The sequence below is a fragment of the Oncorhynchus keta genome, chromosome 3 (assembly GCF_023373465.1).
Source record: "Oncorhynchus keta strain PuntledgeMale-10-30-2019 chromosome 3, Oket_V2, whole genome shotgun sequence".
NCBI classification, from domain to species: domain Eukaryota; kingdom Metazoa; phylum Chordata; class Actinopteri; order Salmoniformes; family Salmonidae; genus Oncorhynchus; species Oncorhynchus keta.
The window spans coordinates 638,856-927,213 of record NC_068423.1 but is presented as its reverse complement, the minus strand read 5'-3'; the positions used below and the strand labels follow the sequence as shown (position 1 = coordinate 927,213).

The following is a 288,358-nucleotide window of genomic DNA, read 5'->3' as shown; positions in this document are numbered from 1 at the left end:
GCAGGCCAGGCATGGTGCTGTTTGTGGGGGAGTCCCAGAAAGAGGGCCAATTATTGTCTTTTGGGAAAACAATTTTCAACCAGCAATTGAGTTGCGAGAGACTGCTGTGGAGTTCATCACTCCCCCTAATTGGGAGGGGGCCAGAGACAATTACTCAATGATATTTCTAGCTTTTTCACATGCTGAAGCTATGTTGCGCTTGGTGACCTCTGATTGTTTCATCCTAAAATCGTTGGTGCCGACATGGATAACAATATCCCTATAGTCTACACTTGCCAGTTTTAGCTTTAGCCAGCATCATCGGATTAGCCTTTACGTCGGTAGCCCTGCCCCCTGGTAAAAGGTGTATGATCGCTGGATGATTCATTTTAAGTCTAATATTGTGGATAATGGTGTCGCCAATGACTAGGGTTTTCAATGTGTCAGAGCTAAAGGTGGGAGTCTTCTGCGGCTCAGACCCCGTACCGGGTGAAGGAGAGACCAGAGAAGGCTCGGCCTCTGACTCCAACTCGTTGCTTAATGGGGAGAACTGAGAACTGCGGGGACTGTGCGAGGGGATTTATACTGCTATCGGTACTTATTGATGGCACAGACTCTTTCATCCTTTCCTACATTTAAATGACCCTTATCTAACGATTGCATCTGAAGCTGGGCTTGCAGCACGGCATCCTCACCATAAGGTGATAGTTCTCTTGTATATTATGACTGCAATTAGATGGCTAAATGTTACTACTTAGCTTCAGCTGGTGGAGGTCCTATAGAACCATGTCCAGATAAAGCGTCCGGGATAAAAGAGTTGAATGAAAAAAGTAGAGCAAGGGAACATAAAACGATTATTTAAAATGTAAAAGTAAATAACTAAGTTGGCAGAAAGCAACGTAACGTTAGCAACAACCCACACAGCAGCACAGAAACTGCTGCTGTGCACACAACAGCACAGATTCCGTCTTTCGTAATTTACGGAACTGTTGTCTGTATGCCTCTGGGACAAACTCGTAAGCCCGATTTGAGAGCAGCTTCAACAGTGTCATAATCTGGACTCTGGTCAAGAGATGAAGCGGCATATACTTTGAGCCTATCCCACAAGAACACTTTGGAGGAGCAGTGACCAAATGTCTCACGGCCATTTTAGGAATGTGTCAATCCACTCAGTAAAATATACGTCCACCTCCTTTTCATTGAAAGACGGTACAAGTCGGCTGTTCCGACCAAGATCAAACTCTGTTGAGGGTGCAGGATGGCCTGACTGGATTCGTAGTGGGCTTCTGACAGCATTGAGATTGCTTGCAATGACAACAAGCTCAGTTCGATGACACTGTGACACACCGCCCCAGACCATGACGGACCCTCCACCTCCAAAACGATCCCACTCCAGAGACAGGCCTCCGTGTAATGTTCATTCCTTCGGTGATAAACGTGAATCCGACCAATCACTCCTGGAGAGACAAAACCGCAACTCATCAGTGAAGAGCACTTTTTGCCAGTCCTGTCTGGTCCAGCGACGGTGGGTTCGTGCCCATAGGCAACGTTGTTGCTGGTGGTGTCTGGTGAGGACCAGCCTTACAACAGGCCTACAAGCCCTCAGTCCAGCCTCTCTCAGCCTATTGTGGACAGTCAGCACTGATGGAGGGATTGTGGGTTCTTGGTGTAACTTGGGCAGCTGTTGTTGCCATCCTGTACCTGTCCCGCTGTTGTGATGTTCGGATGTACTGATCCTGTGCAGGTGTTGTTACACGTGGTTTGCCACTGCAAGGATGGTCAGCTATCCATCCTGTCTCCCTGTAGAGCTATCTTAGACGTCCCTCAGTACAGACATTGCAATTTATTGCCCTGGCCACATCTGCAGTCCTCATGGCTCCTTGCAGCATGCCTAAGGCATGAGCAGGGACCCTGGGCATCTTTCTTTGGGGGGTTTTCAGAGTCAGTAGAAAGACCTCTTTAGTGTCCTAAGTTTTCATAACTGTGACCTTAATTGCCTACCGTCTGTAAGCTGTTAGTGTCTTAACGTCCGTTCCACAGGTGCATGTTCATGAATTGTTTATGGTTCATTGAACAAGCATCTGTGAAGTTATTTGGATTTTTACAAATTATCTTTGAAAGACAGGGTCCTGAAAAAGGGACGTTTCTTTTTTTGCTGAGTTTATTTAGATGGCTTTCTTTCATCGACCCCTATATTCTGAAGCCATTCTCTCAATGTATTCTACTGAGTCGGAAAAAATTCAAATTAAACTGTATTTAAACGGATGGCTAACGATAAATGCCCTGATAACCATGATAAAAAGTCCATGATAAAGTCTGTTTGCCAGCAAGTGGGAGGGTTTTCAGCAGTATAATTAAATGTATCCAATGCGCGCAAGGTAGTGACATCTGAAGACCACATTATGTGCCTGCATTAAGTCTGAATACCAACTACTGGGAAGTGAGTAGGAAAGGCATACATTTCCTGAGTCTGAATTGGACCCTTATTGCCCATAGGTTGCCAATGGCTGCCGCCTTGTCTCCGTAGAAGTTGGCCAAGGCTAATATTGTAGCCCCCTCTATGGGATAGCCAACACTTTGTCTGGGTGTGCTGGTCAGCATTTAAGATAATCTCTAAACCAGAAAGTCCTATTTTGCAATCATCCCTGGGATGCAGTTTAATAAAACAATATATGAATACCTCACCAAAATAATACATGTGATATCAATAAATTCACAGAATGTTCCGAATAAAATTATACAATAATGTACAGTTCTAGAAATGTGTTTTTTTGAAAGGTACATTAGTCTCGTTTGCCACTCATGGAGCTCCATGCAGAGGCTGTGGGAAGAAACTAAAGGTACAGTAACTGCGTAGTATATACATTGCAAGGAAATGTCTGTATACTTTATCCGTGTGTGTGGTCTTAAAATAACAACTTCTTTCAATCTCAGTCACTAACTCCGGGAAAAAAATGTTTCATTATGGGTAGCATTGAACTTGTGTATAGGGAGCACTCTAAACTCTCTCCAGTCTCAATATGCAACCTCCTCATTGGAGTGTGTTCACCCCACCCTGGCCTCTCCAGGACTGTGTATAGCCAGCCCACAGGACAATGGAGAGCGGCTGAGCCTTGGTGCTGATAACAGTGAGCTAAAGCCAGGGTGGATAGCCGGCCAACACCACCGCCTTTCTCTCTTTCTCTACACCCCATAATGAAGGGTGTTCGGCTCTGTGGTTAAACTCTGCCACTTTTTCTCTCCTCCAATCCTACAGGGCTCTTCTTGGCCTTTCAGTGTTTCCCTCTATTCGGTGGAAAAAGCTAAATGTTTTTCCCCACTTTTCCCTCCAAGCCCTCTCAGGTTACAGGGGCATGAGAGAACACGTCGAGTGGAAGAAGGAGCCATCGAGTCACAGGGGTGAGGGTGCAGTGCACTCTGAGATTCTCAGAGCAAGACAAGTCAATACGTGGTTACTAAGGGTGAGGGAATGAAGATTTACTCTAAAGAATGTAATTGTAAATGTCTACTCTTAATCGCTGGCCTTCCAACTTGACTTGACTTCGGGCTTGTTTCAATCCATATCGCGGAAGATCCGCGGTATTGTTAGGGGACGATTTGGCCGGGGTAGGTTGTCATTGTAATATAAGAATTTGTTCTTAACTGACTTGCCTAGTTTAATAAAAATGAATAAAATAGTGAGATTGAAATTTAAAGGTAATTTCCAATTGAGGCGATATATGCAGCATGTACCGTGAATGTAGTCTCTGTGAACGCAGGAACATTGCATTTATACATTTAAATTGTGCCAAACCACAGATCTTCCGCGATACAGATTGAATCGAGCCCTTATTCCTTTTAGCTCCTAGAGGAGCAAAGGGCCTCAACAGTGCACCTCCAGCGAACCCTGTTCTGGGCAATTTTCCTAACTTCATTCCAGGCCCTACAACTAGACACATAATTCCCCCACCCCTCCTATAGACTGGCAGGCAAAATTATCATACATTTTAATGAAAGCTGAATTAATTTGGTGATACTTTAACTCAGTTTTTTTATGCCATTGTCTTGCTGTATGTTGCTATTAATGTTATTTCTTTGCTTATAAGAATACAGTGCCATTAACTATATGAACACAGCCATTAACAATTAAATTGATAATAAATATAGCCATTCTCAGACCTCTTTTCTCTCTCAAGGACATGACAAGATAGCAGAAACTAGTAACGTTTGACTGAATAGTGTGATTACACAAAATAGAAATCAACACACTTGTTTTTCCATCTTTAATTTTGCAAATGTGTCAAGAACACTAGCAAAGAACATCTTAAACTTGGTCCAGTAGAAAAGAAAAAATACTTGAATGATTTAATACTTTGTTTTTCAGCTTTGAACCCTCTGGTGTGAATTTGGAATCTTACAGATTGCTAGTGGGTGGTTCCAAAATCATTTTTCTTTTCAATCATATATAAATATCCAGATATCATATAATTTTGAATGCAAACCTAAGAGTAAAATGACTGGATAGAAACGGCATTATCTACATAAGGGATTAGCAGACAAAATGTACAGTACACTACTAAAAATAGCTTTTGTTTCTGTTACCTCTGAAAGAGAATTTTAAATTACGATAATAAACATAATGGATTATTTATTATTTAATATCGGCATCATTAATAGCATATCTTTATTACTATTTCTATTTTTTAATCTTTTTTTTTTTTTCGTAAAAAAAAAATCAATAAATTAACAAGCTACCTCTTTCCCTGAAAGCCAATACTCCACTGTGTCATTGAATGAGTGTGTGTGTTTTGTGTGTGTATGCGTATATGTGTGTGCATGCCTATATTTGTGTGTGTTGTGTTTAAAAGAACACAAGTGAACAGAAACATAACCTGGGTGATGAAACACCAGTCTCAAACCCAATGAAGGAGGAGGGGAGAGGGGGGATAATTCTGGAGTCCATACAAAAAATAATTCACTGTAAATATATAATATATATTTATACATATTTGAATATATTTACAAATATACCCAGCCCTATATACTGTATATTATTTTTCTCCATAATAATAATAAGTGTGTGGACTTATCAAGAGAAAGTATAAAGAAACAAGACAATATTACAAAATATAAAGAAGAGGCAGTGTCTGTCTGTATGCGCTCTTCTCCTATTCATCTGTTTTTGTTAGTCGATTCTTTCTTTCAGTCCTTTCAGTTTCCTATTTTGTCGTCCTCTTTTTGAGTCCCTTGTTTTTTCCGTTCATTACGGTCCATATTTTCCCTCTGGGAACAAGCAAAAGTCTTGGAATGCCAGCCAACGGAATGGAATCACGAAACGCAAAAATAGTAAATTCCAAACTCTAGTAGAAAACAACCGGAACAAATAAAACGGCAAGAGAGGAAAGGAGGTGGACCCTTGGGAACAGATATTCATTCAGTCAGACAAGAGGAACACTGATGAAGGGTCCCGGTCCTCTTCTTAAGACCTTGAACATGTGTATGAATGTGTGTGCAAATGTGTGTGTGTGTGTTCAGTTCTAAAAGCAGCACTGCCACCAGCCAAGTCCCATCTGGGTCCGTTAGTCCATTTGGAGCCAGAGGGGGGTTGGGGGCCAGGAGGTTTGTGGGGTTGGTGGTGGGGGTATATCTAATTTTCTCTCTACCGGAAGTGTCACTTTGTGGGGGGGGGTCAGGCTGGAGCTGGATGGGGGGATTGAGGAGGGGAGGGCTCATGTTTTGATGCCTCCATTGATGTGCTGGTACTTGGGGAGGCAGGGCTGGTCTGGCAGGGGGTCATGGGAGAACACGGAGTCGTCACCGGAGGAACAGGAGCTGTGTGTGTCCTGGAAGTTGGGAGAATACTGCTCGGCTGGGGCACACAGGTCCAGATACTCCTATACACAGACAGGGTGAGAAGGTAGAACTATTACACTCACAGGTTTAGAGGAGTGAGAGAGTGGAGAGAGAGAGACAAATGGAAAATACTGAAATAGAGACAGGCATGAAGACAGTTTCAGGAGGACAGTGATGGACATGTGGAGAGTATCATTTTCATTATTTTATTTATGCAAAATATAAATATAAATTATTCCCAAATCACGCTGGACGGATTTATGAAAAATGTTGGCGCCAGGAGAGCAAACGATTTGATACCGGATCCATATGAAAATATGTGGATGAATAATACTTCATAAATGGGGCGTGGGATAGAGAGAGGGGAACTGTCCAGCACAGTTCACATAGAGCAATGCTGACCTGGTTGCTGTTAGTCTCAGTATAAAATGGTTCAATGTGTCTGGGCGGGCGAGGAAGAACACCCAGACAGAGAGAGCGAGCGAAAGTGAACGAGCGCAGTAGGAGAATGACAGAAAAAAAATATCCCAAAAGCCAAGGAAAAGATAAAGGTAAATGTTGTTATTAAAGACATGCTCCGGAACTTTGGCAACTACTAAGTATTTTTTAAACCTCCTGCTTTGAGCTGGATGTGCCAATCTGTAGTTCATACATCCATAATCTATGATCAGAATGACTGTTTTACCTCAATTAGCCACAACATTTGAAAGCAAGGTTTTTTCTTGGTAGCTGTGCTGTGCCATTTCCCCTACATTTTCCCCCATGTGTGCCAGCCCCCTTGCAATTCGAGTTCTAGCCAATGAGCTTCAGCTCCTGGCCATTTGAGTGGCAGCTAGCAAGATAAACACACAGCAGAGTGAGAAGAGAGAGCAATGACATGGTGCATATATCTGCACATATGTGACATAGTAACCTTTTTCGGGGATCATTTTTGGCCCTTAAGTTTATTTTCAAAAGAATTGGCACAACAAAAGTACTGGAGAATCTCTCATGTTAGTTGTTAAAAAAAACTTGAAGAAGCATTTTGCAGTTGTTTTTGCACTTTTCATCTTCATCCCTGCACCCTCCTCTCTCCATTTTCTCTTGTCTTTTGTGTCAGTTATTGGAATAGTTGTGAGGTTAAGAAATAGTTGAGAGTGAGTGGGGAGGAAGAAGAGAAGCGTTGTTGGTGTTTGAGCATTCTTATAAAAATGAGTGCTGGCTTCCATTTCTCAGCTCGACACAAGGCGTCTCACATTACTAAAGAGCGGTTTAAAAAAAAGGAAAGGGGCTTTATTACATTTCAAAAGTTCAAACACTGAAACACTTAAGTTGTAGCTTTTGGCATAATCTATGGCGGCCCAGTCTGAAGCCAGACGAGCCCTGACATATTTCCATCCAACAGCCCCTCTTCAGGCCCGCGCATGGATGTCACACACAACAGGAGGGGAATGGTAAGAAACACAAGCCATTATTCTGAGGCGAGGAATAGCTCAGAGTATCTTTTGATGATTTGGCAACATCAGTGGGCCATGGCCACAGCTCTGGGGCCTGGTTTGAATCAAGCAGCCATTTTCTGGTCATTGTTAAGGTCATGTGTCAGCCAACGCAGGATCCTTCTAATGCTTTTCAACATTCTTGGTTAAAAAAAGTGTTGATCAACTTTGCTTGCCCTGGCAATTGGAGTGTCCGTGAGCCTGTATAGTGTGCATCTTTTTCCAAGCTTTTAGGAGAGAAGACTGACATGCTTTTTTGACCAAGCACTTCCAAGAATACAAGGTCAGCAGGGTTGGGGTCAACTCCTTTTAAATTCAGTCAATTCAGGAAGTAAACTGAAATTCCAATTCCATGTTTACTCAATGCTTTTCAACAGAAAAAAAGTTTACTTCCTGAATTGAAAGGGAATTGACCCCAACTCTGGAGGAAAGTGAATTGCTCTGGCTCCAGATTCTAGATATGAAAAGGTGAAGCGGAATGACTGGTTTGTGCCCTCACCTCATTCGTGGCCAGGGTGAGGATGCGATCTAGATCCTCCACCAGCTGCTTGAAGGTGGGCCGGTGGGAGGAGATGGCATGCCAACAGTCTTTCATCATCATGTACCTGAGAGAGAGAGAAGAGAGAGAGAGAAACAAGGAGTATGAAAGGTTAGTAAAAGTACTTCATTGTTTTTCTTTCCAAAACACATGCTATGCCATGCCACCCATTCAACAGACTGATGCACATTTCTAAAATCACTGTCCAATTTCCTGTCAAACGTGGGTGAGATGATAAAGACTAATTTATCTGAGCCTAGGTGTCAAGGTATGAACCAGCCAATCCAAACACAGAGCTATGCTGGTTCTATTTCTCTGCACACTCCTCTCTGTACTCTCCGTTGAAGACAAATGCACGGCAATACCAATCCTATCCTAGGTCTGTCTGTCTCCACTGTAGATTTCACTGTTTCCAGTAGAGCATGAGACCATTAGGCCCGACAATACTGGTGCAGGCAGTGACATTATGTGCTGTGTAACTGGAATGGGCCCATTGTGAATAACAACATTGATACAGGCCCAGGCCAGCTGTGTAGGATCATGGATCTGATGGAGATGGGGTGAGGGTGGGGACCCCAGTAGGGTTTGTGTGTGTGTGCACAATTGTGTGTGTGTGAGTGTGCACATTTGTGCGTGTGTGTGTCTGCCTGCATATATATGTGTGTGTGTGTATATATGAGATAAAGTGAATCAAATAGTATTATACAGCTCATTGGTGCAGTTGCCAGGCTTGTCCATACGATGGCCCTCTTTCAACAGCTTGAAGAGCTCCTCTACGGGGATACCAGGGTACGGAGAACCCCCCAAGGTGAAGATCTCCCACATCAGCACCCCAAATGACCAGCTGGGAAGAAAAACACAGACACACATATTCAACATTAATGCTTTCATTACTATTATCATGTTATGCATCCATTGATACATACATACATACATACATACATACATACATACATACATACATACATACATACATACATACATACATACATACATACATACATACACACAAGTGATAACAATGGATGGCAATGAAGTATTACTTTTTTTTTTTTTTTTTTTTTTACACGATTTCAACTGCTAAAGCTCAGAGAAACAAAGGGTTGAAGGGTAACTATATCATCCCATTGATTCCATAATTAATGGAATCAATGGAATTAATTGATTCCGCTAACCATTCTCTATAAATGTCCACCCTAACATTAATTTAGGGCTCAGAGTTGGCGTAGCGGTCTAAGGCACTGCATCTCAGTGCAAGAGGCGTCACTACAGATCCTGGTTCGATTCCAGGCTGTATCACAACCGGCCATGTTTGGGAGTCCCATAGGGCGGTGCACAATTGGCCCAGCGTCGTCCGGGTTTGGCTGTGGTAGGCCGTCATTGTAAATAAGATTTTTTTAAAAAGTGACTTTAAGAAAGTGACTTGCCTAGATAAATAAAGGTTAAATAAATAATCAATGACTCTTCATGGCAGTGTGTGTGTTGGGAGCAACAAAGAGTGTATTATAGCACCCGCAGGGAATGGAGGCATACACACACACACACACACACACCAACACGCTTACCTTAGTGACCCAAAGTGGCCACAACACAATACAAAGAGAACCGTGATCTTTTATTTGCTCCTGTGGTTATCTCTCCATCGATCTGTTGACATAACTGGCCCTGCGTTTGTTCTCTCTTTCTATCTCTACATCTCTCTGTTTGTTAACACATCCCTTTGCTCCATTCAATGGCACTTCGTATCCATCGCTCACCTATTGTCATTCCACTGGCCCATGTAGATACAGTTGAAGTCGGAAGTTTACATACACCTTAGCCAACTACATTTAAACTCAGTTTTTCATAATTCCTGGCATTTAATCCTTGTAAAAAATTCCCTGTCTTAGGTCAGTTAGGATCACCACTTTATTTTAAGAATGTGAAATGTCAGATTAATAGCAGAGAGTATTATTTATTTATTTAATCACATCCCAGTGGGTCAGACGTTTACATACACTCAATTGATATTCGAAAGCATTGCCTTTAAATAGTTTAACTTGTGTCAAACGTTTTAGGTAGCCTTCCACAAGCTTCCCACAATAAGTTGGGTGAATTTTGGCCCATTCCTCCTGACAGAGCAAGTGTAACTGAGTCAGGTTTGTAGGCCTCCTTGCTCGCACACACATTTTCAGTTCTACCCACACATTTTCTATAGGATTGAGGTCAGGGCTTTGTGATGGCCACTCCAATACCTTGATGTCCTTAACTTCTTTGGTAGGGGGCAATATTTTCACCTCCTGGATGAAAAGCATTTTATTTTATTTTACCTTTATTTAACTAGGCAAGTCAGTTAATGTTAAGAAGAAATTCTTATTTTCAATGACGGCCTAGGAACAGTGGGTTAACTGCCTGTTCAGGGGCAGAACGACAGATTTGTACCTTGTCAGCTCGGGGATTTGAACTTGCAACCTTTCGGTAAACTAGTCCAACACTCTAACCACTAGGCTACCCTGCATGCCCAGAGTAAATGGCGTGCTACAAAGCCATAAAAGCTAGAATATGCATATTATTAGTAGATTTGGATATAAACCACTGAAGTTTCTAAAACTGTTTGAATGATGTCTGTGAGTATAACAGAACTCATATGGCAGGCAAAAACCTGAGAAAAAATCCAACCAGGAAGTGGGAAATCTGAGGTTGTTCGATTTTCAACTCAGCTCCTATTGAAGATGTGGGAAATCGGTAGTGTTGCACTTCCTAAGGCTTCCACTAGATGTCAACAGTCTTTAGAACCTTGTCTGATGCTTCTACTGTGAAGTGGGGCCTAAGGAGAAGGGAATGAGTAAGGTCTGCCATGAGTTGACCATGCTCTGACCATGCGCTCTGTTCCATCGCACTTCTGAAGACAATGGAATTCTCTGGTTGGAACATTGTTGAATACTTATTTTAAAAACATCCTAAAAATTGATTCAATACATCGTTTGACATGTTACTACTGACTGTTACGGAACTTTTTGACATTGTCTGCTTTTAGTGAATGAGCTTCGTGACTTTGGATTATTTTACCAAACGCGCTAACAAGTAACTATTTGGACATAAATTATGGACATTACCGAACAAAACAAACATTTCGGCGAAGATCAGCAAAGGTAAGTGAAGATTTATAATGCTATTTATGACTTTTGTTGACTGCATAATATGGCGGATATATTTGTGTCTTGATTGGGCTCTGATCGCCGACTCAGATTATTGCATGGTTTGCTTTTTCTGTAAAGCTTTTTTGAAATCTGACACAAGCAGTTACATTAAGGAGAAGTGCATCTAAAATTCCATGCATAACAGTTGTATCTTTTAGCAATGTTTATTATGAGTATTCCTGTAAATTGATGTGGCTCTTTGCAAAATCAAAGGATGTTTTGGAACTTCTGAACGTAAGGCACCAATGTAAACTCAGATTTTTGGATATAAATATGAACTTTACCAAACAAAACATACATGTATTTTGTAACATGAAGTCCTATGAGTGTCATCTGATGAAGATTATCAAAGGTTAGTGGTTCATTTTATCTAAATTTCTGCTTTTTGTAAATCCTCTCTTTGGCTGGAAAAATGGCTGTGCTTTCTGTGAATAGGCACTCACCTAACATAATCGTTTGGTTTGCTTTCGTCGTAAAGCCTTTTTGATATCGGACACTGTGATATCAGACATTTACAACAAGTGTATCTTTAAAATGGTGTAAAATACATGTATGTTTGAGGAATTTTAATTATGGGATTTCTGTTGTTTTGAATTTGGCGCCCTGCAGTTTCACTGTCTGTTGAAGAGGTGGGACGCTACCGTCTCACCTAAGCCATTTTGCCACAATTTTGGAAGTATGCTTGGGGTCATTGTCCATTTGGAAGACCCATTTGTGACCAAGCTTTACCTTCCTGACTGATGTCTTGAGATGTTGCTTCACTATATCCACATCATTTTGCTTCCTCATCATGTCATCTATTTTGAAGTGCACCAGTCCCTCCTGCAGCAAAGCACCCCCACAACATGATGCTGCCACCCTCATGCGTCACGGTTGGGATGGTGTTCTTCAGCTCCCCCTTTTCCTCCAAACATAACGATGGTCATTATGGCCAAACAGTTCTATTTTTGTTTCATCAGACCAGACCACATTTCTCCAAAAAGTATGATCTTTGTCCCCATGTGCAGTTGCAAACCGTTGTCTTGCTTTTTTATGGCGCTTTTGGAGTTGTGGCTTCTAACTTGCTTGCGGCCTTTCAGGTTATATCTATAGGATTAGTTTTACTGTTGATATAGATACTTTTGTACCTGTTTCCTCCAGCATCTTCACAAGGTCCTTTGCTGTTGTTCTGGGATTGATTTGCACTTTTCACACCAAAGTACATTCATCTCTAGGAGACAGAACGCATCTCCTTCCTAAGTGGTTTGACGGCTGCGTGGTCACATGGTGTTTATACTTATGTACTATTGTTTGTACAGATGAATGCGGTACCTTCAGGTGTTTGGAAATTTCTCTCAAGGATGAACCAGACTTGTGGAGGTCTACAATTATTTTTCTGAGGTCTTGGCAGATTTCTTTAGATTTTCCCATGATGTCAAGCAAAGAGGCACGGAGTTTGAAAGTAGGCCTTGAAATACATCCACAGGTACACCTCCAATTGACTCAAATGATGTCAATTAGCCTCAGGAGCTTCTAAAGCCATGACATAATAATGACATAATTTTCTGAAATTTTCAAAGCTGTTTAAAGGCACAGTCACCTTAGGGTATGTCAACTTCTGACCCACTGGGATTGTGATAGTGAATTATAAGTGAAATAATCTGTCTATAAACAATTGTGAAAACTACTTATGTCATGCACAACGTAGATGTCCTAACCGACTTGGCAAAACTATAATCAAGTCAAATCCAATTTTATTGGTCACATACACAGGGTTAGCAGATGTTAATGGTAGCGTAGCGAAATGCTTGTGCTTCTAGTTCCGACCATGCAGTAATATCTAACAAGTAATCTAACAATTCTGACAACTACCCTTTACACACAAGTGTAAAGGAATGAGTAAGAATATGTACATATAAATATATGGATGAGCGAAGACATAGGCAAGATGCAGTATAGAGTACAGTACAGATTTGAGTCAGTATGTTGGCTGCAACCACTCAATGTTAGTGATGGCTGTTTAACAATCCGATGGCCTTGAAAGAAGCTGTTTTTCAGTCTCTCGGTCCCAGCTTTGATGACCCTGTACTGACCTCGCCTTTTGGATGATAGTGGGGTGAACAGGCAGTGGCTCGGGTGGTTGTTGTCCTTGATGATCTTTTTGGCCTTCCTGTGACATCGGGTAGTGTAGATGTCCTGGAGGGCAGGTAGTTTACCCCCGGTGATGCGTTTTGCAGACCTCACTACCCTCTGGAGAGCCTTACGGTTGTGGGCAGAGCAGTTGCCGTACCAGGAGGTGATACAGCCCGACAGGATGCTCTCGATTGTGCACCTCTAAAAGTTTGAGAGTGTTTTTTGTTGCGCCTTCTTCACCACGCTGTCTGTGTGGGTGGACAATTTCAGTTTGTCCGCGATGTGTACACCAAGGAACTTGAAACCTTCCACCTTCTCCACTACTACCGTTGATGTGGATAGGGGGGTGCGAGGAGTGTGAGGTTATTTTCCTGACACCACACTCCGAGGGCCCACACCTCCTCCCTGTAGGCCGTCTCGTCGTTGTTGGTAATCAAGCCTACCACTGTAGTGTCATCTGCAAACTTGATGATTGACTTGGAGGCGTGCATGGGTGAACAGGGAGTACAGGAAAGGGCTGAGCACGCACCCTTGTGGGGCCTCAGTGTTGAGGATCAGCGGGGTGGAGATGTTGTTTCCTACCCTCACCACCGGGGGCATCCCGTCAGAAAGTCCAGGACCAGTTGCACAGGGAGGGATCGAGACCCAGGAGCTCGAGCTTAATGATGAGTTTGGAGGGTACTATGGTGTCAAATGCTGAGCTGTAGTCAATGAACAGCATTCTTACATAGGTATTCCTCTTGTCCAGATGGGTTAGGGCAGTGTGCAGTGTGATCGCGATTGCGTCGTCTATGGACCTATTGAGGTGGTAAGCAAATTGGAGTGGGTCTAGGGTGCGAGGTAGGGTGGAGGTGATATGATCCTTGACTAATCTCTCAAAGCACTTCATGATGATGTAAGTGAATGCTACGGGGCGATAGTAGTTTAGCTCAGGTACCTTAGCTTTCTTGGGAACAGGAACAATGGTGGCCCTCATGAAGCATGTTGGAACAGCAGACTGGGATAGGGATTGATTGAATATGTCCGTATGCTCTGAGGACCTAGGGATGCCGTCTGGGCCGGAAGCCTTAACACGTTTAAATGTTGTTCTCATGTTGGCTGCAGTGAAGGAGAGCTCGCAGGTTTTGGTAGCAGGCCGTGTCGGTGGCACTGTATTGTCCTCAAAGCGAGCAAAGAAGTTGTTTAGTTTGTCTGGGAACAAGACATCGGGGACCGCGACGTGGCTGGGTTTTGTAGTCCGTGATTGACTGTAGATTGTAGACCCTGCCACATACCTCTAGTGTCTGAGCCATTGAATTGCGACTTTACTTTGTCTCTATACGGACGCTTAGCTTGTTTGATTGCCTTGGAGGGAATAGCTACACTGTTTGTATTTGGTCATGTTTCCGGTCGCCTTGCCCTGATTAAAAGCAGGGGTTCGCGCCTTTCAGTTTTGCGCGAATGCTGCCATCAATCCACGGTTTCTGGTTGGACGGTAGTGTTCCACCTGGCCAACATCCGGTGAAATTGCAGTGCGCGAAATTCAAAAATAGTAAATTCATATATTTAACATTCTTGAAAATATGTGTTATACATCAAAATAAAGTGTAACTTCTTGTTAATCCAGCCGCTGTGTCAGATTTGAAAAAGGCGTTACTGCAAAAAGCACACCATGCGATTATCTGAGGACAGTGCCCCGGATATAAACACATTAAAATAATTTGTAATAATTTTATAATTTAGGCTATATAATTTAATAAAGAAACCAATGAATTCCTGAAGCTGTTACTTCGTATGTCGATTATTTATCACACGGACCCCGCACACATAGCCTAGCTTGAGAGTGTTGCGTGAAGCAGCTCACTGAAGACCGACAGCGGTATGGGGTAGGAAAGCGTTAAGAAAGATGTTCCAATATCATTTTTTTTTTGTAATGTCAACGCATAATGCCATTGGGAAGGCTTAATAAAACATGCATTATTCTCTATGTGGTAATGCATACTTTTTTGCAAACATTTTGGTGGGAGATTTATTTCTAAAGGCTATTACAACAATTCAATATAAAATGTAGGTCCATGAAAATTACAATTAAGTACTGGAAAAAGTCCCTGAAGGTCCTTGAATTTGACTTGTCAATGTCTGTATGAATGCTGTAGGCTACTTGCTCAGCCCATATTAAAGATAAAATCACCTGCTATTGAAATTACGTGTGCATCATCCGCTTTTCTGCCAGATCTTGACCCAGGACAGAATTATTTTCATACGGGACAGTAACTTTCAGTTGGCAATGGCTCGGTGTGCCATTGGCAAATGTACCTGAATGTCAAGCATTAATTGTGTGTATTGCTTTTAATTGTTAGGTATTACTGCACTGTTGCAGCTAGAAACATAAGCATTTTGCTGCACCTGTGATAACATCTGCAAAATAAGTGTACGCGACCAATAACATTTATTTGATTTGAATTGGAAATGTGATTTTTGCATATCTCCCTGATATCCTCATTACTTGCCCTTTGGGGTTTTATGCTGGGTTTCATTATGAGCACTTTGTGACATCTGCTGATGTAATAAGGGCTTTATAAATACAATTGAATTGGAGTGCAGGGCAGGGGGAGGTGGGCTCTGGCCCCTTCCAGAGGCTTTGAAGACAGGCAGATTAGTAACAGCATCAGGCCGTGTGAAACTTTCCCTTTCGCCACAGACCGGCCAGTACACACCCCACCCCCCAAACAAATCCCCCTGCACCCCCTAACTCCGCCACCACCAAATCACCTCACTAAACTCCTGTACCCATTCCTCTACCACCATCCCAACCTCTTACCCCCTCAGTCTCACTGCAAAATTTGCATCAGAAAGCTACAGCCAGTGTATAGGCCAGGGTCGTGTTCATTAGGGCACACAATGGAAAACTTTTTAAAACGGCTGGGTTTTAACAGGTTTTCATACGTTGGGTGCCTAATGAACACAGTCTAGGCTGAGTTGCTCTTTCTAAAACAGTAAGCGAATTGTGTGTGTAAGAGAGTAAAATCAAGGTACAGTACTTACACATCACTCTGGTGAGTGTACACACGGTCAAACAGCGCCTCTGGAGCCATCCACTTCACCGGGAGACGACCCTGAGGAGGACACATACACACACGTCAATAGGTCAAGGTCAAAAAGGTAACATTGAAATATCTATACACAGACAGACATAGGGTATTTCATGACCAATATTTATTGGCTAATCAGCATCTTTTAATTCATGCACTCTTCCAGGTTCCTGGTTTTCCCAAGAATCTCATTAGATCTGGGAATACCAATAGGGAATTCCCAGAGGTACTGTCATACGTTTATTGCAGTTAGCAAATAAACTGGGTTGCAGATAAAGACAGTTTATTGCTGCATGTCATTAAACACTGCAGCATGGATAGCAAGTGACAAGCAGGGTCAAATACATTCATGCATACTGAAGTTGCAGTGTAGGAGAAATTATTTTAGAATGGGTAATAGAAAGGTAGGGGCAGATGATAATCATGATTATGATTAACATTAGTTCTGCCCCTACCTTTTTATTAGGCCTTCTGAAATAAGTCTAATTTATCCATGACTAGAACATAGTATTGTTAAGACTGATGGATTGGTGATTATCGTCATCATCACCATTACCCATTGTCTATGGCTCATGCTGTGTTGTGGTTGGTTGTTTTTGTGGTTCTTGTTGTTTTCAACCAGGCTAGGCTCTCAGCGTGTAATGAAAAGACAGCCATGCATACTAAAGGAGGATGTGCTCTACAGTGGGAATCAGATGAATGCTACTGGGGGTCTGCTATGGAGATGTCAAGCACTCTGTTGCTCTCCCTCTATTTCAGTGTCTCTCCATCTCTTGGTCTGTTAGGACAAGTGGCTATGGAAGTGAAGAAACAAGAGAGGAGGCACAAACTAGTGCAGAGCCTCTATAGAAGCACTGCATTCACTGATGGCCTCGGAACCTCCAGTTAGAGAGCTGTTGGCGGTGTGGTCAGCATTTTTCATGCTGTGGGTGGGAGCGAGTGGTCAGACAGATAACTTTGGGATTAAAATATTTTTGGGTCCCACAGATTATTTAGAACAGTTGTCTTTCTTATCTATTGAATTAAAAACAGCTCTTTGTCGCAATATTTACAAACTCTCAAAGGATAATTTTGCTTCAAGTTCTATAACCTAGCTCTTCTCTATTGTGTTGGGCGTGGGAGATCAAATGTGCCTGTGTTTGGTCTCAATGAAACCTGTATGCTGTATGAATGGATGAGAAGCACGCGCAATGTTCTTTCCGTGGAGATTAATTTCCTAAATATGATAGGCTGTAGTTTAGGTTCCAACTTTGACCGTATATAAATATTGATAACACATTTATTTGTGCCTGCCTTCAAATTGTCCCGCTCCTATATTGAAGTTTTGCAAGATTATTTCAAAACCATTTTGTCTTTCTGTTTTGTAGGCCATTCATTATCTACAGTGCCATCAGAAAGTATAAACACATTCCACTTTTTGTTGTGTTACAGCCTGAATTTAAAATGGATTAAATTGAGGTGTTGTGTAACTGATCTACACACAATACCCCATAATGTCAAAGTGGAATTATGTTTTTACAAATGTAAAAAATTCAAATAAATTAGAAGCTGTTTTGTTATGGCAAGCCTAAATCAGTTCAAGAGTAAAAATGTGCTTAATCTCTCTTGGGTAGGGGGCAGTATATTGACTTCTGCCTGCCCTGACCCTGAGCCTGCCTGCCGTTCTGTACCCTTTGGACTCTGATCTGGATTACCGACCTCTGCCTGCCCTTGACCTGTCGTTTTGACGGCCCGCTGTTCTAGTAATAAACTTATGTTACTTATGTTACAGACACCGTCTGCATCTGGGTCTTCCCTAGAACGTAATAGTACGAACTGACCTTGACTAACCCAGAAGACATCATTGAGCTGCAGCCCTCCTCCTTCCCCTGCTCTAAGGGGAAGGATCACGCTAATGTCCGCGAGTGCTCTCGCCTGGCCTTCGGCACTATGGGAACAACAGTTGGTCGAATGCTTATGTCAGGAGGAGTTTGTGGCGGAGGTAAATACAGTTTTTGATGCTCCATTGTCCGGGACAGAGGCTGCCCAGAAGTTACTCCAGCTTCGGCAAGACTCCTGCAGTGTGGCAGACAATGCGGTGGATTTCCGCACATGCCTGGAACCCGGAAGCGCTGTTCGACATGCTCCTGCACGGAATTTCAGAGGAAGTAAAGAACGAGCTTGCAGCCCGGAAACTACGAAGAAGAGGAGATTGGATTTTGCCCGCCCAAGGATTCAACCTCACCTCCGAGGCATCCTGGAAGTCCTCGATGGAGCCGTTGCCGAGAGAACCCGAGGCTACCCGAGTTCCGTCGAAAGTCTCAGAAGTCTGCCGATTCACCTCTTCCCGAGCCAATGCAACTAGGCAGAGTTAGGCTGCCTATATTGCGGGACTACTGGTAATTTCTTCTCCACCTGTCCACTAAAAGACCAGGCTCACCAGTAGGAGCGAGTACTCTGGTGGGCCATACGGAGAACTTTTCCTCTCCCCTTACTCACACCCCTTTTCATGCGATTTTGCTGTGGGGGAACCAATCTAAAGCTCTCCGGGTACTCATCGACTCTGGGGCCAATGAGAGCTTTATGGACGCTACCCTGTCGTCCGAGCTGGGCATCCCCACTCAGCCTCTCTCCATTCCCATGGATGTTAGAGCACTGGACGGGCATTATAGACCGGGTCATCCACAATACCACCCCCATCAACCTACAGGTGTCAGGGAACCACAGAGACAATCCAATTCCTGCTCTAAGTCTCCTCAGGTTCCCGTGGTATTGGGATTCTCTTGGCTCCAGCGATACAATCCTCTTATTGACTGGTCTGCTGGTGCCATCATGGGCTGGAACTTATGATGGCACTCCTTCAAGACTGTTGGAAAACCATTCCAGGTGAAGCTGCTTAAGATAATGCCAAGAGTGTGCAAAGCTGTCATCAAGGCAAAGCGTGGCTTTGAAGAATCTCAAATTGTGACCCACTGGAATAGTGAGACAGTAAAATAATCTGTCAGTAAACAATTGTTGGAAAAATGACTTGTGTCATGCACAAAGTAGATGTCCTAACCGACTTGCCAAAACTATACTTTGTTAACCTCTCTAGGGTAGGGGCAGCATTCGGAATTTTGGATGAAAAGCACGCCCAAATTAAATGGCCTGCTCCTCGGGCCCAGAAGATATGATATGCATATAACTGGTAGATTTGGATAGAAAACAATAAAGTTTCCAAAACTGTTAAAATAGTGTTTGTGAGTATAACAGAACTGATTTAGCAGGTGAAAACCTGAGAAGAATCCATTCAGGAAGTAGTTATTTTTTTGGTTTTGTAGTTTTCTATTCAATGCCATTACAGTATCCATTGACTTAGGACTCCATTTGCTGTTCCTATGCCTTCCACTAGATGTCAACAGTCTTTAGAAATGGTTTCAGGCTTGTGTTCTTATACATGAGGGAGTAAGACCAGTCTGAACGAGTGAACCCTAACGTGACGCAGAGTTTTTTTCAGGTGCATGTGCATTTCTTTTTCACCTTTTATATTGACAACGTTATTATCCGGTTGACATATTATAGATCATTTAGGCTAAAAAACAACCTGAGGATTGAATATAAACATCGTTTGACATGTTTCTATGAACTTTACGGATACAATTTTTTGTTAAAGATTTTTTGTCTGATTGTTTTGACTGAGTTTGAGCCTGTGGATTACTGAAGAAAACGCGCTAACAAAACTGAGGTTTTTGGATATAAAGAGACTTCCTCGAACAAAAGGAACATTTATTGAGTAAATGAATGTCTTCTGATTGCCACCATATGAAGATCATCAAAGGTAAGGGATTAATTTTATCTCTATTTCTGAGTTTTGTAACTTCGCTGGTTACTGTTAGTAATAATTTGTCAACTGAGCTATGTTCTGGGCTAGGTATGTTCTGGGCTAGGTATGCTTTCGCCGAACACCATTTTATAAATATGACACTGTGGTTGGTTTAACAAGAAGTTAATCTTTAAACCTATGTAAAATATGTTTTGTTTTCAGAATATTTATAATGAGCATTTCTGTAATTGAATTTGGCACCCTGCAACCTCACTGGATGTTGGCCAGATGGGACGCTAGCGTCCCACACCCTAGAGAGATTAACAAGAAATTTGTGGAGTGGTTGAAAAACTAGTTTTAATGACTCTAACCTAAGTGTATGTAAACTTCCGACTTCAACTGTATATCTTATATACACTTGGATGTTGGACATAAAACACTATAAAATCACCAGGAAACCAGAGTGATTTTAATTTACACTGAACAAAAATATAAACGCAACATACAACAATTTCAAAGATTTACAGTTCATATAAGGAAATCAGTCAATTGAAATGAATTCTATACGCCCTATTCAATGGATTTGACATGACTGGGAGTCCAGATATGCATCTGTTGGCCACAGATACCTTAAAAAAAGTAGGGGTGTGTATCGAAACCACCATTTGCCTCATGCAGCGCAACACATCTCCTTTGCATAAAGTTGATCAAGCTGTTGAATGTGGCCTGTGGAATGTTGTCCCACTCCTCTTCAATGGCTGTGCGAAGTTGCTGGTTATTTGCTGGAACTGGAAAACGTTGTCGTACACGCCAATCCAGATCATCCCAAACATGCTCAATGGGTGATATGTTTTGAGTATGCAGGCCATGGAAGAACTGGGATATTTTCAACTTCCAGGAATTGTGAAGAGATTCTTGTGACATGGCGCCATGCATTACCATGCTGAAACATGAGGTGACGACGGCGGATGAATGGCACGACAATGGGCCTCAGGATTTCGTCACGATATCTCTGTGCATTTAAACTGCCATTGATAAAATGCAATTGTGTTCGTTGTAAGTAGCTTATGCCTGCCCATACCATAACCCCACAGCCACCATGGGGAACTCTGTTCACAACGTTGACAATAGCAAACCACTTGCCCACGCAACACCATACCGTCACCGTAACAGCCCTACATTCACGCTGCCTGCCATCTGCCGGTACAGTTGAAACCGGGATTCATCTGTGAAGAGCACACTTCTCCAGCGTGTCAGCAGCCATCGAAGGTGAGCATTTGCACACTGAAGTTGATTACGATGCAGTCAGGTCAAGATCCTGGTGAGGATGACAAGCACGCAAATGAGCTTCTCTGAGATGGTTTCTGACAGTTTGTGCATAAATTATTTGGTTGCTCCAACCTAGTTTCATCAGTCAAGGTGGCTGGTCTCAAGATAATCCCGCAGGTGAAGAAGCCGGATGTGGAGGTTCTGGGCTGTCGTGGTTACACGTGGTCTGCAGTTGTGAGGCCGGTTAGACATACTGCCAAATTCTTTAAAATGACGTTGAAGGCGGCTTATGGTAGAGAAATTAACATTACATTCTCTGGCAACAGCTCTGGTGGACATTCCTGCAGTCAGCATGCCAATTGCATGCTCCCTCAAAACTTGAGACATCTGTGGCATTGTGTTGTGACAGAACGGCACATTTTAGAGTGGCCTTTTATCCCCCCCAGCACAAGGTGCACCTGTGTAATGACCATATCGTTTAATCAGCCATGGGATGTAAACACATTTGTGAGTATGTGATATTTTATTTCAGCTCATGAAGCATGAGACCAACACTTTACATGTTGTGTTAATATTTTTGTTCAGTGTAGAAAATCTGTTCCCAAGTAAGTCACTCGCATAAATAGAGGTATATATATGATATTGCTGAGCAATTAACAATTTCATAAAAAAACGAAAAAAAACTAATTGGTTGGTTTTATTCTTTTGAATTCCATTTATTTAGTTTTTTGATCTAGAGATAAATCAGATCCAGCCTGAACTGTGAAATGTAGTAGCGATTGTAGTTTCAAACAGGCCGATTTTCTACATAGTTTAGTGCATAACATGTGGTAATTAACTACAATGACCATACTCCATTGCACATCTACTTGCCCGGTCTGTGTCTCTTTTACGACTGCTTCTAATGGAAGAGTGAAGAGTGCACGATTGCTGATATAGAGAGCAGCTGTTGCTTCGCAAGGTATTTCTACTTGAACATAAATGATCTACGTGATTGATAGTTGGTATTCAGCAGTCATAAATGTATGCCTTATTTACTTTGAATAACTACAAAATACTACTTTAGTCAGACAGCACAGGCAGCAGCTGTATAGAGATGAGATAATGACATGGAATGAAATTAAGTAATCAAATAAAATGTACACAACTGAAATCTTTTTATTAAGTAAAGTGATGTGAATAAATGATGGCTAATCAGTCATGTGCAGTCACTACCATCATGGGACATGTATTAATTGTTTTATTCTGCGTTGTTACAGCATTCAACCCACATAATGCATAGTGCATTTAATGTTTATAATATATAATAATAATATATGCCATTTTAGCAGACGCTTTTATCCAAAGCGACTTACAGTTTAAAAACATTATTGAAACCGAAGTTGAAAACCGTGATTATTTTTTCATAATCAAACATACATCAAAAAGCACTAATCCGGACCTGCCAAGCCTTTCCAACTTTTTTAGAGTACCTGTCACGAGTCCGACCCCTGTCACGAGTCCGACCGAGGGACCGCTCGGCGGTCGTCGTCACCGGCCTATTAGCTGCCACTGATTGTCTTTCCTCCCCCTCCTTGTATGTTTATTGGTAGCACCTGTTGGTGAATGATTAGTTTGTCTTTATTAGACAGCCGGCCCACCTGGTTGTTGTGCGGGAGTATTCATTGTAACCTTCGGCTCTGTAGTAGAGGAACGTGTTAGTTCCTGGTCGTGCATTTTTCAGTAGTCATTTTTAATTCCCTGTGTTTTGGGGCCGTTATTATTGTGAGCACCCTGTGGTGCGTTGGTGCAATTAAAGAGCACAGCATTGTACTCTCTGTCTCCTGCGTTTGACTCCACACCCACGACACCCGGAGCATTACAGTACCAGACACGCGCAGCAAATTGGAGATTCAACTCGCCGAATTGGGGTTTTCTTCCTCCCCCTGCATGCTCGTGCATGCGCTGTTTGTGAGTCTGATCTCAATTATAGAATTGTACCAAATCAATTCTATAAAAGGTTGGAATACATTCTTGACAACATTCCATTTACACATATGGTAAAAGTCACTAACAATATCAAATAAGAAAGAACACACAAATAACCTTTATTCTTGGAGATTACATGTACAGTGTAGAATGGAGATAATTATATATAAAGTTTTTCTTAGCACATGCCCCCAAGTTTAGTCTCTGTAGTAGAGGAACGCTTGTCACCTCACAAACAGGGCCAATCACAAGGGCAAGCTCACAAGTATTGGCTTTTTAGACACGGTTCCTATTCAACACTAAAAGCAATATCATTTTGAAAACATAAAAAAACAAATGATTGCATCGACACAGACCGCAAACTGGCTACACAATGCTCAAGTAGGCTCCTGCAAACGGAATCTGACCGCTGTTCACTAGAAGAGTCTGGTGTTTCAGCCTATGTAAAGGTGCCTATTGTATTTCTACGCAGAGCATACATCATTTCAGATTTTCGTAATTGATCAAATCTCAAATCTAATGCAAAGGCATTTTAGAAGCATTGCCGCTAATACCGGACACTCATTCATTCTTCATCGCGCAGTCTTCTAAACTCCCGACTCCATTTAATGCCAAGAAGTTTATTTTTATTTTTGATTATAGTTTTGTAATGTTTTTTTGTGGCGTGGATCATAATTACAGTTACAGTCTCAGGTTGCGTGATCCTCCTGATGTTACATGGAAAATACAACTAATGGGATGCAGAATTCAATTTATATCACACTTGCACAAATGCAACCGGTTATTTTTCGTATTTGCATTTAATTCACTAGCAAATGCAAGTGAACTGCTGGCACTTTAGAGCCCACTGAATGTCCATCTTATGTTCGCTAACGTTAACTTGAAACAATTAGTGTTTACCTTTCCACAACTCGCAGAGTCGAAAATGGATTTGTCTATGTGTTATGTGTTTACGTGCAGCTGACAGTCAGCGAACTCAGCATCACAGCAAACAGGAGGAGGGGCAGACACTGGGTAGCTACGTCCAATAATGATGTATTGATCTCCATGTCTGTTGACACAAACTCCGTACATGTCTGTGTGTTGCAGCTCGAGAATCGGGATGTTAGATTTATTCAGTGGATTTATTTTTTATTAGAATGTAAATATATATATATATATCAGGCCCTTTTCATTTCTGCATACTTTTAACTCGGATCTCGTACCTACGTACATGGACAGAGAGTTACGTAGTTGGTACGCAAAATGCTTGCATGTTGGCAGGTCTGCTAATCGCTCAGCAGTAATATTTGCTCTTATTCCAATGTAATCAAGGTTTGAAATGATTATGTTTTTGTCAAATACTATATCTGTTTGTGATTCGTGCGGTCAATTTGCAGTGTACAAATTATTTATAACTATGTTCCGGCCCCGGACCATCCGCTCAACGAAAAATTGGCTCACGGCAGAATGTAATTGGCAACCCCCTGACCTACTACAATAACAATGCAGTATCACGGCCGGGTTCGGGACCAGTTCTTGCTGGAGCGGGTGGGAATCGAACAAGAAGTCAGTGGGAGCAGGCGTGCATGGTATGAAAAGCAGTGGGAGCGGGATGAAGGAATCAGTCCCGCGCAGACTTCTACCTCCTGTCTCTGCCAAGACTGAGAAGGACGGACGGAGGCTCAACTTACACAATACAGAAAGTAAACTGAAATTCAAATTTTCCTTAAGGAATATCGGTTTACTTCATGAATTAATCAATTGAAATGGAGTTGACTGTCACATACACCCCCTCACAACATTACAGAACACACGACACAGTATACACTCCTCAAGTGCCCCCACCCCCCCCCCTAAGTACTCACGTTAGTTGTCTTTTTATAGTAATCGATGTTGTGGACGTCCCTGGCCAGGCCAAAGTCAGCAATCTTCATGAAGTTGCTCTCTGTGACCAGGACGTTCCTCGCTGCTAGATCTCTATGTATACACTGGATGGAGTGAAGGAGAGAAAATGGGACGGGGTGGATGGAGATATAGATGAAATTGAGAATGAGAAATAAAACTTTAATAGAAACACAAGTAAGCTATGCTAAAAATGTTATACTATGTATGTGTATGGTAAGTGTACCAGAAACATATTTAATGAACCCTTTTGACAAGTACCAACAAACGTGTGTGTGATCATTCTACAGTGATCCCTGCAGCGTACACTCAAACCGGTGTGATTAGACCGCTTTTTTAGAGCATCCAGTTTCGATTGACGCAACAGTCAACGTTTCAGCTGGCAACACTGCTTTTTCTCATAAACATTTTGCACAAACACAGTCCTCAGAAAGTTATGTCCTGAATTTGACCAGTTTATTTTTGGATGCAATGTTTAAACATTCACAAAAGTAGCGACAGCATAACACAATCATTCAAACTGGAAAATGTAGGCTACATTAGTCCTAGCGCTAATTGAGGAAAGATTGAGGTAACGCATGCGGTCATATTTAGCTAACTCTCGGCTGACAGAAACCACACCATGCTAATAGAAATTACTACTTACAATTCATCACATAACGGGTGAGTTCTCCATTGATTGAAATAACTGAGCAAAACACCATTCCTTCCCCTCATTTTGTTATAACACCTTTGGTCTGACAAACGTTGAAGTGACACCTAGAATGCATTGTATAATGTCAACAAACATATGGCCCCACACATAGCTGGCAAATAGCTTAGCATTAGCTCATCATAATTAGTACAACCTTCAAAAAGTATTTTACACATACCATAGATGTGGTGAACAACAAAACAACATCTCCACTTCGCTGACCCTCAACACTGGGGCACCACAAGGGTGAGTGCTCAGCTCCCTACTGTACTCCCTGTTCACCCAGGACTGCGTGGCCATGCACACCTACAACTCATTCATCAAGTTTGCAGAAGACACAACAGTAGTGGAACAACGACGAGACAGCCTACAAATAGGAGGTGAGGGCACTCGGAGTGTGGTGTCAGGAAAACAACCTCTCAATCAACATCAACAAAACAAAGGAGATGATCGTGGACTTCAGGAAACAGCAGATGGAGCACCCCCCGATCCACATCGAAGGGACAGCAGTGGAGAAAGTGGAAAGTTTTAAGTTCACATCACATACAAACTGAAATTGTCCACCCACACAGACAGCCTCAGGAGGCTGAAGAAATGTGGTTTGTCACCTAAAACCCTGACAAACTTTTACAGATGCACAATCGAGAGCATCCTGGATAAGAGCGTCTGCTAAATGACTTAAATGTAAATGTAATCCTGTCGGGCTGTATCACAGCTTGGGGCGGCAACTGCCCTCAACCGCAAGGCTCTCCAGAGGGTGGTGAGGTCTGCACAACGCATCACAGGGGAAAACTACCTGCCCTCCATGACACCTACAGCACCCGATGACACAGGAAGGCCAAAAAGATCATCGACAACAACCACCGAGCCACTGCCTGTTCACATTGCTACCATCCAGAAGGAGAGGTCAGTACAGGTGCATCAAAGCTGGGACCGAGAGACTGAAAAATAGCTTCTATCTCAAGGCCATCAGACTGCTAAACAGCAATCACTACCTCAAAGATGCTGCTGCCTACATAGAGACTCAAATCAGTGGCCACATTAATACATGGATCACTAGACACTTTAAACAATGCCACTTTAAAAAAATGCCTATTTAATAATGTTTACATATCTTACATCACTCATATCATATGTATTTACTGTGTTTATGCCATCTACTGCACCTTGCCTATGCCGCTCGGCCATCGCTCATCCATATATTTATATGTACATATTCTCATTCACCCCTTTAGATTTGTGTGTATTCGGTAGTTGTTGGGAAATTGATAGATTACTTGTTAGATATTACTGCACTGTCGGAACTAGAAGCACAAGCATTTCGCTACACTCGCATTAACATCTGCTAACCATGTGTATGTGACCAATACAATTTGATTTGATGTCCATTACAATCTATGCAATAATCAGAATGCATGATTTGTCACCAGAACTTCAATTAATAAGGAGCTAGAACACACCACAATTCAAACTGTTGTTAGAAAATAAAACTTAAATTAAAGAAGAACTTAAGTAAGAAAATAGCTTGAAAGTGACAAGTTATTTTTGTTTGGGGCAGCGCGGGTTAATTGTCCTGTTCCGTAATAATCACATTTTGGAACAGTGAGTGCATTCTGACATCATGTGCATAAAAAAAACTCGCCCTGTCAGAGATATTTGGAACTCATGCGTGAAAAGGTTAAAGTAACACACGCTACCTAATATAACATGACAACAAAATACATGCACGACAAACATGCCTGAATTGGAGGAAGATTCATGACAGATACATGGTAGAAGTTGTTTGTGCACCTAGATGTGTATGTCTGCCTGTGCATGTGTGTTTAGGTGCATGTGTGTATGCGTGTGTATGTATGTGTGTGAGTGTGTTAGCATACTGTGTTATTGTATGCTCTAGGCTCTGTCACATTCCTCTAGTAAGCAGGAGCGTGATGGAGTGTTTGGCTATAGTGCCCATTGCTAGTTGTGAATGCGTTGTGAAAACGCTATTCTTCAGTTGTCCACACAGAGAGGCTTTGTGTGATAGAGAGAGACAATGCTGAGATTTGGACAGGTGGCTAGAGATGTGTTTTTAGGAGACAATATTGATAAACACACACTTTTTACACAACCACCATGGCTAAAGCCCTAGTCACAAGGACCCAGTGCAATGCCAAGGAAGTGTGTCTACCAAGCAGAATGGTGAGAATGAACATGTTGTATGTGTGTTTGTGTGTGTTTGTGTACCTTCTGTGAGGCCAGATATTCCATGCCCCGTGCCACCTGGTAGGTACAGGAGACCAAGTCCTTGAAGGTGAGCTGTTCATCTGAGCAGCGGGTAATATCGTAGGAGTATTCCATGCCAGGGGGCCTGCGGGCACGTAGGTACTCCCTCAGGTTCCCTTTAGAGGCATACTCCACTATCACATATAGAGGGCCTGTCACAGAGAGAAAAAGAGACACAGACAGAAAGAGAGAGAGGACACATGCACACATTTAGGACTACACACTGACTGATCACTGCTTTACAAATTGGGGGGAGGGAGGAATCTTGAGTATTGAAGGAACCGAGTTAATCAGGGATTATCAGCATCAGGATGTTATCTTGAAAACTTGAATGACAGAGTCAAACATGACAAATATATGGTGGGAGAGGTTTTGTCGTGTGTGGATAAAATACGGATGTAGATTCAGTTCTGATATTCAACACCATATTCATAGTACAGTCGTTGCCAAAAGTTTTGAGAATGACACAAATATTAATTTTCACAAAGTGTGCTGCCTCAGTTTGCATGATGGCAATTTACATATCCTCCAGAATATTATGAAGAGTGATCAGATGAATTGCCATTAATTGCCTTGCAAATTAACTGAATCCCCCCTAAACATTTCCACTGCATTTCAGCCCTGCCACAAAAGGACCAGCTGACATCATGTCAGTGATTCTCTCGTTAACCTCTCTAGGACGCTAGCGTCCCACCTGGTCAACATCCAGTGAGATTGCAGAGCGCCAAATTAAAATACAGGCATACTCATAAAAATTCCGAAAAGATACAACTATTTGACATTGGTTTAAAGATTAACTTCTTGTGAATCCAACCACGGTGTCAGATTTTAAAAAATGCTTTACGGAGAAAGCATACCTCACGATTATTTGAGAACATAGCCCAGCAGACAAATCATTACAAACAGTAACCAGCTAAGTAGAAGAGTTACACAAGTCAGAAATAGAGAGAAAATGAATCCCTTACCTTTGATAATCTTCACATGAGTGCACTCAGAAGACATTAATGTATTCAATAAATGTTTATTTTGTTCGATAATCCACTTTATATCCGTAAAGTTCATAGAAACATGTCAAACAATGTTTATATTCAATCCTCAGGTTGTTTTTAGCCTAAATAATCTATAATATTTCAACCGGACAATAACGTTGTCAATATATAAGTTAAACAAGAAAGGCACTGTCTCTGGTCGCGCGCATGAAAAAGCTCTGACACGGCAGGGTCCACTCATTCAGACTGCTCTTACTCCCTCATTTTTCAGAATAAAAGCCTGAAACAATTTCTAAAGACTGTTGACATCTAGTGGAATGCACAGGAACTGCAATTTGAGTCCTAAATCAATGGATACTGTAATGGCATTGAATAGAAAACGACAAAAAAAAAACTACTTCCTGAATGGATTTCTCAGGTTTTCCCCTGCCAAATCAGTTCTGTTATACTCACATTCATTTAACAGTTTTGGAAACTTTATAGTGTTTTATATCCTAATCTACTAATTATATGCATATCCTATCTTCTGGGCCTGAGTAGAAAGCTGGCATGCTTTTCATCCAAAATTCCAAATGCTGCCCCCTACCCTAGAGAATTTAACACAGGTGTGAGTGTTGACGAGGACAGGGCTGGAGATCACTCTGTCATGCGGATTGAGTTCGAATAACAGACTGGAAGCTTCAAAAGGAGGGTGGTGCTTGGAATCATTGTTCTTCCTCTGTCAAACACGTGCCATCATCATTGCTTTGCACAAAAAGGGCTTCACAGTTATGGATATTGCTGTAAGATTCCACCTAAATCAACCATTTATTGGATCATCAAGAACTTCAAGGAGAGCGTTTCAATTGTTGTGAAGAAGGCTTCAGGGCGCCCAAGAACGCAAGTGCCAGGACCGTCTGCTAAAGTTGATTCAGCTGCGGGATCGGGGCACCACCACTACAGAGCTTGCTCAGGAATGGCAGCACGCACAGTGAGGCAAATACTTTTGGAGGATGGCCTGGTGTCAAGAAGGGCAGCAAAGAAGCCACTTCTCTCCATAAAAAAACATCAGGGACAGACTGATATTCTGCAAAAGGTACAGGGATTGCACAGCTGAGGACTGGGGTAAAGTAATTTCCTCTGAGGAATCCCCTTTCCAATTTTTTGGTGCAGTTGGAAAAAAAGCTTGTTCGGAGAAGACATGGTGAGCGCTACCATCAGTCCTGTGTCATGCCAACAGTAAAGCATCCTGAGACCATTCATGTGTGGGGTTGCTTCTCAGCTAAGGGAGTGGGCTGTGTTTTTCCGAACACAGCCATGAATAAAGAATGGTACCAACACATCCTCCGAGAGCAACTTCTCCCAACCACCCAGGAACAGTTTGGTGACGAACAATGCGTTTTCCAGCATGATGGAGCACCTTGCCATAAGGCAAAAGTGATAATTAAGTGGCTCAGGGAACAAAACATCAATATTTTGTGTCCAAGGCCAGGAAACTCCCCAGACCTTAATCCCATTGAGAACATGTGGTCAATCCTCAAGAGGCGGGTGGACAATCAAAAACCCACAAATTCTGACAAACTCCAAACATTTATTATGCAAGAATACGTTTGGCCCCGAAGTTAATTTGGCCCAGAAGTTGGCCCAGAAGTTAATTTACAGCATGCCAGGGCGGATTGCAGAGGTCTTGAACACAAAGGGTCAACACTGCAAATATTGACTCTCAACTTTTGGCCACGACTGTAGATGTATGGGAGAGGTACAGAGTAAGTTATGGTAGAGCCCCTTGTACTCACCGTCTTGTGTACAGGCCCCTAGCAGGTTGATAATGTTCTTGTGTTTACCGATCATCTTCATCATCTCCATCTCTGACACCAGATCAGACAGGTCCTTTTCTGTAGCATCGTCTGGAGGGGGGAAGGAGGAGGGATGAACAATGGGTCATTATAGAGGACAGAAAATACATATTCATTAATTACAGACACATGCGCAATGTTATAGGCTGCATTCATTTGTCAGCATCATTACCTGTTAACTAGCCCTCCCTGGATGGTCCTGGTTCGCTCAGTTACTTTAAAATGTAAAGTCCCCATATTTGGGGTCATATTAGATTTGTTATTTATTCAATTCAGTTTGGAAAAGTAGGGTGTCTGCGGAAAGCTAAGTATCTTGGCTATTGATCGGTGCCTTCAAATCTTTGGTGTGACCTACTACCAAATATGGGCATATGAATTTACAAGGGCAGGCCGAGCCCCAGAGTCATAATGTTTACTTTATACAATGTTTTCACCAAACAGCAAACATCTTAAAATGTAAGTTTCAATTTGGTCTGTGTGTGAGCTATGGTACAGCTACATGGTCCACCGAGTGCCCTGCTTATCCATTACACAGGGCTATCAAATCTATCTATCTATCTATCTATCTATCTATCTATCTATCTATCTATCTATCTATATATATATATATACAAAAAGAATCCTTAGGTAGGTAGAAACAAAGCGCTGTCATAGGATGCCACCTTGCCAACAAGTCAGTTCGTCAGATTTCTGCCCTGCTAAATTTGGCCCCGTCAACTAAGTGCTGTTATTGTGAAGTGGAAATGGCTAAGAGAAACAACGGCTCAGCCGGCCTGCTCGCCTCCCTACCACTGAGGAAGTACAGTTCCCGCTCAGCCCAGTCAAAACTGGCCAGACAAGCTCAACAGAACCACTGAGTGCTGATTTAGCGTAAAGTGACTGTTCTACTGGATGTCATAAGGTGAAAAATCCTCTGTCCTCGGTTAAATGCAACACTCATGAGTGCTGACCGAAAAATCCTCTGTTCCAAACTGTCTCTGGAAGCAACGTCAGCACAAGAACTGTTAGTCGGGAGCTTCATGAAATGAGTTTCCATGGCCGAGCAGCCACACACAAGCCTAAAATCACCATGCACAATGCCAAGGGTCGGCTGGAGTGGTGTAAAGCTTGGGGCTATTGGACTATGATGTGATGAATCACGCTTCACCATCTGGCAGTCCGACGGACAAATCTGGGTTTGGAGGATGCCTGTGGAACTCTACCTGACCGAATGCATAGTGCCAACTGTAAAGTTTGGTGAAGGAGGAATAATGATCTGGGTCTGTTTTTCATGGTTTGGGCTAGGCCACTTAGTTCCAGTGAAGATAAATCTAAATGCTACAGCATACAATGACATTCTGAACGATTCTGTGTTTCCAACTTTGTGGCAACAGTTTGGGGAAGGTCCTGTTTTCGCATGAGAATGCCCTTGCACACAAACCGAGGTCCATACAGAAATGGTTTGTCGAGATCGGTGTGGAAGAACTTTGACTGGCCTGCACAGAGCCCTGACCTCAACCCCATCGAACACCTTTAGGATGAATTGGAACGCCGACTGCAAGCCAGGCCTAATCGCCCAACATCAGTGCCCGACCCCACAAATGCTCTTTTGGCTGACTTCCTGCAAGTCCCCACAGCAATGTTACAACACCTAGTGAAAAGCCTTCCCCGAAGAGTGGAGGCTGTTACAGCAGCAAAGGGGGGACCAACTCCATATTAATGCCAATGATTTTGGAATGAGATGTTCGGCGAGCAGGTGTTCGTGTATGTAGGGTACACGGTTGGGTAGGTTACTTTCTTAATGTAATTATCGTAATCAGTAACATATCTTTTGGATTACCCAAACTCAGGAACATAATCTGATTACTTTCAGTAACTTTTACATTACTTTCCCTTAAGAGGCATTAAAAACCAAAGTCTGTCCGATTTTTGGAATCAGTCAGTTGTAATGGATTTCATGTAATCCATTATTCCCCCAAGCCTGATGGTGTACGTGCACACACAGCCAGGTGTGCAGTGGTATGTAGTGTAAATAAGAAATAATACATATTGTAAGTAAACACACCTTCGTACACAAACACACGCCCAGCCACAACATATACCCCAAACTAGAGCCAGTGGCTTTACAGCTAGCAGGGCAGTGTGTCACACGGCTAGGGATACACTGTGTCAATACTGAGATACTAAGATCCCGTAGGCTTTACTGAGGGAGGGACACACGCACAGTGCTAAACACACAAACACACGCACAGATACAAATTGAGGGAAAAACTCACATGTACAGTGCATCCGGAAAGTATTTAGACCCCTTTAATTTTTCCACATTTTCTTACGTTAAAGCCATATTCTAAAATGTATTACATCATTTTTTCCCCCTCATCAATATACACACAATACCCCATAATGACAAAACAAAAACAGTTTTTCAGACATGTTTTGCAATAAATACCTTATTTACATAAGTATTTAGACCCTTTGCTATGAGGCTCGAGACTCCTGTTTCCATTTCAACATCCTTGAGATGTTTCTACAACTAGGAGTCCACCTGTGGTAAATGTAATTGATTGGACATGATTTGGAAAGGCACACACCTGTTTATATAAGGTCCCACAGTTGACAGTGCATGTCAGAGCAAATACCAAGCCATGAAGTCGTAGGAATTGTCCGTAGAGCACAGAGACAGGATTGTGTCGAGGCACAGATCTTGGGGATGGGTACCAAAACAGTTCTACAGCACAGAAGGTTCCCAAGAACACAGTGGCCTCCATCATTCTTAAATGGAAGAAGTTTGGAACCACCAAGCTGGCCACCTGGCCAAACTGAGCAATCAGGGGAGAAGGGCCTTGGTCAGGGAGGTGACCAAGAACCCGATGGTCATTCTGACAGAGCTCCAGAGTTCCTCTGTGGAGATGGGATAACCTTCCAGAAGGACAACCATCTCTGCAGCACTCTACCAATCAGGCCTTTATGTAGAGTGGCCAGAGAGAAGGCACTCCTCAGTAAAAGGCACATGACAGCCCACTTGGGGTTTGCCAAAAGGCACCTAAAGGACTCTGACCATGAGAAACAAGATCTCTGGTCTGATGAAACCAAGATTGAACTCTTTGGCCTGATAGCCAAGTGTCACTCTCATCACCTGGCCAATACTATTATCCCTACGGAGAATCTTGGTGGTGGCAGCATCATGTTGTGGGGATGTTTTTCAGCAGCAGGGACTGGGAGACTAGTCACGATCGAGGTAAAGATGAACAGAGCACAGAGAGTACAGAGAGATCATGAAAACCTGCTCCAGAGAGCTCAAGGTCTCAGACAGGGGCGAAGGTTCACCTTCTAACAGGACAACGATCCTAAGAACACAGACAAGACAACCCAGGAGTGGCTTCTGGACAAGTCTCTGAATGTCCTTGAGTGGCCCAGCCAGAGCCCGGACTTGAACCCGATCTAACATCTCTGGAGAGACCTGAAAATAGCTGTGCAGCGACGCTCCCCATGCAATCTTACAGAGCTTGAGACGTTCTGCAGAGAATGGGAGAAACTCCTCAAATACAGGTGTGCCAAGGTTGTAGCGTCATACCAAAGAAGACTCTAGGCTGTAATCGCTGCCAAAGGTGCTTCAACAAAGTACTAAGTAAGGCCTCTACTTATGTAATTGTGATATTTCAGGCTTTTATTTTTAATAAATTAGCAAAAATTTCTGAACCTGTTTTGCTTTGTCATTATGGGGTATTGTGTATAGATTGAAGAGTAAAAAAAACAACAATTTAATCCATTTTAGAACAAGGCTGTAAAGTAACAAAATCTCAAGGAGTCTGAATACTTTCTGAATGCACTTTACCTTTCAGCATCTTCACAGCCACTGTGACGGCCTCCTTGGGCTTGTCCTTATCAATGCCCAATGCTTCGGCCATCACCACCTGGCCAAAGCAGCCCTCGCCCAGCGGCTTGCCCAGAGTTAACCTGTAGAGGAGGAGAGGGAGAGGTTAGAAGAATAGTTCAAACAGCTGTATAGCGACACACAGAATTTGTAATAGCTCCCCTTTATACACACTCACATGGGCATGTGCACGCACGCACACACACTTAGACCCAGTCCCACACTTCCCCCACCACTATCACTCATGGTCACAACACCTCTCTGCTCACTGATCCTTTGGTAATAGATTGGTCCTAGTTTGATTGACAGGCGGTGGCCTGCCCCTGTGGCCCAGACTTGAGGTTGTGTAAACATTCACACTGACTCCGGGGCCTAAGGCCAGCACGCCATCAGAGTAACACAATCCCTAGTCTGTCCACACAGAGGCCCCCCCCCACACCACCCCTAGCTCAATGGCACCCTTTCTGCCCTGGCCCACCACACATAATCAATGTTATTTTTTCTTCCATGCCAGCACAAACGTTAGCATTCCTGAGTGTTCCGCATCTCCACCACGGCCCCCGAGGCACTTGGGAATGACAGACGAGGAGAGTCGGAGAGGAGACAGAGATGAACGAGAGACACACTAGATTTAACAGTAGGGGCTTAATTGAGCATGCCAAGGAGACATGTTGAATGCTTTTGATCTCCTACTGTTAAATCTTCACAAAAACATGGCATGGCGAAACACCACAGGCAGAAGCATATTAATAACCCAAGAGCCGGATTGTGTTTTACTGTCTGGGGTTTCCCCATTGCTTAACAACAAGAGACCTCACCGAAGCAAAATCACTTTGTATAAGTCTGTTGTGGCCTTCAGCCTGACACTTTCCACTGAAACTGACTGAGGCCACTAGTTCAACTCGTAGTACGGACTAACTCCCCTGGTATGAGGCAAAGCAAACAGTCACAGCATAAACACAGATTACAGCCATGACACACACACAGACACACACACGGTCCTGTTCAGTAGGCAAAAAGGAAAAGTGCAACATTAATCGAAAATATGCTTTTCTCATTGGACACTTCCAGGTAGTTCCTCCCGGTTTCATTTACATTACATTTACATTTAAGTCATTTAGCAGACGCTCTTATCCAGAGCGACTTACAAATTGGTGCATTCACCTTATGACATCCAGTAGAAGTCACTTTACAATAGTGCATCTAAATCTCAAAGGGGGGGGGGGGGTGAGAAGGATTACTTTATCCTATCCTAGGTATTCCTTAAAGAGGTGGGGTTTCAGGTGTCTCCGGATATATGAATGAGTGATGGTACAGAGCAGCATAGGCAAGATACAGTAGATGGTGTCGAGTACAGTACATTTACATTTAAGTCATTTAGCAGACGCTCTTATCCAGAGCGACTTACAAATTGGTGCATTCACCTTATGACATCCAGTGGAACAGCCACTTTACAATAGTGCATCTAAATATTTTAAGGGGGGTGAGAAGGATTACTTTATCCTATCCTAGGTATTCCTTAAAGAGGTGGGGTTTCAGGTGTCTCCGGAAGGTGGTGATTGACTCCGCTGTCCTGGCGTCGTGAGGGAGTGTGTTCCACCATTGGGGAGCCAGAGCAGCGAACAGTTTTGACTGGGCTGAGCGGGAACTGTACTTCCTCAGTGGTAGGGAGGCGAGCAGGCCAGAGGTGGATGAACGCAGTGCCCTTGTTTGGGTGTAGGGCCTGATCAGAGCCTGGAGGTACTGAGGTGCCGTTCCCCTCACAGCTCCGTAGGCAAGCACCATGGTCTTGTAGCGGATGCGAGCTTCAACTGGAAGCCAGTGGAGAGAGCGGAGGAGCGGGGTGACGTGAGAGAACTTGGGAAGGTTGAACACCAGACGGGCTGCGGCGTTCTGGATGAGTTGTAGGGGTTTAATGGCACAGGCAGGGAGCCCAGCCAACAGCGAGTTGCAGTAATCCAGACGGGAGATGACAAGTGCCTGGATTAGGACCTGCGCCGCTTCCTGTGTGAGGCAGGGTCGTACTCTGCGGATGTTGTAGAGCATGAACCTACAGGAACGGGCCACCGCCTTGATGTTAGTTGAGAACGACAGGGTGTTGTCCAGGATCACGCCAAGGTTCTTAGCGCTCTGGGAGGAGGACACAATGGAGTTGTCAACCGTGATGGCGAGATCATGGAACGGGCAGTCCTTCCCGGGAGGAAGAGCAGCTCCGTCTTGCCGAGGTTCAGCTTGAGGTGGTGATCCGTCATCCACACTGATATGTCTGCCAGACATGCAGAGATGCGATTCGCCACCTGGTCATCAGAAGGGGAAAGGAGAAGATGAATTGTGTGTCGTCTGCATAGCAATGATAGGAGAGACCATGTGAGGTTATGACAGAGCCAAGTGACTTGGTGTATAGCGAGAATAGGAGAGGGCCTAGAACAGAGCCCTGGGGGACACCAGTGGTGAGAGCGCGTGGTGAGGAGACAGATTCTCGCCACGCCACCTGGTAGGAGCGACCTGTCAGGTAGGACGCAATCCAAGCGTGGGCCGCGCCGGAGATGCCCAACTCGGAGAGGGTGGAGAGGAGGATCTGATGGTTCACAGTATCGAAGGCAGCCGATAGGTCTAGAAGGATGAGAGCAGAGGAGAGAGAGTTAGCTTTAGCAGTGCGGAGCGCCTCCGTGATACAGAGAAGAGCAGTCTCAGTTGAATGACTAGTCTTGAAACCTGACTGATTTGGATCAAGAAGGTCATTCTGAGAGAGATAGCGGGAGAGCTGGCCAAGGACGGCACGTTCAAGAGTTTTGGAGAGAAAAGAAAGAAGGGATACTGGTTTGTAGTTGTTGACATCGGAGGGATCGAGTGTAGGTTTCAGTCTGTTTCCTTCTGTTTGGTGCCTAATGAACAGGACTCTGGTACAGTGTAGCACTGAGAAATGACTCATTGGTCTGTGTAAGCGATACGGAAAGGGCTGGGTGCCAATGGCCACCCTGGGTCATGTTCAGTAGAGACCAAAGTTTTTAAACATGGAAAAGAAACGTGTGTTTCTTATTGTGTGTGTTTCTTAAGTCAATTTTCTTCTGTTTGCTGCCTAATGAACACTACTCTGGAAAAGTGACATTTTTTATCACAGTCATTACTCACTGGTTAATCATTACAGATCACAGACCATGTTCAATGGTGCTTAATGGTATATTATACCAGACAACACTAGTACCTCATGTAATAGCCTGCATACACAATCAGTTAGCCAAATATTAGCTAACGTTGTCATTCATGATAAGGGGGTACATGCTACTACAATGCATCTAGTTAGGAGACAAAGTAATTAGCAACATTCACACTTTCACTTGAAAGAGCGTGAAATCACTGCCACAATCTCTGACAACTGGGACACTGCACTGGATTCATTTCTGGGTTTGTTTGAAGTTCGATAACCTAAAGTAGCAGGCGTAAAATAAACGCCTGAGTGGGGTCGAAGGAAACCGGAAGCATACGGTTTTCAGGCTTCGCCTCTTCTCTGCTTTTCTCCTGAAAACCGGATGATTCTGGATTTTACAGACCCACTGATGGTGTGTTAGGTAGAAATACATTCCAAACTGAGTAAAAACCTCACCGACTGCAGCTTACAGCAGTATGCAGCTAATCTTGGGCCTCACCCATTGCCTTACCGATTCTCAGAGAAATACCTGAGAAAGCCATAGGCCGCATTCCAGGGGGTCGGTGAAACAGTTGCGTAACAAAAATGTGAAAGACACTTACTCTATATTGCAGTCCAGTAGCCTATGTGTTGTGATCATTTGGTTGTTTGCCCTATAACCTGTTAGTTCATATTATATATACTGTAGGCCGAAAGCCCAAGACAATAAGAAGACACAGTGGCAGAATAAATTCAACCACACCTTTGTTTCATCACAAACCCAGCGAGCAAGTCCTCAAAGCATTTTGCATGTAACAAACAGTTACATAACCTACAGCATGGTCAAGCAAATTGTTTCTGATATTTTTGGACTACAAAACACCCATTGATTTAGAACCACGGAGAGTTACCTCAAGTCTAAAAAGAGCTGCCTTCACTATTCCAGCACCATTTCAACTTCAACATTATCAAATCACCTACAGTTGAAGTCGGAAGTTTACATACACCTTAGCCAAATACTCAAGTTTCACAATTCCTGAAATTTAATCCTAGTAAAAATTCCGTCTTAGGTCAGTTAGGATCACCACTTCATTTTAAGAATGTGAGATGTCCGAATAATAGTAGAGAGAATTATTTATTTATTTCATCACATTCCCAGTGGGTCAGAAGTTTACATACACAATTAGTATTTGGTAGCAATGCCTTTAAATTGATTAACTTTGGTCAAATGTTTTGGGTAGCCTTCCTAAAGCTTCCCACAATAATTTGGGTGCATTTTGGCCTATTCCTCCTGACAGAGCTGGTGTAACTTGAGTCAAGTTTGTAGGCCTCCTTGCTCGCACACGCTTTTTCAGTTTTGCCCACACATTTTCTATAGGATTGAGGTCAGGGCTTTGTGTTGGCAATTCCAATACCTTGAATTTGTTGTCCTTAAGTCATTTTGCCCCAACTTTGGAAGTACGCTTGTGGTCATTGTCCATTTGGAAGACCCATTTGCATCTAACTTCCTGACTGATGTCTTGAGATATTGCTTCAATATACCCACATAATTTTCCGTCCCCATGCCATCTATTTTGGAAGTGCACCAGTCCCTCCTTCAGCAAAGCACCCCCACAACATGATGCTGCCAACCCCATGCTTCACGGTTGGGATGGTGTTCTTTGGCTTGCAAGCCTCCCCATTTTCCCTCCAAACATAACAATGGTCATTATGGCCAAACAGTTCTATTTTTGTTTCATCAGACCAGAGAACATTCCTCCAAAAAGTACGATCTTTGTCCATATGTGCAGTTGCAAACTGTAGTCTGGCTTTTTTTATGGAGGTTTTGGAGCAGTGGCTTCTTCCTTGCTGAGCGGCCTTTCAGGTTATGTTGATATAGGACTCGTTTCACTGTGGATATAGATACTTTTGTACCAGTTTCCTTCAGCATCTTTACGAGGTCCTTTGCTGCTGTTCTGGGATTGATTTGCAACTCAATTGATTTGATTTTCGCACCAAAGCACAGTCATCTATAGGAGAAAGAACACGTCTCCTTCCTCAGCGGTATGACGGCTGCGTGGGCCCATGGTGTTTATACTTGGGTACTATTGTTTGTACCTTCTGGCGTTTGGAAATTGCTCCCAAGGATGAACCAGACTTGTGGAGGTCTACACTTTTTTTTCTGAGGTCTTGGATAATTTATTTTGATTTCCCCATGATGTCAAGCAAAGATGCACCGAGTTCGAAGGCAGGCCTTGAAATACATCCACAGGTACACCTCCAATTGACTCAAATCATGTCAATTAGCCTATCAGAAGCTTCTAAAGCCATTACATAACTTTCTGAAATTTTCCAAGCTGTTTAATTAAAGGCACAGTCAATTTAGTGTATGTGAACTTTTGACCCACTGAAATTGTGATACAGTGAATTATTAGTGAAATAATCTTTCTGTAAACAATTGCTGGAAAAATTACTTGTGTCATGCACGAAGTTGATGTCCTAACCAACTTGGAACAAGAAATTTGCGGAGTGGTTGAAAAATTACTTTTAATGACTCAAATCCTAAGTGTAAGTAAACTTCCGACTTCAACTGTCTGTTTAATATAGTGGAAAGACACCAAAAACAACTTAGTCCAATCAATGTAAGCTAAATATGATGTGGCTGTCCATGGTACTGATTTGTGTGTTTGTGTGTGCGTGCAAGTAGAAAAAACATGTTGACTCACCCTACTTGTAGAGAAACGCCAATAACTGATCATCTCTTGTTGGCTAAGAACACACTTGAAGTTTTTGTATACGCTTGAAGTTTTTGTTGTCCTAGGCTACCTGGCTAAAATGCTTGCTCGCTAGCCTATCTTCCTTTCATGGCCATCTATGTGCCAGGCCAGCTAGCTAACATTAGCCTATTAGATCTAGCTACTTCCATCCTCTCAGGCCAGGGGCACAATGTATGAATTTATGGTTGGATCAGAATCGCCATTTATAATCATTGGCCGGTACGGAGAATGAAGTAAAACCACAAGTCCAAATCCCTATCTCCATCCATGGCTAATTTAGGAAAAGGGATAGTTTTAGCTAGCTAGCCACCGGAGGACAACGACACAATGAGATGCAACTATTCAAGTTTTTTTGCTATAAATGCCGTTCTGCTTTTGATGTGATTGTTCTGAAGTCAAATCCAAACTGGCTACCCGAGACACTTTTTTAGTGCGCCAGGAACATTCACAGTTGAGCTCACTCAGTTTAGCTCAACGCTAACTGGCTATTATAATTATCTTTTTTTTTTTAATCATACGCGATAAGGTCCACCTTGCCGTCGGAACGTAACTCATGTGGCTAATCGAACTGCGCCATCCGCAGTAGATGCTTTATCCCGTCTCCAGTTCTTCTGCTAATGACCTTGCTGTGTCTCAGTCTGTCCACAGCCACCGCCTCCAGTGGGCTCCTGGTTAGCTTAGCCAAATGCTCGGTGGCTTCTCTTACATTCAATGCTACGGGCGGCAACAATGTCACTCTTTTTTTACCAGACAGCATCAGATAGATGGGCTACACATACTGAGAAAGAGGGGTGCTGTTTCATTCACTTGGATGCTTCTCCAGTGAGACACGTTCAGCCTCTTGCGAATTGACAGAAAATGATGAAACAGAGATGTTCTGAGGTTTGGTGAGTGACTACTATGTAGGCGGCCTGAAATGTGGCCATACTGTTGAGGTCAATGACACCCTTGTACACTGACCCCCCCGCTACATCCTTTACCTCCACCCTTCCCCATTCCTACCCCTGTTCCCGTCCCTGCCCATCACCTGTCTCTGGAAAACTCCCAGCGTGGGTCCTCTGGGAGGTCGTACTCTGGGATGGGGTCGTCATGGCCGGCCGAGCTGCGTCGTGTGGTGATGCGGACCAATGGGGTGCTGGAGTTCATCGAGGAGCTGGAGTCATTTGACACCTGTAGGAGACGACAGATTGGCTGATCACCTGAGCCTAGATACACTGGTCAAATAAGAAATGGCAGGGATAGGCATGTGTGTGTGTTTGTATTACTATTATTGTGAGGACCAGTAGTGTAGGTGGGTAGGTGTGTGTGGGCGCACACGTGTCTGTGTGATGAAAAAAAATCTAAAGATCAAATGCCTCATTTACATGGGCTTTAAATTATATTGATACTGTGCAAATCAACATATTCTTCATGCTTTTTAAAAAGCAAGTTAATGCATGTTAGGGATCATTAGTGATCACATCTCAGTGCTAGAGTAACGTTCTATCTGATGAATGTGTCCGTTTATCATTGTCCTCAGGGCTCTTCTCTCCTTCCTGCTCCAACCTTACCTTGACACTGGAACCACCCATCTCTCGCAGGAATGTAATCCATCACTTTTTGTACCTCTTGGAGTTTGTTTTCCCCTTGAGGGAAAGGCATCACTCACAGAGAGGTAGAGGAGCTAGAACAGGAGCCAGAGGTGCTGGAGAGCAGTGCTAACATGCTCAGACACCATGCACTGTAGCTATCTGTCTTTCAGTGGAGTTAACTGATGCATAGCACCTCAAGCAGTGCGATGTATTAGTTACAGTAGTCTTATTAAAATCCACTTCCCCTGAACAGCTAAATTAACTGGGCTCTCAAATCAGAGTCCCAGTAACTCAATTGATCTATGTCAGGAATACAAATGCGGTGGAACTTTTTGGGTGTTTTCTGCTCTTGGTAGGTAAACCTTGGACTATTTTCTGTTGTTTTTATTTAAGATGGAGTATATGGGGCTTTTCACACTGCTGAACCTGAACCAAACCAAGCTGTACTGAGCTGGCCTGGTTACACATACACCATAGTAGCTGAAACCATGAACAAATACAATCCCAGTCAGTACAGTTTGGTTTGGGTCGGCACAATAGTGTGAAATTATATATAAATGCATGTGTGTGTGGAGTTTGTCTTTTTATGGGTGTTAAAATGCCTTGGAAACCCCTTATCTACTTTCTGTTACCTGGCGACGCAGAGGTATCTGCTTGCTGAGTTTGTGGACTGCTGGCTGGTTCCCGAAGTCAGGCTTCTTAGCCGTATTCCTCATCCGGCACACCACCACGATGACCACCATACAGGCGATCAGGAACACCCCGATGCAGTATATGGCTATCTCCACGTAGTCAGGTGATGTCAGACCCGTCACTGTCTCTTCCTTATTGGCTGTTTGGGGAGCGAAGAGTGTCAGGGAGGGATAGAAAGTGGAACGTAGAGGCACATACTGACTCATGACATAATGTACACAAACACACGGACGTGGGCACACAGACACTTAAACAAAAAAGACATGGACACATCTGATAGACGCACATGTATGAACAGAACACATGCCATGGAAACGACACACACACACACACACACACACACACACACACACACACACACACACACACACACACACACACACACACACACACACACACACACACACACACACACACACACACACACACACACACACACACACACACACACACACACACACACACACGTCATTGCTAGATAGACAAACAAAACATAAATAATGAGAAAGACGCACACATGTTTCTCTCTCCATCCCCCTCCCTCTACTCTCTCTTCTTCACACAACCATCTACTGCCCAACTAGGACAGACAGAAAATGGAATTGATCTAAGAGGGGCTAAACCATAGAAATATAATCATTCTGATTCTACTTTTACAAGGTAAATACACTGAGCTCAAGCAGGGGGTTGTACTAAGTGCCTACATTCAGGGTGACTTGACACACCACACACATGCAGGGTGAAGACACACATGCACACACACACACGTTCTCCCTCCCTCTCTCACCTGGATACACACACGCTTCACATCAGACTGCAAACAAGTGAGTGGTGCCCTTTGTGGCGATATATGGCCTGAGCTTCCTGTCTGTAGGAAATGGGTCTGGGTCTGTCTCTGTGTGGCTATAGGACCACAGCCTGTTCCATAATGCATGTCATCCGCCCATGGCTACAAACAATGCCCTTGTACTGTGCAGCCAGGGAGAAGTAACATGTAGGAACCTTTCTCCAGACGGCTTCGTATCACCTGGTCCAAAACTCACAGCGCAACACAGAAGGCAGAAGAGCTATGCAGGCGCCACCAGAGCAGATACATGGGGACTAGGGCAATAAATTAAAAGATACTATTCGCCAAGAAATTAAATCCAATCAAAGAACAATGTTCATCCCCCGAATACATCGTGAAATGCTTTGACAAGTCCATTGCTTGACCAGCACATTGACAAGCTCTGAACCAACAATGCAGTTTTAAGGAAAATAAGAGTTGAGAAAATATTTACTAAATAAACTAAAGAAAGTAAAAAAAGTAACACAATAAAATAACAATAACAAGGCTATATATACAGGGGGTACCGGTACCGAATCAATGTGCGGGGGTACAAGTTAGTTGAGGTAATTGAAGTAATATGTACATGTAAATAGGGGTAAAGCAACTATGCATAATAATAGTATTTTGTTCAGAGACAAAGCAAGGCTATTATCTGGGAGGGCATTGAGGGGATTTTTGTACCTGCTGTCTGTTCATGTTGTGGATTACAGGAGACTAGTGCTATCATCCATCTCATTTAATGTCCAGAGTCCAGACATCTCACCCACCCTACATACATGTAGATGTATTAATGTTGGCCAACTCTGTTGCCTGAACTGAAACTGTAAGGAATGAGCATACGTGTTCTATTTATATGGACTTTAACTGTGTTTGGTATATACAGTGGGGTTCGAAATGATTGATATCCTTGACAAAGATGAGCAAAAATGATTGTATAAAACAAATAATTGAAACAGTGAGCTATATTGTATGCTCCAAACATTTTGGAAACTCTATTCTTTTATATGAATATAAATGCTCAGAGAAAGAGATTGTTCAACAGTAATATTTTTTTTTCTCAAAAAGGTAGGAGTCTGTTTTTTAATACCTTTCAATAGCTCACCTCGTGAGGATAATGGCACTGAGACATTTTCTAAAATGTTGAACACGTTGGGAGGGATCTTAGACCATTACTCCATACAGAATCCTTCCAGATGCTTGATATCCTTTGTCTAAGTTTATGGACTTGAAAATGGGTTTCAAATCCAGAGACAGATGGCCATTGAAAAAATGTTGATTTTGTGGCAAATAACCAGGTTTCCAGTCAACCTTTTTATGTTGGATAAAAAAAAAATGTCACGACAGGCCTGATCAAAATTAGTTGGTAAACCTTCCAAATGTCAACAAAACAAAATATGCTAGACAAGGTGGGATCTTTTTGTGTCGGTAAAATGTATTATGCAAGAAAATGGAAGTGGAAATGCCTTTATGCGCAAATATCGATATAATAATAACCACCTTATCAAACTTGGGAGTCACGAGATTATATGGTGTGTGTGGTCCTCTCACTCGCGAAAGCATGCAGTTTATTATGCTACAGATGAAATCAATTATGATGAACTTCACAGGGTGGTGAAACTGCACTGTGATGAGCTTGATAGTTGCTTTCCCCCCCCCCCCACAATAATCTCATCATGTCGGCTATACAAGCGAGCTGTTCTATATCGAGTGCACGTGCCAAGACCAGAGTGGGCACATTTGCTATGTAAGAAATGTTTTTTTTTGTGACAAAACCATCAGTAGAGTTGAAAATGCTATGGAAACCCATTTAACTTGTATGTTTTATTCGGTACCTGGGAATTTAACCTATTATTATTATTTTTTATGTTATTTTTATGTGCACTACGTCATCAAGCACAGCCTTTTACCGTCAACAAGTCAATTGGATGGAAACACATCTCTGGTGGGAAAATGCGCATATTGTTTATGTATTTTTGTTATATTAGCATGAAAATCTGTCGCTATTTGGATGGAAACCTAGCTGTAGAACAGTGGAGGCTGCTGAGGGGAGGACGGCTCATAATTATGGCTGGAATTGCAATCAATGGTTGGTATCATACGTGGTTTCCATGTGGCTGGAAACCACGTATGACCCCTCCTCCCCACAGCAGCCTCCACTGCTACAGAACCATTTCTTTATGGACTCTGAAGTGTTATTGGGGTTATTGTCTTGCTGAAAGATCCATTTGCGGCCAAGTTTCAGCCTCCTGGGGGAGGACACCAGGTATTTGGCTAAAATGTCCCGGTGCTGGGTAAAGTTCATGATGCCGTTGACCTTAAAGGCCCCAAGACCGGTGGAAGCAAAATAGCGCCAGAACCACCACCATATTTTACAAGTAGGTATGGCGTTCTTTTCTGTTCATATATTCTCATTTCGACGCCAAACACACCACTGGTGTGTGTGGCCAAAGAGCTCTATTTTCATGTTATCCAACATATGTAAATGCCTGGAGTTTGCTAAACGGCATTGGCACTTGGATTGAAACCGGTGCTTTGGTCAGAGGGCATGAAAATAGAGCTCTTTGGCCATGGACACAAGTGGTGGGTTTGCAGTCAAAATGAGAATACATAAGCAGAAAAGAAAATCTCTTTCTCTGAGCAATTGTATTAGTATAAAATAATATAGCTCAGTATTTGAATTAGTTATTTTATACAGATATTTTTGCAAATCCTTATCAAGGGTGTCAATGACCCCATGCTAAATCTATGGATGTTTGTCAGTGCAGACATGAGGAACACAGACACACTCACACAGACACACATTTAAAAGACACACACACAATCGTGCAGACACAGGGACACACACGTACATTTAAACTAGGACTGCCAAACGATAAAATGTTCTAATCGAGTTAATCGTATGACGATTTGATTAATCGCAAATTCAGAATTCGCTCAAATTAAGATGTAATTTAAGATTGTTTATACAAAAAGCATTACAAGAATAATGACGTCTTGATTTATCCCAAAATAATGGTTATAATAATTAAGTGTAAATTGATAAAACACACCTTCTTTGATAAAGCACACCTTCTTTAACCTCAATGTCAACTTGTTTTTGGAGACAACCTTGTTTTTAGCAGTATGTATATTATGTATTTTCATGTTTTCAGTTGATTTTGAACGCTTTCATTAATCACAATTTTAAAAAAGTGTGCACTAAAATCAAGTTATCTGATTAACTCTGACATACCTAATTTAAACACACACACACTATATCAAATATATTGAATACATTTAAAAATATTGGCCCTGATAATTGAGAAAGTCAAGCCGTGAGTATTCCAGCTGTGACATTCTTTTTTTATTATCTCAAGGAGAAATAATAAAAAGGCAATCAATTATCAGAGTCAGGAAAGACGTGGAGCCATGAGGGAGTTTTTATTAATTCTCAGGAAATGACAGAGAAGCCACTGACACCGACAGACAGAATCACCAAGACAAACAGACACCCGTCTTCTGTAAAAACGTGCAGTCCGAGCCAAAATGTACGTAGCACCAACATACTTTCCCCGAGAACCAGGGGAGAGAGGGAGAGAGATGAGGGAGGGGGAGAGAGAGGCAAACCTCCTCTTGAGTAACGAGACACTCAAGCCATTCGGAGAAGTCGGGTTATAATAAGCTTAGAGCAAATGTCTCTTTATCTGGCCCCTTGCTTTCAACACATCAAGATAACAAAATATATGTAATACATATTCCTGCTCTAATATTACACCGAATTAGATGTTGAGTTGTTGACTGTAAAGTTCATCATTGTATTCTGATATTTTGTTATTTTGTTGAGTTTGTGTGTCTTTCACTCCAAAGGAGCTTTTCACTTCTCCCTTCTTCCCGTAGAAATCATCAAAATAACTTTATTGACCGAACATTTAAAACCGTTAGTGAATGACATTGAGAGAGTGAGAGAGAGTGAGGGGAAAGGGAGGGCAGTATATGAGTGTATATACCTGGAAGCACCGTCAACCAAGCAGTGTGATAGGAGATCCCAATAGAATTACCCGCCAAGCAGGTATACTCCCCAGCATCCTCGTAAGTGACATTGGGGAGGTAGAGGACTTCAATCTCCTTGTCCGTGGTGTTTACACCTGCGGTCTGGGAGAGGGTTAGGAGTAGTTGTGGAGGAGGAGGATGAGAGAGGAAGGGTAGAAGAAGAAAGGGAGGAAGAGGAGAAAGAGAAGGGGCAGGTCGATGGGAGAGGAGGGGTGGAGGAGAAGTATAAGGAAGAGACAGGGATGGAGGAGAATGAAGAGGAAGAGACATGGATGGAGGATGAGAAAGGGAGGGTGGACGTTAAAAGGATAAATTATATTTAAGGGGTGAGTAGGAAGAAAGTAAGATAAAGGGAAGGAGTGAGAGTAGCAATGGAGGGGGAAAAAATAGCAGAGAGGAGAGAAGAGGAGGAAAAGCAGAGGTAACAATTAGACCCACAACACCATGAGAGAGGAGTAGCTGGATGGTGTCCATAGCTGGGAGGAGAACGGTCGTCCCATCTATAGAGAGAGAGAGAGTAGATGGGAGGAGCTTCCAGAGAAGGGAAGGAGGGTCCAGCGAGGGAGGGTCTTCAAAACAAACAGGAAGAGCACCTTGTACCACAAGAAATAATAGCAAACACAATACACCAAAACACGTGATAAAAATACCCTTCACCCACAACACCAGAGCCCAAACGTATCCACACCAGGCCTGGGCATGCACAGTACACACAACCACAGAAGAGGAAGGCAATCACCTATGCCCTTACACATCACACCATTCAAATGGGGGGGGTGAAGAAGAAGAGAGAGAGAGAGACAGAGTTGAAAGGTCTGAGATGGACTTAGCAGGATAGTGTGAGTGTGCAGGTACAGTAGGCATTTCCATGGCTGTACAGTCACAGTCAGTAGTTACAGTAGAAAGGATCAGTCAGTCCACAACCCAGCAGGAACTAAGACCACCACACCGAACCGGGTCAGTGACAGGCCCAAAGAGACCACACGGGAGGTGGTCAACAGAGGTCTAGGATCAGGGGTCAGCGGTTACCTGGGATGACCGTCAGCCAGCCCGACTGGTTGACCTCCCCTATATAATTGGAGACTTTACAGGTATACTCTCCGGCGTCCTCCTCAGTCACGTTGCTGAGCGTGAGCACCTCCACATCCGAGCTATTGATGCCTGAGCGCTGGGGTGTGTGAGCCGCACGCACACACACATGTCCACCCATACACAAACAACCAAACACACACACACACGTACACGGCAGCAGGGGGACAAAACAAAACACAGGCCTGTTACTATCACATCTGCACCTCAGTGCAGGGAAAGGAGGTTACAGGAGCCGCCACCCAGACAGGAATACAGCCAGTGTTCCAGTAGTATAGAGGGAAAAGGGATATTTATTATTCTTCGTAAAGGAGAGAGACAGATGTGATAGTAACAAAAATGCTGTTTTTATAAATGGCAAAAAAGTTACCTGAAAACAAAAAAATGATTAGCCTACACTTTGAAGAGAAAGAATACGTGAAAAACTGAGAGTGTCAATCAGGTAATCAGATGTCACAAGAAAGAGGAACCAATCATTTTCACTGATCAGGTCAAAACAGCCAATGAGGGGCCGGGGAGGGCTGGAACGTACCTTCAGTACACGGACGTAGGGGTGTCCATCTGGGCCGGTGCGACTACCATTCTTCTGGATGTGCTGCAGCCACTGGATGTGGGGCTGAGCATCACTGTACACCTTACACACGAAGCGTGCGTCCTCCCCTACATTCACACTGGTGTTGGCTGGCAGCCCTGCCTGGAGAATGGGCCTATGAGGGGACCGTTCTAAGATGGAGAGAGAAAAGGGGAGATGTGTTATGGTGAGTTAGTTTGTGCTTGAGACATCGCCATTGGCCATTTCAAACCCCAACCTTGCACCATACACCCCTTGGTAAAAGACAGATTTGTATTTCTAATATCAATGACAGCCAATTGATCAACTAAGCTAGATCACCACGGGGTACCTTGGGAATAAGCATTATGACACAGACTTCACTTTGTCTAAGGAACTGAAAACGAGCACAGAATACTTGGGGGTGAGGGTTCGGAGAGTCAGGTGGGGTGGTTTGAGGCCTGAGGGGCACTGGTTCGGTTAAATAATCAAATCAAATCAAAATCACATTTATTTATATAGCCCTTCATACATCAGCTGATATCTCAAAGTGCTGTACAGAAACCCAGCCTAAAACCCCAAACAGCAAGCAATGCAGGTGTAGAAGCATGGTGGCTAGGAAAAACTCCCTAGAAAGGCCAAAACCTAGGAAGAAACCTAGAGAGGAACCAGGCTATGTGGGGTGGCCAGTCCTCTTCTGGCTGTGCCGGGTGGAGATTATAACAGAACATGGCCAAGATGTTCAAATGTTCATAAATGAACAGCATGGTCGAATAATAATAAGGCAGAACAGTTGAAACTGGAGCAGCAGCACAGCCAGGTGGACTGGGGACAGCAAGGAGTCATCATGTCAGGTTGTCCTGAGGCATGGGCCTAGGGCTCAGGTCCTCCGAGAGAGAGAAAGAAAGAGAGAAAGAGAAGTACTCCAGATATAACAAACTGACCCTAGCCCCCCGACACATAAACTACTGCAGCATAAATACTGGAGGCTGAGACAGGAGGGGTCAGGAGACACTGTGTCCTCATCCGAGGACACCCCCGGACAGGGCCAAACAGGAAGGATATAACCCCAACCACTTTGCCAAAGCACAGCCCCCACACCACTAGAGGGATTTCTTCAACCACCAACTTGCCATCCTGAGACAAGGCCGAGTAGGGGGGCAACCCAGACAGGAAGATCACATCAGTGACTCAACCCAACTCAAGTGACACACCTCTCCCAGGGACGGTATGAAAGAGCCCCAGTAAGCCAGTGACTCAGCCCCTGTAATAGGGTTAGAGGCAGAGAATACCAGTGGAAAGAGGGGAACCGGCCAGGCAGAGACAGCAAGGGCGGTTCGTTGCTCCAGAGCCTTTCCGTTCACCTTCCCACTCCTGGGCCAGACTACACTCAATCATAGAGATGAGTCTTCAGTAAAGACTTAAAGGTTGAGACCGAGTTTGCGTCTCTTACATGGGTAGGCAGACCATTCCATAAAAATGGAGCTCTATAGGAGAAAGCCCTGCCTCCAGCTGTTTGCTTAGAAATTCTAGGGACAATTAGGAGGCCTGCGTCTTGTGACCGTAGTGTACGTGTAGGTATGTACGGCAGGACCAAATCAGAGGAGGAGCAAGCCCATGTAATGCTTTGTAGGTTAGCAGTAAAACCTTGAAATCAGCCCTTGCCTTGACAGGAAGCCAGTGTAGTGAGGCTAGCACTGGAGTAATATGATCACATTTTTTGGTTCTAGTCAGGATTCTAGTAGCCGTATTTAGCACTAACTGAAGTTTATTTTGTGCTTTATCCGGGTAGCCGGAAAGTAGAGCATTGCAGTATTTTAACCTAGAAGTGACAAAAGCTTGGATTAATTTTTCTGCATCATTTTTGGACAGAAAGTTTCTGATTTTTGCAATATTACGTAGACGGAAAAAAGCGGGCTTAGAATGAAGAAGAATGAGGGCTTATAAGTGGGTGGCAGAGAAAAGAGAGGAGGGGTGGGAAAAAAATATAGCGAATAAAGGGAGCTCAACAGACAGAGTGAAAAGAGAACGAAAGAGGGGTGAAGAGGGTGAATAAAAAACGAAAGGTAGAGAGACAACTTTCATACACGGTGTGTCAGTCTGTCAAGAGTTTTGCCACTTGTAATCTTCCTCCGTGCTGTTCCTCTGTCCATCAGAAGGCCAAATGGCTACTCTCTCTCTGTCAGATCAGATGATTCTCACCCCTCCCTCCTCTCACTCTCCCTCCTCCCTACGCATTCCTTGGACTCGCCGTGTTTATTGTCTCTCTACCCTCCTCCTTCCATCCCTCGTGTGTGTGTTTGTGCATGTATGCGTATGTGTGTGTGTGCGCGTGCATGTGTGTTAGTGGTTTAGCGGACTCATGTGGAACTTGTCTGAAGTCATCATGTAGTCTTGATGGCTGCTTGGTGTTGCAACTGATGACTTATTCACCAGTCTGCTCTCTGACCACACTGACTCGAGTGTTTCTGTGAAATGTATGGTTGTTTGCATGGATCTATACATAACTGCATGGATACCATGGTGACTATGACGTACTATCCATATATGTTATAGACACCATGCTATCCTTGCATTTATGGAGAGAACAAGACCTGACACATACTGTACACACACACACCCACTCTGCCCTTTTATTATCCCGATCCACTCACCCGAATCAAATACAAAAATCTATTTATCAATTAAGTCATTAGTAAAGTACTTATGGCTGCTGGGAGTTGGAGTTGAGGAAAGGGACAGACTTCTGTGGCGTCTAAGCAGCACCACTAAACTGTGGGTAACCTGGCGGCTTGACACGCAGGGCCCTGGGGGTCAGGGAGGGGTTGTTGATCGGAGGGGGATAGGGCCAGGCCCGGACCAGGGGAAGAAAGTGAAGAAGGAGTGAAAGAAAAGTGGAGGGGGCTGGGCATAAACAAAGTGCCAGCGGGGTGACTGGGTACCCCTGTGGGTGAGCAGGCTGGTGAAGGCCAACGGGTACCATTTGCTGACCTCTCGGAGACGCTCAGTCAGGAGGGCACAGATCTGTGTGTGTATGCGCACGGCGGTGTGAGTGAGTGTGTGTGTGCACTGCATGTATGTGTGTGTGTTTCTCTGGGGGACCCTCCCCCGCGCCCGTGGACAGTTTCAGCCAGAAAAGGCGTGTCTAGCTTTGTTTTTAATGTCTGATCCTGTTGGTCATTTGGGCCCAAAAGCACGATAAGAACTGCCTTCCAGACACTCTCTCCCCCTCCATCTCTCTTTCTGTCTCCACCCCTTCTCTCACTCTATTAAACAGTAAAATTCAGTAAAATTAAGCAAGAGGTTGTGGGGGGTTAGTCTGGAGCCGGACATAAAAAGGGTTTACTGCTGAGCAATAAAACAGAACAAAAAACAGAAACAGAGAGAGTCTGAAGGAGAGCTTTAGTTAATCCCATAGCAAGGGGGCCTGGAAGGGCGAGAGTGTGTGTGTGTGTGTGCACGCGCATCTGGAGGCTACAACAGTGAGGTATTTGAGGGTATTTACACTCAGGATTCCATCTCTTGTCTGATAGTGTTGTGAACATTGCCCTTTATTACCATGGAGACCCTGACAGAAGGCTAGGGCAAATGAACACAGAGGGGGTCAACTCTCCTGAGAGCTTTACAACCACATTGACAAATAGAATCCAAGACCTCTGGGAATTAAACCACAATGTATTGTGTATTGACCTGAGGCATTGATTAACAGTGTGGGGTATTTGCCCCTAGATGCTGATCTGTGGTCAGTTTTTCATTTTCTCCACTAATGGTTAAAGTTAGGAATGGGGGGAGGGAAAGCTGATCCTAGATCTGTACCTAGGTTAAAGGTCTCACCGGAAATTGATGAACCCTAGAGGACAGAAGTGCTTTGATGCCCACTGGCTGTTTTTCATGTGGTACAGTAAAGACAACTGGGAAACAAATAGATACAGATTAAAACAATGGCCAAAGACCCCCCCCACACACACTGTGGTTGGTCCAATTACCGTATAACTGTTTATCCGACAGTTATTTTTATTTATTTAAAATATATATATATTTTACCTTTATTTAACCAGGTAGGCAAGTTGAGAACAAGTTCTCATTTACAATTGCGACCTGGCCAAGATAAAGCAAAGTAGTTCGACACAGAGTTACACATGGAGTAAAACAAACATACAGTCAATAATACAGTATAAACTAGTCTATATACGATGTGAGCAAATGAGGTGAGATAAGGGAGGTAAAGGCAAAAAAAGGCCATGGTGGCAAAGTAAATACAATATAGCAAGTACAACACTGGAATGGTAGATTTGCAGTGGAAGAATGTGCAAAGTAGAAATAAAAATAATGGGGTGCAAAGGAGCAAAATAAATAAATAAATTAATTAAATACAGTAAGGAAAGAGGTAGTTGTTTGGGCTAAATTATAGGTGGGCTATGTACAGGTGCAGTAATCTGTGAGCTGCTCTGACAGTTGGTGCTTAAAGCTAGTGAGGGTGATAAGTGTTTCCAGTTTCAGAGATTTTTGTAGTTCGTTCCAGTCATTGGCAGCAGAGAACTGGAAGGAGAGGCGGCCAAAGAAAGAATTGGTTTTGGGGGTGACCAGAGAGGTATACCTGCTGGAGCGCGTGCTACAGGTGGGTGATGCTATAGTGACCAGCAAGCTGACATAAGGGGGGACTTTACCTAGCAGGGTCTTGTAGATGACATGGAGCCAGTGGGTTTGGTGATGAGTATGAAGTGAGGGCCAGCCAACGAGAGCGTACAGGTCGCAATGGTGGGTAGTATATGGGGCTTTGGTGACAAAACGGATTGCACTGTGATAGACTGCATCCAATTTGTTGAGTAGGGTATTGGAGGCTATTTTGTAAATGACATCGCCGAAGTCGAGGATTGGTAGGATGGTCAGTTTTACAAGGGTATGTTTGGCAGCATGAGTGAAGGATGCTTAGTTGCGAAATAGGAAGCCAAATCTAGATTTAACTTTGGATTGGAGATGTTTCATGTGGGTCTGGAAGGAGAGGTTACGGTCTAACCAGACACCTAGGTATTTGTAGTTGTTCACGTATTCTAAGTCAGAGCCGTCCAGAGTAGTGATGTTGGACAGGTGCAGGCAGTGATCGGTTGAAGAGCACGCATTTAGTTTTCCTTGTATTTAAGAGCAATTGGAGGCCACGGAAGGAGAGTTGTATGGCATTGAAGCTTGCCTGGAGGGTTTTTAACACAGTGTCCAAAGAAGGGCCAGAAGTATACAGAATGGTGTCGTCTGCGTAGAGGTGGATCAGAGACTCACCAGCAGCAAGACCGACATCATTGATGTATACAGAGAAGAGGGTCGGTTCAAGAATTGAACCCTGTGGCACCCCCATAGAGACTGCCAGAGGTCCGGACAGCAGACCCTCCGATTTGACACACTGAACTCTATCAGAGAAGTAGTTGGTGAACCAGGCGAGGCAATCATTTGAGAAACCAAGGCTGTCGAGTCTGCCGATGAGGATGTGGTGATTGACAGAGTCGAAAGCCTTGGCCAGATCAATGAATACGGCTGCACAGTAATGTTTCTTATCGATGGCAGTTAAGATATCGTTTAGGACCTTGAGCGTGGCTGAGGTGCACCCATGACCAGCTCTGAAACCAGCTCTGAGATTCGAAATGGTCGGTATTCTGTTTGTTGACTTGGCTTTCGAAGACCTTAGAAAGGCAAGGTAGGATAGATATAGGTCTGTAGCAGTTTGGGTCAAGAGTGTCCACCCCTTTGAAGAGGGGGATGACCGCAGCTGCTTTCCAATCTTTGGGAATATCAGACGACACGAAAGAGAGGTTGAACAGGCTAGTAATAGGGGAAGCAACAATTTCGGCAGATAATTTTAGAAAGACAGGGTCCAGATTGTCTAGCCCGGCTGATTTGTAGGGGTCCAGATTTTTCAGCTCTTTCAGAACATCAGCTGACAGGATTTGGGAGAAGGAGAAATGGGGAAGGCTTGGGCGAGTTGCTGTGGGGGGTGCAGTGCTGTTGACCGGGGTAGGGGTAGCCAGGTGGAAAGCATGGCCGGCCGTAGAAAAATGCTTATTGAAATTCTCAATGATGGTGGATTTATCAGTTTCCTATTTTCAGTGCAGTGGGCAGCTGGGAGGAGGTGTTCTTTTTCTCCATGGACTTTACAGTGTTGAGTTAGTGTTGCAGGATGAATGCATGACAGTTATGGATGAAGACTGTCATGAAAATAAAATAAAAAAATATATATACTCTTTCAGGGTTTTTTAGGTTACTACATGATTCTTTGTGTTATTTCATAGTTGTGATGTCTTCACTACTATTCTACAATGTAAAGAAAAACCCTTGAATGAGTAGGTGTGTCCAAATGTTTACGTAGATGAAGGGGAGGAGATGTTAAAGGAGGATTTTTAAGCCTTGAAACAATTGACACGTGGATTGTGTATGTGTGCCATTCAGAAGGTGAATGGGCAAGACAACATATTTAAGTCACTTTGAACAAGGTATGGTAGTAGGTGCCAGGCGCACTGGTTTGAGTGTGTCAAGAACTGCAACCCTGCTGTGTTTCACGCTCAACAGTTTCCGATGTGTATCAAGAATGGTCCACCACCCAAAGAAGATCCAGCCAACTAGAGTCCATGCCCTGATGAATTGAGACTGTTCTGAGGGCAAAAAGGGGTGCAACTCAATATTAGGAAGGTGTTCCTAATGTCTTGTACACTCAGTGTATGTATTTATTTTATTGTGGAATGAACAGCTGACTGAAGGTGTAGCTGCTGGACATTCATGCAGTTGAGTCTGTTTCGGTAGTAACATGGACACTTAACAACGTGATGAAACTTTGTTGCTCCTTGCGGAAACAAGTAAGGTATATAGCAAACGTGAAACAAGCAAATTGTTGTAGCAAACAGGTCTTTGGTTGCCTAGGCAATGCCCCCTCCCTCCAGCAGCATATACAAAAAGGGGTTCCAAAAGGGTTCTTTGGCTGTCCCCATAGTAGAACCCCTCTGTAAGGGTTTTACATGGAACCCAAAAGTGTTCTACATAGAACCAAAATGGTTCTACTTGGAACTAAAAAGTGCTCTTCCAAGGGTTCTCCTATGGGGACAGCCAAAGAACCCTTTTAGCTTCTAGATAACCTTTTTTTTCTAAGAGTGTAGAAACGTAATGAATATCATATTCTATTTCTTTGGCAGCACATGCAGTCAGGAGCGGAGGAGAGGAGAACATTTAGTTCTTTAAAAAATATATACATTTGTATGGTTACAACAGTGACCAAGATCATTTGGCTGAGCAATAACCATCATCCAAAATTCCATGACTGTCACAGCCATCACACACACACACACACACACACACACACACACACACACACACACACACACACACACACACACACACACACACACACACACACACACACACACACACACACACACACACACACACACACACACACACACACACACACACACACACACACACACACACACACACACACACACAGAGAGAGAGAGAGATGGGTCTCAGTCTGGGACACAGACCCATATTCATAAGAGTAGATTGTTGAATAACTCAGCAGGGAAAAAACACACACAGGCAAGCAATATATACAGTGTACACACATTTATCTGACATTTGATTTAACCCCCTCTTCTCCCCCACCCTCCTGCTAGTTTATTTAGCAAGATGACCAGTGCTCTACATAATACATTGAACACAACACACACACTCTAGTCTTGTAAAGGGGTTGAGTGAGTTAGGTTTGAACTTGCTTTTTCCCCTTGTAATACTGCTGACCAATGTTCCCTCTAAGCTGCGCGCATGCGAGAATGAACTTCACTCAACGTGAATGAACATCCTTACAGTAAATGAAAACATTACAGGAATCTATTTTGTATTGCAATTATAGAATATTTACACGGATATATTTTACAGTAAGTTTGACTGTAAAATATATTTTTACAACAGGACCCAAAGGCTGCCCCCAACAGGGGGAAGAGGAAAAATATTTTCAGATGCGCAGGAAAATGCTATTGTTGACATGGTTGTTGTCAACAATGCAATAAAACTGCGGGGGATTCAAGATAGAGTGCTGGCTGATAATGATATATTTGAAAATGTTAATTCTGTCAGCACAACAACTATTGCTTGAGTCCTAAAGAAACACCAAGTTACAATGAAACAGTTATACACTGTACCGTTCGAGAGAAACAGTGAACGGGTAAAAGTGCAAAGATCCCAATATGTCCAGGTAAGACGTCTGAGGTTACGTACACAGCTATACAAAATATTTACTGTAAAAAAACACTAGCATTTCTACAGTAAAACTGTGCACTTACTGTTTTTCAGAGAGTAATGGAGGTGGAAGCACTGGAAAGACCACATTCATTTGTATTTATCGATGAAGCTGGATTTAACCTTGCCAAAACACGGCGCAGAGGAAGGAATGTTATAGGTCAAAGGGCCACTGTGGCGGTTCCAGGCCAAAGGGGGGGAAATATCACCCTGTGTGCTGCAATGGCCAATGATGGTTTGCTTCTCAACACACCACTCATTGGCCCATACAACACAGAAAAAGGCTTATAGCTTTCCGAGAACAGCTCTATGCTCAGCTAGTGCCAGCAGAACAGGGGGAGCCAGTAAGAAACCCCCAAGTTTTTGTCATAGTTTGCGATAACGTTGCTTTTCACCACTCTGCAGCTGTCACAGATTGGTTTGCAGCACATCACAGATTTATGGTTTTGTACCTGCCTGCATATTCACCCTTCCTCAACCCAATAGAGGAGTTTTTCTCTGCCTGGAGGTGGAAAGTGTTTGGTCACCACCCACATGACCAAATGTCTCTTTTGGAAGCCATGCGTGCCGGATGTGAGGACACGAGTCCAGAGGACTGCCAGGGATGGATAAAGGCACTCCAGAAGGTTCTTCCCCAGGTGCATGGCAAGAGAAAACATTAGATGTGATGTTGAAGAAAACCTGTGGCCTGATGCTAGAGAGCCCCTCAATTATTTGTTCAAATTACAGTATGTACTTTTAGTTTCTACCTTTTTTTCTCATTACTGTAATTCCGTAAATTACTACAGACTATTGAAGCAAACTGCTAATTTTCATTTACCTTAAAGACTTGTTATATTCTAAAAAATTTAATAAATCATGTGAAAGAATGTCACTCTTTTCTTTGAAGAAAATATTACTTTGTATGAAGTCACTGAAATTGTTCAAAATGTAAAGATGAAAAGTTTGTATTTTCTGTATTGGTGCTAGTGCTTTTACTCTCAGTGTGTTCTGAGTGACAGTGTGTGTTATCTTAGTGAGGGTTGTGCATAGTGTTTGGCTGCACTGAGCGTGTTTTGAGCCATGTGTTAAGAGTTGTGTTGCTTGGAATGAGTTTTGCAGGTGATGTGAACTGTTTAGCTCAGGTGACTGTTGGTAGTGCAGACTGTAGTTACTGAGTTTTGCACATGTGACTCCAGTTGTGCCCACTGTCGTTTAGCAATCGAAAAAAACTGTAATTCTCTGTAATAATGGTATGCGAATAATAATGCATTTTATTTTGTAAAGTGGTTTCTTGTATCAAACACAACATTTTCAATCACCTTCTCTGAAGGACAAGTGGATTAACAGTTTAATGTCAAGCTCTGAATGTTTTTTTTCAAAAGTCAAAGGTCTACATTGAACATCACACATTGGCTGCTACTAAAGGCTGAATGATAGAACAACTATTTCCATGTTAAAATGTTATGGGATGCATTTTATCCATTGTTTTTGATGGAGCCACAGTACCACTGTTAAAACTGAAACTTAAAGCAGGTACAGCCTCAGTGTTCACAGTAAACGTGAGCTGAAGGTTGCACAGAATTTTAACAACGTTCAAGAAGACCAGACATTTGCTCAGTGCCCCAAAATATTTGAGGTAACAGTGCTGCTGACTACATTGGTTCTGTTTGCTCCCGAGAGAGGCTCCGCAGCATGTACTCCCACTGTCCCTCTCCAACTCCTCTAACAGTCACATCAATGGTCCCTTATGTCCAACCGAAGGTTTGCTGGATTCACAGTGTTGGGCCAACCCGAACAGTACTTGGCTGGCTTGGATATTTTCTTTTCACAATGTATTTTCCCGCGAGTTTCCAAAAATGCAGCTGATGCGTAACCAGGCAAGCACAGTACAGTTTGGCTTGTCTTGGTGTGAATCAGACTATTGTGACTAAGGAGCAAAAATGTGTCAAAGACTGCAGTCACCCAAGTCATAGACTGTTCTCTCTGTTACTACATGGCAAGCGGTACCGGAGCTCCAAGTCTCAGTCCAAAAGGCTCCTTAACAGCTTCTACCCCTAAGCCATCAGACTGCTGAACAATTTACATTGACCCCCACCCTTTGCTTTTACACTGCTGCTACTCGCTGGTTATTATCTATGCAGTCACGACATGTACAAATTACCACAACTAACCTGTACCTCCGCACATTGACTCGGTACCGGTACCCCCTGTATATATTGTTATTTTATTGTCTTACTTTTTATTTTTGTTTATTTAGTAAATATTTTCTTACCTCTATTTCTTGAACTGCATTGTTAAGGGCTTGTAAGTAAGCATTTCACGGTAAGGCCTACTACACCTGTTGTATTCGGCGCATTTGACAAATCAAATTTGATTTGATTTTTTTATTGGGCCAGGGCCCTGCCTACATACAATACATGCATCAATCCTGCTCATAGAAACAGACCTGTAACATCTAGGCAGCATTCCTTCTCTGTACTTACATACAGTGTAGTAGCATGCACCTGGGGATCAAACAGCCAGCAATAACCCTCAACCCCACCCCGTCCCCAACACCCTCTGTGAGAATCCCCTAATGCTGGCCCAAACAAGTAACGTTTAGTTGGAGTCTGCATGTAGCCTCGAGGTTAGACCAATTGGTCAGTAACCGAAAAGTTGCTGGTTCAAATCCCGGAGCCAACAAGTTGTCAAATCTGCCGCTGTGCCCTTGAGCAAAGTACCAAAATGCTCCAGGGACACATGCAAATGGCAGACCCCTACTTTTCACAGGTGTCTCGCAGATGTTATTATTAACCCAACCCATCCCTACCTCTATCCCAGGCAGGCCCAGTGCAGTACTCACCCACTACATCCAGGGTGTAGGTGTGGTTGATGGTGCCATATGCGTTCTCCACCAGGCAAGTATAGTTGCCCTTGTCGGATGGAACCACACTCTCCATGATCAGGGTCCAGTGCTGGTGACGCACCTGAAAGAGAAATCCAACCCATTAATGTGAATCTCACAGAGGAACATCCAAACCAATGCAAACTGCGGATTGATGGAAGGCCAGAGAGAGTAAGTGAGTGACGGGCAGTCAGGTCTATTCTCACGAGCGCATCATGGTGAAAAACAATATTACAGGGAGTGACAGACTGGTCCTAAGGTGAGCTGCTACCCCCACACAAGGAATTTCACTGTGCTCTCCCTAAGCTACTACTTACCACCTCTACTCCTTAGAACACTAGTGAAAACCCTGTAGATTCTAAATATTCTACTTTTTACTACTCACAGAGAAAACACTAGAAATTCTGTCTTTTATTTTAGGGCACTTGTTTTGCATGGATAAGTCAATTGGAGTGTGTTTGTGTGTGTGTGTGTGTGTGTGTGGGTGTGCGTGCAGTATGTGTGTGCGTGTTTGTGTGTCTTTACAGAACTGTCACTGAAGATAGTGAGGAGAAAGTGTTCGACTGAATACCGTGTTTATTAGAATGAGACTTTCTGCAGAATTAAAGCCAAGGGGAAACATTCTCCGGAACTTCCCATGAAGAGATGGCTGTGTTTCCTCGTAAACTATCACCCATTAACTACGTGTCACACGTTTTCCTTCCCTATTACATCCCAATACAATAGATAACTTGCAAATGAATCCATCACTGTAAAGTGTAACGTGACTTTTAATTGCACTTTAAAAAACGTTTGATTTGATTTCAATAGATTGGATGATTCCCCAATCGTATTATCGTATTCAGCGGAAGCATTTTTGTATACAGTGCTTTCGGAAAGCATTCAGACCCCTTGACTTTTTCCACATTTTGTTACGTTACAACCTTATTCTAAAGTGTATTAAATTGTTTTCTTTCTTCATCGATCTACAAACAATACCCCATAAAAACAAAACAAAAACAGTTTACAGAAATTTGTGCTCATTTATATATATATATATATATATATCACATTTACATAAGTATTCAGACCCTTTACTCAGTACTGTGTTGTAGCACCTTTGGCAGCGATTGCATCCTCGAGTTCATTGGGTATGACGCTACAAGCTTGGCACACCTCTATTTGGTGAGTATCTCCCATTCTTCTCTGCAGATCATCTCAAGCTCTGTCAGGTTGGATGGGGAGAGTCGCTGCACAGCTATTTTCAGGTCCTCTCCAGAGATGTTTGATCGGGTTCAAGGACATTCAGACACTTGTCCCGAAGCCACCCCTGCGGTGTCTTGGCAGTGTGCTTAGGGTCATTATCCTGTTGGAAGGTGAACCGACTCTTCTCTGTATATATCAATGATGTTGCTCTTGCTGCGGGTGATTACTTGATCCACCTCTACGCAGACGACACCATTCTGTATACATCTGGCACTTCTTTGGACACAGTGTTAACCTTTTTGGGATAGGGGGCAGCATTTTCACTTTTGGATGAATAGCGTGCCCAGAGTGAACTGCCTCCTACTCTGTAGGTGCCAGATGCTAATATATGCATATAATTATTAGTATTGGACAGAAAACACTCTGAAGTTTCTAAAACTGTTTGAATGATGTCTGTGAGTATAACAGAAATCATATGGCAGGCAAAAACCTGAGAAAAAATGCAACCAGGAAGTGGGAAATCTGAGGTTTGTAGTTTTTCAACTCAGCCCCCATTGAAGATACAGGGTGATATTAGCTATGTTTCACTTCCCAAGGCTTCCACTAGATGTCAACAGTATTTAGAACCTGTTTTGAGGATTCTACTCTAAAGGAGGGGCTCATAAGTGCTCTTTGAGTGAGTGGTCTGGCAGAGTGCCACAGCCTCCGTCTGGTGCGCTCACATGAAAGGTAGCTACAGTGGGGCAAAAAAGTATTTAGTCAACCACCAATTGTGCAAGTTTTCCCACTTAAAAAGGTGAGAGAGGCCTGTAATGTTCATCATAGGTACACTTCAACTGTGAAAGACGAAATCCAGAAAATCACATTGTAGGATTTTTAATGAATTTATTTGCAAATTATGGTGGAAAATAAGTATTTGGTCACCTACAAACAAGCAAGATTTCTGGCTCTCACAGACCGTCTTTAAGAGGCTCCTCTGTCCTCCACTCGTTACCTGTATTAATAGCACCTGTTTGAACTTGTTATCAGTATAAAATACACCTGTCCACAACCTCAAACAGTAACACTCCAAACTCCACTATGGCCAAGACCAAAGAGCTGTCAAAGGACACCAGAAACAAAATTGTAGACCTGCACCAGGCTGGGAAGACTGAATCTGCAATAGGTAAGCAGCTTGGTTTGAAGAAATCAACTGTGGGAGCAATTATTAGGAAATGGAAGACATACAAGACCACTGATAATCTCCCTCGATCTGGGGCCCCACGCAAGATCTCACCCCGTGGGGTCAAAATTATCACAAGAACGGTGAGCAAAAATCCCAGAACCACACGGGGGGACCTAGTGAATGACCTGCAGAGAACTGGGACCAAAGTAACAAAGCCTACCATCAGTAACACACTACGCTGCCAGGGACTCAAATCCTGCAGTGCCATACGTGTCCCCCTGCTTAAGCCAGTACATGTCCAGGCCTGTCTGAAGTTTGCTAGAGAGCATTTGGATGATCCAGAAGAAGATTGGGAGAATGTCATATGGTCAGATGAAACCAAAATATAACTTTTTGGTAAAAACTCAACTCTTCGTGTTTGGAGGACAAAGAATGCTGAGTTGCATCCAAAGAACACCATACCTACCGTGAAGCATGGGGAAACACCATGCTTTGGGGCTGTTTTTCTGCAAAGGGACCAGGACGACTGATCCGTGTAAAGGAAAGAATGAATGGGGCCATGTATGTGAGATTTTGAGTGAAAACCTCCTTCCATCAGCAAGGGCATTGAAGATGAAACGTGGCTGGGTCTTTCAGCATGACAATGATCCAAAACACACTGCCCGGGCAACGAAGGAGTGGCTTCGTAAAGAAGCATTTCAAGGTCCTGGACTGGCCTAGCCAGTCTCCAGATCTCAACCCCAATAGAAAATCTTTGGAGGGAGTTGAAAGTCCGTGTTGCCCAGCAACAGCCCCAAAACATCACTGCTCTAGAGGAGATCTGCATGGAGGAATGGGCCAAAATACCAGCAACAGTGTGTGAAAACCTTGTGAAGACTAAAGAAAACTCTTGACCTCTGTCATTACAAACAAAGGGTATATAACAAAGTATTGAGATAAACTTTTGTTATTGACCAAATATTTATTTTCCACCATAATTTGCAAATAAATTCATTAAAAATCCTACAATGTGATTTTCTGGATTTTTTTTCTCATTTTGTCTGTCATAGTTGAAGTGTACCTATGATGAAAATTATAGGCCTCTCATCTTTTTAAGTGGGAGAACTTGCACAATTGGTGGCTGACTAAATACTTTTTTGCCCCACTGTATGTTCTACTTCATTTGTTCAGACGAAGGAATTGTCCGGTTAGGACATTAATTAAGTTTTATGTTATAAACATCCTAAAGATTGATTCCATACTTAGTTTGGCATGTTTCTACGGGGTGTAACGGAACCATTTAAACTTTTTGTCCAACGTTCGGCGCGACCTGAACGCGCTTTTGGATTTGTTTACCAAACGCCCTAACAAAAGAAGATATTTGGACATAACTGATGGACATCATCGAACACAATCAAACATTTATGGTGGAACTGGGATTCCTGGGAATGCATTCTGATGAAGATCATCAAAGGTAAGTGATTTTTTAAAATGCTATTTCTATAAATAATATTTCTAAGTATTATTCAAGATTTATGATAAAAATATCCTAAAGATGGATTATATACATCGTTTGACATGTTTCTACGGACTTCAATGGACATTTTTTTACTTTTCGTCTGGACTTTGTGCCCGCACTTTGTGCATTTGGACTAAACGTGCAAACAAAAAGGAGGTATTTGGACATAAAGATGAAATTTATTGAACAAAACAAACATTTGTCTAACATGGAGACCTGGGAGTGCCATCAGATGAAGATAATCAAAGGTAAGTGATTAATTTGAACTTTTGTGACAGCTCTCCTTGGTTGGAAAATGGCTGTATGGTTTTCTGTGGCTAGGCGCCGACTTAACATTTTACGGCTGTAGGGGCAGTATTGAGTTGCTTGGATGAAAAGGTGCCCATTGTAAACGGCCAGCTCCTCAGTCTCAGTTGCTAATATATGCATATTATTATTAGTATTGGATAGAAAACTCTGAAGTTTCCAAAACTGTCAAAATATTGTCTGAGTATAACAGAACTGATATTGCAGGCGAAACCCTGAGGAAAATCAAAACAGGAAGTGCCTTCTGTTTTGAAAACTCCATGTTCCATAGCCTCCCTTTGCTGGATTTAAAGGGATATGAACCAGATTCATTTTCCTATCGCCTCTTCAAGGTGTCAGTCTTCAGACATAGTTTCAGGCTTTTATTTTGAAAAATGAGCCAGAACGTTCATCGCGTCAAGTGGTCACATGAGTTTGGCTCGCGCAACAGAATTTGGACAGACTCCTACTGTGAAAGACATTGATGAAAGACATTGGTTGATATATTATCGATTATATATTTTAAAAACAACCTGAGGATTGATTATAAAAAACATTTGACATGTTTCTGTGGACATTACGGAAACTATTTCTACAAATAATCTTTATGGAACAAAAGTAACATTTGTTCTGTAACTGGGAGTCTCGTGAGTGAAAACATCCGAAGATCAAAGGTAAACGATTAATATGATTGCTTTTATGATTTGTGACCGAGCTACCTGATGCTAAGTGTACTTAATGTTTTATCGTGCGATCGATAAACTTACAAACACTTGGAATGCTTTTGTTGTAAAGCATAATTTCAAAATCTGGCACGACAGGTGGATTAACAAAAGGCTAAGCTGTGTTTTCCTATATTGCACTTGTGATTTCATGAATATAAATATTTAGAGTAATATTGATTGTATGTAGCGCTATGCTATTCAGCGGTTGTTGATGACACTTATCCCAATATCAGGATTCCAGCCATAACAAGTTAACATAATCGCATGGTGTGCTTTCGCCGTAAAGCCTTTTTGAAATCGGACACAGCGGCTGGATTTACATTGTTTGTTTGTTACATTGTTTGAGTTTGCAGAATGTGCAAACAGCAGTTGGGCGAAGTGCATGGGTTCTTAGAACATAGACTGGTCCCTTCTGTTCAACTTTAGGTCGAGGCTGCGGATCCATAGGTAACCGTCCCGTCCCGCCGGATCCCTTTTCCCCAGAGCTGATGATCCAAATCACTGGCTTTACCTTACACACCAATTTTTTGAGGTCACCCTCCCTTCACATTTCTCACTGCCAATCGTGAATGAATCTTCCATGCCGCACCTGCATTTCAACCATTTGATCTGAACCAGTTTCATGGGGATATTCATCTAGATCTTCTTGAGTTATCGATTGTGATGGGGGGAAAAAAGACAGTTACATATCGGGATATTATTTTTTATGACATATTGTATCGTATCATTTTGACAATATCTCAATATTATTTTTGACTTAGTTGGCTGTACCTGCACCAAAACTTTTTTTTCTTTCTTATTTTTCTTATTTTCAATCTTATTTGTTAAATTTTTAAATAGGGAGCCAATTAGTTTTCAGCACTTATTTCCTTGACTGATCGTTTTCTCATGGCTCTGTCTTGTACCTCTGCAGCAGACATATGGTGGGCAATATGTTTGGAACATTGAATCGCAATATATATATATAGAATCATGAGAATCACAACACATATCGGCACCTAAGTATCGTGATAATATCATATTGTGAGGTCCCTGGCAATTCCGAGCCCTAGTTATTGACATGGTTTCGAAGTACCCTACAGTGTTGGTTTGTATTATGTACCTGGAGCAAATTTGTCTCCTACCTATGTTTTTGTTGTTGATCAAAGCACATATTTTGTTCAGTGGTGCACGCTGAGTTGAACATGCAACTATTCGAAAGAAAGACGCAAACATTCGCACAATCATCCTAAAATCTCTTAAGAAAAGAGGTAGTGTTTTTTGTATTACAGTAACGTTATGCGTTTATATTTGGTTATGTTGTATACTTTCATTGTGTGTTCTTGCAGACTTTGATCAACTTTATTAAACAAGCAACATTCGTCAGAGACCGTGCGTGAAGTAGAGAATCCTGCACATGTGAAGAAGCTTCAGGACCTTTAGATGTCGGGAAAGGGGGTGCAGAAAGTCGGCTCCACAGCCACCCCGTAAACTTTAACTAGGCTGCGCAGCTCAACAGTAGTAGAGGCAGAGCCAAAATGGAAGGGCAACAGTCTGCCTCAAAATCAAGACGCAGAAAAATGCATTGAAAGTCGTTTCTAAACCGTCACAAAAGTAAACTTGAATTAAACATTTGATTACATAGACTAATTTCAATGCGCTAGTCATGAGAAACTCCATGTCCCAGCATGCTGCAGTGCGGGGTTCTCTCTCGTACCTTGTACCCGCCCATGCGGTCCTCCTGTCGGAATGGTCGGCTGTTCTTCAGCCAGCGCATCTTAGGACGTGGGTTGCCCCCGGCAGCACAGCGAAACTTGACTGTGTTGGCAGCAGGTACAGCATGTAGCCTCTTCTCCATCTTCTCCAGCATCGTCCAATAGGGAGCCCCTAAAAAAATGAGATGACCAATCAGGGTTTTTGTTTAGTCAAAATCTCAAATTAGATTTTGTTCATATATAGCAAAACAGTAACATATATTATATTAGGGAAGTACCAGACAGTACCAGAAAGTGTTCATTGTTACCACATAGTTTATTAGTTAAAACCATATCAGCTTAAACCATGCTGTAAAATAAGTCTTACTTATATTTGTGAGAGTAACTTTGCTCACTTTCTCTACTGTCAACAGAAACACTGTATGGGAAACATGGCTGAGCAGCAGACCTCTGTTGATTAACAGTTTCAGTCCAAAGCCTGAACAACATGGATTACTACAACTATAGCAGGTAGTGAGAAAGAGTGAGGGAGGTGGTCACAGGCTATGTCCCAAATGGCACCCTATTCCCTATGGACCCTAGTCAAAAGGATTGTACTAAATAGGGAATATGGTGCCATTTAGGGAGAAACTACAGTTCACACTGGAAACACTTAATACTCAAACATAAATGTTTTCTTTTGAAGGTTGCAGGACACGTTACCAAGTGGGTAACTAGACCATCACATCCATTTTATCTAGTTGCAGTTAGAGCTTTTTTTTAACCACTTCTTCCAATTACAATATTTAGCCTGTCATCGGGAAGATATGGCTGTTGGAGGGAAGGGATATTTATCATCCATGAATAATCATTATGTTCCAGAAGGGAGAAAGATTATTTCACATTTGTTGTGGGTGAGAAATGTTTGGTTTGTAAAGGGTAAGTTACCCACACAATGATCGATCATGCTCCTTCATTCAAATACACTCCCACAGGGATGTATAGGAAGTTAGTAACACCCCTTTTCTGTCTGGCCTACATACTGTAACTGCAGCTCGTTCACCCCATATATCTCATTTTCTGTAGTTCCCTGAAGCCCCCCCTCTCTCACACACACGCATGTTATCTTCTCTCTACCCCCTGCCTCCCCATTTCTCTCTCTCGGCACCTGGGAGAGTGATTGCATAAGCAGATGCACTCAGAAAGAAGAGAAATTTCACAACCAATGTCCCCACCATCACTTCCTATATCTCTATTACAGGAGCAGAGAGAAGAGGGGGAACACTCCAGGGTTACTGCAGCCGTTAGACACTCTTTTAGCCTTATTGGGCCTCTGTCCTTCTCTTTCCACCCCTCCCTCCCTGTTTTAGCCCCTCTCCCTCTTCCCACTCCTCTCTCCCGCCCGCCAGAGTTCAATCAGAATACTATCAGAGTCGGTCACCACCCATAATTTTCTCTGGCATGCAAACTGGACAGTACACACATACTTTGATACAGAAGAAGTAAACCATGCTCTTCCTTCCAGGATGAACCAACACACTATAATTAGACTAGTTAGGTTCTTTTAAGCCCATTTCCTTCTCACTCTGTCCCCCTATTTCTCGCCATCTTATTTTCTCTTTCAACAGTCCTACCTACAGACACAGTCAGACAGGTTAGGGTGGCGACTGCCCTCGTTCGGGAGTTCGTCTCTCTCAGGTGAACTCTGACCCCGGAGTGGCAGCAGCTGTGTCTGATGATGAGCACGGTACATGATAGTGAAAGGTGACCAGGTCTGTTTCCCATGCTCCCGTCGTCCGGTGGTAGCGAGACTTCAAAGACCCCCCAACCTCTGTCCAGATGAGGCCAAACTCTCACTGGCCAACTGCTGTGGCCCCTAAGACCCCGCTGTGGCCCCTAGCACCCTGTGTGGCCCCCCTATGGCCCCTTAAGCTCTCTGAATGGACAGCTTCTCTTACTGTTTACTCTGTGGCAGTCTGGGGTTAGCTCAGGTTATCTATGTAACTCTAAAACAAGAATGTGCTGTACGTTCAGCATGAGGAATGCGGCACAAACATAAGTGTCAAATGATAGTATTAATTGTACATTTGCCCCATACTGTAGAGCTGGTACTAGAGCTACATATACAGTATATCTAGGACAAACATAAAGCAGCTAATGATAGACTATTAAAAGCTTGTAAATTGTACCCTACAGATGTTTCAAACGAAGACAACCGGGAGCAATTAAGGATGATCTCCTTAACAGGCCAGAGAATGAGTTAGAACAAAACCAACGAGCGTGGAACCCCACATCCACTCTGACCTCCCCCTGACGTCAATGCTGCCCCGAAAAAAACAAAGCCTTCTCCATGATCCTTCCATATTCCTTGCTCGTCTCCTTCAATCACAGCCAACCTCCGCTGACACTGGGTAGGGGGTACATCTTCACCCATAACTTTTTCTCCCAGTGTTTTAGGGGGGGCCTGGTTGTGACTGTGTTGTTGTTCAATCTCTTTTTAAGAAAGTGGAATCAAAGTGTACAGAGTACGAGCTGAGACAGACACTGAAACCTAACCCATTGGGCATTAGAACGGCCCCAAGCACAATGCTCAGACCTCCCCTTCTCCTTCCTTCTTTCCCAAAAAAGCCTCCACAACACCCCTCCAAAAGTGGGCCGGGGGCCAGCGCTCTACAGCGTTAGCATACACAGAGAAGTGCTGGTGCTGATCCAAGCCAGAACGCTGTAGTTAAAAGGCCTCAACCGTCCCCTATTTTTTTCTCTTCCGCCTCTCTTTTTTAATATTCCGGTTTTGAATTCTTAGAAAAAAAACACCAGGAGAAAATTCAACCGAGCTGCCAGAACAGTTTTTACTTAGCTTTCAATCAGCTTATTACCACCAGAAACATTTTTTCCCCCTTCTCTCTATTTTCCTCTCCTTACAGAGTTCCTAGATGACATATTTAATGGATTTCAGGCAATTATAGTCGGTGCAAAGTGGGGGAGTTGAACCCACTGTGAGGGACGGTGCGTGTTTAAAATTTTAACAAGATATGGAAGCCTTCAGCCTGTGACACACACACAGAGCCCATCTCCCATCAGGTCCCTAACTAACCCAGTCCAGATGGGAGCATTCCATAATGGATGAGTCCAGCTGACTCGCTCCTTGGGGCCTGACTACCTGCGAGATGCAGGCTACAGGAGGAATGTTAGGAATTCCTCTTCCCTGGAGCGCCTAAAAGGCCTGGGAGAGATAGGCTTACAAACATCACACACGCATATACACATTCCCAGCACACACTCCCAGACTTACTACATTTACAGGAATGCTACAGTACAGCTGAGATCTCATTGCAGATTTGAACTAATGAAACCAAGAGATTTAGTAACACTGTGCACACAACACACAAAAAGACAAACATTTAGGAGTATAGTAACTTTGGTCATGACGGCATTAGACCTGATGGTCGAAAGGCCAAGCCATGTCCTTCAGATCCACAACAGTGTTATTATATAACAATGCAGGTAAAAACAACCCCAAAAAACAACAACTTATTGGCTGAGTTCACATATTGCCTCAATGCCCTGTTCCCACACTGTCCCACAATACTATGCCCATACTCACTTATCTGCTCTCCGTCCACCCCCACGTCCTCTGATCGCTCTGTGTCGTCCTCATCGTCCCCAGACGAGATGGCATCTGTAGAGATGACCACGGTTAATTCCTACCATCTCTGCCACCTCTCAACACAGCTCCAGCCATACACATACACTGCTACACACTGCTACACACTGCTACACACTGCTACACACACACACACACACACACACACACACACACACACACACACACACACACACACACACACACACACACACACACACACACACACACACACACACACACACACACACACACACACACACACACACACACACACACACACACACACACACACACACACACACACACACACACACACACACACACACGTGTTTAGGTGAGGTGGCAGAATCAGGTGATGTAATACTGACGTTTACACTGTTCACAAAATCACTAATCATATGCAATCAAGAACAGCATCACTGAGAGTCACTGACGTTTGTAAGAAAAGTTGAATAACTACAACTACATGACCATTCCACAACCCTTCCATGGCCATTCCCCAACTACCATCCTATTAAAAAAGCATCACAACCTCAAAAGATCAGGGATGTAGTAGGCTGGACACAGGAAATGTTTAACAATACTTTTTTCTGATTAAAAACTAGTTCATTGCATCAGCCATGTGCCCAGTTTCATAATATTACCATATGTCCCAGCTGCTTGCCATAGGTTTGAAGTAATCATGAAAAAACAGGCATTATTTTTGGGGCTTTTTTCACCCTACCAGCTCGCCTTCCGAAAGTTCTGTTCCCAGCCTATTGTTCTACGTCACAATGCCTGCTTTGCTATTGTTGGCAATGAGACCTGCCCACGTTTCTGGTAGTTAAAATGTAAACAACAAAAAATTACTCATGGAACTGAGGTCGTCCCATTGTTTCAAATCGGGAAATATAGGCATGTCTGTCTATTTCAACAAATATCTCAATGTGTATATTTAGATTTATTTTAATTGGATACCATTTTAAATCATGAGAATCTCCTCTTTCTAATTATGTAAGGCTGGGCAGTGTATTCCGTTGTCATCAAACGCTTGCCCCGAAATACCTTTTGTCCTTGGAATGCTGAGCTCCGCCCATTGTTTTCCTACGGAGAGGCATGTTGGTATATTGGGTCAAATATCTCGCAATGTGTATATTTCTATTTTTTTTATCAGGATAATCTAATCTTTCTAATTATGTAAGGCTGGGCAGTGTATTCCGTTGTCATCAAACGCTAGACCAGAAAGTCAGAAGTTGCCATTTTTTCCCCAACATTCTCATTATGTAGACATACGCACACTTGGCACTTTCGAGGTGCAGATGTTTACTTTCTACACAACTTGGTATTTTTCAGTTTCGTCATAAGAACAGATTGTAGTAGTAGTAATAAAAAAGTGGCGCAGTGGTCTAAAGCACTGCATTACAGTTCTAGCTGTGTCACCAGAGATTATGGGTTTGAGTCAAGGCTCTGTCGCAGCCAGCTGTGACCGGGAGACCCATAGACTTTTGTATTGTGTTATTGATTATGTTTGTTTATTCCATGAGTAACTCTGTGTTGTTGTTTGTGTCGCACTGCTTTGCTTTATCTTCGCCAGGTCGCAGTTGTAAATGAGAACTTGTTCTCAACTAGCCTACCTGGTTAAATAAAGGTTAAATAAAAATTAAATACAAATAAAAATGTCTTTAATGTAGGGCTCAGAGAATGCCAAGATTGTGCAAAGCTGTCATCAAGGCAAAGGGTGGCAAGTTTGAAGAATCTCAATTATAACATACATTTTGATTTGTTTAACACTCTTTTGGTTACTACATGATTCTATGTGTTATTTCATAGTTTTGATGTCTTCACTATTATTCTACAATGTAGAACCCTTGAATGAGTAGGTTTGTCTAAACTTTTGACTGGGACTGTATGGGATTTATCAACCAATCAATATACATGCAAAAACACAGATATTGAAGCAATCAATTCTTAAAATCAACCTGCAATAGAGCATGTTGGGAAATATGGTAATCATGGGCGTGTTTTTTTTATACAGAAAATACTGACACAGGAGGCAGATGGTTAGAGTCTTACAATATTTATTAATCCAATAGGGGAAGGCAAGAGGGTCAAAACCAGTACAGAGTCCAAAAGGTACTGAAGGGCAGAATCAAGGTCAGGCCAGGCAGGATAATCAGGCAGGAGGGAAACAAGTCTAGAGTCAGGCAGGGGTCAAAATTGAAAGGACTATCAAAAAGAGACTAGAAAATGGAGTATGGGAAAACCACGCTGGTTGACTTGACTAAACAAGCAAGACGAACTTGCACAGAGAGACAGGAAACACAGGGATATATACACTGGGGAAAACAAGCAACACCTGGAGGGGGTGGAGATAATAACAAGGACAGGTGAAACTGATCAGGGTGTGACAGAAATAAATAAATAATGGAAAAGATATTAACTATGTCAGTACTGTACATGTAAAATGATTACAAACAAACATATTCCGAGATAGGTACAGTTTTAAACACTCACACATATTTTTATATTTCTTTGAAAAAATTACCCCTTTTCCCCCCATTTTCGTTTTATCCAATTGGTAGTTGCCATCTTGTCTCATTGCTGCAACTCCCATACCGACTCGGGAGAGGAGAAGGTCAAGAGCCGTGCGTCCTCCGAATCGCAACCCAACCAAGCCCCACTGCTTCTTGACACAATGCCCACTTAACCTGTAGTGACGCCCAGCCCATGAACGGGATCATTATCATCATCTGACACTAATTAGCATAACGCAACGGACATACATCTTCCTAGAAAATATCCCTATTCATGAAAATCACAAGTGAAATATATTGGAACACAGCTTAGCCTTTTGTTAATCACCCTGTCGTCTCAGATTTTCAAAATATGCTTTACAGCCAAAGCTAGACAAGCATTTGTGTAAGTTTATCATAGCCTAGCATAGCATTATGCCCTGCTTGCAGCAGGCAACATTTTCATGAAAATAAGAAAAGCAATCAAATTAAATAATTTACCTTTGAAGAACTTCAGATGTTTTCACTCACGAGACTCCCAGTTAGATAGCAAATGTTCCTTTCTTCCCAAAATATTATTTTTGTAGGCGAAATAGCTCCGTTTGATCTTCACGTTTGGCTGAGAAATCGACCGGAAAATGCAGTCACTACAACACCAAACTTTTTTCCAAATTAGCTCCATAATATCGACAGAAACATGGCAAACGTTGCTTAGAATCAATCCTCAAGGTGTTTTTCACATATCTATTCGATAATATATCCGAGATGAGACAATTGGTTTCTCATTAGAAGCGATTGGAATAATGGCTACCTCTGTACTTTACGCAAGATTTTCTGCAGGAGCCATCTTGTGACCACTTGCTCAATGTAGTCCCTTACGGCTATTCTTCAACATAAATGCGTAAAAATATGTCACAATGCTGTAGATACCTTGGGGAATACGTAGAAAGCGTAAGCTCATTCGTAGCCCATTCACAGCCATATAAGGAGTCATTGGCATGCAGCACTTTCAAAGTATGGGGCACTTCCTGGTTGGATTTTTATCTGGGTTTCGCCTGTAACATCAGTTCTGTTATACTCACAGACAATATCTTTGCAGTTTTGGAAACGTCAGTGTTTTCTATCCAAAGCTGTCAATTATATGCATAGTCTAGCATCTTGTCGTGACAAAATATCCCGTTTTAAAACGGGAACGTTTTTTATCCAAAAATGAAATACCGCCCCCAGAGTTTCAAGAGGTTAACCCGGAATCCGGCCGCACCAATGTGTCGGAGGAAACACCGTACACCTGGCGACCGTGTCAGCGTGCACTGCACCCGGCCCGCCACAGGAGTCACTAGTGCATGATGGGATAAGGACATCACTGCTGGCCAAACTCTCCCCTAAAACCCTCATTTACGCCACCCTGGCTGTCATTCTAAATGCAGGTTGCAGGTGATTAAAATGTCCAATTGTTGGGTAGCCTCACTCACTGGCTGGATTCCAATAGGAATTACACATCACTTTGCAAGCCAGCATAATGTGACTAACAACTAACAATGTGACTGTAAATCAGGAGATTCCATTCGCTGTGTTAGGATATCACGAGGCCCTGAAAGAAATGCCTTATGATATACTGTATTGTCATGAAAAAAAATATGCAAATAATGGTAGAACCGTTCATGGAGGGTTCTTGGAAGAACCTATAGAGGATAAAAGGGTTCTTGGTAGAATTATTTGTAGAGGGTTCTACGAAGAACCCTTTATAGGGAATCCTAGCTATTACACTTTACAGAGAGTTTTATGAAGAACCCTTCATATAGGATTCTAGGTAGAGCCTTCGGCAAAGGGTTCTACCGAGCACAAAAAGGGTTCCCCTATGGAGACAAACCGAAGAACCCTATATGGTTCTACTTAGCACCTTTTTTTCTAAGAGTGTAGGACCTACACTATGACCAACTCTACCTGTGTCTGTCCCTGTCCTGCCCTTGCAGGCTGGTTGGCTGGCTCGTTTCTCCCAGCCCTGGCTTTTTGGTTGCTCCCTGCCCTGACTGGCTGGTTATCCCCTGTCCTGCTTCCTGCCTGGCTCCCTGACTCACCTGTGACATTCACTATGAAGCAGAGTGTGTCGCTGCCCTGAGGGCCCGCGGTGCTGCAAGCGTACAGGCCCGAGTCCTTGGGCGAGGCGTCGCGGATCTGCAGCACCTCCCGCTCTATCAGGGTGCGGTTGTTGACCCCCAGAGAGGAACCATCCTTAGTCCAGGTGATGGTCCCCACCTCCCCGGGCAGAGGGCAGTTGAGCTTCAGCAATTCCCCCGGGTGCACCGAGCACACGGTGGGCTTAGAGATTTGGTATTTGGTCGGAGGCTCTGCAGAGCAAAGAAAAGGGAGGGGGAGGCCGGGGAGGGGTGTGCACAGAAAGGAGGGAAGAAAGACAGGGAGAAAGGTGGAAGAGGAAGAAACAAGCAATAGTGTAAGAAATATTTTTTTAAACACCACATAACCCCATGGATGCACTTACATCAATGTAAAGCCAAGAGGAGTGATACAGAGAGAGAGGAGGCCCAAACTGTTTAATCTTAAAACCATATATTAACATGACAACCCTCATTCAGGACACACCCTAAACATTATCTTTAGTGTTGGGTTGTGTTTTCATGCGTAAAGCATGCAGTTATGGCCCAAAGCAGAGGGTAGAGAGTGGACAGTGGCGTGGAGGTGGAGGCAGAGCCTGTGAGAATAACAACCAATCAGTGGCCAGACAGATAAACAGACCCTCTCCCTTTCAGCACAAATACCAGCCAGTGTGAGTACAGCAGAGAAAGACAGGTACCTCCAAAATAACAAGATATACACGGAATAAAAATATGAACGCAACGTGTAAAGTGTTGGTCCCATGTTTCATGAGCTGAAATAAAAGATCCCAGAATTGATCCATACGAACAAAAAGCTAATTTCTCTAAAATGTTGTGCACAAATTTGTTTACATCCCTGTTAGTGAGTATTTCTCCTTTGCCAAGATAATCCATCCACCTGACAGGTGTGGCATATCAAGAAGCTGATTGAACAGCATGATCATTACACAGGTGCACCTTGTGCTCTGGAAAATAAAAAGCCACTAAAATGTGCAGTTTTGTCACAACACAATGCCACAGATGTCTCAAGTTGAGGGAAAAGGAAATTGCCAATCTGACTGCAGGATTGTCCACCAGAGCTGTTGCCAGATAATTTAATGTTAATTTCTCTACCATAAGCCACCTCCAATATCGTTTCAGAGAATTTGGCAGTACGTCCAACTGGCCTCGCAACCGCAGACCACGTGTAACCACTCCAGCCCAGGACATCCACATCTGGCTGCAGAATTGTCTGAGACCAGCCACTCAGACAGCTGATGAAACTGTGGATTTAAAACTGATGAAGTTCTGCACAAACTGTCTCAGGGAAGACTGCATGCTCATCATCTTCAGCAGGGTCGTGACCTGACTGCAGTTTGGCATCGTAACCGACTTCAGTGAGCAAATGCTCACCTTCGATGGCTACTGGCATGCTGGAGGAGTGTGCTCTTCACAGATGAATCCCTGTTTCAACTGTACCAGGCAGACAGCGTGTACTGTATGTTGTTGTGCGGGTTGCTGTTGTCAACGTTGTGAACAGAGTGCCCCATGGTGGCGGTGGGGTTATGGTATTGACAGCAATTTGAATGCACAGAGAAACCGTGGCGAGATCCTCAGGCCCATTTTTCGTGCCATACAACCGCCACCATCACCTCATGTTTCAGCAAGATAATGCTTGGCCCCATGTACACATTTCCTGGAAGCTGAAAATATCCCAGTTCTTTCATGGCCTGCCTACTCACCAACGTGTATGACAGCATGTTCCAGTTCCCGACAATACCCAGCAACTTCGCACAGCCACTGAAGAGGAGTGGGACAACATTCCACAGGCACAATCAACAGCCTGATCAACTCTATGCGAAGGAGATGTGTTGAGCTCTTTGAGGCAAATGGTGGTCACACCAGATACTGACTGGTTTTCTGATCCACGCCCCTACCTTTTTTTAAATGTATCTGTGGCCAACAGATGCATATCTGTGTTCCCAGTCATGTGAAATCCATAGATTAGGGCCTAATGTTTTTTTTTTTAATTGAATGATTTCCTGATTGAACTGTAACTGAGTAAAATCTTTGAAATTGTTGTATGTTGCGTTTATATATTTTTTCAGTGTATTTTTTTCAATCCCCTACACCCATCAGAAAGAAAATCCAGACAGGAAAGGGTGAAAGCTGTTTTAGAGGGAGCACTCTTTCTTTTCCTGTCTTGTTTTTGGACAGTAAGACAGAAGACAAAACCTTGACCTAACCAAAGGTCTAATTACTCTGTTTTCCAGTCCTCTCTCTCTCTACAACCATGGTAAATCTAGTCTCTAACCTCTGCCTTGATTTGACACACTCAGTCTACAGATTTCAACACTTCATTACAAAAACAAACCTTGGCAGAGGTGCAAGATTTTTGGATTGTTTATTGCAATATTGTGTGTGCGCTTGTTTTCCATAAAATAAATATTGTACGTGGCTAACGTGTCTTAGACAGTCCACATTTGGCTGACTGTACCGTAATAATTAGAGGCATAGTACAGAGGCAATCCCAACCGTTCCTGTATCTCAGCACACCTCCCTAAGTACATTCCACCTTCATTGTGTGTGTTACATTAACTCCCACCCCTGAGCAGGAAGAGAAAGTTAATTGCCATGCCAGAACGTGTGTGCTCTAAGCGCTCCCCCCGGGCACATTGCCCCACAGGTATAGTTCCGGTACTGTGATATTTTTTTCCTCTTTCCTTCACTCCGGAAATAATTAAGCCATCCGTCTCCACCCACCACCCACTGTGCATGGTCTGAGGAGGAGTGTGTATGTTGATTGATGCGGGCTATATTCACCACCTTTGTTTATTTCCCTACATAGTTTTCCATACTACTTTAATTGCATTGTTATTGACTCTACGTTTCCCTCCATTGTGTGATCGAAGCCTGTGGAGCTGTTCCTGTTGCCTTCCACTAGGCCTGATACAGGCCTGGCGCTCAGTTTGGGAGCGAGGCCTCTATCAATCAACACAGGTGAGAGAGAAGGGGTGTACAGAAAGCTAATATACACAGAACTGAGAGGGGATGGCCATATACTATGACAGGCACCATCTATCACACACAGAATGGGGGGTGGGGCAGGACATTGTTAAATAACTCCAAATGGTGAACACTTGGAAAGGTATGCTTAAGTGTTACTTTGAGGTGTTGTATCTCTCTTCTCTGCTGTGTGTACATCTGTCCATCTTCATCAATGTCTCTCCTCTCTCATTCTTCTCTTTCACCTCCTTTTCCTCCTCCAATGACTCTGTTGACCTGACCCTGACCCATCCCTAAACCTGTTGACACCTTCAGGATTCACAAATACTCATGGGAACCATGAGGCCAATCCCACTTACACCTCGATACACACACTCCAAATTCTCTAACCATAACCCACACAGCAGATTGTGGCCATGGACCTTGTTACAATGCAGCATCTCAGTGGAGGTTGAGGGTTTGAAAACTACCACTGCATACTTTTCAGCTCATCCTCTTCCCTCTACACCACAGGAGGATGTGTTCTGATATGAACTCATCTTCCGCCTAGACACCTCTCTCCATTCCTACCACAGTCAAATCTCCCTCCCATTCTCCCCATCAAAAAACTATACAACACATTACAAATATTTTGCTGCGTTTTGTAAATGCAGATCAAAAATGCTTCTTATTGTAATTTCTGCACAGCATCAAACACATTTTTTGCTTCAGTTGCACTTCTCCACTTGGATGAGAATTCACGAAAAGGGCATTCTATCAAAATACAGCGCTCTGACTGATGTGTAGCTACTTCTCTTGTACTTTTCTTGGTGTAGCCAGCCTACTTTTCTCTGGTAAAATGCAAGATTAACTTTTAGCAAAACATTAGGAAATGTAGCTGGTTGCATTCTTTCTATGATAAACATTAGAAATATGATGGCCATGCATCGTTTTTTCATTGTCGCATTTACTTGTGTGGCTGTCAGCCAAATAGTGTTGCACTTCTGTTGTCATCTGACGACGATGAAGCTATTTTCTGCGGAATGTGTTGCACTAATGTCTTTTCTGTGAAGGAAAACTATAGTTGCACATCCGATAACTATTGATGCAAAAAAAACATAACTTTACTTTCAATACAGAACGCGTTCTCCTGTTGTGCTATTTACAAACATGTGACTAGCTCAACTCCTCTGGGGAACTACGGTAAGCTTCATAATGCAAAATAATGTGACAGGTGAAATGAAGAACACAATCTGTTTTATCTCCTAACGTATTGCACAAGTTGACTGCCGGTATTTAGCTACAAATATAAACATGTATTGAAACACGTTTCAAAGGTATTGACGGTACAGAAAAACCATCCCATTGGCTATTTCCAAATACCCCGGTATACGGTATACCGCCCAAGCTTAGTACCAGCCTACCTGTCAAGAGATGGGTCTCAGCTAAACCCTGCTTATACGACCTGTTGACATGTTGAGGTTTGACATTTTTCGGACATTTTTGATAATCCGACGATTCCAGACGTCATTCATATTTGGATATGCACACGTACATGATCAAATAGCGATATTCTTTGTTCTCTTTGTTATCATTTCAGCAAGCTAGCTAGCTTTCAATTAATTATCTAAATTGCACATCTATATATCAATGCATTATCTAAATTAAGGGCGCAAATTCGCCATAGAAATAGAAAGAATATAAACTCTGGTAATATGGATAGCCTAACTATTGAATGGTTTGAGCATGTATACGAATTTGCCTAAAACTTTAGAGGTCAAAACCTTTCATCTTGGGGTGACGGGGGGAACGGGGTTCTAAAATGCAATACGAGCACACAATTTTAGCATTTATATGACAAAGCGTGCAGGTTTCTCAAAGCAACGTTTGAGGATTTTACATTTTGTGGTCATCATCTTCAAAGTTTTTGCGCGGGTCACAAAAAGCTAAATTAACATGACACAAGCTGAAATAAATGTAAAAGGCTTTGAATATAGAAAGATTGGTATATGCTCAGTGCTCCATTAACATTTCACAGAGATACGCTTGTTTTTGTGAGACATTAAAGCGTATACTAAAATATGAAAATACTAAGTAATGTCTCATATACAGTGTTGCAAAAAAGTATTTTGTCAGCCACCAATTGTGCAAGTTCTCCCACCTAAAAAGATGAGAGAGGCCTGTAATTTTCATCATAGGTACACTTCAACTATGACAGACAAAATGAGAAAAAAAAATCCAGAAAATCACATGGTAATGAATTTATTTGCAAATTATGGTGGAAAATAAGTATTTGGTCACCTACAAACAAGCAAGATTTCTGGCTCTCAGACCTGTAACTTCGTCTTTAAGAGGCTCCTCTGTCCTCCACTCGTTACCTGAATTAATGGCACCTGTTTGAACTTGTTATCAGTATAAAAGACACCTGTCCACAACCTCAAACAGTCACACTACAAACTCCACTATGGCCAAGACCAAAGAGCTGTCAAAGGACACCAGAAACAAAATTGTAGACCTGCACCAGGCTGGGAAGACTGAATCTGCAATAGGTAAGCAGCTTGGTTTGAAGAAATCAACTGTGGGAGCAATTATTAGGAAATGGAAGACTTACAAGACCACTGATAATCTCCCTCGATCTGGAGCTCCACGCAAGATCACACCCTGTGGGGTCAAAATGATCACAAAATCCCAGAACCACACGGGGGGACCTAGTGAATGACCTGCAGAGAGCTGGGACCAAAGTAACAAAGCCTACCATCAGTAACACACTACGCCGCCAGGGACTCAAATCCTGCAGTGCCAGACGTGTCCCCCTGCTTAAGCCAGTACATGTCCAGGCCTGTCTGAAGTTTGCTAGAGAGCATTTGGATGATCCAGAAGAAGATTGGGAGAATGTCATATGGTCAGATGAAACCAAAATATAACATTTTGGTAAAAACTCAACTCTTCGTGTTTGGAGGACAAAGAATGCTGAGTTGCATCCAAACAACACCATACCTACTGTGAAGCATGGGGAAACACCATGCTTTGGGGCTGTTTTTCTGCAAAGGACCAGGACGACTGATCCATGTAAAGGAAAGAATGAATGGGGCCATGTATCGTGAGATTTTGAGTGAAAACCTCCTTCTATCAGCAAGGGCATTGAAGATGAAACGTGGCTGGGTCTTTCAGCATGACAATGATCCCAAACACACTGCCCGGGCATGAAGAGTGGCCTAGTCTCCAGATCTCAACCCCAATAGAAAATCTTTGGAGGGAGTTGAAAGTCCGTGTTGCCCAGCAACAGCCCCAAAACATCACTGCTCTAGAGGAGATCTGCATGGAGGAATGGGCCAAAATACCAGCAACAGTGTGTGAAGACTTACAGAAAATGTTTGACCTCTGTCATTGTAATCAGATAAACTTTTGTTATTGACCAAATACTTATTTTCCACCAGAATTTGCAAATAAATTCATAAAAAATCCTACAATGTGATTTTCTGGAGAAAAAAAATCTAATTTTGTCTGTCATAGTTGAAGTGTACCTATGATGAAAATTACAGGCCTCTCATCTTTTTAAGTTGGAGAACTTGCACAATTGGTTGCTAACTAAATACTTTTTTGCCCCACTGTATATAGACCAGGGATGAAAACCGGTGAGGGCCCAAATAGGTGACACTTTTTTTGTTGCCCTGAAACATGTAAAAAAAATCCCTGCTAGGGGGAAATACAGGTTTTAACTAATTAAACAACAAAGAATATGATCTACATGCTCAGTCTGCGTGTAAAATAAAAAGTCGATAAAGTGAACCTATCTCACAGCTAAAAAAAATGTAAAGAAAACAAACCAATGCAATTTGTTGCCTAGACTTTACTACAAATGACACTTAAGTATTGAGAAAAAACAATACACTATTACTGCAGTTAGCCATAACAGCCTTCATACAGTTGAAGTCGGAAGTTTACATACACTTGGAGGTTGGAATCATTAAAACTCGTTTTTCAACCACTCCACAAATTTCTTGTTAACAAACTACAGTTTTGGCAAGTCGGTTAGAACATCTACTTTGTGCATGACACAAGTCATTTTTCCAACAATTGTTACCAGACAGATTATTTCACTTATAATTCACTGTATCACAATTCCAGTGGGTCAAACGTTTACATACACTAAGTTGACTGTGCCTTTAAACAGCTTGGAAAATTCCTGACAATTATGTCATGGCTTTAGAAGCTTCTGATAGGCTAATTGACATAATCTTAGTCAATTGGAGGTGTACCTGTGGATGTATTTCAAGGCCTACCTTCAAACTCAGTGCCTCTTTGCTCATGGGAAAATCAAAAGAAATCAGCCAAGACCTCAGGAAAAAATGTGGACCTCCACAAGTCTGGCTCATCCTTGGGAGCAATTTCCAAACGCTTAAAGGTACCACGTTCATCTGTACAAACAATATTACCCAAGTATAAACACCATGGGACCACGCAGCTGTCATACCGCTGAGGAAGGAGACGCATTCTGTCTCCTAGAGATGAACATACTATGGTGCGAAAAGTGCAAATCAATCCCAGAACAACAGCAAAGGATTTCGTGAAGATGCTGGAGGAAACCGGTACAAAAGTATCTATATCAACAGTAAAATTAGTTCTATATCGACATAACCTGAAAGGCTGCTCAGCAAGGAAGAAACCACTGTTTCAAAACCGCCATAAAAAAAGCCAGACTACGGTTTGCAACTGCACATGGGGACAAAGATCGTACTTTTTGGAGAAATGTCCTCTGGTCTGATGAAACAAAAATAGAACTGTTTGGCCATAATGACCATCTTTATGTTTAGAGGGAAAAGGGGGGTGGTTGCAAGCCGAAGAACATCATCCCAACTGTGAAGTACGGGGGTGGCAGCATCATGTTGTGGGGGTGCTTTGCTGCAGGAGGGACTGGTGCATTTCACAAAATAGATGGCATCATGTGGTAGGAAAATTATGTGGATATATTGAAGAAACATCTCAAGACATCAGTCAGGAAGTTAATGATTCGTCACAAATGGGTCTTCCAAACGGACAATGACCCCAAGCATACTTCCAAAGTTGAAAAATGGCTTAATGACAACAAAGTCTATTGGAGAGGCCATCACAAAGCCTTGACCTGAGTCCTATTGAACATCTGTGGGCAGAACTGAAAAAGCGTGTGAGAGCAAGGAGGCCTACAAACCTGACTCAGTAACACCAGCTCTGTAAAGAGGAATGGGACAGAATTCACACAACTTATTGTGGGAAGCTTGTGGAAGGCTACCCAAAACATTTGACCCAAGTTAAACAATTTAAAGGCAATGCTACCAAATACTAATTGAGTATATGTCAACTTTTGACCCACTGGGAATGTGATGAAAGAAATAAAAGCTGAAATAAATCATTCTCTCCACTATTACTCTGACATTTCACATTCTTAAAATAAAGTGGTGATCCTAACTGACCTAAAACAGGGAATTTTTACTGGGATTAAATGTCAGGAATTGTGAAAGTTTAAATGTATTTGGCTAAGGTGTATGTAAACTTCCGACTTCAACTTCTAAATATTGCTCTTGGGAAAAAAACATCTTAAAGTAGAAAAAGACATTCTATTTCTGCTCTATTATAGTGGCCACTATGGTAGACATTGATTAAGTACAGGCTACAGACAAGAAATTAGTGAGTTGCAAAATAGGAAATATAGTTGCAAATAAAATTAAATGAAATGCAAATCAAATTAAATGAGTTGCAAAATAGGAAATATAGTCAAGACGTTGACAAGGTTATAAATAATGATTTTTTATTGAAATAATAATTGTGTCCTTCAAACGTTGCTTTCATCAAATAAACCTACATTTGCAGCAATTATAGCCTTGCAAACCTTTGACATCCTAGTTGTCAATTTGTTGAGGTAATCTGAAGAGATTGCACCCCATGCTTCCTGAAGCACCTCCCACAAGTTGGATTGGCTTGATGGGCACTTCTTACGGTCAAGCTGCTCCCACAACATCCCAATAGGGTTGAGATCCGATGACTGTGCTGGCCACTACATTATACACACAATACCAGCTGACTGCTTCTTCCCAAAATAGTTATTGCATAGTTTGAAGCTGTGCTTTGGGTCATTGTCCTGTTGTAGGAGGAAATTGGCTTCAATTAAGCGCCGTCCACAGTGTATGGCATGGCGTTGCAAGATGGATTGATAGCCTTCCTTCTTCAAGATCTCTTTTACCCTGTACAAATCTCCCACTTTACCACCACCAAAGCATCCCCAGACCATCAGATTGCCTCCACCATGCTTGACAGATGGCGTCAAGCACTCTTCCAGCATTTTTTTAAATGATCTGCGTCTCACGAATGTTCTTCTTTGTGATACGAACACCTCAAACTTAGATTCGCCTGTCCCATAACACTTTTTTGCAAATCTTCCTCTGTCCAGTGTCTGTGTTCTTTTGCCCATCTTAATCTTTTCATTTTATTGGCTAGTCTTAGATACGGCATCCTGGAGTCGCCTCTTCACTGTTGATGTTGAGACGGGTGTTTTGCATGTATTATTTAAAACTTCTTTGGGATCGGTGTCCCATCCACGGGACGGTTGAGCTGACGTAAGCTAATGCAATTAGCATGAGGTTGTAAGTAACAAGAACATTTCCCAGTACATAGACATATCTGATATTGGCAGAAAGCTTAAATTCTTGTTGATCTAACTGCACTGTCCAATTTACAGTAGCTATTACAGTGAAAGAAAACAATGCTATTGTTTGAGGAGAGCTTTGAACTTTTGAAAAGTTATTAATAAACAAATAGGCACATTTGGGCAGTCTTGGGCAATTTTGAACAGTCTAAAGCTTTGCGCATACACTGCTGCCATCTACTGGCCAAGATCTGGGCTGTCCCTGGGCTGGAATAATACATTATGGCCTTCCTCTTGCATTTCAAAGATGAAGGTACAAAACAATACAAAAAAACTGTAGTTTTTTTCTTTGTATTATCTTTTATCAGATCTAATGTATTATATTGTCCTACATTCCTTTCACATTTCCACAAACTTCAGTCTTTCCTTTCAAATGGTATCAAGAATATGCATATCCTTGCTTCAGGGCCTGAGCTAAAGTCAGTTAGATTTGGGTATGTTATTTCAGGTGAAAATTGAAAGAAATGGGCGGATCCTTAAGAGGCTGCCAGTTGAGGACTTGTGAGGTGTCTGTTTCTCAAACACCCTAATGTACTTGTCCTCTTGCTCAGTTGTGCACCGGGGCCTCCCACTCCTCAATCTATTCTGGTTAGAGCCAGTTTGCACTGTTCTGTGAAGGGAGTAGTACACACACAATTTCTCAAATAGAAAAGCCATCATCTCTCAGAACATGAATAGACTGACAAGTTTCCGAAGAAAGTTCTTTGTTTCTGGCCATTTTGAGCCTGTAATCGAACCCACAAATGCTGATGCTCCAGATACTCAACTAGTCGAAGAAGGGCAGTTTTATTGCTTCTTTAATCAGGACAACAGGTTTCAGCTGTGCTAACATAATTGCAAAAGTGTTTTCTAGGATCAATTAGCCTTTTAAAATGATCAACTTGGATTAGCTATAAACTATCAAAATAAAGAAAGTTGCACACTCCATGTATAATCTCCCAGCAATTTAATGGGTATTAACCAACGTTTCGGCATAACTGTGCATTCCTCACCCTGAGGAATATTCACCGTTAGTAAGCACCTCCACACAAACTATTTTTCTGGGTGTGCCCCAGCTCATTTAAAAATAAATCTACTATTAAACTTGGATTAGCTAACACAACATGCCATTGGAACACAGGAGTGATGGTTGCTGGTAATGGGCCTCTGTACGCCTATGTAGATATTCCATTAAAAATTAGCCGTTTAAAGCTACAATAGTCATTTACAACATTAACTACGTCTACACTGTATTTCTGATTAATTTGATGTTATTTTAATGGACATTTCAAAAACAAGGACCCCTAAAGTGACCCCAAACTTTTGAACGGTAGTGTATCTTGTCTGCTAAATTAAAACAGGCCTACAGCCTATGGGATCGTGCATAGCCAGATAACATACTGTAGGCCAACTCATATTCTGTTCTTCTGAAATACATTTTCTGGTCAGGGACAGAAGAGATTATTATGATCACCAATGTTCCTTTTTAGTGATGACTTGTGTTTACCTAAATCTTTGTGTTAACTTGCTGGGACAATTCAACAAATGACAGAGCACACCTTTCAATTACCATGCTGAGTATTGCTTTACAAAAGACTATTAAAGGTGGCAACTATAAAGCCGATACTCTACCAGATCTGGATCTCCTGTTCTTCTATTATTTCCCAGTATGACCAATTTCCCTAAAACAAATATGTAGTTCTGTGATTTGTAACACTGTTGTTTCAATGATGAGTCAGTGTAAGGACCGATGCTGGAGACGAGAAGCAAGTACATGGAGTGAACATTTAATGGAAAACGGACAAGAAACAAATGTAACGACATTGATGCTGACACGGGGAACAAACTGAGGAGCAGACAGATATAGAGGGGCAATCAACAAAGTAAAGAAGTCCAGGTGAGTCCAATGAGTGCTGATGCACGTAATGGGCGGCCTCTAGCGCCAGAGAGGAGAAGCGGGAGCAGGCGTGACAATCAGTCTAGGTTAAATCATTATTTCTGGTGGCAAAAATGTGCCAAATCCCATGGTTTTTAAGATGAGATCAACCAAACAGAATGTTTCATCGTTGTTTCAGTCAATTTCAATGAGCATGTGAACATTCTAACATGTCTCAACCTTTCTTTATCAGCCTGCAAAGATTCTATTGAATAGACTCCCATACAACACGATTTATAACATTTTGGGAGAAGATATCATATATCAATTTGATCAGGGGCTTGCAGGGAACAATATAATACCATCAAACCTTTGCCACCCCAAAGTGGCCAAACTTTTGCTCTGGCCCATGGACTGACTACAAGGATAAGTTTGATGTCGGACAATAACAATAGAATGATCATGATGTAATGCATGCCAAAGACGGTAAGATGAAAGGCGACGTTCATACTGGGAATTTGACGGGACTTTTAAACACAAAGCCAAAATCATAACTAGGTCAGTTGACGTAAATAAATGTACAGGCTTTGTCACAGGCAATACCTTTCAGATATAGAAAAAAAGTAAGCAAAAAGTTTGAATGCTAAAGTTGGCTGGTTTTTGCCTCTGTTTAAATGGATCTCTCTCTCTCCCCCTCCTCTCAATTCAATTAAATTCAACTCAATTCAACTCTCCCTCTCTCTCTGTGACAGTTATTATCAGCGTGGCTATCACTCCTCTCCTCTATTCATTCACACCATCCTGGCAAGAGGGAATTATGCTCTATGAGGGACTGTGGCAAGAGGCTGCAACCAATTCTCACACCAGAACACACTTGTCTATCTAGCTGCATATCTTTCTCACTACATCTGTCCAACTGTCTGTCATGTCTGTGAGCAGACTAAGCACCAACAGTAACATTATCTAAGGAGCATGAGTTGCGTACATAAAGAGCAGTGTGATCTTTCAAATATTTGTTTTCTAAGTGTGTGATCATAAAAACAGGCACTGCTGTAAAACTAGCTAGCTCTTCTATGCCATTTCTCTCTTCTGTAGTTTAGTGAGAGGAGAGGAGTGAATAAAAAGGTTTGAGACAGTGACAGTCTGTGACACCTCATAGACATGCTGATAATAACTGTCACCTGGAGAAAGAGAAAGAGGGAGAAATATCAATTTCAAACAGAGATGAAAACTTTAGCATAAACTTTTTGCCAACATTTTTTGTTGCGTACATAAAGATGTGTGTGATCATAAAAACAGACACTGCAGTACTACTATTATTTTAAGAACAAATTCTTATTTACAATGACGGCCTACCAAAAGGCAAAAGGCAAAAGGCCTTCTGCGAGGGCTTTGATTCCAAATTAAAATAAATAAAATATAGGACAAAACACACATCACGACAAGAGAGACAACACTACATAAAGAGAGACCTAAGACAACAACATAGCAAGCCAGCAACGCATGACAACACATCATGGTAGCGACACAACATAACATCAACATGGTAGCAGCACAAAACATGGTACAAACATTATTGGGCACAGACAACAGCACAAAGGGCAAGAAGGTAAAGACAACAATACATCACACAAAGCAGCCACAACAGTCAGTAAGTGTCCATGATTGAGTCTTTGAATGAAGAGATTGAGATAAAACTGTCCAGTTTGAGTGTTGTTTGCAGCTTGTTCCAGTCGTTAGCTGCAGCGAACTGAAAAGAGGAGCGACCCAGGGATGTGTGTGCTTTGGGGGCCTTTAACAGAATGTGACTGGCAGAACGGGTGTTGTATGTGGAGGATGAGGCCTGCAGTAGATACCTCAGATAGGAGGAGTGAGGCCTAAGAGGGTTTTAGAAATAAGCATCAAACAGTGGGTCTTGCGACAGGTTTACAGAGATGACCAGTTTACAGAGGAGTGATGAGGAGCATATAAGGAGCATTGGTGGCCGAATGGTAAAGAACATCTAGCCGCTCGAGAGCACCCTTACCTGCCGATCAATAAATGATGTCTCCATAATCTAGCATGGTCATCTGAATCAGGGTTAGTTTGGCAGCTCGGGAGAAAGAGGAGCGATTAATTTAGCCTGCAGCTTTGACATGTGCTGAACTAGCTAACTATTCTCTCCCATTTTTGTAACCTTTAACTAGGCAAGTCAGTTAAGAACAAATTCTTATTTACAATGACGGCCTAAAAACAATGGGTTAAACTGCCTTGTCCAAGGGCAGAACAACAGATTTTTAACTTGTCAGCTCAGGGATTTGATCTAGCAACCTTTCGGTTACTAGTCCAACACTCTAACCACTAGGCTACCTGCCGCCCCAAATGAGTGAGAGGAGAGGAGTGAAGAGAGAGGTGTGAGTGGGAGGACTAAAAGTCATAATAAACAAGTGTACACACACACCTCACAAGCTATACTATAGAATGCATACTCTCCCCTCTTTCTGTGTCCACTCTACGAACCATTCTTATTTCCCTCTCTCTAGTCTAATTCTCCATTATTTCCTTTCAAATTAAAATTCCATCAAGCTTTATTGTCATGACAATGCAGTGCTCTGCCAACTGCCTTCCAGTGGCGTCCATGGCAACGGCCCTCCGGCCGAGCATTCGGTACCCGCCAGGCACACACATACCACCACCAACCCTCATCAGACAGGTATTGGAAGAGTGACAAGAAGGCATTTTTTGCTGCATTGGCCAAAGGAAACAACAGTCCATATAACGTTAATACACTTCAACAGCAGGTAGCCTAGTGGTTAGAGTGTGGGTCAGTAACCGAAAGGTTGCTGGACCGAATCCCTGAGCTGACAAATTTTTTAAAAATCTGTCATTTTGCCCCTGAACAAGGCAGTTAACCCACTGTTCCCCGGTAGTCTGTCATTGTAAATAAGAATTTGCTCTTAACTGACTTGCCTCGTTAAATAAAGGTAAAAATAAATGTAACAGTAACTAGGCCTAATGGCAGGCAAGCAGGGGCCTATAAAAGTCCATTGCATAGAAGAAGCTATCAGTCTAACTGCATGCCACATTGACAGCAGGACTCAGGACAGTTTGTTTAGTGGGAGAGTTTAGCTTCATAGCCACTGACACACAAACAAACACAGAAACATGCACACACGCAGACATGCAGGCACATGCACGCTCACACGTACACACGCATGTAGAGATTCACACAAACACACAACATGTCATTAACAGACCAGAGGCAGGAAGGCTCATACTTTTACAACCTGGATCATTCTGTTGTTAAGATATCACTAAGTTTGAGTCCTATGACCACTATCTCTTCTCATGTAACCACCCACTTACATGCAATAACATCTGGTTCTTCTTATTCAAATTGAACGGGCCATCACTATGCAACTGAATACCTGAACATTGATTTTAGAGAGCAGTAGCAATCTTCTACTACTCCAAACTACTGTAGCACAGGGTATCAGAATGTTCCTTCCTGCTATACTAGCCTTACAGGTTGGAGTCCTACAGTATATCACTAGCTGAAAGGTCATTTTGCTATCATAATGAGTAGCAATCAATCAAAACTAAACACAATGGCGTGCTTTTCATGACAATAGCTTGACGTGTCCATGCATATTTACATTGGCTTAGCCTGACTAACCCTCAGTCCAGAGTGAGGACCATAGAAATATAATGAATATATTGTATTTTTTTAAGGTAATGGTTCCGTACTCCACACACATTTTTTTTTTGTATAAAGCTTCATTTGTTTTATAAAAAATGTATCTCACTGCATCAGAGATAGCATGTAGGACCTTCGGAGTGAGATGGAGAACATTCGTCAACAGCCCATGCTCCCTATAAGAGCAAAGGGCTTAAATAAAAGTAAGTCAAGGGATACACAGACGTTTCATTTAAAAGCCTTCTTCAGTGGGAGGTAAAGAAACAAGCAGCAGAGCTATCATGGGTTCATTCCTCGTTCAAAGCAAGCGGTAACACTGATATGTAATCTATGACAATTACCACTCCCCTCCCAGAGAGGCAAAGAAAGACAGTGGTTTAGGCACTTGTGGCCCCAGGGAGCTCTGGGGTTCAGAGGGGGTGGGGCTAGGAAACACTACTGACAAGACAACCTCTGGGGGGTAACTAAGAGAGGAAAAGAGACACCTCTTTTCATGTTCCTCTGTTTATGTCTGTACAGGTGATGGGCGGGACACTGCCGCAACCACAACCAATCAGAGCAAGAGAGACGAATGATTCACTCTCATATGACCCCAATAGAAATAAATGGTGCAATCTTTGGTGGTTTAAAATGTAGTGTATTAAATTGTGTGTGGCTGCAATGTGTTTTCAAATGGCCAAATAAATCCAATGAAAAATACACAAATGCCAAAATAGATTCTAAATTTACTGGTGCACACACACACACACACACACACACACACACACACACACACACACACACACACACACACAAACATCACCACCTTGGAATATTACCCCTGTGGTTGACCAGGGTCAGCTGACAAAAACTGATCTGGAATCAGATATTGGGGATGCTTTCTAAACAAGCCCCCGACCCCTGCCCTGTTGATACCTCATCATGTGAACCCCCAGGTTCAGCCCAGTTAATCCCCGTCACATAACTTCCCAAATTCTCCGTAATCTCCCCTATCTGAAGGAAAAGTCAGGAAAAGTCCAATATGCGCAAATACTCTTTAAAGAAATGTTCCTGGGTCTCCCAAGTGTCGCAGTGGTCAAAGGCACTGTATCGCAGTGCTAACTGTGCCTCTTTGTGGCACCTGACCACATGACTGAACAGTAGTCCAGGTGCGACAAAACTAGAGCCTGTAGGACCTGCCTTGTTGATAGTGCTGTTAAGAAGGTAGAGTAGCGTTTTATTATGGACATACTTCTCCCCATTTTAGCTACTGTTGTAACAATATGTTTTGACCATGACAGTTTTACAATCCAGGGTTACTCCAAGCAGTTTAGTCACCTCAACAAGATCATATTCCACATATCACAGTGAGTGATTTGTCCCAAATACAATGCTTTAAGTTTTTGAAATATTTAGGACTAACTTATTCCTTGTCACACATTCTGAAACTAACTGTAGCTCTTTGTTAAGTGTTGCAGTCATTACAGTCGTTGTAGTAGCTGACGTGTATAGTGTTGAGTTATCCGCATACTGGCTTTACTCAAATGCCAGTGGCATTTCGTAAGTAAAGATTGAAAAAAGTAAGGGGCCAAGACAGCTGCCCTGGGGAATTCCTGATTCTACCAGGATTATGTTGGAGAGGCTTTCATTAAGAACACCCTTTGTGCTTTGTTAGACAGGTACCTCTTCATCGACAATATAGCAGGGGGAGTAAAGCCATAACACATACGTTTTTCAAGCAGCAGACTATGATTGATAATGTCAAAAGCAGCACTGAAGTCTAACAAAACAGGCCCCACAATATTGGTATCATCAAACCAATCATCAGTCATTTGTGTAAGTACTGTGCGTGTTGAATTTCCTTCCCTATAACTATGCTGAAAGTCTGTTGGCAATTTATTTACTGTAAAAAAGCATTGTATCTGGTCAAACACAGGTTTTCCAAAACTTTACTAAAGGTTGGTAACGGGCTGATTGGTCAGCTATTTGAGCCAGTAAAGGGTTTTTTACTGCTTGTTGGTAGCGTAATGACTTTTGCTTCCCTCCAGGCCTAAGGACACACACTTTCTAGTAGGCTTAAATTGAAGATATAGCTAATACGAGTGGCAATATCGTCCGCTATTATCCTCAGTAATTTTCCATCCAAATTGTCAGACCCCAGTGGTTTGTCATTGTTGATAGACACCAATAATTTTTTCACCTCTTCCACACTCACTTTACGGAATTCTTGTCTTTCATAATTTGGTCAGATAAACATGGATGTGTAGTGTCAGCGTTTGTTTCTGGCATGTCATGCCTAAATTTGCTAATCTTGACAATTAAAAAATCATTAAAGTAGTTGGCAATATCAGTTGGTTTTGTAATGAATGAGCCATCCGATTCAATGAATGATGGAGCTGAGTTAGCCTTTTTCCCAAAAATATAATTGAAGGTGAAGCACCTTCGTTTTACTATCATTCTTTAAGTCCTTTATCTTTGTTTCATAGTTTAGTTTCTTCTTCTTTTTATTCAGTTTTCTCAATTTGCAGTATGTTTGCCAATCGGTTGTGCAGCCAGACTTATTTGCCATTCCCTTCGCCTCATCTCTCTCAGCCATACAATTTTTCAATTCCTCATCAATCCACAGAGTTTTAACAGTTTTTACAGTGATCTTCTTAATGCCCCAATATCTCTGTTCCACATGTTTTCTTTCTAATTAATCCAAAAGACTGTGGAGATATGGTATTGTGAGGGTGAGGGTACGTGTAACCCTTTACAGTCATATCCATATACAGGTTGAAAATGGCATATATTGGGCACTGATAAACAGCTAAATTGTAACTTAGAGGCTGTACAGTAACACACTATACATGACGTCAGAGCTCCGGCTTTGCACTTCACAGCGCTGTATGGGTTTTGACCTACAGCCGTTCTGAACTTGAGCACCTCGCACGACAAGAAATTGCCCCCATCCTTCCGCTAATTTCGCAACTTTTGTTCATTTTTTGTTGTCTGAGTGAGGCAAATGCTGTAAACTCAGAAGACTATGTGTTTCGAAAGATGATGATGACATTGAGGATTATAATAAATATCGCTTTGATGTCATACAAGCAAGCCAAACACCCGTGAGTTCAAATGTGCACTTCAGTTCAAAGTTTATGATCACTATGTTTGATGTACATTTACAAGATGACATGGTGTCATACCCTTGGTTGTTCTGAACAGAACGAGCCTGTTTGTCTATTGTGAAGAAAATTTGCAGTGGCACATGCACCTGAATGCACTCATTACTCCTTTCTATGCCCACCAAAATGATGTTTCCCTGAATTGCATTGTGAAAGCCTAACACTGTAAAATCATATTTTATAACTTAGCTAGTCATGTTGGCAATAGAACACGCTTCAAATTATGCCCACCTGACTCAGATTGAGAATTATAATGGACCGTTTTTGGATTGCGTAAACAACAAAAGTATTTGTGTGAGGGTGGGGGTGCAGGGTTGTGTTCCAAAAAAACGAATACAAATACTAGTTCCTTAAGGCACAGCTAGGAGAGCTAGACAAAAGTACATTATAGTCATAAAAATGCATTGAAATTACTTGGAAACTCTATATATGTTGGAGAGGTGTGTGGCCACTTGGAGACACAAGTTAGTCCTCTCACTCAAACCCTTGTCCTATTTTTGTATTTTGTTGCACCAACCCAACATTTTCCAGGAATCTTCTTATCATGTAACTGAATGTATCCAGAGTATTTTCAGATTTCGTAATCAACAAATGTGAAAAGTACTGTAAATGTAAAATTCACATAAAATCAACATTGTAATGTTTAGATTCAGTCTTGTGTCAGGTGAACTTTTGTGCCCTCAGCTTTTCTCTAATAACTTCCAAAAATCTCAAACTGTTCCCTTTCAATTGCTACCATGGTTATGCAAATGCTTTTCATATTTATTCTGTAACAAACATTTCAATTTAACCTTATCCATATAGGCCAATTCCCACAAGTATAAAGGGATTAGGTTAAATCAATTGGAGAGTACAACTCAAAAGTGCCAGCCCTACTCCTCTCCACCCTGAACCACAACTATCACCCTAACAGTGTACAATAAGTGGTACAATACAAGAGCTAGAGGGCCAAGGAGTCTTACAGCAAAATTACCTCCTGAGCTGAAATAAAAGAGCACAGAAATGTTCCATACACACAAAGAGCTTATTTCTCTCAAATTTTGTGCAGAAATGTGTTACATCCCTGTTAGTGAGCATTTCTCCTTTGCCAAGATAATCCATCCACCTGACAGGTGTGGCATATCAAGAAGCTGATTAAACAGCATGATCATTACACAGGTGCACCTTGTGCTGGGGACAATAAAACAACAATAAAAGGCCACTCTAAAATGTGCAGTTTTGTCACACAACAGAATGCCACAAATAACTCAAGTTTTGAGGGAGTGTTGGCATGCTAACTGCAGGAATGTCCACCAGAGCTGTTGCCAGAAAATTTAACATTCATTTCTCTACCATAAGCCGCCTCCAATGTCGTTTTAGAGAATTTGGTATGTCCAACCGGCCTCACAACCACAGACCGCATTTATGGCGTTGTGTGGGTGAACGGTTTGCTGATGTCAACATTGTGAACAGAATGCCCCATAGTGGCTGTTATGGTATGGGCAGGCATAACCTACAGACAATAAACACAATTGCATTTTATTGATGGCAATTTGAATGCACAGAAATACTGTGACGAGATCCTGAAGCCCATTGTGAAGCCCATTTTTTATTAGGTATCTATGACCAACAGATGCATATCTGTATTTTCAGTCATGTGAAATCCATAGATTGATGCCTAAATGAATTGATTTCAATTGACTGATTTCCTCATTAGAACTGCAACTCAGTAAAATCCTTGAAATTGTTGCGTTTATATGTTTGTTCAGTATAGGATCAGCTTACAGCTTTCCCAAATCTTAACCGTAACCATTGAAGGGGGATACCCCTAAACAGACCTTAGATCAGTATCTGGCTAGGGGCAACAAAGTAAATAATACAGCCAATGAGGAGCCAGTGTCTTACCTTCAGGTTCTAGCGTAGCCTCTTCCTCGGCGACAGTGTACGGTGGCCTCGCCACAGTAGCCATCACTAGGGACAGCAGGACGGCGGTGAGCAGCCAGGCCCACGAGGCCATCCTGTTAGAGGAGGGCAAGTCTCCCCCCCATCCCCCCCTCCTCAGGCTCCGCCTCCCCCTGGACACTGATCCCATCTGAAGGGCTCCACCCAATCATCAACTGCAGGCTGTGTGGCCTGTCACTCACTGTGAATTCCCCCAATCACCTGGGCTGAGGAAACGCTGTGGGCGGGACAAGAAAGTTGGGAAAAGAGTGGTAGGTAGGTAGGTAGGTAGGTAGGTAGGTAGGTAGGTAGGTAGGGAGGGAGGTAGGGAGGGAGGTAGGGAGGGAGGGAGGTAGGAATAGATTGAAGGGAAAGGTAGGCAGGGATTACATTATTTTATAATGTGGGGGGAAAGGATGAGGGAGAAGAGGGAGAAAACCAAAAGAGGAAAATTTGTATTGACGTAGAAAATGAAGCAATTCTGCATTTACACCACAGATGTAGAATCTTAATTTGAAAATGTAAACTTGTAGTGTATTCAAGGTTTAAAAAGGCTTCTAAAGTTTGTAATTTCCACTTTAAAATGTCAGACTTGATTTGGCCTAACAAAAAATATACCAACCCCTACAAAAAATGTCCATTAATTATAATCCACATTTCCTGTTGCTGCAGGATAATTTTCCTGCTGTAGCAAATTGACTCAAATTAAGATCCTACGTCTGTATACTCTGCTAAACTCTCTTGTCTCTATTTCTTACCTGTCTCACCTATTCAAATAGCACGTATAGAAAGAGCGGGTATGAGAGAGGGAGAGAGTGTCACAAAATGCTGTCAAACAAGCCTTGCCACAGACATACCAAAGCTCTGATGCACCTCAGCTCAGCACACAACCACACTACACCTACCTTTACGTCCAACCCATTGTCGCAAATCCTCACGTTCACAATTACAATACACGCTGCATGAGTATGTAGCATTTCTATTGGGTGGATTTGATGCTTGCATTCTAAGGCTGAAATGATTGTGGACTACAGGAAAAGGACGTGGCAGTAGTGGAGCAGGTTAAGAGCTTCAAGTTCCTTGGTGTCTACATCACCAACAAACTAACATGATCCAAGCACACCAAGACAGTCGTGAAGAGGGCAAGACAAAAATAATTCCCCCTCTGGAGGGTAGTGCGTATGGCCCAGTATATCACTGTGGCCAAGCTTCCTGCCATCCAGCTCCTCTATAACAGGCGGTGTCAGAGGAAAGCCCTAAAAATTGTCAAAGACTCCAGCCACCCTAGTCATAGACTCTTCTCTCTGCTACCGCATGGCAAGCGGTACCGGAGCGCCAAGTCTAGGTCCAAGAGGCATCTAAACAGCTCCTATTGTTATTTTACTGCTGCTCTTTAATTATTTGTTACTTTTAATTCTTATTCTTTCAGGTATTTTTTATTTATTTTTATTGCATTGTTGGCTAAGGGATGGTAAGTAAGCATTTCACTGTAAGGTCTACCTGTTGTATTCGGTGCATGTGACAAATAACATTTGATTTGATCACATTGAAGTGACGTTTTACATATATAAACAGTTTCTCAGAGAATCAGCATTGAATAGACGTTGTTAGTTATTAAGAAAAAACATGTATCACTAGGCTATGTCGGTACTGTAGTTATTACCATTTCACTAACACAATTATTTGTATTGTTATTGTGGTTATTATTATTATTATTATTATAACTGAAAATGTCCATCTGTGGAATATCAAATTCCACCAAACATCACTGTCTTCTGATCCGAGAGAGCAGACAACAATCAATAATCAAATCATCCAATACTGATAGTATATGTCTTATCCTTGTGCGCAACCTGTTGCTTTCCATTTGAAGTCGATCTAATTAAAGAATATGCATAAATGCATAAAATAACTTAATTGAAGCACTATGATTATGCATTTTAAAATTGAAATGGAATACACAAGGACACATCAACCTATTGGCCAGAAATCTGTGGTGGTGCATTCCGATTTAACAGTCTCTGGAGGTTTGGAGCCGGCTGCCACCGAGACCCCTGTATAGTGCCTTCTGCTACAGCTGCGATGTATTGATTGGTTTACCCAGGAAGATACATATACTACCTTTCAAAAGTTTGTAGTCACTTTAGAAATGTCCTTGTTTTTGATGAAAAACACATTTTTAGTCCATTTAAATAACATCAAATGAATCCAAAATACAGTGTAGACATTGTTAATGTTGTAAATTACTATTGTAGCTGGAAGCAACTGACTTTTAATGGAATATCTACATAGGCGTACAGAGGCCAATTATCAGCAACCATCACTCCCGTGTTCCAATGGACCTTTGTGTTAGCTAATCCAAGTTGATCATTTTAAAAGGCTAATTGATCATTAGAAAACCCTTTTGCAAGTATGTTAGCACGGCTAAAAACTGTTGTCCTGATTAAAGAAGCAATAAAACTGAAGCAATGGCCTTCTTTTGACTAGCAAAGTATCTGGAGCATCAGCATTTGTGGGTTCGATTACAGGCTTAAAATGGCCAGAAACAAATAACTTTCTTCTGAAACTTGTCAGTCTATTATTGTTCTGAGAAATGAAGGCTATTCCATGAAAGAAATTGCCAAGAAAATGAAGATCTAGTACAACACTGTGTACTACTCCCTTCACAGAACAGCGCAAACTGGCCCTAACCAGAACAGAATGAGGAGTGGGAGGCCCCGCCCCGGTGCACAACTGAGCAAGAGGACAAGTACATTAGAGTGTCTAGTTTGAGAAACAGAAGCCTCACAAGTCCTCAATTGGCAGCTTCATTAAATAGTACCCGCAAAACACCAGTCTCAACGTCAACAGTGAAGAGGCGACTCCGGGATGCTGGCCTTCTAGGCAGAGTTCCTCTGTCCAGAGTCTGTGTTATTTTGCCCATCTTAATATTTTATTTTTATTGGCCAGTCTGAGATATGGCTTTTTCTTTGCAACTCTGCCTAGAAGGCCATTTCCCGAAGTCGCCTCTTCACTGTTGACATTGAGACTGGTGTTTTGCGGGTACTATTTAATGAAGCTGCCATTAACAACATTAACAATGTCTACACTGTATTTCTGATCAATTTGATGTTATTTTAATGGGCAAAAAAAGGGCATTTCTAAGTGACCCCAAACTTTTGAAGGGTAGTGTATAATTTGACATGTACACAGAAACTTTGAAAGGTGTCTATAGATTCTGGTTCATCTCTAATGAGGTTGTCACTCGTTACCACAGCCACAAAGTCATAATTATGGCTAAACCCCGGCCTATTTCTACAATTTCTCTACTTAAAATCATATTCTTAAGCTAACGCTAGCCGACTAAACTCAATTCCACGATTTACGATGGAGTTGAGTAAAGGGTGGACTGGAGCTCCGACGACACTAAAAACTACGTATTTATAGCCCGCATTTCTTCGGATGCTGAAATCCAGACAGAATAGCCCGCATTTTTGGGGTGCTGAAATCCGTTTTTTTTTATAAAGACATTGGAACTCCAGTATGCCCACACTCGTCGCCGCTCAATGCCATTGTAAATCGTGGAGTTGAGTTTAGTCGGCTAACCTAACCCTAACCAAGCTGCTAACCTCATGTCTTACCCTAACCTTAAATGAAGACCAAAAAGCTCATTTTGGTTTTCATTCATCTTTAGGGTTGGGTTTAAAGTCATAGTTATGGCTATCTTCTTAATATCTGATTTTAAACCTAATCCTAGCCGGCTATACTCAAGTCCACGATTGGAGCTCCAAATATCACATAAAATTAAGATTTTAACAAAAATCTACAGATTTCAGCACCCAAAGAATAGCCCACATTTCTTTGGGTGCTGAAATCCAGAATAGCCCGAATTCTTTAGAGTGCTGAAATCCGTTTATATCCGTTTATATCCGTTAACGTTTATAAAAACGTTAGAACTCCAGTATGCCTACTCTAGTCGGCTAACCAAACCCGAATCACACTGCTAACCTTACTCCTAACCATAACCTCAAATGAAGACAAAAAATCTCATTTTGACTTTCATTAATTTTTAAGAAATAGATCATTTAGACTTTGTGACTGTGGTAACCAGTAACAACCCTCTAATGACCCGGGCATTACATAATGGGATGTTGCCTGTGGCCTGAATGCATCCCTCTCGTGCAACGTGATTGGACCAGGCTAGAGTGGGCAGGCTACCTTGTTTTATGATGATGGTTTACTTACAAATCGATAAGTCGTCTATTTTGTTTCTCAAATAGTCTATTGCAAAGCAAAGGGAAATGGACACTGTAGGCCAGCGGAGCAAGGTAACTGACAATTCATGGGCAATTTTTTTGCATCGACAATTCGCCTAGGTCTAGCCTACTTTTGGTGATTTAGCTGTTGTAGATCTATCCAGTGTATAGCCTATAGCTTTGACAAACGCTTTATGAGTTGCTGCTGTCAACAACATGACGTCCAACAACAAGTTCGGACTCATGAGGGCTTTTCCTTATATGCATATCCACACGTTTTCCTGGCCCCCATGTAAACCAAGGCTTCTGAATAGCATTTATTCCGCTGATTGAATTCCTATTGATTGATATTCAAATCATTTGTAAAAACACAACGTGCGGTCATGGGTTAATTGTAATTGGCACCATAAATGCAATGTAGAAAATTAAGTAAAGTAATAAATAACCAAAACAGTGTTGTTAATGAACACTCATTGGTGCTGCAACCATTGCTTGAATTGTACTTTTGTAATTGAGGGGAAGACATGGTAAACGTTGCCATAAAGGCAGCTGTTATTGAATGAAAAATATTATATTTTTCAGAAATGGCAAAAACGAGCTCTTGTTTCGTTGTAGAAAAGGAGTAGGCCTACATTATATTAGCAATGTATTATGATTCGACTGTCAAATCAAGTTCGCTATTAAAAGTAGCCTATGCATAACATGTGTAATTTCACAACTCTTTAGAATAACAAATTAGGTTAATCTCTCATGATTTTAAAAAGTTATTAACAATAAATCACGTTGCATGCGCGTGATGATCATTTGTGTAGCAAACTGGTTCCCCATAAAGATTTATAGAACTTGGAAACATTACAAATTAGCTATATTCTCCATTATTCTATGACGAATAGAACAATAACTATTTGAAATCTATGCCTACAATAAAACTGCCAGAATACTTACCACGAATAACTACAAAGTCTGAAAGACCTCCGAGTCGCATGCACGGAAAAGGCAGGAGGCGTGTACCCTATAGTCCTCACCGAGCGAATTCTCTTCACATTACCAAAAATGCCAAGAAACTATTTGTATTACCCTCAAATCCAACGAGCAACAACTCGGATCACTGGCGAGACTCTTAAATCCCGAAATTACTGGTGTTCCATTGCACTTGAAAAATGTTGAATTGAAATGCATACATCCTTGAAAAGAACTTGAAATGGTTAGCTAGCTAACGTTACGTCTCCAAAACTTTCCTTATTCAGCAAGTTCATACAGTTTCTTCAACTCAAAACATGTCAGTGTTCCACCTCGAGCGCACTCTTCATCCAAACGAAGGGCCTATGTACTCTATGAAGAAGTAATGCGTAAAAAAATATATATAAATTCCAAAAAGAAGAATCCATCAATTTATGATCTCTCACGGCAGAACGTCTTCTTCCACGAAAATCATAGTAGTACTGTCCTCAGACGCTTTGTCGGGTTTTAGAAGATTTGTTCTGCTCCTTACGTCCTCACACACACACACACAACCCCCTCCTTCCTCACTTCAGTGGGTATCACTCCCCCCTGAAATTCGATCCGTTTCCTGGCTCTGAATTCCTCCGCCAATCAAACCTCAGTGTCTCCCTCTTTCTACGCTTTTGCCTAGAAAGAAACTACGAGCCTTCCTTGCTCTGTACGCCGAAGGAGAGAGAGAGAGCTCAACCTCCGGAGCTCACTACAAACGTTGTACTGTATAGGTAATAGGGGTTCTCCTCGTTGGCTTGGCGCAACTTGCAGTAACTACGCCCCCGTGCGGACACAACACTTGATGCGCACAATTCATATGTAGAATAGCAATAGGGAATGCATGTATTATTACCATGTTGTATATAATGAATAATGTTGACATACCGGAGCAGTAGGCTTGTTGTCTATTGCCTATCATTCTCACAGGGTTCGGGTACAGTGTTTTGTATGAGATGAGCCCCCCCTCGCCCATTTCAAGGGGCCCTGAAAGAGAGTTGGAAACTGAGCTGCACTTCCTTAACTCCTGCCAAATGTATGGCCATATTAGAGAGTAGAGACACACATTTCCCTCAGATTAAACAGACCAGCAAAGAATTCTAAAACAAATCCAAGTTTGATAAAATCCCATATCTATTGGGTGAAATACCACTATAGCATGATTTGTGACCTGTTGCCACAAGAAAATGGCAACCAGTGAAGAACAAACACCATTGTGAATGCAACCCATATTTATGTTTATTTATTTTCCCTTTTGTACTTGATCTATTTGCACATTGCATATAGCCATAATATGACATTTTAAATGTCTCTATTCCGTTAGAACCTTTGTGAGTGTAATGTTTACTGTTGATTTTTATTGTTTAATTCTCTTTTGTTTATTATCTATTTCACTTGCATTGGCAATGTAAACACGTGTTTCCCATGCCAATAAAGCCCTGTGAATTGAATTGAGTGGAATAGAGAGAGAGAGATGGAGGGAGGGAGGAAAGGAGGGAGGCAGAGGACTACTAATCTCTCCCTAAAGTAATTTTTTGTTCTCTTCCAGTAGTGAGTAGAATGTGTGTTTATAGGAAGGAACCCTCCCATATTCAGGATGAATAGAGCAGCTAATAAGGCAGTTACCAAAAGCGAGGTGGTGTGCTGTGAATGGAGCGTTCTCTATCTCTGTTTTTCTCTCCCTTTCACTCGCTATTGCAGTAAAGCCATCAGAGAGATGAAGGTGACAGCTTGGTTCGAAGCAAAGGGGGGAGTTAGAGGAGAATGGTTGAGAAGGAATTCTGCTGCAGTTTACTCCCAATACAAGAACGACAAGGAAGTAATTCAAGCAAACTCCCCTGTTCCTTCACCTAAACCTTATTTGCAACTTTCCATTTTCACCACCTTTTGAACAGCATGTATTTTTGAATGAAATTTCATCATGTTGGGTTTCTTTAGACTATTGCCTTGGTTGGGCCCATGTGCTACTAGTTCGCTATTGTCTTCCTGTCCCTAATTAGGTGGTGGACCGAAGCCTTAATAAGGATCGCACCCTTTTCTTTAATTTTCGCCCAAAATGACATGCCCAAATCTAACTACCTATAGCTCAGGACCTGAAGCTAGGTTAATCATATTCTTGATAGCTTTTGAAAGGAGACACTTTGAAGTTGGTGGAAATGTGAAATTAATGTAGGAGAACACATTAGATCTGGTAAAATATAATACAAACAAAAAAACATGCGTTTTCAAAAAATAAATCATCTTTGAAATGCAAGAGAAAGTCCACACTTTCAGATAGGAGTCTAGGTGTAATTTAGATTTTGGCCAGCAGATGGAAGCGGTGTGTGTGTGTGTGTGTGTGCAAAGTTTCAGACTGATCCAGTGAATAATTACAGTACTGCACAATATGTTGTATCAAGTCTGCCAGGAGTTAGCCCAAATGTCTTGAATTGGTCAATTGATACATTTTCAAGTACATAACTATAGAGAACTTTCAAAAATGCTATGGTAATAAAAAATGTACGTTTACACACTCCAAGGAACGTCATAAATGATGGATCATTAGCTTATACATCTAGACGAATAATTGACCAAGGCGCAGCGTGAGTAGAGTTCTGTTACGGTTTTCTTCTGGTGAAAGAGAGGTGGACCAGAATGCAGTGAACGGAAAGGCTCTGGAGCAACGAACCGCCCTTGCTGTCTCTGCCTGGCCGGTTCCCCTCTTTCCACTGGGATTCTCTGCCTCTAACCCTATTACAGGGGCTGAGTCACTGGCTTACTGGGGCTCTCTCATGCCGTCCCTGGAAGGGGTGCGTCACCTGAGTGGGTTGATTCACTGATGTGGTCATCCTGTCTGGGTTGGCGCCCCCCCTTGGGTTGTGCCGTGGCGGAGATCTTTGTGGGCTATACTCAGCCTTGTCTCAGGATGGTAAGTTGGTGGTTGAAGAAATCCCTCTAGTGGTGTGGGGGCTGTGCTTTGGCAAAGTGGGTGGGGTTATATCCTTCCTGTTTGGCCCTGTCCGGGGGTGTCCTCGGATGGGGCCACAGTGTCTCCTGACCCCTCCTGTCTCAGCCTCCAGTATTTATGCTGCAGTAGTTTGTGTCGGGGGGCTAGGGTCAGTTTGTTATTTCTGGAGTACTTCTCCGTCCTATTCGGTGTCCTGTGTGAATCTAAGTCTGCGTTCTCTAATTCTCTCCTTCTCTCTTTCTTTCTCTCTCTCGGAGGACCTGAGCCCTAGGACCATGCCCCAGGACTACCTGACATGATGACTCCTTGCTGTCCCCAGTCCACCTGGCCGTGCTGCTGCTCCAGTTTCAACTGTTCTGCGTTATTATTATTCGACCATGCTGGTCATTTATGAACATTTGAACATCTTGGCCATGTTCTGTTATAATCTCCACCCGGCACAGCCAGAAGAGGACTGGCCACCCCACATAGCCTGGTTCCTCTCTAGGTTACTTCCTAGGTTTTGGCCTTTCTCGGGAGTTTTTCCTGCATTACTTGCTGTTTGGGGTTTTAGGCTGGGTTTCTGTACAGCACTTTGAGATATCAGCTGATGTACGAAGGGCTATATAAATACATTTGATTTGATTTGATTTGATGGTCTGCTTCTATCTACGTTGTAAACACACCCTCTTGTGAAAACGCGAGCTGCATTCTAATGAAGAGGAACAGATATAGCTTGTCTTGATTATATGAAGAGATAACTCTGTTGACCATTTAGCCAATTTATTGAAAGCTAGCCAATGTTACTAACCTATCCAGCTACTGTACAGTGCAATCGGAAGGTACTCAGACCCCCATACCTTTTCCACATTTTGTTACGTTAGAGCCTTATTCTAAAATGTATTTATTTTTATTCCCTCATCAATATACAGACAATACCCCATAATGACAAAGCAAAAACAGGTTTTTTGCAAATGTATCAAAAATAAAACACCGAAACAGCACATTTACATAAGTATTCAGACCCTTTACTCAGTACTTTGTTGAAGCACCTTTGGCAGCAATTACAGGCTTGAGTCTTCTTGGGTATGAAGCTTGGCAAACCTGTATTTGGGGAGTTTCTCCCATTCTTCTCTGCAGATCCTCTCAAGCTGTCAGGTTGGATGGAGAGCATTGCAGCACAGCTATTTTCAGGTCTCTCCAAAAATGTTGGATCAGGTTCAAGTCTGGGCTCTGGCTTGGCCACTCAAGGATATTCAGCAACTTGTCCTGAAGCCACTCCTGCGTTGTATTGGCTGGGTGCTTAGGGTCGTTGTCTTGTTGTAAGGTGAACCTTCACCCCAGTCTGAGGACCTGAGTCCTCTGGAGCAGGTATTCATCATCTGTACTTTGGTCCGTTCATCTTTCCCTCAATCAAGACTAGTCTCCCAGTCCCTTCCTCTGAAAAACATCCCTACAGCATGATGCTTCCACCATGCTTCACCATAGGGATGGTGCAAGGTTTCCTTCAGCTGTGATGCTTGGCATTCAGGCCAAAGAGTTTAATGTTGATTTAATCAGACCAAAGAATCTTGTTTTCATGGTCTAAGAGTCCTTTAGGTGCCTTTTGACAAACTCCAAGTGGGCTGTCATGTGCCTTTTACTGAGGAGTGGCTTCCGTAAAGGCCTGATTGGTGAAGTGCTGCAGGGATGTTGTCCTTCTGGAATGTTCTTCCATCTCCACAGAGGAACTCTGGAGCTCTGTCAGAGTGACCATCGGGTTCTTGGTCACCTCCCTTACCAAGGCCCTTCCCCCCCAATTGCTCAGTTTGGCCGGACGGCCAGCCCTTGGTGATTCCAAACTTCTTCCATTTAAGAATGATGGAGGCCACTGTGTTCTTGGGAACCTTCAATGCTGCCCCAGATCTGTGCCTCGACACAACCCTGTCTCGTAGCTTTACGGACAATTCCTTCAACCTCATGGCTTGGTTTTTACTCTGACATGCATTGACAACTATGTGACCTTATATAGACAGGTGTTTACCTTTCCAAATCCTGTCCAATCAATTTAATTCCTGATTTGCATCGTAACAGAGACTCCTTGTGGCGGGCCAGAAGCCTGCAAGCTGAATTCAGTCGTCAGTTGAACGTGTTTCCTCCAACACATTGGTGCAGCTGGCTTCCGGGTAAAGCAGGTGTTTGGCAGGTCATGTTTCGGAGGACGCATGACTCCACCTTCGCCTCTCCCAAGCCTGTTGGGGAGTTGCAGCGATGAGACAAGATGAGACAGCGATGAATTGGATCGCAATTGGATATCATGAAAAAGGGGGTAAAAAATAAAAAAATACGGTATTTCTGTTTATATTTTTAATACATTTGCAAACATTTCTAAAACCTGTTTTCGGGTTTTGTCATTATGGGGTATTGTGTGTAGATTGATGAGGACATTCTTTTATTAAGAATAAGGCTATAAGGTAACTAAATGTGGAAAAAGTTAAGGCATCTGAATGGTTTATGAATGCACTGTACCTAAGTCACCCACTCCAGTATCACTACACATTGAATAAGTTCCTGGCACTGACCTGTATATACTGCAATCTCCTGTTCTTTAAAGGAGAATTCCTCTCTGGGGGAATCTTGGCTTGTTTTCATCATTTCTGAGGCATTTCTAGGACAGTGAGATGTGTTTCACACATAATTTCCCAGAAGGAAGGCAGGTCAGGACTTTGCGGCTGAAAGATACACCCTATGACGGCTTCTGGTGTTTTGATGGGGGGGCGAGATCTAAAAATGCACGTAGTCCTGCTTTGTGACATTTCGAGAAAGCTCTATGTTATACTGATCGCACTATACATTTCTGTGGATGTAGATATGGTGGTCCCTGTTCGATAGAGCCATTGGACTTCTTTCAGCAATGTTCTTATGGGCTGATTCATTGCTAAATACACAAGCAGACACATTCTTTCCAGTCTCTTAAATACTACAACGTGTGTTTGGTGGTGCATTGTGCTCTGGCCCCCATCCTTTCCCCAGGCAGGCTTTATTTAAATGTATTTATTTATTTAATCTTTATTTAACCAGGTAGGCTAGTTGAGAACAAGTTCTCATTTGCAACTGCGACCTGGCCAAGATAAAGCAAAGCAGTTTGAAACATACAACAACACAGAATTACACATGGAATAAACAAACATACAATCAATAATACAGTAGAAACATCTATATACAGCATGTGCAAATGAGGTAGGATAAGAGAGGTAAAGGCAATAAATAGGCCATGGCAAAGTAATTACAATATAGCAATTTAACACTGGGATGGTTGGATGTGCAGAATATGAATGTGCAAGTTGAAATACTGGGGTGCAAAGGAGCAAGATAAAATAAATAAATACAGTATGGGGATGAGGTAGATTGGATGGGCTATTTACAGATGAGCTATGTACAGGTGCAGTGATCTGTGAGCTGTTCTGAGAGCTGGTGCTTAAAGCTAGTGAGGGCGGTAAGAGTCTCCAGCTTCAGAATTATTTGCAGTTCGTTCCAGTCATTGGCAGCAGAGAACTGGAAGGAGAGGCAGCCAAAGGAAGAATTGACTTTGGGGGTGACCAGTGAGATATACCTGCTGGAGCACGTGCTACGGGTGGGTGCTGCTATGGTGACCAGTGAGCTGAGATAAGGCGGGGCTTTACCTAGCAGAGACTTGTAGATGACCTGGAGCCAGTGGGTTTGGCGATGAGTATGAAGTGAGGGCCAGCCAACGAGATCATACAGGTCGCAGTGGTGGGTAGTATATGAGGCTTTGGTGACAAAACGGATGGCACTGTGGTAGACTGCATCCAATTTGTTGAGTAGAGTGTTGGAGGCTATTTTGTAAATGACATCGCCGAATTCGAGGATCGGTAGGATGGTCAGTTTTACGAGAGTATGTTTGGCAGCATGAGTGAAGGATGGATAGTTGCAATATAGGAAGCCGATTCTAGATTTAATTTTGGATTGGAGATGTTCAATGTGAGTCTGGAAGGAGAGTTTACAGTCTAACCAGACACCTAGGTATTTGTAGTTGTCCACATATTCTAAGTCAGAACCGTCCAGAGAAGTGATGCTGGACGGGCGGGCAGGTGTGGGCAGCGATCGTTTGAAGAGCATGCATTTAGTTTTACTTGCATATACGAGCAGTTGGAGGCCACAGAAGGAGAGTTGTATGGCATTGAAGCTCATCTGGAGGTTAGTTAACACAGTGTCCAACAGAATGGTGTCTTCTGCATAGAGGTGGATCAGAGAATCATTGATGTATACAGAGAAGAGAGTCGGCCCGAGAATTGAACCCTGTGGCACCCCCATGGAGACTGCCAGAGGTCTGGACAACAGGCCCTCCAATTTGACACACTGAACTCTCAGAGAAGTAGTTGGTAAACCAGGTGAGGCAATCATTTGAGAAACCAAGGCTGTCGAGTCTGCCAATAAGAATGTTGTGATTAACAGAGTCAAAAGCCTTGGCCAGGTCGATGAATACGGCTGCACAGTAATGTCTCTTATCGATGGCGGTTATGATGTCGTTTAGAACCTTGAGCGTGGCTGAGGTGCACCCATGACCAGCTCTGAAAGCAAATTGCATAGCGGAGAAGGTACGGTGAGATTCGAAATGGTCGGTAATCTGTTTGTTAACTTGGCTTTTAAAGACCTTAGAAAAGCAGGGTAGAATAGATATAGGTCTGTAGCAGTTTCGGTCTAAAGTCTCTCCCCCTTTGAAGAGGGGGATGACCGCGGCAGCTATCCAATTTATGGGAATCTCAGACGATACGAAAGAGAGGTTGAACAGGCTAGTAAATAGGGGTTGCAATAATTTCGGCAGATCATTTTAGAAAGAGAGGGTCCAGATTGTCTATCCCGGCTGATTTGTAGGGGTCCAGATTTTGCAGCTCTTTCAGAACATCAGCTATCTGGATTTGGGTGAAGGAGAAGTGGGGGAGGTTTGTGCGAGTTGCTGTGGGGAGCGCAGGGCTGTTGACTGGGGTTGGGGTAGCCAGGTGTAAAGCATGGCCAGCCGTAGAAAAATGCTTATTCAAATTCTCAATTATTGTGGATTTATCGGTAATGACAGTGTTTCCTAGGCTCAGTGCAGTGGGCAGCTGGGAGAGGTGCTCTTATTCTCCATGGACTTTACAGTGTCCCAGAACTTTTTTGAGTTGCACTACAGGATGCACATTTCTGTTTGAAAAAGCTAGCCTTGGCTCTCCTAACTGCCTGTGTATATGGGTTCCTAACTTCCCTAAAACGTTGACTATCACGGGGGCTATTTGATGCTAATGCACAACGTCACAGGATGTTTTTGTGCTGGTCAAGGGCAGACAGGTCTGGAGTGAACCAAGGGCTATATCTATTCGTAGTTCTAATTTTTTTGAATGGAGCATGCTTATTTAAGATGGTGAGGAAGGCACTTTCAAAGAATAACCAGGCATCCTCTACTGACGGGATGAGGTCAATGTCATTCCAGGATACCCCGGCCAGGTCAAATAGAAAGACCTGTTCTCAGAAGTGTTTTAGGGAGCGCTTGACAGTGATGAGAGTTGGTTGTTTGACCGCAGACCCATTACGGATGCAGGCAATGAGGCAGTGAATGCTGAGATCTTGGTTGAAAACAGCAGAGGTGTATTTGAAGGGCGAGTTAGTTAGGATGATATCTATGAGGGTGCCCATGTTTACGGATTTGGGGTAGAGTTCGACCAAACATGAATTTTCAACGCCGATAGCGATTATTAGTAGTAAGTTTTAAGTTCCTCGGCGTACACATCACAGACAAACTGAATTGGTCCACCCACACAGACAGCATCGTGAAGAAGGCGCAGTAGCGCCTCTTCAACCTCAGGAGGCTGAAGAAATTTGGCTTGTCACCAAAAGCACTCACAAACTTCTACAGATGCACAATCGAGAGCATCCTGTCGGGCTGAATCACCGCCTGGTACGGCAACTGCTCCGCCCACAACCGTAAGGCTCTCCAGAGGGTAGTGAGGTCTGCACAACGCATCACCGGGGGAAAACTACCTGCCCTCCAGGACACCTACACCACCCGATGTCACAGGAAGGCCATAAAGATCATCAAGGACAACAACCACCCGAGCCACTGCCTGTTCACCCCGCTATCATCCAGAAGGCGAGGTCAGTACAGGTGTATCAAAGCTGGGACCGAGAGACTGAAAAACAGCTTCTATCTCAAGGCCATCAGACTGTTAAACAGCCACCACTAACATTGAGTGGCTGCTGCCAACACACTGACTCAACTCCAGCCACTTTAATAACGGGAATTGATGGGAAATGATGTAAAATATATCACAAGCCACTTTAAACAATGCTACCTAATATAATGTTTACATACCCTACATTATTCATCTCATATGTATATGTATATACTGTACTATATCATCTACTGCATCTTTATATCATCACTAGCCATCCACTTTGTTTACCTCATCTCATATGTATATACTGCACTCAATACCATCTACTGTATCTTGCCTATGTCGCTCTGTACCATCACTCACTCATATATCTTTATGTACATATTCTTATCCCCTTACACTTGTGTCTATAAGGTAGTAGTTTGGGAATTGTTAGCTAGATTACTTGTTGGTTATTACTGCATTGTCGGAACTAGAAGCACAAGCATTTCGCTGTGACAAATACAATTTGATTTGATTTGATTTATTGGAGGACCAAAGAAAGCAGATACTGATTAATCGATTTGTATTTATTTATTTGTAATAATGACAATCACAACAATACTGAATGAACACTTATTTTAACTTAATATAATACATCAATAAAATCAATTTAGCCTCAAATAAATAATGAAACATGTTCAATTTGGTTTAAATAATGCAAAAACAAAGTGTTGGAGAAGAATGTAAAAGTTCAATCTGTGCCATGTAAAAAAGCTAAAGTTTAAATTCCTTGCTGACAACAATAGAACATATGAAAGCTGGTGGTTCCTTTTAACATGAGTCTTCAATATTCTCAGGTAAGAAGTTTTAGGTTGTAGTTATTATAGGAATTATAGGACAATTTCTCTCTATACCATTTGTATTTCATTAACCTTTGACTATTGGATGTTCTTATAGGCACTTTAGTATTGCCAGTGTAAGCATATAGCTTCCGTCCCTCTCCTCGCCCCTCCCTGGGCTCGAACCAGGAACACATCGACAACAGCCACCCTCGAAGCAGCATTACCCATGCAGAGCAAGGGGAACAACTACTCCAAGTCTCAGAGCAAGTGACTTTTGAAATGCTATTAGCGCGCACCCCGCTAACTAACTAGCCATTTCACATTAGTTACAACAGCCTAATATCGGGAGTTGATAGGCTTGAAGTCATAAAACAGCGCAATGCTTGAAGCATTGCAAAGAGCTGCTGGCAAAACGCACGAAAGTGCTGTTTGAATGAATCCTTACGAGCCTGCTGGTGCCTACCATCGCTCAGTCAGACTGCTCTATCAAATCATAGACTTAATTATAACATATAAATACACAGAAATATGAGCCTTAATATGGTCGAATCCGGAAACTATCATCTCGAAAACAAAACATTTATTCTTTCAGTGAAATACGGAACCATTCCGTATTGCATCTAACGGGTGGTAAGTCTAAATATTCCTGTTACATTGCACAACCTTCAATGTTATGTCATAATTACATAAAATTCTGGCAAATTAGGCGGCCAAACTGTTGCATATACACTGACTCTGCGTGCAATGAACGCAAGAGAAGTGACACAATTTCACCGGGTTAATATTGTCTGCTAACCTGGATATCTTTTAGCTAAATATGCAGGTTTAAAAATATATACTTCTTTGTATTGTTTTAAAGAAAGGCATTGATGTTTATGGTTAGGTACAGTCGGGCAACGATTGTGCTTTTTTCGCAAATGCGATTTTGTTAAATCATCCCCCGTTTGGCGAAGTTGTCTGTCTTTGTTTGGAAAAAATAGTCTTCACAAAGTTTGCAACGAGCCAGGCGGCCCAAACTGCTGCATATAACCTGACTCTGTTGCAAGAGAAGTGACACAATTTCCCTAGTTAAAAGAAATTCATGTTAGCAGGCAATATTACCTAAATATGCAGGTTTAAAAATATATACTTGTCTATTGATTTTAAGAAAGGCATTGGTGTTTATGGTTAGGTACACGTTGGAGCAACGACAGTCCTTTTTTCGCGAATGCGCACCGCATCGATTATATAAAACGCAGGACATGCTAGATAAACGAGTAATATCAGCAACCATGTGTAGTTAACTAGTGATTATGATTGTTGGTCGATTGATAGTTTTTATAAGATAAGTTTAATGCTAGCTAGCAACTTACCTTGGCTTCTTACTGCATTTGCGTAACAGGCAGGCTCCTCATGGAGTGCAATGTAAAGCAGGTGGTTAGAGCTTTGGACTAGTTAACTGTAAGGTTGCAAGATTGAATCCCCGAGCTGACAAGGTAAAAATCTGTCGTTCTGCCTCTGAACAAGGCAGTTAACCCACCGTTCCTTTGGCCGTCATTGAAAATAAGAATGTGTTCTTAACTGACTTGCCCAGTTAAATAAAGGTGTAAAAAAAAAAAAAAAAAAAGTGTCCAAATATACCAATTTCCGATTGTTATGAAAACTTGAAATCGTCCCTAATTAATCGCCCATTGCGATTAATCGTTCAACCTCTAATTTGGGGTTGTACCTGGTAGGTTCCTTGATAATTTGTGTGAGATTGAGGGCATCAAGTTTAGATTGTAGGATGGCCGGGGTATTAAGCATGTCCCAGTTTAGGTCACATAGCAGCACAAGCTCAGAAGCTAGATGGGGAGCAATCAATTCACATATGGTGTCCAGGGCACAGCTGGGGAAAGAGGGTGGTCTATAGCAAGCGGCAATGGTGAGAGACTTGTTTCTGTAAAGGTGTATTTTTAGAAGTAGAAGCTTGAATTGTTTTGGTACAGACCTGGATAGTAGATAGAACTCTGCAGGCTATCTCTGCAGTAGATTGCAACACCGCCCCCTTTGGCAGTTCTATCTTGGAGGAAATTGTTATAGTTAGGGATGGAAATTTCAGTATTTTGGGTGGTTTTCCTAAGCCAGGATTCAGACACGGCTAAGACATCCGGGCTGGCAGAATGTGCTAAAGCAGTGAATAAAGCAAATTTAGGGAGTAGGCTTCTAATGTTAACATGCATGAAACCAAGGCTTTTACGGTTCCAGAAGTCAACAAATGAGAGCACCTGGGGAGTAGGAGTGGAGCGAGGCACTTCAGGTCCTGGTTTAACCTCTACATCACCAGAGGAACAGAGGAGAAATAGGATAAGGGTACGGATAAAGGCTATATAAGGGTACAGAAAAAAAGGAGGTTTCTGGGCACGATAGCATAGATTCAAGGCATAATGTACAGACAAAGGTATGGTAGGAAGAGAGTACATTGGAGGTAAACCTAGGCATTGAGTAAGGAAGAGAGAGATATAGGTGATGTCATCGCATAAGTGCGAGGTGGAACAACATGGTTGGTTAAGGCATATTTAGCAGGGCTATATTGAGCAGGGCTCTACAGTGAAATAAGACAGTCATCACTATCCAGGACAGTAATGGACAAGGCATATTGATGTTAGGGAGAGGCATGTGTAGCCAAGTGATCGTATGGGTCCAGTGAGTGGTTGTGCTGGCTGGGGACACGGCGATTCAGACAGTTAGCAGGCCGGTGCTAGCAAGCTATCAGTTAGCAGGCCGGGCCTAGCAAGCTAGCATAAGGCCTTAGAGGGACGTCGTGATGGGGGAAGAGTCTGTTTTTGCCTCCTCGTACGGTGACATCGATAGACCAGGCGTGGAATTAGTAGGGTTCCAAGTAGCAGAGGGGTCCAAGTCCAATTGGCAAAATGGGTCCAAGAAACTGTCCGTTGGATCAGCTTACAGTCCAATATGCTATAGATAGCTAGCAGGCCGCGGTTAGCAGAATGGGCCTTCAGGGGACGTCACGCCTGAGGGGCCTGTTGGGATCCTAGGGCAGATTATTTCGGTATTCCAGTTGTGAAAGATCGGCGGGGTTCCATGCCCCGTACCGGCAGTAGATGGGGTCCGGATATTGTGGCCGAGGAGTGGGCTTCAGGAGTAGCCCAGGAGCCTTCGCCGGGAGATGGATCTAACATGGGCTAGCCCCAGGTTAGTTGGTGCTTGCTCCGGGATGGGAACGTTAGCCAGGAGTAGTCAACCCGGGTTGCGGTTAGCTAGCTGCCATGATCTAGATGAAAGGGTTCAGAGTTTGCGGTAGGAATCCGGGGATATGGAGAGAAAAATAGGCTCTGGTTTGAAATGCGTTGTACGAACTGGCAAGAGGTTTCCGAGCTAAAGGTTAGCCAACTGGTAGCTACTTAGCTAGCTTCAGTTGAGATAATCCAGTTTGGAGGTAAATAGAAATACTTTAGAAAAAAACAGATCCACACCACATTGGGTGAGGCGGGTAGCAGGAGAGTATTTTGAAGTTGAGGTTTAGGAAAAATGTTAAAAAGAATGCGAAGAAAAAGATATATACATGGAACGAGACAAGACAAAGATGTCTGACTGCTACGCCATCTTGGATATTAAATGGAGGCGGACACTAACTACAATCCTTTGAGCAAAACTGAAAGAACTGACCAGAACTTCAAGTGATTCCTCTCATCAACACAAATTCGATGATGAAGCATCTATTAGCTACATGGTGACATTCAACCTAACATGTTTCAACTGGAAAATAGTGTGGAGAACTCGAAACAGAGAGTTGGAATTAGATAATGTTAGAAGCTCAGCTACAGCCGATGACCGCACCAAGAGGGCAGGTGACTACGGTGCAAGTTATTTTTCCTGCAAGCCACCTAGCTAACTTTAGTTATCTACTGAAACCCATATTGTGTATTGCTGGCTAACATACTACTGTGTTACAGTGGGGGGAATTGGTGTTCTTGTAGGTGTTCCTCTTGTCCAGGTGGGAGAGGGCAGTATGGAGTGCAATAGAGATTGCATCATCTGTGGATCTGATGAGGTGGTATGCGTGTCTGGGGGATGGTGTTGATGTGAGCAATGACCAGCCTTTCAAAGCATTTCACGGCTACAAATGTGAGTGCTTCGGGGCGATAGTCATTTAGACAAGTTACCCTGGCTTTTTTGGGCACAGGGATTATGGTGGTCTGCTTGAAACATGTAGGTATTACAGACTGGGTCAGGGAGAGGTTGAAAATGTGAGTGAAAACACTTGCAGCTGGTCAGCTCATTCTCTGAGGATGCCTTATGGTAATCTGTCTGACACTGTGGCTTGTGGATGTTAACCTGTTGAAAGATCTTACTCACATCGGCTACGGAGAGCGAGATCACACAGGTGTCCGGAAAAAAATGGTGCTTTCATGCATGGTTCATTGTTGCTTGTGCAGAAGCGAGCATAGAAGGCATTTAGCTCGTCTGGTAGGCTCGCATCACTAGTCAATTTGTGGCTGGGTTTCCCTTTGTATTCTGTGAAAGTGTGCAAGCCCTGCCACATCCGATGAGCTTCAGAGCAGTAGGATTCAATCTTAGTCCTGTATTGGCGTTTTGTCTGTTGAAGGCTCATCTGAGGTCATAGCGGGATTTCTTATAAGTGTCAGGATTAGAGGCCCGCTCCTTGAAAGCAGCAGCTCTAGCCTTTAGTTTAGCTCAGTGTGATGTTGCCTGTACTCCATGGCTTCTGGTTGGGATATGTACGTATGGTCACTGTGGGGATGACACTAATTAACCTGTTAAGTCGACCCTATACTTTTTCGAACATTCTGTTAAAAATCGCGCAACATTTCAGCGCCCTGCTACTCAGGCCAGGAATATAGTATATGCATATGATTAGTATGTGTGGATAGAAAACACTCAGACGTTTATAAAACTGGTTAAATCACGGCTGTGACTATAACAGAACGTGCGTTTCATCGAAAAGTGCAGGAATATCTGATCACTGAAAATGGAAATAAATATCCATCCGCGACTTCAAGGAATTGTTCAAAGTGAACCGAATTAAATGAGGCCGAGGTTGCAGTACCTACAGCTTCCACACGTTGTCTAGAGTCTTGTCATTTGATTCGCAATTGATTCTTGGTCTAACCGAATCAAGGTCTCCGACCGGATGTTTTGGTCGAGCTCTCTCCAAGACATTTTTTCGAAACAGACACCTATAGAATTGACATCGCCTCCTGATGAATTGTATCGCTTATTAACGTGTACTAATACCTAAAGTTGCATTACAAAAGTATTTCGAAGTGTTTTGTGAAAGTTTATCGTCAACTTTTTTTTAAATTTTAAAAAATGACCTTACGTTATGAAACGCTATTTTTTTCCGTTTATCACACAGTCTTCATAGATCGATATCTAGGCTATATATGGACCGATTTAATCGAAAAAAAGACCCAATAGTGATTATGGGACATCTAGGAGTGCCAACAAAGAAGATGGTCAAAGGTAATGAATGTTTTATATTTTATTTGTGAGGTTTGTGTAGCGACGACTATGCTAATTGTTTTGTTTACGTCCCCTGCGGGTCTTTTGGGGTGTTACATGCTATCAGATAATAGCTTCTCATGCTTTCGCCAAAAAGCATTTTAAAAATCTGACTTGTTGCCTGGATTCACAACGAGTGTAGCTTTAATTCAATACCCTGCATGTGTATTTTAATTAACGTTTGAGTTTTAACTAATACTATTAGCATTTAGCATAGCGCATTTGCATTTCCAGAGCTCTAGATGGGACGCCTGCGTGCCAGGTAGGAGCAAGAGGTTAAGGAAGCTGGTGCCTGATGTGGTGAACTCCTCAATGTTATTGGATGAATCCTGGAACATATGCTTGTCTGTGCTAGTGAAACAGTCCTGTAGGTTAGCCTCTTGAATTTACCCATCCCGTATCCGGGATCGTGAATACAGCCTCAGGCTCATTACCATAACGCAATGTTAACGATTTCTAAAAATCGCAAATGAAATGAAATAAATATGCCTGCTCTCAAGCTTAGCCTTTTCTTAACAACACTGTCATCTCAGATTTTCTAAATATGCTTTTGAACCATAGAAAATTAAGCATTTGTGTAAGAGTTTTGATAGCTATTGTAGCATTTAGCGTAGCATTTATCACGCAACATTTTCACAAAAAACAGAAAACCAATCAAATAAAATAATTTACCTTTGAAGAACTTCAAATGTTTTCAATGAGGAGACTCTCAGTTACATAGCAAATGTCCAGATTTTCCTGAAAGATTCTTTGTGTAGGAGAAATCGCTCTGTTTTGTACATCACATTTGGCTACCAAAACGAACCGAAAATTCAGTCACCAAAATGTCAAACTTTTTTCCAAATTAACTCCATAATATCGACCGAAACATGGCAAACGTTTAGAATCAATCCTCAAGGTGTTTTTCACATATCTCTTCATTGATATGCCGTTCGTGGAAGCCTGCTTTCGTCTCAGAATCCCATGGAAAAATACCAGCAGCTGAGTTTTGCGGACCAATTTCGACGCAGGACACCAGGCGGACACCTGGCAAATGTAGTCTCTTATGGTCAATCTTCCAATGATATGCCTACAAATACGTCACAATGCTGCAGACACCTTGGGGAAACGATAGATAGAGCAGGCCCATTCCTGTCCCATTCACAGCCATATAAGGAGACAATGAAAAACAGAGCCTCAAAAATCCTGCTCCTTTCCTGGTTGCAGTTTCATCTTGGTTTTGCCTGAAGCTTCTGTTCTGGGGCACTCACAGACAATATCTTTGCAGTTCTGGAAACGTCAGAGTGTTTTCTTTCCAAAGCTATCAATTCCATGCGTAGTCGAGCATCTTTTTGTGACGTCTTTTTATCCAATAATGAAATAGCGCCCCCCTAGCTTCAACTGGTTAGCATCCGCTTCATCGCACCACTTGCGGGTACTTCCAGCTTGAGTTTTTGCTTGTAAGCAGGAATCAGGAGGATAGAGTTATGGTCAGATTTGCTTAACTTCTTGCGTGGAGCCATGCCAAATCCGATAGCGTAATCATAGCCTCAAGCTCAATACCATAACGCAACGTTAACTATTCATGAAAATCGCAAATGAAATGAAATTAATATGCTAGCTCTCAAGCTTAGCCTTTTGTTAACAACACTGTCATCTCAGATTTTCAAAAATATGCTTCTCAAGCATAGCAAACTAGCATTTGTGTAACAGTACTGAGCATTTAGCGTTAGCATCAGCAGGAAACATTTTCACCAAAACCAGCAAAAACATTCAAATAAATAATTTACCTTTGAAGAACTTCGGATGTTTTCAATGAGGAGACTCTCAGTTAGATAGCAATGTTCAGTTTTTCCTGAAAGATTTTTTGTGCAGGAGAAATCGGTCCTTTTGGTGCGTCACGTTTGGCTACCAAAAAAAAAAAAATTCAGTTATCCAAACGCCAAACTTTTTTCCAAATTAACTCCATAATATTGACTGATACATGGCAAACGTTGTTTAGAACCAATCCTCAAGGTGTTTTTCACATATCTCTTCAATGATGCACACTTCCAGGAACGATCTTGGTTTCACCTGTAAGATCATTTCTGGGGCACTCACAGATAATATCTTTGCAGTTTTGAAAACGTCAGAGTGTTTTCTTTCCAAAGCTGGCAATTATATGCATAGTCGAGCATCTTTTTGTGACAAAATATTGCGCTTAAAACGGGCACGTTTTTTTTAATCCAATAATGAAATAGCGCCCCCCTAGCTTCAACTGGTTTTAAGAGAGGGAAAGGGAGAGCATTGTATGTATTTCTGCGTGTGATCAAACATTTTATTGCCTCTAGTTGCATTAAAATCACAGGCCACAAGAAGCACTTCCTCTGGGTGTGCATTTTTTGTTTGCTTATGGCCCTATCCAGTTCGTTGAGTGCGGTCTTAGTACCCACAATGGTTTGTGGTGGTAAATAGACAGCTACGAAAACTATATTGGTAAATAGTATGGTCTGCAGCTTAACATGGGTTATTCTAACTCGGTGGAGCAAAAACTTGAGATTTCCTTAACAGTAGAGATCATGCACCAGCTGTTGTTAACAAAGAAACATAACCCTCCCCCTCATCTTACACAATACTGCTGTCTATACCATACATGGAAAAGCTGTCTATTATCCATGTCCTTGTTCAGCCACGACTCTTTGAAACATACAATATTACATTTCTTCAGGTCCCTTTGATAGAATAGTCTCAAACAGAGCTTATCCAGTTTGTTCTCTAGTGACTGTACGTTCGCCAACAGAATGGAAGGTAGAGGCGGTTTATTTGCATGCCAAAGTAGTCTCATCAGGATGCCTGCTCATCTGCCTCTTTTGCACCGTCGCAAGAATTAGGGCCTTGTCCGGAGAAAGTAGAACGTGCAGAAAAGAAAATACATACAGAGAGAAGTAAAGTGTGTTTCTGTAGCACACAAATGCTTAAGATAATGAATTGTTGGAAATTAATCAATCAAATGTATTTATAAAGCCCTTTTTACATCAGCCGATGTCACAAAGTGCTATACAGAAACCCAGCCTTAAACCCCAAACAGCAAGCAATACAGATGTACAAGCACGGTGGCTAGGAAAAACTCCCTAGAAAGGCAGGAACCTAGGAAGAAACATAGAGAGGAACCAGTATTTGAGGGGTGGCCAGTCCTCTTCTGATCAGGGTTCCATAGCCTCAGGCAGAACAGTTGAAACTGGAGGAGCAGCACGACCCGGTGGACTGGGGACAGCAAGGAGTCATCAGGCCTTAGGCAAGGTCCCAGGGCTCAGGTGCCCTGGGAGGGGAGGGAGAGAGAAAGATTTAGAGGGAGCCTACTTAAATTCACACAGGACACCGGATAAGACAGGAGGAATACTTTCAGATTTAACAGACTGACCCTAGCCCCCTGACACATAAACTATTGCAGCATAAATACTGTAGGCTGAGACAGAAGGGGTCGGGACACACTGTGGCGACGCCGACAATACCCCCGGACAGGGCCAACCAGGCAGGATATAATTCCACCCACTTTGCCAAAAAAGATCTCCACCATGGCACGAACCCGAGGGGGTTGCCAAACCTAACAGGAAGATCACATCAGTGGCTCAACCTACTCAAGTGACGCACCCATTCTAGGGACGGCATGGAAGAGCACCAGTAAGCCAGTGACTCAACCCCCATAATTAGGGTTAGAGGCAGAGAATTCCCGTGGAGAGAGGGGAACCGGCCAGGCAGAGATAGCAAGGGCGGTTCTTCACTACAGTGCCTTTCCATTCCCCGTCACACTCCTGGGCCAGACTACACTCAATCATGGGACTTACTGAATAAATTATTCTTCAATAAAGACTTAAAGGTCAAGACCGAGTCTGCGTCTCTCACATGGATAAGCAGACCATTCGATAAAAATGGAGCTCTATAGGAGAAAGCCCTGCCTCCAGCTGTTTTCTTAGAAATTATAGGGACAATAAGGCCTGCATCTTGTGACCGTAGCATACGTGTAGGTACGGCAGGACCAAATCGTAAAGATAGGTAAGAGCAAGCCCATGTCATGCTTTGTAGGTTAGCAGTAAAACCTTGAAATCAGCCCTTGCCTTAACAGAAATACAGTGTAGAGAGGCTAGCACTTGAGTAATATGATCACATTTTTTGGTTCTAGTCAAGATTCTAGCAACCGTGTTTAGCACAAACTGAAGTTTATTTAGTGCTTTATCCGGGTAGCTGGAAAGTAGAGCATTGCAGTAGTCTAATCTAGAAGTGAAAAAACATGGATGAACTTTTCTGCATAATCTTTGGACAGAAAGTTTCAGATTTTTGCAATGTTACGTATGGAAAAAAGCTGTCCTCGAAACCGTCTTGAAACAATCCCTCCATCAGCGCTCAGACTGTCTCGCAATAGGCTGAGAGAGGCTGGACTGAGGGCTTGTAGGCCTGTTGTAAGGCAGGTCCTCACCCAACATCACCAGCAACAACATCGTCTATGTGCACAAGCCCACCGTCGCTGGACTAGACAGGACTGGCAAAAAGTGGTCTTCACTGGCGAGTTGCTGTTTTGTCTCACCAGGGGTGATGGTCGGATTTGCATTTATCGCTGAATGAATGAGTGTTACACCGACGCCTGTACTCTGGAGCGGGATCGATTTGGAGGTCCATCATGGTCTGGGGTGGTTTGTCACAGCATCAACTGAGCTTGTTGTCATTGCAGGCAATCTCAATGCTGTGCATGACAGGTAAGACATCCTGCTCCCTCATGTGGCACCCTTCCTACAGGCTCATCCTGACATGACCCTCCAGCATGACAATACCACCAGCCATACTGCTTGTTCTGTGTGTGATTTCCTGCAAGACAGGAATGTCAGTGTTCTGCCATGGCCAGTGAAGAGCCCGGATCGCAATCCCATTGAGCATGTCTGGGACCTGTTGGATCGGAAGGTGAGTGCTAGGGCCATTCCCCCCAGAAATATCCAGGAACTTGCCTTGGTGGAAGAGTGGGGTAACATCTCACAGCAAGAACTGGCAAATCTGGTGCAGTCCATGAGGAGGAGATGCACTGCAGCACTTAATGCAGCTGGTAGCCACACCAGATACTGACTGTTACTTTTGATTTTGACCCACCCTTTGTTCAGGGACACATTATTCAATTTCTGTTGGTCACATGTCTGTGGAACTTGTTCAGTTTATGTCTCAGTTGTTGAATCTCATGTTCATACAAATATTTACACATGTTAAGTTTGCTGAAAATGAACGCAGTTGACAGTGAGAGGACGTTCAATATCTAATTGGACCTAACAAGGCTTTTTAGCATACACACGCCAACACCTGCTACTGTAAATGTATTGATCTACTGTACATCAACATCAGACGTACTCACATTTGATGGGATTCAAGCTTTTCAAACAGCCTAATACATACTGTTTGAGTAGGTTTACCCCATTAATGTACTTGGTCATATAAACATGTTTTTTCATGTAAGACACAAATGCAATCTCCCATCGGGAATCTGTTCAACGGTCATAATCTCGGCATACAGTGCCTTCGGAAAGTATTCAGACACCTTAACTTTTTTGACATTTTGTAACGTTACACACAATACCCCATAATGACAAAGCAAAAACAGATTTTTTGAAAATTTTGCACATTTATGAAACATTTAAACCAGAAATATCTTATTTACATACAGTGGCATACAGTGGCGACGACAGAGATGGCCGCCTCACTTCGCGTTTCTAGGAAACTATGCAGTATTTTCTTTTTTTACGTGTTATTTCTTACATTGGTACCCCAGGTAATCTTAGGTTTCATTACATACGTCAACTCACCAAAGCGGATCCTGTGTTTTGCCTTCCACCCAGGACAATGGATCGGATCCCAGCCAGCGACCCAAAACAACGACGCCGTAAAAGGGGCAAACGAAGCGGTCTTCTGGTCAGGCTCCGGAGACGGGCACATCGCACACCACTCTACTCGCCAATGTCCAGTCTCTTGACAACAAGGTCAAGAGACTGATGAAATCCTAGCAAGGGTATCATTCCAGAGGGACATCAGAGACTGTAACGTTCTATGCTTCACAGAAACATGGCTCACTCGAGAGATGCTAACGGAGTCGATGCAGCCAGCTGGTTTCTTCACGCATCGCGCATACATAAACAAGCATCTTTCTGGTAAGAAGAGGGGTGGGGGAGTATGCCTTATGATTAACGAGACGTGGTGTGATCATAACAACATACAGGAACTCAAGTCCTTCTGTTCACCTAACTTAGAATTCCTCACAATCAAAGGTTTACCGCATTATCTGCAAAGAGAATTCTCTTCGATTATAATCACAGCCGTATACAGTGGAGCAAAAAAGTATTTAGTCAGCCACCAATTGTGCAATGTCTCCCACTTAAAAAGATGAGAGAGGCCTGTAATTTTCATCATAGGTACACTTCATATATGACAGACAAAATGAGGAACAAAAATCAAGAAAATCACATTGTAGGATCTTTTATACATTTATTTGCAAATTATGGTGGGAGAAAAGTATTTGGTCACCTACAAACAAGCAATATTTCTGGCTCTCACAGACCTGTAACTTCTTCTTTAAGAGGCTCCTCTGTCCTCCACTCGTTACCTGTATTAATGGCACCTGTTTGAACTTGTTATCGGTATAAATGTGGTCCTTCTGTAGCTCAGTTGGTAGAGCATGGCGCTTGTAACGCCAGGGTAGTGGGTTCGATTCCCGGGACCACCCATATGTAGAATGTATGCACACATGACTGTTTTGGATAAAAGCGTCTGCTAAATGGCATATATATATATTATTATATTATAAATGACACCTGTCCACAACCTCAAACAGTCACACTCCAAACTCCACCAAGGCCAAGACCAAAGAGCTGTCAAAGGACACTAGAAACAAAATTGTAGACTTGCACCAGGCTGGGAAGACTGATTCTGCAATAGGTAAGCAGCTTGGTTTGAAGAAATCAACTGTGGGAGCAATTATTAGGAAATGGAAGACATACAAGACCACTGATAATCTCCCTCGATCTGGGGCTCCACGCAAGATCTCACTCCGTGGGGTCAAAATTATCACAAAATCCCAGAACCACACGGGGGGACCTAGTGAATGACCTGCAGAGAGCTGGGACCAAAGTAACAAAGCCTACCATCAGTAACACACTATGCCGCCAGGGACTCAAATCCTGCAGTGCCAGACGTGTCCCCCTGCTTAAGCCAGTACATGTCCAGGCCCATCTGAAGTTTGCTAGAGAGCATTTGGATGATCCAGAAGAAGACTGGGAGAATGTCATATGGTCAGATGAAACCAAAATATAACTTTTTGGTAAAAACTCAACTCGTCGTGTTTGGAGGACAAAGAATGGTGAGTTGCATCCAAAGAACACCATACCTACTGTGAAGCATGGGGGTGGAAACATCATGCTTTTGGGCTGTTTTTCTGCAAAGGGACCAGGACGACTGATCCGTGTAAAGGAAAGAATGAATGGGGCCATGTATCGTGAGATTTTGAGTGAAAACCTCCTTCTATCAGCAAGGGCATTGAAGATGAAACGTGGCTGGGTCTTTCAGCATGACGATGATCCCAAACACACTGCCCGGGCAACGAAGGAGTGGCTTCGTAAGAAGCATTTCAAGGTCCTGGAGTGGCCTAGCCAGCCTCCAGATCTCAACCTCATAGAAAATCTTTGGAGGGAGTTGAAAGTCCGTGTTGCCCAGTAACAGCCCCAAAACATCACTGCTCTAGAGGCGATCTGCATGGAGGAATGGGCAAAAATACCAGCAACAGTGTGTGAAAACCTTGTGGAGACTTATAGAAAACATTTGACCTCTGTCATTGCCAACAAAGGGTATATAACAAAGTATTGAGATAAACTTTTGTTATTGACCAAATACTTATTTTCCACCATAATTTGCAAAGAAATTCATAAAAAATCCTACAATGTGATTTTCTGGAGAAAATAAATGCTAATTTTGTCTGTCATAGTTGAAGTGTACCTATGATGAAATTTACAGGCCTCTCTCATCTTTTTAGGTGGGAGAACTTGCACAATTGGTGGCTGACTAAATACTTTTTTGCCCCACTGTATATTCCCCCCCAAGCAGACACATCGATGGCCCTGAACAAACTTGATTTGACTCTATGTAAACTGGAAACCACATATCCTGAGGCTGCATTCATTGTAGCTGGGGATTTTAACAAGGCTAATCTGAAAACAAAACTCCCTAAATTCTATCAGCATATTGATTGTGCTACCAGGGCTGGTAAAACCCTGGTTCATTTTTATTCTAACTTCCGCGATGCATTTAAGGCCCTCCCCGCCCTCCTTTTGAAAAAGCTGACCATTACTCCATTTTGTTGCTTCCATCCGACAGACAGAAACTAAAACAAGAAGCTCCCATGCTCAGGTCTATTCAATGCTGGTCTGACCAATCTGATTCCATACTTCAAGACTGCTTCAATAACGTGGATTGGGATATGTTCCGCATTGCGTCCAACAACAACAACATTGAGGAATACGCTGATTCGGTGAGCGAGTTCATGAGAAAGTGCATTGGTGATGTTATACCCAAATCAAATCAAAATCAAATCAAATTTATTTATATAGCCCTTCGTACATCAGCTGATATCTCAAAGTGCTGTATGTACAGAAACCCAGCCTAAAACCCCAAACAGCAAGCATTGCAGGTGTAGAAGCACGGTGGCTAAGAAAAACTCCCTAGAAAGGCCAAAACCTAGGAAGAAACCTAAAGAGGAACCAGGCTATGTGGGGTGGCCAGTCCTCTTCTGGCTGTGCCGGGTGGAGATTATAACAGAACATGGCCAAGATGTTAAAATGTTCATAAATGACCAGCATGGTCGAATAATAACAAGGCAGAACAGTTGAAACTGGAGCAGCAGCATGGCCAGGTGGACTGGGGACAGCAAGGAGTCATCATGTCAGGTAGTCCTGGGGCACGGTCCTAGGGCTCAGGTCCTCCGAGAGAGAGAAAGAAAGAAAGAGAGAATTAGAGAGAGCATATGTGGGGTGGCCCGTCCTCTTCTGGCTGTGCCGGGTGGAGATTATAACAGAACATGGCCAAGATGTTCAAATGTTCATAAATGACCAGCATGGTCGAATAATAGTAAGGCAGAACAGTTGAAACTGGAGCAGCAGCATGGCCAGGTGGACTGGGGACAACAAGGAGTCATCATGTCAGGTAGTCCTGGGGCATGGTCCTAGGGCTCAGGTCCCCCCGAGAGAGAGAAAGAAAGAAGGAGAGAATTAGAGAACGCACACTTATATTCACACAGGACACCGAATTAGGACAGGAGGGGTACTCCAGATATAACAAACTGACCCTAGCCCCCCGACACAAACTACTGCAGCATAAATACTGGAGGCTGAGACAGGAGGGGACAGGAGACACTGTGGCCCCATCCGAGGACACCCCCGGACAGGGCCAAACAGGAAGGATATAACCCCACCCACTTTGCCAAAGCACAGCCCCCACACCACTAGAGGGATATCTTCAACCACCACAACAACAATTAAAACATTCCCAAAATAGAAACCGTGGATTAATGGCAGCATTCCCGCAAACTGAAAGTGTGAACCACTGCTTTTAACCAGGGAAAGTGACCGGAAACATGACCGAATACAAACAGTGTAGCTATTCCCTCTGCAAGGCAATGAAACAAGCTAAGTGTCAGTATAGAGAGAAAGTAGAGTCGCAATTCAACTGCTCAGACAAAAGAGGTATGTGGCAGGGTCTACAGTCAATCACGGATTACAAAAAGAAAACCAGCACCGTCGCGGACCAGGATGTCTTGTTCCCAGACAGACTAGATAACTGTTTTGCTCGCTTTGAGGACAATACAATGCCACTGACATGGCCCGCTACCAAAACCTGCGGGCTCTCCTTCACTGCAGCCGACGTGAGTAAAACATTTAAACGTGTTAACCGTCGCAAGGCTGCAGGCCCAGACGGCATACCCAGCCGCGTCCTCAGAGCATGTGCAGACCAGCTGGCTGGTGTGTTTACGGACATATTCAATCAATCCTCATCCCAGTCTGCTGTACCCACATGCTTCAAAAGGGCCACCATTGTTCTTGTTCCCAAGAAAGCTAAGGTAACTAAGCTAAATGACTACCGCCCCTGTAGCATTCACTTCAGTCATCATAAAGTGCTTTGAGAGACTAGTCAAGGACCATATCACCTCCACCCTACCTGAAACCCTAGACCCACTCCAATTTGCTTACCGCCCCAATAGGTCCACAGACGACACAATCGCAACCACACTGCACACTGCCCTAACCCATCTGGACAAGAGGAATACCTATGTGAGAATGCTGTTCATCGACTACAGCTCAGCATTTAACACCATTTAACACCATAGTACCCTCCAAACTCGTCATCAAGCTCCCTGGGTCTCGACCCCGCCCTGTTCAACCAGGTGCTGGACTTCCTGACTGTCCGCCCCCAGGTAGTGAGGGTAGGTTACAACATCTCCACCCCGCTGATCCTCAACACTTGGGGCCCCACAAGGGTGCATTCTGAACCCTCTCCTGTACTCCCTGTTCACCCACGACTGCGTGGCCATGCACGCCTCCAACTCAATCATAAGTTTGCGGATGGCACTACAGTAGTAGGCTTGATTACCAACAACGACGAGACGGCCTACAGGGAGATGGTGAGGGCCCTCGGAGTGTGGTGTCAGGAAAATAACCTCACACTCAACATCGACAAAACAAAGGAGATGATTGTGGACTTCAGGAAACAGCAGAGGGAGCACCCCCCTATCCACATCGACGGGACAGTAGTGGAGAGGGTAGTAAGTATTAAGTTCCTCAGTCACGGACAAACTGAATTGGTCCACCCACACAGACAGCGTTGTGAAGAAGGCGCAGCAGCGCCTCTTCAACCTCAGGAGGCTGGTGAAATTTGGCTTGCACCAAAAGCACTCACAAACTTCTACAGATGCACAATCGAGAGCATCTTTTTTTTTATTCAGTTATTTCACCTTTATTTAACCAGGTAGGCTAGTTGAGAAAAAGTTATCATTTACAACTGCGACCTGGCCAACACAGAGTTACACATGGAGTAAACAGTTAACAAGTCAATAACACAGTAGAAAAAAAAACATAAAAAATAGAGTCTATATACATTGTGTGCAAAAGGCATGAGGAGTAGGCGAATAATTACAATTTTGCAGATTAACACTGGAGTGATAAATGATCAGATGGTCATGTACAGGTAGAGATACTGGTGTGCAAAAGAGCAGAAAAGTAAATAAATATAAACAGTATGGGGATGAGGTAGGTAAATTGGGTGGGCTATTTACCGATAGACTATGTACAGCTGCAGCGATCGGTTAGCTGCTCAGATAGCAGATGTTTGAAGTTGGTGAGGGTGATAAAAGTCTCCAACTTCAGCGATTTTTGCAATTCGTTCCAGTCACAGGCAGCAGAGAACTGGAACGAAAGGTGGCCAAATGAGGTGTTGGCTTTAGGGATGATCAGTGAGATACACCTGCTGGAGCGCGTGCTACGGGTGGGTGTTGCCATCGTGACCAGTGAACTGAGATAAGGCGGAGCTTTACCTAGCATGGACTTGTAGATGACCTGGAGCCAGTGGGTCTGGCGACGAATATGTAGTGAGGGCCAGCCGACTAGAGCATACAGGTCGCAGTGGTGGGTGGTATAAGGTGCTTTAGTAACAAAACAGATGGCACTGTGATAAACTGCATCAAGTTTGCTGAGTAGATGACATCGCCGAAGTCGAGGATCGGTAGGATAGTCAGGCTTTGTTGCGGAATAGAAATCCGACTCTAGATTTGATTTTAGATTGGAGATGTTTGATATGAGTCTGGAAGGAGAGTTTACAGTCTAGCCAGACACCTAGGTACTTATAGATGTCTACATATTCTAGGTCGGAACCATCCAGGGTGGTGATGCTAGTCTGGTGCAGGCAGTGAATGGTTGAAAAGCATGCATTTGGTTTTACGAGCGTTTAAGAGCAGTTGGAGGCCACGGAAGGAGTGTTGTATGGCGTTGAAGCTTGTTTGGAGGTTAGATAGCACAGTGTCCAAGGAAGTGCCGGAAGTATACAGAATGGTGTCGTCTGCATAGAGGTGGATCAGGGAATCGCCCGCAGCAAGAGCAACATTATTGATATATACAGAGAAAAGAGTCGGCCCGAGATTTGAACCCTGTGGCACCCCCTTAGAGACTGCCAGAGGACCGGACAACATGCCCTCCGATTTAACAAACTGAACTCTGTCTGCAAAGTAGTTGGTGAACCAGGCAAGGCAGTCATTAGAAAAGCCGAGGATACTGAGTCTGCCGATAAGAATATGGTGATTGACAGAGTCGAAAGCCTTGGCCAGGTCGATGAAGAGGGCTGCACAGTACTGTCTTTTATCGATGGCGGTTATGATATAGTTTAGTACCTTGAGCGTGGCTGAGGTGCACCCGTGACCGGCGCGGAAACCAGATTGCACAGCAGAGAAGGTACGGTGGGATTCGAGATGGTCACTGACCTGTTTGTTGACTTGGCCTTCGAAGACCTTAGATAGGCAGGGCAGGATGGATATAGGTCTGTAACAGTTTGGGTCAAGAGTGTCCCCCCCTTTGAAGAGGGGGATGACCGCAGCTGCTTTCCAATCTTTGGGAATCTCAGACGACATGAAAGAGAGGTTGAACAGGCTAGTAAATAGGGGTGGCAACAATTTCGGCAGATCATTTTAGAAAGAAAGGGTCCAGATTGTCTAGCCCGGCTGATTTGTAGGGGTCCAGATTTTGCAGCTCTTTCAGAACATCAGCTGAACGGATTTGGGAGAAGGAGAAATGGGGAAGGCTTGGGCGAGTTGCTGTTGGGGGTGCAGTGCTGTTGACCGGGGTAGGAGTAGCCAGGTGGAAAGCATGGCCAGCCCTTTGAAGAGGGGGAGACACCACCTGGTACCGCAACTGCTCCGCCCACAACCGTAAGGCTCTCCAGAGGGTAGTGAGGTCTGCACAATGCATCACCGGGACAAAATACCTGCCCTCCAGGACACCTACAGCACCCGATGTCACAGGAAGGCCATAAAGATCATCAAGGACAACAACCACTCGAGCCACTGCCTGTTCACCCGGCTATCATCCAGAAGGCGAGGTCAGTACAGGTGCATCAAAGCAGGGACCGAGAGACTGAAAAACAGCTTCTATCTCAAGGCCATCAGACTGTAAAACAGCCACCACTAACATTGAGTGGCTGCTGCCAACATACTGACTCCACTCCAGCCACTTTAATAACGGAAATTCATGTAAAAAATGTATCACTAGCCACTTTAAATAATGCCACTTAATATAATGTTTACATACCCTACATTACTCATCTCATATGTATATGTATATACTGTACGCTATGTCATCTACTGCATCTTGCCATCTTTATGTAATAGATGTATTACTAGCCACTTTAAACTATGCCACTTTATGTTTATATACCCTACATTACTCATCTTATATGTATATACTGTACTCTATACCATCTACTGCATCTTGCTTATGCCATTCTGTACCATCACTCATTCATATATCTTTATGTACATATTCTTTATCCCTTTACACTTGTGTGTATAAGGTAGTAGTTGTGGAATTGTTAGGTTAGATTACTCGTTGGTTATTGCTGCATTGTCGGGAACTTGAATCACAAGCATTTCGCTACACTCGCATTAATATCTGCTAACCATGTGTATGTGACAAATAACATTTGATTTGATTTGATAAGTCTGTGACCCCTTGTAGTAAAACGCCAAATGGATCTACCTCCTGGTGCTCTTCCCCTGTCTTACCCACCAAGGGTAGAGACAGAGATGACCTCGCCTACTGAAATACCGGATTGGGCAAAGCCACCAGAAGACGACTCAAGCCAACCAACTACTGAACCTGACTGGAGGCAGGAAGAATCACCCTCTGCCTCAAGTGACACCTCTGAATGGGAAAAGTGTTTCCTCATTGTTGCAAGAGCAATGGGCTCTGTCATAACCAGAGGCCCATATATGCACTGTAAGAAAAGTATTTCCTGTTGTAAGACATGTCATCACCCTCTCTGCTCTGAGGGAATGGGAGGAGCAGCAGATCGGGTGCAGAGAATCAAAAGGTATATAAAGAGACATTTGCCATTACTTTGGCGCTGACTTCTTGAATTCTGAATTCATTTAGACAACCATTTGACTTCGGGTAATTTGCCACCTGACTCAAATCACTTGTAGATTCTAATTTGCTGGAACTTGGGCTCTTGCCGTTTAGCTATTGGACAGTAGTTTTGTCGTCAGAGTGCCTTTCGCCTGGCAGAATCAGGATGCAAAATATCTTAATTGATTGAGCTCCTCATCCCGGCTGGGTATTTCTCGCCACAGACACTGCGGTAGCTCAGCGGAGAACCTCTGATCTCTCCAGTCTAACTTGGATCTCTAAATTTAGTTAAACTACTAAAATTATCCATAGATTCTAATTTGCTGGAACTTGGGCTCTTGCCGTTTAGCTATTGGACAGTAGTTTTGTCGTCAGAGTGCCTTTCGCCTGGCAGAATCAGGATGCAAAATATCTTAATTGATTGAGCTCCTCATCCCGGCTGGGTATTTCTCGCCACAGACACTGCGGTAGCTCAGCGGAGAACCTCTGATCTCTCCAGTCTAACTTGAATCTCTAAATTTAGTAAACCACCGACTTCAAGTCAACCTCTCAGCCAGTAGAGGGGAGTCGCTACCAACTAAATTCAAAAGAACTCTGACCGATTGAAACTCTGCTCCTGATCTCGTGGGTCTCCTCGTCATCTCTCAAAGGTAATTAAATAACTATTACAAGTATTTAATATAGAAATAAGTGTTATCATTGTACCAGGCATTTTATAGAGCATTAAGGCATTTGCGTGTTTTTGATTAACGCTGTGTGTGACCGAGTAACAATTGTGTATTTTGAAGTGTGTTTGATTGTAAAAGACAAAAAACAGAGTGTTTTCAAAAATAAACGGTAGTCTTATTTTGTCTCGAGTAAACGGTTCTCTCAAAGACAGTTAACGGCACGGGAGATAACAACTCTGACACTCCCCGCTACCGGGACACTGGAAACGGAGATCAGTGCTCTATGACAGAATGAGTTACTATTAAAAGACAAAGAGGAAGGTGTGTCCAGTAGTGATTCATTTAATTGTCTTATCGATCTATCTAAGTTTTATTTTCCAAGCGATACATAGCCGACGGGCAGAGTAGTGAGACTAAGTTGACTAAAGGTCTTCACACTTTAAACTAGATACATCACAGAGGGGAAACACTCAACCACAGGGAAATCATATAGAGACTGGTAGGACTAGTGCTTAATAATAACTCAAGGACCAATTAGTGGTGAAACAAAGAGTCTAGAGGATAAAGGTGGGGTTCACACATCCCAGCTAGAGCTAGACCGTTGAGAGTGACAAGGCAAAAGACCTCTCTGCGCGGACAACGTTTCGATATAGAAAGAGAGGCAGGGCTACGCGAGCGGTCCTGGTTATACCGAGATAACCTGAAGTACCTATAGTGCCCTGTCCAATCCAGGGAACGGGACGCTAACCACCTCTAGCAACCCCGCTGCCGGCCAAGGGGCGGGGCTGAAGGTTTCGTATCGCGACACTTGGCGCCCAACGTGGGGCCCCACACCTCTATATAAGACTCTACTACTACCTGAGTTAACGGCCCCTACCAGCGCTCTATTTCCAAACAACTTACTAAAGTAGGTATCTTTAAAGAGTTCGAGATATGGCTACGGCAGTACGTTTCGTCTTACCGGATCTACCATGGGGTAAACTTAGAGCGGTAGACCAGACAGCCATAAAACATCTTCTGGGAATAGAAGGAAGGGAAACTTTCTGGGTTGATAAAAAATTCCAGAAAAGATCCCTAAATGGCAACTACCATAGATACTACGGCAGCTCATGAGGAGCAAAGTAGGGTAGAAAATAATGGTACAGTACAGGAAATGATACGCAGGCAAAAGGCAGGTCTACCCAACAGTAGGCTCGCAATGTGCGTACCAGGAATACCCTGGGGCCGCTGACCAAGAGGGAACAGACGGCCCCTCCAATTACAGGATTAGGCAAATAGCCCTGAATCCTAAGAATTTCCAGTGAAGACTGATCAACTTCACTGGAAATTGTTGGACACCAGTCTCTATTCAAAGTGTATAACAAATAATTGTATTATTTCCTTGGGAAAGTAAAGCTAACATAGTGCGTAAGTGTCACTATGGGCGTTGTATGAGGGAAAATCCCTGAGAAATAAGAAAGTACTATAGAGTTTATAACTAAATAGGAAATCTAAATACAATCTCAAGGTAAAGAGCAATGGCGGGTTAGAGTCTACTCTTTGAGGAAAAATCCCTGAGAAATAAGAAAGTACGATAGAGTTTATAACTAAATAGGAAATCTAAATTAAATCTCAAGGTAAAGAGCAATGGCGGGTTAGAGTCTACTCTTTGAGAAAAAAATCCCTGAGGAAACTAGAAAATATTATAGAGTTTACAACTAAATAGGAAATTTATACAAACACCAAGGTGAAGATATGTTAACAATAGTGAATTATTTTCAGCGCCGTTAAGGCAGGCAAGACCTCGTAGTAATACGAAATTGGGTTCTAATTAAAGGTCATTCCAGAAAAAGAAGGGGGGCCAGAGGATGTAAGTGTGTATTGTGGCAAAGTGGTCTTCTATGCACAGCCCTGGTACCCCATGGCAATGGCCCTGCTACAAGACAGGACTCCAACAAATCTAGGAGACACTAGTGTAATGTTGAGAGCCATGCAGGAAGAGTTCAGTTAAATATTTAGGGTATATTTTAAGCCAACAGGGCAGAAAAAAAAGATGAAGGTAGAAAAAGAGTGATTTTATAAGCATTACATTTAGTTATGAAAATAAATATGTTGCAGTTCTTAGGGATAATAAAGTACTGTAGGTAATGGATCACATACTACGCAACATATATACAATTATTGATGAGACTGAGTTAAGATTAACCCAGGTTATTGTTAGATAAAATACAGTGGACTCCCGAAAGAGAGATTTCATTAGTACAGAAAACATATGCTATGTTTAGCAGCGTTTTGGCCTTATCTAATCATTTGAAGGTTTGTCTTCAAATAGTAGAAAGATTACAAGAATATATGGCATCTGTTGTGACCCAGGGTCATTGAGAGTATCCGGTTAATTAAGTTGAACAATATAATTATCTACATAAAAATGTTGAGTTCTATAAAATGCATTAGTGTAAACAGGGAGACAGTGAGACAGTCAGTCAATATTTGGAGACAGAGACCATATCTGGTACTGTCAGTATTAGCTGCGGCAACAGGAAGCAGATGCAGAAGCGAAAAGGCAGGTTTTAAACCACAGCCATTAAAAGCAGCAGTTAAGAGGAAGTTAAACATAGACATAACTACATTGAAAGAGCTGAGACAGATAGTGGCCCATGTGCAAATGTATTAGGTCAGTTAGACACTGACACAGGAGTAGGGGAATGGGACTTTAATAAATAATGCAAAGAGTGGACACCTAAAATTTCAGGATGGACTTTAAAGAATAAATGAAAATAATAAACCACTTACGGATAAATATGCTACAAGGAGAAGCAAATCTCCTCAGCTTATTGGACGCTAAATAATTATAAGTAAGGGGAGTCATAAATATGAACCATTTTTTTGTTCCAGACCAAATAGAGAGAGTCAGAACACACAGAGGCAGTAATAGCAGCCCTAGACAGACTCAACAGGGCAGGCATGAAACTGAACTTGACAAAGAGCCAAATAGGTCGAGAGGAAGTGAACTTTCTCGGTTTCACTATAGACACTGGAATCACCGCAAGCCAAAATGTATTTGAAAAAGTAGCAGAGCTCAGCGAGCCACAAACAGTGAATGAGATGCAGAAATGCCTAGGTAAACTAGTGTATATTAGAGACCACATACCGGGCTATAGCAGAGTAGCTAAGCATTGCAGAGTAGCTAAGCATTGCTATAGAGGCACAACTAGAGAAGATCACCAAAGAGACATGTCACACAAAGAATATGGTAGACAAACCATAACATGGGACAAGAAAATGCAAGAATCCTGGGAAAATGTGAAATTAATGGCCATAGAAGCCCAAGAAAATGAGCCCAGAGACCCCAACGTACCCCTCTGGCTGTGTCTGAAACTTGAAGGGCCAGAGGTGGTGAGGGATGGCTACATTTGGATTTCAAATGAGCTATCAGGAAAAACAATTAAAATGTTACAGCAAACAGCTGAAAGGGCCCACAATGAAGTACTCCAGTACAGGGGCTAAAATGGCCCTGCTTAGAGCTATACTGGAACAAAATAGTGTCCCTTGCCCAAGGACAGGCCATAATCATAAAAGACACAGAACTAAACGAACTATGGGCCACTAACCATACAAAAAAAATGGTAGGTATTAAAACCACCACTTGGGATAAGTGGAGGAACGTACATGCCACCAAAGGAGTTATGTTCATCAGTGACCAAGGATGGGACACTGACGAGCCAGGACCAGGACCTACAACAGTCAAGGTGAAACCAAAGGAGGATAAACCTAGGGACATAGTAGTGCTCACGGATGGAAGTGAGAAAACAGGAAGTAACCAAGTGGGGTTTTATTGTAAAAAAAAAACAAAGCCACTGGCGAAACACTCATAAAAAGGAAACAAGAAATAGCAGGCACTGCCCAGGCCATGACTTCTGACAAAAAGATATGGCAGAACAATGGTTTCAGAAGTGCTAAAAACAAAACAATTCAGCACGAAGGAGAGTGGAGAAAGATCCATGAGTTAATGGATAGAATGGATATTGTTGTCAGTCACCAAAAAGCCCACACAGTAGATGGGGGAGGAAAAGAAGCTGACTTCAATCAACAAGGCAACAGGGAAGTAGATGAGCTAGTCCAGATGGGCAGAATAGTTCTCTACAGAACTGAAGCAGACAAACTTAAGGCGTTACACATAGATTGGGGACACCCAGGTCCCAAAATCTTTATGAAGCGCCTTAGACAGGACCAGATAGAATTTGACCCAGTAGAGGCCAAACTGGTGTGCCAGCAGTGCATTACCTGTCAAGAGCAAAAACCTAGTAATCTAGGAAGAGTGTCTGATCAACACATCAAAACATGCACGCCCTGGAGTCAAATAGCATTAGACACTATGGGTCCCATGAAAAGTGCTACGGTACTGGGACATAGGTATGCTATAGTAGCGGTGTGCATGGCAACGGGCTACACAATGGTACACAAAGCGAAAACATGCAATGCTCTGCCTGTGTTGACAATGCTTAACCTTTTGACTTTGACCCTAGGACGGTTTCAATCGATCAGGACTGACGAAGGACGTCAGTATAAAAACAAAAAGGTAGAGGAATGGTGCACCCAGAGGGGAGTAAAGCACACTTTCTCACCTCCCTACACACCTCAAGCAAATGGGTGTGCAGAGAGGACCATTGGCAAACTCAAAACAACTTTGGGGTTGTGGAGAGCGGACAAAGATTGGGGACCAAAGCTAGTGCAAGCATGCATAGAGTTAAGTAGCACCCCAACCAGTTCAGGGCCTAGTCCAAGAGAGTTAATGGGATTACCAGGACAAAATAGTATGGTGGATATTCCTAATCCCCAGTATACCCCTCTACCTTGTGTTTTAAAGGTAGGAGACTCGATCAGGATTAGAAAAAATCCAGCGGCAGACAACAGTGACCTGGTAATACCCAAGAAATACGGTAAAAATCGTATTATTGAGGAAATAATAAGCGCTAATACTGTAAGGACAGCTCGTGGAAGAACAGTTGACATAGCACAACTTAGGAAAGTATTTCCTCTGCAATAGTACCAGACTGGAAATACCTCCTAGAGTGCAGAGCAGGCCTCCAAGTCAGGAGGAGTCCAAACACCATTTTAGGGCCTCAAAGGAGGGAGCACGGGAAGAGTAGTCCGGGAACGAAGCGTTCCGACAGGTCTACCTGGCTCAAGCAGACTGAAGTGTGTCCCTTGTGACGTATGCAAAGAGCCCACTGGCGATATGCAATACGAAGGGCCCGCTGAGCTGAGCATCAGGCAACTAGAGATGTGCTCTGATGGAGCCTCAGGGGAGTATAGGTGCAGGTATGGAAGAGTTCAGACGTGTGGCAGGTGCAACTGCAACACCATGACCAACTGTGCACTGGACATAAGGACCATTAATGGTTCCTGGGACCTCAGAGGGTGCCAGTGTGCCTGGGATAGATATGGAAACATCTCAGACAAAGATTGCCTGGAATGTCGCAGACAGAGGGTCACAGAGGTCAAACTAACCAGAAGTGCCCTCTTAACCCCAGTTAGAATAGAAGTACCACTCTGGCCAATTCCCACTGGAACTGCAGGCCCAGACCCAGCTCTAACAGGTCAAAGGTTCCAATTTATCTCCAGCTATGAGTATCTGAGAGATAGGGACCTTGGAGAGGGACCTAGTGATGGATATGGGATAGACAGAGTCAACAGACAGGCCTGGATGGAAACAGGACAAGGTGAATGGATCCTAGTAGACCCTAGTGTAGCCTGGGATGGAGTGCTTCTGGAGTCCACGGGTTGGGACCAGGTGGACAGATATCCCCTAGACAACAACCAACAAACATCCTGGATGGATGAGAAGGTGTTGGTGGGAAGGTCAGTGCAGGCCAGTTAGAGAGCTACACTGGGGCAGAGCAATGGAAAAGGAACAAATGTTCACTTTCGTCACCCCCATGACTGGAGGAAATTATGATGGAGATGGCAGGAGAAGGTACAGGTTAGGCCTAGGATGGCAGCTGTACTTAGCCCAGGACCCAGTGTATAAAACTGAAGGAGTCTACTCTTGTCACAAGTACATATGTAGAGATAGTGCTGCTGGAGAGGGAAAAGGTAAACAAAAGGCAGCACTCAAAAGAGAATATAGCCCACCTAAGAAATCATTCCTTGCTAGGGTGAAACTGACATTTTGATCAGACCCTGGAGAGGGCCTATCCAAACCCAGAAACCCAATAGTTAAAAAATAAATTAAAAGATGCTCTCCCTCTTGTATTTCACTGGAAATATGAAGTTGGGGGAGTACAGAACAAAGCATAGGGAATGTAAGATAGGATGATGCTGGTGGGTAAGTATGTTTTAATTATAGTTGGCGTCCCCAGCGCCACCATATTAGGATTGTATTTGGGCCTAAAATACGATCAAGAAAATGTAGAAATGGGAAAAGTAATATACCTAAAGAAACAGGAAGAGTAATATACCTAGAGTAAGTAAAGTAATATACCTAGAGCAACAAAAAATGTGAAAGTGACTTAATCACATTTAGAACACAAAGAAATGGGGCATCCAGGTACAATGTGACACAGCCAATGAAACTGAGTGTCCAGCTTTCCCCACTGTAAAGCTAAAAAGCAGAACTAATTACACTAAGTGGAACAACAGCCTAGGTGAAAATGTCACAATAATGGCAGCGTTAGGGTATGCAAAAAAATTAGGCATGCCGATTGACAAAGTGTTCAAGAGAATTTGGAAAGGGCTGTTTAAACTACTGGTCAAAATAAGTAAACTGGCCCTAACAATTACCTGGTCAATCTTCAAGGGGATCAGATGGTTGTTAAAAGGACTGATCATCTGGAGCATGGTATATGAGAGAGTGCATCCTCCTAGAAGACAGGGACCAGCAGTTCCTGTTGAACAGGATATACTGCTCATGACCCCGAGAGGAACGGATGTGACCCAAGTTTAAGGGGCAAAAAGTGACTACATAAGTGAACCCTGAACAACTCAGGTCACGACTCAGATCAGAGATAAATAATCATCCTGCTCTCAACACAACTTAAATAAACAACCAGAATCTTTAGGCAGTGAAACTTAAAGATATCCTCTACCATGACTTCCAACGAAACTGACCATGACACCTCGGCTGAGGCATGCAGTCCCTTCACTGACCAGGTACGGGAAAACATCTGTTGTCAAATATTAGTTCTCATATTTTTTGGGAAAATAGCATGGGAAAATAGGCATAATAATGGCTTAGTAACTTGGGTTGCTCTATTTATCAATTCATTAGTGGCCATTGATAAACTAGGGTTAACAATGGGACAAAAAATAATGCTGTCCGTTGTACAGATAATACTAATCCAGAGAATGTACACAATATTAGGAAAATGTTATTTGGTCTGTCTATGCTTAGAAGCCTTAGCTGCAGCTATGACTGTAGTAAGTAAAATAGGTGCAATAGAGAAGAACGGAACAGACGGTAAAATGGAACCTATGTGTGCTACCATAATTGGAATACACTATGTGGCGCGGATCATTGAAGCAGGCCTAGTTGGCATGCTATGTGTCCAAATAGTCAAATTAATGAGAAAACTAAAACCAAAAGACCAGGAGGAACACGTTAAGCCATGGGATGGGGTAAGGATGGCTAAAGTAATAGTGCCCCCAGTGACAAAACCAGTAGGGGAAGCAGGGGTATTAATAGAGGTAGAGGAGAGTAGGATATGGTTCATAGACATATGGGTAAGACAGCTAGACGCCCTTAAGGCATATACAAATTGTGGGGGTTGTGGCCAATTGGAACCATTGCCACTAGGGATAGACTCTACCAACGGGGTAGTGTTAGGCGGAACCACCTTCATATGTGCACATTGTTACCAAGGGGGTGTAGCATACCGCATTAGGCGTAGCCATGACCCCATTGGTACTTATGCGGGCCCAGTGACTTCGTGGGGAGCCACGGGGCCAGTAACAGAGGAGGGGGACAGATGAATCAGGAAGTTGAGTCCCAACGGACCCAACCTGAATCTCTGGAAAAGCGAATCATGGCCCAGAAAGGCATGGAGGAAGCCGGGATACCGAACCTTGACCCTTAACCACCGGGAGGGTGGCTAGGGACATAGGAAATGGTACGCTGACCGGGCAGTGGGACGAGGCTCTGGTAGTCAAAGACCTGGAAGCCCATTGGTCTCAGGAAGACCTCACCATGCTAAAACAGAGCCCTTGGTTCATGTACGGGAGTGCTAGACCACTACTGAGTTGCCAAATCTTCCCACCAAAAAGGGAAAGACTCAGCTGTGACCAGTGGAACCTAAGCAATTATGTGGCCGTAAAGGCTAGGAGAGAGCCAATGTCCAAAGTGATTGGGTGTACTGAGACAGACGGAAAGTGAAACTCTGGCTGACTTCAGTAGGAAGCACAGAAGAGGAACTCAAAGAGGCCTTAGGAGGCAAAATGGGTTCAGGCCTAGGGAGCCAGGGAGTCATAGACTTCTCTACGGGCACACTTGTATTACCTCAGTGGCCCCCAGACCCCAGCAAAGAGGGCCTGTAAGGAATGGCCCCGACACAGAGCTAGAGCTAAGATATAGGGAGAACCTCGCAGTCTTAGGACATAGACTGGCCGACCTGACCGTGGCCGCAGAAAGAGCTGTAGGAGCTCTGACCCAGAATAACCCCAAAGGGAACGATGGGCCTCAAAGTCGCAGGGACAAAAAGAGGACTAGGAAGGGGCAAGGTAGACAATAGGAGAATAACATTTCTTTCTCCAGGGCCCCATTGAAGACACCCAGTCCTGGGATGAAGAGTGGGAAGAAGAAGCAGAAGACAATAGGCCAATAGGGCATAGAGTAATGACCAGATGGCAAGAATTAGAAAGTGAGGGTATGCCAGAGTTCCCAGACACTAGGAATTATCCTGTAGGATGGATAGCACCAGTACTAATAATTCCTCACCCAGACGCTTTTAAAATCTGTGGCTCATGTGATAGAAGTACTGAAGGGGTACTCAGCGGGAGATTAATGTTAAGAGGACGAATGTTAGACAGCGTATGTATGTTGTGTCTAGCCCTCAGAAATAAGTGGCCAAAACTAAAACCCATAGTAAACAAGGGAAACAAATGGGGACATGTAGAAGAGCCAGAAGAGTTAAATTTAACAATGGTTTACAAGGGACAAGAAGTAGACTGGGATAAGAGAACTGGCACTGTTGAATTACATGGGATGGCTTACGAGACCTATTCAACAGGTTGGAGAAGAAGGACAACAGAGACGGGTTCAAAGATGCACAGGCTGTGAATCAGGAACAAGAGGAAAGTACACCTCCCAGTGGGGCAATAAGGATGGTGTTAGTGTTATGCTGCTTTGCAAGAGATGCTTATGTTGTCAGAGTTGTGCTAGAAAAAGGAAGGAGTGGTATAGCGAGGACGAACGTGAGGTTTGGCCTATGGAGAGTGAATATGCTGATATATTTGATTATGGTAGAATAGCTACTAGATGTAGACATACAGATGGTGTATATTTGAGAATGAGGGCCAGAGCTGATAATAAGGAAAATAATGCCGGGACATCGTAGCTGGGCAACAGTATGGGGAATAACGGCTAGGTCAGACGGACTAGTGCTAGCGATAACCAGAGTTGGAAATCAGAGTCCGGTTAAAGGCACTAAGAGAAAAGAGACAGGGGTAGATCCTGGAGAGGGTGTAGTAAAACGCCAAATGGATCTACCTCCTGGTCCTCTTCCCCTGTCTTACCCACCAAGGGTAGAGACAGAGATGACCTCGCCTACTGAAATACCGGATTGGGCAAAGCCACCAGAAGACGACTCAAGCCAACCAACTACTGAACCTGACTGGAGGCAGGAAGAATCACCCTCTGCCTCAAGTGACACCTCTGAATGGGAAAAGTGTTTCCTCATTGTTGCAAGAGCAATGGGCTCTGTCATAACCAGAGGCCCATATATGCACTGTAAGAAAAGTATTTCCTGTTGTAAGACATGTCATCACCCTCTCTGCTCTGAGGGAATGGGAGGAGCAGCAGATCGGGTGCAGAGAATCAAAAGGTATATAAAGAGACATTTGCCATTACTTTGGCGCTGACTTCTTGAATTCTGAATTCATTTAGACAACCATTTGACTTCGGGTAATTTGCCACCTGACTCAAATCACTTGTAGATTCTAATTTGCTGGAACTTGGGCTCTTGCCGTTTAGCTATTGGACAGTAGTTTTGTCGTCAGAGTGCCTTTCGCCTGGCAGAATCAGGATGCAAAATATCTTAATTGATTGAGCTCCTCATCCCGGCTGGGTATTTCTCGCCACAGACACTGCGGTAGCTCAGCGGAGAACCTCTGATCTCTCCAGTCTAACTTGGATCTCTAAATTTAGTTAAACTACTAAAATTATCCATAGATTCTAATTTGCTGGAACTTGGGCTCTTGCCGTTTAGCTATTGGACAGTAGTTTTGTCGTCAGAGTGCCTTTCGCCTGGCAGAATCAGGATGCAAAATATCTTAATTGATTGAGCTCCTCATCCCGGCTGGGTATTTCTCGCCACAGACACTGCGGTAGCTCAGCGGAGAACCTCTGATCTCTCCAGTCTAACTTGAATCTCTAAATTTAGTAAACCACCGACTTCAAGTCAACCTCTCAGCCAGTAGAGGGGAGTCGCTACCAACTAAATTCAAAAAGAACTCTGACCGATTGAAACTCTGCTCCTGATCTCGTGGGTCTCCTCGTCATCTCTCAAAGGTAATTAAATAACTATTACAAGTATTTAATATAGAAATAAGTGTTATCATTGTACCAGGCATTTTATAGAGCATTAAGGCATTTGCGTGTTTTTGATTAACGCTGTGTGTGACCGAGTAACAATTGTGTATTTTGAAGTGTGTTTGATTGTAAAAGACAAAAAACAGAGTGTTTTCAAAAATAAACGGTAGTCTTATTTTGTCTCGAGTAAACGGTTCTCTCAAAGACAGTTAACGGCACGGGAGATAACAACTCTGACACTCCCGCTACCGGGACACTGGAAACGGAGATCAGTGCTCTATGACAGAATGAGTTACTATTAAAAGACAAAGAGGAAGGTGTGTCCAGTAGTGATTCATTTAATTGTCTTATCGATCTATCTAAGTTTTATTTTCCAAGCGATACATAGCCGACGGGCAGAGTAGTGAGACTAAGTTGACTAAAGGTCTTCACACTTTAAACTAGATACATCACAGAGGGGAAACACTCAACCACAGGGAAATCATATAGAGACTGGTAGGACTAGTGCTTAATAATAACTCAAGGACCAATTAGTGGTGAAACAAAGAGTCTAGAGGATAAAGGTGGGATTCACACATCCCAGCTAGAGCTAGACCGTTGAGAGTGACAAGGCAAAAGACCTCTCTGCGCGGACAACGTTTCGATATAGAAAGAGAGGCAGGGCTACGCGAGCGGTCCTGGTTATACCGAGATAACCTGAAGTACCTATAGTGCCCTGTCCAATCCAGGGAACGGGACGCTAACCACCTCTAGCAACCCCGCTGCCGGCCAAGGGGCGGGGCTGAAGGTTTCGTATCGCGACACCCTTTATAAATACTTGGATTTCTGCATTAATTGGTCAGGAGGAATTTTGGACCATTCCTCTTTACAAAACTGTTTCAGTTCAGCAATATTCTTGGGGTGTCTGGAGTGAACTGCTTTCTTGAGGTCACGCCACAGCCTGTCAATCAGGTTGAGGTCAGGACTGACTGGGCCACTCCAGAAGGCGTATTTTCTTCTGTTGAAGCCATTCTGATTTACTTCTGTGTTTTGGGTCGTTGTCCTGTTGCATCACCCAACTTCTGTTGAGCTTCAATTGGTGGACAGATAGCCTAACATTCTCCTGCAAAATGTCTTGATAAACTTAGGAATTTATTTTTCCGTTGATGTTAGCAAGCTGCCCATGCCCTGAGGCAGCAAAGCAGCCCCAAACCATGATGCTCCCTCCACCATACTTTACGGTTGGAATGAGGTTTTGATGTTGGTGTGCTGTGCCTTTTTTTCTCCACACATAGTGTTGTGTGTTCCCTCCAAACAATCCAACTGTAGTTTCATCTGTCCACAGAATATTTTGCCAGTAGCGCTGTGGAACATCCAGGTGCACTTTTGCAAACTTCAGACTAATACTTTTTTTGGACAGCAGTGGCTTCTTCCATGGTGTCCTCCCATGAACACAATTCTTGTTTTACATATCGTAGACTCATCAATAGAGATGTTAGCACATTCCAGAGTACTCTGTAAGTCTTTAGCTGACACTAGGATTCTTCTTAACCTCATTGAGCATTCTGTGCTGTGCTCTTGCAGTCATCTTTGCAGGACGGCCACTCCTAGGAAGAGTAGCAACAGTGCTCAACTTTCTCCATTGAAAAACAATTTGTCTTAGTGTGAACTGATGAACATCAAGGCTTTTAGAGATACTTTTGTAACCCTTTCCAGCTTTATGCAAGTCAACAATTCTTAATCTTAGGTCTTCTGAGATCTCTTTTGTTCGAGGCATCGTTTACATCAAGCAATGCTTCTTGTGAATAGCAAACTCAAATTTTGTGAGTGTTTTTTATAGGGCAAGGCAGCTCTGACCAACATCTCCAATCGTGTCTCATTGATTGGACTCCAGGTTAGCTGACTCCTGACTCCAATTAGCGTTTGGAGATGTCATTAGCCTAGGGGTTCACATACTTTTCCCAGCCTACACTGTGAATGTTTAAATTCAATGTAGACAACAAAAATAAAATAATTTGTCTGTTATTAGTTTAAGCACACTAGTTTAAACACACTATGTTTGTCTGTTGTTGTGACTTAGATGAAGGTCAGATCAAATTTGAAGAGCAATTTATACAGAAATCCAGGTAATTCCAAAGGGTTCAAATACTTTTTCTTACCACTAAGTATTCAGACTCTTTGCTATGAGACTCAAAATTGAGCACAGGTGCATACTGTTTCCATTGATCATCCTTGAGATGTTTCTACAACTTGACATGATTTGGAAAGGCACACACCTGTCTATATAAGGTCCCACAGTTGACAGTGCATGTCAGAACAGAAATCAAGACAGGAAGGTCGAAGGAATTGTCCGTAGAGCTCCGAGACAGGACTGTGTCGAGGTACAGATCTGGGGAAGGGTACCACAACATTTCTTCAGCATTGAAGATCCCCAAGAACACAGTGGACTCCATATTTCTTGAATGGAAGAAGTTTGGAACTGACCAAACTGATCAGTAGGGAGAAGGGCCTTGGTCAGGGAGGTGACCAAGAACCCTCTAGAGTTCCTCTGTGGAGATGGGAGAACCTTCTAGAAGGACAACCATCTCTGCAGCACTACACAAAACAGGCCTTTTTGGTAGTGGCCAGAAAGAAGCCACTACTCAGTAAAAGACACAACAGCCCACTTGGAGTTTTCCAAAAGGCAGCTAAAGACTCTCCGACTCTGAGAAACAAGATTCTCTGGCCTCAATGCCAAGCGTCACATCTGGACGAAACCTGGCACCTTCCCTACGGTGAAGCATGGTGGTTGCAGCTTCATGCTGTGGGGATATTTTTTCTGCGGCAGGGACTAGGAGACTAGTAAGGATCGAGGCAAAGATTAACCGAGAAAAGTACAGAGAGATCCTTGATAAAAACCTGCTCCAGAACGCTCAGGACCTTAGACTGGGGTGAAGGTTCACCTTCTAACAGGACAACGATCCTCAGCATACAGCCAAGACAATGCTGGAGTGGCGTCGGGATAAGTCTCTGAATGTCCTTGAGTGGCCCAGCCAGAGCCCAGACTTGAACCCGATCCAACATCTCTGGAGAGACCTGAAAATAGCTGTGCAGCAACGCTCCCCATCCCACCTGACAGAGCTTGAGAGGCTCTGTATAAAGGAATGGGAGAAACTCCCCAAATACAGGCATGCCAAGCTTGTAGCGTCATACCCAAGAAGACTTGAGGCTGTAATCGCTGCCAAAGGTGCTTCAACAAAGTACTGTGTAAATGGTCTGAAAACTTATATAAATTAGAATTTTTTTTTGCTTGCAAAATGTCTAAAAAACTGTTTTTGCTTTGTCATTATGTGGTATTGTGTGGATTGATGAGGGGGAGAAACAATGTAATACATTTTAGAATAAGGCTGTAATGTAACAAAGTCTGTAAAAAGTAAAGGGGTCTGAATACTTTCCGACTGCACTGTATGCCAATTGGTTATTAAAGGGGCCATCTGCGGTTCAAACAACGACAAAGCCACCATCCTGTCACTGATTTGGTAAAAAGATGAGGAATTGAAGCGGAACAATGGACCTACTCTCAAATTCATAGATGAAAATTTTAACCATATTCAGAGGCTAAATGGTGTTTGTTTACAATTACATTGTTTACAAACAATTGAGTAGAACAAGCATATATTTTACTTTCTGATGGGATGTTGGCAGTGAAAGTCAAGGAGAAACACCTTGTAAATGAATCCCTGAGAACAGCCACTTTCACATTGACCGACTCTCTCTCTCTCCCTTCCTCTACCCCTCTACCTCCCTCTCCCCTCTGGCCTCCCTGCAGTTAAGGTTGCGAGAGCACCACTCCCCCTCACTCATTCCTCCCCTTCCTCAACCCTCCTCACCACCGAGTGAGAGCTGTCACTCCTCCAGTGTGTCAGTGTAATTTACTGTGACAACAAACAACTGGCCACACCACAGAACAGCCCATGCTTCACATCAAACTGAGAGAGAGGTGCTGATAGTGTGTGTGTGTGTGTGTGTGTGTGTGTGTGTGTGTGTGTGTGTGTGTGTGTGTGTGTGTGTGTGTGTGTGTGTGTGTGTGTGTGTGTGTGTGTGTGTGTGTGTGTGTGTGTGTGTGTGTGTGTGTGTGTGCATGTGCGTTCAGTCAGGAGGAATGGAAGAAATGGGAAGAAAAAGGAAAGGGCAGAAAGAGTAGAGGTAAAGGGACAAAGGAAGGGGAAGGCTATTGCACCTGAACATACCCTGTCTCTATTTTAGTAATAATAAAAAACTCACTTTGATATTTTCCATTCAAATTTAGTGTTCCCAGTTGCACTGCACCGCTTGGCCGTGCTTTGTGTTATAAATAGGGGCTCCCGAGTAGTGCAGCGATCTAAGGCACTACATCTCAGTGCTTGAGGCAACACTACAGACACCCTGGTTCAAATCCGGACTGTATCACAACTGGATGTGATTGGGAGTCCCATAAGGCGGCGCACAATTGGCCCAGTGTCGTCTGGGTTTGGCTGTTGTAGGCTGTCATTGTAAATAAGACATTTTTCTTAACTAACTTGCCTAGTTAAATAAAGGTTAAATAACTCGTGGAATAGAGAATAGAGAGTGGGGGAGAGTCACAGTTTAGAGTTCTACCTGCTTGTTTTTAGTAAAAGTGAGGCTCAAAGTTAGTGTCTCCATATCTCTCCATCCCTAAAACATGTATAGGAGGGAAAAGGAAAAGAAAGGGAAGCCAAGTAAAGTTATTTAAAACCTCTTTTGGCGCATGAACCGCTAGCGGGCCACCTACGACAACACCCAGTGAAATTGCAGATCGCGAAATTCAAAAAATAGAAATCGTAATATTAAACATTCATGGAAATACAAGTGTCATACATCATTTAAAAGCTTCACTTCTTGTTAATCCAACTGCGTTGTCAGATTTCACAAAGGCTTTATGGCGAAAGCATATCATGCGATTATCTGAGGACAGTGCCCCACACCAAAATACTTTTTCAACCAGCACAGGCGTCACAAAATCCCAAATAGCGGTTAAACAAATCACTTACTGTCATGGTCTGACCCTCAGTCCCGAGCTACCCCTCAGTCCTGAGCTACCTCAGTCCGGAGCTGCCCCTCAGTCAAGTGGGGCCCGTTGTTAGGTTTCCTAGGCCAAGGTTAGCGGCGAGGGTCGCCACTTAGTCCACGCTAAGGAGGTGGACTAAGACAATTATGGAGTGGGGTCCACGTCCAGTGCCAGAGTCGCCACCATGGACAGATGCCCACCCAGACCCTCCCCTATAGGTTTAGGTTGTGCGTTCGGAGTCCGCACCTTGTGGGGGGGTTCTGTCACGGTCTGACCATCGTTCGTATGTGTTTTCCTTGTCTTAGTGTTGGTCAGGACGTGAGCTGTGTGGGCATTCTATGTTGTGTGTCTGGTTTGTCTATTTCTATGTTTGGCCTGATATGGTTCTCAATCAGAGGCAGGTGTTAGTCATTGTCTCTGATTGGGAACCATATTTAGGTAGCCTGTTTTGTGTTGGGTTTTGTGGGTGATTGTCCTTAGTGTCTTGATGTCCTTGTTCTGTGTGTATGTGCACCAGTATTAGGCTGTTTCGGTTTTCGTTACGTTTATTGTTTTGTAGTGTTTGTATTGATTCGTGTTTACGTTTGTTCATTAAACATGGATCGCAATCTACACGCTGCATTTTGGTCCGACTCTCCTTCACCACAAGAGAACTGTTACAGAATCACCCACCACAAACGGACCAAGCAGCGTGTCAACAGGCAGGAGCAGCCCAAAGAGGAGATGCGTAAGAAGGATTTCTGGACATGGGAGGAAATCCTCGACGGGAGAGGACCCTGGGCTAAACCAGGGGAGTGTAGCCGCCAAAAGGTGCAGTAGGAGAAGAGGCAACAGGAGCAGCCCAAAGAGGAGTACAGTATGGACTAGACTTCTTGGGAGGAGATAGACAGGTGGGCGGTCGACCCAGGGAGAGTGCCGGAGCCCGCCTGGGATTCGATGGAGCAGTGCGCGGAAGGTTACAGGAGAATGAGGTTGGCGAAGCAAGCACGGCGGCGCGGACAGAAGCCCGAGAGTCAGCCCCAAAAAATTATTGGGGGGAGGCTCACAGGGAGTAGGGCTACGCCAGGTAGGAGACCTGCGCAAACTCCCTGTGCTTACCGGGGGGCTAGAGAGACCGGGCAGGCACCGTGTTATGCAGTGGTGCGCACGGTGTCCCCATTGCGGGTGCATAGCCCGGTATATTCCAGCTCCTCATATCGGCCGGGCTAGAGTGGGCATCGAGCCAGGTGAGGTTGGGCAGGCTCGGTGCTCAAGAGCTCCAGTGCGCCTGCACGGTCCAGTCTATTCAGTACCACCTCCACACCCCAGCCCTCCGGTGGCAGCTCCCCCGCACCAGGCTTCCTGTGCGTGTCCTCGGTCCAGTACCACCAGTACCAGCACCACGCATCAGGCCTACAGTGTGCCTCGCCTCTCCAGCGCTGTCGGAGCCTTTCTCCTCTCCTGCGCTGCCGGAGTCTCCCGCCTGTTCAGCGCAGCCAGAGCCTTCCTCCTCTACAGCGCTGCCGGAGTCTCCCGCCTGTTCAGCGCAGCCAGAGCTGCCAGCCTGCATGGAGCAGCCAGAGCTGCCAGCCTGCATGGAGCAGCCAGAGCTGTCAGTGTGCATGGAGCAGCCAGAGATGTCAGTCTGCATGTCTGCATGAAGCAGCCAGAGATGTCACTTTGTTTACATACTCATCTCATATGTATATACTGTACTCGATACCATCTACTGTATCTTGCCTATGCTGCTCTGTACCATCACTCATTCATATATCCTTATGTACATATTCTTTATCCCCTTACACTGTGTATCAGACAGTAGTTTAGGAATTGTTAGTTAGATTACTTGTTGGTTATTACTGCATTGTCGGAACTAGAAGCACAAGCATTTCGCTACACTCGCATTAACATTTGCTAACCATGTGTAAGTGACAAATAAAATGTGATTTGATTTGATTTGATTCACATCTAGTGGAAGCCATAGGAACTGCAAGCTGGGTCCTATCTATTTGTATATCCCGCAAGCATTGCAATGTACTGTGACCTCAAACATTTTCGGGGGATTTTCCTCTGGTGTTTGCCAGCCATATACATTTACATTTAAGTCATTTAGCAGACGCTCTTATCCAGAGCGACTTACAAATTGGTGCATTCACCTTATGACATCCAGTGGAACAGCCACTTTACAATAGTGCATCTAAATCTTTTAAGGGGGGGGGGGTGAGAAGGATTACTTTATCCTATCCTAGGTATTCCTTAAAGAGGTGGGGTTTCAGGTGTCTCCGGAAGGTGGTGATTGACTCCGCTGTCCTGGTGTCGTGAGGGAGTGTGTTCCACCATTGGGGAGCCAGAGCAGCGAACAGTTTTGACTGGGCTGAGCGGGAACTGTACTTCCTCAGTGGTAGGGAGGCGAGCAGGCCAGAGGTGGATGAACGCAGTGCCCTTGTTTGGGTGTAGGGCCTGATCAGAGCCTGGAGGTACTGAGGTGCCGTTCCCCTCACAGCTCCGTAGGCAAGCACCATGGTCTTGTAGCGGATGCGAGCTTCAACCGGAAGCCAGTGGAGAGAGCGGAGGAGCGGGGTGACGCGAGAGAACTTGGGAAGGTTGAACACCAGACGGGCTGCGGCGTTCTGGATGAGTTGTAGGGGTTTAATGGCACAGGCAGGGAGCCCAGCCAACAGCGAGTTGCAGTAATCCAGACGGGAGATGACAAGTGGATTAGGACCTGCGCCGCTTCCTGTGTGAGGCAGGGTCGTACTCTGCGGATGTTGTAGAGCATGAACCTACAGGAACGGGCCACCGCCTTGATGTTAGTTGAGAACGACAGGGTGTTGTCCAGGATCACGCCAAGGTTCTTAGCGCTCTGGGAGGAGGACACAATGGAGTTGTCATATCAGTTCTGTTATACTCACAGACATTATTTTAACAGTTTTAGAAACCTCCATGTGTTTTCTATCCAATGGTACCAAGTATATGCATATTCTAGCTTCTGGCCCTGAGTAACTGGCAGTTTACTTTGGGCACGTCAGTCATCCGAAATTCCGAACAAAAACCAGTCTCCAAAACAGATGGCTGCTGTCCCCGTACAGGGACCAACATCAGGGGAAATTTCAGAGTGACAACTAAAAATACAATTTCGTAACATTAAACATTCTTGAAAATGCAAGTGTCTTACACCCTTCAAAAGATTAGAATCTTGGTAATCAAACTACGTTTTCCAATTTAAAATAGCTATTACAGAGAACAAATCCCATGCTTTTGTTTGAGAAGAGCAATCAACAACAAACATTTTCCGCCATGACAGTTTTTACACATTCACATCTGAAGGTAAAATTATGACTTACATTCTGATATCTTGCTCTTATTTCTCTTCCTGAGGGTCCCAGTGATCAAATGAAGTGCCGTTTTATTTGATAAAATCCATTTTTATAGCCTAAATCGGAACATTTTGTAAACCGTTTGTGCCGTGACTTCCATCTCTATCCATTTTTTACGTAGCATTCGACGTAAACAATTGTTTATCTAGTCATGGTTGGTTTCAGTGCATTCCTCTGGATGTTTGCAACACAGCCAAAATATTATTTTTTTTTTGCGGGGAGTATTGACCGAAGTGAACTGATTTGAAGACCTTACGCACCAATAATTTTAGCGAAGCTTCATTGATTGAGTATATTTCTGCCCAATGACCACTGATCTTCTTGAAATCTAGCTGGGTAGATTTTTACCTTTATTTAACCAGGCAAGTCAGTTAAGAAGATATTCTTATTTTCAATGACGGAACAGTGGATTAACTGCCTGTTCAGGGGCAGAACGACAGATTTGTACCTTGTCAGCTCGGGGGTTTGAACTCGCAACCTTCCAGGTTACTAGTCCAACGCTCTAACCACTAGGCTACGCTGCCGCCCCAAAATAGATAGCCAATGAGCTGAGGTAAACGCCAGTATGTAATGGTTTGGGGTTGGACCACAATTCCTTGGTTGTAATCGCACGCGCAGGGAAATCCATTTTCGCCTTGACGATCAGAGGGGTTGCTGTAAGGCTTTTTACGAGCAGCTGTATTTCGGAAAGTTGTAGTTTCAACGATTTCATTGAAGATATCCTGGCGAATACTTCATGTAAAGCGAAGTCAAACTCTAAAGTAAAAGTGAAAGTGAGACAGATTTTTTGTTTGAGGAATCTTGTGTTATGATTCAAACGAATCATGTGTGTGTGTGTATATATATATATATATATATATATATATATATATATATATACACAACAATGGCCGGAGTTGAATGGAACACCTTAGTGACTGTACCCTCTGCTCTATACAATCAATACATATCTGTTTATTTTATGTGATGATAAAAGTCTCATACAATACAAATATTTGTTTAATGTTTTCTTTCACAGTGATAGCGACTCAGGCATGACTGGCAGGCATGACTGTGCCTCAGAGCCAAAAGGGCACAGCAGGCGTCGTGTTCTGTGTCGCATGAAATGCACCACTTGTTCAGTTTGCCTCTGCTTTACATCAGAAAGAGACTGCTATGGGACATGGCACAGGCAGCAAAATATTATGACGAGGTGTGTGTACTGTTTTTTTTTTTTTTACATTTATTTTCTAATATATAAAAAAAAAAAATGTGTGTGTGTGTGTTAGAATTGCTTTTTGATATGTTGTATATAGTTATTTGCACTGCTGTATATAGTTATAGGTCATTTCACCAATTCAGCCACTTGGGTACATTTGGGCAACTTGTGTGGGACACCTGGGTGACTTCATGCTAAATGTCATGTAGCTCACCCATTCCTGAAGTTATCAGTCTCAAACTTTGCCCACCTACAGATGCCCTCTTGTGTTATCCATCAAAATGATCTCCAGCATCTGACTGTGTGGCTATTCTAGTACATGTGAAAGATAATACTACAACAATAAAAAACAGAAAACATATGCTCTTTTTTTCTCTTTTCTTCCACCAGATCTACTGTGTTATATTATCCTACATTCAATTAACATTTCCACAAACTTCAGAATGTTTCCATTCAAATGATACCAAGAATATGCATATCCTTGCCTCTGGGGCTGAGCTACAGGCAGTTAGATTTGGGTATGTCTTCAGGCAGAAATTGAGAACAAAGGGTTGCAGCCATAACAGGTTTTAAAGGAGAAGAATGAAATGTAAAATAAGGGGAAAAGAGAGGGAGAAAGAGATAAAGCTGGAGGCACGTGACCTCAGGTTTAACTGGAGAAAGGCGACAAAAATCAAACATGGCTTGAAAACATGGCACTTTCAGGTTAACTGTTTTGTTTTCAAATTGAAGTAGCCAAATTGTTCTCTCGCAAGTTGATTTTCTAATGATACTGATCTGTTTGTCTTACGTTTACCCAAAGAGCCCAAATCAATAAATCTGTAAATAGGGCTGTTGCGGTGACCGTAGTACCACCACACCGGCGGTCAAGAGTCATGAAGGCAGTCAGATTCCACGTGACCATTTAGTCACGGTGATAGGCTTTCCCTAGCTATTATGCTGCTGATGGTCATTAGTAGCCTAACAAACTTGCTAACTGCCTGGTACTCAGCACTATATTGTCCTTCTAATCACTCTGACATCAATGCAAATGTGAGTTTGTACATCTCAATTGTCAGTAGAAACCACATTAGCTTAAGCTTGTCAGCCATATCGGCTATGTTTTTTTTAAAGGCAGTAAATGAGGATTAATTAACTGTTTTGCTGCCAGACAAGGCTCCGCTGATAGCCAGGTGTAGCGATGGTAAGGTGATGGGACTCTGCTGTTGAGTTTTTTTCACCATTATAGTGCAATTCATGTATTGTTTAGTGTGGTGTTGTTTAGTGGCTTTGCTGGCATGCATATACAGTACCAGTCAAAAGTTTGGACACATTGATGGGATGGCGTATCGTTGAAGAACGCTGTTGTAGCCATGCTGGTTAACTGTGTCTTGAATTCTAAATAAATCACTGACAGTGACAGCAGCAGGGTTACAGGACCCCCTCCCCAGCACCCCCTCCTCCATGCTTCATGGTGGGAACCACAAATGCGGTGATCATCTGTTCACCTACTCTGCGTCTCACAAAGACACGGCCGTTGGAACCAAAAATCGTAATTTTGGACTCATCAGACCAAAGGACAGATTTCCACCGGTCTAATGTCAATTTCTCGTGTTTCTTGGCCCTAGCAAGTTTCTTATTATTATTGGTGTCCTTTAGTAGTGGTTTCTTTGCAGCAATTTGACCATGAATGCCTGATTCACACAGTCTCCTCTGAACAATTGATGTTGAGATGTGTCAGTTACTTGAACTCTGTGAAGCATTTATTTGGAGTGCAATCTTAGGCTGGCAACTTTAATAAACTTAGCCTCTGCAGCAGAGGTAACTGGGTGTTCCTTTCCTGTGGCAGTCCTCATGAGAGCCAGTTTCATCATAACGCTTGATGGTTTTTGCGACTGCATTTGTTCCACATTGACTGACCTTCATGTCTTAAAATAATGATGGACTGTCCTTTCTCTTTGCTCATTTGAGCTGTTCTTGCCATAATATGGACTTGTTTTTTTTACCAAATAGGGCTATCTTCTGTATACCACCCCTACTTTGACACAATACAACTGATTGTCTCAAACGCATAAAGGAAAGAAATTCCACAAAATAATTCTTAACAATGCACATCTCTTAATTGAAATGCATTCCAGGTGACTATCTCATGAAGCTGGTTAAGAGAATGCCAAGAGTGTGTGAAGTTGTCATCAAGGCAAAGGGTGGCCACTTTGAAGAATCTCAAATATAAACTATATTTTGATTTGTTGAACACGTACTACATTATTCCATATGTGTTGTTTCATATTTTTTATGTCTTCACTATTATTCTATAATGTAGAAAATAGAATGAGTAGGTGTTGAATGAGTAGGTGTGTCCAAATTTTGGACAGGTACTGCATACTGTATGTATTTTTTTGTTTGTTTGCCCCACCAAGATTGACATGCTAAAATTGCCACTGAGAGCCTAACTGGCATGCATAAGCAGCGTGTGAGTTTAAAGTTTTGGCAAGATCATTTTTACCGTAAAAATGCACCTTTCTAATAAAAGCATTACATGCATAATCATATTTGCTGTCACTTTTGATAATTGTGTTTTTCCGCAAATGGAGCATTCTGTCACGCCCTGACCTTAGAGAGCCTTTTTATTTCTCTATTTGGTTAGGTCGGGGTGTGATTTGGGTGGGCATTCTATTTTTTCTATTTCTTTGTTGGCCGGGTATGTTTCCCAATCAGAGGCAGCTGTCTTTGTCTCTGATTGGGGATCATACTTAGGCAGCCTTTTTTCCCACCTTAGTTTGTGGGATCTTGTTTTTGTATAGTGCCTGTGAGCACTCCAGTCGTTACGTCTCGTTTATTGTTTTTGTTGGTGAGTTTCATTTTAATAAACATGTGGAACTCTATGCACGCTGTGCCTTGGTCCGCTCATTTCAACTAACAGGACACATTCGAACTTACCCCCATGGCCTACTGCCATGTGCGCATTGCTGTGCTTATAATGTGAAGAAATAGCCTAATAGTTTATCAACATTTTAAGCTAAACGTTCTGATCTGTTGCGTCAGCTACATTGCGTAAAAACTTTTTTTTGATGCTCGTGGTTGTATTAATTTGGGATCTATCCCACAACTTGTCCCAAACTATTTTTGGAATATACATTTTTTGCACAGAATGGAATAGGTTGACTTTTGTACTATGGGGGATAGTATATTGACATAGGCTAGTGCTTGTAGTCTAAATCAATTGTAGTCTTCATACATTTCTTCGTCCCAAAGAAATTTGGCAGCCAGATCAGGACCTAACATAACTCAGCCTACAAGCCACTGATGCAGACCTTTGGAACATTTACATTTTAAAAAGTCTAATAAATCCATGTAATATAGCCTACACCTTCACAATAAATCCATTATTTATTTTAGACAGGTGTAAAGAAGTTCTATTTAAGAAGAACAGAATAGCATATTATATGTGCGGAAGCCAGGAGATGCTAAATGTGTTTACCATTCATTAACAGTGAATTACCATGAGACCGACAATTATTTGCTTGACAGTCACCAGCTGATGAAATTCTGTGACTCCCACAGCCCTGACTGTAAACAATAACCAGATTGAAGTGTGGATTCACTCACGCGTGACATGAGCAGCCAGGCAGGGAATGTTTTTTATCTACCATAACATCCCTTGAACAAAAACACTGATAGGACAAACTTTTTACCAGTTTTCTGACCAGAGCTCTCTCAGGAATTACCAAACAGTGACCAAACGTGGGGGTGGTGTTCACAGGGCACAAAGTCATCCTCTGATTGCGCTGGTCACTGTGGTCTCCGGTGGTGAAATAGAATGTGTATAATGTGCACTGTGTGTTTTCACTGTCAACAGAAATCCTATGATTACAACTGAACTCCTCTGGAGTTAAAGAAAATAAGGATATTCCAGGACTGATGATACTACTGCATACTGTATGTGCCAAGGTCAATAGAATGAAGGCACATTATATTTTCACTACAATGTCCTGCAATGTGTTCTTTGTGTCTGTTCCCATTGGTTACCGATATGTACTTAATTACTTTAATATCCCCATTTGAAATGTTGTTTTATGGCTGTAAAGTTGTTTATTAATAGGATGTGTAAGTTGTTGGCTTATTGGAGGGGTTTTGCATGTTACGTGTGTGTGTGTGTGTGTGTGTGTGTGTGTGTGTGTGTGTGTGTGTGTGTGTGTGTGTGTGTGTGTGTGTGTGTGTGTGTGTGTGTGTGTGTGTGTGTGTGTGTGTGTGAGTAGCTTCCATCTGGGTATCAGGCAGATGGGTAAGGTGACCCTGTGGTGTGGAGGTCTGTCAGGGGGTGTGGGGCCATGTGTCCATCGGGGGGGGGGAGGTCCTGGTGGGCTCTGCAGTCCGTGATCATGAAGACTGTTACCCTCAACCTCCCATCCCAGACACTTGCATTTAAACATACAGACATACATAAGTAGATACAAACACACACACTCACGCATGGGGGATGACCATTATCTTTTCAACCTCAAACTTCAGAAGAGCCTGAACTGCACCACACTCTAACTTTACATCAGACACAGCATGATCAATCCCCCTTTATTACTGTGGAGAATACTAGAAGTCTCCACGCTGTACTTTTGGAAGTGGAACGATCAATGTGAAACTTTCAGAAGGCTGATGTAGTTGAGGCATAGAGCCCCCACAGTGGAGCTGTCATAATACCCATAAAACCTAGCGGTCAAACAGGGAAATGGTTCCAATCGGTTTTCCACCATTCAATTTTCCCAAAGGGGATTTTAGAAACATTTAAAATTAGGGCTGTGTTTTGTGTAGTCTTACCCTGGTGTGACATTTTGATAACAATGTAAATCTCTCTCGGCCAAGGTGACTTTTATTAATATATTCGACTCTATTTACTCTCAGATTCGAAAATGCTAATCAGTATCAAAGTAGACATCATGCAAAACTACAAATCCGTGCAAGCTCCTGCACGTCATCTCTAGCTGACATCTTTGTTAACAGTTATTGTGTCAATAAAAAACTTGCACAAGACAGTTCACAGAATTATCAATTTAATTAAATGTAACCAATTTATTAATTCCTACATTTAGCTAACATTAGATAGTTAATCCATAGATTCTTACCTTTGCATCGATTCGGCAGTCTCGTCCAGATCATCATGGCATTTGTAGTTCTTTATGGTAGCCACATTAACAGCTAATTAGCATTTCATTTTTGGGGGTATATACAGGGGAATATATTGATAAAAGTCACCTTGTCCTAGAAGGATTTACACCGTTATCAAAACGTTGCGGTAAAGGTGCTTTTTGCATTTCTCCTTTTTATAATCCTCCCGGTTTTGACCTTTGCCTGGTTCTGAACTTTGTACCCGCCTGCTGTACCATTCTGCCTGCCTTGACCACGAGCCTGTCTGCCACTATGTACCTCCTGTACTTGGATCTGGTTTTGACCTTTTGCCTGTCCACGACCATTCACTTGCCTACTCCTTTTGGTTTATTAAACATTGTAAAACTCCAACCATCTGCCTCCTGTGTCTGCATCTGGGTCTTTCCTTGTGTCATGATAGTACGAACTGGCCATGACAGAATCAGCAGACTTGGACCAGCTCCGGCACGCTGTCTCCCTGCAGGGAGCCACCATTAGGAGACATGAGGAGTTGTTACAGGGCCTTTTGAAAGGGCTCAGCTCCTTGACGGAATGCCACGACCATGGGTTAAAGGCTATTACAGAGCAAATCGGGGAGTTAGCTCAGCCTGCCACCTCTGAAAAACCCCAATCACCAAGTAATTTTTTCCCTATCTGTGGTGAGATTGTACAGCCGGCTCCCCGAGAACCCCGCTTACCTCCCCGGAGCGATATTCAGGGAATCTTGGTACCTGGCAGGGTTTTCTTTCTCACATATTTATGAGGTACATCCATCTTCGTTTCCTTCAGAAAAATTGAAGATTGCGTATATTATTATGCTAATGTAAGGAAGGACGCGCTCTCCTGGGCAACGGCAGTTTGGGAGCAACAATTTGCCATTTGTGGTCATCTGGAGGAATTCATGGCAGAAATGAGAAAGGTATTTGAGTCTCACGGTATCCGAGAGAAAGGCGGCCAGTAAACTGCTTGACTTACGCGGTGTCACGTTCGTATGTATGTATGTATACATAGACTCCATATGGTATGCTACAGTAGAAGCAATACCATATACAGAAAATAAGGAACTTACTTTGATAGGAACGCGCACACGTCCAAAGTTATTATCTGTAAGGAAAACCAGAAAGAAGGAAACGCGGGCGCCAGCCAGAAAATGTGCCAGGGGTAAAAAGTTAGTGCAAGGCCTGTTCTGACGGAGATGCACAAATGTCTGCATACTTGATCTGGGAAACACTGGGGAAGTGCTTGGGCTCTTGTCGAAGAGAGAAGTTTGTCTGGGCAATAAGTAAAGCCTCAAACATGTCCGGAAATCTGAAATGGGCTACTATGTGAATTAATGAGGAGGCTTAGTTTGAACTGTTATCAGAAAATAAAACTTGTAAAAAAATAATTTGACAAGTTGAAATGATATAATTAGTAGGCAGCGTGCCTTGGTTTGAGGGCAGCGTGTGTTTACAGTTGCGTAACAATCACATTTTGTAACAGTGAGAGCATTCTGACATCATGCGTATAAAAAAACTCATGCTGGGACGACCGTTAAGAGAAATTTTGAACTCGCATGTGAAAAAGTTCAAATCAAATAGAAAAATTATCCTTGGTATGACCTTCTTAAAACAATTCCATATAGTTTAGTAGAACCCCCACCCCCTTTCCAGCTTAGACAGGGCTTAGACTGTTTAGTGTAAATTTTAAGGGGATAAATACATGTATAAAAACAAAAAACTTTCTTAAATCTATCAGATATAGGAAACTTCAGAACAAACTTCCTCTTGACTTTTTTGGGGGGGGACTATCTGTTGTTCCCTGTAGTGAATCTGTAATTCAATGCATTTGTGTGGGCGAATAGCAGTAAGGCCGCCCCCCGGCTTAGACAGGGCTTAGACTCTTATGGGTTAAAGGACAGTAGAGAGAGCAGGATGAGGAACGAGTGGCAGTCAGGGGGGAAAATGACTCAGCCTACACTCAGCATGGGCTTGTGATATGCGATCATGAGAGATCTTTCCAGATCTACTTTATCAGTAGCGAGTGTGTGTGTTTGTGTGTTTTCTTAGGGAGTACCACTTCCTCCCGATTCAGCACATACCTGCCGCCAACTCGGGACCTCTGCCTTGCTAGCACACGTGACTGCCCTCCTGAAGCGGCACCACGCTAAAAGCTAGCTATTCGCTGGTGAAAGTGGAGACACTTGGCTGAGGAGTAAGTTTCACACATCCCCATGTACTACACATGTGTGTTTGTGCATGTTAAAGAATATACTATATGGGGAATGTACTCTCCCTCTCTCTTTCTCTCTCTTTCTCTCATCCAGCTCTCCCTTTTCTTGGATTGAGACTGTTCAGGTCGTAAAAGGGGCCCAGAAAGAGGAGGACGTCGAACCCAGACACCAAGACGGACCCCTGGCCTCCCCCTCCACCGGCTAGACTCCAAACTGCAGACACCCCTGCATGGACCAGCACAAACCAGACACAGACAATACCAGAGCAGCTCACTTTCACAGCTTTGATTTACGGAGTTATATAGAGGCCAGAGTTCACCTTCATATAAGACTGCCCATTCTCATAACCTCACTGCCCAACACTTTAACCATGTAAAAATGTCAATGTAATGTAATGCAACCCCAGTCACTCGCTCAAAGCAGTCCACTCTATGGGGAACAAAACGTATATCTTTATAGAGTGAGTTGTGTCCCACTCAGTCCTTCAGAGAATCTTGGTTATCCTTTGGTTTACCATGATTCTACCCTACCCTCATAAGAACGATTAACTCTTACTGATCATAGAGATATACACTGAGTATACCAAACATTAGGAATACCTTCCTAGTATTCTAGGGTAGTGTAATAGTTGTGTTACAGTGTGTAAAGCCAATTTAAGTAAGTTGTGGGCCATTCTGGATCAGATCAAGCTTACTTTACTGTTAAGACAGAGTAAGGTTTGTTTGAAGCCTGTTGTGGGATAAAAGGGAGGTATGTAGTAAACTGTGGATTAGGGTCGTTTTATAGAGGGATATAACCCCCAGAATGAGATTGGATTTTGGTTTTGGAATTTGGTTTTGGACAGGCATACCTGCACATGCTAATATGTCTGCATACCAAATGAGGACGCTATATTCCCTACATAATGCACTACTTTGACATAATACAGGTAAAACCCTGTCGGTGATTCTCCATCCCTCTCTCCCTACATCCCTCTTTCCTTCTCACGCACATTCCTCTTGCTAACTCCCCTTCTCTCTCTCTCCATCACTATCTATTCTGTCTGTCTCTGGGTGCCTCAGCTGAGTAGCTCAGTTGCTGCAATGATACATGATCTGGTTTTCAATGCTAGAGCAGTGCTGCTAGTTAGAGGGGGAAGGAAGAAACACTGTGCTATGGTATGGGAACTCATACCATAGCACAGACAGACAGTTATCTACAAGCCCAGGATCCACCATAGAGAGAGAGTACATTTTCTTCCTTATAATGTATACCCTCCCCCCAAGTAGACTTTCTTCAACACACCACCATCTCCCTCCTCCAACTCATCCTTGATCTTCTCCCCATTTCTGGGCCCCAGAGCCACCCTGTAACCCTGCACCCCCCTTCCCATCCCGCCCTCTGCATCCCATAGCCCCCCTGTATCCTTCCCCTCTCCTCATTCTACAACCCAAAGCCATGCTGTACCCCCTTTCCTTCCACCCCCCTTCTGCACCCCTTTGCCCCCCTCCTCCTCAGTGCCATGTTCTCTCCGTTCATCTGCCAGTGTCCTTCCTGTCTGTGGGGCCAATGAGGTCAGCAGTTTGATAAACACATAAAGCAGCCATGCTACACCATGAAGGCCCCCGATGGCCCCTGGTGGCCCATGACACTAGTTCCCACAGCCGGCCTGTCTGTCACTCCAACTGACTGACAACAGTCACCCTCTTCACACCCCTCCCACCCCTTCATCCCCATCCCTGCCCCCCACCCTGGACAGTTGACAATCCGTTAGAGAAGGGATGGGCGTCTCTTTCTCTCCCTCTCTAACTCACTCTCGACCTTCTCCCCCTTTCTGGCCTCCAGAGCCACCCTGAAGAGCCAAAAAGAAATCAGATAATTCTGGATCCTATTTTAACATCAAAATATCAATCATGCATTTCCTGGATATGTTAGATGAAATAGCTTACTTTGTGAATCATAGTCTCCCATCTCAGTTGTCCTACTTGGTACTGGAATTTAAAAAAATGTAAAGTAGGCCTAACTGTCCACACAAAATGTATATATTGTTGTACTTGATGTTGTTGAGCAAAGTAGTTACATTTATCACAATATCACTTTTTCTCCACAACGGCCAGCTCTTACACCTCCCCCAAAAATGACTTATGGTAATTGTTTCGGTGATTTATCATTGTCACAAAAAATGGGTAGATTTATTACGATATGGTTTTTTGTCCATATCACCCATCTCTACCTTGATGCCACCCTTCCCCTTGCAAAATGACACAGATGCTCCTGTGAAGCCAGAGCCCTATACTACGAATCAGGTTTGAGGAGTTAGCGAAGTAACTTTGGTCAACTCTGAATTCAACTCGGGATAACAGGTACCACAAAAGTGGTTCAACCTTTAGCCAGGTACGTTTCTATGGCAACCAATCCTTCAGAACTAATCTGCTCCAGGACAGGCTAACTCAGGGCTAACTCCATTTATCCTGAAGGAAGTGTCTGAGCTGCGAGTTGAGGACCAATTAAATCAGATTCAAGTCAAATGTTTTATTTGTCACATGCGCCGAATACAAGCCCTTAACCAACAATGCAGCTTTAAGAAAATAAAGTTAAGAAAATATTTACTATGTAAATAGTCCGGGTGGCCATTTTGATTCATTTTTCAGTAGTCTTATGGCTTGGGGGTAGAAGCTGTTAAGGAGCCTTTTGGACCTAGACTTGGCGCTCCGGTACCGCGTGCCGCGCAGCAGCAGAGAGAACAGTCTATGACTTGGGTGACTGTAGTCTTTGACCATTTTTTGGTCCTTCCTCTGACACTGCCTAATATACAGCTCCTGGATGGCAGGACGATTGGCCCCAGTGATGTACTGGGCTGTACGCACTACCCTCTGTAGCGCCTTACGGTCGGATGCTGAGCAGTGAGCTGTTACCATACCAGGATTTGATGATTTTTGATTTCGGGCACAAATTAAAATGTGGCACTGACACAACCATGGATTGATGTTTCAGCATTGTCTCAATGAAGAGTTCGGCATTCGACGAGCCTCGTGCAACATGCACGTGCAGTTACAAGCCTGCTAGAGTTAGCGACATGCACGCACAGTTACAAGTCTGCTGGAGTTGTCGGCAGGCGGACAAGCAATATCCACCGTCATAGTACGGATGAAGCCTGCGCTGGAATGTGAAGTTAACTGAAGCTGGCTAGCTTTAGAAAACGCTGAGTAAATCTAGCTTCCTTTGTAATATATCCCTCTGGCAAGGTCCACCCAGTATTGTGGAACCATAGAAAAAGATTTTCTGGGTGACATCCTGAGTATAGAAAAATTATGAATGTATCCCTTCAAACTGTCTGTCAGCCCTGTGTAGTCACTCACTTCACAGCAGCAGGGAAATTGATTTAGTCACGCTCAGTCAGGCTGTTTCTCAATTCTTATTTCTGCAATTCCTCACATCCAGACGAGGGCCTGCTTATCAACCATATTAAAGGAGAAGGTCCCTCCAGTCTGACCTTCATTTCCAATAGGTTTTGAGAAGGAGGTGAGGAGAGAGGATAGAAGAAATTGAGGAAAGATTAATTGAGAAACTGCCTTTACTTCCCCTTCCTCCTCAAGGTTGAAGGTCAGTATAGCACTACTCATTAAGGCCATTCCCAGCTCTTCCCCACTTTCCATCCTCACCTCCAGGCCCATGGCACCACGACCCTGGCTCTCAGAACCAAGATTTGGCCTGGTCCTGGGCCTCACAGCAAGAAGAGGCAAGGTCTGGCTCCAGACACCCATCTCCAGGCCTATTGCACCCCAGCCTCATCTCGCCCGTGTCCCAGCCGAAAGATGAGGCCTGGTCCTGGGCCTCCCAGCCAGCTGAGGCAGGGCCCGGCTCCAGACAGCCATCAGGGTAATGCAGTGACGCTATTGTGAAGGCCAGAACCTTGAGGAGCTGCATTAAACTGAGGAGAATTAGGAGTAAATTTAGAAGGAGAAGAGAAGGCGGTTTGACAGGAGATTAGATAATGTAAAGGAGGGCGATAGCTTCAAAAACACAAACTCAGGTTCTCTGGGTGGAAAATTTAAATTTTATTGGAAAATCTTGGGTTGGTTATCTTGGTTATTTTGGTTATTTTGGCTATAAGCAGTTTGGGGGTTTTATTATCTTATAATGTATGTTTCTTTGCCATGACAGGCACATATGCATTTTAATCAGTAGTTAGATGTAACGGCTGTTGGAAGGAGAGGACCAAGGTGCAGCGTGGTATGTGTTCATACTTTTATTTGAATTGAACATAACTGAAATAACAAGGAGAACGAACGAAACCGAAACAGTTCTGTCTGGTGCAGACACAAAAACAGAAAACAACTTGCCACAAGACACAGGTGGGAAAAGGCTACCTAAGTATGGTTCTCAATCGGAGACAACGATAGACAGCTGCCTCTGATTGAGAACCACAACTGGCAAAATACACAGAAATAGAAAACATAGAAAACAAAAACATAGAATGCCCACCCCAACTCACGCCCTGACCAAACCAAAATAGAGACATAAAAAGGATCTCTAAGGTCAGGGCGTGACATTAGAACTATATCACCTTTCCTCGTCAGTGATGACAGATGGATTCCAGCGTTATGAATTAACAACAATAAATGCTAATCTAACGCAGGACGCATGGGTGTCACGCCCTGGTCTTAGTATTTTGTGTTTATATATTTATTTGGTCAGGCCAGGGTGTGACATGGGTTTATTTTGTTGTGTTTTCGTATTGGGGTTTTAGTAGGCATTGGGATTGTGGCTGAGTAGGGGTGTCTAGCATAGGCTATGGCTGCCTGAGGCGGTTCTCAATCAGAGTCAGGTGATTCTCGTTGTAATAATAATAATAATAATATATGCCATTTAGCAGACGCTTTTATCCAAAGCGACTTACAGTCATGTGTGCATACATTCTACGTATGGGTGGTCCTGGGAATTGAACCCACTACCCTGGCGTTACAAGCGCCATGCTCTACCAACTGAGCTACAGAAGGACCACGTTGTCTCTGATTGGGAACCATATTTAGGTAGCCTGGGTTTCACTGTGTGTTTTGTGGGTGATTGTTCCTGTCTCTGTGTTTGTTGTCACAAGATAGGCTTTCACGTTTCGTTTGTTGTTTTGTAGATTTAAGTTATTTCATGTATCGTACATTTTTTCATTAAAGAACATGAGTAACCACCACGCCACATTTTGGTCCGCTTCTCTTTCTACAGACGAACGTCGTTACAATGGGTTGGAAAAGGGAACCAAATGTCTCAGTGTCTGTGTTGCAAATGGCATCCCTCTCCCCCTTTCATTTTATGTCTTTTGAGGTAATTTAAAGGCAATTCTAATTCACTTACAGAACTGCGGTGCGGTGTAGAGGGAACTGTTTGGTGGGTTTGAGTAAAGCTGCTGGTGTTTGAAGTGCGCCACAAAAAAATCACTGACAAATGTTGGGTTAACATTTACAAGGCACACTGTTAAAATATAAAAAAAATCGGGTCTTGTCGCTTATTATTACGATTTCTAGACGCACGGGGAATTCTAAGGGAATGTGGTGCGTTAGTATGGCACCATTGTGGTCTGGGGCTTTACAGTTAACAAGAGAGGGGAGATGGGCTCTTACAGCACAAACCAAAGGAACCAAAACCCCAGTGCAACTCAATATTAGGAAGGTGTTCACTCAGGGTATAAGGAAAGGAGAATGACACAATGGTCTACTACTATCATACCGGCAGTAATTTACATAATGGGCTATTCATAATAAGAAAAAGTAGTACATTATGTGTAGGGAATATGGTGGAGACTCACTGTTCCCTCTGCTGTGTGTGTGTGTCCATATTATGCTAGACCCACTTGTTCGGTTACAGATACACCCAAACGCTCACTGCTTGGGCGCAGAATGACCAGTCTGGATTCTACTACTTTGACTACTCTACCGTAGGAACGGCTACTACAGTCTAGATTAAGTAAAATGGCAAAGCTAGTACTGTACTTGGGGAGTTTTCCTGCACATACGTTTTTAATTTAACCACTGTTTTGGTTCCATTGGTTTGTGCTGTAAGAGCCCATCTCTCCTCTCCTGTTTACTGTTAAGCCCCAGACCGCAATGGGATCATACTAACGCACCACATTCCCTTAGAATTCCCTGTTCATCTAGAAATCATAATAATAAGCGACAAGAACCGAAACGGCTTCCTTTCCCGTAATACTGCAGATCAGGTTTTTGTTCTATTATTCTTAATGTTTGAGCTTTTTTCAGCTTTTGGCTAACAGTGAGCTCGTAAATGTTAACCCAACATTTGCCCAGGATTTTTTGTGGCGCACTTAAAACACTAGCAGCTTTACTCAAACCCCCAAACATAGTCCACCTCTGCACTGCACCGCAGTTCTGTTAGGGGCTTGTACAATTGCCTTTAAATTACCCCAGGGACAGAAAACAAAAGACAGGGGGAGAGCAAGAGAGGGGGATAAATAGAGAGAGGGGGAACAACAGAGAGGGAGAGAGAAAGGAAGGAGAGAGGAAGATAATGAGAGAAGGAAAGAAAGAGTGAAGGAAGAGAGGGAAAGGAAGGCTTTGTGGTTGTTTCTGCACTTCTGAGGATTCCTGGATAATGATCGGGCTGTAACCATACTGGCTGCATTCCGCCAAATGAAACAAGGGCACCTGCCAGCTCCAACTATGTTTATTTTGTCATATCCCTTTTTTTCACTTGTAACATGAAAAAAAGCCATAAATACAGAATCTGCATTTAATTTGCACGACAGACCACTATATATTTCCCTCTCTTCTTGTCTGCTCGTCCCTCTATTTCTGCACATTCAGCATGTCAGCTGACCAAGACAGGGATTTGTGGCTGGTGTTGCTCACTCACCAGCGGAGGGGAATATTTTCGGAGAAACTGCTCTTGCCAACAGCTTTTTGTGATGCTGCAGCCTCATACACTGACCTGAGCAATCAGCTGCTGAACCTACACACAAAGACTTATTCACTCATGCTGCAGTCATTGTTTAGTAGCAACCCCTGTTCCAAAATTGCCTCCTGAAGCATCTAGAAATGCAGTCAGTCACTGAAATGAAGGAAGGCCCTATGTCCTTAACAGAAGAGAAAACTATGTGGGAGCAATCATCAATCTTTCCAAATTGGCTTCCACCCACGGTATTGGACTCAAGTAGCTGTTAGTACTACATTTTCTTTTCACTGTAATTGTAACCCTCATATCGGTAAGCGTTGTAGAAAAAGACAAGATAGGAGGTGGAATCAAAGCAGGTTGGACAGAGAGTTGTTGGTATGAGGCCTCTGGGCTGGGTTAGGTCTGTGAGTCATGGGCTTTGCTTTGGAATACCCAGTAATAAGCTTCTGGAAGAGGCCTTAAGCCTGTCACCTCACGCACACACTGTGAACCCAGAATGGACAGGGGAGACGGGGAGAAAAAGTAGTCATGTCTCCTCCTAATCAAGTCTCAGAGCCACTGATGGGCCTTGGTCCAAGAACCACACTGGCTGGAGTCCGGAGGAAAGACAGAGGGGAGAGTAATCTAGGCTGCATGCCGACAGGGATTTCTAGGTTTACTGAATCTCCCATTATGTCTGAAATGTGGTTGGGAGGAGTCTCCATTTTGGGAGGGAAGATGGGGGTTAAAAAATGCTTCCCATATTTGTTTAGATTTACAGGTGCTAAGTTGTAAACAGAACTCTCCACATGAACCACACCGAGGAACCTATTTGAGGTGTAATCAGTGGGCATATACAGTATTCTGTATGTGCTTGTTGGGTGTTACTATACCAGCATAGCCCACTAATTACTAAACACTTAAGGTAGCTAGGCCCCATGAACCATGTTTCCCTCCCTGTTCAGTCAGTAATTAACTGAAATCATGGTAACTTCTACTATTATTATACAAACAAGGAGTGATGATGTTACTATTCACTGCCCAAAGTGAACTGGCGTCTGTTGGGATCCATTTCGTGGTGGTCTTGGATGAGGACCTTGGATATGGGCATGGTGCCATCAATCAATCAATCAATCAATCAATCAATCAATCAATCAATCAATCAAATGTTTTTAGAAAGCTCTCTTTACATCAGCAGATGTCACAGAAGGGTATACAGAAACCCAGCCTAAAACCCAAAACAGCAAGCAATGCAGATGTAGAAGCACAGTGACTAGGAAAAACTCCCTAGAAAGGCAGGAACCTAGGAAGAAACCTAGAGAAGAACCAGGCTCTGAGGGGTGGCCAGTCCTCTTCTGGCTGTGCTGGGTGGAGATTATAAAAGTACATGGCCATTTAAGGTCAGATAGTTTTTCAAGATGTTCAAACGTTCATAGATGACCAGCAGGGACAAATAATAAGCAATGGTTGTAGAGGGTGCAACCGGTCAGTACCCCAGGAGTAAATGTCAGTTGGCTTTTCATAGACGAGCATTCAGAGGTCGAGACAGCAGGTGCGGTAGAGAGAGAACGAGAGAGAGTTGAAAACAGCGAGTCCAGGACAAAGTAGCACGTCCGGTGAACAGGTCAGGGTTCCCTAGCCGCAGGCAGAACAGTTGAAACTGGAGCAGCAGCATGACCAGGTGGACTGGGTACTGCCAGGAGTCATTAGGTCAGGTAGTCCTGAGGCATGAGGGAACATATTTAAATTCACACAGGACACCAGATAAGACAGGAGAATTACACCAGATATAACAGACTGACCCTAGCCCCCCGGCACATAGACTATTGCTGCATAGATACTGGAGACTGAGATGGGTGGGTCGGGGGACACTGTGGCCCCGTCCGACGATACCCCCAGACAGGACAACCAGGCAGGATATAACCACACCCACCTTGCCAAAGCACAGACCCCAACCCACTAGAGGGATATCAACAGATCACCAACTTACTACCCTGAGACAAGGCTGAGTATAGCCCACAAATATCTCCTCCACCGCACAAGCCCCAGCTGTCCCCCTGTCCACTCGCACATGCCAGGCAGACAGGCCATAACCACACCCTCTCCAGTTGCTGAGGGCCAGGGCATTGGGGCGCCTAATGGGCGTTAGCCAGAAATGAACATATTTATCTTGCTAAGCATTTCTGCAAATGGTTAATTGCCCCATCTCTGGGTGATAATCAACTGGGTACAGTCTTGTGCACCAGAGAGAGGATGTGAAAAGGAGAGGACACAGAGACGAGAGAGAGAACGAGAAAGACAGAGAGAGAGAGAGAGAGGTAGAATAACTAGTATCACAAAGGATCAAATATTCTGCTCACTAACCCCTTCACCTCTGTGTTTGTGAATTAGAGAACTCAAACAGAGGGTAGCACATCACATGTCAGGGACCAAAATGCATTTCAAATGTGAATGTCATATTATCAAATAAATAATTTAAAAAACACATACACATACAAAACCCAAAACAATTAGAGAAAAGTAAGTGAAAAGTTGGGCACAATAACATATAAATGTAGCTTGGGCCCAAGCTTAGATCCACCTGCTAAAAAAACTATGCCCATGGCTTGCACACACTCCCTTGTGAACTCTGAGCCAATGATTACTGGTCTTTCGCATTCCTATAAATGTCAGACTAGAGCCGAGAAACGGTGCATGAAACATTTCTGATATTTCTCAAATGCGTGGCTAATTAGGAATGGCAGTACACATCTGTGGGATTCTCTAAGTGGGAAAGAACTAGTGGGGTGAGGGAGAGAGAGAAAAGGGGGAGGGAGCATCATAGAATAGGTTTATTACATAGGAAATATGATTATATCATTCAATATGCCAACATGTCTTTTGATATGTATATTAGGGGTTAGTAAACTCAACACCTTCATAATGTTCATCATGTTGTGAATCCTAAAGTTGTTGAACACAATGTGCCAAAAACCACAAGCACCAATGACATGTAATTTGGCCACTCTAGATGCATTTCATTCTCACTGTCACGCCCTGACCTTAGAGAGCCGTTTTATTTCTCTATTTGGTTAGGTCAGGGTGTGATGTGGGGTGGGCATTCTATGTTTTGTTTTCTATGATTTTGTATTTCTATGTTTTGGTCGGGTATGGTTCTCAATCAAGGACAGCTGTCTATCGTTGTCTCTGAATGGGAACCACACTTAGGTAGTCCTTTTCCCTCCTTTTTAACCAAGTTAACTTTGGTTGTGGCACATAGCCCTTGAGCGTCACGATTGTTTTTGTATTGTTTTTGTCGGCGTCAGCCTAATAAAAAGGAATATGTACGCTTACCAAGCTGCGCTTTTGGTCTTCTTCCAGCAACGGCCGTGACACTCACTCACTTTCTTGGATGGAAATGTATACTGCACATGTGATTATAGTTCCACTATAATTAAGGTAGATGTTATAATGACACGATGATATAGAAAGGTTAGATAAACTGTACATTTTCTGGTGATTTTGATTTGAGTTAACAAAACACATGTTATTTTATGTTTTATTTACTCTTAATTTAACTAGGCAAGTCAGTTATTTACAATGACAGCCTACCAAAAGGCCACCAGCGTGGACGGGGGCCTGGGATTAAAATAAATACAATATAAATATAGGACAAAACACACATCACAACAAGAGAGACAACACTACATAAAGAGTGACCTAAAACAACAAGATAGCAAAGCAGCAAACATGACAACACAGCATGGTAGCAACACAAAATAACAACATGGTAGCAGCACAAAACATGGTACAAACATTATTTGGCACAGACAACAGCACAAATGGCAAGAAGGTAGAGACAACAATAGCAGCCACAACTGTCAGTAAGTGTCCATGATTGAGTCTTTGAATGAATAGTTTCTGATTATTTTTTGGGTTTCAAGTTACTTAAGTGAAACATAATCCATAGAACAATAGCTGCCTCTTGGAAAAACTGTCTATTAAATTATTATGGGCTATTAGTGGGAAAAATGTCAGCTATATTGGATAGATATGAAAGCCAGCTGAATTTACCACATTAGATGAGGCGTCAATAAAGGAGAAAATTGAAAGAATGAGGGCTGTCTTTAGTAGACAAACTAAATGTACATGACTGAAGAGTTGTACACTTGCTGGTTTTACAATGAAGGTAATGATCTAAAAGTGTACATCCACAGGACCCTTGCTAAACAACTGAGCCTGAAATGCATGAAAACGGAGTCTCGCTGCATAAATAAGGAGACTATACAGTAACACTGTTTCCAACAAAACTTCACAAAACAAAGAAAAACACCATTAAGTGGTTTCCCATAGAAAAACAGTCTTCTGAATCACTCAGTGTGCTGCTAAAAGTTAACTTGCCCTGCCGGGCCCGTGTAAACCTGGGCAAACTGTAAATATAGCAGTTTTTATATTCTTAATTATACAGACATTTTTCTGTTCTGTTCCCTGGGCCAGCTCCCCCTCAGACCCAGCAGGTTACCACAGTAATGCCAAGCACTCCCTCTACAACAACAGCCGCATTTACTAGTCCAAGATTTGGAAGCTCTTCAAATATAGACTCCAATTTCTGCAAATATATTTTCTCTGCAAAAGTATGGAGGGGGAAGGAAGAGAAAGAAACAGCATGAGGAAAATGAAAGGAGGTTCGGCCTGACAAAAATATGTAGATTCTTTAGAGGAGACAGCATACATATTTGAAAGGCGGGTAGTTGGTGACCCCATCTCCCCCACCTTAAAACTCAGTCCATTCACTCTGTCCCATTAGTATTATAATGCCACTGGGAATATGTATGGCCTGCCCGGAGAAAGAGGTGTGCTGCCCTGTGCCAGAGGGAAGGAGAAAAGAAGAGTGAGGAGAGGGAGGGGTAAGTAGAGAGTAGTGTGGTCGAGAGCTATAAGAAGGAGAGAGAAAGGCAAAGGAGAGGGAGAAAGAGAGGGATAAACATACAGGGGGGACACGGAGAGGGATTTCTAAATAGGGGGCTCCGGGATACGTATAAGGAGACCATTTTACAGCCAGGGAGGCATTGTCTGTGTCGCCATGCCAACCGAGTGGCAGTCTTACTAAGCCATGAGGCTCTCTCCATCAGAAAGTTGTTTATTTTCCCAAGTTCTTTTTCTACATTACAACCATTTCATGGTTTTACAGCGCACTGATTAAGGAGCTGGGCGATTTTCATACACAGTCTTTAACAATCTTTAACCAACGTTCACTACACAGAAGAGAACTAGCCATGTGTCTAGTTACAGTACATTTTCTCATCAATAAACCTTGCTCTGTCTGGGGAACTAAGGCAATGATTGCTTTAGCAAGCTGCTGCTTTTTACAAAGATAGCCTAAAAACACTTAGGGACAGTTTTTCTTACATTAAGCTAAGCCCTGGACTAAAATTTTACTTGATTAGACATTCTCTACTGAGCATGCTTTTTAGTACATGAGTGGGCTTATTCTGAGTGCAGGAAACCAGGGAGAGGCTAGTTTTTTTTCGAACTGCCTACTTAATATTAAAATCTAACACTGATATTGATAAACGTGATAGCTAGCTACCACCATGTCAAAGCGCATTTTCCATGCTTCTGTAATCACTCCGACAAATCACTTAAACATTGTCCCATTAAGTGACAATGCCAGAGAAGCCGGTGTTTGGAGGATATATTGGCACGGGTGTTGTTATGCATTATACAATGGGTTACCAACATATTCAAATAATGATTGACATATTTCATTAAAAACATTATTTTGATTAATGTATTCATACTATTTCATCCTTCCACAAGATATACAGTACCAGTCAAAAGTTTGGACACACCTACTCATTCAAGGGGTTTTCTTTATTTTTACTATTTTCCACATTGTAGAATAATAGTGAAGACATCAAAACTATGAAATAACACATATGGAATCATGTAGGAACCAAAAAGGGTTAAACAAATATATATTTTATATTTGAGATTCTTCAAAGTAGTCACCTTTTGCCTTGATGAGAACTTTGCACACTCTTGGTATTCTCTCAACCAGCTTCACCTGGAATGCTTTTCCAACAGTCTTGAAGGAGTTCCCACATATGCTGAGCACTTGTTGGCTGCTTTTCCTTCACTCTGTGGTCCAACTCATCCCAAACAATCTTAATTGGGTTGAGGTCGGGTGATTGTGGAAGCCAGGTCATCTGATGCAGCACTCCATCAACTCTCCTTATTGGTCAAATAGCCCTTACACTGCCTGGAGGTGTGTTCGGTCATTGTCTTTTTGAAAAACAAATGATAGTCCCACTAAGCGCAAACCGGATGGGGTGGCGTATGGCTGCAGAATGCTGTGGTAGACATGCTAGTTAAGTGTACCTTGAATTCTAAATAAATCACTGACAGTGTCACCAGCAAAGCACTCCCACACCAACACACCTCCTCCTCCATGCTTCATGGTGGGAACTACACAGGTGGAGATCATCCGTTCACCTACTCTAGGTCTCTCAAAGACAGGGTCGCTGGAACCAAAAATCTCAAATTTGGACTCATTAGACGAATGGAGAGATTTCCACAATGGTCTAATGTCTGTTGCTCGTGTTTCTTGACCCATGCAAGTCTCTTCTTCTTATTGGTGTCCTTTAGTAGTGGTTTCTTTGCAGCAATTCCACCATGAATGCCTGATTCACACAGTCTCCTCTGAACAGTTGATGTTGAGATGTGTTTGTCACTTGAACTCTGTGAAGCATTTATTTGGGCTGCAGTTTCTGAGGCTGATAACTCTAATGAACTTGGTGTGTCCAAACCTTTGACTGGTACTGTAGTCCCGACACAAATCTAAGGTTGCTGGAGATGCCACCCAGTTATTCATTCTTTTGTTCTGTATCTATGGACGTGACCCAGTCGTTTGTTCTAAATTTCCATTGACATACTGGCTGGCAACATTCTTATCCCTTGTTTTTCTAGCTAGACAACTTCGGCTAACTTACAGATACTAAAAAAGTGGCGCGATTTTGCCTGGCTTAGAAAATGTGCTCACTTGTCAGAACACTGTTGTTCAGAGAAGCTAACCAACAACACAGCTCCTGTAACACAATCACTTCAATCTGAAGCTGGAAAGACTGCAAATTACCTGCGTTTCATTTGACCTTTTTTTGTTATTTTTTGTATATATCCGTAAAAATGATGCCAGCTGATTCATGATTATGACTGGCTGAGAAATGCTGCCTGTCTGTCTCATCCAGACTCATTCATTACTATGGGACAGCAGGAGATCAAATTTGTATATTGAAACAATGTTACAAATGTCGGAGATACAAATCTTCGCTGTTGAAAACGAAATGTTAGTCCAAAAGAAATGTGAAATAATGTCTATATGTTTTTTTTTATAGTGGAGATCATGTTTATAAATTGCCTGGCTGGGCTGATGAGACAATGGATTGCACAGTCAGATGGAACAGAGTAAATAGGCATTTTAACGTCATAGATTTAGCCGGTGGTAACTTAACTTGTGGAAAAGACACCAGCAGGAATGTGGTTTTTAACCAATCAGCATTCAGGATTAGACTCACCCGTTTTATAATTATGTACAATACAGCCACTCATCATGTCATGTACCCTAGAGAGACAGATAGAGGCAGCGAGCTCCGGAGTCCGCGAGCTCTGAGGATGCTGATAGTGGTGTGTTGAATCTGTGTGACAGAGCCCCAGTGGGAGTGGGCGCCCTCCTGTCCCTCTGTTAATCCCCAGCAGAAAGGGCCTGCATTTTGGCTGTGATACGCTTAATCCAGGGGCCTTGTTCACAAAGGAGCCCAGCACTTCCTCTGACCTGGGAGCTTCCGCTGGGTGGCTGGGGGCTGGTGTGGGTTGCCAGTACAAACATGCTGCAAGCATGAACCCAACACGTCTACGGAGGCCGAGATTGAACAAACACTGTATACATATGCGCAGGCAGGTACTGTACGCACAGACAGACAAACACGCACCCAACCACCCACACGCATGCATGTATACACGACAGACACACACTTTTGCATTCATACTGTCCTAATGTGGGAGCCAATCAAAACATGCAACAAGCTGCACACATACATGAGGGCCAGAGAGAGTGAAGACAATACACACACACACTGATTAGTTACTAGATACTGCCCCCAGAAAGCCTGAATAGACTAAGATAAACTCAGAGGACAGAAAGAGAAAGAGAAAGAGAAAGAGAAAGAGAAAGAGAAAGAGAAAGAGAAAGAGAAAGAGGGGGAATAAGACCAAACAGTATAGTGACCGAGATACTGTTTACAAACATCTCTGTGTGCCATTTGCGAAGCCATCAGTGAAAAGACAGCTTTTCTTTAGCCAACTATACAGATGTTCCATGGAATTTCCAGGTTGACTTTCATACTGTGTACACAGTGTGTGGGTAGGTGCACGTGTTAAAGGACCTTACTGGTGGATGACACGCTCTCCTGCTATCCCACGGCTGACCTCTAAGATGCTTTTGTGACCACTCAAATGTCAACTTTTATTTTGAAAAGACAAATCCCTATTCTAAACTACAACTAGACCATAAAAACAAAGATAAAAATATTTTAAAAATATGCTGGCTCTTTATTTTCTTAATGATTCTACTTAGAATTAAACAATACTAGCAGGAATAAGGCTATGTAACTCTCATAGTGTCATGCCCTGACCTTAGTTATTTTTGTTTTCTTTATTATTTTGGTTAGGTCAGGGTGTGACGAGGGTGGTATGTGTGTTTTTGTCTTGTCTAGGTTTTTTTTATATATATCTATGGGGTTTTGGTTTGTCTAGGCAAATGAAGCTCTATGGTGGCCTGAATTGGTTCCTGAATTGGTTCCCAATCAGAGGCAGCTGTTTATCATTGTCTCTGATTGGGGATCCTATTTAGGTTGCCATTTTCCATTTTGATGTTGAGGGTTATTGTTGATGTGTAGTTGCATGTCAGCATTCGGTTTATCGTTTTGTTAGTTTCAGTGTTCTTCGTTAATTAAAGAAGAATGTATTCTTATCACGCTGCGCCTTTATTTCATACAGTATGAAATAAATATAAACACATAAAATAAACATATCATTCTATTTTAAAAATACATTTCATTCCCATGCAGGGAGAAGAAAGACCAAACTTGGAATATGGGAAACCCCCAGGTCTGTATAATGTATAGATTTCCTTGTCCCCCCCGATTTCCTTCCCATCTTATTTCATGCCTAAACACAACTATCAGTCCCAAACTTGCAGAAGAGAGAAGGGAGCGAGATAACACAAACACAGGAGCCCCGCAGACCTGCATACAGCAGCTGCAATGTTCAGCTAGGCCTTTTGACTTTCTTGATAGCATGGTCTGTCTGGAAGTCAGTGAGCAATGGGTCAGGCACAGCACCACGGGGCTCTTAGACAAGATAGAGACAGAGAATCAATGGAATTGACTTAGGAGATAATAAGTTATGTGATTAAATGTATTATGTAAAATTAGATCCATATTGAGGTTATTGACCCAGATAGAGGTCATAGATGTTTTATAAAACCTATGTCTATAGACAGGTGATCTATGGTGCACCCTATGGCAGGACAGGATAAATTGTAGGTGGTCCAAATATACGAGTAACTCGTATATTCGTAAATATACGAGTAACTTTCCTTTCAACCCCTGCCGGTCAAACAGACATTGAAATACCTTAAAATCTTTTCCAACCCATATACTTTCCTCAAAAGAGAATCGGTGCAGCAGGTAGCCTAGTGGTTAGGGCGTTGAACTAGTAACCAAAAGGTTGCAAGATTGAATCCCCAAGCTGACAAGGTACAAATCTGTCATTCTGCCCCTGAACAAGGCTGTTCATTCACCCACTGTTCCTAGGTTGTCATTGAAAATAAGAATGTGTTCTTAACTGACTTGCCTGGTTAAATACATTTTAAAAAGACTGAACCATAATTAGAAAAGTTTTAGAGGAGGTTGTCTTTCTGTGTTATGTGGATTTAACAGAAAATGGTGGTATTTAGACAGACGGGGAGGCCCCCACATCGTTGTGTTGGCATTGGCCCTCGTGGTCCAACCAGGACTAACTCATGGCAGGCCCAGGAGTGTGAGTGTGAGTCTGTGTCTTGGACAGAGAAACACACATGCACACACAGACAGAGAGAGAGACACACACACATGGGATGGGGTATTGAGGGAGGAAGGGATGCGGGTAAGCGTGGCTAATGTGGGACAGGAACACCGGGTCCAATATGGCTACAGTCAGCGCCAGTGTTCCCTTCCTGGATAATTATCCTGTCACTCTATCCTACTTCCCAAGAACACAGTCTGTGTGTGTGTTCCAAATAGCACCTTATTCTCTTTACTGAGTGGTTGTGGATCCAACTTTTTCCGGATCTTTAGTGCACTGGACTAAAGATCCGGAAGCTTCTGGCACGTGCAGATGACATCCTGTGCATGTGTATATTCTCTACTTTACACGCAGCGAACAGGCTTCTCAGGCGAATGGTGCTTGTTTAATCAAAGCTTAATCAATGTCTGCAAGACCACACATCATGATAGTATTCTACATAACAGAACCTAATATAATAGCATAGTATAACTTTACTGTGACAAAATCACCACTGCATTTTTCTCTCATGTGGCCAAAACTCAACAGCACACCCCACTAGGCAAAATACACAGGTAGGCTATGCTACAGTTTATCTGCAGTTTATCTGCACTGTGAGTGTTTTCGTGGGTGATTGTTCCTGTCTTTGTGTTTGCACCAGATAGGGCTGTTTCGGTTTTCGTTATTTCATTTCATTGTTTTTGTAGTTTCTGTATGTATAGTTTTCCCTTCATTAAAAAATCATGAATCATCATCACGCTGCATTTTGGTCCGATCCTTGTTCTACCTCTTCGTCAGAGGAGGAGATAGAAGAGAGCCGTTACAATACTATGCTATATTTGGTTCTGTTACTTCGAATAGTAACATTATTTGATCTTGCAGACATTGATTCACCTTTGATGTAACTTTATTAAATTAGCACCATTCGCCTGAGTAGCCTGTTCTCTACACGTAAAATTAAGAATATAATATACAAATGCGCAGAATGCCAGAAGTTATGGGATCTTTAGTCCGGCAGACTAAAGATCCTGAAAAAGTCGGCTCCACAGCCACAACCTTCTCTTTATAGTGCACTTGTCACGCCCTGACCTTAGAGAGCCGTTTTATTTCTCTATTTGGTTTGGTCAGGGTGTGATGTGGGGTGAGCATTCTATGTTTTGTTTTCTATGTTTCTTTATTTCTATGTTTTGGCCGGGTATGGTTCTCAATCAGGGACAGCTGTCTATCGTTGTCTCTGATTGGGAATCATACTTAGGTAGCCCTTTTTCCCCTCCTTTCAGTGTGGGTAGCGATCTTCTAATAAAAAGGAATATGTACGCTCACCACGCTGCACCTTGGTCTGCTTCTTACGACGTCCGTGACAGCACTACTTTTGACCAGGGTCAATAGGGTAGTAGGGTTTTGTTAGGAGAGATGAGTTTGTAGCCTGGTTCCAGATCTGTTTGTTGTCTTGTCAACTCCAACAGATCTGGGACCATGCTAGGTTTTTCACCTTTCGTTTTAGTGGGAAAGGTGGTTGTTTTTCAGGCTTGGCTGCAGACAGGGTGGCTGAAAACAGCCTCTGGAAAACTCTGTGGAGACCACAACAGCCAGAGCTGAGCAGGCCTGCTAGACAGATCGATATTGTCCAGGATCCAACTCACGACTGTGGTTCTGTGGTTACAACACAACTGTTCTGTGTGTGTATGTCTCTGTGTGTGCACGCGTGTCTGTGTGTGTGTGTGTGTGTGTGTGTGTGTGTGTGTGTGTGTGTGTGTGTGTGTGTGTGTGTGTGTGTGTGTGTGTGTATTACTCCAAGGCTGACTGAAGCTCCTGTGTGAATAGGAAGGCCACCCAGCCGTTGCTCGGGGTTAAAGATACAACAGAAATGATCAACTGTCCCAGCAGCAGGAATGACAGGAATACATCTGCCTTCTGAATGTTCACTTCGATCAGACCTGCAGGCTGAGTGTGTTGGCCCTGTCTGTGCATCCTCCTGCCTGGGATAGCTCAGACCTGGGTAGTGTTCACTAGGCACCAAACAGAAAAAAAGACTGATTCTGGGAGCGAATATCTGGACTCGTCCAATAACACCACACATGTTTTATTTTTTTTTATTGCAAAAATGTTTATAACATTGTGCCTTAATGAACACAACCCTGGCCCAGTGTTAGCCTAGGGCCTAGCTCAGACCTGGAGGCTAGCCTGCTGACGTGGGTCTGGCCTGCCTCTGCTTTGGCCTGGCTTGGAGCTGCTAGGCTGGCTGCAGTTGACACGCTTTTGGAAGGCTAGAAGCCATTTGCATTCATGTTCTGCCAGCTCACATATCTGACACCTGTCGTCTGGCCCAAATCAAACAATCCCGACTACATCAGAGTGTGCGTGTGTGTTAGTTTTATACAGTGTCAGTCTGTGCAAATTTACACTTCTATTTGTGTTTGGGAATGAGGTTGAATTCACAGTGTGTGCATTGGAATGAATTTTGTGTGTGTGTGTGTGTGTGTGTGTGTGTGTGTGTGTGTGTGTGTGTGTGTGTGTGTGTGTGTGTGTGTGTGTGTGTGTGTGTGTGTGTGTGTGTGTGTGTGTGTGTGTGTGTGTGTGTGTGTGTGTCTGTGTGTGTGTGTCTGTGTGTGTGTCTGTGTGTGTGTCTCTGTCTGTCCATTCAAGGAAATGCCCCTAAAACCCCATTCTCACGGTTCCTTGCAGGCTGGTCTGTAACATTATTCTCTCATGTAGCACATGGGGATGTGTGAAACTTACTCCTTAGTCTTAAGTGTCCCGCTTGCGTCACATCATTAGCTAGCTTTTGAGGTGGCGCAATCGGCTAAGATGCTTGAGGAGGGCAGCCATGTGTGTTTTGTGTGGTAGAGGTCCCAAGTTCGCGGGCACGTATGAGCTGAATCGGGAGGAAGTGGTACTTGCTAAGCAAGCAGTGTGACATCCTTTACACTTAGAAAGACAAACTTAAATAAGAAATGCAATACTTGATTTATTTTAAACCAAATAATAGTATCAATAAAAGAAGCTCAAATAAACCTATACAAATCAGTGACCGAAAAAACAAGCATACCATGCACACAGAAATGTTTGCTTCACAGGATACAACCAGACCATGTTAATTTCAGTGTGGTTTGTGACCTGGCATGTATGAGCCCAATCCACATAGGAGTGAAGCAGCAGCTTTCAGATTCACCTTAACTTCACTGATTCTAGATCAGTACATACTGTAGTCAGTATAGAGCAGTGAGGTTTGGCAGCTAATATCCCCCCTATCTGATCCCAAATCAGTACTGAGGACAACCATACCGTGTTGGGTTGGGAGGCCCTGCTGTAACATAAGGTGATGGCTACTGCTGCTTCAGTGTGGAAAGAGTGAAAGTCAAACATCATGAAATCAAAATTACACTGAAATTGATCTTCCCTGTAATCAAGACTTCCGAGTCTTAATCAACGGTATTGATACTTCACAACTAAATAAAGAACAAATGTTGTTAAACTGAAACCTTTCGTATTATGGCTAAAATTGACATTATCAAACATGATTCAGATATAATAGCATCGACCAGGCCGGCAGGTGAGTGCAATATACTTGATATATACTGACTGACCTTTATACACTATTTATAAAGTATGACATACTTTGAATAGATTTGTGAAGCATTTATGTCGTGCTTATGAAGATTTTATGAATGCTATAAAAATGATTTCTAAGTTTCTTTAAAGTGAGAATGGAACATTCTGTAACGCTACATCCTTATGAACAGGCTCAAACCAATCACAAGACGTAGCCAAATGCAGACACAACACACTTGTTTCAGAGAACTGGGCCTTAGACTTCGCTGCCTTCTCTCATACACCTCTGTTGGCATGGACAGGTTGTTAGACCATTGGCAATCGTTCCAGGAATCCAGGAACCATCACACCAAGAGCATACATAACACCCAGTTCCCCATACTCCTAAACCTGGAGACACAGAGGCACGTTGGTCTGAGTTTGGGTTGTTTACAATGCCTCGCTCCTGGCAGGAGTCTCATTAGGTGCTCAGTCATAAGGCTGCTAGTGAGTTCCCCGAAGACCATTGAGGAAAGTACTATTTTGAAAAGTAATAACTTTCGAAGGGCTAAAAATGGTCCTCGGAGAGTTGAGTGGAAAAAAGGGTGAAGAGGTTGGTAATTCCTGCCAGTTAACGTACAGCAGTGCCAACAGTCAGAAAGGAGGCACAGGGAATTGGGGAATATCATGTCACCTGGGTTTACCTTTCTACACACGCATTAAGGGCCATATTCTGACTTCAGAGACATGAAATACAACTAGATCCAGAATTTCAAGAGGTCCAAGAACAGTGACTTGAAGAACCCCTTGACTATTTTTCCCCCTTCCTGCATCTCTGTACTGGCAGTTTGGCCCACTCCCCTTGTGCAAACTGCTCCAGTTCTCCCATATTTGAAGGGTACCTTCTCATAACTGCTGTTTTCAGATCTCTCCTGAAGTTTTCAATGGGATTTAGATCTGGACTCATTGCTGGCCACTTCAGAACAGTCCAGCATTTTGCCTTGAACCATTCCTGGGCACTTCTTGAAGTGTGTTTGGGGTCATTGTCCAGCTGGAAGACCCATGACCTTTGACGGAGACCCAGCTTTCCAACACTGAGTCCAACATTGCGCTCCAAAATGCCTTGATATTCTCCTGATTTCATGATACCATGCACACTTTCAAGGCACCCAGTGCCAGAGGCAGCAAGGAAACCCCAAAACATCACTGAACCACCTCCATGTTTGACTGTAGTCAAGGTGTTATTTTTTTGAAGACTTAATTTTGTTTTCTGTAGACATAGAGATGGTGTGCTATACCAAAAAGCTCTAATTTGGTCTCATCTGTCCACAGGACATTCTCCCAGAAGGATTTTGGCATGTTTGGGTGTGTTTTGGCAGTCGGGCTTCTTATGTCTAAGCATCAGCTGTCAGAGCAGCTTACCGATCACTGTACCTGTACACAGCCAATCTGTAAATAGCACACCCAACTACCTCATCACCATATTGTTACTTAATCTTCTTGCTATTTTGAACCCCAGTATCTCTACTTGCACATCATCATCTGCACATCTATCACTCCAGTGTTAAAGCTAAATTGTAATTATTTTGCCTCCATGGCCTATTTATTGCCTTTACCTCCCTACTCTTCTAAATTTGCATACACTGTGTTTTTTTTCTATTGTGTTATTAACTGTATGTTTGTTAATGTGTAACTCTGTGTTGTTCTTTTGTCTCAAGCTTTGCTTTATCTTGGCCAGGTTGCAGTTGTAAATGAGAGCTTGGTCTCAACTGGCCTATCTGGTTAATTAAAGGTGAAATTTAAAAAAAAAAAAGTATCTTTCTCAGGAGTGGGGTCATCCTGGGTCTCCTACGATATAACCCCACAGCGTGAATCTGTGTGGCAGTTGATCAAGGTGCTTTCTCCAACATTCAAACAATCCTTCACTGTAATCTTCCATAAGTTCTCTCTTGCGGCCGCGTCCAGGGAGGTTGGCTACAGTGGCATAGGCCTTAAACTCTTGATAACATTACATATGGTGGAAACAACAACATCAGGTCTCTGGAGATGAACTTGTAGCCTTGAGACTGTCCATGCTTGGCTACAATCGTGTCTGACCTCAGAAAATTCTCTGATTTTCTTTATTTTCTCCACGCTAATCGGGGTACACACAGTGACACAAAACAGGAGAATGAGTCCATTTCTCTATTCAAACTAGTTGAATGAGTTTTTTTTGTTTTTTTATTTGCGGGCACTGGCAACTCACCACAGGTGAGTTCAATTCTAAAGTAAAGGAGAATCACCTGCTTGAAATCAAATATTTTCAAACTATTTCTAGAAGGTGCCAATAATATTGTCCGGTCCATTTTAAGATTTCTTTCTGGAATAAGCTAACATTTAGTAACTTTGGCCCATTCCTCCTGACAGAGCTGGTGTAACTGAGTCAGGTTTGTAGGCCTCCTTACTCACACCTATTTTTTCAGTTCTGCACACAAATTGTCTATGGGATTGAGGTCAGGGCTTTGTGATGGCCACTCCAATACCTTGACTCTGTTGTCCTTAAGCCATTTTGCCACAACTTTGGAAGTATGATTGGGGTCTTGTCCATTTGGAAAACCCATTTGCAACCAAGCTTTAACTTCCTGACTGATGTCTTGAGATGTTGCTTCAATTTATCCTCATAATTTTCCACCCTCACGATGCCATCTATTTTGTGAAGTGCACCAGTCCCTCCTGCAGCAAAGCACCCCCACAACGTAATGCTGCCACCCCGGTGCCTCACGGTTGGGATGGTGTTCTTCGGCTTGCAAGCCTCCCCCTTTTTCCTCCAAACATAACAATGGTCATTATGGCCAAACAGTTCTATTTTTGTTTCATCAGACCAGAGGTAATTTCTCCAAAAAGTACAATCTTTGTCTCCTTGTGCAGTTGCAAACCGTAGTCTGGCTTTCAGGTTATGTCGATATAGGACTCGTTTTACTGTGGATATCGATACTTTTGTACTTGTTTCCTCCAGCATCTTCACAAGGTCCTTTGCTGTTGTTCTGGGATTGATTTGCACTTTTCTCACCAAAATACGTTCATCTCTTGGAGACAGAATGCGTCTCTTTCCTGAGTGGTATGACGGCTGCGTGGTCTAAGGGTGTTTATACTTGCGTACTATTGTTTGTATACATAAACTTGGTACCTTCTGGTATTTGGAAATTGCTCCCAAGAATGAACCAGACTTGTGGGGGTCTACAATTTTTTTTCTGAGGTCTTGGCTGATTTCATTTGATTTTGCCATGATATAAAGCAAAGAGTCACTGAGTTTGAAGGTAGGCCTTAAAATACATCCACAGGTACACCTCCAATTGACTCAAATTATGTCAATTAGCCTAGCATGAACCAAAAGCATTAACCAAAGGGTCGTTCTACTAATTCGGTGTCTTTTGAAAACGTTTTGACTTCACCTCAGTCAACTTAGTGTATGCAAACTTCTGACCCACTGTAATTGTGATACAGTGAATTATAAGTGAAATAATCTGTCTGTAAACAATTGTTGGAAAAAGTACTTGTGTCATTCACAAAGTAGATGTCCTAACCGACTTACCAAAACCATAAGTTGTTAATTAACAATACATTTGTGCAGTGGTTGAAAAACAAGTTTTAATGACTCCAATCTAAGTAAGTGTATGTAAACTTCCAACATCAACTGTGTGTGGATACCAAAACAATTTCTAATTTCAACAGTGAGAGGGTGAGAGGGTGCTAATATTTTTGGCCATGACTGTATATAGTCTTGGCATGTCATGACTTTTGATAACCTGCCCACTTACTTTTCCACTTGTAGGGCATTAGTGTGATCTAGATACAGAGCCCTAACAATCCTTTAAATCCATTGACAGTCCATGATGAATATTATCAAAGGAGTGGAGAAGGGAGGGTGCCTAATGGCCACTCTGAATGCTTTTTGACTTCCACAGCTCAGCACATGTTATTCAATAATATTTCCACTGGGTCATTAGGGAGGCACTGGAATTAGCTCTATTTCTATTTATTTTGCTCTTATATTTAGAGTGAGACATTGAATTCACAGTTTTGCTTCATGTTTTATTTAAACACTTGGTTTTCCTCTCAGTTAAAAAAAAATCTCCTCTAAAATGCTGATTTGTTGAAATCTACTACATCATCTTCAACTTTTTAAAGAAAATAAAATCTGCAATATCTCACTAATATGTGCGCCTGTGGCTTCACAAGAGTAAATAAGTTATGTAAACATTTTCATATTCACATTAACTCCCAAAATGAGACAAATGGGCTCATGTTTGGGATGACTGACTGAGGACACAATGCAATCAATCCATCTATTGGTACTACATTGATATTGATTACTGCATTGTTTGGTTTAGAGCTAGCAAGAAAGGCATTTCACTGTACTTGTGCACATGACATTAAAGCTGGAAACATATCTGAGCCCGTAAACTGATGTAGGATCAGTTTAGCTTTTTAGATCATATTGAGTCAGATTACAGTGGGTTCGGAAAATTATTGACAGCTTTGATAAAGAAGAGCAAAAATTACTGTATAAAATAAATTATTTCCCTATTTTTTGAGCATACAATATAGCTCAGTATTTTAATGATTTATTTTGTGCAGTCATTTTTGCTCATCTTTATTAAGGGTGTCTATCATTTCGGGCCCCACTGTATAGGGACATGGTGGGGACTTGATCCTAGATCAGCACTTTTTTTTTAAACGGGTCCTGGCATTGAGGACAGGATGGAGCTCTATGGCACTATTAGCAATATGCTATCTGGCATTGAAAAGCGGATGGAGCTCTGTTAGTGATTTTAGCGGGGACACTGTGTGACATTCCTGTGCCTGTCTATCACAGTGTTGACAGCAGAATGGAGTTATTTTGCCAGAGGAAAGCAGAGACGAGAGAGAATACTAAACAGTGTGTTTGCCCCAAATGACATCCTATTCCCTATATAGTGCCTTACTTTTGACCAGAGCCCAACCAAAGATAGTGCACCATGTTGGGAATAGGATACCATTTTGGACTCAGACAGCCAGTCATAAACAGAGCTGGAGGATAGAGGCAGAGGCTTTTAGCTGCCGAATTAACCTTGCCAATAACACTGAGCAGAGCTGTCACAAGAGAGAGGAGACCAGGTCTCTCTTTCTCTCTTGCTCTTCCCATCTGTCAGGCAATCCAAACATCCGCTCCTCTTATAAACACTTTCCCTCATTCTCTCTCTCTCTCTCTCTCTCTCTCTCTCTCTCTCTCTCTCTCTCTCTCTCTCTCTCTCTCTCTCTTTCTCTCTCTCTCTCTTTCTCTCTTTCTCTCTTACTCTCTCTCTCTCTCTCTCTCTCTCTCTCTCTTTCCAGGGCTCCTGCCTGCTGAGCTGCTCCAAACACCCTTGGTCCGTCCGGGCCACCGGACGTCCACTGACAGGGGAGAGAGGGAAAACTGCTTCCAGGTCAGATGTCAGGGGTAAAGAGGGGAGAGTAGTGGCTCTGGAGTGAGAGGGTTAGGACGAGATGAGGGGTTCTGGGACGTCTGACACTCAAACACACGCTTTCAATAAACAGCACAAATTAAAGCCCAGCAAGACCACAGACACTCTGCTGAGAGAGAGGAGTGTTTGTGTGTTGGTTCTGGTGCTGGTCTGCGGCACTTAAAATAATACTTTGGGATTGTGTCAGTGAAGCCCTATATCTACTAGCATTAGCACAATTCTATGGTAACAGCCAGAATGCTAGCTGTTACCATAGACTTAAAGTCATTGCGCTAATGCTACTTAGCAATTGCGCTAAGGCTAGTTAGCAGCTTCCTTCCAACAGCACGTAGAGACCAACATTTTTTTCCACAAGTTCATCTGACTCTGGAGAAGTAGATACAGAACTTCATTGCCAGTATCCATTTAAGGGTCCCACACTCTAACAAGTGTTTATCCCGTAGAGAGGGTAATTTTCCTATGTCCCTGTCAAGCAAACAGAGATTATGACAGTGTATGCATGCGAGTGAATAAGCTCATGACTGTGTGTGTCTGTCGCATGCTAGTGAATATGCTAATGTGTGTGTATGTGTGTGTGTCTAAGAGTGAGAGTGAGAGAGAGAAGGAGTGAGAGAGAGAGAGAGAGAGAGAGAGAGAGAGAGAGAGAGAGAGAGAGAGAGAGAGAGAGAGAGAGAGAGAGAGAGAGAGAACGCTCATGTGTGTGAGCCCAGTGTTTAAAACATGCCTGAGGTCAGGGAGAGAAAAACCCAGGTTCTCTGTGCGGTCGGTTTCAACACATCGGCATAAACTTTTAGATTAATACTTCACACACACTTCATTAAAGACAGGGCCTACAGCCTGCACATCCTGACAACCAGAGATCCCCCAGCAGCTCTCCTTTACCCCACACAGAGCAATGCTTTAATCTCAGAGGGACATCAGGGAATGATGTTTTTGTTATTACAGAGAATTGCCTTACAGACGATTACACCAGACTGCAATTCAACCAGACGGCTTTACCACTTTCCATATGGATTGAGCAGTGGCTTCTGGTAGGAGTAGGGGGTAAGGGAGTAATGGCACACGTATTCCTACCGAACTGTTTGGTTTGGTCCGCACTGTGAATCCGAATGAATACATACAAAAAATAAGGCCTATAGACTAGACTATGCCTCGAGTAAATCGGAGCTGAAATTTTTTTTTCGGGCTATTCCATTAAAACTAGGGCTGTGACTGTAATTTAATAACTGTGTAACTGACGGTTATAGATGAAGACCATCATGATATGGAAAATATGAATCTCTCTCCCTCACTTTTCATGTCTCTCTACCTCCCTCACTCTCACTTCTCATCCCCCTCTCTCCAGCTCCCTCCCTCTCTCACTCCCGCTCTTAAGACACCAACACTCCTTTCTCTCTACCTACCTCACTTTTCCTCTCAATCTTTCAATGCCTCCCAGCTCACTCTCCTGTGTCCCTTTCCCGCATTTCACCTCCCTCTCTCCACCAAATCACCTACCCTCCTCTCGAGAGAGTAGACCTTTCCCTTTTTAAACTAACGGTCCTATGCACTGCTGACAGTGTCTCTTCCATTACACCCTCCATACACATCCACTGTTCACACACAAACACGGAAAAGCATACACTTACATACCCACGGGGAATGCCCCTGCATGCACTCACACACACAGAAACACACACACTCATGTACGTACAAACACACACACACACACACACACACACACACACACACACACACACACACACACACACACACACACACACACACACACACACACACACACACACACACACGCGCACACGCGCACACACCTGCCAAGATCAACGCTACCACTTGCCCCTACTTACTGAAACTTGACAAACAGTACACTGTTCGCTTTCTCTTCATATTCGGGTAAGATGAAAAATGAAGGCATGGCAATGTTGCAAAAGCCCTGCACTTTTAAAATGGCCGTGTTCCTATGGAATTGCCCATGTTTTTGAGCACCTCCATTAGGTAAAATAAATTAGTTATTTTCGTAAAAAATAAGGGAGGGTTGTCAAACTATCATATTTTTTCTTTGGGGAGAGTTATGTTTTTTTATTGGGCACATGGTTCACATTCACTCTTTTGCAGGTTTTACTAAAGTATATAATTTCTTCCAAATTTCCTCATCTGCTTGCATGCGCCTACCCTACACAGTGCCATCGGTATTCAGACCCCTTGACTTTTTCCACATTTTGTTACGTTACAGCCATAACCTAAAATGTAGAAACATCAGCAATGTACACACAATACCCCCTAATGACAAAGCAAAAACAGGTTATACATTTTTTGCAAATGTATTCAAAATAAAAAACAGAAATACCTTATTTACAAAAGTATAGATACCAATTGCTATGAGACTCAAAATTGAGCTCGGGTGCATCCTATGCCCATTGATCATCCTTGAGATGTTTCTACAACTTGATTGGAGGCCACCTGTGGTCAATTCAATTGATTGGACATGATTTGAAAATGCACACACCTGTCTATATAAGGTCCCACAGTTGACAGTGCATGTCAGAGCAAAAACCAAACCATGAGGTCGAAGGAATTGTCTGTAGAGCTCTGAGACAGGATTGTGTCGAGGCACAGATCTGGGGAAGGGGTACAAACCGATTTCTGCAGCATTGAAGGTCCCAAAGAACACAGTGGCCTCCATCATTCTTCAATTGAAGAAGTTTGGAACCACCAAACTGAGCAATCGAGGGAGAAGGGCCTCTATGGAGAGGAGAGAATCTTCTAGAAGGACAGCCATCTCTGCAGCACTCGACCAATCTGGACTTTATGGTAGAGTTGCCAGACAGAAGCCACTCCTCAGTAAAAGGCACATGACAGCCTGCTTGGAGTTTGCCAAATGGCACCTAAACAAGATTGTCTGGTCTGATGAAATCAGGATTGAACTCTTTGGTCTGAATGCCAAGTATCCCATCTGGAGGAAACCTGGCACCATCCCTATATTGGTCACATACACAAGCATGGTGGTGGCGGTATCATGCTGTGGGGATGTTTTTTAGAGGCAGGGACTGGGAGACTAGTAAGGATTGAGGCAAAGATGAACGGAACAAAGTACAGAGTGATCCTTGATGAAGTCCTGAGCGCTCTGGGGCAGATTCTCAGACTGGGGCGAAGGTTAACCTTCCAACATGACAACAACCATAAGCACACAGCCAAGACCAAGCAGGAGTGGCTTCGGGACAAATGTGAATGTCCTTGAGTGGCTCAGCCAGAGCCCGGACTTGAACCCAATCGAACATCTCTGGATAGACCTGAAAATAGCTGTGTAGCAACACTCCCCATCCAACCTGATAGAGCTTGAGAGGATCTGCAGAGAAGAATGGGAGAAACTCCCCAAATACAGGTGTGCCAAGCTTGTAGCATCATTCCCAAGAAGACACGAGGCTGTACCAAGCTGTACCAGGCTGTACGATTGCTACCAAAGGTGATTCAACAAAGTAGAGTAAAAGGGTCTGAATGCTTATGTAAGATATTTCTTACAACCTGATTTTGCTTTGATATTATAGAGTATTGTGTGTAGAATGATGAGTTTAAAAATGTTTAATCAATTTTAGAATAACCTCAAATCAAATCAAATTTATTTTATTTCATTTGATTTGTTTTAGAATAACCTACATTTCTGAAGGTGTTTTGGTACTTCCCTTATGCACTGCTTTTCCGTGTGCAAACTTTTACTATACCACAGATCTGTATAGTCTAACGGTCTATACTGCACTATATCACTCTATTCATAGTGACAATAGTGGTAGGTGGATATTTCGTCATACCACACAATCATACCACACAAAAACTTTAAAAGATGGGTAAATGTTTCATATGAATTGACAAGAACATATAGGAATAGCTGATAGGCAGCAGAGGCCACCATCATTGAGCATGAACCAACACTGAAGACAGACGCACAGCTCAAAAATCTCCCCTATTGATCTTGTTGAAATCAAATCAAATGTATTTATATATCCCTTCATACATCAGCTGATATCTCAAAGTGCTGTACAGAAACCCAGCCCAAAACCCCAAACAGCAAGCAATGCAGGTGTAGAAGCACGGTGGCTAGGAAAAACTCCCTATAAAGGCCAAAACCTAGGAAGAAACCTAGAGAGGAACCAGGCTATGTGGGCTCTACCCTTAACCTTGTTCTGAACACCTCCAAATCAAAGGTCATGTGGTTTGGTCATGCCCCTCTTCCCACAGGTATTATTACTACCTCTGAGGGTTTAGAGTTTGAGGTAGTCACAAGTACTTTAGAGTATGGCTAGACGGTGCACTGTCCTTCTCTCAGCACATATCAAAGCTGCAGGCTAAAGTTAAATCTAGACTTGGTTTCCTCTATCGTAATCACTCTTCACCCCAGCTGCCAAACTAACCCTGATTCAGATGACCATCCTACCCATGCTAGATTACGGAGACATAATCTATAGATCGGCAGGTAAGGGTGCTCTTGAGCGGCTAGATGTTCTTTACCATTCGGCCATCAGATTTGCTACCAATGCTCCTTAAAGGACACATCACTGCACTCTATACTCTGTAAACTGGTCATCTCTGTATACCCGTCGCAAAACCCACTGGTTTATACTTATTTATAAAACCCTCTTAGGCCTCACTCCTCCCTATCTGAGATATCTACTGCAGCACTCATTCTCCACATACAACACCCGTTCTGCCAGTCCCATTCTGTTAAAGGTCCCCAAAGCGCACACATCCCTGGGTCGCTCCTCTTTTCATTTTGCTGTAGCTAGCGACTGGAACGAGCTGCAAAAAACACTCAAATGGACAGTTTTATCTCAATCTCTTCATTCAAAGACCATGGACACTCTTACTGACAGTTGTGGCTGCTTTGTATGATGCATTGTTGTCTCTACCTTCTTGACCTTTGTGCTGTTGACTTTGCCCAGTAATGTTTCTACCATGTTTTTGTACTGCTTTCATGTTGTGTTGCTACCATGCTGTGTTGTCATTGTGTTGCTGCCTTGTTATTGCCTTAGGTCTCTTTTTATGTAGTGTTGTGTCTCGTTGTGATGTGTGTATTGTCTTATATTTATGTTGTTTTTATTTTTTTAATCCCAGGCCCCTGTCCCAGCCTTTTGCCTTTTGGTAGGCCGTCATTGTAAATAAGAATTTTGTTCTTAACTGACTTGCCTCGTTAAATAAAAGGTTAAAAAAAATAACATAAAATAAACTAGCCTACAACACCACACACAATGCAATGAATAATTGCATTATTGTTTTTAAGTGAGTACAACATTCTAGCCTACTCTTGGCTGAACTTCACAAGGTGGTGAAAGTGCACAGTGATAAGGTTGATTCTTTTTCCAATAAATATTAAGGGTCTTATTCTGGTGACAATGATTGATGCTTGGCTGCCATTTGACAAATGAAATATTGCACTTTTGTCCATAATAATCTTATCATGTAGTAGGCTATACCTGCACTGTATCTGCAAGTTATTGTCTGGAGGGCACGTACCAATACCAGAATGGGCAGAATACCAGAGCGGGACTCTAACCCGGAAGCTTACATGAAATCCCGCTATGCCCTCCTATGAACCATCAAACAAGGCAAAGCGTAAATACAAAGTGTCAATACAAAGTATCAGGACTAAGATTGAATCGTACTACACCGGCTCCGACGTTAGTTGGATGTGGCAGGGCTTGCAAACTATTACAGACCACAAAGGGAAGCACAACCACAAGCTGCCCAATGATATACAAGCCTACCAGACGAGCTAAATTACTTCTATGCTCGCGTCGAGGCAAGTAACACTGAAGCATGCATGAGATCATCAGCTGTTCTGGACGACTGTGTGATCACGCTGATGTGAGTAAGATCTTTAAAACAGGTCAACATTTACAAGGCCACAGGGTCAGACACATTACCAGGACATGTACTCCGAGCATGCGTTGTGTCTTCACTGACATTTTCAACCTGTCCCTGACTTGAGTCTGTAATACCAACATGTTTCAAGCAGACCACTATAGTCCCTGTGCCCAAGAACACTAAGGTAACCTGCTGAAATGACTACCAACCCGTAGCACTCACGTCTGTAGCCATGAAGTGCTTTGAAAGGCTGGTCATGGCTCAAATCAACACTATTATCCCAGAAACCCAAGACCTACTCCAACTTGCATACCGCCCCCAACATATCCACAGATGATGCAATCTCTATTGCACTCCACACTGCCCACCTGGACAAAATGAACACCTATGTGAGAATGCTATTCATCAAAGCTCATCAGTAAGCTCAGGACTCTGGGACTAGACACCTCCCTCTGCAACTGGATCCTGGACTTCCTGAAAGGCCGCCCCAGGTGGTAAGGGTAGGTAACAATGCATCCGCCACGCTGATTCTCAACATGGGGGCCCCTCAGGGGTGCATGCTCAATCTCCTCCTGTACTCCCTGTTCACTCATGACTGCATGGCCAGGCATAACTCCAAATTACACAACAGTGGTAGGTCTGATAACCAACACCAATGAGACAGTCTATAGGGAGGAGGTCAGAGACCTTGCCGTGTTGTTTGGCATGGATCCTCAGATCCTCAAAATGTTCTATAGCTGCACCAGAGAGCATCCTGGTTGCATCACTGCCTGGCATGGCAACTGCTTGGCCTCCGACCGCAAGGCACTACAGAGGATCCTCTCTGTAGTGTAAATATTGTCAAAGATTCCAGCCACCCTAGTCATAGACTGTTCTCTCTGCTACCGCACGGCAAGCGGTACCGGAGCGAAGGCTTCTTAATATCTTCTACCCCCTAGACATAAGACTCCTTAACAGCTAATCAAAGGGCTACCCAGACCTCTCTTTCACGCTACTGCTACTCTCTGTTTATTATCAATGCATAGTCACTTTAACTCTACCTACATGTACATATGACCTCAATTACCTTGATTAACCGGTGCCCCCGCACACTGACTCTGTACCGGTACCCCCTGTATATAGCCTCGCTGCTGTTTAATTATTTGTTACTGTAATTTTACATTTTTTACCTAACACTTTTTCTATTTGTTTTTTAAACTTCTTAAAGCATTGTTGGTTAAGGGCGTGTAAGTAAGGCGTGTAATTCTGCGCATGTGGCAAATTAAATTTGATTTGATTTACAAGTCAAAAGTTTGGACACACCTACTGATTCAAAGGTTTTCTTGATCAAATTGCTGCAAAGAACCCACTACTAAAGGTCACCAATAAGAAGAGGAGAATTGTATGGGCCAAGAAACACGTGCAATGGACATTAGACAGGAGGACATCTGCTAAGTTTTTGGTTCCAACTGCCCTGTCTTTGTGAGATGCAGCGTAGGTGAACGGATGATCTCCGCATATGTGGTTCCCACCATGAAGCATGGAGGAGGTGTGATGGTGTGGGGCTGCTATGCTGGCGACACTGTCAGTAATTTATTTAAAATTTAAGGCACACTTAACCAGCATGGTTACCACAGCATGCTGCAGCAATATGCCATTCCATCTGGAGGACTATCATTCGTTTTTCTACAGGACAATGACCCAAAACACACCTCCAGGCCGCGTTTTGTTGGCATTTACGTATGTCCCCATTACCAGTAAAACATAATCAAAACCTATTTCTTTCACTTACTTGCTGTGCTCTTTCGTTGCTCATTTGTTCAGTCATTTCATTCTCAACCAGGATTTCTATGGAACGCCGTTTGGGTCTTTGCGTATCAAATAACACTATTTGACGTTTCAAATAACACAACATAATCTGTTTCAGTAGCTATAGTTAGCTAGCTAACTATTTAGCCATGAGTCATCTAAAATAACTCTAATTTATAAGACGGTTCTTATTTGATTAATGGTGGTAGGACCCATCTATGTGAAGCTAGCCACAATAAGGATTAGCCACATTCCACTATTGTGCTTACTCCTTATTGTGGCTAACTTCACAACACATAAACCGGTCCGGTCGAGCATCACTAGCCAGATGAAGCTAGATGGCTGATTATAACATTAGCTTTGGGCAACAGGGTAAAGTAGCTAGCTGGCTATTTATTTTCATGAACTGAAATTGTGTTCCATGGTGTTTCATTGTGTTCCATGGTTTTTATCACCCCCAGAGACTTTGTGCCATCAGAGACTCTGGGTTCGAGCCCAGGCTCTGTCGCAGCCGGCCGCGACCGGGAGGTCCATGGGGCGACGCACAATTGACCTAGCATCCGGAAGGGATATCCTTGTCTCATCGCACACTAGCGACTCCTGTGGCGGATCCGGCACAGTGCCCACTGATCAGGTCGCTAGGTGCACGGTGTTCTTCCAACACATTGGTGCAGCTGGCTTCCGGGTTGGATGCACGCTGTATTAAGAAGTAGGAGCGGCTTGGTTGGGTTGTGTTTCGGAGGACGCATGGCTCTCGACCTTCATCTCTCCCGAGCCTGTACGGGAGTTGTAGCGATGAGACAAGATGATAAATACTAACAATTGGATACCACAAAATTGGGGAGAAAAAGGGGGGGAAAGAAAGAAAAAAAGAATGCTGTGTTGCATGTGAAGCGAAACATTTTACGTGGTGTAATTACGTCATGTACCTACGTTATATAGGTATGCACGACAGCTTTGACATCGGTTTTTTAACGTTGGCGTTAAACTAGACATCGGGCCGATACCAATGTTGCCATTTTCAGCTAATATCGTCCGATTCAGATATTCTCACCAATATATCGTTCATCCCTAATTATTAATCATTATTTATAACCTTGTCAAAGTCTTGACTATATTTCCTATTGTAGTGACCGCAATTTCCGGTCGATTTCTCAGCCAAGCGTGAAGAACAAACGGAGGTATTTCGCCTACAAACATAATATTTTTGGAAAAAAGGAACATTTGCTATATAACTGGGAGTCTCATGAGTGAAAACATCTAAATCTCATCAAAGGTAAACTATTTAATTTGATTGCTTTTCTGATTTTCGTGACCAGGTTGCCTGCTGCTAGCTAGTCATAATGCTATGCTAGGCTATCGATAAACGTATGCAAATGTTGAGAAGGGTATTGAAGGCTATTTTGTAAATGACATCGCCAAAGTCGAGGATTGGTAGGATGGTCAGTTTTACAAGGGTATGTTTGGCAGCATGAGTGAAGGATGCTTTGTTGCGAAATAGGAATAGGCCAATTCTAGATTTAACTTTGGATTGGAGATGTTTGATATGGGTCTGGAAGGAGAGTTTACAGTCTAACCAGACACCTAAGTATTTGTAGTTGTCCACGTATTCTAAGTCAGAGCCGTCCAGAGTAGTGATGTTGGACAGGCGGGTAGGTGCAGGTAGCGATCGGTTGAAGAGCATGCATTTAATTTTACTTGTATTTAAGAGCAATTGGAGGCCACAGAAGGAGAGTTGTATGGCATTGAAGCTTGCCTGGAGGGTTGTTAACACAGTGTCCAAAGAAGGGCCGGAAGTATACAGAATGGTGTCGTCTGCGTAGAGGTGGATCAGGGACTCACCAGCAGCAAGAGCGACCTCATTGATGTATACAGAGAAGAGAGTCGGTCCAAGAATTGAACCCTGTGGCACCCCCATAGAGACTGCCAGAGGTCCGGACAGCAGACCCTCCGATTTGACACACTGAACTCTATCAGAGAAGTAGTTGGTGAACCAGGCGAGGCAATGATTTGAGAAACCAAGGCTGTCGAGTCTGCCGATGAGGATGTGGTGGTTGACAGAGTCGAAAGCCTTGGCCAGATCAATGAATACGGCTGCACAGTAATGTTTCTTATCGATGGCGGTTAAGATATCGTTTAGGACCTTGAGCGTGGCTGAGGTGCACCCATGACCAGCTCTGAAACCAGATTGCATAGCAGAGAAGGTATGGTGAGATTCGAAATGGTCGGTAATCAGTTTGTTGACTTGGCTTTCGAAGACCTTAGAAAGGCATGGTAGGATAGATATAGGTCTGTAGCAGTTTGGGTCAAGAGTGTCCCCCCCTTTGAAGAGGGGGATGACCGCAGCTGCTTTCCAATCTTTGGGAATCTCAGACGACACGAAAGAGAGGTTGAACAGGCTAGTAATAGGGGTGGCAACAATTTCGGCAGATAATTTTAGAAAGAAAGGGTCCAGATTGTCTAGCCCGGCTGATTTGTAGGGGTCCAGATTTTTCAGCTCTTTCAGAACATCAGCTGAATGGATTTGGGAGAAGGAGAAATGGGGAAGGCTTGGGCGAGTTGCTGTTGGGGGTGCAGTGCTGTTGACCGGGGTAGGAGTAGCCAGGTGGAAAGCATGGCCAGCCGTAGAAAAATGCTTATTGAAATTCTCAATTATGGATTGTGGATTTATCAGTGGTGACAAGTGTTTCCTATCTTCAGTGCAGTGGGCAGCTGGGAGGAGGTGTTCTTATTCTCCATGGACTTTACAGTGTCCCAGAACTTTTTCGAGTTAGTGTTGCAGGAAGCAAATTTCTGCTTGAAAAAGCTAGCCTTGACTTTTCTAACTGCCTGTGTATAATGGTTTCTAGCTTCCCTGAACAGCTGCATATCACGGGGGCTGTTCGATGCTAATGCAGAACGCCATAGGATGTTTTTGTGTTGGTTAAGGGCAGTCAGGTCTGGGGAGAACCAAGCGCTATATCTGTTCCTGGTTCTAAATTTCTTGAATGGGGCATGTTTATTTAAGATGGTTAGGAAGGCATTTAAAAAAAATATCCAGGCATCCTCTACTGACGGGATGAGATCAATATCCTTCCAGGATACCCCGGCCAGGTCGATTAGAAAGGCCTGCTCGCTGAAGTGTTTCAGGGAGCGTTTTACAGTGATGAGTGGAGGTCATTTGACCGCTGACCAATTACGGATGCAGGCAATGAGGCAGTGTTTAAGGCTTTGGGGGGTACCTGGTCGGTTCATTGATAATTTGTGTGAGATTGAGGGCATCAAGTTTAGATTGTAGGATGGCTGGGGTGTTAATAAGCATGTTCCAGTTTAGGTCGCCTAGCAGCACGAGCTCTGAAGATAGATGGGGGGCAATCAGTTCACATATGGTGTCCAGAGCACAGCTGGGGGCAGAGGGTGGTCTATAGCAGGCGGCAACGATGAGAGACTTGTTTTTAGAGAGGTGGACTTTTAAAAGTAGAAGTTCAAATTGTTTGGGTACAGACCTGGATAGTAGGACAGAACTCTGCAGGCTATCTTTGCAGTAGATTGCAACACCGCCCCCTTTGGCAGTTCTATCTTGTCTGAAAATGTTGTAGTTTGGAATTAAAATTTCTGAATTTTTGGTGGTCTTCCTAAGCCAGGATTCAGACACAGCTAGAACATCCGGGTTGGCAGAGAGTGCTAAAGCAGTGAATAGAACAAACTTAGGGAGGAGGCTAACATGCATTCATGCATGTTAACATGCATGAAACCAAGGCTACTACGGTTACAGAAGTCATCAAAAGAGAGCGCCTGGGGAATAGGAGTGGAGCTAGGCACTGCAGGGCCTGGATTCACCTCTACATCGCCAGAGGAACATAGGAGGAGAATAATAAGGGTACGGCTAAAAGCAATAAGAATTGGTCGTCTAGAACGTCTGGAACAGAGAGTAAAAGGAGGTTTCTGGGGGCGATAAAATAGCATCAAGGTATAATGTACAGACAAAGGTATGGTAGGATGTGAATACAGTGGAGGTAAACCTAGGTATTGAGTGATGAAGAGAGAGATATTGTCTCTAGAAACATCATTGAAACCAGGAGATGTCATTGCATGTGTGGGCGGTGGAACTAATAAATTGGATAAGGTATAGTGAGCAGGACTAGAGGCTCTACAGTGAAATAAGCCAATAAACACTAACCAGAACAGCAATGGACAAGACATATTGACATTAAGGAGAGGCATCCTTAGTCGAGTGATCAAAAGGGTCCGGTGAGTGGAGAGGTTGGTTTGAGGGTCACGGCGATTTAGACAGCTAGCCAGGACATCGGTAGCAAGCTAGCATAGGATGGAGGTCTGTTGTTAGCCACCTCTTGCGTTCCGTCAGTAGATTAGTGGGGTTCCGTGTGGTAGAGGGGATTAGTCCAAATCACACACAAAAAAAAACAAAAAAAAACAATAGATATAGTTATAGAGGCCCAAGAAGAAACATAATAATAATAAAAATAAATAAATTGTCCGATTGTCTATTCTGAGAGCAGCCGGTAAGACAGCTAACGGTTAGCATGCCGCAGATGGGCGTTCAGGTAACGTCGCGACGGAGGAGCCAGCCGGATCTCCTTCGGGTAGATAACGTCGGCAGTCCAGTTGTGAAGGCCCGGTGGGGCTCCGCGTAGGCAGTAAAACGGGTCCAGATAGGTGACTGCAGCCCAGGAGTGATTGACGGAGCTCAGGAGTGATTGACGGAGCTGGCTAGCTCCGGAGTAATTGATGTTTGCTCCGGAATCGACGAGAGCAGATAGACACACGGATAGCAGCTAGCTAGCTGTGAGATCCGGGAATGAATGTCCAGAGAGCAGTTGAAATCCAAGGACATGGAGAGAAGAATTGGTCCGGTATGTTCCGTTCCGAGCCGCGCTGCGCCGTACAAAACTGGCGATAGATTTTCGAGCTAAAGGATAGCTGATGACCACAAACCGCGGTTAGCTGGATACTAACGATTTGCCAGTAAAGAAGCTAACTAGCTTCTGAACTAGCTTCTGATTAGCTTCTGGCTAGCTCCTGGCTAGCTTCTGGCTAGTTTCTGGCTAGCTTCTTGGAGTTTCTGGCTAGCTTCTTGGAGGATTGCAGATTTGAGGTAAATAATACTTATTTATAAATATAAATTGGTGAGGCGGGTTGCAGGAGAGTGTTTTGAAGATGAGTTGATGGAAAAAAAAAATAAAATGTATGTGAAAAAAGTTGTAAATATTTATATATACAGGACACGACAAGACGTGGACAAAAGACGTCTGAACTGCTATGCCATCTCGGGACCGTGATGCCACAATCAAGACAGTAGCAAACAACAGAGCATGAACAGAGGCTCTCTGTTCAAAAGAAAGGAACAACAGCATGGTGGAAATGGAAAACAAGCCCACTTCCAGTCACACACACAGAACCTCCCTGAGTCACAAGTGGCACCAGACCTCATCAAGTACCTCGTACGCCGTGAGATGGTGAGTTTCGGACTCCTGAAGTTTGATGATCGCCCTGAAAATTATTGGGCATGGAAAACATTCTTTCTCAATGCGACCAGAGACTTGAATTTATCAGCCAGGGAAGAGTTAGATCTGGCTAGGGGCAGAGTTGTCTGAGCAAGCAAAGAGAACTAGATCTGTCCATATTTTCAATGCAACAGCAGGGCTTAACATGGTCTGGCAACGACTAGAAGAGTGCTATGGTGCTATGGCTACCCAGGTGTCTACGAAAAGTGAGAAACCTGCCAGGTACAGCAGCAAGACACCTGGTGACTGTATACAAAACAGACGTGCCATCTGAGCCCTCAGACCACCAAAACAAACCCAGTAAGACAAAGGTTGAATGCCCTAACCATCACTGCTCAATACATAACAAGCCACATCCTCTTTAAAAGTGTTGTGGGTTTAGATACAGAACTCTGGCATTTGTTTTCGATGTTGTGGGTCAACTCAGCACAGAGCTAAAGACTGTAATGTGTAAATCAAGTGCCCTGAGTGTGACAGCAACAGACATCTTGATGCTCTGCATCCAGGCCCAGCCCCTTCAAATACAGACACCGCTACAGCAGAGAAAGTGCAAGGTGACGATGCTCTTATATCTGTCACCTCAAAGTGTACCGAGATCTGTGGTGTTCAAAAATATGCTTGGAACATCTACGTTGATGATGGGCTGACATCAGTAGCTACTACAGAAGAAACTATCAACATTCTAAGAAAAACACAAGCAATGTCCAACATGAAACTACACAAGATTGCATCCAATAGCAAAACAGTTATGGAAGCCTTCCATATGGAGGACCGTGCTAAAGACTTAAAAGAGCTGGACGTCAGAGTGGATCCTCTCCCCTTTCAACGGAGCCTGGGACTTTCCTGGAACCTGGAAACATACAGCTTCTCATTTCAGGTATCCCACAATGAGAAGCCATTTACACAGAGAGGTATCCTGTTCATTTTTATTTTACCTTTATTTACCAGGAAAGTCAGTTAAGAACAAATTCTTATTTTCAATGACGGCCTAGGAACAGTGGGTTAACTGCCTGTTCAGGGGCAGAACGACAGATTTGTACCTTGTCAGCTCGGGGGGTTTGAACTTGCAACCTTGCGATTACTAGTCCAACGCTCTAACCACTAGGCTACCCTGCTGTCCATAGCGAATAGTCTTTATGACCCCCCTGGGGTCGTGGCTCCATTAACAATGCAAGGTAAAGCCTTAATCAGAGAACTCTCTTCTGATCAGAGTGAGTGGGATGTCCCCCTACGCACAGAATTAGAAGAGGAATGGAAAATGTGGAAGGAATCTTTGATGGAGTTGGAACATATGTATATTCAGAGGACCTACATCCCAGTCTCCATGTCTACCACTCAAAGAAGAGAACTGCACATCTTCTCGGATGCCTCTACAGTAGCCATACCTAAGAGTTATTGACTCGGAAGGTCAATGCCATGTTTGATTTGTCATGGGGAAATCAAAATTGTCCCCTTGACCAGCCATGACTATCACACGCCTGGAACTGTGTGCGGCTGTGCTAGCTGTTGAGATGTATGAACTGATCATTGTGTTCCATGGTGTTTAAAGCCCCCTAGTCGAGCTTTCTGGTACTTAGAAAGACTGTACGAAAACAGGAAGTAGAGAATTTGTTCTGCACGCATAGAAGCAACTAAAAACCATACTTTCCAAATGCACTGTATATTTCTTAACAACAAACCATGGGTGACCAAATAATTGAAAGTGGTGCTTTTAACAAGATGAAACAACTGTTTGCCTCCGGGAATCCACTCAAAAGAAAAGAGGTACAGAGAAATGTGAACAAAGAGATAAAAAAGGTGAGATGCCAGTTCAAGGATAAGGTGCAACAGATAATGTCACATGGAGACTCTCGCTCTGCCTGGTTGGGCATTAAGAATATGGTAAACACCCCCTTCAAAGGTAAGCGACGTATCAATCCCTGCCTGGACGAGAGATTGTGCCTCTACCGCCAATGAACTAAACAACTTCTTCACCCGCTTTGAAACAGGGGGCACCCCCGTTTCCCTGGCCTGTCTGGCGGAGGATGGCATGGCAACCGAGAGCACGCTTGTCATCAAAGAGGAAGTCATACAACAAGTGTTCAAAAGCACCGGAGCACGAAAGAGTCCAGGGCCTGACAACATAAGTGGTCATGTCTTGAAACACTGTTCCACCCAGCTGAGCGGTGTCTTCTGCTCTCTTTTTCCCTATTAGTGTACCTGTCCCAAAAACCTCTCATCCATCTGCATCAAATTATTACAGACCTGTTGCTCTTACCTCTCTTGATTAAATCTCTTGAAAAGATCATCAAGGCATATATAAATTAACACCACCAGACACCCCCTTGACCCCTCCAATTTGCATACCGGTCAGAGAGAGGGACAGATGATGCAATCCTCTCGCGCTTACATCTGGTGTACATGCATAAAACCCATGTGCATATCATGTTCGCAGATTTCTCATCAGCATTCAACACAATCAATCCGTTGGTCCTCCCAGACAGAGAGAGGAGACTTCGGACTTGATGCTATGCTTATCACATGGATCACCAACTTCCTAACTTATATGTCTCAGTAGGTACAAGTTGGCAACACACTCTCTGAGGTGCGCACTACTTCAGTTGGAACCCCACAGGGCAGTGTTCTTTCAACAGTACTATACATACTGTATCCAGACAGCTGCCAGAGCCAATTCCCAGGGCCCCACCTGATCAAATATGCTGACGATACTGCTTTGGTCAGTCTTCTCGAAGGGGATGAGACGGAGCACAGAACGGCTCTGAATGATTTTACTCTCTGGTGTGAGCCATCCCATCGAATATTGAATGCATCAAAAACTAAGGACATGGTGATTGACTTTTGAAGGAACACTACCATGCACACACCATCACTGATAAAGGTGAGCCCATTGAAATAGTGGAGTACAAATACTTTGGGCTAGTCATTGATAACAAGCTGTCCTGGGATCGGTGTCTGACACTATTTTTAAGAAAGGCCAATCAGAGAATGTATTTCTTATGGAAACTTCACTTTTTTTTATGTTGATCTAACCATCAAGGTTCTCTTTTATAAATCATGAATTGAGAGCATTCTGTCCTACTGCTTGACCTGCTGGTTTGGGAATATCAAGGTTGCACAGAAAAATAGGTTTGTCAAGATAGTCAGGACTTGCGGAAAAAATCATGGGGCAGCAACAGCAAGAACTGACCTGAGTAGAGCCCTCCATAAGGCGAATAACATAGTGGTTGACTCTTCCCATCCATTCCACCCTGAATTGCAGCTCCTTCCCTCTAGTCGCAGGTACAGACTACCTAAGGTTAAAAGAAATAGGGCTAAGTCTTTTATTTCGAATGCCATTCTGCAACTTAAAATGTTGGACTAATTGCACTTACCCTGCCTATTTGTTTGTAAATATCCTTTGCTATTTATTTGACATTTTTTGATGTGATATGTTTTATGACTGCTGCAAGATGAATTGCCTCTGAGGACATTAAAAGTTTTCTGAATCTGAATCATATAGTGGACACAAGCCTATAGGTCTATGCATGCAATGCCCTGAAGTATTTAGTGCTCAAATCTCAGACAGCTGAACCATGAGGTTCAATTGTTGTTTTAGGAAAGTAGCCTAAAAATATTATATAAAGTTTTGCATATGTTACAGATTGAAACACAAGGAATAGTGTTTTTGTCATTTGTTATAGGCTGTTTTTAAGGACGAGTAAATGTGGCATATTTGGTCAATATCCCTTGCTTAATGATGGCGCTGCCATCTGAATCTAAATTTAAATATTCCCGGTCACGTTGTCGAGCACCAAATTTTCCTAATGGAAACCCTGTGCATATTGTTTTTATGCAGATTTGATAATGTTCACATTAAAATCTGTCACTAATTGGATGGAAACCTACAGGCACCCTAAAGTTCAGTGGCACTTTGATTATGTCTGCACATCATGGTTCACCAGTAGCCCCAAGCATCTAAAGAATAAGCTACAGACTAGGGTTGAATATTTTCCTTGTGTTTTACAAATGTTCCATCCAGAGAATAATCACTTGTCTCCCGGGAAACCTGGAATTCAAAATGTACACCATGTATACAAAAGTATTGGACACCCTTTCAAATGAGTTTATTCAGCTCTTTCAGCCACATCACTTGCTGGCAGGTGTATAAAATCGTGCACACAGCCATGCAATCTCCATAGACAAACATCGGCAGTGGAATGGCCTTACTGAAGAGCTCAGTGACCTTCAATGTGGCACCGTCATCGGATGCCACCTTTCCAACAAGTCAGTTCGTCAAATTTTGGTCTGGCTAGAGCTGCCCCCGTCAAATGTAAGTGCTGTTGTTTTGAACGTCTAGGAGCAACAGCTCAGCCGCGAAGTGGTAGGACACACAAGTGCACAGAATGGGACCGCCGAGTGCTGAAGCGCGTAAAAATCGTCTGTCCTCGAATGCAACACTCCCTACCGAGTTCCAAACTGCCTCTCTAAACAACGTAGCACAATAGCTGTTCGTTGGGAGTTTCATAAAATGGGTTTCCATGACCGAGCAGCCACACACAAGACTAAGATTACAAAGCGCAATGCCAAGCGTCGACTTGAGTGGTGTAAAGCTCGCCGCCATTGGACTCTGGAGCAGTGGAAATGCGTTCTCTGGAGTGATGAATCACGCTTCACCATCTGGCAGTCCGATGGACAAATCTGGGTTTGGCAGAATAATGGTCTGGGGCTGTTTTTCGTGGTTTGGGCTAGGCCCCTTAGTTCTTAATGCTACAGAATAAAATGACATTCTAGAAGATTCTGTGCTTCCAACTTTGTGGCAACAGTTTGGGGAAGGCCCATTCCTGTTTCAGCATGACAATGCCCCCGTGCACAAAGTGAGTTTCACACAAAAATGGTTTGTTAAGATTGGTGTAGAAGAACGTGACTGTCCTGCACAGAGCCCTGTCCTCAACTCCATCACGCATCTTTGGGATAAATTGGAAAGCAGACGGCGAGCCAGGCCTAATCGCCCAACATCAGTACCCAACCTCACTAATGCTCTTGCGGCTGAATGGAAACAAGTCCCCGCAGAAAATGTTAGACAAGCAGGTGTCCACTTACTTTTGGTAATGGAGTGTACAGTTGAAGTTGGACGTTTACATACACCTTAGCCAAATACATTTAAACTCAGTTTTTCACAATTGCTGACATTTAATCCTCGTAAAAATGTCATGTCTTAGGTCAGTTTGGATCACCACTCTATTCTAAGAATGTGAAATAAGAATAATAGTAGAGAATAATAGTAGAGAGAATGATTTATTTCAGCTTTTATTTCTTTCATCAAATTCCCAGTGGGTCAGAAATTGAGATACACTCAATTAGTATTTGGTAGCATTGCCTTTAAATTGTTGAACTTGGGACAAACGTTTGAGGTAGCCTTCCACAAGCTTCCCACAATAAGTTGGGTGAACTTTGGCCCATTCCTCCTGACAGAGCTGGTGTAACTGAGTGAGGTTTGTAGGCATCCTTGCTCGCACATGCTTTTTCAGTTCTGCCTACATATTTTCTATAAGGTTGAGGTCAGGGCTTTGTGATGGCCATTCTAATACCTTGACTTTGTTGTCCTTAAGCCATTTTGCCACAACTTTGGAAGTATGCTTGGGGTCATTGTCCATTTGGAATACCCATTTGCGACCAAGCTTTAACTTCCTGACTGATTTCTTGAGATGTTGCTTCAATTCATTCACATAATTTTCCTTTCCTCATAATGTCATCTATTTTGTGAAGTGCACCAGTCCCTCCTGCAGAAAATAACCCCCACAACATGATGCTGCCACCCCCGTGTTTCACGGTTGGGATGGTGTTCTTCAGCTTGCAAGCCTCCCCCTTTTTCCTCCAAACATAATGATGTTCATTATGGCCAAACAGTTCTATTTTTGTTTCATCAGACCAGAGGACATTTCTCCAAAAAGTACGATCTTTGTCCCCATGTGCAGTTGCAAACCGTAGTCTGGCTTTTTATGGCGGTTTTGGAGCAGTGGCTTCTTCCTTGCTGACCACCCTCGTTTTACTGTGGATATAGATACTTTTGTACCTGTTTCCTCCAGCATCTTCACAAGGTCCTTTGCTGTTGTTCTGGGATTGATTTGCACTTTTCACAACAAAGTACGTTCATCTCTAGGAGACAGAGATGGACCAGCAAAGGACCTTGTGAAGATGCTGGTGCGGCAAGTAACCTACTGGTTAGAGCATTGAACTAGTAACCGAAATGTTGCAAGATTGAATCCCTGAGCTGACAAGGTAAAAATCTGTCATTCTGCCCCTGAACAAGGCAGTTAACCCACAAGGCTGTCAAGAGTTCTTAACTGACTTGCCTAGTTAAATAAAGGTACAAAAATAACAAAAGAGAACGTGTCTCCTTCCTGAGCGGTATGACGACTGTGTGGTCCCATGGTGTTTATACTTGTGCGCTATTGTTTGTTCACATGAACATTGTACCTTTAGGCACTTGGAAATTGCTCCCAGGGATGAACCAGACTTGTGGAGGACCACATTTTTTTTTCTGAAGTCTTGGCTAATTTCTTTAGATTTTCCCCTGATGTCAAGCAAAGAGGCACTGAGTTTGAAGGTAGGCCTTGAAATACATCCACAGGTACACCTCCAATTGACTCAAATGATGTCAATTAGCCTATCAGAAGCTTCTAAAGCCATCGCATCATTTTCTGGAATGTTCCTGTTTAAAGGCACAGTAAACTTAGTGTATACGTCTGACCCACTGGAATTGTGATACAGTGAGTTATAAGTGAAATAATCTCTGTAAACAATTGTTGGAAAAATTAATTATGTTAGGCACAAAACTATAGTTTGTTAACAAGAAATGTGTGGAGTGGTTGAAAAACAAGTTTTAATGACTCCAACCTAAGTGTATGTAAACTTTCGACATCAACTGTATCTAATGAAGGTAGTTTACAATATATGTGGCAATATAATTCCACCAAAGGGCATCAGATTTTAACAACTTAACAACGATTTTCTCTTTCTCTCTGCTTGCAGGCGAGACACAGGAGACAAAGACTCAAACTCAAAGATCTGCTAGCTGTACAGATTAAAATCTCACCTATATTTTTGTTTCCTTAGCCAGATCAGTGAGTAGAGTTGAGATTCTCATAGACACAGCCAGGCTCATCATGAAAGAGCTAAACGGCTTTGGAGAGGATTACTATAGCCACTGCAGTGGGGGTAAGTGTGTGTGCTGATATAGAACTCTAACAACTCAGAGGAGAGTAGAGAACTGCACAGTCAGCAGAGCAGGACATAAATTGGAGAGGGAGAGAGAGGGGAGTGTGTGTGTGTGTGAGAGAGAAAGAGTACTTTTAAGTACCCCACTAGCCAGTTACCTGCAGTGAACCCTCTCTCTCCTTCTCCTCCTCTCCAACCGCTCTCTTCCATCCGTGGCGCCTCCTGGTTGGTCCAGCTTTTATCACTGATATCATTATTCTGGAAATAATAACACTGAGGCTGCATCCCAAATGTCACCCTTTTCCCTACATACTGCAATACTTCTTACCAGGGCCCCAGGTCAGGGTGCCATTTGGGACGCAACCCTGAATCCTCATTAATGACAGTGTCAGCTCTCAGACCACAGTGGAGCCAGTTGAGCTAGCACACAAACTGACCTGGGTTCAGGGACCGCTCTGTGTCTGGAGCCATCCCAGAGGTTTCAACATACTGCACGATCAGACTCGGATCAGTATACGCATCCAAAACAGCTTGAACATTTTTTTTTAATATACTTTTTTAAAAGTAGGACCAATGTGGTGGGCTGCATTACCACGGGATATCCATGTGATTTGCGGGTCCTGACAGAGATTACTGTGTGGTCAGCATTTTTCATGCTGCAGGTGGGAGCAGGTGGTGAGACAGACAACTTTGGGATTATTTGGAAACTAAATCTTTCTGCTTTGCATGCATTAGCTTACTACCTATTGTATTAAAATCACCTCTTTCTCGCATTATTCACACACTCAGCATTCACAACTTCAAGTTCAGTAGCCTACCTCTCCTAGTTGTAAATGCGAGATCAAGTGGCCTATATGTTTGCACTGCAAATGGTCCCGCTCCTAAAGGTAGGCTTCATCCTATATGCAAAACCTAAAGAGCAAGTGCAAGTGTCCGCACATTTTTTTTTTCTCCTTCAAGTTCAGTAGCCTTTGGCCTACCTCTCCTCTTGGGCATGCGAGATCAGGGGCGCGTGCATGTGGTCTCAATTAAATAGAGTAGTCTATATGCATGGGTGGAGAAGTACGGGACAGGTATCTTTCCAAGGAAATGAACTTCTAGATTGCCTGGAAATAAATATTGATCACCCATATCTCTGTCTGAAAATCATTCCGCTCCTAAAAGGTAGCCTATCTGCAAAACGCAGCTCAAGAGAAAGTGCAGGTGTCTGCTCTCTCTCCAACTCTGCTCTCTTCAAACAATGTCTATCCTAATCAAATCAAATTTATTTGTCACATAGACATGGTTAGCAGATGTTAATGCGAGTGTAGCGAAATGCTTGTGCTTCTAGTTCCGACAATGCAGTAATCACCAACGAGTAATCTAACCTAACAATTCCAAAACTACTACCTTATACACAAGTGTAAAGGGATAAAGAATATGTACATAAAGATATGAATGAGTGATGGTACAGAACGGCATAGGCAAGATGCAGTAGATGGTATCGAGTACAGTATATACATATGAGTAATGTAGGGTATGTAAACAAAGTGGCATAGTTAAAGTGGCTAGTGATACATGTATTACATAAAGATGCATTAGATGATATAGAGTACAGTATATACATATGAGATGAGTAATGTAGGGTATGTAAACATTATATTAAGTAGCATTATTAAGTAGCATTGTTTAAAGTGGCTAGTGATACACAGTGGGGCAAAAAGTATTTAGTCAGCCAACAATTGTGCAAGTTCTCCCACTTAAAAAGATGAGTGAGTTCCTGTAATTTTCATCATAGGTCAGATTATGGTGGAAAATAAGTATTTGGTCACCTACAAACAAACAAGATTTCTGGCTCTCACAGACCTGTAACTTCTTTAAGAGGCTCCTCTGTCCTCCACTCGTTACCTGTATTAATAGCACCTGTTTGAACTTGTTATCAATATAAAAGACACCTGTCCACAACCTCAAACAGTCACATTCCAAACTCCACTATGGCCAAGACCAAAGAGCTGTCAAAGGACACCAGAAATAACATTGTAGACCTGCACCAGGCTGGGAAGACTGAATCTGCAATAGGTAAGCAGCTTGGTTTGAAGAAATCAACTGTGGGAGCAATTATTAGGAAATGGAAGACATACAAGACCACTGATAATCTCCCTCGATCTGGGGCTCCACGCAAGATCTCACTCCGTGGGGTCAAGATGATCACAAGAACGGTGAGCAAAAATCCCAGAATCACACAGGGGGACCTAGTGAATGACCTGCAGAGAGCTGGGACCAAAGTAACAAAGCCTACCATCAGTAACACACTACGCCGCCAGGGACTCATATCCTGCAGTGCCAGACGTGTCCCCCTGCTTAAGCCAGTACATGTCCAGGCCCGTCTGAAGTTTGCTAGAGAGCATTTGCATGATCCAGAAGAAGATTGGGAGAATGCCATATGGTCAGATGAAACCAAAATATAACTTTTTGGTTAAAACTCAACTCGTTGTGTTTGGAGGACAAAGAATGTTGAGTTGCATCCAAAGAACACCATACCTACTGTGAAGCGAATGGGGCCATGTATCGTGAGATTTTGAGTGAAAACCTCCTTCCATCAGCAAGGGCATTGAAGATGAAACGTGGCTGGGTCTTTCAGCATGACAATGATCCCAAACACACCGCCCGGGCAACGAAGGAGTGGCTTCGTAAGAAGCATTTCAAAGTGATGGAGTGGCCTAGCCAGTCTCCAGATCTCAACCCCATAGAAAATCTTTGGAGGGAGTTGAAAGTCTGTGTTGCCCAGCAACAGCCCCAAAACATCACTGCTCTTGAGGAGATCTGCATGGAGGAATGGGCCAAAATAACAGCAACAGTGTGTGAAAACCTTGTGAAGACTTACAGAAAACGTTTGACCTCTGTCATTGCCAACAAAGGGTTTATAACAAAGTATTGAGAAACTTTTGTCATTGACCAAATACTTATTTTCCACCATAATTTGCAAATAAATTCATTAAAACTCCTACAATGTGATTTTCTGGATTTTTTTTCTCATTTTGTCTGTCATAGTTGAAGTGTACCTATGGTGAAAATTACAGGCCTCTCTCATCTTTTTAAGTGGGAGAACTTGCACAATTGGTGGTTGACTAAATACTTTTTTGCCCCACTGTACCTCTTGTGTCTGAGCCGTTGAATTGCGACTCTACTTTGACCCTATACTGGCGCTTAGCTTGTTTCATTGCCTTGCGTAGGGAATAGCTTTATTCGATCATGTTTCCGGTCACCTTGCCCTGGTTAAAAGAAGTGGTTCGAGCTTTCAGTTTCACGCAAATGCTGCCATCAATCCACAGTTTCTGGTTTGGGAATGTTTTAATCGTTGCTATGGGTACGACATTGTCAATGCACTTTCTAATGAACTCGCTCACCGAATCAACGTATTCGTCAATGTTGTTGTTTGACGCAGTACGGAACATATCCCAATCCACATGATCGAAGCAGTCTTGAAGCGTGGAATCAGATTGGTCGGACCAGCGTTGAACAGACCTGAGCGCGGGAGCTTCTTGTTTTAGTTTCTGTTTGTAGGCAGAAACCAATAGCCTAATAATATGGGCCAAGTGAAAAGCTCTGGTAATTTAACACATTTCTTAGGTTGTTTTTACGCATTGTGATATTGCCTATAGGGCGCAAAATAGCTGGGGGGCTTTAGTGAAAAAGTTTGGGAACCCTAAGGGGATGATTGGATGAGTGGGTTGTCAGTTTTCAGTGTGTGGGATACAACATTGTCCAATGTGAATTGGAAATGTGCTTTTTATTATGTCTTACGATATTCCCAACCCCAACCAGTTGTAGAGGTTTAGTGCCTTGCTTACGGGCACAACGGCAGTAGATGGCACCTGAGATTCTGATGAAAGCAACCCTCCGGTTGCCGGCTCACTCCAGCCATATTTCCCCCGGGGATCCGAATCAACAACCCTCCGATTACTGTCCCACTTCTCTAATCTTGAGGCTATTGCCGACCAAGAATGACTGATAGGTCAGTGTGCTGATTGCTGTAGGGTAGTGTTCCTAGTGTACAGTAGGGAGCTGTGTTCATTACCTGCGTCAGCTTCCTGGTTGAAGCGTGCGTAGTGGGTCTGCTCCAGGCTTGGGATGCAGCTCTCTATGGGCACAAAGACATATGTCTCTGGGCACAGGAGGTCTGAAGGCTGGTACTGCCCCTGGAGAGAGAGAGAGAGAGAGAGAGAGAGAGAGAGGGGTTGTTATTTTACCATATATAACATAATCCTGCAGCAAATTCAGGGGGCGTATTCGGGAGGTGGTCCGACCAGTACTGGAACCCGGGTGCAGCAAACATCAATCCAACACCAATTTAATATGCTACTCCAAGAGGTTGACACAATATTTTGAATATTTTAATACTTAGAGGTCATGAGGTCATGGGGAAAGTCCAATTAAGAAGAAAAGGCTGAAGTCTGAGTCTGGTGTAGAGGAAAAGGCTGAAGAGAAAGAAAGCGAGAAAAGAGTAGAATGCAGCAGCAGATACTTGGCCTTTTATCAGAGGCCTGGAGTCGATCACAGGGCTCCAAACAAACACAGATTACACTATAAACAAGCAGGCGCCTCCAAAAGGCCTTCTACACCGTCTCACACACTTACATAAACACACAGGCTCACAAACACACACATGAACAAAACACACACTCATGCCCAAACATACGGACACTGATAAACACACAAACAAAAGATTATGCAATAAACAAGCAGGCGCCTACAAGTGGGCTTATGCACCATCTCAAACACTCATGCACACGCACGCACGCACGCACGCTCGCACGCACGCACGCTCGCACGCACGCACGCACGCTCGCACGCACGCACGCTCGCACGCACGCACGCACGCACGCACGCACGCACGCACGCACGCACGCACACACACACACACACACACACACACACACACACACACTTGGGTGAGGACGAGGGGCTCTCTCTCACAATAATAAAACCTATTTTGCTATACCATCACTGACTGTGACTTGTCTGTCAGTGGGCCTGCATGCAAAAACTATGCAGCCTGTTTTCACAAGCAGAATGCCATGAGAACAGACTTGTCTTATCACTGCTCGCAAAAAAATATATATATATAATCTAAGAAGGGTGGGGCCATTGAGGTCCTGCCCTGGCGGCTGCTTGTCTATACGGTACCTTTGGTCCGGGTTTGGGGACAGGGTAAGGCCATGGACAGGACCAGGGTCATATTCATAAGGGCACATGGTAGCAAAACGTTTTGCAATGGAAAATTAAAACAAGTTCAAGTAGTCGCTCCCTGTTTCCGTGTTTTCTTCCATTTGGTGCCAAATGAATACGACCCTGGACATGACACACAAACACAATGGGGACAAACAGAGTCACCAGGGCCAGCTGCAGGGGACGTTTTCGTGAGTTGACTTGAGCCGGTGCCAACAGATTAGTTGCAGGAGACACACCCACACACAATGTATTTTCCTGCTTTCCCCTACACCCACTGATGTTCCCCGACTGCCAACAGTCACCAACACACTGTCACACTTCACCACGACTAGTCTATGGGTTCCCTCATTACTGCTCAGCAAAAGCACACCTCCACATGTTTTTCTCACACACACACACCTGCACACACACACATATGCATGTGCACACACACACACACACCAGTGTGCACACACAGACACACACTGTGCTGGACCTGTTGTGAACAGCCGTGGGCACGGATGAGTGAAGGGACACAAGGAGGGAGGGATGGAGGGAGAAATGGAGAGGGATGTAGGTGGAGTGACTAGGCCACAGTTACACTCGGTACCACCAGAATACTTCTTAAGCAGACAGAGTGAAGTGAGCCAACTTGTAAGGGCAGGCTTCTCTCTCTCCGTACCATACCATGACAAGAAACAGATACAGGACGACGGAATTTGGAATTTAGGCATTAAAAACGGCCATGTTTGTGTTCCAAATGGCACCCTATACCCTATATATTTCACCAGTTTTGACCAAGGCCCATAAGGGTTCTGGTGAAAAGTAGTGGACTATATGGGGAATAGGGTACCATTTGGGACAGGTCCCATATTAGATTATTTAGGCCTATTTTTATGTCCCGGTCCAAACTTTAGCCCAGAATAACATCTCTGTGCCTTTAAAGATTTCCATGGTGATGGTATAAAAGTTTAAAGATGTAGAGAGAGGGTCTATATAACCATAATGAGAGACAGAGGAGGGCCTGGGCCAATGTTCCCTCTTGTTTTTTTTTGGCACACAGCAAATCTAAAATTGAGCGCAAACTTGAATGTTGTGTAAATTCTGTGCAACTTCCGGTGCGCGTTTACTGTGAACACTGAGGCTGTACACACTAAGTTACAATTTTAACAGTGGCCAAATAGGATACTATGGCTATTTGATCATAATGTAGGCCTACCAGAGTAGCCTACCATCAAAAAAATGTAGAAAATCTCATAAAATTTTAACATGGAAATAGCTATTGAAATAGATGTTCTAGCTGTGCTATAGTCTACAGTAGCAGTGTTCGATGTAGGCCAACATTCCATAAGCCTTTTTAAAACATGCAGAGCTGGATAGTAACCTGTTTAGCTACTTGTCCTTCAGAAAAGGCTGTGACTGAAAATGTTGTATTGTGTTGTTTGATGCAAGAAACCACTTTACAAAATAAAATTCATTATTATTCTCATATTAATTTTTACATATAATCAGACAATGTATTGTCTGCCTATTATCTTAGCATATTCAAGCCTGTCTCAAAATACAACACACCCCTTCAAAAAAACGTTTACCTGACTTTTCAATGATGGCTAAAAATGTACACATTTTGTGCTCTTGTAAGAAGCAAATCAGTCCCCCTTTGCTGACCAGAAATTAGCTACAACTTACTAACTAGGTACATACAGCTTTGATCTCAAAACAAGCACATCTACTTGAGACCGCTCGTGCCTGTCAATGCAATAGCATCCTCCTCCGATGTACTCTGCCTAAAACAAAATGGCAGACTAAGTCTGGCATAATTACATTTGTTTCGATATGTTGCATTGAAAGGGACAAATATTAATGTTGATTCGATCACAATTCCCAAAGTAGAGGGAAACAATGATACTATAAACCAGTGGTCACCAACCAGTCGATCACGATCTACTGGTCGATCTCCAAGGCATTCCTAGTCAATCTCCAAACATTTCTGTAAAAACCCAATGATAAAGCATTTGCGTTCCTATTTATTTGGTAGGTGCACCCGAATCAGCGGAGAGTAAATCAAGTGCACTATAGGCCTACTGCTGGCCAATCAGATGCATTGGCAGGGCAATTCAAGCAAAGCCCATATGCGGTGATAATGTGTTGGTCCTATAGCCTGCTGCCCAAACCTCATTGCTAAAGTACTGTTTTTAAACAGTTAATGTTGCATAGTCTTACGTTTTATAAGTGATGTTAAAAAGAATCTGCGGGGTAGATCTGGGCTTGAATTTACACTCAGAAAGGGATTTTCACTCAAAGGGTTGGTGACCTCTGGTGTAAACTAACATGGCAAATTAGTCAAGTTGAGTGAAGCTCAATCTTGTGCATCTCTGCACATGCTGGCATTTCTTTTCCGCGGCAGTCCTGGGGGAGCTGCGCGTCCGTGCGCAGCTTAGAGAGAACATTGGTCAGGACACAGTCAGAGAACTCAGCACTCCTACAAAAAGGAAGACAAGACGGGAGTGGGAGAGGGAGAGGAGGGACAGAACCCAAAATATGAAAGGACACAGCGATTAGTGAAAAAGTGATTAGAGAAAGAATAGGAGGAAGGAGGAGGGCGAGAAATCAGGCTGGCCGCTATTTGTGTGTCTGTTCCCTTTCCTTTTTGGACTGGGCCCCGTTTCCCAAAAGCATCTTAAGGCTAAGTTCATCGGTCTGTCTCTTCTCTTTTCTCACTCTCTTACCCCATTCCCTCATGCTTCTCTTTCCTCACTGTGTTTTCTAACACTCTCCCTGTTTTTGTCCTTTCTTTCTCTCACTTTCTTTCTTTCTCTCTCTCTCCCTCCCTCCCTCTCGCCTCCTTCACTCCCTTTCTCAATCACTCCCTTCATCATCATTGTCCTCTCTCTTCTCTCTAGTTTCACAATTACTTCTACAGTCAGTCTACCTGGCCAGCGGACCTGTGGACAATAACAGGAATAGGGTGCCCTTTGTGATAAAGCCATCGTCATGTTTTCTGTTGTCCACTCACCTTATCTGTCTCTTATTTATCTAACAACAGCGGTCAATATCTATACTGATACCAATAACAGTGTGTTGGAAGAGCCTTGGGAAAGAAGAGCAAAGAACATAAATGCACATCATGGAGAGAAAGGAGAGAGAAAATGTATGTATTCATATAAATCAAATGGTGTCATGCTGCTAGCTCAGTAGGTTATAATCAGAGTACCAGAAGTACTAGTGCTGGACGGGAAGCCAGGTGAAAACGGGCTAACTGAGTCGCGTTCATTCTGTACCAAATGGGGGAAAAGAAGACTGACACAGGGAGGGAGTACCTGGAAATGTTCTGTTGCAAAACATTCTCCATTACTAATGAACGCGGCCTTGATCTGTGATGGAGCAGAGAGAAGGGGTGAAAAGGTCTACCCCGTTACGGATAGAGGTCGTGTCTGGTCAGGACTACTGATAGTGAGAGAAACCAACAACCAAAAAGCCCCATTTGTTTTTTTTGTATTCTCTACCCTCATTTGCTACCCTCTCCTCCTCCTCAGAATGCACAAGGCTGCTTGCTTCCCACACAATTCCATCCATCCATCTCCATCCCCTCCTCCCTCCCTTGCCTGCCACACGCACTCCTTCAGACAGAAATGGAGATGATGCTGACGATTGACGGCCTCTGCAAGGCTCATTAACTTCACCACAGAGAAACAAAGAAAAGCGAGAAAGAGATTGATAAAGAGTGAGATTGTGTTAGTGTGTTAGAGCGCAATATATAGGGTGAAAGAAAAAAGGAGAGCGTGCAGAGGAGACATGGACAAACTTCACAGCACTCGAGCAGCGCCAGCTGATGTCAAGAGTGTGAGGAGACGGGAAGGGAGAGAGGAGGGATAGAGAAAAGGAAAGAGAGAAATGGAAAGAGGGAAGGGGTGAGAATTAGATGCAGATGAATGCAAGGACGGTATTTAACGTCACGAGACATACGTTGAGCTGATGGAAGTGATAGGAGAGCTCACAGTGCCGGCATGACTGGGCCCTACCCCTACATGGAAAGAGAGATGGAAAGACAGAGAGTGGGGTGATACCGAAGGGAGAGGATAGCTGACAGAGGAGGGAAGTAGGGAGAGACAGGAGAAGGACAGAAACTAAGAGGCAGATTCAATAAAACTGTCAGTGAAGGAACACGGATTCAAAAAGACATCCCAGAATTTACATTCAATTGACTTTACTTTTGTTCTCACCCAGTAAATGTTTCCTCTATTCGTGCAATGTAATTTAACTTAAGTGCAGGTTTGACTGAATTCTGGAGGGGAATGGTAAGTGGTTGGAAAGATGCAGGGGAGACTGTCCAAAACACTTTCCACTTAACACACACACACACAGCTCCTAAATTACACACACATACATAAACATGCGCCCACACCAATTCACACGCGTTAAACCTTACAGAATTAGCAAACACACCAACATTATCATGTCTCTCTTTTCTTCTCCTCTGCAGAAAAAAAACTGCTGTTTGAGTGCGTTTAGTGCATTGAGACAGGAACATATACATAGCTTTGGTATGTGGAGACAGTTGTATAGTAAGCCATGTAGAGAAAGACTGAGGCAGGCAGGCAGGTAGATCTAGCCCAAGGCTGTAGCTATAGCATATCTCAGGTTGTGTTGTTGTAAAGTTGGATTAACCAGTTTTTGTGGATCTGGATCTTATTGTAACCACTGGTGGTGGGGTACAGAGTTACTATGGGATTCAAGGCATATAGGGTTGTATTCTATTGAGTTTTACGGTTAAAAGTCTTCCCAATGCATTGTTGTGGATGCCTACTGTGGACCAGTAAAGTAGAGGTACAGTGGGCGGAGCCAGGGCGGCTCCATGTTTCAGTGAGAAGGGTTCCCTGTTCCCCCTCGTTTTGCACCCACATCTGGTTCTTATTTCCTGCTCATATCTCCCATTGAGGTTTCAGCCACCCTCCCCCAGTACAGGGATAGTTGGGGAAGGGGTTGTAGAAGTGTGTGTGTGTGAAACATTATGTGACCACTTCCAACTCCAGGCTCTCGGGGTCTGTTGTAGATAACAGTAGGGTAGAGTGGGTTAAGTTGAGCAATATTTAACTTTCAGGATCACTCCGTCAAGGGTAATACATAATTATTTCTGACAAAGACATCTACAAACACAACATGTCCAAAAGTATGTGGACACCTGCTTGTCAAACATCTCATTACAAAATCATGGGCATTAATATGGAGTTAGTCCCCCCTTTGCTGCTATAACAGCCTCCACTCTTCTGGGAAGTCTTTCCACTAGATGCTGGAACATTTCTTCTGGGACTTGCTTCCATTCAGTCACAAGCATTAGTGAGGTCGGGCGATTAGGCCAAACCATTTCTGTATGGACCTCGCTCTGTGCATAGGAACGTTGTTAAGCTGAAACAGGAAAGGGTCTACCCCAAACTGTTGCCACAAAGTTGGAAGCACAGAATCGTCTAGAATGTCAATGTATGCTGTAGTGTTAAGATTTCCCTTCATTGGAACTAAGGGGCCTAGGCTGAACCATGAAAAACTAAGGGGCCTAGCCTGAACCATTATTTCTCATCCACCAAACTTTACAGTTGGCACTATGCATTGGGGCAGGTAGGGTTCTCCTGGCATCCACCAAACCCAGACTAATCTGTCGGACTGACAGACGGTGAAGTTTGGTTCATCACTCCAGAGAAAGAGTTTGCACTGCTCCAGATTCCAATGGCTGTGAACTTTACACCACTCAAGCCGATGCTTGGCATTGCGAAGGGTGATCTTAGGCTTGTGTGCGTCTGCTCCGCCATGGAAACCCATTTCATAAAGCTCTCTACTAACAATTATTGTGCTGACGTTGCTTCCAGAGGCAGTTTGGAACTCGGTTGTGAGTATTGCAACGGAGGACAGAAGGATTTTTACGTGTTATGCTCTTCAGCAGTCAGGTTCTGTGGCTTGTATGGCTTACCACTTCACAGCTGGGCTGTTGTTGCTCCTAGACGTTTCCACTTCACAATAAGAGCACTTATAGTTGACCGGCAGCTCTAGCAGGGCAGAAATTTGACAAACCGACTTGTTGGAAAGGTGGCATCCTATTACGGTGTATGCTCGGTTTTATACAACTGTCAGCAACGGGTTAGGCTGAAATAGTCAAAACTACTTTGAAAGGGTGTCCACATACTTTTGGCGATTTAGTGTATATTTCAGGATGCTGTGTATCCCTGGAAAAGAAATCAGAATTATATAGTTTACAAAAAATAGCTTCTCCAAAAAAAGTGGTCTCTTGGCACAACTTATGGGTTGAGTTGAGCTGTGAACAAATGTCTGTACTGAATGAAATTTAACCTCTACCTTTTAAAAACCAAACCTTCTTTATTTTCCGCAACAGAAAATCTTTGTATTTTTTTGTAACACTTTTAACATAGGCCAGGCCCTGATAATTGCCAGGCAATGTGTGTCATGGTTTGAAGGCAGTACGGGGTAACTGTCCTGTTGCGTAACAACCACAGGTTAAACATGCACACATTCACATTCTCACATGCAAGTGTGTAGCCAAAACTGTTTGGAAGCTGTACTGACTTCAGACAAGTCCCAAGACAGTCATGAGGGACGTAGAACAGCATAGTGTTTGTGACAGTCTCATAATTCCATAGAGAGCTAATAGTTTGAATGCCAAACTGTAGACCCATTTTCGGGATGACCCATGGCCTGACAAACACCACTCTAGCTCTGTCACCTTTCACAGTAAATACGGAAGTGCGACATCGGCCAATGCAGTGGATTCTGATGCATCCAATGCTAAAAACAGGTATCTCTAGCTTAAACTGATAGATTGGAGATTTTTTATTATGCTAATTTGATTTCCACGGGGGCGCGGGCATCGACTCTGGGGGGATAAAATTGGACAAGCTTCAACACATGTTGTGCTTCCGTGAGACTGTATAGCCTGCATGAGGGCTCTGGCAATGGCTGACGTAGTACCCTGTATTCCGTAACAAAACATTGGGGCACTCATCACAGTAATGTTTTTTTGTGGAGCACCACGGCTGCTCGGGGTTACTTCCTTATCGGAGGAGCATGCAAGCCCCGCTTTCTCTACTCCCTCCAACTCCAGGAATTGAAAATAGTAATGGGGTTGCCATAGCGCCGTGTCAACGCTATTAAGTTTAATTCACCGGAAGTTATGCATGCTAGCTGATGCGTTAGCCAGGAGGCTCTTTAGTCTAAGCTAGGTTAGCCAGCCATTTTGGTCACAGGACAGTCTGTTTACAATAAGAAACTGACTTAACACTACGTATACTAAACAAGATAGCTACCCAAGCAACTCCACCGTGGGTGGCAGGAATAGCTAGTAGTAGTTAGTTTGCCTCAGCGAGTTAGCTAACCTGGCTAGCATGCTATGCAGCACTTGTTAACTAGCCATGGTCTGCGAAGAGAGGCAAGCGGTGCTTAACCAAGGCAGAAACAGGGATACCCACAGAACCTGTTTGCCCTCTCTCTTCGAGTAGTTTCCAGTAACTGGCAACAGAGCGCACAAGAGCCGGGAGGCATTTGTCCAGACCAATGGCACAAACCATCTTTTTGTGCCGCAACTGAGACTCAGTCGAGGTACTGGCACTCGGGAGAGGAAGTCACTATCGGAAACGCCAAGCCCCCTAAAGAAGGCTACACGATTGTCAAGAGAACATGCACTGCGGACTACTAGGGGGAACAGTGCCAGCTGTCCACTAGTCTCGCACACAAACTGATTTGAGCGAAGGCAGCCTGAGGATGCACCGAGCCATACAAGGCAACATATGTGAGTATCTTTTAATTTATTGGGGCATGCAAACCCAAACCCGGCTTGTTAGCATTTGTTGTTTTGGTCGCGTTATCCAGCTTACTTATTGCTATAGCCAGGCCGAACAATTAGAAGAATTAGGAATTGTTTGTGATTAAAAAACTTAGGAGAACCATACAAACTTCAGGACTCAACGTCCAGTGGGTGAGCAAACTCTCCAAATAAGGGACAGTTTAGTTGGCGCAATTTAAGACAGTCTTGTGGTCCAATTGTTTGTTTTAGTAGTGTGAATCGTTCCTGTTCACACCGAGGTAAAGAGCGGCATAATTGAAGGAATTAATTATTACCTGTTAGGTCTGGGGCTTCCAACAAGGCACGGATTTTATTGGCTTTGTCAGGCATGACTGCAGATCCTTCAACCGAAGTCATGAGAGTAGGACTCCCCCTTAGTCTGTTGTACCGTTGTTACTGACTGAAAGGGAACACACACTCGACCCCCCACCACCACACACTCCCCAAAATGTCGGAACACACAAATACAAACTCTGTCTGGTATAAGTCAGTGGTGTGTCAGTTGGCCCTGGACAAGTCTGGTGTCAGTCGACCCTGGACATGTCTGGGTCTGTGTATAGGGGAGATTTACACTAAACCTAGCTGTTTATACACTGGAGGCCCACGAGGCCTTTTCACCCCACTCAACAGTTTACCACAGGACAACCTTCAAATAAATAAAATAAGACTGCCCCACTCCTCTTGGCTCCACCCGGCTCCGCGTCAGGGCTCCCTCCATAGATGACAGGTTCATGACGAGAAAATATTTTTGCAGGATCACATCTCGACAGAGCCCAACAGACCGAGGGCAATGAGCAGCTTTATGGGCATCAAGACTCACAGGGCACTTTTATCTCCCCATCAACTCTCCAGGTCTTTAAAGGCAAGGAGGCGGCACAGACTGCTACAAACATATAACCCCAGCCATTGCCCCGTAATATATATCCCCAACCTCAGCCATTGCCCCTGACATAAGGCCCCAGCCCCCAGCCCCCGAAATAAAGTCCCAGTCTTCTCCATCTCCACAGGTCCTTAATGGGCAGGGAAACAATAGACACAAACATATACTGCCCCAGTCCCAGCCACAGACACACAGCCCCAGCCCTCTTTATGTGAGTGAGTATCACTAGCCTGTGTTATGGCCCCAACTTCTGCCAGCAGTGATTATCAGTTTTCTGGAATCCCCCTCCTCTCCCTAAAAAGCCTTGCTTGTTTCATAGAATTCAGACAGAGAGGTACAGCCGCAGTTGTGAAATATAAACCAGTCCAAGTTTATGGCAAGGCAAACACCTATGGCTGCCAGATAGCAGGGTCTGGCTCTTCTCAGAGTCACACCAGGTCCAAACTCTCCCTTTCTTTAACCCCTGCGACCCTCACACCCCTTCTCCTTCTCCCTCTCTCTATCCCTCCATCCACGGTCAGGAAAACTCATTGAGTCAATCATTTGACATGGCCCCGTTAACCCTAACCCCTGGCCCATCAACCCTGTCAGCGCCCCCTGGCAGAATGAATTATCCCCAGAACGCAGCACCACACCATGGCTGTTAAGGATTTGTTAAAAACACAAGCAAAAAAATACAGTGAACAAAAATATAAAAATATAAAAGCAACAACAAGATTTTATTGAGTTACAGTTCATAAAAGTAATTCAGTCAATTTAAATTTTAATCTATGGATTTCAGTCAAATCAGGAAATCAGTCAATTGAAATGCATTCATTAGGCCCTAATCTATGGATTTCACAACTGGGAACACAGATATACAGTGGGGCAAAAAAGTATTTAGTCAGCCACCAATTGTGCAAGTTCTCCCACTTCACTTAAAAAGACGAGAGAGGCCTGTAATTTTCATCATAGGTACACTTCAACTATGAGAGACAAAATGAGAAAAAAAATCCAGAAAATCACATTGTAGGATTTTTAATGAATTTATTTGCAAATTATGGTGACCACCATTTGCCTCATGCAGCGCGACACAGCTCCTTCGCATAAAGTTGATCAGGCTGTTGATTGTGGAATGTTGTCCCACTCCTCTTCAATGGCTGTGTGAAGTTGCAGGATATTGGCGGGAACTGGAACATGCTGTCCTACATCAGCAAAAGTCTGACATCTACCCGGTACAGTTGAAACCTTGATTCATGAGTGAAGAGCACAATTCCCCATTGTGCTTGTGGCCATCGAAGGTGAGCAATCTGAAATTGGTTATGACGCCAAACTGCAATCAGGTCAAGACCCTGGCGAGGACAACGAAGCACGCAAATGAGCATCCCTGAGACGGTTTCTGATAGTTTGTGCAGAAATTCTTCAGCTGTCCGTGTGGATGGTCTCAGACGATCCCACAAGTGAAGCCAGATGTGGGTTGGTGTGGTTACACATGGTCTGCAGTTGTGAGGCCGGTTGGACGTCCTGCAAAATTCTCTAAAACATCCTTGGAGGCGGCTTATGGTAGAGAAATGAACATTGCATTCTCTGTCAACAGCTCTGGTAGACATTCTTGCAGTGAGCATGCCAATTGCATGCTCCCTCAACTTGAGACATCTGTGGCATTGTGTTGTGTGAGAAAATCCACCATACCCTAGTCACTGTAACGTGCTGCAACAGACAATGCCATTACATTTTGACTTGGGCCGGTTTGATACACTACATATACAAAAGTATGTGGACACCCCTTACAATTTGGTGAATTCGGCTATTTCAGCCACACCCTTTGCTGACAGGTGTATAAAATCGAGCACAGCCATGAAATCTCCATATACAAATATTGGCAGTAGAATGGCCTTACTGTAGAGCTAAGTGACATTCAACATGGCATCGTCATAGGATGCCACATTTCCGACAAGTCAGTCTGTCAAATTTCTGCCGTGCTAGAGCTGAACCGGTCAACTGTAAGTGCTGTTATGGAAACGTCTAGGAGCAACAATGACTCAGTGGTAGGCCACACAAGCTCACATAACAGGGTCGCTGAGTGCTGAAGCGTGTAAAAATAATCTGTTCCAAACTGCCTCTAGACGCAACGGCAGCACAATAACTATTTGTCGGGAGCTTCGTGAAATGGGTTTCCATGGTTGAGCAGCCGCACACACGCGTAAGATCATCATGTGCAATGCCAAGCATCGGCTGGAGTGGTGTATAGCTTGCCAAATCTGGGTTTGGTGAATGCCAGGAAAACGCTACCTGCCACAATGCATAGTGTCAACCGTAAAGTTCGGTGGAGGAAGAAAAATGGTCTGAGGCTGTTTTTCATGGTTTGGCCTCGGCCACTTAGCTCCAGTGAAGGGAAATCTTAACACTACAGCATAAAATGATATTCTACACGACTCTGTGCTTCCAACTTCGTTTGGGGAAGGCCATTTCCTGTTTCAGCATGACAATACCCCGGTGCACATAGCGAGGTCCATATAGAAATGGTTTGTCAAGATCGGTGTGGAAGAACTTAACTGGCCTGCACAAAGCCCTGACCTCAACCCCATTGAACACCTTTGGGATGAATTGGAATGCAGACTGCGAGCCAAGTAATAAAATAGATAATTAATCAAAATAAAAAGGATTGTGTACTAAAAACGTGAATATGTTTTTGCAGAGCATACAACCATGCCGACAACCATCTGTGGAGATTTTAAAAAATTCTAAAAAATAAAAAAGAGAAAAGTGGTGCGTGCATATGTATTCACCCCTTTGCTATAAAGCCCCTAATAAGATCTGGTGCTACCAATTACCTTCAGAAGTCACATAATTAGTTAAATAAAGTCCACCTGTGTGCAATCTAAGTCTCACATGATCTGTCACATGATCTCAGTATATATATTCCTGTTCTGAATGGTCCCAGAGTCTGCAACACCACTAAGCAAGGGGCACCACCAAGGAAGTGACACCATGAAGACCAAGGAGCTCTCCAAACAGGTCAGGGACAAAGTTGTGGAGAAGTAACAATCAGGGTTGATTATAAAAAAAATATCAGAAACTTTGAATATCCCACGGAGCACCATTAACTTCTTTGGATATAGGGGGCGCTATTTTAATTTATGGATGAAAAACGTTCCCGTTTTAAACAAGATATTTTGTCACATAAAGATGCTCGACTATGCATATAATTGACAGCTTTGGAAAGAAAACACACTGACGTTTCCAAAACTGCAAAGATATTGGCTGTGAGTGCCACAGAACTGATGGTTGATAAAAATCCAATCAGGAAGTGCCGCATTTTTGTAAACCGCCTCATGCCAATGACTCCTTATATGGCTGTGAAGGAGCTAGGAGTCAGCTTACGTTTTCCCCAAGGTGTCTGCAGCATTGTGACATATTTTTAGGCATTTCCATTAGAGAATGGCTATAAGAGACCATATAGGGCGAGTGGACGCATGGTGTCTCTCGGAGAAAACCTTGCGTAAAATACTGAGGTAGCCATTTTTCCAATAGTTTCTTACGAGAAACCAACTGCCTCCACGGATATATTATCGAATACATATGTTAAAAACACCTTGAGGATGGATCCTAAACACCGTTTGCCGTATTTCTGTCGATATTATGGAGCAAATTCTGAATAAAGTTTGGGGTTATAGTTTAAGTATTTTCGGTCGATTTCTCAGCCAAGCAGGATGAACAAACGTGATGTTTTTTGCCTACAAAAATATTCTGCTATCTATGCTATCTAACTGGGAGTCTCCTGAGTGAAAGCATCTGAAGTTCTTCAAAGATAAATTATTTAATTTGGTTGCTTTTCTTATTTTTGTGAAAATGTTGCCTGCTGCCAGCACAGCCTAGCATAGCATTATGCCTTGCTAACCTTACACATATGCTTGTGGTAATGGGCTTGAGGCTATGATTACCCTCCCGGATACGGGATTGCTCGTCGCTAGAGGTTAAATCCATTATTAAAAAATGGAAAGAATATGGCACCACAACAAACCTGCCAAGAGAGGGCCGGCCACCAAAACTTAAAGAACAGGCAAGGAGGGCATTGATCAGAGAGGCAACAAAGTTCCACAGCGAAGATTGGAGTATCTGTCCATAGAACCACTTTAAGCCGTACAATCCACAGAGCTGGGCTTTACAGAAGAGGGGCTAGAAAAAAGCCATTGCTTAAAGAAAAAAATAAGCAAACACATTTGATGTTCGCCAAAATGCATGTTGGAGACTCTCCAAGCATATGGAAGAAGGTACTCTGGTCAGATTAGACTAATATGTAGCTTTTTGGCCATCAAGGAACATGCCTGGCGCAAACCCAACACCTCTCATCACCCTGAGAATCCCATCCCCACAGTGAAGCATTGTGGTGGCAGAATCATGCTTTGGGGATGTTTTTCATCAGCAGGGACTTGGAAACTGGTCAGAATTGAAGGAATGATGGATGGCGCTAAATACAGGGAAATTCTTGAGGGAAACCTGTTTCAGTCTTCCAGAGATTTGAGACTGGGACAGAGGTTTACCTTCCAGCAGGACAATGACCCTAAGCACACTGCTAAAGCAACACTTGAGTGGTTTAAGGGGAAACATTTAAAGCACAGATCTCAATCCAATTGAGAATCTGTGGTATGACCTAAAGATTGCTGTCCACCAGCGGAATCCATCCAACTTGAAGTAGCTGGAGAAGTTTTTCCTTGAAGAATTAGCAAATATCCCAGTGGCTCGATCTGCCAAGCTTATAGAGACATACCATAAGAGACTTAGGGTGGCTCTACAAAGTATTGACTTTGGGGGGGTGAATAGTTATGCACGCTCAAGTTCAGTTTTTTTGTCTTATTTCTTGTTTGTTTCACAATAAAAAATATTTTGCGTCTTCAAAGTGGTAGGCATGCTATGTAAATCAAACGATACAACCCCCACAAAATCTATTTTAATTCCAGGTTGTAAGGCAACAAAATAGAAATAATGCCAAGGGGGTGAATACTTTCGCAAGCCACTGTATGTAATTTTTGGCGGAGAGTCACGTCATATTTTTCAACATACTGTTTGCCTACCGTAGGTGACATGAGTCTCACTAGTGTTTTTTATTTTCACCAAATCTCCGTTTGAGTATTGGTTAGACTACAATTATACAATCAAGGTATAGAAACGTTATGCTCTTAGTGTAACCTTTTATTTAACTAGGCAAGTCGGTTAGGAACAAATTCTTATTACAGGGACAGCCTACATTTACATTTACATTTAAGTCATTTAGCAGACGCTCTTATCCAGAGCGACTTACAAATTGGTGCATTCACCTTATGACATCCAGTGGAACAGCCACTTTACAATAGTGCATCTAAATCTTTTAAGGGGGTGAGAAGGATTACTTTATCCTATCCTAGGTATTCCTTAAAGAGGTGGGGTTTCAGGTGTCTCCGGAAGGTGGTGATTGACTCCGCTGTCCTGGCGTCGTTAGGGAGTGTGTTCCACCATTGGGGAGCCAGAGCAGCGAACAGTTTTGACTGGGCTGAGCGGGAACTGTACTTCCTCAGTGGTAGGGAGGCGAGCAGGCCAGAGGTGGATGAACGCAGTGCCCTTGTTTGGGTGTAGGGACTGATCAGAGCCTGGAGGTACTGAGGTGCCATTCCCCTCACAGCTCCGTAGGCAAGCACCATGGTCTTGTAGCGGATGCGAGCTTCAACTGGAAGCCAGTGGAGAGAGCGGAGGAGCGGGGTGACGTGAGAGAACTTGGGAAGGTTGAACACCAGACGGGCTGCGGCGTTCTGGATGAGTTGTAGGGGTTTAATGGCACAGGCAGGGAGCCCAGCCAACAGCGAGTTGCAGTAATCCAGACGGGAGATGACAAGTGCCTGGATTAGGACCTGCGCCGCTTCCTGTGTGAGGCAGGGTCGTACTCTGCGGATGTTGTAGAGCATGAACCTACAGGAACGGGCTACCGCCTTGATGTTAGTTGAGAACGACAGGGTGTTGTCCAGGATCACGCCAAGGTTCTTAGCGCTCTGGGAGGAGGACACAATGGAGTTGTCAACCGTGATGGCGAGATCATGGAACGGGCAGTCCTTCCCCGGGAGGAAGAGCAGCTCCGTCTTGCCGAGGTTCAGCTTGAGGTGGTGATCCGTCATCCACACTGATATGTCTGCCAGACATGCAGAGATGCGATTCGCCACCTGGTCATCAGAAGGGGGAAAGGAGAAGATTAATTGTGTGTCGTCTGCATAGCAATGATAGGAGAGACCATGTGAGGTTATGACAGAGCCAAGTGACTTGGTGTATAGCGAGAATAGGAGAGGGCCTAGAACAGAGCCCTGGGGGACACCAGTGGTGAGAGCGCGTGGTGAGGAGACAGATTCTCGCCACGCCACCTGGTAGGAGCGACCTGTCAGGTAGGACGCAATCCAAGCGTGGGCCGCGCCGGAGATGCCCAACTCGGAGAGGGTGGAGAGGAGGATCTGATGGTTCACAGTATCGAAGGCAGCCGATAGGTCTAGAAGGATGAGAGCAGAGGAGAGAGAGTTAGCTTTAGCGGTGCGGAGCGCCTCCGTGATACAGAGAAGAGCAGTCTCAGTTGAATGACTAGTCTTGAAACCTGACTGATTTGGATTAAGAAGGTCATTCTGAGAGAGATAGCGGGAGAGCTGGCCAAGGACGGCACGTTCAAGAGTTTTGGAGAGAAAAGAAAGAAGGGATACTGGTCTGTAGTTGTTGACATCGGAGGGATCGAGTGTAGGTTTTTTCAGAAGGGGTGCAACTCTCGCTCTCTTGAAGACGGAAGGGACGTAGCCAGCGGTCAGGGATGAGTTGATGAGCGAGGTGAGGTAAGGGAGAAGGTCTCCGGAAATGGTCTGGAGAAGAGAGGAGGGGATAGGGTCGAGCGGGCAGGTTGTTGGGCGGCCGGCCGTCACAAGACGCGAGATTTCATCTGGAGAGAGAGGGGAGAAAGAGGTCAGAGCACAGGGTAGGGCAGTGTGAGCAGAACCAGCGGTGTCGTTTGACTTAGCAAACGAGGATCGGATGTCGTCGACCTTCTTTTCAAAATGGTTGACGAAGTCATCTGCAGAGAGGGAGATGGGGGAGGGAGGGGGAGGAGGATTCAGGAGGGAGGAGAAGGTGGCAAAGAGCTTCCTAGGGTTAGAGGCAGATGCTTGGAATTTAGAGTGGTAGAAAGTGGCTTTAGCAGCAGAGACAGAGGAGGAAAATGTAGAGAGGAGGGAGCGAAAGGATGCCAGGTCCACAGGGAGGCGAGTTTTCCTCCATTTCCGCTCGGCTGCCCGGAGCCCTGTTCTGTGAGCCTACTCCTTCCTCCCCATTGGGGAATTGAACCCCAGTCTCCCGCATGCCCGCACAATACAGGATTCTTTAGCTTGAATAGCCCAGTACTGTAACCTACTCCGAACTGTCATGTTGTATAGCACCATATTTTCCATTCCATCCTTATTTATTTTAGAAGTATATTGAAGTTAGAAGAAATAGGATCTGAAGAAATAACTATTTCAACATTGTTTGCACTGCTATGAAACAGGCATGGGGACTGGTCTTGTTAACTTCTTCGATATAATTTAAATTTTTGGATAAAAAAATGTTCCCGTTTTAAAGAAGATATTTTGTCACGAAAAGATGCTCGACTATGCATTTAATTGACAGCTTTGGAAAGAAACCACTCTGACGTTTCCAAATCTGCAAAGATATTATCTGTGAGTGCCACAGAACTGATGCTACAGGCGAAACCAAGATGAAATTTCAAACAGGAAATGCCCCAGATTTTGAATGCGCTTTGTTCCAATGTCTCCTTATATGGCTGTGAATGCGCAAGTAATGAGCCTACACTTTCTGTCGTTTCCCCAAGGTGTCTGCAGCATTGTGACTTATTTGTAGGCATATCATTGGAAGATTGACCATAAGAGACTACATTTACCAGGTGCTCCGGTTGGTGTCCTCCGTTGCAATTATTGCGTAATCTCCAGCTGCGTGTATTTTACCATTTGCTTCAGAGGAGAAACCAAACTGCCACGAATGACTTATCATCGAATAGATATGTGAAAAACACCTTGAGGATTGATTCTAAACAACGTTTGCCATGTTTCTGTCGATAAAATGGAGTTAATCTGGAAAAAAGTTTGGCGTTGTAATGACTGAATTTCTTTTTTTTTCTTAGCCAACGTGATGAACAAAACGGAGCGATTTCTCCTACACAAATAATCTTTTTGGAAAAACTGAACATTTGCTATCTAAACTGAGAGTCTCCTCATTGAAAACATCCGAAGTTCTTCAAAGGTAAATGATTTTATTTGAGTGCTTTTCTTGTTTTTGTGAAAATGTTGCCTGCTGAAAGCTAGGCTTAATGCTATGCTAGCTATCAATACTCTTACACAAATGCTTGTGTAGCTATGGTTGAAAAGCATATTTTGAACATCTGAGATGACAGTGTTGTAAACAAAAGGCTAAGCTTGTGAGCCAATATATTTATTTCATTTAATTTGCGATTTTCATGAATAGTTAACGTTGCGTTATGGTAATGAGCTTGAGGCTACAATTACGCTCCCGGATACGGGATTGCTCGATGCAACAGGTTAAATCAATGATATTTTTATTTTCACTGAATCTCCATTTGGGTATTGGTTAAACTACAATTAGGGTGGGGAAATGTTATGCCCCTTAGATATTAATTTAGGATCCTCCAATCCTCTTATTCTCTTAGTACTGTAGCCTACTCCCGGCCATCACGTTGTACAGCGCCTTATTGTCCGTTCCATCCTAATGGAAACCTGAGGGTTTCGTTTTTCATTTTTCTTGGAATAGGAACACCATAATATTAATCAAATCAATTAAGCAATTAAAAAAAAAATCTATCCCATACACTATGTTTTTACAAAACAAGTTTGACATTTTCTAGTGATGCCAATATTGAAGACTATCAAATTCTTCTCAAAGATGCCCTCTGGTGGTCAAACTAGCACTAACTTGCAAAATTGGCTGACAATTAAATAGCGTGCCATAGAATTCTGCAGTAGCCCGCAAGGTGTGCTACAGTATGATGCAACTTTTAAAGGAGGAACCACTGTACCTGTATTTGACATTGTATTATTTCGCAGAACACTAGACGGTTTAATTTAATTTTTGGCAGTGAAACGAGGCTCCTCAGGCGAGAAAAAACATATAGCTCTGTTGGAAAATATAAATGTACTGTTTGAAAATGTGAAGACTTTTTTTTTATACAATTTATTTTTTTTAGATGGGAATCACATTTTTATTTGGCGTACCCTCGATGGCATTGCGCGTATCCCCGTTCCCCAATTCTGGAATACCTGATCTAGTGGAAAGCCTTCCCAGAAGAGTGGAATAGCAGCACAGGGGGGCACCAACACCATATTAATGCCCATGATTTTGAAAAGAGATGTTCAACGAGTAGGTGTCAACATACGTTTGGTCATACCACAGTCGTCATTGCGGTATTTAATAGAGAACGCACGCACACACCACAATAATTAAAGACAGATCCTAAACAAATAGAACACACTATAAAAATCACTCAGCTGCACAATAGAGAAATAATAATATGTCTTTCCAAACAACAGTGGGGCGGTAGGTAGCCTAGTGGTTCGAATCCCCGAGCTGACAATCTGTTGTTCTGTTCCTGAACAAGGCAGTTAACCCACTGTTCCCTGTAAATAAGAATTTGTTCTTAACAGAAAATAATATTATTCATTTGGACAATATGCAAAACAATATACACATCATAAACTTACCCCTCAAAAAGCCTTTGACTGGCTACCTATAAATTCCTCAACACTGTCACTCTTAATCTGAGCAGAGAGGTGCACATCTAAGTGACACATAGAATGTGAGGTCCCACACATGGCTAGAAAGAGTGAATAACAACGAATGAGTAGGACAAGCTGAGTCCTGCGAGTCACACTACTAAGCTGAGCATGTTGCTACCTGCCACTGAATACCTTGAGGTTTACACAGAAAGAGATTGATGGGGAGAAAAACACACACAGTGGAGGACAGAGGAGCAGGAAGGACTAAAAAAAGAGGGAACCGACTGGACTGTTCATTCTAGCGATTGGAGATAAAATAATGAACAGTACAAGCGAAAGACCCGCAAACGAAGACAAATATGCTAAACAAAAATATAAATGCAACATTCAACGATTTTACAGATTTACAGTTCATATTAAGAAATCAGTCAATTGAAATGCATTCATTAGGCCCTAATCTATGGATTTCACATGAATCAGAATAAGATTTTCCCCACAAAAAGGGCTTTATTACAGACGTCAAACGTTGCTTTTAGAGAATTTGGCAGTATGTCCAACTGGCCTCACAACCGCAGACCACGGACCTTCACATCCGGTTTCTTCAACTGCGGGATCGTCTGAAATCTACCACTCTGACAGCTGATGAAACTGTGGGTAGCATAACCGATGCATTTCTACACAAACTGTCAGAAACCGTCTCAGGGAAGCTCATCTGCGTGCTTGTCGTCCTCACCAGGATCTTGACCTGACTGCAGTTCGGCATCGTAACCGACTTCAGTGGGAAAATGCACAGCTTCAATGGCCACTATTGCACACTGGAGAAGTGTGCTCTTCATGCATGAAACTTGGTTTCAACTGTTCTGGTCAGATGGCAGACAGCTTATATGGTGTTGTGTGGGCGAGCAGTTTGCTGATGTTGACGTTGTGAACAGAGTGCCCAAGGTGGTGGTGGGGTTCTGGTATGGGCAGGCATAAGCTATGGACAATGAACACAATTGCATTTTATCGATGGCAATTTGAATTGTCGTGCCATTCATCCGCCGCCATCACCTCATGTTTCAGCATGGTAATGCATGTCACAAGGATTTGTAAACAATTCCTGAAAGCTTAAAAAGTCCCAGTTTTTCGGTGGCCTGTATACTTACCAGACATGTCACCCATTGATCCAGTTTCAACTGTTCTGCCTTACTATTATTCAACCATGCTGGTCATTTATGAACATTTGAACATCTTGGCCACGTTCTGTTATAATCTCCACCCGGCACGGCCAGAAGAGGACTGGCCACCCCACATATGCTCTCTCTAATTCTCTCTTTCTTTCTCTCTCTCGGAGGACCTGAGCCCTAGGACCGTGCCCCAGGACTACCTGACATGATGGCTCCTTGCTGTCCCCAGTCCACCTGACTGTGCTGCTGCTCCAGTTTCAACTGTTCTGCCTTATTATTATTCGACCATGCTGGTCATTTATGAACATTTGAACATCTTGGTCATGTTCTGTTATAATCTCTACCCGGCACAGCCAGAAGAGGACTGGCCACCCCACATAGCCCGGTTCCTCTCTAGGTTTCTTCCTAGGTTTTGGCCTTTCTAGGGAGTTTTTCCTAGCCACCGTGCTTTTACACCTGCATTGTTTGCTGTTTGGGGTTTTAGGCTGGGTTTCTGTACAGCACTTTGAGATATCAGCTGATGTACGAAGGGCTATATAAATAAATTTGATTTGATTTGATCATGTTTGGGATGGTCTGGATCGACGTGTACGACAGTGTGTTCCAGTACCCGCCAATATCCAGTAACTTTGCACAACCATTGAAGAGGAGTGGGACAACATTCCACAGGCCACAATCAACAGTCGGATCAACTCTATGCGAAGTAGATGTGACGCACTGCATGAGGCAGCACCCTTATTTCTTTTGTAAGGTACCTCTGACCAACAGATTGTCTGTATTCCCAGTCATGTGAAATCCATAGATCAAGGCCGAACTAATTTATTTAAATGGGCTTTTTTTCTTATATGAACTGTAACTAAGTAAAATCCTTCAAATTGTTGCATGTTGCGTTTACTTTATGTTCAGTGTACATATGTGAGTGTATTGTAAGGAAATGAGGATGAACAGACGAGGCAGTTTGTCATATCTTGTTGATATCATGGAAACCTTAGCCAAGGTGCAGGTGTCTTACAACTCATAAATAAAACATTAGCTAATCCAGTACCATCATGACTTCTACAGTTCTACTGGACCACACCAGTTTTACAGATTCTACTCAATTAACTAAAAAATAATAATAATACTGTATCATGTAATTTGTATTTATATCCTGTATTATTTTCCAAAAGGTTTGAGAACTTTAAACAATGTCATAGCAATTTAAAATCCCAGGGGGAACAGTCATACAAGGTGATTTAAATGTAAATTCCCCAAAACATTACACATTTTCAGACTTAACACAAAAATGTTGCGTTTCTACTTAACATGCACACACACCAAGGCAACATGGAGGATAAATTGTTATCGACTAGTGATTGTTGATGGCTTGTTCTTTGTCTGTGTTGTTATTAGATTTAAGAATTGAGCCTAATGGGACTGAGGAGATAGCTACAGCTGTTGCAAAAAAAAAACTCCTTAAAAGGGCTGTCAACAACCACCAAAAGCAACAAATATTCATTACTTATTTTCATCGTCTTCTCTCCTTTTCTCACTTGGCAACTGTTTTGTCACTCTTTACTCTCCATTTCACTAATTTCACTCACTCGCTCTTTCTGTGGAAACTTTAATGTTTTCCTGGGCTCAGTTTGAGACATTCTTTCAGAGGGAATAATAACAACAAGAGTAAGAGCCACTTTATGTAACTCTCTCACTACCTCCCTCGCCCCTGGGCACCGGTGTGTGCGTATATATGTGTGTGTGTATCTTTCCCCGTCTATGTTTCCATGTATGTGTTAGTACAGTGCATTCGGAAAGTATTCAGACCCCTTGACTATTCACATTTTGTTACTTTATTCCAAAATGTATTAAATATTTTTTCACCTCATCAATGGACAATGGACAATACAGTACCCTATAATGACAAAGCGAAAACAGGTTTAGACATTTGTTTGTTTATTTGTTTAGTATTCAGTATTCAGACCATTTGCTATGCATCATGTTTCCATTGATCATCCTTGAGATGCTTCTACGACTTGGCAGTCCACCTGAGGTAAAGTCAATTGATTGGATATGATTTGGAAAGGCACACACCTGTCTCTATAAGGTCCCATAGTTGACAGTGCATGTCAGAGCAAAAACCAAGCCATGAGGTTGAAGGTATTGTCCGTAGAGCTCCGAAAAAGGATTATGTCGAGGCACAGAGCTGGGGAAGGGACCCAAAACAGTTCTGCAACATTAAAGGTCCCCAAAACCACAGTGGCCTCGATCATTCTTAAATGAAATAAGTTTGTAACCACCAAAACTCTTCCTAGAGCTGGTCGCCTGGCCAAACTGAGCAATCGGGGGAGAGGGGCATTGGTTGGGGAGATGACCAAGAACCTGATGGTCATTCTGAGAGCTCCAGAGTTTCTCTGTTGAGATGGGCGAACCTTCCAGAAGGACAACCATCTCTGCAGCACTCCACCAATCAGGCCTTCATTGTAGAGTGGCCAGACGGAAGCCACATGACAGCCCGCTTGGAGTTTGCCTAAAGGTACCTAAACAAGATTCTCTGATCTGATGAAACCAAGATTGAACTCCTTGGCCTGAATGCCAAGCGGCACGTCTGGAGGAAAGCTGGTACCATCCCTACGGTGAAGCATGGTGGTGGCAGCATCATGCTGTGAGGATGTTTTCAGTGCAGAGAAATCCTTGATTAAAACCTTCTCCAGAGAGCTCAGGACCTCAGACTGGGGCAAATGTTCACCTTCCAACAGGTGAACAATGACCCTAAGCACACAGCCAAGACAATGCAGGAGTGGCTCGGGACGAGTGTCTGAATGTCCTTGATTGGCCCAGCCAGGGTCCGGACTTGAACCCGATCGAACATCTCTGGAGAGACCTGAAAATACCTGTGCAGTGATGCTCCTATCCAACCTGACAGAGCTTGAGAAGAATGGGCAAAAACTCCCCAAATACAGGTGTGCCAAGCTTGTAGCATTATATCTAAGAAAACTTGAGGCTGTAATCGCTGAAAAGTTGCATCAACAAAGTACTGAGTAAAGGATTTGAATACTTATGTAAATGTGCTATTTCCATTTTTTGTGTATTCGGTGTCAATTGATGAGGGAACAAAAACTATTTCATCCATTTTAGAATAAGGCTGTATGTAACGTAACAAAATGTGGAAAAAGTCAAGGGGTCTGAATACGGTCCAAATACACTGCATGTTACGTTAAAGGGGCCTTGAAAACAAAAGCTCTGTCAGTTCCTACAAGCCCAGGTCTGGTCGAAACTAACTTATGCCAAGTAACCAACTGCCTCATTTTTGTACTTTACCTATTACCATCACCAAATGTTTGCTTGCTTAGTCAATCTTTAAAAATAACTTTCACATCTCAAAAGAAATGGAAAATCATAAAAACACGGACCAGTATTTTTAGTTCTCTAGTCTGTACAAAATAAAACCAATAGCTGCAAATTATATTGTATGTAGGTTGGTTGTGCAAGATTTTTGGTGCCAGATGGAAGGAGACAGAGTGTTGAGGGAGAAAGAGCAGTGAGCAGAGAAACTGGGAGAAAGACTTGTTTATGTTTTACAACTTAAGATATAAAACATGTCTACACGGATCAGTAAAAACTGATTTATGCAAATTAATAAAGTTGTGAATCTTTACTAATTGCCACATTGAGAGTATTTACAATGCCAGACTTTATGAGCAGTCAGTCGGTGTGTTTGAGGCTCCTCCTTTCTGAGAACACAGGCAATCTGTTGAACCAATGTAGAAAAAAGACATGGTGAAATACCCCTGAGGTACCACTAGCGGTACCCTTCCACAGACTTCTCAGGATTATAGTAACTGTTTGGCTATACAGCTCCAATAGACCACTCTGGGACCAGGCTATCTGGAATGAAATTTGTCTAAGGAATTGTTTACCATCACTGGTTATTGGATAGAGCATAGGTATTGGTAAGAGACATGGTGAGAGAGGAGAGATGGCTTTTCAACATCTAGGCCACGTGTCAAATTCATTCCACGGAGGGCCGTGTGTCTGCAGGTTTTTGCTCCTCCCTTGTACTTAGATTGATGAATTAAGGTCACTAATTAGTAAAGAACTCCCTTCACCTCTGGTTGTCTAGGTCTTAATTGAAAGGAAAAAACAAAAATCCGCAGAGACTAGGCCCTCCATGGAATGAGTTTGACACCCCTGATCTAGGCTTATAATAATAATTGATTGAATTCATAGAGCGCTTTTCCAGAACCCAAAGTGCTTTACATAGTAAAGGGCAGACTCACCTCATCCACCACCAATATCTACAATACTCCTCTGTCTGGAGTGTGTTCTCAACTCATTCTGCGGGTGGTGGAGGGATACGGATGCAGCATGAGTCGTGAGGTGGCAGCCAGAAGGTCCTGTCCCTTATTCTCCTGCAGCTACAGTACCTTAGTGGTGTGCGTGTGTGACAGTCCATGCCAAGTCACACCTCAGCAAGTCCAAAAGGCCACCCCATGTTCTGTTGCTTCCACAACCCACACCAGATATGGAGCCCCTCCAACCGGCCTTTCCAATAGTCCTGCTATGAAACTATAGACTGGAGCTGGTCCAGGGAGCTGGCTGTGTGGCTGTGGAGTGTCAGTCCGATCCATTGTGCAAAGCTGGGCTTGGAATTGGGACTGAGGGTCCCATAGAGGCTGGATGGTTGGCTAGAAATTTTGGGAGAGTTGAAGGTTAACTGCATACAAAAAAAATGTAATGTTGAAAAGCTATTTGGAGAACAGCAAAAACAAGCAAAAATGACCCCAGCTACATTATCACGTAGATTTAGCGACTGTTCAGTCCGTTATAATGATGAATTTCATAAAATCATAAAATCTTCAGGTAGATATCAATTTTCTCAAATTAAATAGCTTTTAACATTTGTATTTCTAGGCATTAGTAATCAAGCTCCACAGCAGGTATGACTTTCTCTTTCATTTTGATACCGCGGCAAGAAGGTACGGGCTCCCACTAGATAACTCAATGTCTGTGAAAAGCATGATGCATGGCCAAATGTTGCCCATCAAGATTGGTGAATTGTAACTCACCACCGCCAACACTTGACCTGGAACGTAATTACATGCTTGCATGGCTAGTGGCTAACATTAGTCAGCTTGAGCTAGCTACCGAGCTAGCATTCGGACTCTGTAGCACAGAGTAGATCCTTCGTACAAAGTAAGTAAGTAAAACATTTTTTAAAAGTAAATAAACATGTAATGACCCAAAAATATAACCCTGTTTGTACTTATACAGGGTTTCGTACAGAGAGTGGCAAGTCAAATTCAAGAACCTTCAATAACTTTTTCAAGGACAAATATTTATTGTCAAAGACCATTAATTTGTTGTAATTAATATTACGCTATTGTTTCTAGTTGCCACCAGACAGCAGTATAATCACCACAACCGCAAATATAAAAATTAATAATAGTATTCATCCCTACCTTACAAGTTCTACTCAAAAATACATTTTTCAATACTTATTTATTACATACTTAAGTGGTAAGTCAATACTGATGATTTAGTAATTTGAGTAGTGATGAGCAGAGTTTAGGGACATGCCTACTTGTGAACACACATTTCCGATTCACATTACTACACAATTCCAGCTTAATGACTGTTTTTATTGGGCATCTGGTAATCTACTACTTAATAGCTACAAAAATGTGTCTTGCTTCCAACTGGTAGCTTCAGTGGTGCCGGAGAAGGGCTGGCTGTGTGAGGAAAATGGCATGTGAATGGCGACAAGAACGGCAGGAGCACGGCTGTCGCTTGATGAAGCGGAATATTGTGGGTGCCCTGTGAAAAAGCTTTGGAGGTTGTTGCAGAGAAAGGTAAAAATGTAGAACTGGCACCAGTGCAGGATGCAGTGTTGTTGTCTTTCCCCTTTTATGTGGCTCTTCAGGGCCGATTCACCCATGCTCGCCAAAGTCCCCATGCTCGCCAAAATCGGCCCTGAATGCCAAAGTCCAGACGCATTTTTTGCACCTTAGACAGTGTGGATTTGTTGGGTAAAGGTGACGTAGTGGTAAAAAAAGGTGGTTAACGATACAGAGAAAATATATAAGACGCAACACGTAAAGTGTTTCATGAGCTCAAATAAAATAACCCAAAAATGTTCCATACCCACAAAAGGCAGGATTGACATTACATGCCTGGCATTTTAGCTATCAATGTGACATTTGGCAGCTCCTAACCAGTCAGTTATGTACCTGCCTGGCTGAGTGGCAGTGTAAGTTACTTTACATACATGAAGGGAACATTTTGACATTTTGACATGGTTAGTGAGAAAGTCCATATTGCAAATGTACGGTCCCTTACTAGACATCCGCAAACGTTTCTACAATTCGCGGATGGCGTCGGGCTGTGCAGCAGGGCCGGAACTTCCGGGAAGTCATCAAACTAAGTCTCTCGGACGTTCGGTTTCCGTTTTATAAAATTTTCAGATTTTGGTCATTTTTCCGCTGTCCCGGTAAATCCTACCAGAGGGCGAATGGAATCATATTGCAAATGTACAAAACATCACCAATCACGACGTGGCCTTTTTTCCTAAACGGAAAATCATTTGAATACAAAACTTGGTGAGGATAGGTTTGGCATAATGGGCAGTTGGCCCCGAACAAGATGGCGTCGAGGCTTCAACGGTTTTTGAGTTATGGCCATTTTTCTGGGATTTTCTGGGATTAAGTTGACCGCTTCACGTCAAAGTAAATGAACCTACGGTGTCAGGAAAAATAGAACCAGCCATTTATCTATTGTAATTTAAGAGAAATCGTATAATGTACAATTGGTGATGTTCAAAAAAAGGTTTCCTTTTATTTTTAAGTTACAGATGCAGTTGCAGCGTGTTCAGACAAATCGTTTTGAAGTGTGTTTCGGAACTCTGCAAGATTTCTGTGATTTTCTGTGATTTTCTGAAATAACACACACTCATTCAACCCTCTTTAAATAAGTCCGTTCTTAACATAAAGACGTAACTCAAAATTCTATAATTGCCTACCCCAAGGAGGATATGTGATCATTTTCAGCTTCCTGTGTCAACCAGAAGTGCCTTAAATGTTGTCATAGGTGCTGTTTCGAAGGGTTAAAAAGGTCATATCTTTTCAAAACTTCATATGTGTGATTAGGCAACCCTCGTGAACTGTAAGTCAGTAATTTCTCCCAACAGACAAAGTGCGGTGCTTAAAGACACTCAGAGCCTGCAATGGCATTACCATAATCTCTAGGCTGTGCCGAGTTCAACGAGATGCCCCGCTAGACTGTAGCTTGCTTGGTCTGAGCTCATAATGAAGCCTGGCCCTAAATTTGAATCCAAGATGGCGTAGCAGTAAATCGTCCTGTCGTATCGTCTCTCTGTAAATATCGTCTCTTTTTCGTTTTAGATCTTTTAGATATTTTTTTCTTCGCATATCTTTAAAAACATTTTGCTAAACCTAAGCTTCCAAATACTCTTCTGCAACCCGCCAATGTAGCTACTTTTCCTAAAGTATTTATATTTACTTCGAAACCGGAACCCTTCAACTGAAGCTAGCCAGCTATGCTAGCGGTCTTCAGCTAACCGGTCATCAGCTAACCTTTAGCTCGGAAAGCTCTCGCCAGTTCGAACAACGCAACGCTAACCAGAGCATAACGGACCTATTTAATTTTTTACCCCCGGATTCCCACCACAAACGGAACATTCTTCAGCTGGATCTTCACAACTAGCTATCGAGCTAAACAGCAACCCTGGTTGATTACTCCTGGCTAGCGTTTCCACCCACGTAGCTTGATGCTAGCCCGGCCAGAGCTCCTAGCATACTCCTGGGCTACAATACCTGGACCTACGACCGGTCTATCGATATCACTGCATGAAGAGGAATATACAGACTCACCCCATCGCAACGTCCTCCAAAGGCTAACTCTCTAGCCCTCGCTATCTCCTTGCTTGCTAATTCGGCATGCTAACTGCTAGCTTGTTTAGCTTGTTTAGCCCAGGTCCGCTAACTACTACCTTGTTTACCCCGGTCTGCTAATCTGTTAGCTTGTTAGCACAGGCCTGCTAACCGTCTGCATCGCCGCGTCCCAAAAACGCAGTGGCCCATATGTACTTTCTATCTCTTCCCGATTTAAAAAAAAAATGTGTTTATACCTTCCGGAAACCTGCCTCACCCAATGTGATACGGAATCGCTATTATCTTTATTTTTAGAACACACTCAAGAACCTCCAGAAGCTAACCAGCTAGCTAGCTACAAGCTACTTAGTCATTGTTATTTTTTTAACCTGTCCAGCCAGTCCAGCCCCCCTGCCCCATCCACCGCTGCCCCCTGGACTCTGATCACTTGGCTACATAGCTGATGCACGCTGGACTGTCCATTAATCATGGTACTCCATTCTGCTTGTTTGTTTTATCTGTCTGCCCCGTTGCCTAGTCAATGCCATTTTACCTGCTGTTGTTATGCTAGCTGATTAGCTGTTGTCTCACCCACTGTTTTAGCTAGCTTTCCCAATTCAACACCTGTGATTACTGTATGCCTCGCTGTATGCCTCGCTGTATGTCTCTCTCAAATGTCAATATGCCTTGTATACTGTTGCTCAGGTTAGTTATCATTGTTTTAGTTCACTATGGAGCCCCTAGTCCCACTCCTCATACCCCTGATACCTCCTTTGTCCCACCTCCCACATATGCGGTGACCTCACCCATTACAACCAGCATGTCCAGAGTTAAAACCTCTCTCATCATCACCCAGTGCCTGGGCTTACCTCCGCCATACCCGCACCCCACCATACCCCTGTCTGCGCATTATGCCCTGAATATATTCTACCATGCCCAGAAACCTGCTCCTCTTATTCTCTGTCCCCAACGCTCTCGGCGACCAGTTTTGATAGCCCTTAGCCGCACCCTCATACTACTCCTTCTCTGTTCCGCGGGTGATGTGGAGGTAAACCCAGGCCCTGCATGTCCCCAGGCACCCTCATTTGTTGACTTCTGTGATCGAAAAAGCCTTGGTTTCATGCATGTCAACATCAGAAGCCTCCTCCCTAAGTTTGTTTTACTCACTGCTTTAGCACACTCTGCTAACCCTGATGTCCTTGCCGTGTCTGAATCCTGGCTCAGGAAGGCCACCAAAAATTCAGAGATTTCCATACCCAACTATAACATCTTCCGTCAAGATAGAACTGCTAAAGGGGGAGGAGTTGCAGTCTACTGCAGAGATAGCCTGCAAAGTAATGTCACACTTTCCAGGTCCATACCCAAACAGTTCGAACTACTAATTCTGAAAATTACTCTCTCCAGAAATAAGTCTCTCACTGTTGCCGCCTGCTACCGACCCCCCTCAGCTCCCAGCTGTGCCCTGGACACCATTTGTGAATTGATTGCCACCCATCTATCTTCAGAGTTTGTTCTGTTAGGTGACCTAAACTGGGATATGCTTAACACCCCGGCAGTCCTACAATCTAAGCTAGATGCCCTCAATCTCACACAAATCATCAAGGAACCCACCAGGTACAACCCTAACTCTGTAAGCAAGGGCACCCTCATAGACGTCATCCTGACCAACTGGCCCTCCAAATACACCTCCGCTGTCTTCAACCAGGATCTCAGCGACCACTGCCTCATTGCCTGTATCCGCTACGGTGCCGCAGTCAAACGACCACCCCTCATCACTGTCAAACGCTCCCTAAAACACTTCTGTGAGCAGGCCTTTCTAATCGACCTGGCCCGGGTATCCTGGTAGGACATTGACCTCATCCCATCATTTGAGGATGCCTGGTCATTCTTTAAGAGTAACTTCCTCACCATTTTAGATAAGCATGCTCCGTTCAAAAAATGCAGAACTAAGAACAGATACAGCCCTTGGTTCACTCCTGACCTGACTGCCCTCGACCAGCACAAAAACATCCTGTGGCGGACTGCAATAGCATCGAACAGTCCCCGCGATATGCAACTGTTCAGGGAAGTCAGGAACCAATACACGCAGTCAGTCAGGAAAGCTAAGGCCAGCTTCTTCAGGCAGAAGTTTGCATCCTGTAGCTCCAACTCCAAAAAGTTCTGGGACACTGTGAAGTCCATGGAGAACAAGAGCACCTCCTCCCAGCTGCCCACTGCACTGAGGCTAGGGAACACGGTCACCACCGACAAATCCATGATTATCAAAAACTTCAACAAGCATTTCTCAACGGCTGGCCATGCCTTCCGCCTGGCTACTCCTACCTCGGCAAACAGCTCCGGCCCCCCCGCAGCTCCTCGCCCAAGCCTCTCCAGGTTCTCCTTTACCCAAATCCAGATAGCAGATGTTCTGAAAGAGCTGCAAAACCTGGACCCGTATAAATCAGCTGGGCTTGACAATCTGAACCCTCTATTTCTGAAACTATCCGCCGCCATTGTCGCAACCCCTATTACCAGCCTGTTCAAACTCTCTTTCATATCATCTGAGATCCCCAAGGATTGGAAAGCTGCCGCAGTCATCCCCCTCTTCAAAGGGGGAGACACCCTGGACCCAAACTGTTACAGACCTATATCCATCCTGCCCTGCCTATCTAAGGTCTTCGAAAGCCAAGTCAACAAACAGGTCACTGACCATCTCGAATCCCACCGTACCTACTCCGCTGTGCAATCTGGTTTCCGAGCCGGTCACGGGTGCACCTCAGCCACACTCAAGGTACTAAACGATATCATAACCGCCATCGGTAAAAGACAGTACTGTGCAGCCGTCTTCATCGACCTTGCCAAGGCCTTCGACTCTGTCAATCACCATATTCTTATCGGCAGACTCAGTAGCCTCGGTTTTTCGGATGATTGCCTTGCCTGGTTCACCAATTACTTTGCAGACAGAGTTCAGTGTGTCAAATCGGAGGGCATGTTGTCCGGTCCTCTGGCAGTCTCTATGGGGGTGCCACAGGGTTCAATTCTCGGGCCGACTCTTTTCTCTATATATATCAATGATGTTGCTCTTGCTGCGGGCGATTCCCTGATCCACCTCTACGCAGACGACACCATTGTATACAATTTCGGCCCGTCATTGGACCCTGTGCTATCTAACCTCCAATCGAGCTTCAATGCCATACAACACTCCTTCCGTGGCCTCCAACTGCTCTTAAACGCTAGTAAAACCAAATGCATGCTTTTCAACCGATCGCTGCCTGCACCCGCATGCCCGACTAGCATCACCACACTGGATGGTTCCGACCTTGAATATTTGGACACCTATAAGTACCTAGGTGTCTGGCTAGACTGCAAACTCTCCTTCCAGACCCATATCAAACATCTCCAATCGAAAATCAAATCAAGAATCGGCTTTCTATTCCGCAACAAAGCCTCCTTCACTCACGCTGCCAAGCTTACCCTAGTAAAACTGACTATCCTACCGATCCTCGACTTCGGCGACGTCATCTACAAAATTGCTTCCAACACTCTTCTCAGCAAACTGGATGCAGTTTATCACAGTGCCATCCGTTTTGTCACTAAAGCACCTTATACTACCCACCACTGCGACTTGTATGCTCTAGTCGGCTGGCCCTCGCTACATATTCGTCGCCAGACCCACTGGCTCCAGGTCATCTACAAGGCCATGCTCGGCAAAGCTCCGCCTTATCTCTGGTCACGATGGCAACACCCATCCGTAGCACGCGCTCCAGCAGGTGTATCTCATTGATCATCCCTAAAGCCAACACCTCATTCAGCCGCCTTTCGTTCCAGTACTCTGCTGCCTGTGACTGGAACGAATTGCAAAAATCGCTGAAGTTGGAGACTTTTATCTCCCTCACCAACTTCAAACATCAGCTAGCTGAGCAGCTAACCGATCGCTGCTGCTGTACATAATCTATTGGTAAATAGCACACCCATTTTCACCTACCTCATCCCCACAGTTTTTATTTATTTACTTTTCTGCTCTTTTGCACACCAATATCTCTACCTGTACATGATCATCTGATCATTTATCACTCCAGTGTTAATCTGCAATATTGTAATTATTCGCCTACCTCCTCATGCCTTTTGCACACATTGTATATATATGTTTACTCCATGTGTAACTCTGTGTTGTCTGTTCACACTGCTATGCTTTATCTTGGCCAGGTCGCAGTTGCAAATGAGAACCTGTTCTCAACTAGCCTACCTGGTTAAATAAAGGTTAAATAAAAAATTAAAATTAAAAATAAATAAAAATTGCAGGTGCTTTTGAGTGACAGAGGGAGAACAGTTAGGGTTAGGAGCACAATTCGACCTCAGGAACATTCCTGAGGTCCTCCCGATCTGCGCAAGCCTAACATTGACCATTTGGCATTAACCCTTAACAGTTAAAAGAAGGTGTTAACATCAAACCGTTTTCAATGACTTCTCACCCCATAGGAATACATTGCTTGCACCCCTAAATTCAACCTGAAGCCTATGTGGGTTATGAATGTCCTATGAACCTGTCTTCGATGACAATACATCAAGCCACTATGAAGTCTACCTGTGTTGATTCTAAGCTTCCTGGAGCAACAGGAAGTGGTTAAAATCACCCTAAAAGTGTTTTTCCATACCCAACCAACAGTTTATGATAAATAGTGCATTCAACCTTGTGTAAATCGGTCAGTTCTTAGTGTAAACAGTGCATTTGCAATATGATTCAACAGAGAAAAAACATCACCAAATGCCGGCCATGCCGAGTTCATCAGGCCAGTCAATTTTGCATTTCTGCAGAATTTTTGAGCATGTCAAATTCGTGATGGTGAATGCACATTGCAAATGCAAAGCCGTGCACGTGGTGATTGGAACGGGTTACCAGGAGCACATTTTTAAAATGGTTTTAATGCCATTACGGGGTAGCAAGGGGTACACTGTTGGGTAGGGGAGCACCCCCCAACCGTGCCCATCCATTAGTCATTTTGGACAATTTTCAAAAAAATCGTTAAAAAGCGACAGTCCCACTTTTCCCTCATCATACATGATAAATAGACCATCTAGGTTGATTCATGGCTTAACATAGTGCTATATATCATTTTGGCAGTATAAATGCCTTTTGGGCATCACTGACTTGTGTGTTTGTAAACCGACTTCCATTGATCGTACATGTCAAATGGACATAACATCCTGATTTGGCACTTTCAAATCTTTAATATTGCATTTGGACATGTCTTAAGGCATTTGGCAACAACGACAAAAAAAGACTGACATTTGACTTCGACTTTTGACTTCCTATGAAATCACATTGCAAATGGACAAAACATATACCTTATGGATAAGTAAAAAAATATATTATGATAATCAAATATGCCAAAAGTATGTTCATACATTTCTTCTACATGTGTAATTGACAAGAAATCGAAAGAATCGAACTTCGTAAAACGTAAAATTGTGCTTCTAACCCTAATGATTTGATTCCAAATAATGATTGACATATGTGACCAACCGGCTCAAATCGGTCTGATATAGTAAAATTTGAAATTGTGTTTTTTACATTTATAAAGATAGAGACTCAGAGCTACAAAATGGTGTATTAGACATTGCATTTGAGGAACAATGGGAAAGGAAATCTTGTTTTGAAAGTTGAGATACTTGTAAACTAATTTTTAAGAAAATGGCCTTTGAACGATGTGGTACTACTACTGGAAAGCCCTTCTTTGTCTACACCCATTCAGCATTGTTCTGGGAAACTAGGCATATGTTGTGCGTCACTACTTCATAGGAGAGCCGTTTGAACTTTTTTTCATTTATCAAAATGTTTTTTTGGGGCAGAAATACCTTCTGGATCATGTGAACTTTCATATGCCTTAATAACAAACTTGTATTCCATCTGTAAATACCAATAACATTGTTAAATTACGAGCCTAGTTGGTTTAGCCATGGAAAATGACAGAGACCTTCCCACTAGCCATGATTGGCTGAGATTGAATGGGCTGGACATGCCGAGATATGAGCTTCGATTGGTCTGACATGTCGCACGCTTCTGTCTATAACATGAGCTGGTCAGTATTTGTAGGTAATCTAACATGGCTTTTATTTAAAGATATCAAAGTGTTGCTCTCCACTTTCTGTAGGACCAAGTTTTGAAATATGTGGTAGGCCCAGTGGAATTAAAGTATGATGGCTAAGGATAAGGAGAAAATTCTGGCCTTTGATTGCAAATATGCAGAGGGAGTCAAAAAAAGAACACACAGAAGGCTGTATAAAACACCTGTTTCCGGATTACATCTTCAAACTAAGAGCAACCATGGCATCCGTGACAGAGGGAGAAGCGCCCATCCATGTATACGGGTAAAATAGTCTAGCTAGCTACATTTTCAGATATTACACATTTCTAATTCTGTCAGAAAGTTGTTTTTATTTCAAGTTAAAGCATACTGTTAGGTAGCTAGCTAAAGTTAGCTGGCTCGCTAGCTAACATTACATGTATGATCTGTGTAGTAATATCATTCGTATCTCAGAGCCATTTGCATTGCTAGTTACAGCCTAATGTTAGCTAGCTAACATTGAAGCTGATTGGTTAGCTACCTGCAGATTCATGCAGGGTAGTAATGTTATGAGTTTGAATTATGGTTCATTGTTTAGATAGCTAGCTACATGTCTTAACTTCTTGACGCTACCCATCCCTTTCGTGGGATAATTGTCATCAACAACCGCTGAATTGCATAGCGCCACATTCAAATAATATTACTCAAAATATTTATATTCATGAAATCACAAGTGCAATATAGCAAAACACAGCTTAGCACTTTGTTAATCCACCTGTCGTGTCAGAATTTTGAAAATATGCTTTACAGCGAAAGCAATCCAAGCGTTTGTCTAAGTTTCTTGATCACTAGACAAAACATTATGAACACCTAGCATCAAAGTAGCTGGTTCACGAAAATCAGAAAGGCAATAAAATGAATCGCTTACCTTTGATCTTCGGATGTTTTCACTCACGAGACTCCCAGTTACACATGTAAATGTTCCTTTTGTTCCATAAAGATTATTTGTATATAAAAAATACCTCCATTTGTTTGGCGCATTATGTTCAGAAATCCACGGGCTCGAGCGGTCACGAGAACGCAGACGTAAATTCCAAATAGTATCCATAATGTCCACAGAAACATGTCAAACTTTTTTTTAATCAATTCTCAGGTTTTTAAAATATATAACAATAATATATCAACCGGCTCTATCTTTTTCAGTAGGAGAGGGAGAGTCAATGGCTGCCCCACTGTGTTGCGCGAGCAAAACTTATGGGAACACCCAGCTATCCACCGACGCGATGTTGTCTTTCCTGAAACGATGTCTAAAGACTGACACCTTGAGGAAGCGATAGGAAAAGGAATCGGGTTGATATCTCTTTAAATGGACCGAAGGCAGGCTATGGAACATGGAGCTCTCAAAATAGAAGCCACTTCCTGGTTTGATTTTCCTCAGGTTTCGCCTGCAATCCTTCCACCTCACAGAATTTGAGGTATGAACAAATTTCATGTTCCAGAGAAAGTGTAAAAGATCGGTGAAGAATCCAGCTACGAACTGGTCCGTTTGTCACACTTTGGGAAGCTCAAGAGACGCTGTGGCCACATTACCACAATGCTGTTTATATAATAGCCCCAGATATAAGGTTTACATCTAATTGTTGTATAAGATGAATGAGAGACTATGATACTGTTTACACAATTTTACAATGTGATTTTGTACTGTTTAATGAAGGAAAACTCAAAGGAAATTGGATTTGAACTAAATCAGAAGACCGCCCCTGAGCCCAGTTAGGGTCAGACATCCTGGGACAGCCCTCTTCTGCCATTCCGAATAAAACCCAACTTTGAGAAATTATCACTAGACCATGTTTTTCTCCATTAGGAGGGGAACAAAGGTTGCAGACCATTGCTGAATCTTTTAACCATACCACGTGGTTAAACTCTTAGACTCTCGATACTGACAGAATAAGAACAAGTCTTTGATATTAATTACTAGTCTGCAGCTAGGAATTCGGTATCATTGAACGCGAAGAGCGACAACCACCGAAACATCCATTCTATAACGAATGTCACTTTGAACTATCCCCTCTAACCAAGACAGAGAGAGAGAGGGAAAGAGACGAACAATTCTACGAAAGACACAAACTTTTCACCAGCGATCAAGACGACACACTGAGTGTAAATATATATATTGATTGCAATTGTTCCCAAATGAGTGAGCGTTCATATGTAAAGGATTAGCATTTTAATTGTTATAATTATCACTCTGTAGTGAACCCCCACCCTATTTCCCCTTTGTCTAACAAGCCGCCATGCCGGTTCGGCCCACGAGAACACATTTTCCTATCATTACATTTACCTTTGTTTGTTTATGCATTTCTGTGAATTACTTAGTTAGTAATAAATAAATTATTTAAGACAATTGATGTATGGATGACTCATAGTGAAGACTGGGTTCGTGCAGATAACCAACCATTTACGATGTTTGGAATGAGACTAACATGAGGTAAAGTAAATAATTCATTAATTCGAAGACTAATTGATCAGTTACAATATCTGAAAAGTTATTTTAGAAAATTATTTATTATTATAAATTGTAATCTGAATATTTTTCCTTGGTGCCCCTATATCAGAGTTAATTAGTTATGTGATTAATCAGTTGATCGCATAGTAACTAATTACAGAGAATATTTGATAAAAACTATCAGTCTTCAGTTAATGATAGCAAAGACACGACATTGTCATTATTACAAATAAAAAATGTTTAAATCGGCCGAGCAATTTTTGGTCCTCCAATAATCGGTATCGGTATCGGCGTTAAAAAAATCATAATCGGTCGACCTCTAACCTGTAGTATAAATCAGCTTTTAGTCTTGAAATGTTTGGTTGTTTAGTACATGGCCTCACACGTGAATCCTTAAAGATAAGGGTGGGGCTAAGGCTTAAGAGGGTGTGAACGATTCTGAATGGGTATAGACCAAGAAGAGCTCTCCAGTAGATTTACCAAAAATATTCAGGGACAATTTTCTCAAAATTTAGGTGACAAGTTTATCAACTTTTAAATTAGAATTACATTCCTATTGTTCCTCAACTGTAGTGTATGATATACAATTTTGTTGCTCTGAATCTGTACTTTTATCCAATGTAAAAAAACACCATTTCAGATTTTGCTACATAAGACCGACTCGAGCTGGTCGGTCACAAATGTGCTCTCTTGCCAGGACACTATTTGTTCAGCGGAGCTAGCCAACAACAGAGCTAACACAAACTTCAAACTGATGCTGGAAAGACTGTAAACAAGCTGCGTTTTGTTTCATTTTACCTGTTTTTGCCAGCTGATTCATAATTCTGTCAAGCTGAGAAAAGCGGTCTGCCTCGCCCCGACTCATTCATTACTTTGGTACAGCTAAATTTCGATATTGAAAGAATGTTGCAAATGACAGAGCAAGGTTTATACAAATCTCCGCTGTTGAAAACAAAATGCTTGTCTAAAAGAAATTGGAGATAATGTCTAGATGCTTTTTAATGGAGATCAAGTTTATAAATTGCCTGAGCCGGGGGATACACAACGCAAGCACATTGTCCTGCCGGGACTTCTGACAGGGACATCTTGTGACCAAAACAAATCTCACAAACGGCGTCTGCACATTAAATGGGCTAGTTTGGTGACTTATGCAAATAAACCCGTAATGGGAAACTGTGGGAATGTATTTTGAGTGTGTGTTTCGAGTGTGTGTGACAATGTGGGAACTGGGCAACCTTGTCACCCCAGCTCCGTCACTCCCTGGGGTAAAATAGGGCGAGGTAAATAAGGTAGTGAATGCCTCCCTCCCCAAAAATCAAATAGATGGAGCAAGAAGGGGAGGGGCAGGAAATTGTAGTAACAGACGCGACTGACACAAAAGTGTATTTGGGATTCTACGCTTACAACCCCGCAGAGGAACCCAAACACACACACAGGGCAGATGCGCAAACAAACACACTCGCACACACCGAAAATGCTACTGTATGTAAAATAGTGTGCTATGGCTTGGAAACTAAATACATTTGACTCAATGTCAAACATAATAATGTTTGTTTCCAACATCAAGGCTGTTTTCCTAAATAAGTTAAATCCACTTAGTGTTTTGTTTTCTTGCCACGATACTAAAGATTAGCACGATACTGGTATTGTCCAGGCCCTAATGTGTGTCTCACACATACTATTCCTCATGTTCCTGAGTTACAGTAGCCATCTCCACTGACCTTTCCCTCAACCGCTAATGGCTCTAGCAGCCCAGTCTGCTCTTCCCTTCTTGCTCCTTTTCCTTCTCTCCATCCCTCACTCCCCCTATCTGCACTGGGCCAGTCCATCACTTTTATTTACATGATTTGCTTCCCTCCCTCAATTCCTCCCTCCCTTTACTGTATATGTATCAGCTGTTCTGGTCTAATCGATTCCCTGTCTGTCTCGCTGTATGTGTGTGTCTGCCAACACACTGCACCCTGCCTCTGTAGCACGCACACACCTGTTTTAGCGCTTAGCCCCTCGCTGCTGGAATCACATGGCTTTACCAATGGAATGGCTGACATGATGTTCTGTTCATGTTCCAGAGATGTCCTGGCCTGGCCTGGCCTTGAATCCACAACCCTCTGATTATTGGGGTAAGTTGAATGCCAACCTAGGCGAGTATGTTTCTACCTCAACTGGGAGTTGTGAGGCATAGGGCTTCTACAGTGGCTGTCTTAAATTGAAGTGCAGTAGCAACTCTGCACACAGAGTGAGAATAGTAACAGCACAGAGTGAGAACACACAGCTCTCATATAAGTAATGGGCTGTTGTTACACATTGTATGGACAAGAGCAAAGCTATATATAAATATGGCTCTGGCCCAGAGCCTTGCTCCTCAGTTAAGGAGCTCACTGAAAGACAGAGGAGTAGAGAATAAAGATAAATGCTCCAGCTTCTGGCCTTTCAGTCAGACACCTGGGGTCAGTGTAGCAAGGAGGGGGGAAATATAAAAAGAAGGGGAGTGAAAATGAGAGGAAAAAAGAGAACCAGGGTACTAGTTGTGACTTCTCTCTCCCCGTTGAGGCCCTTGCACCTAGAATAACACAGAGGAGGGAGAGACTAAGGAAAGGAGAGGAGGAAGAGCTCTCCAAGAGGCCAGAATAGGGCTTTCAGGAACATGTCCGTCTGAATGTACTGGGGTTTTAGTGAGAGAAACAGATCGCTGTAGCGACCGGCCAGAGAGGTAAGGAGGGGGCGGAGTGGAGTCTAGGGGGGCATCAAGACCTTCCACAGGTGTCTCCATTCCCCTTTGGCGCGTTTTTCCCGACACGGACAGACACCGCTCCCAAATAGAAAACGATATATATATGTTACATCATTTCTCGACATACACTACCAGTCAAAAGTTTTACAACACCTACTCATTTAATTTTTTTTTTTTTATTTTTTTTTACTATTTTCTACATTGTAGAAAAATAGTAAAGTCATCAAAACTATGAAATAACACATATGGAATCATGTAGTAACCAAAAAACTGTTAAACAAATCAAAATACAGTTTATATTTGAGATTCTTCAAATAGCCAACTTTTGCCTTTACAGCTTTGCACACTCTTGACATTCTCTCAACCAGCTTCAACTGGAATGCTTTTCCAACAGTATTGAAGGAGTTCCCACATATGCTGAGCACTTGTTGGCTGCTTTTCCTCCACTCTGCGGTCTGACTCATCGCAGACCATCTCAATTTGGTTGAGGTCGGGGGATTGTGGAGGCAGCTCATCTGATGCAGCACACCATCACTCTCCTTCTTGGTAAATTAGCCCTTCACAGTCTGGAGGTGTGTTGGGTCATTGTCCTTTTGGGGGAGTTTCTCCCATTTTTCTCTGCATATCTTCTCAAGCTCTGCCAGGTTGGGTAGGGAGCGTTGCTGCACAGCTATTTTCAGGGCTCTCCAGAGATGTTCGATCAGGTTCCTGTCCGGGCTCTGGCTGGGCCACTCAAGGACATTGTCCTGAAGACTTGTCCCGAAGCCACTGCTGCTTTGTCTTGGATGTGTGCTTAGGGTCGTTGCCCTGTTAGAAGGTGAACCTTCACCCCAGTGTGAGGTCCTGAGCACTCTGGAGCAGATTTTCATCAAGGATTTCTCTGTACTTTGTTCTGTTCATCTTTCCCTCGATCCTGACAAGTCTCCCAGGCCCTACCGTAGGAAAACATCCCCACAGCATGATGCTGCCACCACGCTTCACCATAGGGATGGTACCAGGTTTCCTCCAGATGTGATGCTTGGTATTCAGGCCAAAGAGTTAAATATTCATCAGACCAGAATCTTGTTTTTCATGGTCTGAGAATCCTTTAGGTGCATTTTGTCAAACTCCAAACGGGCTGTCATGTGCATTTTTTTGAGGAGTAGCTTCCGTCTGGCCAATACCATAAAGGCCTGATCGGTAGAGTACTGCAGAGATGGTAGGTTCTGGAAGGTTCTCCCATCTCCACAGTGGAACTCTGGAGCTCTGTCAGAGTGACAATCGGGTTCTTGGTCACCTCCCTGACCAATTCCCTTCACCCCCGATTGCTCAGTTTGGCCGGGGACCAGCTCAAGGAAGAGTCTTGGTGGTTATAAACTTCCTCCATTTAAGAATGATGGAGGCCACTGTGTTCTTGGGGATCTTCAATGCTGCAGAATGTTTGGGGTATTGTTCCCCAGATCTGTGACTCAACAAAATCCTGTCTCGGAGCTCTACGGACAATTCCTTCGACCTCATGGATTGGTTTATGCTCTGACATGCACTGTCAACTGTGGGATCTTACATAGACAGGTGTGTGCCTTTCCAAATCATGTCCAATCAATTGAATTTACTACAGGTGGACTCCAAGTTGTTGAAACATCTCAAGGATGATCAATGAAAACAGGATGCACCTGAGCTCAATTTCGAGTCTCATAGCAAAGGGTCTGTTTTTGCTCTGTCATTATGTGGTAGTGTGTGTAGATTGATGATTTTTAAAAATGTATTCGTCAATTTTAGAATAAGGCTGTAACTTAACAAAATGTGGAAAAAGTGAAGGGGTCTGAATACTTTTCGAATGCACTGTTCATAAGTACTAACACCCCTGAGTCAATACATGTTAGAATCACCTTTGGCAGTGATTACAGCTTCTATTCTTTCTGGTTAAGTCTAAGAGCTTGGTACAATATTTGGTAGAATATTTGAACAATCTTCTTTTCAAAATTCTTCAAGCTCCGTCAAGTTGGTTGTTGATCATTGCTAGACAGCAATTTTCAAGTCTTGCCATAGATTTTCAAGCAGATTTATGTCAAAACTGTCCCTTGGTAAGCAGCACCAGTGTATATTTGCCCTTGTGTTGTAGGTTATTGCCCTGCTGAAAGGTGTATTTGTCTCCAAGTGTCTAGTGGAAAGCAGATTGAACCAGGTGTTCTTCTAGGATTTTGCCTGTGCTTGGCTCCGCCCGTTTCTTGAAAAACTCATGTTGGATTTGCCGCAAACATAATGCTTTGCAGTTATGCCAAAAACTGTGTTTCTTTGCCGTGTTCTCTTTAGTGCTTTGTTGCATACAGGATGCATGTTTTGGAATATTTTTATTCTGTATATTTGTAATCTTCTTTTCACTCTGTCATTTAGGTCATTATCGTGGAGTAACTACAATGTTGTTGACCTATCCTCACTTTCTCCCATCACAGCCATTGAACTCTGTAGTCGTTTTAAAATCACCATTGGCCTAATGGTGACATCACTGAGCAGTTGCTTTCCTGTCCTGGAGCTCAGCTCAGAAGGACGACTATCTTTGTTGTGACTGGGTGGTTTAATACATCATTCAATTAATAATTATTAACTTGACCATGTTTTTAACATATATTTAATGTCTGATTTGTTATTGTTACCCATCTACCAAACACGGCCTTTCTTTATGAGGCTTTCCAGTCTTTTTAGTTGAATCTGTGCTTGAAATTCAATACTTGACTGAGGGACTTTACAGATGTTACCTCGACTAACCTGTGCACTGGCATATTGACTCTGTACGGACACCCCCCGTATATAGCCACACTACTGTTATTTTACTGCTGCTCTTTAATGATTTGTTACATTTATTTTTTATTTATCTATTTTTTACTTAACACTTATTTTTCTTAACTGGTTGGTTAAGGGTTAAGGGCTTGTAAAGTAAGCATATCACTGTAATTAATGTCTACCTACACCTGTTGTATTCAGCGCATGTGACAAATACAATTGGATTTGATTTGTATGTATGGGGGACAAAAATCATGTCAATCCCTATTATTTCACACAGTCTATGTAACTTATTATGTGATTTGTGTGATTTGTTAAGCCAATCTTTTACTCCTAAACTAATTTAGGCTTGTGTAGACAAATGGGGTGAATACTTATGCAATGGCAATATAGATTCTTTACATTTTGTAATAGTATGTAAACATTTGTAAAATGTTCTCTTCACTTTAACATTTGAGTATTTTGTGTAGATCAATGACAAAAAAAAATCACAATGATACCGCTGTACATTCATGCAGATGTATTCTCTCCTACTTTGGATAAGTCACTGGGACAGGGTTGGGTAAGGTGGTGTAGGACAGAGTAGAACAGAGTGGAGTAGAGCATAGCAGAGTATAGGATCAAACTTCATTAGATGACAAAGGAAACGTGTTGTACCTTGTATCGCATCTTGGGGCAGGAGTGGATATAGAAGCTCAGGTAGTAGTAGCACAGCTTGGGGGACACTTTCTGGAGATGCCCGGTGAAGGTGACCTCCCTGGAGAAAAGAGAGATGTTTAAACAGATACACTATTGGCTAACATCATTCTATTTTCAGAGGATAAATTTAAGTTTCTCACAGAAATCGACAGTTTATTATCTACTGCATTGTATTCTGTGAGTTTAGTACAAGCAGTCAGAGTGGACAGGGCCCCTGGGGTGCCATTTGGGAAGCAGCCAATGATTATGTTAAAGAATGCAGTTAGTTTCTCCAGTGTTCACATTTCATTGGTCAAAAACATTGCCTTGCCTTCCAAAGCCATTGAAATATTGAAAGTGGGAAGGTAGACAATAAGGCAAAGGAGCACGTTTACAAAGACTAAATCATTGGGAGATTTTTATACAACATCCCCTAATACAGTAAATGTCTTTCTTTCTTTATTTACTTACCATTCTTTCATTAATTGCATCCTTTTATTTTAAGCCTATTTTCCTCCCTCGCTTTCTCTCTCGCTTCTATTTCCTTCCCTTTTCCATAACTAAATTCCACTCCTTTTCTCCACCTTTTGTTTCACTCTTCCTTCCATCCCTCTTTCTTTCACCCTCTTAAATGAAGTGTAAGGGCTTCTTTTCTTCCACTTTTCTCAAGAGCGGAAAAAAAGTTAAATAAAATAGATGCACTGGGAAATAAAAAGGGGGTGCACAAAGAGACCCAAACAGACTGAAAGAAGAATATAAAAGTCTAGGGGGGGGATGAGAAGGTGAAAAGGGGGGTGGGGGGTGACGAGAGAAAGGGGGCTAGGAGAGAGGTGCGAGAAGGTCAGCCGGTTAGCTGCCAGGTTCCTGGGTTCCCATCCCCTCACCACAAAGGCTGACCGGGGGTTGAATGGGGAGGATCAGGAGAGGTAAGGGGCCCGTTCACAAAAATTCCCCCCTCCCCACCCCCCCCCTAACCCCCGTGGCAGCAGCTTGAGCCCGCCATTATCCCCTCTTCAGGGATCTGACACTCCAAAACAAGCCAATTATCTAGGCCCCCGCTTCTCTCTCTCTCTCTCTACACAGAGCCCTGCTACATATTAATGCACACTGCAGTGCTGAGCTTCAGCTCAGACTGAGAACCTAACTGTGTAGGGCTAAGCACAAACGCACACAAATGTGCACCCACCCACGCACATGCACTCATGCAAACACTCAGTCCAGAGAGACTTTAACCCATAAATAAACAAACAAAGCCCAGACCTAGACACACAAAACAAGTTATTTTTTACAAAACCAAATTAAACATAATCACACATTTTCACTGATACAGTCACACGCATGTACTCACACACACACTTGTGTATGCACGCACATGCCCACACACAAAATCACCCCAATGCCGGACACCAGCTGCCTTTTGGACAACAGTGCCTCAGGAACAATGTCCACTCCTCCAATCCCTCTTTATCCCCCTCCCCCCTTCTTCTTGGTGCCTCTCATCAGGGGAACCTCTCAACATCCCCCTCTCCTGTTGATAACACAGAATCACACCTGAACACATTCCCCATGGAACACCCCAAGACCTCAACACACACACACTATCCCTTCTATATAACCCCCCCCACACGCACACAGTTCAGAATGTACGGCGCAGAGTAGAAAAGTTTATTTTTTGACAGAGGAAGTCTTATGAAGTGAAATCAAACAACTAGGATGTGGTGTATGTAAACAACATGGATTTTTTTTTCCATAGCACTGGTCTGCTTTTCCAGGGCCTCCATAATTAAGGCTATAAAATCAAATCACATTTTATTGGTCACATACACATTTAGCAGATGTTATTGCGGGTGTAGCGGAATGCTTGTGCTTCTATATGTCCGACAGTGCAAGTATGTCCGACAGTAACAAGTCATATCTAACTATTTCACAACATATACCAAATACACACAAATCTAAGTAAAGAATGGAATTAGTATATACATATATGGACGAACAATGGCAGAGCGGCATGGACTAAGATACAGTAGAATAGTATAGAATACAGTACGTACACTACCGTTCAAAAGTTTGGAGTCACTTAGAAATGCCCTTGTTTTTGAAAGAAAAGTTAATTTTTTGTCCATTAAAATAACATCAAATTGATCAGAAATACAGTGAAGAAATTGTTAATGTTGTAAATGACTATTGTGGCTGGAAACGGCTGATTTTTAATGGAATATCTACATAGGCGTACAGAGGCCCATTATCAGCAACCTTCACTCTTGTGTTCCAATGGCACGTTGTGTTAGCTAATCCAAGTTTATCATTTTAAAAGGATAATTGATAATTAGAAAGCCCCTTTGCAATTATGTTAGCACAGCTAAAAACTGTTGTTCCAATTAAAGAAGCAATAAAACTGGCCTTCCTTAGACTAGTTGAGTATCTCAGCATTTGTGGGTTTGATTACAGGCTCACAATGGCCAGAAACAAAGCACTTTCTTCTGAAACTTGTCAGTCTATTCTTGTTCTGAGAAATGAAGGCTATCCAATGCGAGAAATTGCCATGAAACTGAAGATCTCGTACAACACTCTGTACTATCCCCTTTACAGATCAGGGCAAACAGGCTCTAACCAGAATAGAAAGAGGAGTGGGAGGCCCCGGTGCACAACTGAGCAAGAGGACAAGTACATTAGTGTCTAGTTTGAGAAACAGACCCCTCACAAGTCCTCAACTGGCAGCTTTATTAAATAGTACCCACAAAACACCGGTCTCAACGTCAACAGTAAAGAGGCGACTCCGGGATGCTGGCCTTCTAGGCAGAGTTCCTCTGTCCAGTGTCTGTGTTCTTTTGCCCATCTTAATCTTTTCTTTTTATTGGCCAGTCTGAGATATGGCTTTTTCTTAGCAACTCTGCCTAGAAGGCTGTGTGATGACATGCACAAATTAATGCGTGATTGATTGATGTACTGTATATTTAAGTAGGTCTTCATGCCAATAAGTAAGTTACGCTAAAACAGCTACAGTGCGAACTGCATTTTCGTTTTTCTTGGAATATAAAGATCATAATATTCATCAAATTAATTAAGCTACATTTCTAAAAAGCAATTCCATATAATCTGTTCTATTCAAGGCTCCCTTTGACGCTTAAGCCTACATCTCCATGTCATTTCAATAACTTAGTGTGGAAGGACCACTAGAGGGCAGGCTGGGCTCATGGATAGTAGCCCAACAAAGCATGGGAGACAAGGTAACCAGAGTCAATTAAGCACAGCTGACGGTACTAATGAGATACTCTCCTTCCCCTATAAAAGAGAGAATGGAACCAGCAGAGAGGGAGAACTATCTCTGGAAGATGGCCACCGAGAGAGAGAAGCTGTGCTGAAAGAACCACGAAGATGGTGACAAACCCGTGATTTATGTTTGTTGTAGTTTAAAGATTATCCTATTGTGTTCTTGTTTCATCTGGAGAAGAAGATGTGTTTTTCCTTGGAAGATTTTTCATTGATTATGTTAGAATGTTTTTGGTTGACAAAATACCCTCAATAGAGAACCGTGTTCAATCAGAAAAACCTACTCCTGACTCGTTTATTCCACCTTCCCGCTTTAGAGTGACGCCTAATTACTTGGTACGCTCACATTGGTGGAGGATGCGGGCATTAGGTGGACGAGTGACACAAGGATAAGTGAGTAAATTAATATTCTTCCAGAAGACCCGGAGGAACCATTCAAGAACGATGGATAACGCCCTACTACAACAATTGATCACGGCACAGCAGACAACCATAGAACTCCTGCAACAACAGCTGAGTCGACGAGAAGAACCTACAGTTAGGCCAAGAGCGGCTGCTCACGCCATCTTACCTCGTCTCTCCAAGGAGGATGATATTGAGGCCTTTCTCATGACCTTCGAAAGGACGGCCACCTTGGAAGAGTGGCCGCCCACAGAATGGGCTAGCGCATTAGCTCCTCTTTTGACCGGGGTGGCTCAGGAAGCCTATTTTGACCTGGATTCCCACGAAGCGGCGGACTATGGGCGACTAAAAACCGAGATCCTGTCCCGGTACCAGCTGACTGCCAGAGATAGGGCTGTAAAGTTCCATCAATGGACCTATACAGCTGATCAACCCGTCCGTGCTCAGATCTTCGCCTTAATACGACTGACGAAACAGTGGCTAGAACCTGGAAAGGGAGTAGGACATGTGATAGAGACTCTCGTAGTGGAAGGGTTGTGGGGCAAGCCAACCCGTTGTCAGCCGACGACATAGCCCAGGCGGTGGAAACATATCGGTCTACAGGGGAGTTGTTAAAAAGTGACAAGGAGGAACGGAAGGAGTCTTCCAATCCCGTACCACGACTCACCCCGGCGCGCCCGCCACCGAAACGTCAAGCCCCCCGGAGGTGGGAGAAGTCAGCCACCACACAGCCGGGTCGGTGTTATAAGTGTCAGTCTCCCAACCATTATGCCCCACAATGTCCTAGCAAGGATGAGCCCATGGTCACGGAGTCGTCACTGCCTACCCCCACACATCCCGTTTTGAGGGGGCAGGATCAACACTGTTGGTTAGCAGAGATAGCCCCAGCCTCAGAGATTCCGGTGCGAGTTGAAGGACAAGATGTGGTAGCTATTCTCGACTCGGGAAGTATGGTTACGTTAGTAGAGGAGCGGATGGTGACCTCCGCCACACTGCTACCAGACAAAGTAGCCGTATCCTGTATCCATGGAGACACCCACTATTACCCCACTGTGAATCTGCCTATTCTCACTCCAAAAGGAAGGTGTACAGTCAGGGCAGGGAAAGTGCCCCAGCTGAAGGTGCCATTATTGATCGGGAGAGACTGTCCCCTATATAAGGAGCTTCGGCAGATGACGTTATGCACGGGAAGAAGGGGGACAGGAAAGAAGAGAATCTCCAAGCCCGAGGTAGTAGTACTACAAGGAGACGTAGCCGCGTCCTCGTCCTCTACAGCAGAGGAAGAAATAGCGACCCAACGTTTACGACAGATATTCCAGGAAACCACCGACGAAGACACCTGTGAAGGGCTATACCCAACGCAGGAAGGAAGGAGCAACCAGGCACTAAGGGATATATTTGAAGCTCCATCCGAGGAGGGAACCTGGAAGGGATTCTCCTCGGTCTCCCCTGATGGGGATGTGGAACAACCTCCACATCCCTCTACTGAGGTTGACCTGCCCCAGGAATTAAAGGGACAGTTCGGCACCTCGCAGCATAGAGACCCAGACCTAAGGGAGGCCATGAGGAAGGTGAAGGTGATCGACGGAAGGAACGTCGACGGATCAGGTGAGCCCCCTCTTCCTTACTATGCAATCAGGCGGGGTCTCTTATACTGGGTCGTACACGAAGGGGGAAAACCAGGAATTACTAATGGTGCCTAGACCATACAGGGATACAGTTCTACAGTTAGCCCATTCCCACGTCCTAGGAGGACACCTGGCACGAGACAAGACGATTGACAGAATCATGCAGAGATTCTATTGGCCCGTGTCACCCGAGATGTGGCCAGGTATTGTAAGACGTGTGATCAATGTCAACGTACAGCCCCACGGCCACACCTACGTAACCCTTTGATTCCTCTCCCCATCATAGAGACTCCCTTTGAACGCATAGCTATGGACCTCGTAGGACCCCTCCCAAAATCCGCCAGAGGACACGAGTACATCCTAGTGGTTATAGATTATGCTACCAAGTTCCCGGAGGCCATACCCCTACGTAACATGTCGTCAAAGGGAATTGCCAAGGAGTTATTCCTGATGTTCTCTCGTGTGGGCCTTCCCAAGACTATCTTAACCGATCAAGGAACCCCGTTCATGTCCCGGTTGATGAAGGACTTGTGTCGGTTATATCAGGTTCAACAGATACGTACAAGCATATTCCACCCTCAAACAGATGGGTTGTGTGAACGCTTGAACAAAACAATTAAAAGCATGTTGAGAAGAGTGGTGTCCCGAGACGGGAAAAACTGGGACATGCTTCTCCCACACTTAATGTTTGCCCTGCGAGAAGTACCCCAGGCATCCACTGGATTCTCTCCGTTTGAATTGCTCTATGGCAGACCCTGTCGAGGAATCCTCGACTTAGCCAAGGAGACCTGGGAGACCCAACCATGCCCCTTTCGATCTACAATAGAACACGTTACCTTGATGAGAGACCGCCTGTCAGCAGTGTGGCCCATAGTCAAGGAGCATATGGAGAAGGCCCAAAGGACCCAAGGTCGGGCCTATGATAAATCTGCGACCCCCCGTGAGTTCACCGTGGGAGAGAAAGTGATGGTGCTTGTGCCCACGGCCGAACATCGCTTGCTGGCGCAGTGGAGGGGGCCCTACGAGGTAATGAAAAGGGTCTCACCGGTCAATTACCTCATCAAGCAACCTGACAGGAGGAAGAAGGTCCAACTCTATCACATAAACCTGCTGAAGACGTACCATGGACGAGAGGAGGAGGTGGCTTTGATGGCCCTGGAGGGCAAAGAAAAAAAGAGGCTCTACCACAGGTGCGCCGTGGCCAAACTCTCCTACCGGAGCAGTCAAGACAGCTAGACAAGCTGATTATGAACTTTGGTCGAATATTCTCTCCATTCCCAGGACAAACAGATGTCCTGTTCCACCATATCCACACTGAACCCGGCAAGAAAGTGCATATCCGCCCTTACAGGATTCCTGAGGCTCGCCGAGTCATCGCTAAGAAAGAGGTGAGGGAGATGTTGAGGATGGGCGTGATCGAGCCCTCGACGAGCGAGTGGTCCAGTCCCATAGTCCTGGTCCCCAAAGCCGATGGTAGTATGAGACTCTGCAACGACTTTAGGGGCGTGAATGCCATCTCTACATTCGATGCGTACCCCATGCCCCGCGTGGATGAACTCTTGGAGCGCTTAGGAAAGGCCAAGTTCATCACTACCCTGGATTTGACGAAGGGATATTGGCAAGTGCCGGTGGCTCCGGAGGATCGCCCAAAGACTGCCTTCGCCACCCCAGAGGGGCTTTTCCAGTATGTGAGGATGCCCTTCGGACTGCACGGAGCTGCTGCAACCTTCCAACGCCTCATGGATGCCATTCTACGGCCCCATCAAGAGTATGCAGCGGCGTACATAGACGATGTGGTCATCCACAGCGAGGACTGGGATAGTCACCTCCTGCGATTACGGGCGGTGCTCGTGAGTTTGGAAGCCACAGGGTTGACAGCCAATCCAAATAAATGCTGCCTGGGCCTGTCCGAAGCGGAATACCTGGGGTATACCGTGGGGAATGGGAAAATACGCCCGCAGGCAGAGAAGACCAGGGCAATTCGTGACTGGCCTCGACCCCGGACCAAGCGAGACGTTCGGGCCTTCTTAGGGATAACAGGATATTATCGCCGTTTTATCCCGGGATATGCAACCATTGCCAACCCCCTCACAAACCTCATCAGGAAAAACCTGCCAAACCAGGTAGAGTGGAAAGACGAGACGGAAGAGGCCTTTCAATTGTTAAAAGATGGCCTGTGTTCCGATCCCGTTCTACAGGCTCCGGACTTCTCACAAGAGTTCATTGTGCAGGTCGACGCCTCGGATACAGGGCTCGGGGCCGTACTAGCTCAGGGTGAAGGTGAAGCAGAGAAGCCGATTCTCTTCATTAGTAGGAAACTCAGCGATCGGGAACAGAGGTATGCGACCGTAGAGAAAGAGGCCTTAGCCATCAAGTGGGCCCTCGATTATCTCCGGTACTACCTACTGGGTCGGAGGTTTGCATTAGTTACTGACCATGCGCCCCTCACGTGGATGGCTGGTAAGAGAAACAATAACAACAGAATAGCCAGATGGTTTTTGTCTTTACAACCGTTCTCTTTCCATGTCATCCACAGGGCCGGATCGAGGAACGGGAATGCAGACGCGCTGTCCCGACGCGACCAAGACGGTGCGTCTGGCGCCCGATCCTCCGGTTCGGTCCTGGGGGGGAAGGTATGTGGAAGGACCACTAGAGGGCAGGCTGGGCTCATGGATAGTAGCCCAACAAAGCATGGGAGACAAGGTAACCAGAGTCAATTAAGCACAGCTGACGGTACTAATGAGATACTCTCCTTCCCCTATAAAAGAGAGAATGGAACCAGCAGAGTGGGAGAACTATCTCTGGAAGATGGCCACCGAGAGAGAGAAGCTGTGCTGAAAGAACCACGAAGATGGTGACAAACCCGTGATTTATGTTTGTTGTAGTTTAAAGATTATCCTATTGTGTTCTTGTTTCATCTGGAGAAGAAGATGTGTTTTTCCTTGGAAGATTTTTCATTGATTATGTTAGAATGTTTTTGGTTGACAAAATACCCTCAATAGAGAACCGTGTTCAATCAGAAAAACCTACTCCTGACTCGTTTATTCCACCTTCCCGCTTTAGAGTGACGCCTAATTACTTGGTACGCTCACATTAGCTTCTCAAAGATGCCTTCTGGTGGGCAAACTAGCACTAACTACCATTGGTAGCTACAATGGCTGACACTTAAATAACATGCCATAGAATTTTGCGGCAGCCCGCAAGCTGTGCTGCGGTATGACGCAACTTTTAAAGGAAGAACCACTATATGCAGAAATAGTTTTTAAAAGCTTTCTCACATTATTGGGTTACACTTTACAGGAAGCGGCAGATATGTGTGTGCAGTGAGAGAGTGTGTGTGCTTGCGTGTGTGTGTGTTTGTGTGTGTGGGTGAGTGAGTGAGTGCACAAACTGCATCATGACAGACTAGAGGAGTATTTAGCTACCTAGTCAGGTATTACCTCAAGAGAGCCATAAACTGAGAAACAGAGAGAGAGAAGGGTAAATGGGGAAGAATGAGAAAAGAGGGAACAAATAAGAGAGAAATGGGGATCAGGGATGATGAGGAAAAACAAAGGAGCGAGAGAGTGGGTGAGAAGGGAAAGAGAGAGAGAGTGGTAACATCCACAAAGCTGTGAATGATCAGAAAGATAAGGCAAGAAAGGCCTTCTATGCCATCAAAAGGAACATAAAATTCAACATACCAATTAAGATCTGGCTAAAAAAATACTTGAATCAGTTATAGAACCCATTCCACTAAGGTTGTGAGGTCTTGGGTACGCTCACCAACCAAGAATTCAACAAAGAAATGGGACAAACACCCAATTGAGAATCTGCATGCAGAATTCTGCAAAAATATCCTCTGTGTACAACGTAAAACACCAAATAATGCAAGCTGAGCAGAATTAGTCCGATACCCACTAATGATCAAAATCCACAAACGAGACGTTAAATTCTACAACTACTTAAAAGGAAGCGATTCCCAATCCTTCCATAACATAGCCACAGAGAGATGCCCCTGGAGAAGAGTCCCCTAAGCAAGCTGGTCCTGGGGCTCTGTTCACAAACACAGACTACACAGAGCCCCAGGACAGCAACACAATTAGACCCAACCAAATCATGAGAAAAAAAAAAGACAATTACTTGACACATTGGAAAGAATCAACAAAAATACTGAGCAAACTAGAATGCTATTTGGCCCAAAACAGATCACAGAGCACCTGTACATAGCCCATCTATAAATAGCCCAAACAATTACCTCATCCCCTACTGTATTTATTTATTTATTTTGCTCCCTTGCACCCCAATATTACTACTTTGCACATTCACCTACTGCAAATCTACAATTCCAGTGTTTTTAATTGCTATATTGTATTTACTTCGCCATCGTGGCCTTTTTTTATTGCCTTTACCTCCCTTATCTCACCTCATTTGCTCACATTGTATATAGACTTGTTTTTGTACTGTATTATTGACTGTATGTTTGTTTTACTCCATGTGTAACTCTGTGTTGTTGTATGTGTCGAACTGCTTTGCTTTATCTTGGCCAGGTCGCAGTTGTAAATGAGAACTTGTTCTCAACTTGCCTACCTGGTTAAACAAAGGTAAAATTAAAATAAAAACAGAGTACACAGTGACAGGATACCTGACCACCGCGACTGACCAATACTTAAGGAAAACTTTCAGTGTGTGCAGATTCAGTGAGCATAGCCTTGCTATTGATACCACAGTGTGCAATCACAGCAGCAAGATTTGTGACCTGTTGCCTCAAGAAAAGGGCAACCAGTGAAGAACAAACACCATTGTAAATATTTATATTTATTCTTTTCAGTTTTGTACTTTAACTATTTGCACATCGTATATAGCCATAATATGACATTTAAAATGTCTTTACTCCTTTGGAATGCTTGTGAGAGTAATGTTTACTGTTGATTGTTATTGTTTACTTCTCTTTTGTTTATCTATTTCACTTGCTTAGGCAATGTGAACATGTCTCCCAATAACAGAAAGAGACAAGGAGAGGAGTGACAAATCAGGCAGAAAGGGAAGAGAGAGCTGGGTAAAAAAGAAAAGAGCACTGCCAGATGTGGAGCTAGATCCACAGCTAGATTCCCACTGACTTGAGTGCAGAGTAGGCGCCCAGCAATAGAGAGGCGAAGTCGGGGTGGTAGTACAGGTAGACGGGGGACACGCAAGTGGGCAGGATGTCCACCACCCCAACTGCCACAATGCGTCCGTCCAGCCAGTATTGCTGGTGGAAGGAACTGTGGCCCACCTCTGGACCGTCCGTAGGCGTCTCCGCCTGGTGTGTGGGAGAGAGGGGGGGGTGGATGGAGGGAGACAGATTAAGAGAGAGGGAGGGGGGAGAGAGAGATGGATGGAGGTTATATATCAAATAAAAATAAGATGTAAATAACAGTGAAATACTTACTTACAGATCCTTCCTAACAATTCAGAATACAATAAAAACAATGGGGGGAAAAATAGTAGCACAAGGAATAAATACACAATTATCAATGATAGCTTGACTACATACTTGGGGTACCAGTGCTGATTCGATGTGCAGGGTTACAAGGAAATTGAGGTAGATCTGTACATATAGGTAGAGGTAAAGTGACTAGGCAACAAGAAACAGCGCATTCAGAAAGTATTCAGAAAGTTACAGCCTTATTCAAAACTGTATTCAATAAAACATTTTCCTCAATCCACACACAATACAGAGTGACAAAGCGAAAACAGGTTATAACATTTTGCAAATGTATCAAAAATAAAAATCAGAAATACCTTATTATTTAGACACTTTGCTATGAGACTTCCAATTGAGCTCAGGTGCATCCTGTTTCCAATGATCATCCTTGAAATCTTTCTACGACTTGATTGGAGTCCACCTGTGGTAAAACAAAACATATATATATATATATATTTTTTTACCTTTATTTATTTTCAATGACTGCCTGGGAACAGTGGGTTAACTGCCTGTTCAGGGGCAGAACGACAGATTTGTACCTTGTCAGCTCAGGGGTTTGAACTCACAACCTTCTGGTTACTAGTCCAACACTCTAACCACTAGGCTACGCTGCCACCCCACAAATTCAATTGATTGGACATGATTTGGAAAGGCAAACAACTGTCTATATAAGTTCGTCTGTAGAGCTCCGAGACAGGATTGTGTTGAGGTACAGAATCTGGGGAAGGGTACCAAAATATGTCTGCAGCATTGAAGGTTCCCAAGAACACAGTGGCCTCCATCTTTCTTAAATGGAAGAAGTTTGGAACCACCAAGACCCTTCCTAGAGCTAGCCGCCGAGAAGGTCCTTGATCGGGGAGGTGACCAAGAACTCAATGGTCACTGACAGAGCACCAGAGTTCCTCTGTGGAGATGGGAGAACCTTCCAGAAGGAAAACCATCTCTGCAGCATTCCACCAATTAGGCCTTTATGGTAGAGTGGCCAGATGGAAGCCACTCCTCAGTAAAAGTCACATGACAGCCCGCTTGTAGTTTGCCAAAAGGCACCTAAAGGACTGACTATGAGAAACAAGATTCTCTGGTTCGATGAAACCAAGACTGAACTCTTTTACCTGAATGCCAAGCGTCACTTCTGGAGGAAACCTGGCACCCTCCCTACGGTGAAGCATGGTGGTGGCAGCATCATGCTGTGGGGATGTTTTTCAGTAACAGGGACTTGGAGACTTGTCAGGGTTGAGGGAAAGATGAACGGAGCAAAGAACAGAGAGATCCTTGATGAAAACCTGCCCCGGAGCGCTCAGGACCTCAGACTGTGGCAATGGTTCACCTTCCAACAGGACAATGACCCTAAAGCACACAGCCAAGACAACGCAGGAGTGCCTTCGGGACAAGTCTCTGAATGTCCTTGAGTGGCCCAGCCAGAGCCCGGACTTGAACCCGATCGAACATCTCTTGAGAGACCTGAAAATAGCTATGCAGAGACATTCCCCATCCAACTTCGCAGAGCTTGAGAGGATCTGCAGAGAAGAATGGGAGAAACTCCTCAAATACAGGTGTGCCAAGCTTGTAGCGTCATACCCAAGAAGGCTCAAGGCTGTAATCGCTGCCATAGGTGCTTCAACAAAATTACTGAGTAAAGTGTCTGAATACCTACGTTAAATGTGAGTTTAAGATTTGTATACATTTCCACAAATTTCAAAAAATGTGTTTTTGCTTTGTCATTACGGAGTATTGTGTGTAAGGCTGTAATGTAACAAAAAGTGGAAAGAGTCAAGGGGTCTGAATACTTTCTGAATAGACATTATAGCAGCAGCATATGTGATGAATGTGGAAGTGTGTATGTGGCGAATGTGTGCCTGTGTGGACATGTTATGTGTGGGTAGAGACCAGTTCAGGTGCATAGTCAAAAAGAGTTAATGCCAAAAGATAGTCCAGGTCTGATGAACTATTTAGCAGTCTTATGGTTTGGAGGTTGAAGCTGTTCAGGAGCCTTTTGGTCCCAGACCTCACGCTCCGGCACCATTTGCCGTGCGGTAGCAGTATGAGTTCGGTGGCTGGAGTCTTCAACATTTTTTAAGGCATTTCTCTGACACCGCCTTGTATAGAGGTCCTGGATGGCAGGGAGCTTGACGCCAGTGATGTACTACCCTCTGTAGTGCCTTGCAATCGGATGAAGAGCAGTTGCCATACCAAGGGGTGATGCAGTCAGTAAAGATGCTCTCAATTGTGCAGGTGTTTCACTTTGAGGATCTGAGGGCCCACGGCCAAAAATAATTCAGCCTTCTGAGTGGGAAGAGGTGTTGTCATGTCCTCTTTACGACTGTGTTGGTGTGTGAGGACCATGATAGGTCCTTCGAAATGTGGAGGAACATGAAGCTCCACTACAGCCCTGTCTATGTGAATCGTGTCCTGTAGTCCACAATAAGCTCCTTTCTCTTGCCCACGTTGAGGGAGAGGTTGTTGTCCTGGCACCACACTATCAGGTCTCTCACCTCCTCCCTATAGGCTCTCTCATCGTCGTTGGTGATCAGACCCACCACCACCGTCCTGTCATCAACAAACTTGATGGTGAACGGCCCAGTACATCACTGGGGCCAAGCTTCCTGCCATCCATGTCCTCTATACCAGGCGGTGTCAGAGGAAGGCCCTAAAAAACTTCTACCCCCAAGCCATAAGACTCCTGAACACCTAATCAAATGGCTCCCCAGACTATTTGCATTTCCCCCCCATTTTACACCACTGCTACTCTCTGTTGTTATCTATGCATAGTCACTTTAAAAACTCTAGCTACTGTACATGTACATATACCTCTACTAACCGGTGCCCCCGCACATCACCTCTGTACCGGTACCCCCCCCTGTATATAGTCTCGCTATTGTTATTTTACTGCTGCTCATTAATTACTTTAATTTCTTCTTCTTATCCATATTTTTTTTAACTGCATTGTTGGTTAGGGGCTCATGAGTAAGCATTTCACTGTCCTGTTCTATTCCTGTTGTATACCTGTTGTATTCGGCGCATGTGACTAATAAAATGTGATTTGTTTAGAGTCGTGAGTGGCCTCGCAGTTGTGGGTGAATAGGGAGTACATGAGGGGACTAAGCACGCACTGCTGAGCCCCCCCCCCCCCTGTTGAGGTCAGCGTGGGGGATGTGTTGTTGCCTACCCTCACTACCTGGGGGCGACCCGACAGGAAGTCCAGGATCCAGTTGCAGAGGGAGGTATTTAGTCCCAGGGACTTTAGCTTAGTGATGAGCTTGGAGGGAACTGTGTTGAAGGCTGAGATGCAGTCTATGAACAGCATTATCACGTAGGTGTTCCTTTTGTCCAGGTGTGAAACGACGGTGTGGAGTGCAATAGTGATTGCATCATCTTTGAATCTGTTAGGGCTGTATGCAAATTGGAGTGGGTCTAGGGTTTCTGGGCAGGTGATGTTGATGTGAGCCATGACCAGCCTTTCAAGGTATTTCATGGCTACAGATGTGAGAGCTACGGGGCGGTAGTCATTTAGACAGGTTACCTTGGCATACTTTGGCACAGGGACTATGGTGGTCTGCTTGAAACATGTAGGTATTACAGACTGGGTCAGGAAGAAATGTTGAACATGTCCGTGTAGATAATTGCTAGCTGCTCAGTGAATGTTCTGAATATGCAACCTGGTAATCCTTCTTGTGAATCTTTATTTTACCCCCTTTATCTCCCAAATTTCGTCACGTTCAAATTGGTAGTTACAGTCTCGCCCGGCCCGCCACAGGAGTTGCTAGAGAGCGATGGGACAAGGACATCCCGGCTGGCCAAACCCTCCCCTAACCAGGACGACGTTGGGCAATTATATGTCGCCTCATGGATCTCCCGGTCGCAGGCCGGCTGCGACACAACCTGGTATCGAACCAGGATCTGTAGTAACGCAGATAGCACTGCGATGCTGTGCCTTAGACTGCTGCACCACTCGGGAGGCCCTCCTTGTGAATTTTAATCTGTTTAAAGGACTCACATCGGTTACGGAGAGCGTGAACACAGTCGTCTGGAAGAGTTGGTGCTCTAATGCATGGTTCAGTGTTGCTTTCCTCGAAGCGAGCATGGAAGGCATTTAGCCCATCTGGTAGGCTCGCGTCAGTGGGCAGCTCTTGGCTAGGTTTCCCTTTTTAATCTGTGATAGTTTGCAAGCCCTACCACAGTGAGGATTTGTAGTGGAGTTCGATCTGCGTCCTGTATTGACGCTTTGCTTGTTTAATGTTTCGTCGGAGGGCATAGCAGGATTTCTTATAAGCGTCCTGCTCCTTGAAAGCAGCAGCTCTAGCCTTTAGCATACGTACAAACTGTAAAAATGTAACACACACACACACACACACACACACACACACACACACACACACACACACACACACACACACACACACACACACACACACACACACACACACACACACACACACACACACACACGAGACCAGGCTGTTACCCAGGCCCCACACATGTACTATGCACAGGGGTGTACAGTAGCCCCATCCGCTAATGGCTCCCAAATGTGGACAGGGATGGGGGTGTGTCTTTTTAAAAATAAAATAAAATACCCTGCATGAACAAAATTCTTCTTGCGAGGGGATGGAATGTGGTCAAGCTTTCGCCTGTGTGTGTGTGTGTGTGTGATACAACTCTCATTTAATACATAACAGATTTTTTTCTCACCCATCTGCACACTGGGTTTTTCTATCAACTGGCTTAACTGCTTTATATCACACAGACATCATACATCTAGTGGGGCTGGGGCATATTAAACCTGGGGGGGGATCCATGGCTGTCCCCACGGCCCATCTGGGCCCTGTTAGGCCCGTCAAACATGGCACTCATTATCACAACCCCGGGAGAACTGCCAATCTAACCATCCAACAGCCTGAAAACCCCCAGAATGCCGCTTGGCCACTGCCAGCACCAACTGACACAATTGAACCTGTCTACATATTAAACCCCCTCTCCCCAATCCTCTCCACCCACACTTGGACCTGTGGGGCCCCCACCACCCCGTTGCTACCAGACCCAGGGGGACACCACTACTGGGCTCCACATTCCTCCCATAACCCTCAGTGGAGCTGTTCTAAGTGGAGCTGGCAAAAAACAAGGGCTGTCGCTCCAGCTCTGGGCTGCTTTGTTTCTAAACACTTGCTGATTACCTGGGTGACACGATGGCGCATTGGAGATGGGGAGAGGGGGATCCATTCACTGTGTGGGCTAAAAAGTGTCTGTTTTGTGGGTGTGTGTGTGGTGAACAGATTAGAATGAGAGAGGACTAGCATTGTGCAGACATTAGTTTTGAGGCCTTTGAATGACTGGCAGGTGGAAGAGAGGGAGGCTGGGGGTAAAATGGAGAGTGTTTAGCTGGGAGAACAGCGTTAGAATTGGGAGGTCTGGTTGATGGCTGTACTAGCTACCTCTGGGGCCTCTAGCTGAGTAAGTGGGAGGCATACAGCCTGTTACTTTCTTGGCACAGGCTCTCGCCACAAACACTGGAGGCTTTGTCAGAGCCCAGTGTCATTTAGAATTTAGTAAGAAGTGAGAGCGTGAGTCTCCATACAGTATGTGTGTGAGGACTTTTTCTTACACCCTCTGAGTGTGTCTGAGTAAGTCTGTCAGTGAATGGTTGAGTCTGTGTATTTACTCTTGGTATGTGTGTATGCTCATTAGGGCTGTCCCAGACTAAAGAAAATCATCCTGTTCTTCGACCAATCGATTAGTCGGAATGTTTAAACATATTTTTACATATATAGACACACACCCTATGTGTTTTAATAAAATTAACTACATATGCACTGAGCTTGTTGGATGCTTTAAGCACACTGTTTGATTAAATAAAACCTGTTAGGGCTCATGCGAATTTTCGCAGCTTTTTGTTAAAAATCGCGCAACATTTCAGCGCCCTGCTACTCATGCCAAGAATATAGTATATGCATATGATTAGTATGTGTGGATAGAAAACACTCATACGTTTATAAAACTGGTTCAATCACGGCTGTGACTATAACAGAATGTGCGTTTCATCGAAAAGTGCAGGAAAATCTGATCACTGAAAATGGAAAAATATATCCATGCGCCACTTCAACCGATTGATAAAGGCGAACCATATTAAATGGGGCCGAGGTTGCAATACCTACAGCTTCCACACGATGTCAACAGTCTTGTCATTTTCCTAGGCTTTGTTTCTTGGTCAAACGAACAAGAGACAGCCCATTTCTTCAGGTCTCCGACCGGATATTTTGGTTGAGATTTACCCGGACATTATTTCCAGACGTACAGCTATAGAATTATTATTATTTTTATTTTTTTTACCTTTATTTAACCAGGCAAGTCAGTTAAGAACACATTCTTATTTTCAATGACGGCCTGGGAACAATGGGTTAACTGCCTGTTCAGGGGCAGAACGACAGATTTGTACCTTGTCAGCTCGGGGGTTTGAACTCGCAACCTTCCGGTTACTAGTCCAACGCTCTAACCACTAGGCTACCCTGCCGCGAATATACATCGCCTCGTGATCAATTTGATCGCTTATTAACGTTTACTAATACCTAAAGTTGCATTGCAAAAGTATTTCGAAGTGTTTTGTGAAAGTTTATCGTCAACTTTTTTAATTTAAGAAAATGACGTTACGTTATAAAACGCTATTTTTTTCGTTGATCACACAGTCTTCATAGATCGATATCTAGGCTGTATATGGACCGATTTAATCTAAAAAAAGACCCAAAAGTGATGTTTATGGGACATCTAGGAGTGCCAAGAAAGAAGCTTGTCAAAGGTAATGAATGTTTTATATTTTATTTCTGCGTTTTGGGTAGCGCCGGCTACCGCAAAATCTGTCGTTTTAGATGAAGTTCCAGTACTTTGGTGTGCATGCTATCAGATAATAGCTTCTCATGCTTTCGCCGAAAAGCATTTTACAAATCTGACTCGGTAGCTAGATTCACAACGAGTGTAGCTTTAATTCAGTACCTTTTATGTGTATTTTAATGAAAGTTTGAGTTTTATCAAAAACTATACGTGGCGCACTTGAAATTTCCGCTGATTTGATCCCCACAGCGGGACCTAGTTCCTAACAAGATTTATTAAGACACACAAATGACTCAAGAAAGAGCCCAATGGTCACACTGTGTTAAAAAAAATGACAGCCAGTGCTTGTGTGACTGGCCCACGTTGTCTCGCTCTCCATCCTACTGCAGAGAAAAGGCACCACAGCACAGAAAATGTTTATTGAGCTGTCTGTGCTGAAGCTGCAACATAATTTCAGCAATTTCATTTCTGACTGAAAAGTTCTGTTACCGAAATCCTTAATTTGTTTAGGAAAAACATTCCCTTTTCCCTCAACCCTAACTCTCTTCACGTGAACCATGTAAGCATTGCATGCACGTGACCAATAGGGCCTGACCTATAGCCCATCATAATCACATCAATAAATTGGTTATTACAAACTCAGAACACAGTAACACGTGACTGGAAAATGGATGTGGAGGAAGTGAAAAAGAAACTCGAAACGGGCAATTGTTTATTGGTTGCCCAAGAGGGAAAGAGGAATTCAGATCTGTGGAAAACATTTTACTTAGTTGTTGAAACGACTGACAGTCAGACAGTCAGTATTATGTATGCTAAACAGTTGCTGTTAGATTACAATATAATACTTTTTTTTCTGACCACTAAACAAATAAGTGTACCAGGGAGTCTCTTCTAACAAAACAAAAATATATATAAAGCTTTATTACAGCAGACTAAAAACAGTTGCATGTATTTGTGAATTGAAATGTATCTATTGTTTAGGCTAATTATTCAAAGCGCCCTTTGTTATTTAATTTTAAAACCATAATGTTTCATTGATAAAATGCTTCAAAGCATTAATGTCTCACATGCTGTGTGATGATTGTGTGGAGGATGTGTGGTGTGTGGTGATTGATACAGTAGCCTATATATTGAAATATAGGCCCAAGTAAATTACGGTATTAAGACTAAAATTAGGCCTACAGCTTCATGGTGGTTATACAAAGCTACTATACAAAGCCTACTAATGATAACGACATTAGTTATTATTATGATGGTCATAATAATAATTGTAATAACAAGGAGATCAATAAAAAGGAGGGTATAGGAGCGAGAGCTGTGTGCATATTATCAGTGAAAAAACAGGTGCTGTTAGATTACACTTACAAACAGGCAGAAGAATATTGTAAACACTCAATCAATTCTAAGTAATACCAGTCTGTTCTAGAGAATTTGTTTTTATAAAGGCTTTATTACAGCATAGCAAAGATTAAAAACAGCCAAATCTGGTGAAATGGCCCAATTTCAATATGCTGGTTAACTTTGTTATTATGCACATAGCAACAGGCTCCAATTCTATGGCGCACTGAACCGCGGGCAGCAACTGTATCCAACGCAGGAGAAAACTCATTTGTAATGAAATAATATTAGATTAATTAGTGTTGCACCATTATTTTGAAATAATATAACCAATGGATTAGTTCACTGTGACCAGTGTGACTCAGACAGGTGCCATGTGCACGATGAAAAAATAATGTTTTTGCAAAGGCTTGATTTAAGAAATCTCAGTAGGCCAAAAGCCTGTAGAACAAACAATCGACCAGTGGACTCAATAGGGTCAACCCTAACGCTCATACACGTGTGTGTGTGTGTGCGCGTCACTCTGCATGTCAACTCCCAGAACAGCATAATGGCTGTGTCCTTGCCACTGTGACAACTGAAACATTCAACACGGCTAAATGCTAAACTGCCTCTGATTCCTCAAAAGAGGCCTAAATCACTTTTAGATGGGACCCCAAACTCTCCCTTTCCTCTTCTCCCCCTCGCTCTCGCCTCTCCTCTCTAGGTCTAGTGGGGAGTAAAACTGTGATGGCTCAATTCACGTTTTGCAGTATTGATCCAGTAGCCTTTTTTACTTATGGTCAAACAAAATCTCAGATGGGGTACCGTATAAAAACCTACAACTACTACCAGGTAGACTCCCCTCACAGGTATACTTTGACTTTTCGGAATAATGTAAGTGTGGGTTTGCGTTGGGTGACGTTTGTAAGCAAATGTGCCAGCCCTAACCATAGCGGCAGTGGAGTCATCCAAACCTAAATATCTGCATTGCTCACTGTATAAATATACCACAGGTTCGGTGAGCCAACACACACACACACACACACACACACACACACACACACACACACACACACACACACACACACACACACACACACACACACACACACACACACACACACACACACGGTAATGGAGGTACTCTTAGGTAGGGGTGTATTGCACTGCTCAGAGCTGAGTTGCATCCCAAACACCATATTGTTTGTTTCTGTAGAGCTCTAGTTTTGACCAATTCCTATAGTATGTATGCAGTGCACTATATAAACTCAGCAAAAAAAAAACGTCCTCGCACTGTCAACTGCGTTTATTTTCAGCAAACTTAACATGTGTAAATATTTGTATGAACATAACAAGATTTAACAACTGAGACAATGTGAACAAGTTCCACGGTCCAGCCTAACATAAATGGAATAATGTGTCCCTGAATAAAGGGGGGTCAAAATCAAAAGTAACAGTCAGCAGCTGGTGTGGCCACTAGCTGCATTAAGTACTGCAGTGCATCTCCTCCTCATGGACTGTACCAGATTTGCCAGTTCTTGCTGTGAGATGTTACCCCACTCTTCCACCAAGGCACCTGCAAGACATTTCTGGAGGGAATGGCCCTAGCCCTCACCCTCCGATTCAACAGGTCCCTGACATGCTGAATGGGATTGTGGTCCGGGCTCTTCGCTGGCTATGGCAGAACACTGACAATCCTGTCTTGTAGGAAATCACACACAGAAGGAGCAGTATGGCTGGTGGCATTGTCATGCTGGAGGGTCATGTTTGGATGAGCCTGCAGGAAGGGTACTACATGAGGGAGGTCTTCCCTGTAACGCACAGCGTTGAGATTGCCTGCAATGACAACAAGCTCAGTCCGATGATGCTGTGACACAACAACCCAGACCATGGCGGACCCTCCACCTCCAAATCGATCCCGCTCCAGAGTACAGGCCTCGGTGTAACGCTTATTCCTTCGACAGTAAACGCGACCTGTCAGTGAAGAGCACTTTTTGCCAGTCCTGTCTTGTCCGGCAACGGTGGTGTGGTGCCAATAGGTGAAGTTGTTGCTGGTGATGTCTGGTGAGGACCTGCCTTTCAACAGGCCTACAAGCCCTCAGTCCAGCCTCTCTCAGCCTACTGCGAACAGTCTGAGCACTGATGGAGGGATTGTGCGTTCCTGGTGTAACTCGGGCAGTTGTTGCCATCCTGTCCTGCAGTTGTGATGTTCGGATATACCGATCCTGTGCAGGTGTTACGTGGTCTGCCACTGTGAGGACGATCAGCTGTCCGTCCTCTCTCCCGGTAACGGTGTCTTAGGCGTCTCACAGTACAGACATTGCAATTTATTGCCCTGGCCACATCTGCAGTCCTCATGCCTTGTCACGCCCTGACCTTAGAGAGCCTTTTTATTTCTCTATTTGGTCGGGGTGTGATTTGGGTTTGCATTCTAGTTTTTCTATTTCTTTGTTGGCTGGGTATGGTTCCCAATCAGAGGCAGCTGTCTATTGTTGTCTCTGAATGGGATCATACTTCGGCAGCCTTTTCCAACCTTTAGTTTGCGGGATCTTGATTTTGTATAGTTACTGTTTCGCCTGCAGAACATTTTGTTCGTTTATATTTTGTTGTTTTGTCAAGACCCTGCCATTGAAGCAGGCGGAGGCAGTGAAGGAGGATCAACGACAACTCCGGGGTTCACAACCATGACAGAAGCACGAGAGGCAGCTCTCCCCCCCAAAAAATTGGGCGGGGGCACACGGAGTAGTTCGCGGAGCTGAGGGGTGAACCAGAGCCAGTCAGGGAGTTGAGTGAGGAACTCGACGAAAGATTCCGGAGAGAGGTGTGGGAGTTGAGAGCGCTGCAGAGTGGGCGTGCTGAGGAGTGTGACAGCAGTCCGGTGTCATATGCACCAGTTTCACACATCTGGCGTCCAGTGCGCCTCCTCAGTTCGGTATGTCCTGTGTCTCCTCCATGCACTCGCCCTGAGGTGTGTGCAACCTTTCCGGTACAATGTGTGTTAGTTCTACGCACCTTGTCTCCAGTGTGCCTTCACAGCCCAGTGCGTCCTGTGCCAGCGTCCCACACTTGCTGGGCTAAATTGAACATCCAGCCAGGACGGGTTGTGCCAGCTCTACGCGCCAGACCTCCAGTGCGCCTCCACGGTCCAGTATATCCTGTGCCTGCTCCATGCACCCGGCCTCCAGTGCGTGTCTCCAGCCTGTTACGCCCTGTGCCTTCTCCACGCACAAAACCTCCAGTTATGATCCATGGCCGGGAGCCTCCAGTGATGATCCATGGCTAGGAGCCTCCAGTGATGATCCATGGCCCGGAGCCTCCAGTGATGATCCGTGGCCAGGAGCCTCCAGGGATGATCCATGGCCCAAAGCCTCCAGAGACGGTCTGCGATCCAGAGCCTCCAGCGACGGTCTGCGATCCAGAGCCTCCAGGGACGGTCTGCGGTCCAGAGCCTCCATCGACGGTCTGCGATCCAAAGCCTCCAGCGACGGTCTGCGGTCCAGAGCCTCCATCGACGGTCTGCGGTCCAGAGCCTCCAGCGACGGTCTGCGGTCCAGAGCCTCCAGCGACGGTCTGCGGTCCAGAGCCTCCTGCGACGGTCTGCGGTCCAGAGCCTCCTGCGACGGTCTGCGGTCCAGAGCCTCCTGCGACGGTCTGCGGTCCAGAGCCTCCAGCCGGGGTTCCCAGTCCAGAGCCTCCGGCGACGATCTACGGTCCGGAGTCCCCTGGCAACGATCCACCGTCCGAAGCCTCCGGCGACGATCCATGGTCCGGTTTTATGGAAGCGAGCATAAAAGGCATTTTAGCTCCTCTGGTAGGCTCGCGTCACTGGGCAGCTCACAGCTGGGTTTCCCTTTGTCATCCCTTATAGTTTGCAAGCTCTGCCACATCCGACAAGCGTCAGAGCTGGTGTAGTAGGATTTAATCTTAGTCCTGTATTTGCGCTTTGCCTGTTTGATGTTTCGTCTGAGGGCATAGTGGGATTTCTTACAAGTGTCCGGATTAGTGTCCCGCTCCTTGAAAGCGGCAGCTTTATCTTTTACCTCAGTGTAGATTGTGATTGTGAGCAATGGCTTCTGGTTTGGATAGGTGACTGTTTGGACGACGTCGTGGATGCACTTATTGATGAAGCCGGTGAATGAAGTGGTATACTTCAATGTCATTGGATGAATCCCTGAACATATTCCAGTCTGTGCTAGGAAAACAGTCTTGTAGCGAAGCATCCTCGTCATCTGACCACTTCCGTATTGAGCGAGTCACTGGTACTTCCTGCTTTAGTCCCATCCCATCTGTAATTGCCCTGACCTTAACAGTTCCAGTGCATTTCCTGATCTCAACAGATGGCCTGCTCTGTGTCATCTAATCATGTTCGGTCCTTGTATCTTGTTTTTAAATCGCTGTGTCTGTGGAGGGTTGGAACGAGTCCCCTTGAGTGTCTTGGACCCATTCATACTGTACAGCCATAGACCGCAGCGATTCAGCATTCATGAAATTAGCCATTTAGTCTCTCTCGACTTTCTTACGACTAGCTAGTGCAAGACTTTTAGTATGGCTCATGAGACTACCCTTCTCATGGCTTGGGCAGTGGGCACGAGAACCGGCTGTTTCTCTCAAGGATGCCTACTACATTACATCTGTACTAGTATCAGCCTCAACACACACAAACGTAGACACACAGCAGACACACACGGCAGAGTAGCAGCTTCACTATCCCTTGGTACAGCCGGAATACAGGAGTGGATCAAGGCCTGGTGTTCAGTACCGTCACATACAGACCACAATCTGGACACCACATTTTCCTCTTCTCCATTTCAACTCTCCCACCAACCCTCCCTCGAAGAGAAGCTAAATAAAACCCCTCCAAAAATAAACAATACCCGCTTCCTGAGTTCATCCCCCAGAGTCCCTAGTCCAGCTGGAGGGCTCTAGCAGAGAAAGTACAAGGGACTAGTGGGTGTGTATGCGCACACGCGTGGCTGCATGTGTGCTTGTACCAACACACGGACTACATGTGTTACTACATTTAACCATTTGAATCTGTATTCATGTATGATGCTTCTAATAATAACTAGGTCAGAAATGTGTAATATAATAACATGAGGGCTTGCATTCATCTGTATTCAAAGCTAGCTACTACTGTACTTACACTATTCCAGCTACCCACTAGTGTTGCACGGTATACCAAAACAAGTTTTCGATACTGGAACATGAAAAACGGTTGGGTACTAGAATTTTTGTTACTTTCGGTACTTCTGTCAAATGTGTCTAACATGTTCTACTGATTGAGAGAGGATCAAATCTGTCTATCAGCGCAGCTGATTTCCCCTCATAGCATGAGAGCACCCACTGTTCATGCCTCTTGCCTGCCTGTACCATTTACTTTTTGTTAGCTCCAGCCTCCAGCCTGACTTCATGGGTCTTAGAGACAGCGCACACTTTTATATCAATACAATAAGTCCCAAAAAAAGGAAAACAGATTGTTTTTCAGCTATAGCCTGGTGAAAATCTGTCAAAACAAGCTCATTAACTCAATGCATGTACACACTCCTATTGAATATGTATTCACCTGGGTTGTGAATAAACCTTGATTTACCCAGTTTATCAATAGCGAATTACCATTCAAATAAATTATTACCATTGTGTTATGTATATGTAGTTACACTGAACAAAAATATAAACGCAACATTTTTTGTTTTTACTGAGTTACAGTTCATAAAAGGAAATCAGTCACTTTAAATGTCAGCGATGCTCTATTTGCTGGACATCACACTCATCCATAACTGAGACTAAGGCTGTTTTCACACTTGGTTGTTTTCAGACAATATTTTGAACTGAGTGTGGTTCTATCCGGACTATTTGCATTGTTGGATAAGGGCTTGTAAGCAAGCATTTCCCTGTAAGGTATATATATATACCTGTTGTATACATGTCCTTCGCATAGAGTTGATCAGGCTGTTGATTGTGGAATGTTGTCCCACTTCTCTTCAATGGCTGTGCGAAGTTGCAGGAAATTGACAGGAACTGGAACATGCTGTTGTACATGTTGATCCAGAGCATTCCAAACATGCTCAATGGGTGACATATCTGTTGAGTATGGAGGCCATGGAAGAACTGGGACATTTTCAGAGAGAAAGAAAGAGAGAGAATTAGAGAGATCATACTTAAATTCACACAGGACACCAGATAAGACAGGAGAAATACTCCAGATATAACAGAATGACCCTAGCCCCCGACACATAAACTACTGCAGCATAAATACTGGAGGCTGAGACAGGAGGGGTCGTGAGACACTGTGGCCCCATCCGACGAAACCCCCGGGCAGGGCCAAACAGGCAGGATATAACCCCACCCAATTTGCCAAAGCACAGCCCCCACATCACTAGAGGGATATCTTCAACCACCAATTTACCATCCTGAGACAAGCACAAGTATAGCCCACAAAGATCTCCGCCACGGCACAACCCAAGGGGGGAGCCAACCCAGACAGGAAGATCACGTCAGTGACTCAACCCACTCAAGTGACACACCCTCCTAGGGATGGCATGGAAGAGCATCAGTAAACCAGTGACTCAGCCCCTGAAATAGGGTTAGAGGCAGATAATCCCAGTTGCACAGACAGCAAGGGCGGTTCGTCGCTCCAGTGCCTTTCCGTTCACCTTCATACTCCTGGGCCAGACTACACTCAATCATAGTACCTACTGAAGAGATGAGACTTCAATAAATACTTAAAGGTTGAGACCGATTCTGCGTGTATCACATGGGTAGGCACACCATTCCATAAAAATTGAGCTCTATAGGAGAAAGCCCTGTCTCCAGCTGTTTGCTTAGAAATTCTAGGGACAGTTAGGAGGCCTGCGTCTTGTGACCGTAGCATACGTGTAGGTATGTACGGCAGGACCAAATCGGAAAGATAGGTAGGAGCAGCCCATGTAATGCTTTGTAGGTTAGCAGTGTAGAGAGAATAACACTGGAGTAATATGATCAAATTTTTTGGTTCTAGTCAAGATTCAAGCAGCCGTGTTTAGCACTAACTGAAGTTTATTTAGTGCTTTATCCAGGTTAGGATAGTAGAGCATTGCAATAGTATAACTTAGACGTGTGAAAAGCATGGATGAATTTTTTTGCATCATTTTTTAACAGAAAGTTTCTGATTTTTGCAATGTTACGTAAATGGAAAAAAGCTGTCCTTGAAACAGTCTTGATATGTTCGTCAAAAGAGAGATCAGGGTCCAGAGTAACGCCAAGGTCTTTCAGTTTTATTGGAGATGACTGTACAACCATCAAGATTAATTGTCATGTCACGCCCTGGTCGAAGTATGTATGTTTGTCTTTAGTTATTTGGTCAGGCCAGGGTGGGACATGGGTTTATTTTGTGGTGTGTTTTTGTATTGGGGTTTTAGTAGGTATTGGGATTGTGGCTGAGTAGGGTTGTCTAGGAAAGTCTATGGTTGCCTTGAGGCGGTTCTTAATCAGAGGCAGGTGATTTTCGTTGTCTCTGATTGGGAACCATATTTAGGCAGCCATATTCTTTGAGTGTTTTGTGGGTGATTGTTCCTGTCTTTGTGTTTGCACCAGATAGGGCTATTTTGGTTTTTCACTTTTCATTATTTTGTAGTTTCCGCTTGTATTGTTTTTTCCTTCATTAAAATTATATCATGAATCATCATCACGCTGCATTTTGGTCCGACCATCCTTCTCCACAAGAAAACCATTACAGAATCACCCACCACAACAGGACCAAGTGGCGTGGTAACAGGCAACAGCAGCAGCAGGAGCAGCGCGACAAGAATTTCTGGACTTGGGAGGAAATCCTTGACGGGAGAGGACCCTGGGCTCAGCCTGGAGAATATCGCCGCCCCAAGGAAGAACTGGAGGCGGTGAAAGTGGAGAGGCGCTGGTATGAGGAGGCAGCACGGCGACGCGGATGGAAGCCTGAGAGTCAGCCCCAAAAATGTATTGGGGGGGTGGCTCACAGGGAGTATGGCTATGCCAGGTAGGAGACCTGCGCAAACTCCCTGTGCTTTTCCCGGGGGGCTAGAGAGACCGGGCAGGCACCGTGTTATGCTATGGAGCGCACGGTGTCTCCAGTGCGGGTGCATAGCCCGGTGCGGTACATACCAGCTCTTCGTATTGGCCGGGCTAGAGTGGGTATCGAGCCAGGTAAGGTTGGGCAGGCTCGGTGCTCAAGAGCTCCAGTGCGCCTGCACGGTCCGGTCTATCCAGAGCCACCTCCACACACCAGTCCTCCGGTGGCAGCTCCCCGCACCAGGCTTCCTGTGCGTGTCCTCGGTCCAGTACCACCAGTGCCAGCACCACGCACCAGGCCTTCAGTGCGCCTCGCCTGTCTAGCGCTATCAGAGCCTTCCTCCTCTCCAGCACTGCCGGAGTCTCCCGCCTGTTCAGCGCTGTCGGAGCCTTTCTCCTCTCCTGCGCTGCCGGAGCCTCCCGCCTGTTCAGCGCTGCCAGAGCCTTCCTCCTCTACAGCGCTGCTGGAGTCTCCTGCCTGTTTAGCGCAGCCAGAGCTGCCAGACTGCATGGAGCAGCCTGAGCTGTCAGTCTGCATAGAGCAGCCTGAGCTGTCAGTCTGCATGGAGCAGCCAGAGCTGTCAGTCTGCATGGAGCAGCCAGAGCAGCCAGTCTGCATGGAGCAGCCAGAGCTGCCAGTTTGCATGGAGCAGCCAGAGCTGCCAGTTTGCATGGAGCAGCCAGAGCTGCCAATCTGCATGGAGCAGCCAGAGCTGCCAGTCTGCATGGAGCAGCCAGAGCTGCCAGACTGCATGGAGCAGCCAGAGATGTCAGTCTGCATAGAGCAGCCTGAGCTGTCAGTCTGCATGGAGCAGCCAGAGCTGTCAGTCTGCATGGAGCAGCCAGAGCTGCCAGTTTGCATGGAGCAGCCAGAGCTGCCAGTCTGCATAGAGCTGCCAGTCTGCATGGAGCAGCCAGAGCTGCCAGTCTGCATGGAGCAGCCAGAGCTGCCAGTCTGCATGGAGCAGCCAGAGCAGCTAGATCCGCCAGTCAGCCAGGATCCGCCAGTCAGCCATGATCTTCCAGATCCGCCAGGCAGCCATGATCTTCCAGATCTGCCAGTCAGCCAGACTCTTCCAGATCTGCCAGTCAGCCAGACTCTTCCAGATCTGCCAGTCAACCAGACTCTTCCAGATCCGCCAGCCAGCCAGGATCTGCCGGAGCCAACTACCTGCCTGAGCTTCCTCTCAGTGCTGAGCTTCCTCTCAGTCCCAAGCTGCCCCTCAGTCCCGAGCTACCCCTCAGTCCCGAGCTGCCCCTCAGTCCAGTGGGGTTCTGGGTGAGGACTACTAGGCCATGGTCGGCAGCGAGGGTGGACTATCCTAGGACGCGAGGGGGACTTAAGACATTGATGGAGTGGGGTCCACGTCCCGAGCCGGAGCCGCCACCATGGACAGACGCCTACCCGGACCCTCCCTATTGTTTTGATGTGCGTCCGGGAGTCCGCACCTTAGGGGGGGTTCTGTCACGCCCTGGTCGAAGTATATATGTTTGTCTTTAGTTATTTGGTCAGGCCAGGGTGTGACATGGGTTTATTTTGTGGTGTGTTTTTGTATTGGGGTTTTAGTAGGTATTGGGATTGTGGCTGAGTAGGGTTGTCTAGGAAAGTCTATGGTTGCCTTGAGGCGGTTCTTAATCAGAGGCAGGTGATTTTCGTTGTCTCTGATTGGGAACCATATTTAGGCAGCCATATTCTTTGAGTGTTTGGAGGGTGATTGTTCCTGTCTTTGTGTTTGCACCAGATAGGGCTGTTTCGGTTTTTCACTTTTCATTATTTTGTAGTTTCCGCTTGTATTGTTTTTTTCCTTCATTAAAATTATATCATGAATCATCATTACGCTGCATTTTGGTCCGACCATCCTTCTCCACAAGAAAACCGTTACAGAATCACCCACCACAACAGGACCAAGTGGCGTGGTAACAGGCAACAGCAGCAGCAGGAGCAGCGCGACAAGAATTTCTGGACTTGGGAGGAAATCCTCGACGGGAGAGGACCCTGGGCTAAACCAGGGGAGTGTAGCCGCTTGTATTGTTTTTTTCCTTCATTAAAATTATATCATGAATTATCATCACGCTGCATTTTGGTCCGATCCTTGTTCTACCTCTTCGTCAGAGGAGGAGATAGAAGAGAGCCGTTACATGTCAGATTCAACAGAAGATCTCTTTGTTTCTTGGGACCTAGAACAAGCATCTCTATTTTGTCCGAGTTTAAAAGTAGAACATTTTCAGCCATTCACTTCCTTATGTCTGAAACACAGGCGAGGGCAATTTTGGGGCTTCACCATGTTTCATCGAAATGTACAGCTGTGTGTCATTCGCATAGCAGTGAACGTTAACATTATGTTTCCAAATGACATAACCAAGAGGTAAAATATATAGTGAAAACAATAGTGGTCCTAAAACGGAACTTGAGGAACACCGAAATTTACAGTTGATTTGACAGAGGACAAATCTTTGTCAGGTAAAACCAGGTAATTTACCACCTTTACAAGTGCAGTTTTTTATATATATATATTTTTTTTTAAATCACCCCCTTTTCTCCCCAATTTTGTGGTATCCAATTGTTAGTAATTACTATCTTGTCTCATCGCTACAACTCCCGTACGGGCTCGGGAGAGACGAAGGTCGAAAGCCATGCGTCCTCCGAAACACAACCCAACCAAGCTGCACTGCTTCTTAATACAGCGCACATTCAACCCGGAAGCCAGCCGCACCAATGTGCCGGAGAAAATTGCCCGGCCCGCCACAGGAGTCACTGGTGTGTGATGAGACAAGGATATCCCTACCGGCCAAACCCTCCCTAACCCGGACGACGCTAGGCCGATTGTGCATCGCCCCACGGACCTCCCGGTCGAGGCCAGGCTGCAACAGAGCCTTGGCGCAAACCCAGAGTCTCTGGTGGCACAGCTAGCGCTGTGATGCAGTGCCCTAGACCACTGCGCCACCCGGGAGAATTGCTTTTCACATTTTTGAGAGGAATGGGAGTTTCAATATAGGCCAATAGTTTTTTTATTTTTCTGGGTCAAGGTTTGGCTTTTTCAAGAGAGGTTTTATTACTGCCACTTTTAGTGAGTTTGGTACATATCCGGTTGGATAGAGAGCCATTTATTATGTTCAACATAGGAGGGCCAAGCACAGGAAGCAGCTCTGTCAGTAGATTAGTTGGAATAGGGTCCAGTATGCAGCTTGAAGGTTTAGAGGCCATGATTATGTTTCATCATTGTATCAAGAGATGTCGTACTAAAACACTTGAGTGTCTCCCTTGATCCTAGGTCCTGGCACAGTTGTGCAGACTCAGGACAACTGAGCTTTGGAGGAATACACAGATTTAAAGAGGAGTCCGTAATTTGCTTTCTAATGATCACAATCTTTTCCTCAAAGAAGTTCATGAATTTATCACTGCTGAAGTGAAAGTCACCCTCTCTTAGGGAATGCTGCTTTGCTTTACATTTTGGATTGTTGTTACTTTTCTTAATTAAGTTAGACAAATAGGATGATCGAGCAGCAGTGAGGGCTCTTCGATACTGCACGGTATTGCCTTTCTTAGCAAGTTGAAAGACTTTCAGTTTGGTATGGCGCCATTTCCGTTCCAATTTTCTGGAAGCTTGCTTCAGAGCCCGGGTATTTTCTGTATACCAGGGATCTAGTTTCTTATGACAAATGTTTTTTGTTTTTAGGGGTGTGACTGCATCTAGAGTATTGCGCAAGGTTAAATTGAGTTCTTCAGTTATGTGGTTAACTGATTTTTGTACTCTGACGTCCTTGGGTTGGCGGAGGGAGTCTGGAAGGTCATCTAGGAATCTTTGTGTTGTCAGAGAATTTATACCGCGACTTTTGATTATCCTTGGTTGGGGTCTGAGCAGATTATTTGTTGCGATTGCAAATATAATAAAATGGTGGTCCGATAGTCCAGGATGATGTCGAAAAACATTAAGATCCACAACATTTATTCCACGGGACAAAACTAGGTCCAGAGTATGACTGTGGCAGTGAGTAGGTCCAGAGACATGTTGGACAAAACCCACTGAGTCGATGATGGCTCCGAAAGCCTTATGGAGTGGGTCTGTGGACTTTTCCATGTGAATATTAAAGTCACCAAAAATTAGATTATTACCTGCCATGACTACAAAGTCTGATAGGAATTCAGGGAACTCAGTGAGGAACGCTGTATATGGCCCAGGAGGCCTGTAAACAGTAGCTATAAAATGTGATTGAGTAGGCTGCATAGATTTCATGACTAGAAGCTCAAAAGACGAAAATGTCAGTTTTTTAAAATGTTTAATTTAAATTGTAAATTGATTGTAAAAATGTCAATTGAAATGTACTATCATAAATGTTAGCAAAACCTTCGCCTTTGCGGGATACGCAGGGGATATGGTCACTAGTGCAACCAGGAGGTGAGGCCTCATTTTACACAGTAAATTCATCAGGCTTAAACCATGTTTCAGTCAGGCCAATCTCATCAAGATTATGATCAGAGATTAGTTCATTGACTATAACTGCCTTTGAAGTGAGGGATCTAACATTAAGTAGCCCTATTTTTAGATGTGAGGTATCATGATCTCTTTCAATAATGGCAGGAATGGAGGAGGTATTTATCCGAGTGAGATTGCTAAGGCGAACACCGCCATGTTTAGTTTTGACCAACCTAGGTCGAGGCACAGACACGGTCACAATGGGGTTAGCTGAGCTGACTACACTGACTGTGCTAGTGGCAGACTCCACTAAGCTGTCAGACTGGCTAACAGCCTGCTGCCTGGCCTGCAATTACTCGATGCCGACACATCTTTCTAGCTGTGTTACACGCTGAAGCTATGTTGCACTTGGTGACCTCTGACTGTTCATCCTAACATCGTTGGTGCCGACGTGGATAACAATACTGTCATACTTGAGTAAAAGTAAAGATACCTAATAGAAAATTACTCAAGTAAAAGTAAAATTCTACTTGAGTAAAAGTATACTTAAGTATCAAAAGTAAAAGTATTAATAATTTCAAATTCCTTATATTAAGCAAACCAGGTGGCACCATTTTCTTGTTTTTTATTTATTTATGGAAAGCCAAGGGCACACGCCAACTCTCAGACATAATTTACAAACAAAGCATGTGTATTTATTGAGTCCGCCAGATCAGAGGCAGTAGGAATTACCAGGGATGTTTGGTTGATAAGTGCGTGAATTGGACTATTTTCCTGTCCTGCTAAGCATTCAAAATGTAACTTTGAGTGCTTTTGGGTGTAAAGAAAAATGTACAATATTTTCTTAATGTTGTGAAGTAAAAGTACAGTAGTCAAAAATATAAATAGTAAAGTACAGATACACACCAAAAAACTACTTAAGTAGTGCTTTACACCACGGTCCAAACTTTTGACTGGTTACTGTATGTATTTAGACTGTCCGGATATACCCCAAAATATAATGATATTTATTTGAATAGTGAAAATATTTTAAATGCACATTCCTAACATATAGGACTTTGCTGCTGTCGTTTTCTGATCTCTGTCATCTTCCCAACTGTTAATGACGATGACGTAGTTCAAAATAATGGATTCCTCAACTCCTTGCAGTGTCAAGATTTGATTCCTCTAAATGAGATTCCTCTAGGAATCGACTCCTAAGATTCACTATTTTTGGAACGGAGGAGACCAATTAGATGCCATACTACCGAGAACACAAACACTCACATCTTTCATAGCGATTGAGCGAGGGACAGAGAGAGGGGGAGGGGCACATTATAGGCAGGTCGGCCACGAGGCAGACAGAGCATGAACCATACATTAGGCCTATCTATCGGCAATCAAAAGCTGTATCTCACAATGGAATGCTGTATCTCGCAATTTCTTTGCTTGCGATGTCTCGCAACTTCAGTAAAGCAGGGCCTATCATCAATGAATAGGCTAGGATATTGAGATGAGCGAGATGCAACACTTCGCTCTCACAGTCACACAGTATCTACGCATGTGCATGGGTTTGCTTCATGCTGTTCACAGAGTGGTAGCCAGGGCTTTTAGTTGTTGTGGAAATTGACCCACTATGCTGTTTACTTTCTGCATCTACGTAAAAAATACTTTTTTCGGTTATGGATTCATTTTTTTACATTAAGGATCCCAATTTAGTTTAAGCTCTTTAGTTTAAACGTTCACAAAACGAATCTATATACTGTAGATATAGCAAAACTAGAAACCAGGGGCGCAACTGTCACTGGGAAGTCGGATAACACTCCCCCCCCACACACACACACACACAAGAGCACCTCCTCCCAGCTGCCCACTGCACTGACGCTAGGTAACACGGTCACCACCGATAAATCCATGATTATCGAAAACTTCAACAAGCATTTCTCAACGGCTGGCCATGCCTTCCGCCTGGCTACTTCAACCTCGGCCAACAGCTCCCCCCCCACAGCTACTCGCCCAAGCCTCTCCAGGTTCTCCTTTACCCAAATCCAGATAGCAGATGTTCTGAAAGAGCTGCAAAACCTGGACCGGTACAAATCAACTGGGCTTGACAATCTGGACCCTCTATTTCTGAAACTATCCGCCGCCATTGTCGCAACCCCTATTACCAGCCTTTATCTCCCTCTCTTTCATATCGTCTGAGATCCCCAAGGACTGGAAAGCTGCCGCAGTCATCCCCCTCTTCAAAGGGGGAGACACCATGGACCCAAACTGTTACAGACCTATATCCATCCTGCCCTGCCTATCTAAGGTCTTTGAAACGCAAGTCAACAAACAGGTCACTGACCATCTCGAATCCCACCGTACCTTCTCCGCTGTGCAATCTGGTTTCCGAGCCGGTCACGGGTGCACCTCAGCCACGCTCAAGGTACTAAACGATATCATAACCGCCATCGATAAAAGACAGTACTGTGCAGCCGTCTTCATCGACCTTGCCAAGGCTTTCGACTCGGTCAATCACCCTATTCTTATCGGCAGACTCAGTAGCATCGGTTTTTCGGATGACTGCCTTGCCTGGTTCACCAATTACTTTGCAGACAGAGTTCAGTGTGTCAAATCGGAGGGCATGCTGTCCGGTCCTCTGGAAGTCTCTATGGGGGTGCCACAGGGTTCAATCCTCGGGCCGACTCTTTTTTCTGTATATATCAATGATGTTGCTCTTGCTGCGGGCGATTCCCTGATCCACCTCTACGCAGACCACACCATTCTATATACTTCTGGCCCGTCCTTGGACACTGTGCTATCTAACCTCCAAACGAGCTTCAATGCCATACAACACTCCTTCCGTGGCCTCCAACTGCTCTTAAACGCTAGTAAAACCAAATGCATGCTTTTCAACCGTTCGCTGCCTGCACCTGCACGCCTGACCAGCATCACCACACTGGATGGTTCCAACCTTGAATATGTGGACATCTATAGGTACCTAGGTGTCTGGCTAGACTGTAAACTCTCCTTCCAGATTCATATTAAACATCTCCAATCAAATCAAGAGTCGGCTTTCTATTCCGCAACAAAGCCTCCTTCACTCACGCCGCCAAACTTACCCTTGTAAAACTGACTATCCTACAGATCCTCGACTTCGGCGATGTCATCTACAAAATTGCTTCCAACACTCTACTCAGCAAACTGGATGCAGTTTATCACAGTGCCATCCGTTTTGTCACTAAAGCACCTTATACCACCCACCACTGCGACTTGTACGCTCTAGTCGGCTGGCCCTCGCTACATATTCGTCGCCAGACCCACTGGCTCCAGGTCATCTACAAGTCCATGCTAGGTAAAGCTCCGCTTTATCTCAGTTCACTGGTCACGATGGCAACACCCATCCGTAGCACGCGCTCCAGCAGGTGTATCTCACTGATCATCCCTAAAGCCAACACCTCATTTGGCCGCCTTTCGTTCCAGTTCTCTGCTGCCTGTGACTGGAACAAATTGCAAAAATCGCTGAAGTTGGAGACTTTTATCTCCCTCACCAACATCAAACATCTGCTATCTGAGCAGCTAACCAATCGCTGCAGCTGTACATAGTCTATCGGCAAATAGCCCACCCATTCTTACCTACCTCATCCCCATACTGTTTTTATTTATTTACTTTTCTGCTCTTTTGCACACCAATATCTCTACCTGTACATGACCATCTGATCATTTATCACTCCAGTGTTAATCTGCAAAATTGCCTTTTGCACACAATGTATATAGACTCCCCTTTTTTCTCTGTGTTATTGACTTGTTAATTGTTTACTCCATGTGTAACTCTGTGTTGTCTGCTCACACTGCTATGCTTTATCTTGGCCAGGTCGCAGTTGCAAATGAGAACTTGTTCTCAACTAGCCTACCTGGTTAAATAAAGGTGAAATAAAAAATTAAAAAATAAAAACACAGTTTTATCATTGGAATGTAATACCAAAGGATAGTGTGCTTTGGGACCATGCGGACTCCTCCGAGTGGTCGGGTAGGCTGTTTGGAGTGTTTATCCGACTTGATAAAAAAAGTAGAATAATTTATGTCACCTCACTTCTAAAACGAAAGTTGAGCCCCTGCTGTAAACTATGATGGGCCGGCAGGTAGCCTAGTGGTTAGCGTTGGGCCAGTAACTGAAAGGTTGCTAGATCAAATCCCCAAGCTGACAAGGTAAATATCAGTCGTTCTGCCTCTGAACAAGGCAGTTAAGCCACTGTTCCTAGGCCGTCATTGTAAATAAGAATTTGTTCTTACCTTTTGAAGCTAGGGGGCACTATTTTTATTTTTGGAAAAATAACGTTCCCAAAGTTAACAGCCTATTTCTCAGGACCAGATGCTAGAATATGCATATATTTAAGTTTAGGGTAGTCGTTTAGCACGTGTTGTTGTTGTAGACAAATGAACCTTGTCACGTGTCTATTTGACGTTCGCGTCAACAGGTAAACCCTGTCAGAAACCTTAGCGTTCGGGTAGCTATCCAATGTGTCCTCTATGTCAGCTAGGAACGTATCTTTTGGCTGACCTGGAACGGGGTCAAAGGTGGGGAAATTCTTGATGAGTTTGTCAAGGTATTCCGCGCCAAGCGGGCGGAGAGGGTTGGCTTCATCCTGTGGAGAGATTGGGGCCGAAAGGCCAAGAGGAGAAGACAAGCCTTGTTGTTGTTGGCCAAGAGGCGCAATATTTACTCAGTTCAGAATGGCCAATAGG

The 288,358-nt window shown here is 43.6% G+C and overlaps 2 protein-coding genes across 6 annotated transcripts; both read right to left on the bottom strand.

The window, feature by feature from the left end:
• Positions 1-4,226: 4,226 nt before the first annotated feature.
• LOC118363645 (fibroblast growth factor receptor 2-like) lies at positions 4,227-101,448 on the bottom strand. 5 transcript variants are annotated; one of them, XM_035744740.2, is made up of 18 exons: positions 100,709-101,448; positions 95,493-95,766; positions 75,256-75,525; positions 70,644-70,718; positions 67,063-67,232; positions 60,467-60,590; positions 49,351-49,541; positions 48,759-48,897; positions 42,811-43,010; positions 41,635-41,777; positions 34,686-34,807; positions 30,812-30,922; positions 28,009-28,199; positions 25,052-25,174; positions 16,140-16,210; positions 8,531-8,668; positions 7,786-7,891; positions 4,227-5,852 (listed from the first exon to the last, which is right to left on the bottom strand). In XM_035744740.2, the coding sequence occupies exons 2-18, from the start codon at positions 95,677-95,679 to the stop codon at positions 5,688-5,690; spliced, it is 2,526 nt and encodes an 841-aa protein (XP_035600633.1). In that variant the 5' UTR covers positions 95,680-95,766; positions 100,709-101,448; the 3' UTR covers positions 4,227-5,687. The 5 variants fall into 5 exon arrangements, with proteins under 5 accessions (XP_035600633.1, XP_035600621.1, XP_035600611.1 ...); XM_035744728.2 differs by having other exon boundaries at positions 42,805-43,010; positions 100,709-101,447; XM_035744718.2 differs by lacking the exon at positions 48,759-48,897 and adding an exon at positions 47,687-47,831 and having other exon boundaries at positions 42,805-43,010; positions 100,709-101,447.
• Positions 101,449-162,274: 60,826 nt separating this feature from the next.
• On the bottom strand, positions 162,275-274,669 carry LOC118363205 (arginyl-tRNA--protein transferase 1-like). The gene is made up of 5 exons (XM_052485735.1): positions 274,529-274,669; positions 262,729-262,910; positions 252,309-252,408; positions 208,938-209,080; positions 162,275-162,512 (listed from the first exon to the last, which is right to left on the bottom strand). Exons 1-5 carry the CDS (start codon positions 274,667-274,669, stop codon positions 162,275-162,277), a joined length of 804 nt encoding a protein of 267 aa, XP_052341695.1.
• Positions 274,670-288,358: the final 13,689 nt, after the last annotated feature.

What these genes read in the sequence shown, in the direction of transcription:
- LOC118363645 (XM_035744718.2), bottom strand. Translation starts at nt 95,679, where the DNA reads ATGGGATCAGTGTCCAGGGGGAGGCGGAGCCTGAGGAGGGGGGGATGG. An exon ending in CTCTGCGTCGCCAGGTAACA is followed by an intron (nt 41,778 to 42,804) that starts GAAAGTAGATAA and finishes CGTCTCCTACAG; the next exon opens with GTGTCAAATGACTCCAGCTC. An exon ending in GGCTGTGAAGATGCTGAAAG is followed by an intron (nt 30,923 to 34,685) that starts GTAAAGTGCATT and finishes TCCCCCCTCCAG; the next exon opens with ACGATGCTACAGAAAAGGAC.
- LOC118363205 (XM_052485735.1), bottom strand. Translation starts at nt 274,669, where the DNA reads ATGGAGGCTCTGGACCGCAGACCGTCCCTGGAGGCTCTGGATCGCAGA. An exon ending in GCCCCAAGATGCGATACAAG is followed by an intron (nt 209,081 to 252,308) that starts GTACAACACGTT and finishes CTCTCTCTCCAG; the next exon opens with GGGCAGTACCAGCCTTCAGA. An exon ending in AATGAACACAGCTCCCTACT is followed by an intron (nt 162,513 to 208,937) that starts GTACACTAGGAA and finishes AATTCTCCTCAG; the next exon opens with TTTAATGCAGCTCCTCAAGG.